Raw genomic sequence first — 274,850 nt, forward strand, 5'->3', positions numbered from 1 at the left:
TAGCATGTCGTCACACAAAACATATTTTTTTCCGAATAATGTAAGTAATGCCATCACTAAACTATACATAGATGTTATCTATATATTCAAATGAATACAACAACACAATTTGAAAATAATTTACCGTCTGTAAGTGAAGAAATAAAAGTTAGAAAATGTGTACCCTAATTTTCAGATTTTCTTCGGTTCGCTGTATTTTGCTACAAACTTTCAGTACTTTTCTAATTTATACATGTTACTTCAGTAAATAGTTTATCAATTTTGGTATAAAGTCTTCCAGTACTTTTTTAGAATTGGTTACTCTTGGAAGTCCTTCATTGTTGAGTGAAGTAAAAACTTCACGTAGTCCGTCCTCGCCTCGACGTTTATGGATGAGCCGAAGGTATCCGAGGTTCAAACCTGACCCGGCCACATTTTCTGCAGTGGGTCTTTTACACACTCCTGAGTAAATCAAGACTTCAAGAGATTGGATATTCTTAGCTTTTGCATTATTGAATTGTAAATTGTTATAAACTGCAGATACTGAAAAGGTGTTTTTGATAAGTTCTTTTTTGTCAATATTCATATATGAGATAAGCTTGCCCAGACTAATAACATCACCAACAGCATTGTGGGCATCATATGTAATTCCTAAATGAGTTTTGACAAGATCTTCTTGTTTCCAGTGAACTTTTAGGATATTGTTTCCTGAATATGCTCATTGTGTCCAACAAAGCAGGAACTATTTCACTAAACTTTTCACTAAGATGAAGTTTCTCAAGCAGTTCAACTAGGATCAGAAAGTCGAACCTTCTTCCGTTATGGGCACATAAAACAACATTTTTAAACTGCTCCAACCATAACAAGAATTGGCTAACAGCATCCTTCACATGTACAGATTGAACTATCTGTCCTCGAACTTTCATTTCTCCATTCACAAATGAAATTCCAGTCACTGTCGTTGCTTCCGGATTTATCGGCTGGATTGGGTTGACATAGACATTGAATGTCTTTCCCGACTGGTCACTTGCAGCTATCTGTGTTATGTCCGGCATCACTCTGTGCACAACTGAAATGACAATCAATAAGAAAATTTTGAGCCGCGCCATGAGAAAAGCAACCTAATAGGTTTGTGACCAGCATGGATCAAGAGAAGCCTGAGCATCAGCGCAGTCTGGTCAGGATCAACAGTTTCTCTAACTGATATAGGCTTTGAAAGCGAACAGCATGGATCCTGACTAGACTGCGTGGATGCTCAGGCTGGTACGGATCCAAGCTGGTGGCAAATGTACTATGTTGGTTTTCTCATGGCGCGGCTCATATACTTTCAATGCCTTCTTAAGAAATATAGTAGTAACTTTCTTACAAATAACAATTCTTTTTTTCTTCTTGTCAGTCTGGATCAATGCTGGTTGCAAATGCACTATATTGGTTTTCTTATGACATGGCTCATTAATGACAAATGAAACAAACATTACAATAATTTTGACCAGTCTAATAAGGATACATAATGTTCCCTAAGCAACTGAGGGATATTCTACTGTTGGACTGGAAAGTGACCATTTATACAGGACACCCATCTGCATGCATTGTAGTCAAACATTCTCTGCTGACAAATAAAGGTTGTTATGGAAAGTAGTAGATAAAATCTCATTGTAATATTTTAAAGGTAAAATAACTTACTAAGTCCTGTTGTTTCTAAATCAAATGTTATGATGGTTGGCTCTCCATCTATGACGACTGGTTTGAAGTTGCCACGGGCAATAGCGTCAGGTATGCGTTCTATATCAATTGCCTCCATATGACCAATCCCTGTAAGAATGATAAAATAGTCCCTAAATATTGATGTCAGACATATAATCCGTTACATATATGAGCTACATCAAGCAAAATAGTCCCTAAATATTGATGTCAGACATATAGTCTGTTACATATATGAGCTACATCAAGCAAAAATCACCCTAAGCTAAACAGTAGTCTGATTAGGATCTGTTTGTTTTTCAGTCATTGTCATACAGATGTGACCCAAATAGTTTGGATCTTTAACAGACTAGACTTTAGAGCTGACCGGATCCAAAGTGGTCACAGTTACTTTCATATAGGTTATTGCCTGAGGTAGCTCATGTAGTATTATAAATCATATGAATATCAAAAGAAGTTTCTAGGCATACGATTACCATTCTGTACAAAAATTCTATACTCGTCTAAATCTTTCCCCTTTTGAAATAATAAAATTTAAAGAAAAGGAAATGTTACAAATAATATCTGAGGCTATATAAAGTCCACAAATATAAGGATATACCAGACTGATATGTGTCCCCTTCCATTGCTTCACTGGCCCCTTGAATGACAGCCCGTTCTTTCTTCAGCTCCAGTCGCCGACGTTTAGATGATGGTAACAGGGCTCTATCTGTCAGTTCCCTCCGTCGTTTCAACTGTCTTTCCGAATGTTGAATAGTGTACTCTCCTGGAGAAAGCCCCAACTTCACAAATCCCTGTTTCATATATTACAAGTTAGATAATAAAAATTTATATTACAGTGTTATCAACAAAATACAACATCTTAGTGAATAATATGGACAAACATTACTTTTCGTTCATTCAATATATCTATACATGCTGCCCTTAGAATGAATTTTGATCAAATGCTAAAATACTGAAAATGTACAGATAAGAACAAGTAGTACACTGTCATCCTGGTATACATTTTATTCACTGTAAGTAAATCACATAATAATTATTGCAAAATATTACCTATGTTTGAGTTCTCTTCTTATGACTTTGGGTGTGACTGTGTCCATGTAGTTGACTAAACTATGCAACAAATAAAAACAAAAATTAAGGAACAAGAATGTAAGAACAAAACACTGACTGAAACTGGAACAACAGTATGAAAAGAGTCGTATGTCTGGTCTTTCAGTGTAAAAATTGTATTGTTTGTGACTTTAGATAATCTTATTATATGATACAATGTTATGATAGATAGTGTTTGTCCCCATTTTTTCAGAAAACATATATTTGTACCTTACAAAATTAAGTTTTGACCAGACACACTAATAGCTATTGTAAACACTTCAATAACTGCAAAAACCAGAAATTCAGCTTAGTCAAGCACATACCATGCTAATGAAATTATGAGCATGATTATCAGTCTGGATCCATAAAAGCATGCACAAATGGATTGTAATAGATAAGACTTATGATATGGCAGTCTGATATTGATAAATATGGATCACAATCATAATAAGCTTGTTTATGCTTGACTAAGCTGAGGTGTAAAATATTGTCAAGAGAAAACAGAAGTTACACAACTAAAACATTACATAGAAAAAGAGAATAATAGTACCTGCGATAGGTAATGTCTTCCCTCATTTATACAAGCAGCAGTCGCTTCCACACGGTAGTCCAGACTCTTAGTGTCACCATAATAATGTGACTTTGGTGCGCGCAATGAGACACGTCTGTTGGCCGACTCGCATTGTTGACTAGATCCAAGGTCAATGTAACTGTGGGCATTGGCTGTCACAGTGTCAAACACCGCCTGTAGCTTGGTCCTGAGATTACTGTCATGTAGCGGTGTCATATATGGCAGACTGCGGTGCACATACTTCTCAGACGGCCTTCTTTTATATCCACAGAATCGTCCATGGCAGAGAGTGTGGTCTGCGAATTGGTGCGGTATCAATGCCCGAATGTTCTCCTCCATTCCAATTTTATCACCTTGATTTTTTGAGAAAGCATAGGACAAACATTTTTTTATGTGTGATATAACATTGTCACTTAGTTTAAGGGCACTCTTCATTTTATACAATGTCCCAGTCACATTTTGACAACATGATTTTTGTCAAAGCGTTTCTTTAGAGAAATGTTCAAATCTGATTTCAGCCTAGCTATCAAAGTGTTATCCCCATCTCCTTCCAAGTACTCAATAGGAGTTCCTTCATTGAACAGCTCTCTAACTCCTTTCAAACCACTGGCTGCTTCCATCGATCTTGCACTCCCAGTGTGATTTTTTACACAATAATGAGTTCTTACTTTCTGACCCTGCCTGTTCCGCTTCCACCACTTGCACTTGCCACAATGCCTATGTCCAACAATTGTTTTGATGACCTTTTTCCTCCTGCCTGCTTTGTTTGTTGTCATGAAGAAGGTGTGAGCTAAAATGTAAAAGAACAAACATGCAGGCATATCATGAAAACTGAAACAATAAAACTGACATAATGCTTTACTTTTTCATTTGCAATCTTTAAATCAAACTCTGAAAGAAATGAAATACAAATCTTTGTTCGAAGGGAAGGCATTCATAACATAATGCTGGGTGGTGTTATCTGCCCTTGGATACAAATCTACTGACTAGGGTTATGACACCACATTAGGTATGCAAAGTTACAAGTTCAAAGCAAAATACTGAAGACTAAGTTTGGACAGCAAAAATTACTCACATGTAAGCGAATCAAAACCTTTCTTTTGCCAGGCTGTATCACACGAAGAGGACATTCCAGTGCGTGTACGACATGGAAACTTCTTCTCAAGTCTTTTCCTTGATTTCAGCTTAGGCGATTGTTTTGCGAATCTTATTGCCGACAGACGACTTATTCTTTCTGTATGAAGTAACGACTGAAGTACATTCTGAGGTGTACTGAAAAAATAATTTATATCATAAATGCTTCTTAGCTGCATGCAAATGGTTATAAGGAATGTTTTTTGCATGGTAATTATGCACCAGTCAGTTGTGACAATGACTTCCCCTGGCCGAGGGAATAGTGGGGACTTTGACTTTTGATTTTTCAAACCACTGCCATGGTCTTGCCATGGGCCATGGTTACAATCGACCGGTGGATAGGTCATAAAAATTTACCAATTCCCTATAAGAGGGTTGTTCATCTGCTTGGGGCTAACTTATTTTAGTGCCCTATTTGCACGTTAATAGTATTGAAAGACAGAATCGTGCATGGTCTCACTGAATAGAACAATATTTACCACTGTGCATTTGATTTACTTTACCTTGTCATAACAGAAGATTCATTCTGCGGACCTGGTACTGGATCATTTACTTCAGACTGTACAGAATCTTTCTCAACGTCGGAATCTGTTTCACATTCAATTACCGGCCTTGCTTGAAGTCTGAGTCTGTAATTTGAATATTCATAATATAATAAAGTGGAAGTAGAAGTAATTCTCAAACGATAATCAAAAATCTTTAAAAAAGTACCAAAATTGTCACATCACAATTAATGATATGAGCCACGCCATGAAAAACCAACATAGTGGCTTTGCGTCCACGCAGTCTAGTCAGGATCCATGCTGTTTCCTAACAGTTTCTCTAATTGCAATAGACTTTGAAAGTGAATAGCATGGATCCTGACCAGACTGCGCAGGCTGGTCTGGATCCATGCTGATCACAAAGCCGTTTTGTTGGTTTTCTCATGGAGCGGCTCATATACTGATATAATTGATTTTTTTTTTGGTTTAACGACAAAAATCTTTATGGGCGAATCAAGCCAGGGATCAGAACCTCAGCCTCACATAAAAACTAGATCTGCCCTTGCATCAAAACTGGTAATAAATTATTTTACATACTGAAGTGATGGAGATTCTCCAGGGAGAGGACACACTCCTAGGTCATCAATCTCTCCTACCATTTGCTCATGTGCTTGCTCAGTCTCTTGCCGGGCAATATCACTGTAAGTGTAATATACATGTACATAAAAGTACCTGACTATATGATATAGAAAACTGATAAAAAGAACAAAATATGTTCAGTATTTCAACCTGACGAACATCTTACCTAGAAGTACAAGTTGATTTTTGGATATACAATTTTTGCATATTTATAACAAATAAGACATACCTCATTTCTTTTTCAAAAGCTTCTTTTGCAGCATTTTTGCAGGATTCTCTGGACACCTCCTGAATAGCCTCACCAGCACGGGTTTCCATTAGTTTCAAGTTCTTCGGATGAATCGCCTTCAAATTCAGGACTGCTAGGAGATTGTTCACTTTCTCTGCACCACCCAAACTGTCAATCATAGCTGAAAACAAAAGAGCAAGTTTATTTTACCCGTAAAAAAGAAAAGAAAAACAATCAGCCATTATAAGCAATTTAGATTCAGATCAGCCTAATGTCACAGGGTGAGTAAAATGTGCAGCCAGACCGGGACTCGAACCCGGGGCCTCGGAATACCGTTCCGATGCTCTACCGACTGAGCTACCTGGCCGCCTGCACACTTTCTCCCCGTTTTAATATTCAAGTTCTGTACCGTGACACCAACTTCTAAAGTAACGTTTAAACATCAGATTTTTATGACATCAAAGCATCAGAATTACATGAGCCGCGCTACGAGAAAACAAACATAGTCGCTTTGCTACCAGCATGGACCCAGACCACTCTGCGCATTCTGACAGTCTGGTCAGAATCCATGCTGTTCGCTATCGGTTTCTCTAACTGCAATAGGTTTTGAAAGCAAACAGCATGGATCCTGACCAGACTGCGCAGATCCACGGTGGCTTTGCAGCCACTTTGTTGGTTTTCTCATGGCACGGCTCACATGAAACACATACTTATTTTACATATTGTAGCAGATCTCAAAGATTCAACCCAGAACTAGCCAGCCTCTCTGGTGTTTTTAGGAATTTTCGACACAGGGGGTTTCACAAATTGGCCATAAATTAAAATATAACTTACATGTATGGAAAGGGGATTCAATTCCTCATCAATTTATGTTAAAATTATCAAATAATATCCAAAATTACGAATTTTCTGATGATTTAAACCTCTGTATGTACTGTACAACGATCAACATTTACCGTGGCGTGTGTTTACACGCCATATAAACACATAACTTTACATGACTGTGTACTGTGATTTAACTAAAATAACTTCCATTATTTCGGTCCTTTAAATTTTTGACGTTTAGATTGCCCGTCACAAATATAAAACAATCTGAACATCAAATTACTTTGACTAGAGCCGCCTATGCCTGATAAATAAAAAAAATAAAGCCAATTTCATCAAAGACGATGTTAAAAAATGATGTTTACCTGCTCCAAGTTTCGTGTTTATAACAAAGCATGGCATCCCCTTGTTTTTTATATGGTGGGTCTTCCCATATGGCACTCGATTTATGTGGCTGCAGTCTGGGTTTTGGCACACAACATATAGATATCCGCCTAAACCTTTTTGCAATTCACCAACGATGTTGTTGTACATAAGTGGCACTGGGCCAAGCATGCATTTTCGGCATGATTTTAGATGGAGTAGCAGTACATTCAGTTCAATGAGCCTCCGACCCACTTTCCAACCATTCTTGTTTACTTTTTGCGGTAAAGTCATGTGCAAGGAACTTGGACACTTTTTCCTTTTACAATCGTCTCCATCACACAGGAAAACATTGGCATAGTTATGGTCAACGATAAGTTTGGGTTTCCTGCGCCTTTTACCCTTATCCGAAGCAAATCTTCCGCGAAAATCTCGTTTGTCGGCCATACCTTTCTACTTTCGATTGCAACAATTTTTGGGAAATACCCCAAGCGTGACGTCACAGGACGACACACATTTTATAAATTTTTGAATAAAAAAGCTTTTAGTAGTAAAATTTTGTTTCTCTTAGCAATTCGTATAAATGTTTAGCATTTGGAAAATAAAACGTCAAAAAAATCACAAAGAAATACACAAAACTCGATAACTACCGGAAATCACCGGAAACGTCGAAAACTTCCGACATTGGCCGAATTCTTCGATGTCGGTAATCATCGTAACTGAAAAGCGCGGGAAATCATTACACCATGTAATCCTTTTAATTGGCAGATTTCTTTTTCGTTCACTTACAATATTTTTTTGAATTACTTCTCTTTTATGTTACTATAAATAGCTTATTTTGAAACTTTTTTATTGTTGGCCGTAGGGGAAAACCGAGACCACTTTTCTGTGGTACAACATGGATGGTACCTCCAATTTTTAGGTGTATTTTTACATACCTGTACCTGATAAGGATTTTTTTGTGGACTTTGAATATTTGATTTGTATTTTTGAAGGTTTCCTTTTGTTGTTCCAGTCCTTTGGGCTACAACAGTCAAGTTCTTTAAATTTTGCTCCCATCTTATGCCCGAAGGTGGGCATATTAAAATCACACTGTCCGTCCGTGCGTGCGTGCGTGCGTCCGGTAAATTCTTGTCCGGGCTGTAACTCTTCCATCCATAAAGGGATTTTGAAATAACATGGCAAAAATGTTCACCAAAATGAGACGAAGTGTCATGCGCAAGACCCGGACCCCTAGCTCCAAGGTCAAGGCCACACTTAGAGGTCAAAGGTTAACATAGTCTGTATCGTGTCCGGTCAATAACTCTGCCATCCATGAAGGGATTTTGAAAGAACTTGGAATAAATGTTTACCATAATGAGACGACGTGTCATGCGCAAGACCCAGACCCCTAGCTCCAAGGTCACGGTCACACTTACAAGTCAAAAGTTAACAGGGTATGTTTCGTGTCTGGTCCATAACTTTGCCATTCATTAAGGGATTTTGAAATTACTTGGCATAAATGTTCACCATAATGAGACGACATGTTACGAGCAAGACCCAGACCCCTAGCTCCAAGGTCAAGGTCACACTTAGAGGTCAAAGATTAACATGGTCTGTTTCTTGTCTGGTCCATAACTCTGTCATTGATAAAGGGATTTTAAAATTACTTGGCATAAAGGTTCCCTATAATGAGATGAGGTGTCATGTGCAAGACCAAGACCCCTAGCTCCAAGGTCAAGGTCACACTTAGAAGTCAAAGGTGTTTCTTGTCTGGTCCATAACTCTGCCATTTATCAAGGGATTTGAAAATAATTTGACACAAATGTTAACCATATTGAGAAGATGTGTCACACTTATGACCGAGGCCTCTCAGGTCAAGGTCAGAAAATGATATGTGATTTTTTGCGAATACAGCTGTGGCATTCTTGGGCCTACTTCGGGGACATTTGTCACCAATAGTGACAGCTCTTGTTTTAGTTTAAATATATTTTATTCCCAGTAATACATGTACAGATTAAATACATACATCATAGATCAAACAAGATAAGTAGGAAAGGATATGAATGAAATACACAGTCTCAAAGAATTCTTCTCCTTATTTTTTTTCGAGTGTCATTTATTTGGAGTGCCAACTTTTCTAAGCCTCTGTATTCGTTAACTGAGCACCAGTATTATTTGGTACTTTTTTCAAGGGCGATTCTAACTTACAAGTGGATTTTGTTATTTTTATATAGTTGTTTTTTTTCTCTCTTTCTTTAATTGGTATTATTATTCTATTCCTATTGTTAACTTCTTTTGGGATTACATGGAAATTTTTTGTGAATAAAACTGTCTTATTTTTAATGTTGTCGTGTGTTTCGATTGTTATTTCTATGTTTTCGTCAGTTTTGAATCAAGTTGTGTTTAACTAATTTTTTTAAAGTCTGGTGTCGTTTCTTTGCAATAATAAAACTTGTATTGCTTCATTGTACCTAAAACAAACAGAAATAAGAATTTAATCGTAATTAGTAATAACAATCTGCCGTTCAATATGGACAAAATCGTACAAAAATATTTGCAATAAGTAGTACAATCTTGTGTGTAAAATCAAAATAAGTTGTTCACTATCATTTCAATAGGGCGTACAATACAATACAATACAAAGCACCGCGAATTTCTGTTTTAAAAGAAATCAGGGATGAATAAAGGCAGAAATCGTGATCAATGAAAAAGAAAATATAGCAAATTCTTATGATGTGACATGCATTCAGAAAATTTGCTTTATTTTTGATAAAACTCATTCATTTTTGGTATGCATCATCTAAACATTCACCATTTAATCAACTGATTTCGCCTTACCTATCGCTCATGTAAGTCATTCCGAACTTATATCGACTGTGGAACACTTGAAACATGCCTTTCGGAAAACATCTCAAGGAATAAACGTGCCTTTATTTGGTAATTAGCCAAATATCAATCGAAAAAGTTAGACCACGTTTATCATATTTCAACAAATGGTTGAAATCACATCGCTATTTCCGTTTTGGTTGTTCAATCGTTTCTACACTGTGTATACAGGAAGCCCTGCACTGAATAAGTAATAAGATATCTTGGTAAGAGTCACTTGATTAGCATGCATGTATTGCAATTCTTTTTGTCTTTGTTTAAGAGGAATAGATTTATTATCCGCCAATAATTTTCAAAGTTATACTGGTACTGATGATAAACCCGAACAAAAAATGAGGTTTTTTACTTGTAACTTTTTTATTTCTGCAAATTGTAATCAATAGTCGGTATCAAAATAAAGCTTAACATTTGCTGAAAACTTTACATAATTCAAATTTATATTTAGTAAGCAAACTCATACGAAGTGAGGCCCTGAAAGGGGTTTGTAAAATGGGGACTGTATGGACGTTGACTGATGATAAATTCGACCACTTTGTCATTTACAAAATTTTCTTTGTATTATTATATTGAAACTTTATCAAAAAGCTGCAACAGTCATTCCTGATCAAGTAATGAAAAGTGACCCAATGTCAGGCCTTCATGTTTCGGCAGTGAGCATGCACAAAAAACACCCTCTTCCCCCATAATTTTGGATAAACATTTTTTTATACAAATAAATGCAAGTCATTTATTTATACAGAATATTTACCAATTTTGTTTTTGTTTACACCAGTTGGTGTTGTAAATGGTTGCTATTAGATGGTGAGTTCAATTTTATAAATAACCGGTTGCAATTGAAAATTTCCAAGGTGGTCAACTTTATCATCTGTCCGGGTTTATCATCAGTACTAGTATAAGGATCCATTTTATTTTACTTATTTACTTATTTCGTCCGTGAAGTGGAAAAAAGGCACGCCCGTGCAGTTTAACTGAAACTGACCTAACGATTTGATGGAAGATGACGTTTGTAGAAAATGACGGACGAAGACCGGTAAAAATAAAATGCGGCCAAATCATTCTACAAATAAATGGAAATTGATATGCGGATGTAGATATTTTAGAAGAGCTGTCTATTACTTCTTTGCTGTGATCTATCAAGGTTTAAATCTATGTAAATATGAAGCAGAAAATCCTAAGAAAGCCATTAGTTAATATCCTTTATCTAAAACTATGCTTAGAATGAAAATCTTACCTGAAACTAAATAAATCAGTATATATACATTTCTATTTAAATCAAATATATCTTACAATTTTATTTGGCAAGATAATCTTGTGAAAGAAAACATAACTTACTAAATATCTTTAAACATACCCTGAATTACAAAAAGTTTGATTCAAACACTAAAACATAGACTGTGCAACAGCGTCTCTCAATTTTAATATAACTTGTATATAACCAGCAACCATTTTATTCAATGTCATGATAAAATGATTATGGACAATTCATTCAATTACATAGCAAGATAACGTTTAATTAAAACAATCAACAACCAAATACAGAAATTTTATCGGCACTTCATGAACCGCATGTATTTATAATGTATAATGGCTACTATAATGCGTTACGAATGCCGACGATCATGCAAATGATGACAGCTGATGACAGGATACATGTTGTATATAAAGGTCAGGCTATCATAAATCTATTTTCCAATTATCATTTCAAATTACACGCATCTGTCTTGCTGAGAGAAAAGATGAGTATGCTTTTATTCGCTAATGCACAGCATATACTTATGACCAGATACAAAATAATAAAACATTTATCATTTAGAATGTAAAAATTCGTGGACATGGACATAACTAATAATATAACAACAAATAATTCTGTATAAACAACAGTAACAAGCTACAAAATACACAACCATAAATCAATAAACGATCCGACTAATTGCACTTAAAATATGTTAGGTTGGATGAAACAAATGTTATTATGCTTCAACTGAATGATGTAGCTGTCGATACACTGTACCCGTGTTAGTTCACCGTCGTTTTCTATAGTTATAGCTAAAATCTATAGTTTTCCAGTTGTTGTTTTTTTTTCACTAAATGTAAAATCACACGAGTATTTAATTAACCTGTGCCATTTCGTTTTACTAAAAACATGTTTTAGCTCAAAAATATCCAGTCGTTATGAAACAAGTCCACCACAGTCCATGTTGTTTTATTTTGGTGTTCGTTTAAAATACCTTTTGCAGACAACATCACCGACATACATTGTCTGAAATGACAATAATATATATATAAATTGAATATAAATTGAATTACATAAAAAATATATATTGACTCACGGAAACATATATATAAATATTTATATGGTAAATATCAGTAATACATAATGAAGTTTTCGAAAGCGCTCTGGGGGAAAAATCTGTTTTGAACAAATGGAAGAAAATTAATAAATAATCTGTCTTGAAAACGAAAGTCTATTACCAGTAGCATCTCATCCCCCACAATTTCTCGTGTTGCTTTTGTTGGTTTTATGTTCGTATCTTCTGGAGTGTTGTTTTGGACTAGTTTACCATCTTCATATATAACAACTGCCTTTAAAGAGATAAAAAATTAAAACTATATTAGTCAGTAATTGCGGTTGTTGAGACTACTTGTTCCGAAAAAAAATATGAAAATACCATCATGCATAGATAAAACAGTCGTGGTTCCCATGATCGAGCATTGACTTTTACGGGAATTTATAAACCTACGTTAAAAACATAACATAAAAACATAATTTTGGTGACACTCTTGAAACAATCTCGATTGCTTCCTGTGTTGCAAAACCAATTCGCTTATCTTATCATTTCACATGTGGCAGTCACATAAAAAATACTGATAATAATCCAACCATTTCCACGAATATGGAAAAATGCTTTTATTTTTTTCTTTCCTCTTTGTAAACAGGAAAATAGTTTTCGTTTATATTTGTGCAACTCGTAGCTTTTTATGTCCTCTTGTTGGAGTTCATGAAAATCGACGTTCTGTTCTTTTTCGTCTGGACCAGTATCCACTTACTTTACTCTTCTTATCCTGGTGCTCCGATTCGAACTCTTCTCCAAGTTTATATGTATCCGCTTTAACCATGAAACCAGCATTCATTGCGACAGTAATTCTCTCTTCCTCTAGGTCTACCTTTACAGTGGAAACTGGTTTCGCCATACTAGCCATCTTACGGATGAAAAAGTTCACTCCTGAAAGTAATAAAAAAGCAGACCAATCGGCGGCAATGTATTGATCAAACAAATCTTCACCTTTCCCGTGTTTGTTTATTTTTAAATCCTTTATTTCACTCATTTCATGTAGCTCTAAACATGAGTCAATTTCGTCTATTTAATTATACTTTGTATGTGTTTGTGTGTGAAATAAACAGGTGGAAAGCCACAGGTAAGTCCTGCACACATACACTGTTTAAGGGTTTTGCTACGATCAAGGTTGCTGCATTCATGGAACATGACCATTCTTTTTGATTCTTTCAGTCATCCATCCTGTAGCATCGATTTGAAGGACAATACATTTGCAATTCAATTGCAGACGTCGGTGTTTAGGGGCTAAAACAGATACAGACTGTACTCTTTTTTTTTCAATATCCACACACTCATGCGAGAAAATCGATTGTGCCACAAGTTCTACAAAATTACATCCGTAAGCAACTGGTGATGAGTATCTTTACATGATAATCAATAAAAACGCGTATTAGACTATCACCGTTGTCTGAATATTATAGTGTAGCCTTATACATCCGGTTTATCGGGATGACTTACATTTGATAATTACCATCCTAGCGAAAACAAAATCACGCTATCCATACATGTAGATCAGGATTAGTACTATATACCATAAAGCGTAGTACTATAATCAAAGTTTAATGATTAATAGAAACTTACCAACTTCTCGAAGGAAATCTTCAAAGCATTCACTACGATCTACTTTCCATTCTCCCTCGAATTTGTCTTTGATTTCTTGTAACACTTCGGCTGACATGTTGTGTTTACTTATCTCATCTACTTGTACTTTGTACACTTCCGTGATTTTGTGGTAAAAGGGGAAGTAACTGTACGAGATTGAGTAATATCAGGTTTAATACCACTAAATCGGCCTGTTCTTTATTTCATATAGAATCTACTATTTCAACATTTTTTTATTCTGCACGCGAATCGGACGCTCTACCACTAGCCTATCGGGGCGATTGAAACACGAAGGTGTTAATTTTCAAACAAGAATATTAGATTTCGCAATCTGTCAACTTTAATGTTTTATTCGAAAATTTAGCGTTTCGTACATTCAAAGCAGTATGGACTCATATAAATTAATTCCGGGGCCTCCGTGGCCGAGTGGTTAAGGTCGCTGACTTTAAATCACTTGCCCCTCATCGATGTGGGTTCGAGCCTCACTCGGGGCGTTGAATTCTTCATGTGAGGAAGCCATCCAGCTGGCTTACGGAAGGTCGGTGGTTCTACCCAGGTGACCGCTCGTGATGAAATAATGCACGGAGGGGCACCTGGGGTCTTCCTCCACCATTAAAGCTGGAAAGTCGCCATATGACCTATCATGTGTCGGTGCGACGTTAAATCCAAAAAAAAAATCCATTTGTTAAGAATTACTCCTCGGACACAGCTCCGCATACTTGGTCGACCTAATCATTCAAGTGATAGGAACTGGAAATTCATTTAACGCCTCCGTGAAGCGATTATAGCGCGAAATAGTATCAGTGGACCTTCCTCTAAGAGACTCTGTAAATGGAATCCTTGTGCTACTAAAATGACTGAAATGAACGTCATAACGTCTTATAACGTTACACTGACACTAGCTGTGAAGCCTATATAAGGCAAACATAATCAATTCATACAATCCAAGAAAACTTTGACAGAACAGCATTCCATTTGCTGGTGCAAAATGAGTTAGTACACGGGTTTTAGAAACAATCAAGATTAATTGTAGATAAAAATAGAATCGTACCATTGCTGTTTCAATCGTGTATTGAGGGAGGATTTGATTGTAAAATATACTATGGTGTCACCCGCAGATAATCTATATTTATCTTTAATTGAGTCAGGTAAATCATTAATGCGAATCAGGAAGAGACAGAAACCTATGACTGGGTTTCGAGGAATACTAGACAGAACAGGTAGAATGTCTGAGGTGCCACCACTAACAACGATCCTTTAGGATAGGTCCTTGAGAAATGACTTGATCCACTAAAATGCTTATGGTTGGACGTCGAAGGTATCGAGTTTATATATTACATGTAATTTATGGTGGTCAATTTTGTCAAAAGCTTCGCTAAAGTCCGTTACTATGGTGTCAGTTTGCTGGTCAGTCTCTGCGGAGACTTCTTGTGTAAAAGTTGTAAAAAAGGCCACAAGTCCAACAGGAACAGCCACATTCAAAGAACTCAGCCACCCAAACAGCACTCCACATGGAAATATGTGTATGTGCAACTTAATACACGCACTGAGTAACTGAGCAGATGTACACAGTATCACTAACGGACGCATTACTGACAAAGAAGTAACAGACAAAACAAAAACAAATCATACATGAAGAAGGAACACAGTAGGGCACCGCCTTTGAACCACCAGTGGCAAAAACACCACTGGAGAGTTCAAACTAATTCACTGGCAACAAACCTCACTCTTTAAGCCTTTTCATGCCCCTATATGACAGGACAGTGTCCTCGCCATGTGAAGTTGTGATTCACAGTTATGCTTTGAAATCAAGTCAACTCAACACCATTTAAGTCACGTACCAGACCGTAATCAGATCAGTTAGAATATAGCTCTATACGCACAAACCCATACAGATAAGAGGTTCAAAGTCAGCTCGTAGGTTGTTGTTCAACTTTGACTGCAATTCCAATGTCAATGAAATGCTACGCAGTCTAAAATGGCGCAGTTCAGATTGATGGCTAATACACTTTTGACTTTCTTAAAATTTGAAATAATCTTGTTGCAATCCCCATTGAAGATTATCTCATCATCTTAACATGCATATCACGCCATTGTCATCCATATCTACATTTACAGTAATGCTGAACAATCGATGACGATTAAATCTAGCAGGCGCAGGGAATTTCTGTTAAAAGATACATAGTGGTTATGTCCAAAGTAGCAACATCTAAAAGAGTAAAAAATGCAAGGCTATTAAATATATCCGACTGCAAACTTAGGATTTATAGAATGAGTCAATCCTCTCAGCAAAGATGTTGATGCTTGGGCTAAAATGAATGGATGCAGGGCGACTATTCCACAGATGAAAGAAAAAATAATAATACTGTGTCCTTGAGCAAGCTAGGTGTGAAGTAGTTCAGGTTTCTGATGAGCATATGGTGGTGATGATCAACATAAACAAGATCGTTTTGTATTTTGAGCAAGAAGGTAACAGCACTGATATTAAGACATTGTTCAATGGTTTGCAAGTTTAATTCTATCAACATTTTGTATGCCTGGAATCCATTAAACATATATCTGGCTGCTGATCTCTAAATCTGTTCTACTTAATAGCAATTTAAATATTTTTCCACGGATGCCAAACCGTGGAGCAGCATTCTAATAACGATCTAACATGTGTCTTATATGTTATGTCTTTCGCCTTCTACATTTTTTATGAATCCGGGGGAATATTTGCTTTTGGAGTCATAGTATTATATGCTTAATTCCATGATAGGTCATGACTAATAGTTATGCCTAGGTATTTTGCATCTTGTGTTGACTTTAGTTGGACGTTATGTAAGATGTAAAAGCATATTAGTGTCTTTCCTTTTCGGACTGCGCATTTGTCAGGATCAAATTCCTTGGACAAATCATGCTCCTATATTTCTAGTGATTTCAGGTCTTTTTGTAATGTGTCTTCAAACAGTCTCAGCTTACATTTTATAAGATAAAAAAATAGGGTACTACCACCGAGCCTTGAGGAACACCAGAGAGAATGGGAATACGTAAGGTGTCTGATTTTTTTTTTTATCTTCTGCTACAACCTCCTGGGAACGTGACCTTAGAAATGAGCTAGGGCCGAGAAATGAGTGTACCTGTTGGGATTCGGAAGACCAATTATTGATACCTGGCATATTGAAATTTCCAGGCAGCAAAATAATACTGTTTTCTCGGATTTTATTTATAGATGACCAAAGTACATTTAGTCATATTTCGTCTTTTTATCGAGTTTATATTAGGACGGGGTGCTGATGTCTTTCAGTCCCTTTCGGTAGGCTATATTTTGGCCCATACGGCATTATAATTAACCGTCGCAAAAAACATTTGGACTTTAATTCTGGCTGTTCTGGACTCAAGATTGATACAGAAATGGCGATCAGAGTCCATCACCTCGACCTTCTAATCTGTCATTCCTATTTATCTGGCTTATATATTAATGACAACAACTGACCATTACAAACCCCTACTGTATAGTGCTAACGTTATGTATGGAGTAGCTAGTCCCCTTCCTTGAGCACATAATTCACTATTTTTATTGTCGTGCTGGGCGACTTGTGAAATGTCAGTTGTTTCTACTTCATCATAAACTGGTTTTTCACCCCTATTTTTATCTTTGAATTACTTGCACATTTTTCTTTCCCTTTCACAACATCTTCTAGCTCGAAGCTGTTGTCCCTGTAAGCGTGCATGCCTCGCAAAGGGACTAGCAACGACAGTAAATTGAATTTATTTTAAATTAGGTCGATACATGCGATTATTAAGATTTATCAGTATTGAAGTTTTAGCTCTTTTTAGGTAGATATTTTGCACAATGTCAGATAGTATTTGTAAACATTTTACAACTAAATTTTCAGTATGATACACGGCACTAACTGTTCCCTTTACGCCATTTGCAAACGGAATGGCAGCCGTGGCGAGGTGCCCGATGTATCACTGAAATATTCACGAATCTACTTGTGTTCGGGAGTTTTAGGTGTTTAAATTGAAGTAAAGGTTTGCAAGGTATTATGAGCTACCTTTGTATATATAATTTTATCGTGTATTTTTATCTTAGCATGTCAAAATTGCTGAAATATTTTGTGTGGAATGAAGATGTGATTAAAATGGCGGTTTATACACAAACATTAAATCACAAATTAGGTGTTCTATCAATACGCATATGTGTGCTGTAAAATATTTTATTCTCTTCAATAACCAAAACCGTGTTAAACAGTCAATCCTTCTACACGATCATTAGTGAAACAAAATGTTGCAAATGCAGAAATTACCTCCCCTATATATCAAGGGAAGTAATTACTACATTTGTTACTTGATAGCAGTTTCTTTTGGATCCTCATACTGAGCTCTTCTTTCACCATTTTAGGTTCTACACTTTGCTCTAGAGAACAGCTGCCTGTAGACAAACCATATAGGGCTACGGTAATCATGAATACTGGAAATAGAAATTTAGGTATCAAGTCAACTCGTCTCCTAGCTAAAATATTTCAGCTCGGAGATGTTTATATGTTGTTACGGATCTCTGAGCTGAAACAAATTCTGTACTGAAACCTAACCAGGAATCGTGCCAGAAATCTGTCACTCTATATTTTCATCAAATGAAATGAAATGGACTCGTCTTTTACTTTAAAATATCTCTAACCCATTTTTCTTTTGATCTGGCACAGGGATCGAATTTAGCGGTGGCTAACTCGCGAAATTCTAATAAGAATAAAAAAATGCGAGTAGAAAATCACGGCCCTCAATTTTTTCACGATCACGTTCGAAAATTGGGGAATTTGCTCAAACTGATAATCACGTGACTGCTTGTAGACGCTTGTCGCTTTATACAAAAGTAATTATCGGATATCTAAGTAAGCGTCTATGCAATATTTGTTGTCATTTTAGTCTGTAATTTGCAAAGTTCTGTGGAAATGGAGAGGAAACTCTTCAACTCGTCCCCCTTTTGGTCAATTCGTCCCCCTTTTGGTAATTTTGTCCCCCTAAATATTTGAGGCATTTTTGCTTTTTATACGCCCGTTTGAAAAACGGGATGTATTATGGGAACGCCCCTGGCGGGCGGGCGGCGTCCACAGACTTTGTCCGGAGCATATCTTCTACATGCATGGAGGGATTTTGATGAAACTTGGCACAGTTGTTCACCATCATGAGACGGAGTGTCATGCGCAAGAATCAGGTTCCTAGGTCTAAGGTCAAGGTCACACTTAGAGGTCAAAGGTCAAATTCAAGAATGACTTTGTCCGGGGCATATCTTCTTCATGCATGGAGGGATTTTGATGAAAGTTGGCACAATTGTTCATCATCGTGAGAAGGAGTGTCATGCGCAAGAACCAGGTCACTAGGTCTAAGGTCAAGGTCACACTTAGAGGTCAAAGGATACAAGAATGAAAACTTTGTCCGGAGCATTTCTTCTTCACGCATAGAGGGATTTTGATATAACTTGGCACAAATGTTCACCACCACGAGGCGGAGTGTCATGCGCAAGAACCAGGTCCCTAGGTCTAAGGTCAAGGTCACACATAGAGGTCAAAGGATACAAGAATGAAAACTTTGTCCGGAGCATTTCTTCTTCATGCATAGAGGGATTTTGATATAACTTGGCACAAATGTTCACCACCACAAGATGGAGTGTAATGCGCAAGAACCAGGTCCCTAGGTCTAAGGTCAAGGTCACACTTAGAGGTCAAAGGATACAAGAATGAAAACCTTGTCCGGAGCATTTCTTCTTCATGCATAGAGGGATTTTGATATAACTTGGCACAAATGTTCACCACCACGAGACGGAGTGTCATGCGCAAGAACCAGGTCTCTAGGTCTAAGGTCAAGGTCACACTTAGAGGCCAAAGGTCAGATACAAGAATGACTTTGTCCGAAGCCTTTCTTCTTCATGCATGGAGGGATTTTGATGTAACTTGACACAATTATACACCATCATGAGACAAAGTGTCATGCGCAGTTCCCTTCTTTAGAATTACTTCCCTTTGTTGTTACTATATTATAAAAAACTTATATTGTAACTTTTTCATTACTAGTCGTAGGGAAAAATCGAGACCACTTTTCTGTAGTACAACATGCATGCTACATCCAATTTTGAGGTGTCAATTTTTTTTTTTTTTTTTTTTTTTTTAAGATTAACTTCCCTTAGTTGTTACTATAAATAACTTATATTGTAACTTTTTTATAATTGACCGTAGGGAAAAACCAAGACCACTTTTCTCTGGTACAACATAGATGTCACTTTCCAATTTTAGGTGTATTTTAAGGTATCTCTACCTGGTAAGGAGTTTTTTTGTGGACTTAGAAAAACAAAAGACTTACAATGATTACTAAACAACCACAAAATTAAAATTCCATTTGCAAATACAGGTGCTAGAGTAAAGAAATTTGCTGTGACCGGCATATATTGTGACATTCTGGCACTCTTGTTTATGCTTTCTTTGACTTTGAAAACTGATATTTAAAATCATCGGGAGTTTTGAAAGAGATAATTGGAAATGGTTAACTTGAAATAATTATGTCGGATGAAATAATAAAAGAAATATACTGAAAATATAAGACAAGTAACTGAAATAAAGTAACAAATAAATACAATGCCTTTAGTAATAAAAATATAATAATTAAATTTTTAAAAATCATAGTAAGAAAAGAGAGAGCAATAAATCCTTATCCCTAGTCATAATAAAAGAAAGTTTTAATTAGAAATACAATAAAAAAAATAAATAAACAACTGTTTTCTGTCACATATGTATTACTAAAGATAACCAACATGCTTTATATTCATTTTTGTCATTAAAATACAAAAAAAACCAACTTCAAAATACACACAAAATACTTGAAACTCCATATCAGGTAGCCCTTGTTCATCGGGAAATTCACGCCCGATGCATTACTTATCTTACACCTACTGTCACAATCTGCGAACAATTAAACGTTTAATCATACCCGGAGGCAATTGTAAACATGTGCATGCGAGATTTTAGACTGATCCAATATGATCATAGTCGCTGATCCGTAATGTTCAAAACAATTTGCAAACCAGTCTTAAAATCACGTCATTTTACCGCCACGTGCCAAAGTGTACTTTAGTTTTCACTGGCGTCAATATTCATGGAGTGGTCAGAGGATGCGGCAGTTTAGTGCTTACACAGAGTTTATGCTTTTCAATTTAAATACTTGCCACAACATCCAAAAACATCGGCAATGATTAAGAAAAACCGGCGAGTTCGTAGGGACTATAGCGAATTTCGGACAAATATAAATTTGGATAAGTAATAAGTGGGTATAAGCATTTTTCCAGAATTCTTCTGATATTTTTTTCACTGCGTCCTATACACGAGTGCCACCTATATTCGGCCGATTACGGTAGGTCACCAGGTCAAATCAAAGAATAAGCTTGTTTACTCTCAGGAGGCCACGTTTTTTGGTCCAGTCTTAATGAAAATTGATCAGAATATTTGAATAAAATTACTAGGTAATACCCCAGTCACACATACAGCGCGGATAGCTACGTCTAGCTACAGATAGAAACGTAGTAATCTGTATCGAGCCGTACCTGAGCCATACGGATTACTACTCTAAGGTACGGCTCGGGTACGGATCGATACGGATTACTACGTTTCTATCCGTGGCTAGACGTAGCTATCCGCGCTGTATGTGTGACTGTGGTTTTTAACATGTTCTTATTATGTGTTAGTCAGGTGAGCAACCTAGGGCCATCTTTGCCCTCTTGTTCACATATATTTATAATATTAACTGTTCTATTTAATGATATAATCTCAAGATAAAAATCTTGTTAGTGGTATTCCCATAATGCAGGGTTAGAATTTAACAGTTTTTTTGCACCAGCAAATTTTTGTGAGTACAAAAAAATGTACTCGCAATTTATCAACTTTAGTCGCAGTTTTGTGAAGAAACTGAATATACAAATCTATAATAATCACATGTGCTATACTGGCAAATACTGTGTTTTTACATTTCCATAGTACGATCTCTATGTACGATTTTCATAACAAGGCTTTGTCCTCCATAACACTACCGGTCATGTGTAGTACTAAACAAATAGGGTGCATTGTGCATACAGGTAGTTACCGTTTGCATAATCAAAATCTGCAAACAGTTCACACACTATGTAAAAACGTCAATTCATTGGTGCATACTGTGTGAAACATCATCATTAAATGCCTATTTACAGCAGATCGAAACTGAAAGTTAAAGAAATTAAAGCAGTTGTTATTTCTACTTGAGATTTTGCACTCGCAATTTTGCGAGTTTGGACAAAAGTCATTAGCATTTTTCAAAATGTACTCTCATTTTGCGTGTATGTGAGCTTAAATTTGAACCCTGATAATGATGAATAAAGACCTGTAGTCTATTACTTGGTTAAAGTTTAGAAAAAGTTTTGTTTTTAGCTCACCTGACATATAGTGGCAGGGTGAGCTTTTATGATCGCCCTTCGTCCGTCGTCAGTCCGTCATCCATTCACAATTTCTTGTGAACACGAGAGAGAGAGAGAGAGATCACATTTTGCAATTGATTTTAATCAAATTTGCACACAACTTGTATTGGCATAATATCTCGCTTCCTTTTGAAAATTGGCCAGATCCCATCGTGGGTTCCAAAGTTGTGGCCCCTTAAAGGGCCAAAATTTGTTCTTTTGGCTTGTGTACACAATATAGACCACATTTTGCAATTGATTTTAATCAGACTTGCACACAACTTGTATTGGCATAATATGTTGGTTTCTTTTGAAAACTGGGTTTCATAGATATGGTCCCTTAAATGGCCAAAATTCCTATTTTGGCTTTTGCAGCCACATAGTGACTTCATTTATGGTTTGATTTGATACAAACTTGCAAGATATCTTTATCAACAATAGGTCTTGCATTCCATGATGAATCCATAAGATCCAGTCATAGGTTCCAGAGTTAAGACCTCGAAATGACCCCTGAAAGAGCCAAAATTTATTAATTTTTACCTTGTGAACACAATAGAAGTGACATTTTACATTTGATTTTAACCACACTTACACACAACTTAAGTCACAATAAGATCTCGGTTCCTTTTGAAAAACGGCCAGATTCTACATCGGTTCTAGAGTTACTGTCCCTCAAAGGGGCAAAATCTTCTATTTTGGCCCTTTCAGTCATATAGAGGTTTCATTTATGCTTTGATTTGATACAAACTTGCACAGAATGATTATCTTGATGATCCCTAGGCAAAGATCGAAACTGGGTCATATGGGGTCAAAAACTAGGTCACCATGTCAAATCAAAGGAAAAGTTTAACACCCTAGAGGCCACATTTATGACCCTATCTTCATGAAACTTGGTCAGAATATTTATCTTGAGGATTCATATGCCAAATTCAAAAATGGGTCATATAGGGTAAAAAACTAGGTCACCTGGTGAGATAAAAGGAAAAGCTTGTTAACACTGTAGAAGCCACATTTATGACCCTATCTTCATGAAACCTGGTCAGAATGTTTATCTTGCCAGCTTCAGTACTGGGTCATGTGGGTTTAAAAACTAGATAACCTGATGAAATCAAAGGAAAAGCTTGTTAACACTCTAGAGACCACATTTTTTACCCTATCTTCATAAAACTTGGCAAGAATGTTTATCTTGATGTTTGAAACTGGGTCATGTGGGGTCAAAAACTAGGTCACCCACTCAAATCAAAGGAACCCTTATGGCACAGACCTTGCATATATTGCATGTAGCATATTTAACAGGTGAGCAATATAGGGTCATCTTGTTTAAGTTAAATGTATCTAGTTCTAAAAGAATGGTATTCACGTAAGTATTGCTACTTTCAAATCAAAGATTCCAGAGCTGTTTATGGTTGAAAAAAGTCCTTTTTCTCGTAAATTTCTGTGAAAATCCTGCCCCCACCCACATTCCCTCTAATGAGGGCCTAAATTCCATTCCCCTACAGTGAAGGAAGGCCTTTAGCTACGTAACTTTTTATGTTTACTTGCAGATGGAGGACTACTACACTATCCAGACACCAGGTCACCACAGCACTATGTTTGCAGAGCTACATGTGTTGCAGAAACAAGGTGTCATGTGTGACGTCATTCTGGCAGCTGAAGATGGGGAGGTCATGGCACATAAGGTAGAATTGTTTCTTGAAATATGTGTTCAATACTAGATACCACAACTGCTAATCATTCTATAAAAGTCATCAGGTGTACCACAATCTTTCAATAGTCTTAGCTATGAGTTGTTAAAATGTTGGTTCTGTGATTCTATGTGAATAAGGCTGCCACATTCACAGAATTATGTCTCCCCCTACATATTGTTTTTGCCCTGTCCGTCCGTCCATACGTCACACTTCATTTCCGATCAATAACTGGAGAACCATTTGATCTAGAACCTTCAAACTTAATAGGATGGTAGGGCTGCTGGAGTAGACAACCCCTGTTGTTTTTGGGGTCACTCCATCAAAGGTCAAGGTCACAGGGGCCTGAACATTGAAAACCATTTCTGGTCAATAACTTGAGAACCACTTGGCCCAGAATGTTGAAACGTCATAGGATGATTGATCATGCAGAGTAGATGACTCCTATTGATTTTGGGGTCACTCTGTTAAAGGTCAAGGTCACAGAGGCCTGAATATTGAAAACCATTTCCGATCAATAACTTGAAAACCACTTGACCCAGAATGTTAAAACTTAATAGGATGATTGGACATGCAGTGTAAATGACCCCAATTAATTTTGGGGTCACTCTATTAAAGGGGCCTGAACATGGAAAACTGTTTCTGGTCAGTAATTTGAGAACCACTTGATCCAGAATGTTGAAACTTCATAGGATGATTTGTCATGCAAAGTAGATGACCCCTGTCTCCCCCTACATATTGTTTTTGCCCTGTCCGTCCGTCCATACGTCACACTTCATTTCCGATCAATAACTGGAGAACCATTTGACCTAGAACCTTCAAACTTTATAGGATGGTAGGGCTGCTGGAGTAGACAACCCCTATTGTTTTTGGGGTCACTCCATCAAAGGTCAAGGTCACAGGGGCCTGAACATGGAAAACTGTTTCTGGTCAGTAACTTGAAAAACACTTGACCCAGAATGTTGAAACTTCATACATGTAGTATGATTGGTCATGCTAAGTAGATGACCACTATCAATTTTGGGGTCACTCTGTTAAAGGTCAAGGTCACAGGGTCTGAACATAGAAAACTGTTTCCAATCAGTAACTTGAGAACCACTTGACCCAGAATGTTAAAACTTCATAGGATGATTGGACATGCAGAGTAAATGACCCCAATTAATTTCGGGGTAACTCTGTTATTGGTCAAGGTCACAGGGGCCTGAACATGAAAAACTGTTTCGGTCAGTAACTAGAGAACCACTTGATCCAGAATGTTGAAACTTCATAGGATGATTGGACATACAGAGTAGATGACCTCTATAGATTTTGGGGTCAGTCTATTAAAGGTCAAGGTTACAGTAGACAGAAAATGAAATTCCATTTCTGGTCAATAACATGAGAACCATTTGACCTAGAACCTTAAGACTTCATAGGGTGATAGGACTTAACAAAGTAGATGCATGGCCCATATTGTTTTTGGGGTCACTCCATCAAAGGTCAAGGTCACAGGAGGCTGAACATGGAAAACTCTTTCCAATCAATAACTTGAGAACCACTTGACCCAGAATGATGAAACTTAACAGGGTGATTGGACATGCCGAGTAGATGACCCCTATTGATTTTGGGGTCACTTGATCAAAGGTCAAAGTCATAGGAGCCTGAACAATAACTTGAGAACCACTAGGCCCAGAATATTGAAACTTAGTGGGATGACTGGACATGCCATGTAGATGATCCCTATTGCAACCAACCATCAGTGTCTCTTTGACTTTCGCTCCTGTCACCTATTGACTTCTTGCCTATACGACTATGCACACAGGGAGACATGCGCTTTTTTACAAAAGCATCTTCTAGTTTTGTAAGCGTTTACCTGATATTTTAAACACAAAATGATACTGTTACAACAATCGTCTGTTATTTCCTTAATCAAGAATTTAGATTCTAGTGTTTTTCTCCCCCTTCTAAACCTGAGGCCCACAATTGTAAATTTATTTTTTTTTTCACACAAAGACAGGAAAAAATACACAAATACAGTGAAGTTTTCACATATTCTGTTTTTGATGTTTCAGTAACATACTACATTTTGCATAGTTCTTGCAGTTAGTTTTGAAATGGAACAAAAATTTTAATCAAATCAGATGTAGCTCTAAACAAAGCTTCTTTGCACAGTTTAGTGTCCTCCCAATAACAGGATTTATCAAATTACAAATCAATCAAGCTTGAAAAAAATGAAGGCTTACTGTTCACTTTGAATTGAGACTTTTTGAAGGAAGTAGAATATGGAATTGGGCAGAAAAGTACTGCTTGTCATTAGAAGTCTAACAATATGGTAATTTCTTTGATTTTAGGTTGTGTTGATGGCTGCCAGCAAGTATTTCAGGGATAAGTTATCCCCAGTGATGGGTCCAACAGCTTCCAAAATCTGTCTGAAAGGTATCTCTGTTGTGGAGTTAGCAAACCTTGTCAAGTATATATACACTGGTAAACTGTTGGTTGCTAAGGAAACCATGGATATCACTTTAGAGATTTCAGAAATTCTTGAGTTGCAAGGAGTGATACAAGGTTATAAAGAGATAATATCCTATGAGCAAATGAAAGATAACCCAGGAAATGCTGCAGCTTTAAAATCCGAACCCCTCTCTCTTCCTGCTGCAGTTCCACCAGGCATAAGCAGTAAAAGCTTTGGTGAAACTTCAGCAATACAGAGCACAAATGTACATTTACCAAAGACTTCTGATCAAGCCACTATTGGTCAAGGACAGCCTGCTGTGAGTAATGTTCTCAAAATTTCTTCAACCTATTCAGGTACTCAGTCTGTTGCTTCTGATGGAACTACAGTCACCTCGACAAGTATGGTGCCAGAACCAGACTCAAATCAGAGTTCTAAGGTTGTAGTAACTGAACAATGCGAAGATGGCACCTCTGTTACATACCACCTAGACAACAATGGAGATGCAGCTGATGTTAATATCTCACAGTCTACTTCTAACGACTTTAACTTTGACGCCCTATATGACCAGCAGTATATGGATGTTTCTGCTGGGTCCAGAACTCCGGCAAAGAATCCTGGAGTGAACAGCCCACAGAACAATGTCACACCTCCAAAGCTTCAGCAGATGGCCCCTCTTCCAACAGATAGTCAAAAGATAGCAGAAGAAAGAGCTCAACATCAAGATTTACTTGCAGTTGCCATAGAAACACTTTCAGATGTACCACACTTGAAGCATCATCCTCATCAGACCCAGCCAGAAATTGACAGGGCCATCTCAAGTATTTCAGGGAGTGAGCCAACACAGATTATTCCACAAAATATGACTGGACTAAAGCCTGAAGATGATTTAGAAGATTTTGAAAATGGTAAAACTAATACAAAAACTGTTACAATGAGTGCAGGGTCTGTCAACAATGAACTAGGTGGAAAGACCGATGTGTATACTGTAGCTCTTGATCCAGCATCAGTTAAAACACCTCTTAAGATGGCCAGACCAAAGAGAACAAAAACAGCAAAAGAAAAGGAAGCTGAAGAAAAAGCAAAGAAGTATAGACAGAAGAAAGCTGAATTAATAGCTGGTGTTACTAAGGATCTTAAGTTGGGTTCAGTTAATTATATAGAACCTCGACGGGGAAAACGGCAAAAGACCTCGGCATTAAAGCAGGATTTTCAGTATGAGAGCCTCTCTAAAACTAAAAAGAAGAATTTCAGTCCGAGGATCTTACTTATTCCAAAAAATTCTGAAAACGATCATATATCAGGTATAGATAAGAAGGATGAGGCATATGGTGAAAATACAAAGGTAACACCAAAAGTAGTTAAAGTTCCAAAAGAAGAGAAAGTAGGTACATCAGGTGATGATTTTGGGCAGGTTGTTAACTTTGATAGTGAAAGTGAAGATGAGGATGATGTTGATGGAATGATTGTTAATGACATGGTATCTGCTTTTAATGATGGTGAATGTGAAAGTAAAGAAACCAAAAATTGGAAAGGAAATGTTGATAAGACTAAAGCAGATACGTCCAAAGTTGATCTTTCTGAGCCTAAACAAAGTCGGATAGAAAAAGATAAAGTGAATACTGAAAAAGGAAAAGAGCTAGAAACAAGTAACAAGAAAGAAATAGAACTGAGTGACAAAGAAGAGAACAATAAAAAAGAAAGGAATTTAAAAACTAAGAGTATCAATAATGTATCTGATGTTGAAAAGAATATGGGCATAAAAGAAGATGAAGAGAAGGCTAATCAAGTACCAAATGAAAATGAAGAAGCAGAAAGAATATTATCAGACAAAAAGAATGAGAGAGAAGAATTTGCTGAAGATGTTAACGATGAAAAGGAGCTGCTAGATGACTTGCATGTCCAGAATATTGATGAGGCAACAGCAGAGAAGATGAGGTCAAGTGCAACCAAAAGGAAAACCAGAACACCCAGAAAATTACCTTTATCAGATGAAGAGAAAGGGAATGATAGTGGCTCGGACAGACATGATAATATACCAGTGGTAAGAACTAGAAGAAGCAGTAGGAGTTTAAATCTTGATAAGGAGAAGGAACAAAAAACTGTTAAAACTGATACAGAAAAGAATGTTGGCAGTGAGGCTAAAAATAAGAAGAGGTCTAAAACTAATCTTGATGAAGCAGATATTAAATGCAATGATAAAGATTTACCTAAAACAGGCAGTAGCTGTATGAGGTCTGAGAAGGAAAAGGAAAATAAATCTGATAAAACTGAAACTTGTTCAGAAAGGGACTTCAGTGATGATAATGTAGCTACAAATAAGAAGAAACCAACATCTGACTTTGATGGAGTGAACATTGATTGTAGGGATAAAGATGTATCTAAACCAACAGAGATCAAAATAATAGCCCAGTGTAAAGTTGATGAGAAAGCGCTTGGTGAAGCTGAAAAACAAATTCATGATAGTGAATCGAAGAAAATAATCATTGTCCCAAAGAATTACCAACCTGAAATCAGACTGAAAAAGCGAACAACTGAAGAAATGCTACAGCTAGCCAAGGAAATACCAGTTAGCCAGGGTAAGGTTCCATCAGAGATAGAACTTGAAATGGAGGCTTATGAAACTGGAGAAGGTGATGATGATGATGATTATGGTGACATCTCTGCAGATGATGGAAATAAAGATCCTGTTGAAAATGCAAATGGTGAAAACAAAAATAAAGAAAAGAAAACCATTGAAGTTGCTGGCAAAAGAAAGAACGAAGAGTCGGTAAAGTCACCTGCAGGAAAGAAAAGAAAAATTGCCTCCAAAGTTAGTAGTAGCAGTCAAATTAATGAAAGTGGTGAAGATCACTCTGAAAATGAAACTTTAGATGACAGCCCTGCCACCAACAGTATAGGAAAAAGAAATATATTTGACATAATGAAGGACAAAGACAAAAGTCCAACAAAGACGGTAGGTCCCGGTAAAAGTGCTGGAAGTTCAAACAGAAAAACTGGTTCAAGCAGTATTCTGGAAACTGAGAGGAAAGGAACAGAGAAAAATATAGAGATAGACAAAAAGAAAGGTGGAAAAGCTATTAGTGAGAAAGAAAAAGGAGCCAACAGTAAACCAGATGATGAAACAAATGAAAAGGGAGACAGTAGTAAAACAGATTATATAGTAAAGGCTGAAAAAGAGAAGGAAGGCATCAGCGAAACAAGTATTGGAGTGAAAGCTATAAAAAGAAAGAGTGGAGCCTGCGGGGTAAAAGCTTCAAAAGAGAAAGGGGATAGTGGTAAAACTGATGTTAAAGTAAAATCTGTGAAAGGAAAAGAGAAGGGAAACAGTGCTAAATCTGTTGTTGGAGAAGCTTTTGAAATGAGAGAGGAGGCAACCAGTACTGAATATGCAGCTGAGGATGAGGAATCCGATTGGACAGATGATGAAACTGAAGAACTTGGGGATTCTATGGTATACGTTTGTTCAGAGGATGTAAGTTCATTAGCTAGATTAGTGCTATATAGCTTACTTTAGTTACAATATATTTATGTTACCTGAATTAGTAAAATATCAACAGTCTGGTTACAAATTGAATGGCTAAAACATCTTTGTCTTACATTGAATGTGTGGAAAGTACATCTATAGACTTCTGACTTATGAATCATACTGCTCATGCCCAGTCTTAAGGAATGTGTTCAAAATTATACTCTCACCAGGATTTGAACCAGTTAAATGGGCCTAAGCAGTCAGACTCTTTGTTTTTGCATTACTGCACAGTATCTCCCAAACCCCTTGAAGGATTTTCATCAAACTTGGATCAAATGATCACCTCATCAAGGCAATGTGCAGAACTCGTGAGTCAGCCATGTTGGCTCAAGGTCAAGGTCACACCTCGGGGTCAAAGGTTTGAACCTTCCATTTTGTGTCCGCTCTGTATCTCCTAATCCCCTTGAAGGATTCATATGAAACTTGGGTCAAATGATCACCCATCAAGGCAATGTGCAGAACACATGAGTCAGCCATGTTGGCTCAAGGTCAAGGTCACAACTCAAGGTCAAAGGTTTTAGCCTTCCATTTCGTGTCCGCTCTATATCTCCAAAATCCCTTGAAGGAATTTTATAAAACTTAGGTCAAATGATCACCTCATCAAGACGATGTGCAGAACTTTTAAGTCAGCCATGCCGGCTCAAGGTCAAGGTCACAACTTAGGGTCAAAGGTTTTAGCCTTCTAATTTGTGTCCACTCTGTTTCTCCTAAACACCTTGAAGGATTTTCATCAAACTTGGGTCAAATGTTCACCTCATCAAGAACTCATGAGTCAGCCATGTCAACTCAAGGTCAAGGTCACAACTCAAGGTCAGAGGTTCGAGCTATGTATCTCCTAAACCCCTTGAAGGATTTTCATGAAACTTTGGTGAAATAATCAACTCATCAAGACGATTTGCAGAATTCATGAGTCAGCCATGTCAGTTCAAGGTCAAGGTCACAGCTCAAGGTCAAAGGTTTACCTTTTCACTATCCATAACAGTGGCGGTAGATTTAGGTGTAATATATCATGGTTCAGAGCTCAGATACTCAGGAATGCTCATTGGAATATTTTGATAAATATTATGCTTCACTTCATTTACCCGAAAAGTAATGAAGTGGAAATCATGGGGCAATTTTACGTCATAATGTTGTCTTGCTGATCTGTGCATCAACTGTTGTTTATCACAAAATATACAGAGCTTGACCTTCTTTCATGTTAGAATATTTGTTTTACCTTATTTGATAGCCTGTCAGATGTAGTATTTTTCTAGAAAAAAAAAACAACTGTAAAATACTGACTGTAATCTTGAGAATAATCTCTGTTATCTGACAAATACTAGTAGCTTAAACTTTTAGAAGGACCATTTCAACAAAACATAGCACAAATTAATTGGTCATTTACATGGTTTCTACTACAAGTTTGATGTAACTTTGTACATAGTTCTTCTTTGTGTTGTTTTCAGAACTGCCTATTTTCATCAAAGAGTTTAAACAGTCTGCGCCGACACCAGTCCATGTTCCATGACTTTCCAATTACTGATGTAAGTATTACCCTATCTGATATCCTAAAAAGGTTGCATCAGAACAGTCAAAGGAAAACATGTAGTAAATTCTTTCTTGAGGAGGAGACATACAGCTGGCTTACAGTCAGTTGGTGGTTCTACTCATGCCTGACATAATGCTGGGTTTTCCTTTCATCAAAAGAGGGAGTCTCCATATGACCTGTAATCAGGCTGGCAAGAAAATAAACCCGCAAAAAGTAGGGTACTTCCTATTGAAATGAAGAGCGAAATAATACGTGATTAAAGTTATCAGTATGGTTGCTAATTTCTCTAACATTCTTGGAAAAGATTAAATTATGTTAGCATAAAATTTAATGGTTTCGACAGTTGGCTGTTTGTAAATACATGTAACAGGAAAATGTTATAAATCGGAATTATATTTCTTTATTTGGATTTTCGCCAATTGACACAACCACAAAATGTTTAAGATAAGTCCCCCACTAATGATTTCACCAAATACTTCCTAAAAATAATTGCTTTATTTGATGCTCACTCCATCTCTGTCTGTTATAATTACATGTTTAGGCTGTGGAGCAAACAGAATCAAGTCTTGATGGGGAAACATCAGCCCAATCAGGTAAGTTCTTCCACATGCGAAGCGTAATCCGAAAATTTTAATTTACTCTTAAAAAAACAACACAGCAAGGAACAGTGAAAATAGAATAAACAAAATCGATGTCCCAGAAATAAAAGGTAAATGAAAAACAGTTCTTTTGAGAAAAATAAAACGGAATTTTTGTTTGTTTGATTTACAAACTTCTCACCAAAATTATATCTGTTTTTTCAACCTCGTAAAGCTTTTAAATTCTTGGGGAAAATATATTAAGAGTATTTGTAATATATTTGCAAACATACTGTTTTCTAAATTTCATTGTTAATAAGCACTTATTAAATTTTGAAGGTACTGAAGCTACTCCATATTGTTTTGACTGTGGGAAAACTTTCAAGACAACTAAGATTATGAAAAAACATGTGGAATACACGCACTCAGGTAATGATCATATCTCCAGATACAAAGTATTTTGAGGCTTTATTGGATTTTACACAGTCATGTCTGTCAGTGCATCTCTCTGTCCATCATGTTCACTCCATATTTTTATGCCCCCCTTCGAAGAAAGTGGAGTATATTGTTTTGCAGATGTCGGTTGGTCGGTCTGTAGACCAATTGATTTCTGGATGATAACTCAAACATGTTTGGGCCTAGGATCATAAAAGTTGATAGGGAGGTTGGTCATGACTAGCAGATGACCCCTATTGATTTTTAGATCAGTTGCTCAAAGGTCAAGGTCATAGCGACCCTTAACACTTTAAACAATTTCCGGATGATAACTCAAGAACGCTTGGGCCTAGGATCATGAAAGTTGATAGGGAGGTTGGTCATGACCAGCAGAGGACCCCTTTTGATTTTGAGGTCAGTTGCTCAAAGGGCAAGATCAGAGTGACCCTGAACACTTTAAACGGTTTCTGGATGATAACTCAAGAACGCTTGGGTCTAGGATCATGAAAGTTGATAGGGAAGTTGGCCATGAGCAGCTGATGACCTCTATTGATTTTGAGATCAGTAGGTCATAGGTCAAGGTCACAGTGACCTGGAACAGTTAATCGGTTTCCAGATGATAACTCGAGATTGCTTGGACCTAGGATGATGCAAGTTAATAGGGAGGATGTCATGACTAGCAGATGACCCCTATTGATTTTGAGGTCAATAGGTCAAAGGTCAAGGACACAGTGACCCGAAACAAACAGTTTTCTGACTAAACTTGAGAATAATTGTGCCTAGGATCACGAAACATAATGGGGATGTTGATCATGACCAGCAGATGACCCCTATTGATTTTGAGGACAGTAGGTCAGGTCAAGGTCACAGTGACCTGGAACAGTTAAGCGGTTTCTGGATGATTTTTCTTTTCCTTGTGCAATTACTGAATGCATCAGGGGGTGGGGGGGGGGGGGGGGTGCATTTGGTATTCTGCAAGCTCTTGTCATAACTGCAGGGAAGATTTTCATAAAACTTGCATCAGTTATTAATCTCGTCACAACCAATGTCACAAGGTTTAATAGCTAACTGTGCATTTGTTCCATGTCAGTTGTAGCATTTTCATTACACTAGCATCAAATATTAACCTCGTCAAGACGATGTGCAGAGCACAAAACCCAGCTTGGTTTAAGGTCAGATTCACACTTGGAGGTAGGGTTGGACACCAGTACCCAGTATCGGTCCAGTACCGAATAATCACTTCAAAAAGTACCGGTATATACCGTTTCGAAAAGTACTGGTTCCAATTCTGATATTTCCAGAAAAATAAAAAAAATTCTAACCAAATCTGCGGCAAAATGAAGCAGAAAATAAGCAAATATCGTAATAATGTGATCGGCATTGTTTACTGAGACACTGCTCTGTGTTGCCTCCTTTGAATTAACATGGAGAGCTAGCCTCGCACCTGACCTTGCGATTATTTTTGTACATTAAATATTACTTGAAAAACTCGTTGTTTTTTTTTCCGTCATTTTAAACTATGTAACCAATACATAATTGCAAAATATACATCTCTTTGTTCTTTGTTATATTCTGTCAAAACAGATATAAGAAAAGATAAAATAAAAGAGTTACGAAACTAAGCTGTAACCTAGGTAAACAAGTCATCGGTTTTCGCGAACCATAAGAAATGTGTTATTGTTGGTTGTTTTAAGTGTTTTGAAGGTTAATGTTCAATTTAGAATGTGTTGAAAAAGTGTTGCACTTTCAAAACATTACTAGTCAACCTGGTCGAAGATTTTTCATTAGTGACAATGAGTCCGACTTGTTAAAGGGGTTGTTTTGAAACAAAATAGTGTTCAATTTAACAGTTCTAGTCGGTGCTGAGCTTATAAAACATAACTACTAGATTTAAATTTCGTAATGAGCATCGTATCTACTCTATTTTCTTATTTTGTAAAATGTGTTTATTTCTTTTACTCTTTCATAGTTCTAATAATTACTGCATTCCATTAACAGTCTTAAAATGTTTATACCTCACAGCAAATGTTCCCATATAAACTACTTAAATAGGTGTATCTAATACTGAAAAAAATCATTGCTGATGTGACATACTACAAAGAATAGTATTGGTATCAGAGTTAAAAATACCATATTGTTTTGTTGGTATCAGTATCGGACTGGTTTGTCTTTAAAGATATCCAACCCTACTTGGAGGGCAGAGGTCAGATAGCGTAACTTCATATCCACTTCATATCCACATTATATATCTTCTTAATGGCTTCTTAAGATTTTCAGAAAACTAGCATCAAATATTTCCTTCATCAAGAAAACATGCAGAGAGCGTAATTTAGGTCACTTGGGTCAAGGTCACAGGGGTAAAAAGTCAGCTCAAATTTGTGTTCGCTCCATATCTTCTAAACCACTGGAGTGAATTTTATAAAACTGGCTTCAATTCTTAACCTTGTTAAGATGACATGCAGAGTACACAATCAAGTTCAAAAGTTCCAAGGTCAAAGTCACAGAGGTCAAACCTGAAATAGCTCAAGTTGTGTCCGCTACCTATGCTCTTAACCACTTGATGGTATTTCATACAACTTACATCAGTTCAAGGTCATGATCACAACATTAAACTTATCCTGTATCAAGTGGCTTATAGGGATATTAATCACTTTTTGTGATAGTTCCAGTTCATATTAGTTAGTAAAATAGTAATTTAATATGGGCTAATGTGTTTCTGATATTCATCATTTTATAAAATGGTATTTTGAGGATATTTATTTGTTTACTTATAATATGTAATCTTCTTTCATCTAATAGGCTTCCAAAATAGAAATACTACTTTCTAGGCTAACAAGATGATTTCACATATTGTGAGAATACTATGTACAGGAGATGAAATAAAACTCATCTTGCACAAAAAACAAACAGATAGTGCTTTTCCACTACAAAAAGACAAAATTACTCACACTTCTGGTTTTGTTTAATGTTACCTACTGGAAGTCCCAAATACAGACTAAAGCACAAATGATCAAGTACCAGTAAGCAGAAACGAAATGTCCCAAAAATGTATCTGCATATGATAGAATGCTTGGATCTAGGATCATGAAAGTAAATAGGGAGATTGGTCATCACAAGCAGGATGACCCCTATTGATTTTGAGATCAGTATGTCAAAGGTCAAGGTCATAGTGATCTGGAACAGCTAAACGGTTTCCAGATGATACCTCAAGAATGCTTGGGCCTAGGATCATGAAAGTTGATAGGAAGGTTGGTCATCACCAGCAGATGACCCTATTCATTTTGAGGTCAGTAGGTCAAAGATCAAGGTCACAAGACCCGGAACAGTTAAGCTGTTTCTGGATGATAACTCAAGAATGCTTGGGCCTAGGATCATGAAAGTTGATAGGGAGGTTGGTCATCGCATGACCCCTATTGATTTTGAGGTAAGTATGTCAAAGGTCAAGGTCACAGTAACCCTGAACAGTTAAACGGTTTCTGGATGATAACTCAAGAACGCTTGGGCCTAGGATCATGAAAGTTGATAGGGAGGTTGGTCATCACCAGCAGATGACCCTATTCATTTTGAGGTCAGTAGGTCAAAGATCAAGGTCACAAGACCCGGAACAGTTAAGCTGTTTCTGGATGATAACTCAAGAATGCTTGGGCCCAGGATCATGAAAGTTGATAGGGAGGTTGGTCATCGCATGACCCCTATTGATTTTGAGATCAGTAGGTCAAAGGTCAAGGTCACAGTGATCAGGAACAATAAAACGGTTTCCGGACGATAACTCAAGAACGCTTGGCCTAGGATCAGGAAAATTGATAGAGAGGTTGATCATGACCAGCAGATGACCCGTAATGATTTTGAAGTCATTAGGACAAAGGTCAAGGTTACAGTGACCCAGAACAGTTTCCAGATGATTACTTGAGAACGCTTAGGCTTGATAAGGAGATTGGTCATGACCAGTAGATGACCCTGTAGATTTTTAGGTCATTAGACCAGAGGTCAAGGTCACATTGACCCGGAACAGTTAAACCCTTTCCTGACGATAACTTGAGAACGCTTGGGCCTAGGATCTCAAAACTTAATAGGGAGGTTGATCTTGACCAGCAGATGACCCCTCTAGATTTTGAGGTCAGTAGGTCAAAGGTCAGGGGGGTCACATTGAACCAGAACAGTAGAATCTTTGTTTACAGTGAGCAAATAATTTCTGTTCCTTGTGCAATTACTGAATGTATCAAGGGGGGCATTTCGTGTTCTACGAGCTCTTGTCCACTTCTATCTCAGTAATTCACTGGAAAGCATGAAATAAAAAGTTGAATTATTCCAGTTTATTTATACCAGATCAGATATGGAAAACTTGTATCTTGGAAAGGGCAATTTATTTTGTCAAATAAACGTGTTCTTTTTCTTTTACAGACAAGAAAAAGCTGAACTGTGGACATTGTGACTTTGAAACACCATTTAAGTCAAGCATGACCACCCATTTAAAGCTCAAACACTCTCTGAAGAAGGTATGGAATGATTCTAACATTTTGTTTGCAGAAAGAAAAATGAAAAAAGTTTTCATGTCATTGGAAAATACTTGGAAATCATGTTTTTAGCTCCCCTTAGCACAGAGAGTTATGGTAACTGAGCTGTTGTGATTGATCAGGAGTGATAAAGCTGTAAAAATTCACAATAAAGAATTTACTTTAAGAAAATTTAGGGAAAAAATACTAGATTAAATCTTGATAGATTAACGGATTTCAGTTCTATTATTGAAATGTAAGATGAAAAAAAGATACTGCATAAAGAAGATTTTTTATTTAGATTGTAGCAATGGACAGAGCTTAAACATTTGCCTTGTAGAATTGTCTTTTGGTCTTCTACCAAAGTTATTCAAATCATGTCCCTTGGAGTAAAATTGGACCTGCTCAAGGGTTCATTTGTTTTACATAGACTTATGTCAGAAATTCTTTTCAAAACTTAGATATTTGGCATTGTTTAGCAGTCATCTGCCAAATTTGTTCAAATTATGCCTTTGGAGTCAAAATTGGCCCCTCCTGGAGATTCACTTGTTTGACATAATATGTAGAAAAAAAACTTTAAAAAAATCTTGTCTAAAGCCATGGAGTTTAGATATTTGGCTTGAACCTCTTCCAAGTTTGTTTAAATTATGCCACTGGGGTCAAATTGACCCTTCCCATGGGGTTACATGTCTTCTTTTCTAAAACCTTAAAGCTTAAAGCTTTAGACACTTGGCATATAGCTTTGTGTAGAGGTCTTCTGCTAAGAAATTATGTACCGGTACTCATTTGAGTGATATAGGGCCTTCCTGGCTCCATTGTTTTTGCAGGCTCACTAAATAAAAAGATCAAGTTGCATTTTCAATATGAAATGTATAACTTGCCAAGTGTAAGTAAACTGAAATTGCATGTTTTTGATCATAAATAGATTCTTATTGTAGATTACCAAAAACAAGATAAGTATATTGGGAAAACATCAATGGTATTGTTATAAGTACTTGTCACCAGTTGAATAAGCACACAAAAGAGGCGTGTATTTGAATGTTAACTTCCATTAATGACCTTTGACTAATTGCACATCAACGACCATGATTTTTCAAAGAAAGAACAGTGATAAAGATTGTTGATTAAAAAAACAGAACATTGGTCCAAAGTTCATAAGATCTCAACTTACTTTTGAAATTTTCACTTTCATTTCGTGAGTATGCAAGCTTCAGTTTGAACCCTGTTCTTTGGCAGACAATGAAGTAATTCCTTTATTACAGAAAATATCGGTCAGGATATGTTAATGTTCCATGATGTAATGTATATTTGTAATTTAATGTTAAAAATTGTAAAATATATCTTTCAGGCAATGTTTATGTGCAAGTACTGCTCGTATGGGACACCACTTACTGGAAATCTACGAAAGCACCTGTATAGTTCACATGGATTAATCATTATAACAAAGCAACATCGAAAGTCCCCAGAATATGAACAGTTTGAGGAGGGTACAATAGTAACTAAAGATGGTCAGATCTTCGACCCTGAAACAATGGAGTTACCAAAGGCCCCTAAAAAGAAATCTGTAAAGGTTAAACAGGAAATTGATGATAATGACACCCCAGAAGGCAACATTAACACAGAAGGTAAAAAACGAGCAAGAATATCTTTGTGCAAACTTCCAGTGGATGATTTTCTTAAAGAAATGATGAAAAGACATGAGCAATATCTGAACAAGCCCGAGCCGAAATATTCTTTTATGAGTTTTAGTCTTGCCAAGGCAACAGAATATCCTTCGTTCCCGCAAGCATCTCCCCAGGTTAGAAATACAAGAGCAAACAAAATTTATAACATGAAAAAATTAAAACCAACTTTTACAGACCAACATGCTGAGCAAAATGCTGGTACCTACGGTATTGGGAATCTCCATGGGATGTATCAAGCTGGGGCAAGTGTTCCCCAGGTTGCTAGTGAAGTTGAAGTAGAACTTGACAACCAGCCAGAGGTTGTGGTAGAAAATGTTGAAGGTGATGCATCTACCACTGTTCTTACTATAAGCGAACAGAAAGGCATGGATGGGTCTGAAATGATCATTATCAATCAGAATGGAAAACAGACTGTGGTTAGGTCAAAAGATTTTTATGATACACTTAAAGCCACAGGTCACGATACCAATCAAACGCTTGGAGTTATATCGGCACTTTTGCAAGCTGGAGAACAGATTGAGATCAGAGAACAAGAAGAAGTTGTTGAAATACAGAATATCTGAAGCACCTTTCTTACAGAAAAAGTAAACTAGGAACTCAAAGAAAAATATTTATAGTAAGAAAACATCAAGACTTTTGAGTTACAGAGTAACAATATGTCTATAATAATTTGCAACAATTGTAATCAAAGTTATCGGTTTAAATCTACATATAGCTGGCATTAATAATGTTAGTGTTTTATAAATACCTGTACATTTATGTCATATTTTAACACTGCTGTTGATAGATAGATGTTAAGGTACAAATTTAGAAAGTATTAGCTGATTTCTAGATATAAAAGCATTGATTTGTCATTTCAGTGTTAGGTTACATTTACCCCATACTTTATGATTTTAATCCTAAATTATGAAAAACAAAAATGTTTACAATAATTGCCAAGTAGCTTTTGACTATATCTGGTATGAAAGTAGGATAAAAGGGGTTATTACTGTCATCGTACGAGTATAGGTTGTACCTTTTTTACCGAGATTCTGGTCAGGAAGGACCAATGTGACCTATACATTTTTTCCCTGACTTAAAAAATTAAGATCTTTGTTTACGCCACATACCTTTACATTGAAGAGTAACTACCTATGATTCGGGCATAGGTAAAAAACGGTATCGGGACCCAGCGAATTTTGTATAAAATGTTAAATGAAGAGCTCCTGCAAAAGCTTTAAAGAAATGCTGTTTTTCATTAAAATATTTTTTACAACGCTTTTCTATAACTCCTTATTAAGTTTTTAGCAAAACCTGCGTAAAACTTTCCCAAGTTGGTGTTTTCACACATTTTGCATGTACACCGAACCAACCGTAATTACAAGTTGCCACAACACAAGTCGATAATTGGGAGATGTTTAAGGTGATGAGATCGAAAAGGTGTTTATAAGTTTGAGATAGTTTTGACATAACTTTAAATGTCAATTTAGTAGTATCTCACCTCGTGATTTAAACATGTCGTTTTCACAATTTTGGTAAAATTACAGGTGCCGCAACAATGGCTGACCAATGCCGGGAAAATCGCATTTCCCTGCAAATTTACATGTTTACTGCTTCTTATACACGAATGCTACCTTTACTTGTACGATGACAGTATTCGGTCAACAATTTGGTGGAAATCGGATCTTTTAGGAGTAAAGAAGTTAAGTAAATCTCGGAAGAAAGAAGTGCATTCAAATCAAATGATCTATGAAAGTCTGTAAAAAGTCATTTTATTACAGTTCATATTTCGAAAAAATAGCTAACAAGTCTTAAGAAAACCATAGGGAACTATATTACAGTAGAAATACCAGTTTTATTGCTAGTTTTAGCAACAATTTGTTTACAAAACTTACACATGTTGCACAGTAAAACCTAGAGTCAAAGACGTAACGGAGTTGCTGATTGGCTTAATACAATCTGATGTAACAGATCATTTGATTTGCCAAGCACCTAAAGTAGGTGGAGTTTTAAGTAAGCCATTGGTATGTAAGTGGTGTGTATTAAAGTTCTTTTGACAGGATTGCAAATTGTCAACAGCCTATAATCATTAGTGAATTTGGATTTAAAAAAAAAATCAGGCAACTTGTTTTAGCATGATGTTAGATTTGATCAAAGTTGTGAGTTCCAAAGCAACCAATTCCCTCAGTTTACCACCTAGCTTGAGCTTCTTTTGAATTCTGCAACATTTCTCATTAAACAGATGGAATACAAAACTTCGTCTTTGTCCTCAAAAATCTATAGTTTGTTAATGGCTTTGAAAAGGGTTGTCCTGTTTAGTGTTATCCTTTTATATTGTACACAAAAAGTAGAAGTTTTCAAAGGCTTTGTTAATTTGTCGTATTATTATTTTAGACTGAAAAAACGTTATTCAAAACTAGTTATCTTTCTTAAAATGTCAAATGCTGTAGCAGTTTTATAAAGGGTACATTGTTATGCTGTAGAAAATATTGGTCAGTGTCTGAGTGAGAGTGTCATTTCAAGTTGCTTCTGTTAAGTCTATAGAGAGGTTGATTTAGGTATGGTAACGAGTATATTAAGGATTTCATTCTACGTTTTGATAAGTATCTAAGGTGACAACATTAAGAACATTGAAATTTAAAACCAGTTTAGTTTAATGGCACTTTAGTTTCAATACGAAATGCAAAATGTGTAGGTTTAGATTTAGCAAAAAGTTTAATGAATCTTTTTCTAGCAGTAGTTTATTACTTATTATAGAGGTTATTACCTTAAGGCGGTTCTGCACGTTCAGATCAGAAACTTTTCTAAAATATAGAATTTGATTAAACCGTGATTTTTCAAAACTTCAGAATATACTTAATAATAGTTAATATAGAAAAGAAAGAGTTGTGTGCTTGATTTTTTTGCTAAACTGATTTGAAAATTAAGGATCTCAAGCAAAATTTCATGATGGGAGTCTGTGGGAAAATCACAATTTTGGTGGCACTTTTGCAAATAGAATTTTTTTCTACAATGTAGATTTTAATGAAATCTCTGTCATAACTAAACATATTGACTATAATATGAAGAGATAGAATATATATGTCCATGTGTTTGTTTTTGAGATACTTGTTCTTAATTAAGGAGATCTGCAAGTTTCAAGCTGATTTTATGACATAATTTGGATTTGTTTGTTTGTTTTGGTTTTAACGCTGTTTTTCAACAGTATTTTAGTTATCTAATGGAGGGCAGTAACCTAACCAGTGTTCCTGGATTCTGTACCAGTACAAACCTGTTCTCCGCAAGTAACTGCCAACTTCCCAACATGAATCAGAGATGGAGGACAAATGATTTCAGACAGGTCTGTTATCAAATCATCACGGAGAACATACGCCTCGCCCAGGGCTTGAACTTATGACCCTGTGATCCGTAGATCTGTGCTCTCCCTACTGAGCTAAGCGGGCGGGCTTTACATAATTTGGTAATTATTTAATGTGTCAAACTTTCCATTATCAGATTTAATCTTTAGAACAATAAAAACATTGCCAGTTTAATAAATTCAGTCACACATTGCCATTAATTAATAAAATAATTTTTGTGTCTGTATGCCGGGTCCAAGCTTTATTCTATGTTATCCAAATTAATAACAATACTCCATTACTTTCTGTGTATCAAACATGCAGAACTACCTTAAGGCTTGAAATTTCAGTCATTGCATTATTTTGCAAAATGAAGATTAGGTATGGTATAGACATTGGTAAAGAATTGGCACACTGTCACTGGTACAACAAGCAACTTCTGTAATGATCCATTTGTTATTTATGTTAAGATTTTTAACTAGCACTAAATTAAAATGGCTGTATATTTATGCAAAAAATATGTACGTAGTTCTGTTTTCCAGTAAGATATGGATTACATTTGGTAACATGCAATACATGATGAGCATTACAAAAGCTAGTGTAGAATACAGAATCACTGTCTTGTTGATACAGATTTTTTTTCTGATTTTTTCTCTATTTCTTGATAACTTTAACCCTTAGCCTGCTAAATTTCTAAAATGGACTGGTCAGTCATTCAATTTGGGCCATACCACTTATTATTCAAAGGGGTGTTCACTGAAAATCTACTGACTGAATAGCTAACAGTGCAGACCATGATCAGCCTGCAAGCTAAAGGTTAATTTTATGTGTAGGTAGCTTCAGTATAATAATTGTAAATATTTACAGTCTGAATTATATATATTGACTTCAGTTTTATTCCAATTTGTACATTATCTTCTGACTGGAAGTATGTTATTTCTGAGGTCACAACACTCGATTGGCTGCACTTTTCTACTAGTAACACATTAGCTAGACATAGTACTAGAGATCAGTCAATGACACAAATTATAATCCTTCCCTGTATTAACCTGTACACCTATATGGCAATAGTTAATAGGAAGAACGAAGTAACTGTATGGATAAAAACTTAGTGATAGGTCATTTCATTGTAAATGCTGAAGAGTTTTTTCTTGTTAGAGTTTTTTTTGTGATCGCGCGGTGTCCGTCGTCCGTCCGTGCGTGCGTCCGTCCGTAAACTTTTGCTTGTGACCACTCTAGAGGTCACATTTTTCATGGGATCTTTATGAAAGTTGGTCAGAATGTTCATCTTGATGATATCTAGGTCAAGTTCGAAACTGGGTCACGTGCCTTCAAAAACTAGGTCAGTAGGTCTAAAAATAGAAAAACCTTGTGACCTCTCTAGAGGCCATATATTTCACAAGATCTTCATGAAAATTGGTCAGAATGTTCACCTTGATGATATCTAGGTCAAGTTCGAAACTGGGTCACATGCCTTCAAAAACTAGGTCAGTAGGTCAAATAATAGAAAAACCTTGTGACCTTTCTAGAGGCCATATTTTTCATGGGATCTGTATGAAAATCAGTCTGAATGTTCATCTTGATGATATCTAGGTCAGTTTCGAAAGTGGGTCACGTGCCTTCAAAAACTAGGTCAGCAGGCCAAATAATAGAAAAACCTTGTGACCTCTCTAAAGGCCATATTTTTCATTGGATCTGTATGAAAGTTGGTCTGAATGTTCATCTTGATGATATCTAGGTCAGGTTTGAAACAGGGACATGTACGGTCAAAAACTAGGTCAGTAGATTTAAAAATAGAAAAACCTTGTGACCTCTCTAGAGGCCATACTTTTGAATGGATCTCCATAAAAATTGGTCAGAATGTTCACCTTGATGATATCTAGGTTAAGTTTGAAACTGGGTCACGTGCCTTAAAAAACTAGGTCAGTAGGTCAAATAATAAAAAAAATCTTGTGACCTCTCTAGTGGCCATACTTTTCATGGGATCTGTATGAAAGTTGGTCTGAATGTTCATTTTGATGATATCTAGGTCAGGTTTGAAAGTGGGTCAACTGCGGTCAAAAACTAGGTCAGTAGGTCTAAAATTATTAAAATCTTTTGACCTCTCTAGAGGCCATATTTTTCAATGGATCTTCATGAAAATTGATTTGAATGTTCACCTTGATGATATCTAGGTCAGTTTCGAAACTGGGTCACGTGCGGTCAAGAACTAGGCCAGTAGGTATAAAAATAGAAAAACCTTGTGACCTCTTTGGAGGCCATATTTTTCATGAGATCTTCATGAAAATTAGTGAGAATGTTCACCTTGATGATATCTAGGTAAAATTCAAAACAGGGTCACCTTCGAAAACTAGGTCAATAGGTCAAATAATAGAAAAACCTTGTTACCTCTCTAGAGACCATATTTTTCAATGGATTTTCTTGAAAATTGGTCAGAATGTATATCTTGATAATATCTAGGTCAAGTTCAAAACTGGGTCACATGAGCTCAAAAACTAGGTCACTATGTCAAATAATAGAAAAAACGACGTCATACTCAAAACTGGGTCATGTGGGAAGAGGTGAGCGATTCAGGACCATCATGGTCCTCTTGTTTTTATATACGATGTGTGATATGGTAGAAATAATATTATATCTAAATTTCATTTACCAGTCATAAGTGAACTCCGTATCAAATGTGATCTTTGACCAAAGCATTCTCTAGTTATTTGGCAAAACAAGTTCTACTGTTCTGGGTCAGTGTGACCTTGACCTACTGACCTCAACATCAATAGGGGCAATCTGCTGGTCATGATCAACCTCCCTATTAAGTTTCATGATCCTAGGCCCAAGCTTTCTCAAGTTAACGTCTGGAAACAGTTCAATTGTTCTAGGTCATTGTGACCTTGACCTTTGGCCTACTGACCTAAACATCAATAGGGGGTCATCTGCTGGTCATGACAAACCTCCCTATCACCCTTCCTGATCCTAGACCCAAGTGTTCTCAAGTTATTGTCCAGAAACGGTTTAATTGTTTCAGGTCACTGTGACCTTGACCTTTGACATACTGACCTCAAAGTCAATAGGGGTCAGGGGTCATCTGCTGGTCATGACAAACCTCCCTATCAACTTCCATGATCCAAGCAAGTTATCATCCGGAGACCAACATCTGCAAAACAATATACCCCCCTTTCTTCGGGGGGTTGGGGCATAATAAAATAAGATAAAAATTGTAGATTAAGTAATTTCAATTTTGGTATGAAATACATGTACATGGTTATGTTGAACATATACCGAAACCCTTTCCTCGAAATTAAAATGTCCATGTATTTCATACCAAGATAGAAATAACTATTAAAATCACAATTCATCATTTAAATACAACCATATAATTATTATGAAGTGTAGAAGACAAAGAACTTGTACAATATTATAATATTTTAGTGAATCATTATAAATATTACATTGTAGAATTAAATGTAGAAATTGTTCATATAGATGTTGTTATTGTGTTTATTATGTATCTTAAATTGTTTATTAAATGTTCTTAAAGTAGACAGTCTTTTTTGTTGAACTGGTTTAGTTTCTTATAGGTTAAACATACTTTAATTTGATTGTGATGAAAGCTTGAATCTTATTTATATCACTTCTCAATCCACTACCTGGAAAAATCAGACCTAGTGGCATATGAGGTACTCTGGTCACCCTAGTGGGGTTGGAATCAAGGACCTCTTTGTTGAGTGACCTACACATTAACCACATTACCACCTGCAGAGCTATTAATAATTTGATGCGTTCAAAGCTATTTATTCCTTTTGGTTTTGTTAACAAAGGTAACAGTGAAAAAAAGCATTTTGTCATTTTCAGCTGTATAGATTTTGTTTCTGTGTATCGGCAATGATGAAAATCAAAGAGAATGATTATGTCTCCCTTCCCCCAATGGGTACATTTGACCTTGAACCTTCAAACTTCATAGGGTGGTAGGGCTTATGGAGTAGACAGCCCCTATTGTTTTTGGGGTCACTCCATCAAAAGTCTAGTTCTCAGGGGCCTGAACATGGAAAACCATTTCTGATCAATAACTTAAGAACAACTTGACCGAGATTGTTGAAACTTCATAGGATAATTGGATATGAAGTGTAGATGACCCCAGTTGATTTTGGGGTCACTCAATAAAGGTCAAGGTCATGGGTGCCTGAACATGGAAAACCATTTCCTGTCAATAACTTGAGAACTACCTGACCCAGAATCTTGAAACTTCATAGGGCTTATGGAGAAGACCACCGCTGTTATTTTGGGGGTCACTCCATCAAAGGTCAAGGTCACAGGGACATGAACATGAAAAATCATTTTCGATCAGTAACTGGAGAACCATTTCACATATAACCTTTGAACTTCATAGGAAGATAGGGCTTACAGAGTAGATGACCCCTATCAGTTTTTGGGTTACTAGATCAAAGGTAAAGGTCACAGGGGCCTGAAAATGGAAACCTTTTCCGATCAATAACTTGAGAACCACTTGACCTAGAACCTTCAAACTTCTATATAGGCTTACAGGACTTACAGAGTAGATGACCATATTTTGATTTTTGGGTCACTCAGGCAAACGTTAAGGTCACAGGGGCCTGAACATGGAAAAATCTTTCAGATCAATAACTCAAGAACCACTAGACCCAGAATGTTGAAACTTAATAGGGTGATTGGACATGCCAAGTAGATGATCCCTTCTGCAGCCAACCATCAGTGTCTCTTGACTTTCGCTTCTGTCCCATATTGACTTCTTGCCTATTACTGCTATGCTTAGGGGGAGACATCGCTTTTCTACAAAAGCATCTTCTAGTTTTATGTCTGTAATAGTTTTCATGTAACCACCTTTAACTACCTTTGATGAACATAAAGAGCTGCTGTGAGAAAACCAACATCAGGGCTTTGCAACCAGTATGGATCTAGTCTGATCTGGATCCATACTGCTCACTTATCAGCTGCATAATTATAAGTGCTGAAATTGATAAATGAACAGTAAGGATGTGGGGATAGACAAACAGTATCGGGATCCATGCTGGACACCAAAGGCCAAATATTGATGTTCACACAGAAGCGCTCATATATACATCCACACAAAGGAAGATACAAGTTCTTTCCATCTGGACCAGTTTTTAAGTAACCTTACATGAATACTATCTTAGTACAACAAACACATCCTTTTGTGTCCACTAATGTTCCTTTGTAGAGCTAGCATTGAACCTGCAAGTCTATTAATTCTTAAATTTATTTGCTATAAAGGATTTTGGGAATTATACAAAATCATCAGAGATGTTAGGCTGATTCTGCAATGTTCAATGATTGGGCAGAAGTTTAGAAAACTGCCCACAAAATGACATCTAAGTTTCTGACATTTCCTCCCTTTCAGAAAAGTATAAATTCTGTTTGAAATTATTCCAAAATTTCCAATTCAATCTTAAAAGTTACAACCCCGGCAAGGTCAGAGATTAGCTTAACCTTTGACCCAAAGTATACCAGACTGATCTGAATTTTGTTGTTGACACGAGTTGTGGACCATACACAAAGGAGACCTTTCAGGTATGTGACTAGGTCTTCTTATATATACAGTTCGTTTTTGTAAACACCATGTTTGTAAACAATAAAGATTGCGTTTTGTAACCTTAACTCCGGTTTCCATAATTTAGTGTTTCTAGTATAAGAAAAACGTGAACTCAAGCTAAAACAAAACAATCAGAAAGTAGAAAGGTCATTTTGTAAGTAGAGAAAGTTTGAAATTGAAAACCTGTAAACACGTATGACCTAGTAATCGAACTGTACAACAGTAGGCTATAGGGATATGTAAATATTACAGCAAAACAATATTTACAAAAATGCTAAATACATGTCAGAGTTCTAAGTAGAAGGCATATGATGCACACACAAACTTGTGTAAAGTGGCTTTGAAGATCTGTTTGAGCTTAATCAACAACAAAGTATCGTACCAGTCGGTGTTAGTTACAAAGTACTAAAATCCATTTGAGTTCAACAAGAAGGCTATGATGGCCCTAGATTTCTCACACGAATTTCACAGCTGGAATGAACAATTTTGGTAGAGTCACCAAAGGAACATTTTTGTGAAATTATTTCAAAATCAGACTATTGTTTTCTGAGATTTTATACATTTCCCATAATTATATCTAAATAAAGAAAACTAGCCTTGCCCCTGGCAGTCACGTATTTAGATAAATCACATTAACTTGGAAAAGTCACGTATTTAGATAAATCACATTAACTTGGAAAATTTTGGTAGTTGCCCAAGAAACATTCCTGTGAAATAATTGTGAAATCAGGCCAGCGGTTTTAGAGAAGAAGAATTTTAAAGTTTTCCAGGGGTTAGTTTCTGGTTTCAAACTTGACCTAGATTTGCTAGAGGCAAACATTCTAGCAAAGTTTTATGAAATGGCAGTGTGCTATCAAGGTTTTTCTATGGTTACACCTATTAACCTAATTTTTTGACCGTGGGTGACCGAGATTTAAAGACCTAGATCTCATAGAGACAAACATTCTGACAAAGTTTGATAAACATCTAAGTAGAAAATACCAACAGTTTTTCTATTAATCAACCTTGTTTTTGACCTCATATAATCCAGTTCTGAACCTGACCTAGATTTCATAAAGAGATTTCTGAAGATCAAAGTAGAATATGTTGCCTCAAGACTGCTATCAAAAGTTTTTCTAAAATTTAACCTATTTTTTTACCACAGGTAACCCAGTTCTGGTCTCATCCTAGTTTTCAGAGACAAGGACTTATGATAATGGAGTAGAAAATGTGGCTTATTAAGCTTAAGCCAGTGCTGGGGGTGTGAGGGGTGTTGCACATGTTATTACCTCTCATTAACAGACTCTGGTGGAATCAAGTCTTCTTTTATTTTTGCTTGGTTGCATTATAATATTATGTTTTCAAATGACCATCTTATAGATTTTATCATCCAGTGTAAACAAGGTTTTTCTTTGATGTGACCAAGTTTAAGACCGCTTGTAACCCAGTTTTGAACTTTGAAGATTTCATAAAGGAAAACATTCTGACAGTTTTATGAAGACCATGAATATGTGACCTCTACAGTGATGACAAGGTTTTTCTTGTTCCCTAGTTTTTTACCCAAGATGATCGAGTAAGGAAATCGTTCTGAGATTTTAGTTAGGGCCATGTTCTGACCAAGTTTCACCAAGATTGGGCCAAAATTGTGACCTGTAGTGTGTTAACAAGGTTTTCCTATTATCTGACCTAGTGATCTTACAGTTGACTGAAGATGACCCAGTAACAAACTTGTCCCAAGATTTTCTTGAGGGTAACATTCTGACCATTAACACTGGGCAAAAACTGAGACCTTTATAGGGTGTTACTAGTCAAACTGTTGTTGATGACAAGGGGACACAATAAATACTTGTTCTTGAGGTAAGTATGTAATACTTGTATGAATTGCTGGTCAACAGTTAGGTCACCTATTCTCCATGTTCTCGGGTATACATGTCAAGAGAAGGCACAGAGAACAGATCCAAGTAGGTAGGTTTATAACAAATTGTTGAACATTGGTGTTCTAATTATAATCTATATTTATATATAGTTGACAACCATCTACAACTATTGAGCTATGTACAACAAGCATACTTTTTTGTCTGATAATAACAGTTATTGAATGGTTTGCTCAACTTGAGTTGCTGAGAAAATTCATAATTTTCAATCAAACCCTAATCCTTGCTAACCAGGTAGGTTTGAGCAATACTCACTTTTTGGCAATACTCACTTATGGGCAGAACCATCTCTCTTGTTATTGACCCTAGACTATTCAATATTTTCTTTTTTCCAGAAAAGTGAAGATTCTTTACAAGTTTATTACAAAGGTTGATATAACAAATATGTCAGCAATTTCTATATCAATTTGTAAAACATTACATAAAAGAATGCTTGAAAACCATCCGTGACTTACTAATAGTGCCTCCAATTAACACCATGACATTTGTGTAAGAACACGAGTTATCGGCACAAGTAACAAATTTAGCAGATTTATTATGCGTTTTAATGGAAGAAGAACAGCTAAATTACAGTCTATTATTGGAAGTTCAAGACTACACACGTGCTGAAGGCAGAGGCAGCAAGCTAGATTTTTGATGGAGACTAGTTCTATATGACGTGGATGAAAATATGAAGCAACTGCTTTAAGTTTTAATCAATCTATTAAATAATAATATACATAGTGCAGAACTTAAACCCAAATTTCTAATAAGAAAAGGGGCATAATTCATGTAAAACTGATGCCTCAAGGGTCCAGAGATTGGTGATGTGAAACAACTACTTTAATAAAACCCATTAAATTATGACAGAGATTAGTGAAAGTGAATCAAATTTTCAACCTAGTTCTAATTACTGTAAAAGCACATATTATCGCTGGGTCAAAATTTCACGAGTTTGAAGTATTGAGTATGTTTGAGATGTTTTATATTCGTGAAATTTTAAAAAAAGTAAATCTGCTTGTTTTGGCTTTTTAATAAGTAGGGTGTACATAAGCACTACACATTGTAAAGCGTTACCTTCAGAATGTATTCTGTAAAGATCGATCGCATTTAATTTTGTATGGATATTATTTATACCAAAGTACCGAGATGTCAATGGTTGTTTTTAAAATTAAACACACGGCAAACACAAAAGTTACCATATCCTTCTAAATCTAACAGTTATGTGGATTGTTCTGTTCGTCTTAAAATTAAACTTATCCTATAATTATTACGGCATCACTAAACATAGCCTATTTTTGTAAATAGATAAAATTTAATACGCTGGGGAAGGTTTGTGTAATGACGAGATATTTGCTTGATTTTCATTATACTAATGGTTAATATTTACGTGAGGATTAATGTTCACGAGATGAGGGATCTCGCAAATATAGTGAAAATTAAACCTTCACGAAAATTTCTGCTTTTACAGTACAAAGGATCATTTATGAAATTTTCAAGGCAGAGTTATGACTCTTTTTGTGTAATTTAATGTGGTTGATGATTGGAATCAAGTATTGTAAGTGTGAACCAAATAAAGAGTAATTACAGAGATAAAGTGCATCAAACTTGAACCAAATCTGGATACCAACACAAGCTCTCCATATACCTTGTATAGTCGAGCTAAAAAGGCCAGAATGTTGGCAGACGGGAATTTCTGAATGACGTTGTAATAATTTACTGTTACTGGTATATCTTAATACAAACAGAACAGGCAGACTTATTTTTTACAGTCATAAAAATATGGAAAAACAAGAGGGTCATGATGACCCTGGATCGCTCACCTGAGTTATATGAGCCACATGTTTCAAATGTCAAATTGATGCTAAAATATTAAACAAGAGCTGTCAGTTGACAGCGCGCTCGACTATTCTCAGTGCTTGATAGTATAATATAAGCTAAGAGTAAAACTTTAACATTACAATAAGCATATTCGAAGTCGAAAAGGGGCCATAATTCAGTCAAAATGCTTGATAGAGTTGCCTCCTCCTCCTCTTTACAGACTGGGGTCATGATGGTAAACAAGTATGCAAAATATCAAAGCAATATCTCAATGGACTTTGAAAATATTTGGTGTGGTTTTTTCTTTCGGTTGCCATGGCAACCAGAGTTCTATTTGGAATTCAATTCTTTGAACAATTTTGAAAGGGGACCACCCAAGGATCATTCCTATGAAGTTTGATTTAGTCCTGCCCAGTGGTTTTTAATAAGATTTTTTTAGAAATTGTTGACGGATGCACGGACGACGCACACCGCACACCGGACATTGAGTGGTCACAAAAGCTCACCATGAGCCTTTGGCTCAGGTGAGCTAAAGAACAAGGGAGAATTTAAATTTTGTAACAAGGTCACCTGAATGGTCAGTTCATCCAGCCTGAACACAATTTCTGACAAGACTGACTGTCTGTAGGCAGTGGAATATATCATATATAGCTTAAATTCATACACATATTTAATCTTAAAAAAAAATAGTACCTAAGCAAAATATATGAATCCTACTATCTAATATATATCAAATCATTTAACATATCAAGAACTTGTGTTTCTCTCCTTTCAAGAAAATCTTTAAGTCCATCACGATGAAGATGACGTGACAAATTCATCTTCGAGTCGACCTCATTCAGCATCAAGAATGGTAAGTACATTGCCATAAAAAGCTACTGATTACTTGCACTGTAATATCATTAAGTCTTGATGTCTCTTTCTTGACCAACAGCATACTGGTTGAATAACATCACAATTTATCCACTTTTGAACACACTGGTCTACTTCTCCTATTTTCAGTTATTTTAAAATCACTAAATTGGAATTATGTTCATTTTTGCATCTGTGCTTGTAATTGTTTGACACGTTCTTCATCTTGTTGTGACATCTGAGTCAATTTTTTGCCGATTCTATCATGTATTTCCATGTATTTAGCTACACATCTGTCTACACACACGGTTTCACCCTTTGTCAATTCAGCATCTTTATATCTTGCAGGTATACACTTCTTCTGACATGTTGTGCTCATCCTGAAAACAGTTTTTTAGCTTAAAGACGCACCAAAGAATAACGGTATTTTTTTTGTATTTCCGTGGTAATTTTACATCTTTTGCATGAAAAAATTAAGAAAAACAAACATCTACTTACAAATTGTCAGTGCTCTATATCAGGCCTAGACAATGCGTTTAACATTATATTAAATTAATGTAGCAGTATGCATAGCACTCAAGGTATTAACGGTTAGCCCCATATCTCGAGAAAAAAATTCAAACAAAGCCAAATTGTAGAAAGAAAGGGTTGCTTTACATAAAAATTGAACAGCATATAAAACATGTATAGTATAGTCCCTTAGACTGGCTCCTGTCCCTATGTTCTGTTCTTATTTACATATATCAGTTTTCTTCATTAAGAGGGAAATAACTCCAGTACTGACTTTTTTTATTGCCCCTGGCTCCAAACGTGCTATTTTAGGGGCTTAAAATTTTCTTATAAAATGTTTGCAGAATTAAAAAAAAACCATGCAGCCAGGGTGCCAGGCTACCAGTCCCTATGTTTGGAGCCAGGGGCAATAAAAATGTCAATGTAGAAACAACCTGCTGGAGTTTTAAAATTTAAAGTCATTAGCAGTCCGCTGTGTATTGAAACCGGAGTCAGGGTAGATATCTCCTCACACTTGTTCACATCATATTTTCAAAGATTTAAGTCTCTTATTTAAAGTTATGAGTTAAATTCAACATGTTCAACTGATTTGAAGTGTCTACATGAATATTAATGTTTAATTTATTGAAGCAAGAAAGTCTGACCAGTATTTTATGACTTTTTTGGATTTTTTAATGTCTTCGTTTTCTTAAAAGTAAAAGATAGGGGTAAGGCTTAGTGGATGACAACTATAAATTTCACCAAATAAGTCATCCTGATAAGCCATATGCGTAAGGTTTATGCACCTGTCAATATTTTGACCACCCGGGGGAGCGGTGGGCATACATGGGACTTTAGACAGAAGACCATTCCCGACAGGCGGGAATTTGATAAACATTTGATGTACCAACCAGGCTCTAGGGTGGGATTTAGACAAAAAAGGTTGTCTCTAGGGTGGGGATTATTCCCCCTGGGTCAGCCCCCCACCCCCTCATGTCTTTGGTATGACGTGGCCGGGGATAGAATCCACGACCTCCCGTACTCGAAGCAGACGCTTTACCACTAAGCTATCAAGGCGGTAAAGTGAGTAAGGCTTGCTTCTTAGTAACAAAAAGGCTGGTTAGTTCAATTGATAGTACTAGACTTGCAAACAGAGGGTCGAGCATGGGTTCGAGTCCTAAAGCTGACAGACTTTTTTTCTTTTGTAACCATAACTTATAACACAAATCTTGATTTCAGCATCCGCGGAAACATATGTCAAATAAGCTGACTGCAAATAAAACACAAATCACACTCTGTCATGCAGTGATTTTAGTTTTATTAGATTCGATTACATATGTTTAAAGAACCCGTTTGTAAAATTCATTAGCTCTTTGCTTATTTAACTGCAATAATCGGGAAATATTTTGTAAAATTTGACCTCTCCACTCCCCACCCACTATGTTTACCTGTTGTACATGTCTGCCATCATCTCCATTTCAAGATCTGCAACTAACTTCAGCTGTGCCTCTGTGATACCAGCCATTTTGCTTTAATTCAAGCTTCCTCCTTTAAGAAAAAAGCACAAATTCTTTAGAAATAAACGATTGCAACCAGCTGCAACCAAACCACGTGAGTCAGCTGTCAAAATTCACCGGAAGTTTACAACATCGCGACAGGGCTTTGATTTCCGTTCCTATAATCTAATCAAAACAGATGTAACAAAATCTTTCCCGAATCTCGACCAATCGCAGTAAACCTTACAAGGTCACTCTCACACAAGAATGTTTTTGTTAGGAAAGAGAAAGTGACAGATGTGCTTTCAGAAAATTGGTTCTCATTTGTCCATTATTGATAAATTTTTAATTATACTTTAATTTTTACAATAAAATATTTCTCTTTTCCGAAGGGATCCAAATTTCTGACTTTAGCTAACAAGTCTGGTCTGTGCAAAGTCGTGGCAAAGATGGGTGATTCAGAGCCTGACACAAAGCTGTGTAATAACTGGTAAGTTTGTTAAATTCACTAACAAAATGAAAAAATGGATATATGAAGATATCATTACAGGTGTTCAACGTTGTTTAACTCTTACTTTACTCTAATCTCCCTCACTTATTACCTAGCATTTTAACAACTGACTGGAATACCTGCAACTTCCAGTCTCGGTGTACTTGACACTTGACAATATTCATCGCCAGATTCTTTTTATTACTCTCACTCTTTATACTAACATTTCTGACATGCACTAAGTCCTGTCTGTAACACTCATGATAGGGGTTGGCAGTATGCAGAGAAAGATGGATAGATTTGTAATTATAGACACTGCCAATGTGTAAGCCTGAGTAACAGATTTCATTTCTGTTCTTTCTGCAGAAATGCGCCTTTCAGTTTCAGTTCTTTTTGTATATTGACATCAAAAGACAGTAGATTTCTATGACTGTATAACAATGGCTTTAACTGAATGAAACATAACTTTCCAGGGCCACATTGACGTAATACTCCCCACAATCACAGGATTATCCCCAGGCCCTTTCAGTCGGGCTCAGCTCTCGGCTAAAATATCATAGTGCCCGGCTACAAAATTTCAATTACAAAATGTCATGTATACCTTATCACCTGCAAACATAACCAGCTATTGTCATGTATACATCTTATCACCTGTAAACATAACAGCTGAAAATTACCTGTTTTGACCATGCTCACCATGCTCACAGGCAAAATCGGTAATGTATACTAGTATAGTTGCTGAATGTCATCACGGACAGTGTTACAAACAGTCAGCTCATTTACTCACCAACTGTCAAATTGTACTTTCGTTTTCGTGCACGATAGTTTTTTTGCAATCCACATTTTATTTTGAGGGGAAATACATCGGTTTTAAATGCTTAATTGATGTATCAAACAAATTTTTATACATTGTGTTGCCTGTAATCAATTTTGACATGAATTAAAACGAAAGCAATCAGCAGAAATTGACAGTTTAAAGCAACACAGCGATTAGCTTAAAGCAGCATGCCTCCAGATTTGGTAAAAAATAATCTTTCTTTCAAATTGAAGTTTGGTCATATTATGAACATTAGAATATGAATTTTTGTTTCTAAAATATTTTTAAAGTTCCAAATCAAGAAAAAAGGATGACTGCATCGGGAATCGAACCCCGGACCGCCGCGGCAATAAAGACATTTTCCTGTCATTGTAACCAATAGCGCTATAGCTGAAGTAGTGCATAATGACTTCAAAATATAGATATTTATAATTGAGACAGTTTACCTGGAGTAAAAGCGTGACAAACGCTTCTCGATTTTCATCGTAAAAAGTAGTAAAAACCGCAAATTCTCATGTGTTTCCGTATCATAAAGTTTGTCAGTAATTAAGTTTTAAAGCCTTCCTAAGAAATATAGCATTTATTTCAAGATATCTAAAAAAATTTATTTTTTTGTTGTCGAACTATCTGGAGGCATGCCGCTTTAAGTACATGCTTCACTCAATACTTTGGGTCTATCAGATATTTACAAATTAAAGATCCATAATATTAAAGCTTTACATTTTATGTTAAAACAGATAATGCTGCTGTCCAAATAGACGCTATACATAATTAAATAGTTAGGAAAATGCTACTTTCAATATTACACATGAAATGATGAAGTTAGGGTCATAAAGGGAGAAAATCAAAACAGTGCATTTTATAGTACTTTCTATTCTGTTAATCATATAGTCAAACCTGTGTCAAATACATTAGAAAACAATTACCAAGCATTGGATTTAACAAGAAAATAATATATTTTATGTTCATAACAAAAAATGTGGCAGCCACATTTTAATCAAAAGCATTATGACCCTTTAATAATGTGTAATTTTTTAAAGTAACCATAAAAATTTCCTTAACACTAATAGGCATGTTCAATCGGTAATCTGTGGACATATTACTGCATTCTGTGCAGTGTTTTCAGGCCAAATATACACATTTCTTGTCCCCATTTACATCTGTTTGCCCAGATTCACTAGTCTGCTGTCTTCAGACTTATGACATATTCCCTGCATTATATATTCCCCATATTTACAAAAAGAAATAAAATAAAGAATTAGGCCAGAAATGAATACCAGCAATATACTAGTAGTGTAATTTTTAAAGTGCATTTTTAGAAATTTCATTTATAGTTTGTATTTATTAATGAAATCAGGGCCATAGCTACAGTAGGCTTTGATTTTACAGGAGGCACACTTTCACAAACTAGGTAGAGAGCTGGAAGCATATTACTGGAAATATGGTATATGCAGGAAATGACATTTTTTGCAAGACTAATACATATTTTGGAGATATTTAAATCTTTTTTTCAAAAACACTATCAATGCTTTGAACCCCCACAAATTCGACGAATGTAGGACGTTTTGGCCAGCGGACGTTTTGGCCCGGACGTTTCGGCCTAGGATCTTTCGGCCTAGGATGTTTTGGCCAGGCATTTTTTGGGGGTAGGACGTTTTGGCCAAAAATAAATTGTGGTTCCATATCGTGCAAAATATGGTCTGGAGATTATTCTAAAGAATGTTATAGTATAAGTGAACAAATTAAACTGATAATAAAACATACTCATGGTATTTTAATTTTATTTTTAGCTCACCTGTCACAAAGTGACAAGGTGAGCTTTTGTGATCGCGCGGTGTCCGTCGTCCGTCCGTAAACTTTTGCTTGTGACCACTCTAGAGGTCACATTTTTCATGGGATCTTTATGAAAGTTGGTCAGAATGTTCATATTGATGATATCTAGGTCAAGTTCGAAACTGGGTCACGTGCCGTCAAAATCTAGGTCAGTAGGTCTAAAAATAGAAAAACCTTGTGACCTCTCTAGAGGCCATATATTTCACAAGATCTTCATGAAAATTGGTCAGAATGTTCACCTTGATGATATCTAGGTCAAGTTCGAAACTGGGTCACGTGGGGTCAAAAACTAGGTCAGTAGGTCTAAAAATAGAAAAACCTTGTGACCTCTCTAGAGGCCATATTTCTCAATGGATCTTCATGAAAATAGGTCAGAATGTTCATCTTGATGATATCTAGGTCAAGTTCGAAACTGGGTCACGTGGGGTTAAAAACTAGGTCAGTAGATCTAAAAATAGAAAAACCTTGTGACCTCTCTAGAGGCCATATTTTTCATGAGATCTTCATGAATATTGGTCAGAATGTTTACCTTGATGATAACTAGGTCAAGTTCGAAACTGGGTCACGTAGGGTCAAAAACTAGGTCATTAGGTCTAAAAATAGAAAAACCTTGTGACCTCTCTAGAGGCCATATTTCTCAATGGATCTTCATGAAAATTGGTCAGAATGTTCATCTTGATGATATCTAGGTCAAGTTCGAAACTGGGTCACGTGGGGTTAAAAACTAGGTCAGTAGGTCTAAAAATAGAAAAACCTTGTGACCTCTCTAGAGGCCATATTTTTCATGACATCTTCATGAATATTGGTCAGAATGTTCACCTTGATGATATCTAGGTCAAGTTCGAAACTGGGTCATGTGGGGTCAAAATCTAGGTCAGTAGATCTAAAAATAGAAAAACCTTGTGACCTCTCTAGAGGCCATATTTCTCAATGGATCTTCATGAAAATTGGTCAGAATGTTCACCTTGATGATATCTAGGTCAAGTTCGAAACTGGGTCACGTGCGGTCAAAAACTAGGTCAGTAGGTCTAAAAATAGGAAAACATTGTGACCTCTCTAGAGGCGATATTTTTCAATGGATCTTCATGAAAATTGGTCAGAATGTTTACCTTGAAGATATCTAGGTCAAGTTCGAAACTGGGTCATGTGGGGTCAATAACTAGGTCAGTAGATCTAAAAATAGAAAAACCTTGTGACCTCTCTAGAGGCCATATTTTTCATGAGATCTTCATGAATATTGGTCAGAATGTTCATCTTGATGATATCTAAGTTAAATTCGAAACTGGGTCCTGTGGGGTCAAAAACTAGGTCAGTAGGTCTAAAAATAGAAAAAACCTTGTGACCTCTCTAGAGGCCATATTTCTCAATGGATCTTCATGAAAATTGGTGAGAATGTTCAGCTTGATGATATCTAGGTCAGGTTCATAACTGGGTCATGTGCGTTCAAAAACTAGGTCAGTAGGTCGAAAAATAGAAAAACCTTGTGACCTCTCTAGAGGCCATATTTTTCACGAGATCTTCATGAAAATTGGTGAGAATGTTCACCTTGATGATATCTAGGTCAAGTTTAAAAGTGGGTCACGTGCCTTCAAAAACTAGGTCATTAGGTCAAATAATAGAAAAACCTTGTGACCTCTCTAGAGGCCATATTTCTCAATGGATCTTCATGAAAATTGGTCAGAATTTTTTATCTTGATGATATCAAGTCACATGTGCTCAAAAACTAGGTCACTATGTCAAATAATAGAAATAACGACGTCATACTCAGTTGCACACTGGGTCATGTGGGGATAGGTGAGCGATTCAGGACCATCATGGTCCTCTTGTTTATAATCTTTTTATATGTATACATAAACATATACACATACACATTGTATATATGTGTGTGTGTGTGTGTATGTGAAAATATTTGCCATTTACAACCAAAAGAGTTATGAAAATAAATTTTATTCACAATTATTTTTTTTAAAAAGAATGATCAATTATACTGTAACATATGATAACATATTAATGTCCAGATCATAATTTGCATATTATGGAAATAATTTTTTTTTTGGCCAAAACATCCTATCTCAAAAATTTTCTTGGCCAAAACATCCTAGGCCGAAAGATCCCAGGCCGAAACGTCCGGGCCGAAACATCCGGGCCAAAACGTCCGTGGCCAAAATGTCCATCCTCCAAATTCGACAGGAGGCAAGCATACTTCCATTTTCCTCAGTCCTAGGAATGAAAATTGAAAGAGGGAATGAGGGGTGTGCTTCAGGCTTAAAGGAATATACTAACTTTTTAAATGTATTTCATTATCTGAATTTTAGGTAATGTATATTTCTTTTTTTTTCAGCAAAAAGCAGATTTCCTCTAATAATTTTGTGATGCATGAGATGCACTGTAAGCGGCACATCTCCCTGTGTGAACATTGCAATGAGCCTATACCCAAAAATGAGATGGACGTACATTATGAGGAAAATCATGCCAAAATTAAGTGTCCTAAATGTAAAACAGAAGTGGAGAAAATGTATTTAGAGGATCATGAGGTGACATTTTTCACTAATTATTATGCTCCCCGAAAAGGTTTTAGTGCAGTGATGGGTGCATATTATAATTGCAGTCATGTCCATCCATCAGTTAGTTAGAAGAACAAGAATTCTGATTGTCCAATTTTAGCAAAAGTTTAAATGATGTTTGAATGACAGAGTTGATCAGGTTCATGAAAAAAAAAGACCAGGTCAGAAAGGATATTCAGTATAATCATATCAGTCATATTGCCACACAATGTATACCGGTAACAAGCTTAATCCATTAATAGATATTCCCGTGTATAACAGGATACTTGTATAAAGTTTGTACTTGGTTTTATTAAAAGAAGGTTAATTATAATTTTCATGATTTGCCAGTTCTTGGGATAGCTGTATTAAATAAGTCTATATTATTTTTTCATTTCAGGAAAATTCTTGCTCAAAAAAGCCTATGCACTGTGTTTATTGTGAGTTAGAATTTCCAAAAGATCAATTAGAGTCTCACTTGGACTGTTGTGGGAGTCGGACTGAACCGTGTCCAAAATGTGGCCAGTTCATTATGCTGAAAGAACAGACAAAACATGATGAGAGTAACTGTACTTACCCGGAAGTAAAACCCAAAAATAATAATGTAGCTGATGGACAAGTTCGTAGACCTGACAATTTCCTTGATGATATATTCAGGAGCAGGGGAGGATACTCTGGAGGAAGGGATTTCGGACCATTTGTAGATAACTCGTTTGGTGCTGATTTGGGTCCCAGGAGGCAAGCTAATGTACGACATGCCTCAAAGGTCAACAATAAGAAACCAGAGGTTAATAAAAAACAAGGTAAATGTATGACAAGAATATTGTTAGCACTTTTCAATACTTGCATATTATATGTAATTAAAAGCTGTCCAGTATGGCAGTATCTAAGGTAAATTATATATAATCATTCCAGTGTTTTTGGTATTTTACTAAATTAAATGTTATATTAAACTCCTCTCAAATGAGCATCCTTTGGAGGATTTGGTGTGACATATGAATTTTGACAGTGGTGACAATTAAATGTTTTTTCTGAAATATACTCCACTGGGCTTTAGATAACTGTTATTTTGAAGTGGTCTATATATTAGATGCCAACACTTTGCCCTGATTTACCTGATTTTTGATAAAAACAATGTATTTGATGTGTATACATGTTATAGGTCCAGCAGAAGCGGAGTCAGAGTATGATAGATTACTGGCGATGCACCTGGCACAGGATCTCCACCAGGATGAGAGTATGGATGAGATTGTCCGAGCCTTCAACAAACCACAGTCACCAACCTATCCAAGCTCACAAGTCAGATATGGACGGAACTCTTTATCAGAAGGTACATTGAGATGTGATCATCATTATTTTGATTGTACATTGGTATGAGTATGTACATGTTGTTATTGGCAGGTGGTTGTGTAATGAGATATTCTACTGCTTTCTATTGTACTTTTTCTTGGTATTTGTTCATCTTTCACTAAAACAATCTGGCAAAAATAAAACCACTGTGAATACTTCCCGAACTTCAGTGTATATTAGACAGTGGTGATTTTCTGAAGAGTTTATCAAGAAATATTCATGTACAAAAATGATCTGTTTATTAAACCAGTGGTTACCTTCTATGATATTGCTGTTATTTACCCCTGATCCACCACAAAACAAGTTTCAGGGCTGTATTTGAATCATTTTGTCTTGTTCTTATACATTTGTCTGATTCTTATTGTATACATTTTTGCAAATATTTGTTAGTTTATTTCTTCTTTTATATGAAGCATCTTTGCATTGGTCTCTACATGCATTTTATAAACAGTATCATTCAGTTGAAAATTTAAGTTAATTATTAATATGGTAATATTATTAAATTTTGTGTGAATGAAATTTCATAGTTTTTACCAGAATGGCTCTTTCCTGCAGATATTAAATCATGAAATTCTGTGTTTGCAGATAAAATGAACAGTGACTTTATTTGTTTATTGTGATTTAAGTTCACAGATCGACACAACCTGAAATCAGCAAAAATTAGTCCCTCATGAATATTAATGATTTCAAAGATAGTGTGTATGTTGATACTTTTTTTTATTTCTCAGATTCTGTGATGATACCATGTGAGTTTTGTGGAGAACCATTTGATGCTGAAGATCTTGTGCAACATCAGGTTTGGTATTTTTTCGTTTATAAAAAAACCCCAAAAAACAGGCGAAGTAACAAAGAGTTGCTAGTATTTTATGTGTTTCTAGCTTGAATAAGGTTGTTAAAGCCTGCAAATGAAGTTTAGGTAGGTATATACGAGTCATGTTTGGCAGTCACGGGATCAGTCAGAAGCAGACTTTGTGGCTCAAACTACTTCCAAATTCCAATGAAACTTCATACACATGACCACCATGAAGTGTAGATGTGTTTGTTCTAAGATAGACAAAGGTAGGTGGCACTGATATTCCTATCTCCCTCAAGTACGTGGCAAAATATACTTTCACAGTTTTAAAGGGATTTCATTGAAACATTTGGGTGGGCACCACCTGCCTTCCAAAAACTTCACTTATCTAGTATGCATAAATCTGGTTATTTTATATAGGTGAAGGTCACTTTCATTTTATATTATCATGACAAAGAGATCTCCAAGTTTTAAGCATAAATTATGGAATTTTGGAATGAACTTTGTTTTTATAAAAACAGAGTGGATGTTCACTGGAGCGTATAAGTGCCATGTTACCACAGATGACAACTGCAAACAATGCCAGAGACTTGCCAAACAGTCCGTCAAATACTGTGCAACCACCGAGTATCATCAACAATTTACAGCGTTATGGTGCTGATGAATGGTAAGACCCTTCGTTTGTCTGAGACATTTTGAAGGATTGGTCGGAGCATATACAACTGTATGATTGCTTTGTACTTTAAGTTATTGGTAACCAGCTGACTGAAAGGTTTAAGATTAGCCACTTAAGTCACCAAATTTTTTTCAAAAACATTTTTTTTTGAATTTCACAAAACTGTCTTTTAACAAATACTTTTATGTTTTCACCTCTTAGTTTTGCAAGATAATGATTAATATTTGTTTCGTTGAAAACTGTGACATACATTTTGCTTGAACCTTGGAAGGAAAGGTGCCACAGTTTTTATATGTGCTGCTGTTTTGAAGACGCCCACATATAGTCTGGAAAGAACTTTCCTTAGAAGACATTTGGAGTTGTTCTATTGGTGAACTGAATGACCTGGAAGCTGATTGTAATGATATATACAACAGAATACATGTATTTGCAATTTATAACAAGAAATATCTTTAAAAAAGATGGTTGGCGTGATGTAACTGAAGCACAAGTTATATATGGGCAGAAACCAGTATTTTAAATCTTTTGGCAATGTTGAAAGGGGCCTCTGTGAAGTTTTGAATGAGGACAATAGTTCTGAAGAAGACTGTGTTTAGAAATTGTGAAGGGACACACGACGGACACCAAACAATCACAAAAGCTCACTTTGAGCCTTTGGTGCTTAAAAGATGGTAACAGTAAGCAAACAATATTGAAATACGTTCTATACATTATTTCTGGAATTGCTGGAAGCAACATGAACCCTTACCCTACTTCAGCTTATTATCAAATTTGTCTATCATTCAGAATAATTTATGTACAGTACTGTTTTCACCGGAAAGATTAATTTAAAATTGAGAGTCTAAAATTTAACAGTATCGGACATGTTGTTGCAGGTTAGTAATGATTTGCACTGGTTAGAAATTGTTGCTGTAATGCAGGGTAAGAGATAATGACTGTATAAAACAAATAACCTTTTTGTAAAAACAAAACTTAAGGAAAGGAAACTTAACAAAACAGAAATAACTTAACAAAACAGAAATATGTCTGGATGAGCAGATGAATATTTGGTTATGCCCACTTGTTCAAGTTGTACGCATACAACCCGATGGTGCTGTACTTATAGAGGTTATAGATGACGAACGCGTTGTCATTTCACTCAGTGTCACACATATGAGTGAAGCATTTTCAGCCTTTCCTCCAATCAGCGCCACTCTTACAAAATCTCTCATTATGGCTGAAAATACCGAGAATACTTTACCAAGCAATCTGATTGGTACATTATTCAGGCGGCATAAGGTCATACGAGGTCATAAAATCGTGCTTAATACGGCACGCCGAAAAATAACATGTTGACAAATTGAAAGAATATAGAATGTAAATTAATATATTGTTTTGGAATTCATGTAAAATTAACAACAGAATATGAATTGCACTAGCGATTCGTGTTAGTTTGCCAATTCATATTCTGTCATTTATTTCACATGAACTGCTAAAATATTATTTCATTGCTTAATTAAGTCATTTGAAAATATACAGGAATGCATTTTGAAATGAGAAAAGGAAAGTTGTTTTTGATAGCCATATTGACACAGTCACTGCATCTTTATCTAATATAGATCTGTTTTAAAAATGAAATTGATTAAATGCTTGTCATAGACTGTAATATTGTTTCTAGGTTGGATGATACAGCTGGAATGGGCTATGATATACCTCCAGGAATGGGCTATGATATACCACCAGGAATGGGCTATGATATACCACCACAGACAGGAGAAATAGATGACCAGTTTTTGCCTTGTGAATTCTGCAATGAACTCTTCCCTTTGGATAGCCTTGTACAGCATCAGGTCAGGTTCAGGTTTGATAGATAGATCAAAACTTTTTCTTTAATTTTTAGCAGATCTTAGCTCAACTTTAAATAAGTTTGCGTTTGGGAACCAGTCAGAGAATGGAGCCTTGTCATTGGTCAATGTCAAAATCAACCTTTGAAATAGCCAGTCGGATGCTGGAGAATTGAGACTGGTCTCCAAACCGAAGTTTAAGTAACTTTAACCCAGAAGTAATGCACTAGAGGATAAATCCAGCAAGGGTAAATGACACAATTAGTTGCTCTTCCAACTAAAATTTCTATGCTTGATTCAGATTTTAAATCGAGGTCGCTTACCTGTATGATTTACTTTTAACATTTTACAGTTTTCTCTGCATTTAACACTCAATTTCTTAACTTTGGTATAGTGAAAGAAAGCTGTTTTTTCCTGCATCTCTTTGACATGGTTTTAAAACTTTATCATAGTAAAATATGAGTAGAAAGCTAACTTCCAGGCTAGATTTATAAAGGTATATAGATGGTAATGATTTGAACCCATGGATGTCCAAACAGCTTGACAAATAGATATTGTGTTAGGTTTTTATCCTTAATGATTCTGGACTGCAGTACCTATTAAACTTTTTTCAAATAATACTGCTGCAGTGAATATGCCTACAAACTGACTGCGACAAAATTGTCAGATTTATTTATACCTATTCAAGATGTTCTTTTTCTATCAAATTCAGGCTATGTGTGATAGAATGACTATGACCCCAAGGCCAGATACGCCGCCAGATGAAAGACGTCCGAAACCTAAAAAGAAAAATTCTTTAACAAGTGCTCAGAGACTTGCTGCTGATTTTCCAAACCTTAACTCCAAACGTCACCAACCCCCACCCACTCTGTTTAGATCTCATATTGACAGCGATGATGATGGTGCACCTGGTGTTAACCGTAACGCTAGTGGTGCTCATAGGGTTCAAAAGCCAAAACCTGCCGTAAATGGTGCTTATAAAACTAATGTCACTTCTCCTGCCAGAGAAATTAGATCAACATTAAAAAAATATGGGGTAGAAAGCACTGACAGGGGAGATTACTACACAGGACGTGGTAGTGTTTCCCGACAGAGTGACGAATCGGCAACTGATTCCTGGCTTGAACCAAGTCAGGCTCGCAGCCAGAAAAAAGTTGGTAATACAAGGACTCGAAGTACATTGAATAATCTTTTAAATGATAATGATGAAACATCGTCACATGACCTCCTAGGTCATATAGGTGGTGCTCCTGCCAGGAAAAGGGAGACAAATCCAGTCCCAAGACAGAAAGTATCTGTGACATCAGGAAATGCAAAAGGTAAATCATAATTATATGCATGTTGAATGAACTGTTAATGATAAAAAATAGATTGTAGAACAAGCATTATGTTTACATTATGTTAAATAAATATTTCTCGCTCATTTAGGTAACAGTAGTGTTTACATGTTCCGATAGGAGTTTTTGAAAACTTTCTAAAATTTAAAGAAGTGCCATAAAATATAGAGTAAAGTTTTCACCCGTATTCAAGGATTATTTCTAAGTAGAACCTTAAAACATAAAAAGTATTGTTGTGACAGGTGTAGCAAAGGTAAAGAGTACAGCAACAGTGAGAGATGTCCAGAGAGAGCTGTCGAGATACACTGCGAGTAACGCTTCGGGTGGTGCCTCGCAAAACAGGTCAGTAAATACTGGAATACATGCTGTATGTAACATGCAATTCAATTTTCTGTTCAGTTTAAATTCGCAACAGCGTTAATTTTTTTATATGAATGCAAAATTGCTGTTTGTATATTGTAAAGCTTTAAGGATCGTTAAATGTCTGCCATCCATAATTTCTTTAAAGAATATCCATTAAACCAGTTTCAACCAAACTCCACAAGAATGTTCTTTGGGTGGTCCTTCAAATCTAGGTCATCCTTTTCTGTGGCAACCAAAATAATAACTTAAAAAAGCTATTGGCTCGATTTCACAATAATTTTACAGTAATGTTTCTTGGGTGAACCTCTACCAATTCTTTCAAGCCATGATTTGATTTGATTGGTTAAAAAACATGGCCACCAGGAGGCAAGGCTAGTTTTCTCTATATGGCTATCAGGAAAACTTCTCAAAAACCACTGGCCCAACTGAAATGTACTTTGGGTGACATTGCACTAGATACCTTCAAGACATGTTGATTTGTTACAAAAACATGGGGAATGGGACTAGTTTTCTCTATATGGAAAGCTTTAAATAGCCTTCACCTCTGAAATAGCTGACCCAGTTTTAAATTAATTTCACACAAGTATTCCTTGGGTGGTCATCTTCCAAGTTCTTTCAGGTAATTCCACTATGTTAAAAATATGGCAATGAGAAGGCTGGTCACGTTTTTAGCTCACCTGAGCCAAAGGCTCATGGTGGGCTTTTGTGACCGCTCAAGTCCATCGTCTGTCGTGGGTCTGTCAACAATTTCTAAAAACATCTTCTTCTTCAAAACCACTGAGCAGATTTACACCAAACTTCAGAGGAATGATCCTTGGATGGCCCCCTTTCAAAATTGTTCAAAGAATTGAATTCCACACAGAACTCTGGTTGCCATGGCAACCGAAAGGAAAAACTTAAAAAATCTTGTTGTCTAAAACCGCAAGGCATAGAGCCTCGATATTTGGCATGTGACATCATCTAATGTTCCTCTAAGAAGATTGTTCAAATTATGCCCCTGGGGTGAAAAGAGGCCCCGCCCCGGGAGTCCCAAGTTTTATATAGACTTATATAGGAAAAAACTTGAAAAATCTTTTTGTCTGAAACCACAAGACCTAGGCTTTTGATATTTGGTATGTTGCATTGCCTAGTGGTCCTCTACCAAGATTGTTCAAATTATTACCTTGGGGTGAAAAGAGGCCCCGTCCTGGGGGTCACAACTTTTACATATATTATATAGGAAAACACTTTTAAAATCTTCTTGTCTGAAACTGCAAGGCCTAGGCTTTTGATATTTGGTGTGTTGCATTGCCTAGTGTTCCTCTACCAAAATTGTTCAAATTATGCCCCTGGAGTGAAAAGAGGCTCTGCCTTGGGGGTCGCAAGTTTAACATAGACTATATAGGAAAAAAATTAAAAAATCTTCTACATTCCAGAGCTTACATTGTTGGTTTTGCCATGCTTGTTTTCATACATCATGATGTACAGCATGTAACCATTCTGCTCACAATTTGAACAGACTCAAATACTGTAAAATCATTCATTGTTGTGGCCAAATTTAGCCTCTCCCACCTCCTTACCTTACCTGCAAAATGGCTTTTTTGGCACAACGCAAAAAAATCATCTACCAATGAAATTAAATGATTTTACAGTATATCATTTTTCAAATGACAACTACAAACTTTGGAGTTATTTCTTAGTGAATAGCTAAATGCAGTTCTTAGTAACTAATAGCATAGTAAACTAATATTATATATCTTCATTTATAAACTTGAACATCCTATAGAGTATTTATGTGTCATTTACTCAGAAATTGGCAGTACAAAATTTTGAAGCTTTGTATTTTTCCAATATCAACTATTTGTCCATAGTTAGGAAATTTTGTATACTTATAGATCAAGTAAACCTGATTTCAAGGTGCGTGTCCGTCCGACTGAAGCAGATGAACCATCTGACCTAGTTTCAGGACAAAGACAGCGTACACGTGCAAACAACGTTTTTGGTGCACCTTCAAATAAAACCTCAACAGTAAGAAAATACCATCTTTTTCTTATTGATTTTAATTAAAAAATATGAAACAGGTAATGGATTAGTTTTATTACATTACATTTTCATATCTAGTGCAAATTTGGAAGAAAATAACTGTCATTTTAGAAAGATTGTCTTATAGACATGTAAATACAGTAATGCGCAGAAAGGCACCGCTGGTCTCCCTTCATCAGTAAATTCAAAAAGTGCTAAGTCCACAGATGTTAATGTCACAAAAACTAACCAGTATGTTTTATTTGTTTCAGAGACGGAGAACAGACAATACATAATGCAGCATAAACATTCCATAAGAATTAGCACCTGTGATATTTGCCATTTAGTGTCCCGTTACCCATATTTGTGTGATATCCATTTTATATATAAGTGTCTTATAGATGAATTTTACTTGGTACCAAGTACCATAAAAAATGTTTCTGCTGGTAATGGTAAAAAGCTACTATTACATATGTTCAATGTATTTTCAACCACCATATACTTACAATAGGACCTGAGACATCAAAATTTTTCATGTGGACACAGATTTAATATTTGGTGCATCAAATTACTTGACTATATTTTAATATGTCAAAGCCTTATAAGAGTTCATGAAAGGAATTATTTTTAATTCTACAGAAGCTAAAGAACAATTTTTCAATCATTTATTTTATACCAGAAGGTGCCTATATAATAAAATGATTACTAGTGATGCATCGAGAAATATGCGCTCGTTCTTTGCCAACATAAAATTGGCTTCTTAAAGTTATGCGAAATTTATGCCACAGAACTGGTGCATGATCCTCAATACAGAGCTTATAACCTGTCAGTATTTCAGCGTGTTATTGTACAAGATATTTGAATGGGAAGTATGTGATATGATAGTGAAATAACAAACAAATGCCATTAGTTTCAATTGTCATTGAATTCAGTAACATTCAGACCTTACATTTACAATGAAATTTAAGTATTTTACAAAAATATTAGATGTTGATTGGCCTAAATATCACATCTTTAATCTGAAAAGTACAGCAGCTCAGGATACAGGAAAGTTCCAGTTTTGATTCTCTTTGTTGTAGAAACCAGCACTGTTTTGACTGTTTTAATGTTTTTATTCCAAAGTATCATCAGTATAAACTTCTGAACTGCTTGATTTGTCTTTTAAAACTTGCTTCAGTAGGCAGTTTTGATTTAAAAACCAAATATGTATTTACACCTTAGGCTAGTAATTTACCATGCAATATGATTTGAGTAGGCTATTTATGGTCTCCTTATTCTGATGTCAAGAGTTTCTTATGCAAATGTAATTACTGTAAAAGCACATATTTTCGCTGGGTCAGAATTTTGCGAATTCGAAATTTTGAGTATGTTTGTGAGGTTTAATATTCGCGAAATTGTAAAAATTGTATCCTACTTGAATTTGAATTATACTAATGGTGAATATTTATGTGAGGATTAATTTTCGCGAGATGTAGGTCCTCGCGACTATAACGAAAATTACTGCTTTTACAGTATAGTTCTAAAAATATGGGATATGCAAGGATAGACAAGTTTCTGATTCATCGATACAAGTGATTAAAAAATTCATCGAAGATTAGAATTTATTCATTAATATATTTATACCATTATATCATGATATATGCAGTTTGATGACTGTTGATATAAGTCATGTAGTGTATACTTCAGTCCAAGACGGCTGTTAATGAAAGTATTAATTTGTGATTCATTGTGCTTGAAAGAACCGTCTTTCAGAATTCTGTTTTTTTTTTTTAAAGTTAATTAGGTCATTTTGGATACTCTTTTGCTTCCCTTAAAGAAATGTTTACACCCTCCCCCACCCCTCCCAGATAACTTGAAAAATTGAAAAACCATTTCCTTTTAAGGAAACAATTCTATTTTGCTTATTTGGAGAATCTGAAAATGTCAACAGCAAATGTTCATCCCAAGTTCATTATATCTATGCAGACCGTTTTCAGTTTTTGTGTTTATGTCACTGTAATTAAATCATTTTACAGGGTTAATTTTTGTTTATGGTTCATTGATTGTGATTTAATCTGTGAAAACTTAAATAAAGACTTTGTAAGGGCATTCATAGTCTTGACCTTGAATTTACCTATTTATCAATATCTAATGAAGGTTGTTTTCTAAACTGTTCGCTGAAACTGTTTGATTAAATCAGAATGTTAAATATGAAAATGATCAACACGAAACCATTGAAGTAGCTAGGCTATAACATACCTGTATTCTCATGACAATACATGATTGTAAATTGGCAAGATATGCTTTTATTTATCTTTATTTTAATATGGTATAACTATAGTGTTATGTGATTTGTTTTGTTTTTGTTTCATTTAACATCACATCACCACAGTTATAAGTGATGTTTTAGAAGAAACTTTTACTTTTAGTCAAACCTGTATAAAACAGATTTTAAGGGAGCGACACAGTCTGACTGCTTAAAGCAGGTGACTGCTTAAGACTGCTTAAGTGGTTGTTTAATGCAGGTGGCGTCTAAGGCAGGTTCAACTGTATGTTATGAATTATCTTAGATATTAGCTCATTATTAGTCTCTTTGGACATGATGTATTTCCTCGTTAGGCATTAACATTCTTTTTGAGCTGCTGGTTTCTTTTCAAATTCAGCAAAAGTTGGTTAAAACAAACTTTTTGTCATAGATTGATACCAGTTTCTTAGTTTGCAAATGAAGTTAAAAAACAAAAAACAGGTGAACAACCCAAGCCTGCTAGATCTCTGTTTATTAACCCTTAGCCTGCAGGTGGCAAGTGATTCTGCCTTTGTGACCTGCAGACCAAGATCTGCCTGCACATCCGTGCAGGCTGATCACCCTTTTAACGGTTAATGGTACTGTCCGAATTGAAAGATGGACAAGTTCATTATAATAGAAATTTAGCAGGGTAAGGGTTAATGAGAGAAGCCATGCTTTTTAAACAAAGTTGTTACTCAAACAGAAATGCACATTAAAATATAATCAGAATCTAAAGTTTCTGACCTTTATATCTTGTCAAAGAAGTATAAAATACACAGAATGGCAACTGGCTGTAATCTCGCGTGAGCTCATGTCAGAGCGTGATTCGGCGTTATCTTACTAAAAACAAACATCGGCGACCATGGAGTTACAATTTGTACCTTTAAAACTACATTTAAAATACATGTTAGCTTCTAAAACAAAATTAGTTTAATTTGAAATGGTCTTAAGACACGAAGTACACATTTTTTTTGCCATCGAAAGAAGCGTGGTCATACGGTGATAATTATTCTACCGATGAATAATTGCTTTCGCATACAAAATGGCGCGCGGAGAAAGCGCCACTTCCGGTAAACGAGATCTCGTTTTTTTGTCACGGGAGGTTGGCGAGATTTGCTCTATATGCCTTTCAAGTTGCCAATCTATTTATTTTTATAGCTCTTTGATCTTGTGTAAGTTATTCTGTTAGAAATATTTTAAAAACTATTGTATTCATTCATATTTTAACTTCCAGAATGGCTAATTGGAATTACTTGCATGGCAATAAGAGGCATTTGCCATACTTTTTGTTTTGTTTTCCATAAATTGTCATGGTTAAGAATCGCTGCTGAATTTAAGTTCATATTGTTTGTTATTTTCTGTTTATCATTGATTTATATATAATAAGTTTTGAAATTATTCTTCAGCTTCTCACCATAAGTGTGAATAGTCAAAGGTGCTTTAAGATTTTTTGAAATTCCAAATAAGGTAAAAATGTATTTAAGTCTATTATTACCCCTGAGTTTTGAGCACCTGTGGAATGATAAAATGGTATTTATGATTGGGCTTTAATACTTTGTTATTGGAATAAAATTGATAGAAAAAAATCATAAGTTTGATTACTTATTTATTTATAAATTCCAGATTCAAAGTTGGCCACATTCAATAGTCTAGAATGACAGAAAGAGAACATAACACATTTTTAGCCCACCATCATCAGATGGTGGGCTATTAAAATCACTCTGCGTCCGTGGTCCGTCCGTCTGTCATTCCGTCCGTCCGTCCGTCCGTCCGTTAACAATTTCTCGTTATCGCATCTCCTCAGAAACTACTGGGGGGATTTTGACCAAACTTTGTCAGAATGATGTATCGGTGCCCTAGTTGTGTCCCCCTGAAAATCAGACTGGTTCAACAATTTATGAGTGAGTTATGGCCCTTTGTTTATTTCTATAATTTATATAGATTTATATAGGGAAAAACTTTGAAAACCTTCTTGTCCAAAACCACAGAGCCTAGGGCTTTGATATTTGGTATGAAGCATCATCTAGTGGTCCTCTACCAAGATGATTCAAATTATTTCTCTGGGGTCAAATATGGCCCCGCCCTGGTGGTCACATGGTTTATATAGACTTATATAGGGAAAAACTTTGAATAACCTCTTGTCCAAAACCACAGGGCCTAGGGCTTTGATAATTTGTATGTGACATCATCTAGTGGTCTTCAACTAAGATTGTTCAAATTATACCCCTAGGGTCAAATATGGCCCCACCCTGGGAGTCATATGGTTTACATAGACTTATATAGGGAAAAACTTTGAAAATCTTCTTGTCCAAACCACAAAGCCTAGGGCTTTGATACTTGTAATGTAGCATCATCTAGTGGTTCTCTACCAAGTTTGTCAAATTATCCTCCTAGGGTTAAATATGGCCTCCCTGGGGTCACATGGTTCATATAGACTTATATAGGGAAAAGCTTTTAAAATGTTCTTGTCAGTAACTACAACATTCAAACTTGGACCACATGTATATTTTTGAGTGGCAAGATGAACCTTGACATGAGTTGACATTGATTCTGACGTAGTGACCTACTTTCACATTTCTGTAGCTACAGCCTTCAAATTTGGACCACATGCATAATTTTGTGCACTGGAAAAAAACTTTGACCTTTATTTTGACCTAGTGACCTACTTTCACATTTTTGAAGGTACAGGCATCAAATTTGGACCATATGCATAGTTTTGTGTTTCAAAATGAAATTTGACCTTGATTTTGACCAAGTGACCTACTTTCACATTTCTCAAGCTACAGCATTCAAATTTGGACTACATGCATAGTTTGTGTACCGAAAAAAACTTTGACCTTGACATTGACCTAGTGACCTACTTTCACATTTTTGAAGGTACAGGCTTCATATTTGGACCACATGCATAGTTTTGTATTCTGAAATAAAATTTGACCTTGATTTTGACCTAGTGACCTACTTTTACATTTCTCAAGCTACAGCCTTCAAATTTGGACCACTTGCATAGTTTTGTGTACTGAAATGACCTTTGACCTTTACATTGACATAGTGACCTACTTTCACATTTTTAAGGTACATGCTTCAAATTTGGACCACATGCATAGTTTTGTATTCCGAAATAAAAATTGACCTTGATTTTGACCTAGTGACCTACTTTTACATTTCTCAAGCTACAGCCTTCAAATTTGGACCTCATGCATAGTTTTGTGTACCGAAACAAACTTTGACCTTTACATTGACCTCGTGACCTACTTTCACATTTTTAAGGTACAGGCTTCAAATTTGGACCACATGCATAGTTTTGTATTCCGAAGTAAAATTTGACCATAATTTTGACCTAGTGACCTACTTTTACATTTCTCAAGCTACAGCCTTCAAATTTGGACCACTTGAATAGTTTTGTGTACCGAAATGAACTTTGACCTTGACTTAAGATTGACCTAGTGACCTACTTTCACATTTCTGTAGCTACAGGCTTCAAATTTAGGACCACATGCATAGTTTTGTGTACCGAAACAAACTTTGACCTTGACATTGACCTAGTGACCTACTTTCACATTTTTGAAGGTACAGGCTTCAAATTTGGACCACATGCATAGATTTGTGTTGTGTACGGAAATGAAATTTGACCTTGAGCTAGTCAATAAGTCTTGAAATTTGGAACACTCAAAAATGGCACATTGGTGGGCACCAAGATCACTCTGTGATCTCTTGTTTAGAGTTAATGTTCCATTTAAGACAATTTGTTTTCATTAAACTGTACCTTTTGTATATACAGAAGTATTCTAGTGCCTCCATGCTAGTATCTCCTGATTACTAAGTAAGATTTACTTTTGACCAATCACAACTAGTTTTACAACCTGTGATCATATTAGAAGTCTTCATCAGTATGTTCAAAGGTTTATATTGTTCTAGAGTAGAAGCAGTGGTTACACTATCTGACTAAGAAACTGGGGATTGTGAGTTTGATCACCTCCTACATTTAAAGTACTGCGGAATCATTTAATTTCGTGGGCAATATTTTTCGTGGTTTTGGCTAAAGGGGTTCTCTTTTTATGGGTATATGAATTTGTGGATCATATATTCTCAAGATCAATGAGACAATAACTCCTAGTAGGACTTAGCTGTAGAAGTCCCCTCATTTGATGCACATTCAGTCATTTTTCATATATAGTGTGATGCAGAGATTTCACCAGCATTAGCGTTCCTATCATAAAAATCGTACATCATTTGTATTACAAATACAATCTAAGGGCTGCATGTCATTGTCAGATTACACATTAATGTTACCATAGTAGTCTCCAGTTTAGGCGATTGTCTCACATTTGTAATTGATTGTTTGGATAGCAGCAGGGAATGATGGTCAGTGGACCATTTAAATCAATATTAATCAGTTGTCTTTATTGATATCTTTGTTAACTTAACCCTTAAACGAACAACTGCACATTACGATTGATGATCTCAAATCTTGGTCTGTACATCCTTGTTAGACCTGTATTAACCATTTTTTGATTATAATGCTAGGGGCATAAGAGCTTCTAAAGAAAAAACCTTTGAACAACTTCTCATTTAACCTTTACCTTGCTAAATTTCAAAAATGGACTGTCTTATAATCATTCAATTTGAGCAGTTCTATTTGTTATTCAAAGGGGTGTTCACTGAAAATTTACTGACTGAATAGCGAACAGTACAGACCAGGTTAAAGGTTAACTGATTGATAGATATTTGCTAAACTTGGTCAAAGGCATCCTCTTTGTAAATAGTATTGCAACTAGTAAATAGTATTTCAGCTTCACTATTTAAACTATAAGTCGCGATATTGCATTAAACCTTTTGTCAGCAACCACATCTGTATCTGTGTCTGAAATGGTTAATTTCTAGTATACGAGCTGGTGTGTTAGTAAGTACTAGCGGAAATGGATTGAAACTTGTCCACTCTCATGATCTGACATGCAATGCACAGGTTTCATAATTCTATCTGCTTTTAAGGCTGTGTCACATTTTGTCCCAGCAAGTTTTGTTTTAGTTTTTGTACGTCAACCAGTATCTAAATAACCATTAGTATAGAGGGAATGGATTGAAAGTTCACTTTCTTGTTGATGTCCATCGTTCGGCTGTTGCCAACAATTTTGTTGAAGAACGTCTACTAAAACCCTAAGCGGATTTCACTGAAACTTCACAGGAAAGCTATCAAACATCATGAGATTGTTGTTCAGCATGTGGAGTTGTGCACATGGAGTTTTATGTGGGATTTAAGCATCCCCGATCCGACAAAAAGTTTCAGTTTCTTTTATATATTTGTTTATCCTTAGCCCTCCCCACTCCCTCTCCCTGTTCCCACCTCCCACTATGAAAGTTTACTTTGTCTGCATTTTTAATCAAAGCCTTGAAATGTCTGATGGTTGTGGGTTTTTGGTAGATTTATTTTCTGTTTAAACGCCAGTCTATGAATATACATGAATGAGAAACAAATACAAATTTAATGAGCCTCATGGCTAAGATGAACTCTGCCTGACCCAGGTTGTGATGTAACCATGGGCTGGAATACCTTATCATTGATAGATCTTATATCATCTAAATGGTCAGTGTGAGTGGATACAGGTTGAGTAAGATCTGCTTGTTCATTGATAATTCATCCGCATTGTTTATGAATGGGACTATTTTGTGTAGCACATGAACATCCTTTGGATGTGATTCGGAATAAAATAAAGATGCTATGACTGTCAGAAATACACTTTAACTTTGGTAGCGGGATAAACCCGCAACCAAAAATTGTTTTGTGAAAATGCTGACCAAAATAATTTTACAAATATTATTGTGCAACCCTCTATCAAAATTGTATGTGTAACCAGTGAGTAATCAAGGGCAATTATGATCTCTCATTGTATTATTATCCATTTTTGTACCTGCCCAGAGGGGCATCTTGGATCTAATCCTCCACCATTAAAGCTGGAAATCCACCATATGACCTATAGTTAAATCCACCCAAAAACTAAAACAAATTCTATACTTAATTTTCTTATGACTCAAAGATAACTAATTTAATGCCACTGATGTTTAAGATTGCAATGAAACTAAATGTAATGATAGATGGCAGTAAGAGGAAGTGCAGAGCACAAACAGAAGTCTTTTAACCTTTAGCTGCTGGCGGCAAGTGATTTTGCCTTTGCAACCAGTGCAGACCAAGCTAGATCAGTTGTCACATCCGTGCAGGTTGATCATGGTCTGCACTGTTTGCTATTTGGTCAGTAAATTTTCAATGAACTCCCCTCCGAGTAATAAATGGTACTGTCCGCATTGAATGATAGAACTAGTCCATTTTAGATATATAGCAGAGTAAGGCTGCCTTTGCTGGAGGAAGAGTAAAGGAACTTTGTATACAAGGATAGTTTGCAATGAGAGGAAATGCAGAGCACATAACACAAAAATCTTAAATTACATCAATAGATGGTAATGACTGACATGCAGAACTGTAACTTCAGCTTCCTTAATTACTTATTCAGCCAACGTTCCACTATAAAACACAACAGCGGGTGATATGGCTGTTTTGGACAGCTCTTGTTCTTTAATAATACTGTCATTGTATTGAAATGAAGAATTAATGTTTTCTGAAGTTGGTGAATATAGGTTTTGGCCACTTAAAAATACATTATTCAGTGCAGTTAAGTACACTGCCTTAGGATAAAAGTAATTGAAATTCTAGTAATAGGTGTGTTCACTTATTATAACCACTGACCAGTTCATTTTTCTCAATGAAAACTTTGATTTTACTGATAATTTGGTGTAAGTTATTAAAATATGCTTCTAACATTGTTTAATTTAAAGTAAAACCATGGTTTGTATGATGTAGTGGAGCTATTTCCACTGTAGTGTGTAGTGTGAGTAAATTATGTGCAAAAAGTTGGAAAGTTGAAGTACAGTATTGTGGTAAGGTACCGGTAGGGGTTTTTTTTACGAAAAAAAAGTTAAAAATTTCAAATAAAGAAATTATAAATATTACATCATTGTCAGATTAATCTTTAAAATTTGGACTAACATACAATGTTTCTGAGGTTTTTTCTAAACCAGAACTTGAAATGTTCCCAAGATTTTTCTCTCTCTGTCCCAGAAATGATGATGTTTCCAGTACTTTTCTGTGACAGAACTTACAGTGTTTCTGGAGTCTTTATTCTAGAACTTAAAATGTTTTCAACTTTCAAATTTTAAGGCCAACATAATCCAGGTTTTAGATTTAAAGGGGGTTTGCTTTTTCAGATTGCTTAAATCTGAAAACAGCTTATGATATTTGTTAACTAATCTATATAAAGAGCAACTTACAGTGTTCATGTGTTTATCCGGTTCAAAGAAGTATAAATTCAAGGGGACATAGTTTGGCTAAAATGCATGTCAGAGTTACGGGACTTGATGCTATCACCTAGTTTTATAACCCCAAAGACACATGTGATGTTTCAATTCAATATCTGCATTAATTTTGGAGATAGTAACTTGCATGCAAAACTTTAACCAGGATTTTCTAAGTCTAAAAGAGGGCATAATATGGCCAAAATATATGTCAGAGTTATAGGACTTGACCCAGTGACATTGGTAATTGACCTAGAAAAAGAAAAAATAAGTTTCAAAGCTCTATGTCTTTAAATAATAGCTATATGGAACTTGCACACAAAACTTTAACCAGGATTTCCTAAGTTTAAAAGGGGGCATAATTTGCCCAAAATACATGTCAGAGTTATGGGACTTGACCCAGTGAGGTTGGTAATTGACCTAGAAAAAGAAAAAATAAGTTTCAAAGTTATATGCCTTTAAATGATAGCTGTGTGTACTTGCATGCAAAACTTTAACCAAGTGTGACTCCAATACCGATGCCAGGGAGAGTAGAATAGCTTAGACTATTCTTTGAATAGTCGAGCTAAAAATATTAAAATGTTTCTAAGGTTCAAATATCACAATAGTTGAAATGTTTCCAAGTTTAAATATCAAAAAGATAAAATGATTCCAAGGTTTAAATAAAAAAAAGTTAAAATGTTTTCAGGGTTAAAATTTGAGACAAAATACAAGGTAATAGTTACTTACAATAGCCAATTCATCATACTGTGTATTTTTTTCAGTGTTGTTGATGATACATGAAGGAGCTCTGACCTGATTTGAAGAGGCCCATTTCTTATGTACAAGCAATTTCACATTCAAAGTCCTTAAACATGGAACAAACTATGCCAAGGGTGTTTAGAAATCCAGTTACATATCTTGGTTTAATATTTTTTCTGTGTTCTATTTTGATGTATAGACATATGCAATGCGAGCAGAATCAAAACCGGATAATATATGATAGAAATAATCTGGCGATATCTTATCATCGTGACATGCCGTTGATTTTTATTGGCGGCATGCCAAGAAGTGGGACAACTCTAATGCGAGCAATGCTAGATGCTCATCCGGATGTTCGATGTGGGGAAGAAACACATGTTATACCATTACTTCTTGGAATGCGGAAGAACTGGAAAGAACCGGAAAGGAGGAAACTATTTCTGGAAGCGGGAATAGATGATAATGTCATTCAATCAGCTCTGTCTGCTTTTATTTTAGAAATCATAGCTTTACACGGAGAGGGGGCAAAATACTTATGTAATAAAGATCCATTGACACATTTGCATAGTGTTTATTTAAAGAAAGTCTTTCCCAATGCTAAATTTATCTACATGATTCGAGATGGTCGTGCGACTGTACATTCATTGATTAGTCGCAAAGTGTCTGTTTCAGGATTTGATTTAAGGGACTACAGACAGTGTTTGTCTAAATGGAGTCTACATTCCGAGGTGATGTACACACAGTGTCTGCAGGTTGGACAGGATAGTTGTCTTCCAGTTTATTATGAGCAGTTGATTTTGCATCCTGAGATTTGGCTGAAGCGTATCATTAAATTCCTAGGTATTCCTTGGAATGAGTCCGTACTCCATCATGAAGATTTTGTGGAAAAGCCAGGAGGAATTGCTGTTTCAAAGTAAGTAAATACTGTTTCAAAGTAAGTGCACTGTTTTGAAGTTCACAGAACTTCATTTAAAAGTTTGTAAACTGGCAGTTTTGCAGAGCACAAACTCAATTTTATCAAGTTTTCATTACACTTTGCTCTTATATGATGCAGAAGTCCCATTAGCTTCTAGAGTCATCTACAAATATTTTTAACCTTCTGCAAATGAGTATTTTAAACAAGTATGATGCTTGCAAATGCATTGTCTTTCAGAAAGTTTCTTTGTTGGGACTTTGATCATTATTGTGACATGAAATTCCTTTCTTCCAACACATGAGAGTTTTATTGTCGAGCCCGCTTGCTGTGAGCTCGATCTAGTCACCACTTTTGGTGTATGTGTGTGCGTGCGTCCGTGCGTCCGATTTTGTCCGGACCATAACTTTGACATGCATAGATCAATCTTGTTTATATTTGGCATGAATGTTTACCTCAACAAGAAGGCATGTCATGCGCAAACCCCATGTTCCTACCTCAAAGGTCAAGGTCACAGTTGGAGATCAAAGGTCAAATTGAAGTTTGTTCGGAGCATTTCTTCTTCATGCATGGTGGGATTTTGATGTAACTTGGCGTGAATGTTCACCATTATGAAACGGAGTGTCATGCACAAAAACCAGGTGCCTAGGTCCAAGGTCAAGGTCACACTTGACAGCTGGCGGGCTCGACATTCTGCCTGTGGGCATACTTGTTAAGCACAGCCTCCTTTAACAGAAATATTATAGGGAAATATCATCTTCCGCTAGATTATTTACTTTTGGTATCTTCTTTGCACTTTTGTTTTATTTGCAGTTTACATATATATAGCTAGTCATTGTTTTCACTGAAAGTTGGCCACATATTCATTATTTACTTCATGATTTACAGGAGGGAGGCATCGACAGACCAGATTATCAAGCCAGTAAATCTGGAAGCATTGAACAAATGGGTTGGACATATACCGGAAGATGTTGTCACAGATATGGCCAAAATTGCTCCGATGCTGAGCACCTTTGGGTATAATCCTAATTCGAATCCTCCCAACTACGGCAAAGCTGATCCAAGAGTTACAAACAATACCTTACATATACAACAGAATGCTGAGTTCTGGATGAAGCGAGAGAACGAGGTGATGCAACGTGATAAACCAGCTAAATGGCTGCAGGAAGATTTGTAGATATCTTCAAACCTTCTGCCTGCTAAATTTCTAAAATGTACTCAGGTCCTTCATTCAGTTTTGGCAGTACCATTTATTATTTGAAGGGGTGTTCAATGAAAATTTACTGACTGAATAGTGAACAGTGCAGACGTTGATCAGCATCCATGCAGGCCGATCTTGGTCTGCACTGGTCGCAAAGGCAGAATCACTTGCCATCAGCAGGCTAAAGGTTAATTACGATCGTCCTGTTTGGGATGTTGCAACTTGAAGGAATATTTTGACATCTAAAATTGACCCTCTTTATTACATATTATTTTAGTAATATTCTTGCTTTTTTGCTTATTAAAAAATAATGTAGCTGAAATATCCATTCATTTGCCCTCTTTTTGTTTTAGCTTTTTTTTACTGCTTTTTAACAAAGTGTGCAAATATAGATGTTTAGTACATTAAATTTTGGATCAATGTGTTGCTATTTTTTTCCACTGAGGCACTTTTAAATATGACCAATTGCAAACTTTTAAATTTTTTGAAATGTATTGAAAAATCTCTAATTAATAAAAATTTTCCGTTGAAATCCCCAAGGCCCCAAAGTTTGCATTTGGTTGGTAATGAGAAGTTCTGTTTTTGACATCTTATTTCTTTATTTAAGAATTTATTTGGAAATGATTAAGGCGAAAAACTGAAGAAAATTATAAAAAAAGTAAGTTTTCTTGGATTAAAAGATTCCAAGTATATGAGTTTATTACTGCTTCAGAACTTTTTTACATACGATTGTTTGTAGATAAAACTTTTTTACAAAATTTAATTAGACTTAAAACATTTATTTAAAAGTCAGTTATCTATGCTAATGTCAGAAATTTAGAAACCTAGAATCTTTTTTTCATTGTACAACCTATGTCTTTTCAATTGATTTTACTGATTGTTCCCACCTGATCAAACAGATGGTTTTTTTTTTTTCAGTTAAAGACATATAATAGTTTTATTTACTTAGGCCAGAGTTTTTTTATCTTTCGTTTTACGGGAGATTTTGAAAAAGACAGGGGGGGGGGAAAAAAATAAAAATAAAAAGCTTAAAATGAGCACCTCGGAAAAAAATAAAAAAAAAATAGAATTTTTTTTAAAATTTTTTTTATTTTGATAAAATTTCGTTTCAAGTTTTGTTTACTTGTTTTGTGTCCCGTATTTTAAAATTTTGAGTATTGTTATGTTTTAAGACTTAAAGCCATTTTACGGATGAACATTGAAAAAATTTCATGCATGCTTGTGAATAAAATGCTTCAGGCACGTAACTCACACTGGCAATTTTAAAATTCAGAAAACTTTTTTTACTAAATTTAATGGAGACAAAAAAAATTTTTTTCTGTTACAAAAGCCCCCGTAAATTTCAGTGACAGAAGAGAGACTAAACACTTTTTGGTAAAAAAGTGGGCCCGTAGTTTTTGTAGGTTTTTGGGGGTTTGGTTTTTTGATCTTCTCTGTGTAAACCCTTTCTTTTTTTACATAATATTACTTATTGTATCTTTCACCAAAATCACTTTAAGAGCTAATTTTACAGTTTACCCAGCTCAAAATATACGGTTTTTTTATCAGCAAATAAAGTTTTTAAATAATTTTAATAACATCCGTGCTGGGGAAAAAATTTTTTTTTTCGTGTTAAAAAAAAATTTCGCAAAAAGAATCGAAATTTACCTCTTTAACTCTGTAATTTGCCCCTTTTAAAAACATTAGTTCAAGTATTTGAATTGCTTCTGAAATTTGCCCTTTTTAAACTAACAAATTTCAAGTATGAAGTTGATCACTTTTTGTCAAATTTGCCCCAATAAAAAGTATTTTTTATTATTCTTTATACACTTAGAATTCTATTGAAGTTACAAAAGAAAGGACCACTGCGGATTTTCCAACACTACCAGTGTTTATGCCGAACATCCCAACCCTGTTAAAAGTGTGGGGGTCACTTTAAAAAAAAAGAAAAAAAAACTGCTGTTACAAACATTATTTTTTCTGCAAAAAAAAATGTTTTGGAATAAAATTTAATGTCAAGCCCTTTGATATTGTATTCCCTTTTCATGGCAAATTTGTAATTTTAAATTTTTAAAACAAAGGTGGGAAAATTTTTAGCAATTTAATATTTAATCTGTCCTTTTAAAAGGAGATTTGTACATAGTATTAATTCCTGAAAAAATAAATTTTTTTAAAGTGTCTAAAAAAATTTGGGACACAATCTCGTCCATCCCCCCGTGTAAAAGAGAGAAAAAAAAAAAAGTTAAAGATTATCGGTAATTATTCAGTGATAAACTAAGTAAGTTGACCTTGTTTTCATGATCAATTTACACCCCCTCTAAGAGCTAAAAGAAGTGTGTTCAGTATCTTGACATCTGAAGCGGAGATCAAAGCGGTATTTTTGCTCGAGATTGTCATGGCATTACGTCATGTTTTCGCGCCATGTGACATATCACTGTCTGATCGTACCGCATCGGTTCTTAAAATTGCTGAGAAATAGAAATCAATAAAAAATTTCTTCTTTAATTTGTTATCAAAAGCGAATGTGCTGTATATCCCGTATAAAAGGTAAATGTCTCAAACGATAGTTACTATAGTGGATATTCTACCTCTGTGAGCTATTTGCCCTCAAGGAATTTACATTATTGTTTGACAAGAAAAACTTTTAAATTGTTGGTCAAAAAATACATGTACAAAGATTCATTTAAAACTTATTAAAAACCGCAGTGACATCACATTGCTTTATTTTAAAATCGCATTTCTACTTACGTTCACGAGGTCACGTAACCTATTCTGCTGCACCTACAGAAATCTGTTTGCCAAAAATCGTCTTACTCCATGTATTGTAATCGCAGCCGCTTTTTCATTATTTAAGATTTTTTTATTCTGTTTTTTGTACTTTCTGGTCAAAAGTCTGAATTTTAAGCCCATAGTATTCATCATTTATTTACTTTTAGAAAGAAATAAGTAACTAAGATCGCACTGTTTGAATTTTTACAAATGATTATATGAAAAATTCGACCGTTTTTATAGAATTTTGCCTGCATTCTGTCGAATCTTATTAAAATCATTATAAATTCAAAAGTATTATTTCTCAAGGGGTGTTGAAAACTTGAAGCGAAAATATTAAAAAATGAATGCACTACGCACGTTTTTGTGTACGTGTCGATGTAAATTAGATGTTACGATAGGTCACACGTGCTTGTGGAATGGAAAATTACCGGCATGACGTTTTGATATCTTTACGATTCGCGGGTAAATTCCAGTCAATCCAGGTAGCGACTGAACCATCTCAAAGTTTGTTGACGTTTTGTAGATGTAATTTCTGAATTTTGGTAAAGTAAGGACGTAAAAAAAACACTCGCCCGATCGGCACAGTGAGGTCCACTCGTCCTACTCAGACTTACCTCGCCAATGCGAGCAGGCGAGTGGAATTTTACACCCTGTTAATGCCGATAAATGTACGACAAAACACGATATTTTGCACGCGTTAAACTCCCTTCCTGTGAAATTACGTCCAGGTGAAAATACACTAATTTTATTTTCTTTGGGGCTGTAAACAACCGACCGGCGGAAAAAATAAAATAAAACTCGGGAAAATGAATTTTAATTTTATTCCACTTTTGCAATATTTAGGACCGGCGCTCCCGTAAAACGAAAAATAAAAAAACTCTGGCCTTAAATGCATTTTTGTCATGCTTTCACAAATAGGTTTGAATAGCAAAGTTAATGTCAAAGTATCATCATCCATTTCAAACAACTATCTATTTTATCCATCAAGCATGAGCACAAATAAAAGTTTGTGTGACTTTTGTATTGGTAGATTTATTAAAACACCAAAGTGTTTACTTTAAGTTAATGGTGCCTGCATCTACCAACAGTAATAACTCCTTTGATTGCTGAGTGGTGGTGCATCCGCTTTGGGTGGGGAGGTCTTGGTTTAGATCCCTGGCCATGTCACACCAAATATGTAAAAATGGTACCAGTAAATCCCTTGCTTGGCATTCAGAATTAAAATGGACATTGGCTTCTCATGTGGCGATAATTCCATCGGGAATATCAGGGAGTGGTTAGTACAAGTTGTAGAATTTGCTTCACAATCCAGGCCTGGAATAGGTCTGTATAAACTAATACCAACAGTATTATTACTTAATGTTATTGTCAACAGAAAAAGCACATAACAAACTGACACAGAATGTTAACATTTAGTGCTTTTGATGGGTTAGAAAAAATGAAATAAAACAAATGCTGAAATTAAAAATTAAGCCAAGAGAAAGGATGGAGCATTCTTTTGAGCATCCTTCCTTAAGGGAGTCAGTGGTTAGCAGGTTGGATTACGATCCTGGCTTGATTCCTGGCTGCGGCTGATATCCCAGATAGTGTTTCAGTGCTGGGTGATTTACTTAAATTGGTACTGTTTCCAGCAGCATTAGCTAGTAGTCCGGATGCTGGGGAGGTAAATATGACACCTGCCTTAGGCTCGGCTGGAAAAAAGTTGTTTCATTCATTCTAGGTGGGGACTTTTGTTGACTACCCGCATTAAACAAGGAATTTTACTCTTTTTTTTATGCCCCCCTTCGAAGAAGGAGGGTATATTGTTTTGCAGATGTCGGTCGGTAGGTTGGACGGTCGGTCTGTCTGTCGGTCGGTCGGTCGGAATGTAGACCAATCCGTTTCCGGATGATAACTCAAGAACTCTTGGGCCTAGGATCATGAAAGTTGATAGGGAGGTTGGTCATCACCAGCAGATGACCCCTATTGATTTTGAGGTCAGTATGTTAAAGGTCAAGGTCACAGTGACCCTGAACAATTAAACGGTTTCCGGATGATAACTCATGAACGCTTAGGCTTAGGGTCACAAAAATTGATAGGGAGATTGATCATGACCAGCAGATGACCCCTATTGATTTTGAGGTCAGTATGTCAAAGGTTAAGGTCACAGTGACCAGGAACAGTAAAATGGTTTCCGGGCAATAACTCAAGAACGCTTGGGCCTAGTGTCAGGAAAATTGATAATTAGGTTGGCCATGACCAGCAGATGACCCCTATCGATTTTGAGGTCATTAGGTCAAAGGTCAAGGGCACATTGGCCAGGAACAGTTAAACGGTTTCTGATCTTCTTGTCCAAAACCATAGGGCCTAGGGCTTTGATATTTGGAATGAAGCACAATCTAGTGGTCCTCTAGCAAGATTGTTCAGATTATTTCCCTGGGGTCAAATATGGCCCCACCCCAGGGGTCACATGGTTATATAGACTTATATAGGAAAAAAACTTTGAAAAACCTCTTGTCCAAAACCACAGGGACTAGGGCTTTGATATTTTGTATATGAAATCATCTAGTGGTCCTCTACTAAGATTGTTCAAATTATTCCCCTAGGGTCAAATATGGGTCCGCCCTGGGTGTCACATGGTTTACATAGACTTATATAGGGAGAAACTTTGAAAATCTTCTTGTCAAAACCACAAAGACTATGGCTTTGATATTTTGTAATGTAGCATCATCTAGTGGTTCTCTACCAAGTTTGTTCAAATTATCCCTCTAGGGTCAAATATGGCCCCGCCCCAGGGGTCACATGGTTCATATAGACTTATATAGGGAAAAACTTAAAATCTTCATGTCCATAACTTACATCATTCAAATTTGGACCACATGTATAGTTTTGAGTGGCAAGATGAACCTTGACATGAGTTGACCTTGATCTTGACCTAGTGACCTACTTTCACATTTCTGTAGCTACAGCCTTCAGATTTGGACCACATGCATAGGTTTATGTACCGAAAAAGACTTTGACCTTGTTATTGACCTAGTGACCTACTTTCACATTTTTGAAGGTACATGCTTCAAATTTGGACCACATGCATAGTTTTTTGTTCCAAAATAAAATTTGACCTTGATTTTGACCTAGTGACCTTCTTTCACATTTCTCAAGCTATTAATGGATCGCGATAATTTTATTTTAACGGTACTTGGTAAAATCCAAAAACAGGTAAAGCAGGTGTATTTTCCGATAAGTGGTGTTGATTTGTATATTGTAGTATATTCTTTACTCTAGACACGATGCGTCATTCCATAACAGATTTGTACTGAAGTGGATAGTGTGTTGGATCTCTATTCTTTTTATGTTTATATGGTGTAGGTTCGAGTCCTTCTTTTTAAAAATAATTTTACTAATTCTATTTTTACAGGTCTTTTTTACATCAATTTTTGTATTTATTTTTGCTTTTATTCTTGCAAGAGTTTTCTCTATTCATTTTGCAATGTTAATAGATTTAATATCGATTCTAATATGAGATCCTCTGAAAAATATTAATATGCACTTAGTATAAGTGCACAAGAAAATCATGATACAAATAGTTTTACCTGCATTCTTCTCCAGGTAAAAACGTGTTAGAAAATTTAAGAAAAGTAGCTCTTCCCGTATTCGAACCAGCACCGTAAGCTTACAAATCATACGTGTTAACCACTAGACCACGCCGCTATTTACATCGGTTTTGCGATATAATATATTTGTCATGTAATGTTTCCACCTGATTCCCTATTTCATTGTTATGGGTTGATCCGGTATTAGTAAATAAAGGCCACAGTTATCGCGTTTTGTTAATACAGCGTTCAAATTTGAACCACAAATGCATAGTTTTGTGTATTCAAATGAACTTTATCTTGAGATTCACCTAGTGACCTCTTGAAATTTGGAACATTCAAAAATGGCTCAGTGGATGGCGCCCAGATCTCTCTGTAATCTCTTGTTAGGTTAATAGGTTAAAGGTCAAGGTCAGATTAAACCAGAATGGTAGAACGTTTGTTTACAGTGAGCATATCATTTCTGTTCCTTGTGCAATTACTGAATGCATCAAGGGGGGCATTTCATGTTCGACGAGCTCTTGTTGTTTTTTTTAGTCATACCGTTTAGTTTTGAGGTTCTTTTTCTATCTTTGTCACTTAATGGCACCAGCCTAAACCACAAAAAGAATACATGCACAAAATAAGGCAGAAATGAACTGCTATAGTTTGATGGTTTAACATCTGTAGCAAGTTAAAGGTCAGTCATAAAACAGATTGCAAAGGATTTCAGATGTAAATTAACTGCTTCAAAAGACAGGATTAAAGGTTATTTTGCAAGAATGAACAATAAAAATCATAGCTACCAGTCATACATCAAAAAGCAAGCTTAACAGCAGTATACCTTGTATTTTCAGTTTGTCACAGTATTCCGTCATTAGGCAGATCTTTGCTATTGTTTACCGTGTTTTCAGTGATTTGATAGAATCTTGGAAAGGGAAAAATGGAATGTAAATTTCTCTCATTATGGGTTTTGCGCCACTTTTTTAACAGTATTTCAATTATGTGACAGCGGGAAGCTAACCTACCTATTGTTCCTTAATTCTGTACCAGTACTTGCCTGTTCTCTGCAAGTTAATACTGTCAACTTCTCCGCATGAATCAGAGTTTGAGGAAAAATTAGTTCAGGCAAAACATACATCTTCTATGATATAGTCATGGAGAAATAGAATATGACATCAGCTGACCTTCCTACAAACTAGATACAAACTATACAATGTAGAGCATGTACTTTCTTATTTCTCTTGAATTGGAAAGTCATATTTTCTCAAGAACCAAGTCAATAACTAGAGCTGCTTTTGAGAAAAGCACATGTCTCCCACAACTGCCTAAATCATCTAAATAGTAAGTCAGTCTTTATATACTGTTTACTCACTACAAATATACCTTTGAACAGTAAAATGGCCGATTTTGGGTAATTCAAGGGCCATAATTTCAAAGTGCCTGGGCTGATTCGACTAGTTATCGAACTTGTCCGAGGACTAATGGTCAAACACATTTTGTTCAAGTTTGGTGAAGATCAGATGAGAAATGTTTGAATTGTGCGGACAAGGTTTGTGACAGACACACAGACAGACAGACACACACACAGACAGAGACAGGAGTAAATCAATATGTCTCCCACACCACTGTGTGGTGGGAGACATAATAACTAACAGGAAATGATTAAATCAGAATCAAAATTGCACAATAGAAAATAATTTGCTATATGAAACAGATGCCATAATAAAAAAAATTTTAATCATGTTTTATTTGTTGCCAATGAACAAGAGAAAATAAATTTCATTGAAATGAAAGTTTATTATTCTGTCTATTCATATCTATAATGATGAATTTGTGAATCAATATCTTGGTCTTGGAACAAATTTTCATGGTATTTTATATACCCTCGGTCTCTCTAACTCTTAGTCCTTGTTCAGACCCAAGGTTTTGTTCACAGGAGAGCAAATCAAATTTTGTATAATTATGTTGATAATCAGAGCCAAGACTTGATGAAATCAGAATATAAGAGAAATTTTTGTTTGTTTGAAAGATTATCTAGTTGGTAGTCAGACTATGTAACTCTATAAGACCATGGAGATTGGAAGACTTTGGAAAACCGGAACCAACCGGTACATCAGCAAGTTTCCTAAAGTCATATTAATCCATTTACTCAGCTTTACACCATTTTATAAACACTTTTGTCTTCTGTTTGTTTGTATCCTTTTAATTAAATATCAACTCGAGCATATTCAATTTATTGTTTTAAAACAATCAATCTATTTTACAATATGTTAAATTCATCCTTTTTGCGATGATGTATGAAATTAACATATCATGTAATAAAATCATGATAATGTATGGTATTTTCCTCTTTTTTTACAATTTCTTTTCACATTTGTACATCCCCATTGCCCTGCAGCACTAGACATTGATTAGCATTTAATTACCTATTGTAGTTTTTGCTTTTTAGCATTCATCACTATATACTGCTTAAAACAGATTTCAGAGCTACTGTTTAATCCAACAAACCTGTAACTGATATTTGTTTTGCGAATTGCAGCTGCATTTTACAAGATCTGGAGATAAACTATACACAATTCTGAACGTTTCCAAGGATTGAAGTATGATCGTGTTATTTTTTAAAATATCTTTGATAATGTAAATTTTACATTTATGAAAATCTGTCAAATCACAATTTTGATGTGATTTTTTTTTTCCAGATTTTTTTTACAAATCTTTTGCATGGAAATGTTGCTTTTATGCTTAGACTAGGATATCCTGAAAGTTTTATAACAAACCATCAACAAATAAAACCAGCATTTATATTTTTAAAAAATTGTGTCCAAAATGGTCGAAAATTTCTTGTGATAATATTTTCAAAATTAATCAAGGTATTTGAAAATTTTAAAGTTCCTATTACCATCCCCAGACTTCTTTTTTGATGTTATTTGTCTCAGATTAAAAGACAAATCCAGGAAAAAATGTTGTTATGAAAAATGGTACAAGTAGAAGGCTTATCCCAGCTTTTGTGTTCCGGTTCAGTCTCGTTTTTTTTTTTGTGTTTTTTTTTTTAAGTTTTCAGTTATACATTACAGTAATGTCTACGAGTATCAGTGAACACAATGCCAAACTTTATAGAGATGCCACACCAGAACATCATGATGTAGACAATATAATTATGGTACTCAACCCAGTCACAATTATACAGACTTCGGGTTGTCTACCTATCCTCTAAATGCCGAGCACCAGTGAGGAAGTTTACTAGCCCAGTTGCAGTGTTTGCATATACCAGTAGGATGTTGATACTCTACCACAGAGCTACCACTGCAGTGAAAGTGTGTTTCATGCTTAGAGTGATGTGTACACATTAAAATGTTGGTTTGGAATATGCCTGAATCATCATTGCTTGAATTTTGCGTAGGATTCTTAACTCCTAACTGCCTTAACGTGTTTTCATACAAGTTGGTTCAAATGTTGTCATCCTGAGAACACAATTTGACCCACTTGGAACCAACTGGAGGTCAAACATAACCAAGTTAAAACATCCGCCATGAAACATTCTGAGGACCCAGCAAACACCAGTCTGATACAACTTCCAAACAAAAAACAGTACATAATGATTAAGATATTAAAGCTCTTTTGGAGAACAATTGTCTAATGCATGGATTGAACTCCTTCCTCTGCCATGAATTTTCATACAGTCTAGGGCAGCTTGACCAAGCAACAATGTCTACAGCATCAGGGGCACACACCAGTAATTAATGCAGTCCCCAGCTATTTCCCTTGCAATTTCTTGGTTTGAATTTCTCGCACCTACACAAGTATAGGTCATACGGTGACTTTCCTGCTTTGACGGCCGAGGAAGACACCAGGTTCTGGCACCTGGGTAGAACCACTGACCTTCTGTAAGTCAGCTGGATGGCTTCCTCACATGAAGAATTCAACCCCAATTGAGACTCGAACCCACATCGGTGAAGGGCAAGTGATTCAAAGTCAGTGACCTTAACCACTCCGCCTCAGAGGCCCGTTGCTTAAACCCCTGTATAACTTGAGCATTTTGTTCATTTCTACCACCTCGACCATTCGTGTTTTACTGTACTCTATCTATGTTGACAGTCTTGTTTGTGATTTATTGATTTAATAAATTTGATAAAACCAATTAAGACAACAACAGCTCAGAATTTACATGCGTTTATTTTCACCTCATAGAATTTGAAATGTATGTTAACAATACAAATTAACAAACATGACCACACTTACATTACCACTATACATGTACAATCTTACAGCAATTCATTACACCATATTCAGGCTATTATTAATATATATATATATATATATATTAAAAATAGCTGAATGAAAAATCTTACATACTTACATACACATATAATAAAAGGTATACTTAGGTCCTACATATACATATAATATCTGTTTGTAATATTAAGACACTGCACAATATTTATAGGTTAGCAGATTTGAATCAAGAAATATGCAGGAGTTGTACAGTAGAATAAGGAAAGAACAAGCCCTTATTTCTTGATGCAAATCTAAAAATCTTTTTAACACATGCATTTACTCTCAAGTAATTATGATATAAAAACTGTTCTTTAGTCCCAGCAAAATTGAAAATAAAACCATAGATGACAGGCATAAGAGAGTTTTCAAAAATAATGTAATAACCACTCTTAGTATGGAAAAATATTTATGTCTCGAGTCTTATTATGGTAATATAGATTTTGGGAAGAATCCTTTGAATGTAATAAAAAAGTTTATCTTTCCAATTTTAAAGGTACATTATCTGAAGTTAATTTTTTAGAGTATGTGGTCAGATAACGAGTTGTAATATGAACTGTAAACAAGGCAGTCTGAAAAACAGCTATATCCCCCACCACTGTTATGGATAGCGAAAGGGTTGATGGTATTGGGTAGAACTAGTAAACATTCGAGTTATGACCTTGACCTTAAGCTGGCAGGGGTGAATTTTGAATTCTGCACATTGTCTTGATAAGGGGAATATTACAGCCAAGACATATTGAAATCCTTCAAGGGGTTTAGGAGATACAGTGCAGACATAATATGGAAGGCTCAAACCTTTGACCTTGAACCAACATGGCTGACTCATGAGTTCTGCACATCACCTTGATGAGGTGATCAATTGACCAAAGTTTCATGAAAATCCTTCAATGGGTTTTGGAGATACAAAGCAGACACAAAAAGGAAGGCTCAAACATTTGACCCCAAGTTGTGACCTTGACCTTAAGCTGACATGACTAACTCGTGAGTTCTGCACATGGTCTTGATGAGGCGATCATTTGACCCAAGTTTCATGAAAATTCTTCAAGGGCTTTAGGAGATACTGAGTGGACATGAAATGGAAGGCTCAAACCTTTGATCTTGAGTTGTGACCTTGACCTTGAGCTGAAATGGCTGACTCACGAGTTCTGCACATTGTCTTGATGAGGTGATAATTTGTTCAAGTTTCATGAAAATCCTTCAAGGGGTTTGTCTTGATGAGGTGATCATTTGTTCAAGTTTCATGAAAATCCTTCAAGGGGTTTAGGAGATACAGAGCGAACATGAAATATTACGGATGGACAGATGGACAGACGGATGGATGGAAACCATTCCTATAACCCCCATCACTCGTGGCAGGGGATTAATAACTTATTTTTTGATTGGCCAGATTTGCCTCTCATTGTTCAAAATACCACATGATATAGCACACTTCTACTGCAGTATTGGCAAAGACTGGAATGTCTATAACTTATTAACTGTATCATAAATGCTTCCTATAACAAACTTTTTTTTTCATTACAAAGAATCACAGTGATTAATTGTTTATAAGCATTTTGCACACAAAATTTGATTCTCAGAAATCTGCAAGACTAAGTAAATTAATATTACAACATGCAGTCCAACCTTCTAGAACAATAAGTTTGTAACATTTACTATATTACATAAAGTATAACAGATTTTGTGACAAACTTACAATCATTAATTAAGAGTGAAGAGCTTTTGTGACATGAAATACTGTAGACGTATCAAGTTACATCAAATAAACCATTTTGCAGAAATATATTCTCAGGAGGATGATACATACTGTGACATTAAAGGGAAACCTGATCATGTTCAAGATCAAACGCAAAGTATATTTTGGAAACAGTAATTTATATGTATTGTATAGCTGAGTCCATAAAATATTTATGTTTGAAATCAGACTTTGAAGGAAAGCACAGTGAAATAATATAAATGCTAACACTTCCAGTCAGATTAGATTATGGGGATAAATATACTTCAACTTCATGTGTATTTCTTGATTCTTTTTTTTTCAAAATTCAAAATATCTCTTATACCTTGGTGACATACTGAATTACTTTTAAACAATTTTCAATTCATTTCAAATCATCTTTCATCTTAGGTATACTTCTTGGCAAATTTCACCAAGAAAAACCTTATATCTGTATTCAAAAAGAAAAAAAAACCACTCAAATAATAAGGCCCAATGGACCTTGAGGACTTGAGGAAATATGACCATTTTACATGCAGTTAAAAAACTGACGTTTTTCATATTAATGCAGTTATAGACTGTAAGTATTTACCTGGCACTCATGAATATTCTGTACTTTTCCGTAAGTAACATTCAGTATCAAACCTAAATGGTGATATTCAAACAAAGTCCGCCTGGTTGCATTCTTTATAGATTTTATCTACTACCACACCAGCAGTCTTTAAGTACCATTATGGAGGCAACAGAAACTCTCCCTATTTGCACTCAGTGTGGTTATATATATTTCTGGACATCTGGGATCATGGAGTCCATTCAATCTTTATGCACAAGAGTTCAGCTTCAGCTGGTGCTAGGCAGCATGATGGGTGTTGCATGTGAGATTCGGTCAAACCAAGTCTGCAATTTTTTTCACTTTTTTCTTTTTCATTCTATGCTTCCTGTAGGTTTTATTTATTATTTTAGTACATGCCAGCAATCTGTTGTAGGAGATGTCAGAAATCACCAATTTTGTACTATGATGCACCAGTAATAAAAACGTCATAAAATAAATTCTGTAACAAAACAATTAAATATAAAAAGGTGAACTTTTGTAGATAAAATGATGTAAAAATAAAAATCTCAATAAAATTGCAACTACAAAGCTCTGAACTGTATTAGAACGAATAATTACTTATTATTAATAAGCAGAAGTAAAGGGATCTTCCCATTAAACCACCGTGCCATCTGTTAAATATATAGGTTATTTTATTATTTAGTATGAATTTTTTCAGGATTAATTATACCATATGCCCAAATATACTGGCCAACATTAATGACTGCAAGGTAAATACTTTCAGGCAATTTCATCATTCAAAAATACAATAGTAATTAATAATCAATGTCCTTAATGCAATTTTTCATTCATACTGAATGTGGTTAGTTTTCATACTTTAAATGATCTCTGAATTTCTAATTATCATCTGTTTCCAAACAGATCAAAATCATGATACTATATTAAACCAACATAAAGGGAAACAGCTGGGATCAATGTAAACTGGAAGAATCTTACAAGCAATTATTTGTTATATCAACTAAATTCATGCAAGCAAACAGAAAATTTAGTATTTTTAAATCAATATTATATTCTTAAAATATGGAGGAAATCAAAGACTTGAAGCAACCTGAATTTTGTACAATTTTATGTGACACATGTACACACCACCTTGAAAAGTAACCAGATTCATACATTCTTAACAACCACAAACTATAATACAGACTGTTGTTTATTATCTATATAAAAAATTCAGCTAAATATACAATTCATGTCTTTTTCTAAAGCTTGAAAAATAAGGGAAAAAAATTGCATTCTAAATAACAAAATTATATAGAACAAATTTATTTTATTTTTGGAAATTCTGGAAATGTATTCAAATATAATAGTGATCTCATAAGTATTATGATCCTCAATAAACCCTGAACAATATAACCTGCATTGATATCAAAATCATATGAGCCACGCCATGAGAAAACCAACATAGTGGGTTTGCGACCAGCATGGATCCAGACCAGCCTGCGCTGTTCGCTTTTAAAGCCTACTGCAATTAGAGAAACCGTTAGCGAACAGCATGGATCCTGACCAGACTGCGCGGATGCGCAGGCTGGTCTGGATCCATGCTGGTCGCAAAGCCAATATGTTGGTTTTCTCATGGCGCGGCTCATATTATATAACTACAGTTGAACTTTGTTCACTCAAACTCGATGGCGTAATCATCCATATAATGTGCAACTTTTGATGGCTCCAACTACCAGTAACTCAGAACAAATTTTACCGGTCCCTGTTGATTTCAAGAGAATAAAGTTCGACTGTAGCTGACCAAAACAATATACTCTGTAAAAAGGTTCTACAGTTAAAGCAAGGCTAACCAAATACAAGCAGACAAAACAATACCAAACTGTAATGAGTATATATAAAAATTTTTTAATTCAATTTGAATATACTTGTTTTCACAGCTCACTGAAGGAATAATCAATTTTCCAGCTTAACTTATGTAACTAAATATTTATGAATAAAGAAGAAATATAATATGAAATGCTACTAAAACATAATTAACCTTCTGATATAAAGACATAAAACCTGCAGATTTTTTTTAATTGCAGTTTCAACTGTTTGATCTACCAGACCTGTAGCAGGGTTTTTCAAGAATTTCTGCTTTATGATGCAAGCTAGAGATAGAATTTATACAACATTCTAAAGATCTTGAAGGGTGGCTGTTGGAACTTCTTGAATGTGAAGGGTATCTTGAATGATGTCAGTTTTATGGCCAAAAGTACATTTTCCCCCCAAGTAAAAATTGTGTAAAATCACAATATTAACATGAAATGTTGTTTTTATGTAAGCTAAGATGTTCTTAAAGTTGTATAACAATCTATCAATAAGTAAATCCATAACTTAAAGTTTTCTTTTTTAATTTTTTTTTTTGTATCATTTTGATGATTTACTAGTATTAAGAACTAATTAAGATATTTTGAAAATGTATACAGTTCCTCTTCCCTCTCACAAACATTTAGAATAGTGTAAACAGAAATGGTAGTGTCTTACCTTTAAAAGAGGAATCAAGCAAAATCTTATTGCAGACAAAGGTAGATCAAACAGTAACTACAGTTCAGGTAATGGTCCCAACTAACCACGCATTTATACTTGTAATCTCTTTCTCTTCATAATCACCTACTAGTTCAGACAAAGTTATAATAATAAAAGACATGCACAATAACAAACAAAAATACTTTAAAGTAGCTTAACAGCACTATTTAAAAAGATAAATGTTTTTAATTTGCATCTTTTAAACAGTACTGTTGTGACTAATATCAATATCAGGTGCAAAAAAATATAATAAGTAGTGGTTGTAGTAGTTGTACTGTAAGTGTAAATGATCATTTGTTAAATTTTCAAACAAATTTATTACCTGATAAAAATTTGATTAACCACCTTTAATAATATTTTCAAACTTATGGGGTTGATAAAAGTCATAATGTAAGAATAAAATCATGATGGAAGTTTTTGTATGTCACCATCCTGGGAAAATCACTACTAAGAATAGATAAACAAGAGTACCGAAAGGCGGAGCAATATATGCCCGAAGGTATGACCTTTGACCCCTAAGTGTGACCTTGACCTTGAAGCGAGCCATCCAAAACCTGCGCTTTGCACGTCGTCTCGATGTGGTAAACATTTGTGCCAAGTTTCTTTAAAATCCTTCAAGCAGCTCAAGAGTTACAGAGCGGACACGAAACAAAGTCATATGACCTTTGACCCCTAAGTGTGACCTTGACCTTGAAGCGAGCCATCTAAAACATGGGCTCCGCACATCGTCTCAATTTGGTGAACATTTGTGTCAAGTTTCTTCAACATCCTTCAAGGGGTTCAAGAGTTACAGAGTGGATTATCGTCTTAATTTTCGCATGTCTTTCTTAATTCTCACATCGGGAAGTTGAATTTCTGCTTACATAATGATACGTAGTCGCCCGGTGTTAGGGGTTATTTTTTACTATAGCATCTTGGATGAAAATTTCTGTTACGCCATTAAAACGGGCAGGGATTGTAATTAGAAATTTGTTTCGGCGTATTGAGGTTACATTCTACCAATTCAATTCCTTATTTATTTCATATTAACAATAAAATATTCAGACCTCATTTTCAGCACTTTACAGCATTTCAATGATATGAAAACTATATATGGTCATGTAGTATAACATGTCTTCTTATCAAAAATAGAAAAATATTGACATGTTATGTTGTATATAAGAAAAATAATCTGTTCTGAGAAACATCACCCTCTAAAAATGCCCCCATGAAAACAGCCGTTTAGCAATTACGCGTAGGTAGACATTTTTCGCAAAGAATAAAACTTATTCCAGGAAATTCACAATGAAAATGGTCTAGATCTTTTCTCAATACAATAAGCAATTAAACTAAGCCAAAAATATAACTGTCACCTCCTCATGTCACTCATTATACCAGATTTCATCCATAGCATGGAACTACATTTTGGACAACTTCACATGTAACACTGACTAGTCACTTCCGGTTTGGTGTAATCCGTCCTTGATACATAATACCCAGAAAGAATTATATCGATCGATTGTCCAGAAATTTTATCCCAAGCGACAATGCGAGGTTTTACTAATTCTCGCAACTAAGTTATATTATTTAAGCGGAATTTCAATTTGCCGATGCGAGAATTAGGAAAGACATGTGAAAATTAAGATGATCAGACGATAATTATCAACTCGAAAACCTTGGGAGGACTGTTTAATCTCGCATGTGTACATGTTTTTGGACTAGGCGACAATGCGATAATTATCCAGTTTTCGCTTGTTGGTGACGAACAGGATTTCGTAGATTACAGTGTTATTGTCATACACACAAAACTACAGAGTGATGACAATACAGATGCTCTGTCGAGTAAAATACCTCTCACTATTCTTTCAATAGTCAAAAATATGGTAAAATATATCAAATCAAACACCTAAAACAGACCCAAAAATACAAATGACGGCTGTATTAAATAAATATAAATAACTGAACCAATGGACAGTTCTGATTATATCTTTTATAAACAATAAACTATACAACAAAACCTCTGTATAATTTAATAACATTCTTCACATGTTTCCCACAAATAATCAAATATATTCAAGAAATACCTTACAGGGCTATAACACTTTGTTTTGTGATTCATTAAAACTTGAAAAACATAGTACATCCATGACAGTACGAGTCTGAATATCTATGAGAATGTACAACAAAATCCTTCATGGAAAAGCCTTCCTTTCTTTTCCTAACAGGCTGAATATCCTACAGATTTTTTTTTATATTAAAAAATTGAAGATTTCTTGATAGTAAAATGAATTATCACAATAAATTTTTACACCGTTTTCACTGTCAAAACATTTTATAGATTTGGTGAAAAATTTCTTAGTTTGGCTGAAAACTGTATTTCAAAACTTGATGTATGTAATGGCGGTCAGTTAACAAAGCCAGTGTTCCAATATTCTGCACCAATACCGACTTGTTCCCCACATATCACTGACAATTTCCCAAATCTGCTGTTCAGGACAAATGACTAAAGACACACTGGCTTCTGTCAAAGTGTCTTGTAGAACATATGCCATGCCCGGGGATCAAACTGCCTACCTCATGATTTACAGTATTGTGCACTACATCCTGAAACTACAGGATAGGCCATAAATGGGACTCAGGGAGTGGGTGGGGGTGGGGGTGGGGGTGATGTAAGTTTGTTTGGGAAATAAAAAAAGACAGTTTAATATTCAACAACCATTGGACATTAATATCAGTAGAAGCTGAACCATAGAACACACAATAATTTGTCATTCTAAAGTTTGGTTAATACATCCTTATGTTACCATGTGAAAAAATTAGAAACTAGGTATATCATGAATATAATTATGTATACATATGTCACTATAAAACATGTACATAAACATATGTACATGTATATACAAAACACCTCATGATAAAATACAATTTATAAAGTTAAAATCTGTCCGAAGTTGCTTCTTTACTTTACTGTATTTAACTAAAACTGCAAATTTTAGTATGTATTTAAAGGTGGTCAATCACATTTAAACAACATTTAATGACATTTTTCACTTTTTGTATATTCTGGTAGAGAATTATTTAAAGAATAAAAAGACCGATTACATAGAGTTAGATTCCTATTTGAAATGTATATTTTATTATTTTTATAAAATTTTGTAATTACTCCCCTTAAATATGAAAGTATATAAAAAGCTGGGTATTTCTTTTTAATTCGATACAATGTCTAGTTTTACATTTGCATTTGATAGACATATCAACTATTGAACAATCTGAACCAAAATGCAAGTTTAAAAGCTGTGTGTAGCTTCTGAATTCATTTATTTCCAATCTATCTTGGTTGCGCAACCAAGATAGGCAAAGGGAGGTAATAATAATTTTTCAAACTTGCGTTTCTAATGAATTCCATCTAAAAACATAATTTTTAATGCAAATATTTTACAAATATATTACAATATGTCTAATATTTATACATTTCCTTAGGCGAAGTATGTTTATCAAATTTATACTTATGATAAAATAACTCTATCTTGGTTGGGCAACCAGGATAGGAAAATGAAATTTTAAAAATACCTCCAGTGAAAATCGAATTTGTATTAAGTGTTAAGTGAACATAAATGAGTGTAAATGATCAGATGCTAAAGTTTCGAACAAATCCGTTACATGGCCAAAATCTGATTATCCACCTTTAAAGCCTAACCATTTTAGTATGTATTTAAAGCCTAACCATTTTAGTATGTATTTAAAGCCTAACCATTTTAGTATGTATTAAAGCCTAACCATTTTAATATGTATTTAAAGCCTAACCATTTTAGTATGTATTTAAAGCCTAACAATATATTTGGTTTTGTATTTAAAGCAATAGTCCAAGAAGCACAGAACACAATCCAATTCCACAAACACAAACATCACAATACAATAAAAATAATTATACAAAGGTTTGATTGTATATAATCCAGACAAGGGAACAGAGAAAGCCTGGACTACCATCAGTTTAATGTTGTATGCCAAGACAAAACTCCTTGTGCATTCCACTAAACTAAGATTTTCAGTATGAAATTCTACATTCTAACACGACTCTACATTTTGTCAATAAGCAACGGAGTATTCTGCTATTAACTACATCTGACAAACATATCTGTGAGTAGACATTGAGATGCCAATAATTACATAAATGTTTTAATGAGTATGTAAGATGAAAATAAACAATGCCTTCTTGTGGTTTATCGTATGATTTACCATGGTTGATTGGTCAGATGTTTGGATATTTAACCATGAGTGCACCATAAGTCCTTTTGATTCAATTCCAGCACAATAATTTCAACCTCTGAACCATCAATTGTAAATCAGACCTTAAATAATGTAAAGGTACGATTATTTAACAAATCTACCAACCGTATCTACTTTCTATATAAAATTTCAGAAAGACACTTTTAAATTGTTGGGATTGTGGAAAAAGCAGTTCTAATCAGACTAAATAAGCAAATATTCAGCAAGAGAGGTTTCGTCAAGGCAAGGTGTAACCTTACACTCGTGTGGCATGTTTAGAGGATTTCACTGATCATTTCTACAACACATGTATGAGCAAATGAGATATATATACACATATATGAGCCGTGCCATGAGAAAACCAACATAGTGGGTTTGCGACCAGCATGGATCCAGACCAGCCTGCGCATCCGCGCAGTCTGGTCAGGATCCATACTGTTTGCTAACAGTTTCTCCAATTTCAATAGGCTTTAAAAGCGAACAGCATGGAGCCTGACCAGACTGCGCGGATGCGCAGGCTGGTCTGGATCCATGCTGGTCGCAAACCCACTATGTTGGTTTTCTCATGGCACGGCTCAATTATATATATATATACACAGGTATAAAACAACATCTGCAATCAACAAAGTTCTGTATCAGAAATCTTAACTTTGAAATACTTTAAAATTCTTATCTTTGTTATTGTCCTAAGTGGGGTTTCAAACAAACAGTACAGTGGCATACAAGAGGCAGCAGATGTTAAATTGGTGTTAAATTGATGTTAACACTAGGAATGAGAACTCATCCATTTCTATAAAACTCCAGTAAAACCTGTAGAATCTAAGCAAATATGTGAAACTAGAAATAATAATAATAACAAGAGGACCATGATGGTCCTGAATCGCTCACCTCTTCCCACATGACCCAGTTTTGAGTATGACATCGTTTTTTCTATTATTTGAAATAGTGACCTAGTTTTTGAGCTCATGTGACCGAGTTTTGAACTTGACCTAGATATTATCAAGATAAAAATTCTGACCAATTCTCATGAAGATTCATTGAAAAATATGGTCTCTAGGGAGGTCACAAGGTTTTTCTATTATTTGACCTATTGACCTAGTTTTCGAAGGTACGTGACCCTGTTTTGAACTTTACCTAGATATCATCAAGGTGAACATTCTCACTAATTTTCATGAAGATCTCATGAAAAATATGGCCTCTAGAGAGGTCACAAGGTTTTTCTATTTTTATATTTACTGGCCTAGTTTTTGACCGCACGTGACCAAGTTTCGAAACTGACCTAGATATCATCAAGGTGAACATTCAGATCAATTTTCATGAAGATCCATTGAAAAATATGGCCTCTAGAGAGGTCAAAAGATTTTTCTAATTTTAGACCTACTGACTTAGTTTTTGACCGCAGTTGACCCAATTTCAAACTTGACCTAGATATCATCAAGATTAACATTCAGACCAACTTTCATACAGATCCCATGAAAAGTATGGCCTCTAGAAAGGTCACGTTTTTTTTATTATCTGACCTACTGACCTAGTTTTTAATGGCACGTGACCCAGTTTCAAACTTGACCTAGATATCATCAAGGTGAACATTCTGACCAATTTTCATGAAGATCCATTCAAGGGTATGACCTCTAGAGAGGTCACAAGGTTTTTCTATTTCAAGACCTACTGATCTAGTTTTTGATCGCAGTTGACCCAGTTTCAAAACTGACTTAGATATCATCAAGATGAACATTTTGACCAATTTTTATGGAGATCCATTCACAAGTATGACCTCTAGAGAGGTCACAAGGTTTTTCTATTTTTAGACCTACTGACCTAGTTTTTGACCGCACATGACCCTGTTTTGAACTTGACCTAGATATCATCAAGATGAACATTCAGACCAACTTTCATACAGATCCCATGAAAAATATGGCCTTTAGAGAGGTCACCAAGTTTTTCTATTATTTCCCCTACTGACCTAGTTTTTGATGGCATGTGACCCACTTTCGAAATTGACCTAGATATCATCAAGATGAACATTCAGACCAACTTTCATACAGATCCCATGAAAAATATGGCTTCTAGAGAGGTCACAAGGTTTTTCTATTATTTGACCTACTGACCTAGTTTTTGATGGCACGTGTCCCACTTTCGAACTTGACCTAGATATCATCAAGGTAAACATTCTGACCAATTTTCATGAAGATCTAATGAAATATATGGCCTCTAGAGAGGTCACAAGGTTTTTCTATTTTTAGACCTACTGACCTAGTTTTTGACCGCATGTGACCCAGTTTCGAACTTGACCTATATATCATCAAGGTGAACATTCAGACCAACTTTCATACAGATCCCATTAAAAATATGGCCTTTAGAGAGGTCACAAGGTTTTTCTATTATTTGACCTACTGACCTAGTTTTTGAAGGCACGTGACCCAGTTTCGAACTTGACCTAGATATCATCAAGGTGAATGTTCTGACCAATTTTCATGAAGATCTTGTGAAATATATGGCCTCTAGAGAGGTCACAAGTTTTTTCTATTTTTAGACCTACTGACCTAGTTTTTGATGGCACGTGACCCAGTTTCGAACTTGACCTAGATATCATCAAGGTGAACATTCTGACCAATTTTCATGAAGATCTTGTGAAATATATGGCCTCTAGAGAGGTCACAAGGTTTTTCTATTTTTAGACCTACTGACCTAGTTTTTGAAGGCACGTGACCCAGTTTCGAACTTGACCTAGATATCATCAAGATGAACATTCTGACCAACTTTCATAAATATCCCACAAAAAATGTGACCTCTAGAGTGGTCACAAGCAAAAGTTTACGGACGGACGGACGGACAGACGACGGACGCTGCGTGATCACAAAAGCTCACCTTGTCACTATGTGACAGGTGAGCTAAAAAGCTTAAAATTTTGATACAGAAACAACATTGTATTACTTCATCATAGCTGTAAATTACATGTATTTCTATATATACTGCTTTTCTTATTAACACAGGGAAATCACAATGCACAAGTCCTTCCTCCTGTACATTTACACAATTATAACTCTTCATAAAACATAAATATATCTGTAAGACAAAATTACTGTAAATGAACTTAACAAAATAATAAGTAACTTAAAGCAGAAATCAAGAAACTTAACACTTAACCTGCTATATTTCTATAATGGACTAGTCCATCTTTCAATTTGGACAATACCACTTAGTACTCAAAGGGGTTTTCACTGAAAATTTACTGACTGAATAGCGAACAGTGCAGACCATGATCAGACTGCACGGATGTGCAGGCTGATCTTGGTCTGCACTGGTCGCAAAGGCAGAATCATCTGCCGCCAGCAGGCTAAGGGTTAACACTTCTTCTCTAAACCTCGAAAAACAGCATTTTAACACAATAAAAATATTACTGGATTCTCATACAATAAATGAGCAACTAGTGCCTACGAAAGAAATTTTTAAAAAATCTGCTGAAAGTTATATATTACCTTGATGAGTTCAACATGTTCTTTGATACAGTTTAAGTGCCACTTTCTAAGTGTATGTCATTTATAAAAAGACTTACACCTGGATAGAACCACAGATCTTTTGAAAGTTGTGTCATCCACTATATAACAAGTGCAGACTGGTCCCAGTATTACAACATGCATGATTGTGTTTTCAGTGATAAAGTTGCAGCACATGACATTTTAATCCTTGAGTATATAAGATTTGAACATGATTGTATGCTACTATTTCATCATATTTATATCACACTGTAAAATGACTTATACCATACACACACATTGTAAGATGACTTATACTATACACACACATTGTAAGATGACTTAAACCATACACACACACTGTAAGATGACTTATACCATACACACGCACTGTAAGATGACTTATACCATACACACACACATTGTAAGATGACTTATACCATACACACACATTGTAAGATGACTTATACCATACACACGCATTGTAAGATGACTTAAACCATACACACGCACTGTAAGATGACTTATACCATACACACACACATTGTAAGATGACTTATACCATACACACACATTGTAAGATGACTTATACCATACACACACATTGTAAGATGACTTATACCATACACACGCACTGTAAGATGACTTATACCATACACACGCATTGTAAGATGACTTATACCATACACACACATTGTAAGATGACTTATACTATACACACACGTTGTAAGATGACTTATACCATACACACGCACTGTAAGATGACTTATACCATACACACGCACTGTAAGATGACTTATACCATACACACGCATTATAAGATGACTTATATTATACACACACATTGTAAGATGACTTATATCAGACACACACATTGTAAGATGACTTATACCATACACACACATTGTAAGATGACTTATACCATACACACATATTGTAAGATGACTTATACCATACACACACATGACTTATACCATACACACACATTGTAAGATGACTTATACCATACACACACATAGTCTACTTTTTTGCTAGTTAAACTACCTATATTGCACTATTCATAGTAAACATTTCTCCATATGGCCACCGGTTCACTTCATTTTAAATTTGGCTTTAAGCTTTTGTTTTAAAAGATAACATCTTATTGCACTCATGTATTATACCATGTGAATGTTCTCATTGGCAGATACCAACAATACAGTGAAACATTCGAGCAATTTGCTAATATTCTTCCAACCTCAACTGATCTTTTTTTTCTGTATACATATTGAAAAGACAATTACGTCAGAAAGAAATAGATTTCATTTAAAATTTTCAAGTTAAATAAAATTTTCATTTGAGCTTCAAATCTAAGGAGACATCAAGGAATTTTTTCCTTCATATTTCCATTTTTGATTGTATCAACATTCCAAAACTCTGAATAGATACATTACTGACTTGTCCATATCATTAAATGTATCTGTATCTAACTAAAACAATGACAGCCCTAGTTGTCATGGTAACAAAGACTATCCTGGAAAACTGAAATTTTAAGGAAGAGACCTTTGAAGTTTATTAATGTCATACTTTTAGAGTACAAGTTCTTTCTTCATTTTATTTTAAATTAAATGTATGTGCAAAACACATATAAAGCTTTCGCAAAAATAAAAAAAACAACATTTCAAATATTCTGTTTTTTGATGTGCTAGACTTGCGTATGTGACATTAATTATTTTTTATGTTATATGATAATTTTTTTTTCACAGCATTTTATCTTCACCATTATATTTTTTTATATCTTCTTCTCATTAAATGGACTGAAACAAATTACCAATATATATTATTAATTAACAACACCTTTTTAACTTTCGTGATATATTATACTGTTGGGAACGGCACGAAAACAACATACTGGTAATTATATCTAAAAATTAACTTTACAAAATTTGTTCATGTATTGTTAGGCCTAAAAAAAAAAAATTCTTTGTTTCCGGTAACATGCTCAAAAAAATTAGGGTAGGTAGGTCGGAAAATTTTTTTTTTTTTTGGAAATTTTTTTTATTAAGGGAAACTTTTCGGAAATTATTTTTATGCCAAAAAATGATTACAAATAAGGGGGTTATGCCTTTAGAGCATCAGTAAGTTGATTTCTAACATCACTGGCCATGTTTAAAGCATAAAAAGTGCAGTTTTGCATCTTTTTGTTAAAAAGTTGAAAAAAATATTCTCCAAGGCCATAAAAACATTTAGGGTCGGGCCAAAAATTTAGGGTAGGTCGGGATACCGGAAACAAACAATTTTTTTTTTTACGCCTTATTTGTTCTTGGCAGAAGTTTTGAACAATCTTCCACACACACTTTTAACAAAAAAAACTTTGTCTAGAAGTTATACTGCAGCAAAATGGTGACCTATCTACTCTACAAATAATGAGATCATTTTTTTTATCAAATATTAAATTTACTAGTAATTCAGACTCTAGCTATGAATATAATGAATGGTGCAGTTGGATTCAAAATAACCATTTTTGAAAAGGTTATGTAAATGTTAATTAAAATGGGGCCTGTATCTACAAAATATTAATAAAAGGCTGTCCAAGATCTGCGCACTGTACAACAGTCAGAGATCCTTTTTATTACATGAGGACTAAACTACACTTTCACATCATTTCTGAAAATTTAATGTCACTCTTTAAGTTACATGTACATGCTTTTAGTCCTTTTTTGAAAGGTGATTTTGAAACTCACTATACATAATATCACTACACAGTCAAGGTCAGGGCTTCGGAAATTTGCCGGTTTGTCAGTTTTGGACCGATTTTTGACTTTTCAGACCGATTCGTGAAGTGAAAAAACGAAAAAAATCGGTCCCGTAAAAATGGAGAAAAGTATAAATTTCGGTCTGATATCTCAATACACGATCACCTGCCAAGTAGGAAATTGTTGGTCGCACCTTCAGATAATCAATAAACGTGTCAATCGGTCTGATTGTCACTTTGATAATCGGTCCGTAATTAGCGCGTGACGCAATCAGTGCTCGCGTGGCACATCCTTTAATGTTTGCAGACAGCCGACTGCGGTGTGTTAAACATTTTTGACGGGTTTCCTAACGTTTCTGACTGGATCCAAATCATTTCGAGGGGGGTCCACTTCTTTTATTTAGAATCCGACGGATGGTTTATTTCAAAAGGCTATGTTTGATCACGGTAACAAACAAATGGTCGCTGCATTTAATCAAAGAGTACATTATAGGTCTTTGATTTAATGAGACATCACACGGAAAACAGATAAAAATAATTTTTATATTTACTTGATTTGAAAAAAATGCATGATTCATTTGTTGGGGCTCCAGTTGAAACAAATGCAGAAAATCGTCTTTGCAACCCGACTGTACAAAAAAAGAAAAAAATGGACGGGCAACCACGAATGATAAAGAAAACCGGAGTGGCACTGTTTATCAAATCGGTCTTTTAAAAAACGTTTCAAAATGAAATTTTGTTTACATCAGAAGAGAACATATAACTTTATAAAATGTAGTTGCTTATTGAAGTACAACGTAAGTGAAATGAAATATCCGTGGCCAACCCGCGTGACGTTTTGGTACTATACATGCGGGAAATTCGATCTCAGCGTTCAAATAACGTACACATTCGGTCCGCGGCAGAGTATTCTTTAAATACTGAGGCTGTTTAGCAGAGAATATGTGTCGTGTAACTCACTTTGACGCATTGTATTTTATAGAATTCCGTCAAAAAATGAGGAAACATCACAAAGTATCTGCCCTGTATACGGTATCGAAGTCACGTGCGTTGGCTTTTAGACTAGTTACGCACACGCTGTCAATGCCTCGTATTATCTCGGAAAAACATTGAAATTTAAACAAAGTAACGATCACACACAACACTGAATAACTGTCTTCATTGTAAGGTAATGTTCTGTGACTGGTAACTCAGTTTTAATGCATGATATGCTTATTTCTTTACCCTATCACGTTTTACAAAATATGTAATATTGGGAATGCGGTGGGTGGGGTAGCGCCGATGTCAGGATTTTCGTTTCGGACCGATTGAGTTATCAAAATTTCCGGAGCCCTGGTCAAGGTTACTTTAAAACTGACTATAATCATATCACTATATCATCAAAGTCTACGTAAAAACAAACATTTTTCCATAATTTTACAAAACTTATCTATATATAATTCTGGGACTGTTCCATGCATTTTAAGTAGCTGATTCAGCAAAAGCTGGTTCTATAACTAATAAAAATCTTGGGTCAATTCCATTTGTGAACACAGTACTTCCATACATATAACAATAATATTATTCATTCACCAAAAATACACTGAACACATATACACTGGTCTTACTATAACCCTAAATATCACTGCTTTGTGTGATGACTAGTTTCTCACCCATACACTAACACATCTTGTATTATATATTTGTGTAATAGTGTTATCAAAATAATTCTTAAAATATCTGAGACCAAAAACAGAATGGCCAAGGAAACTTTTAAGATTCTACTACAGAAATCAATTGAAACATGATTGGGCACCTGAGTAGAACCACAAACCTTCTCAGACTTTCTCTTATAGAAAATTTAACCCCAGGTAAGGCTCAAACCTACTACCGTAAGGGTAAAGTGAACCTAGAATCCCTTTAAATTCATCTGTAAAGACCACTGATGCACCCTGTTTTAAGTGCAAGTAATTAACAAATTAGTTGAGCTTATTCACTTAATTACATCAATCCATTTTCCCTTAACTTAATTGCTAATCAATTTAAAATAAAATGGTTTAACATCAAATTACTGCACAGTTTATTGTATAGATCTTATGAACCTTCTATTATTTTAGATGAAAATATTTTAGCTTTGTTTCTAGTTTAAAGATAAACAGTCCTTTAAAAAATCTTTTATACACTTTCACACTATTCTTTTAAAGTAAAAACAGAATGGGGGCAATGAGAAAACTCCGTGTCCTAAATTAACATAGATTCTAATTTCATTACATTCAAGTTTTAAATTTTAACAGTTAATTCAGAAACTGAAATGTAAATTTATTATGCAAAAAATAAATGCAAATAAAACATTCTCTTAGTAAACATAGTACCTTGTATACATGAATAAATGACAAAACAAGCAAGGAATTTCAGCATAAATAATAAATTCATTATACCAACTAGAGGTGCTTTTGAGAAAAGCGCATGTCTCCCACAACTGCCTAATCATCTGAATAGTAAGTCTGTTTTTGTATACAGTTTGTGGCCTATTGGTATTCACATGTTGGGAGTAACCGGTCTACAATGCTGTGTTGGTGTACAATGCTGTTCGGCGGTAGCGGATGGGAGTAACCGTCTACAATGCTGCACTGGTGGTTGTTGGCAATTATGTTCAAGGGCCATAATTCTGAAGTGTCTCGGCTGATTTGGCTAGTTATCGAACTTGGCCGAGGTCTTATGGTCAAACACATTTAGTTGAAGTTTGGTGAAGATCGAATGAGAAATGTTCGACTTAAGAGTGCGGACAAGCTTTGTGACAGAGAGACAGACTGACACACACACACACACACACACACAGACTGGAGTAAATCAATAATGTCTCCCACACCACTGTGTGGTGGGAGACATAATTAATTTCATTAAAGAGAGTAAAAGGCATTGTATCTGATTTCAAATCATATCTAACTCTGCTGATCACCTGGTTAAAAAAAATCAATTTATACTATGCCCTTGTTTAAAGTCTTTTAAACTAAAAATGTCTATGGAAAAATAAAATTCAACAGCAAAAATGCCATTTTGAAAATAAATGAGCACAAACCTAGAAGAGAAGAATAGTTTACCCTCCTAGATTGTCAATTAAAACAAGCGTAAAGAATAACAAAAATATCAACAAAAAAGAATACAGATATAAACCTCAAGGTTACAGGTAAAAATGATTGTTGTTCTTTACATATAGGTTACAATATGATTGTTCATCTTTAAATAGCATCTACAGGTGGTCCCATACCATCACCCTGTGCTCTCACACCTCCAGGTACCCCTCGTCGTTGGGGTGGCTTATCCTTTTTTAATAACTCCGCCTCCCTTTCTTTCCAGAATTCAACATTTTGCTGTATATGTAAGGTATTGTCTGCAACTTTTGGATCTGGTTTGCCGTAATTTGGAGGGTTGGCTTCTGGGTCGTATCCTAAGGTGCGTAACATTGGGGCGATATTTCCCATATCTTTAATGACATCATTAGGTATATGTCCCACCCACTTGTTCAAAGCTTCCAGATTCACTGGTTTGATAATCTGGTCTGATGATTTCTCAGTTCTGAAATTACCAAGATAAAAACAGATTAGTTAACTCTTAGCCAGCTAAATTTCTAAAATGGACTGGCCTATTATTCAGTTAGGAAAATACCATTTATTATTCGAAGGGATGTTTACTGAAAATTTACTGACTGGAAAGCGAACAGTGCAGACCATGATCAGCCTGCACAGACATGCAGGCTGATCTTGGTCTGCACTGGTCGCAAAGGCAAAATCACTTGCCACCAGCAGGCTTAAGGTCCAAATTACAACCTTATTTATAATTAATCTCAATTATGCTAATACATTTCAATTTTGACTATTTAGGAATTTATTATTTATTCCCATTCACTTCCAGTTCAAGCCATAACCTTCTCTGAGTGAAAAAGGTGAACCTGGATCACGACTACTGGTCAGTTCAAAAATGCATCTCCAAATCATCCAATCAGATGACAGAGTTATGAGACTTGGCACCTTGGTTTACAACATGAGATCAAGGTATCATTTCAGCACATTGTTAAAACACCTACATCACACTGAAACTAACTGCAATGTAAAGCTGTTTTTATATTTTAGACTGACAGCTTTTCCTAGGGCTGTCATCGATAGAAACGATATCGATGTATCAACGATATTTTTTTGTCGATCGATTATCGATTCCCATTTTCAAAAATCGATATTTTACAGAGACAAAAATCTATCCAAATAAACACTCAGACCCTAAAAAACAACTTAAGTTCACTAAGTTGTAAATTTGGATAAATGCAAAAAAGGAGTGAAGGCAAAATAAAAATGAAAGATGCTATTATAAATACAAATATAATCAAACAGAAATATGAAAAGTAGGCAATAAAACTAAAAATATCATTTACAGGAAGGTATATAGTATGCATATGAACAAATAGGTCGTTAACCTAACTTAATAATCGATATATCGATGTATCGTCGATATTTCTCTTCTGATATATCGGTATCGCCGATATGCCTAAGACCCAATCAATGACAGCCCTAGCTTTTCCAGAGAATAACAAGAGCTGTCCATTACACAGCACTTGACTTTTTGATAACTTCTAGGCTGAACAATCGCTATAACTTAACAAGACTTATATAACTCAATTATCTCATGACATTTCATAACAACTTACAATTTTATTCTGGCAATAATAAAAGCTTGCATGCAAATTTTCAGAGTCAAATAAGGGCCATAATTCAAATTAATTTCAACTATGTGTTCTCTAACTTTAGGTATGTAGAAGGATGTCTTGTACGAAGTTTCAATTGTTAGTGAGATATAATAGAGTAACTATAACAGTGCCTTGAGCTGCAGTGTTGTATTCCACTTCAGTGGATTTAACCAGACTTTGATACCATGAGGCCTAATGTGCCAAGTGTTATCAGGCCATGCAAAATCCATGTGAACTGAATACGTCATTGCAGATCAGTCAGCAAACAGGACTGGTTTACTGCTTTTTAGGAATATAATTTCATTTAAATAGTTTGGGAAGCTTGCCCAGAAACGTTTTAAAATGAAAATCAGCTATTCAGAAATTAAAAATATGCTTATATTTTTCGTGTTTTGTGTGTATTCTGAAGCAAGGGTGTAAACTGAGCACAAAGATGATAAATCATATACATAATGTTGTATTTCTTTAGCAAAATACGCAAATACACAGCTTATCTGGCGCACTGCTTAAGTAAAAATTCCCTGCACTGAATATTTTTCCATATCTGATGGGAGATGAATAAAAATGTTTGTTTTCGTTTGCCAAGTACAGGCTGAAGTCCAAACCGGGCCAAAATTAACTATAAATCCATCCAAAAGTTACCCAATAGGTTTGAGGACTGGGAAGTACTGTGTGAAGTTCAAATTGATACATATGAGATACAGCTTAAGGTTGCACGCAAAACTTTAACCAAATTTTCTAAGATGAAAAAGGGGCATAACTTGTATCAAATTCAACCAAGAGTTACCTAACATGTTTTTTTCAGTAGGTTTGATGACTTAGGAAGCTTTTTGTAATGTTTCAAATACATATAATGGTCACTAAAATATGAACTTGCACGCAAAACTTGGTGGAATGCTGAAACTGTAACTGTTGTACTGTAGAGTAATTTTTTTGTGTTACTGGAATTGCAATTTTGAGTAATAAAATTTTCATGTACTGTCTAATGAATAAATTGGATAATACTTGGAAAACAACCACTTTAACTTTGTCTTCATCATACTGTAATTAACATAGCTAGAAAGTGAGATAACCATGACGGATCACTTTTATTTTGGACAAAACAATAAAATGTATAGCAACTGTCTTAAGAATGCATGCTCAAATATTTGTCGTTTTAAATTCTTGCTTGTGATAACAAGGTTTCTTTTGCATATCTCAAATATAAGAGTCATTTTGACTCCTTGGGTCATTTTTTTTTTCAAGATCTTTTTTTTTTAGTATGCACAGAATTACACAAACACCATTAGCTGAACAGTCTAAGTTGAATTTGAAGTAATGGTAAAATGATCTCATTTGTATGCAGATGATTATTTTGATTAAACTGTGTTTTACCTGCCTGCAACCAAATTTCTACTTACACAAATCATGGTAAAAAGCAAAACTGCATAATAAATGGTGCAATTATCATTTTTTCTAATAATCAACGTTTCATGTGCACAGCACATTACAGATAACTTAATGTTCTTATTCCTATATGGTACTGCGTGAATGATTTATTATTACTAAATCTAACTAGTTTTCCTAGATTCTGTACAGGCATGAGTTACTAAATGAACAGTTTTCCGGAATTCTGTACAGGTATCAATTAATTTAACCAGTTTTCCAGGATTCTATACAGGCATGACGTAACCAGTTTTCCAAATCTCTTTTCCAGGATTCTGTACAAGCATGAGTGAACTAACCAGTTTTCCAGGATTCTGTACAGGCATTAATTGACCTAACCATGTTTCCTAGATCATATACAAGTATCAGTTAACCTAATAATTATGTTTTACTAATAATTTGCAAGCTCCCGACATGAACCATGGAATGGGTGACAGAAGACTTACACGCTAGAGTTCTGTCAAATTATCAAAGGGAACATTGTCTAACATGTGATCAAACTTACAACCTCTCTACCTGTAGACCTACATTTCAACTTAATAAGAAAACCAAGCAAGCACTTTGTACAATCTTTTAAAAAGCTCTCCTATCTTTTATCCTGCAAAATCAGTTGAATGATTCCCTGATATTGATTTCTGAATCAGCATACAACCTATACCTGGTCACCAACAAATGAAGTAAAAATTTGACCTTGCCCGCTTACTTTTCATATTGTCATAAATGATTTGTTTCTATCTCAGATAGGGCAGCCATTTATAATATAACTAGAACTGTCACAGGAGTGACTCACAGCCCCACCATACGGTCTTGTCACAGAAGAATGGCAACCATAAGAAATCTTAAAAATACTTAGAATAATATAAAAATGTCAAAAAAAAAACACTTAATACTTAAATTTTTTTTATTCGTCTTTGGAGTACTTCATCCTGGGCTTCCACATATAAGTAATACTAGTATAATTATAGGGCTGTCATCGATAGAAAGGAAATCGATGTATCAACGATTTTTTTTTGGCGATCGATTATCGATTCCCATTTTCAAAAATCGATATTTTACAGGGAGAAAAAAACTACCCAAATAAACACTCAGACCCTAAAAAACAACTTAAGTTCACAAAGTTGTAAATTTGGATGAATGCAAAAAAGGAGTGAAGGCAAAATAAAAATGAAAGATGTTATTAATGTTTATGTATTTCTTTTATTTCATAAATACAAATACAACACAATCAAACAGAAATATGGAAAGTAGGCAATAAAACTTAAAATAGCATTTACAGGAAGGTATATAGTATGCATATAAACAAATAGGTCGTTAATCTAACTTAATAATCAATATATCGATGTATCGTCGATATTTGCCTTCTGATATATCGGTATCGTCGATACGCCTAAGACCCAATCAATGACAGCCCTATATAATTATGTGCCCTGGATTCTAATATTAGAGATACACTAAAAGTTAATACAAAAAAAAGTCTTACCGACACATGTTACCACAGAAAAATGTATTTACTTTTTACATAGGACTAATAATAAACAAGAGGGCCATGAAGGCCCTGTATCGCTCACCTGACCTATTGACCTAAAGATCATCAAGATTAACATTCTGACCAAGTTTCATTAAGATATGGTCATAAATGTGGCCTCTATAGTGTTAACTAGCTTTTCCTTTGATTTGACCTGGTGACCTAGTTTTTGACCCCATCTGACCAAGATTTAAAGCTGGCCTAAAGATCATCAAGATTAACATTCCGACCAAGTTTCATTAAGATATGGTCATAAATATGGCCTCTAAAGTGCTAACTAACTTTTCCATTGATTTGACCCGGTGACCTAGTTTTTGACCCCACATGACCCAGATTTGAACTTGACCTAAAGATCATCAAGATTAACATTCTGACTAAGTTTCATGAAAATAAATCATAAATGTGGCCTCTAGAGTGTTAACAAGCTTTTCCTTTGATTTGACCAAGTGACCTAATTTTTGACCCCACCTGACCCAGATTTGATCTTGACCTAAAGATCATCAAGATTAACATTCTGACCAAGTTTTATTAAGATATGGTCATAAATGTGACCTCTAGAGTGTTAACTAGCTTTTCCTTTGATTTGACCTGGTGACCTAGTTTTTGATCCTACATGACCCAGATTCAAACTGGACCTAAAGATCATCAAGATTAACATTCTGACCAAGTTTCATGAAGATACAGTCAAAAATGTGGCCTCTTCAGTGTTAACAAGCTTTTCCTTTGATTTGACCTGGTGACCTAGTTTTTGACCCTAGATGACCCAATATCGAACTTGTCCAAAATTTTATTGAGGGTAACATTCTGACCAAGTTTCATTAAGATTGGGCCAAAATTGTGACCTCTAGAGTGTTAACAAGCTTTTCCTTTGGTTTGATCTGGTGACCTAGTTTTTTAACCCAGATGACCCAATATAGAACTTGTCCAAGATTTTATTGAGGGTAACATTCTGACCAAGTTTCATTAAGATTGGGCCAAAATTGTGACCTCCAGAGTGTTAACAAACTTTTCCTTTGATTTGACCTGGTGACCTAGTTTTTGACCCCAGATGACCTAATATCGAACTTGTCCAATATTTTATTGAGGGTAACATTCTGACCAAGTTTCATTAAGATTGGGCCAAAATTGTGACCTCTAGAGTGTTAACAGTCAAGTTGTTGAAGACAATGGACGCTGACGGATGACGGACTCAGGGCGATCACAAAAGCTCACCTTGAGCACTTCTTGCTCAGGTGAGCTAAAAAGTTAGAAAAATACCTAAAATATTGAAAATCTAAAAATAGAATTTCTAAAAATAGACTAATTCCTGGAATTTAAGGGGAAGAAACTCAGTACAAAAGTTAAACAAGAGGGTCATGATGACCCTGGATCGCTCACCTGAGTAATATGAGCTACATGTTTCAAATGTCAAAATGATGATAAAATATTAAGAAAGTCAGTAGGTCACATTCATGGTCAATGAAATTCAGTTTTACGATTTGTGTGCAAAACTGTGTATGTAAATTTCAAGGCTGTATCTTAAAAAACAAGACAGTAGGTCAAGGTCACAGTCAAGTGACATCATATTACTTGGGGTCATCAGGTAATTATAATTAAACAGTCTTGGAAATAGGATCAGATGATTTTTTAAGTATTTTTCCTATATAACTCACATAATAACTAAGTGACCCCAGGGCAGGGCCTCTTTTCACCCAAGGGGCATAATTTGAACAATTTTGGTACAGGACTACTAGACAATATATCATATCAAATATCAAAAGCCTAGGTCGTATGGTTTCAGACAAGAAGATTTTTAAAGCTTTTTCATATATACGGTAAGTCTATATAAAACTTGGGACCCCCAGGACAGGGCCTCTTTTCACCCAGGGGTACAATTTGAACAATTTTGGTTGACGACCATAAGACAATGCTATAAACCAAATATCAAAGGTCTAAGTGTTCTGGTTTCAGACGAGAAGATCTTTAAACTTTTTTTCCTATATAAGTCTATGTAAAACTTGGGAGCCCCGGGGCAGGGCTATATTGACCATAGGAGGATAATTTGAAAAATCTTGGTAGAGGACCACTAGATGATGTAACATACCAAATATCAAAGCCCTAGGCCATGTGGTTTTGTACAAAAAGATTTTCAAAGTTTTCCCTATATAAGTCTATATAAACCATGTGACCCCCGGGGCGGGGCCATATTTGACCCTAGGAGGATAATTTGAACAATCTTGGTAGAGGACCACTAGATGATGCTACATACCAAATATCAAAGCCCTAGGCCATGTGGTTTTGTACAAGAAGATTTTCAAAGTTTTCCCTATATAAGTCTATATAAGCCATGTGACCCCAGGGGTGGGGCCATATTTGACCCTAGGGGGACAATTTGAACAATTTTGGTAGAGGACCACTAGATGATGCTACACACCAGATATCAAAGCCCTAGGCCCTGTGGTTTTGGACAAGAAGATTTTTAAAGTTTTTCCTTTCCGTTGCCATGGCAACCACAGTTCTGCATGGAATTCAATTCTCTGAAAAATTTTGAAAGGGGGCCACCCAAGGATCATTCCTATCAAGTTTGGTGTAATTCTGCCCAGTGGTTTTCAAGAAGATTTTTTTAGAAATTGTTGACGGACACACAACGCACATCGCACGACCCAAGACGGACATTGAGCGGTCACAAAAGCTCACCATGAGCCTTTGGCTCAGGTGAGCTAAACAAGAGGGCCATGAAGGCCCTGTATCGCTCACCTGACCTACTGACCTAAAGGTCATCAAGATTAACATTCTGACTAAGTTTCATTAAGATATGGTCATAAATGTGGCCTATAAAGTGTTAACTAGCTACTCCTTTGATTTGACCCTGTGACCTAGTTTTTGCCCAAACATGACCCTGATTCGAACTTGACCTGAAGATCATCAAGTTTAACATTCTGACTAAGTTTCATGAAGATACAGTCATAAATGTGGCCTCTAGAGTGTTAACAAGCTTTTCCTTTGATTTGACCTGGTGACCTAGTTTTTGACCCCCAATGTCATAATGTCAAATTTGTCCAAGACTTTATTGAGGGTTACATTCTGACCAAGTTTCATTAAGATTGGGCCAAAAATATGACCTCTAGAGTGTTAACAAACTTTTCCTTTGATTTGACCTGGTGACCTAGTTTTTGACCCCAGATGACCCAATATCGAACTCGTCCAAGATTTTATTGAGAGTAACATTCTGACCAAGTTTCATTAAGATTGGGCCAAAATTGTGACCTCTAGAGTGTTAACAAGCTTTTCCTTTGATTTGACCTGGTGACCTAGTTTTTGATCCCAGATGACCCAATATCGAACTTGTCCAAGATTTTATTGAGAGTAACATTCTGACCAAGTTTCATTAAGATTGGGCCAAAAATGTGACCTCTAGAGTGTTAACAGTCAAATTGTTGACGACGGACGGACGGACGGACGGACACAGGGCGATCACTAAAGCTCACCTTTGAGCACTTCGTAAAAAGGTTACTTCCTTTTGGCTTAGAGCCAATCAGAATGATATATAGTGAAAATGCATCAAAATTAACCTTAAATTCTAAGTAAAAGTGGGCATAATTCATGAAACATTGGTGTCAGAGTTATGCATCTTGTGTCACATGATGTGGGTGATAAGGTGGAACATCTATTTTAAGTCTGAATCAAATCCATTCAGTAGTAACTGAGATACAGTGAAAATACATCAAAATTAACCTTAAATTCTAAGTAAAAGGGGGCATAATTCATGAAAACTTGGTGTCAGAGTTATGCACCTTGTGTCACATGATGTGGGTGATGAGGTGGAACATCTATTTTAAGTTTGAACCAAATCCATTTAGTAATAACAGAGATATAGTGAAAATACAACAAAATTAACCTTAAATTCTGAGTAAAAGGGGACATAATTCATGAAAACTTGGTGTCAGAGTTATGCATCTTGTGTCACATGATGTGGGTGATAAGGTGGAACATCTATTTTAAGTTTAAATCAAATCAATTTAGTAATAACTGAGATAATAGACGGGATGCGTCGCAATGCAACGCGACGGGACACAACAAAACTGACTCCTATATAGCCCCCCCCCCTCCCCCCCAAACATGTTTGGTGGGGGTATAATTATTATATATGGTCAGTGCGTGACTGGAACAATATAAATGCCATAAAAATGTTGGAGGCAAGATAAAAAAACAAGAGGGCCATGAAGGCCCTGTATTGCTCACCTGACCTATTGACCTAAAGATCATCAAGATCAACATTCTGACCAAGTCTCATTAAGATATGGTCATAAATGTAGCCTCTAAAGTGTTAACTAGCTTTTCCTTTGATTTGACCTGGTGACCTAGTTTTTGCCCCCACATGACCCAGATTTAAACTTGACCTAAAGATCATCAAGATTAACATTCTGACTAAGTTTCATGAAGATATAGTCATAAATGTGGCCTCTAGAGTGTTAACAAGCTTTTCCTTTGATATGACCTAGTGACCTAGTTTTTGACTCCATCTGACCCAGATTTAAACTTGACCTAAAGATCATCAAGATAAACATTCTGACCAAGTTTCATTAAGATATGGTCATAAATGTGGCCTCTACAGTGTTAATTAGCTTTCCTTTGATTTGACCATGGTGACCTAGTTTTTGACCCAACATGACCCAGATTCAAAATTGCCCAAAGATCATCAAGTTTAACTTCTGACAAGTTTTCAGAAGATATAGTCATAAATTGCCTCTAGAGTGTAAACAAGCTTTCCTTTGAAATGACCTATGACCAGTTTTGACCCCACTAAACCCAGATTTGAACTTGAGCTAATAGATCATCAAGATTAACATTTTGACAAGTTTCATTAAGGTATGGTCATAAATGTGGCCTCTAAGTGTAACTAGCTTTCATTTGATTTGGCTTGGTGACCTAGTTTTTTTTCCAACATGACCCTGATTCAACTGACCTTAAGATCATCATATTAACAATCTGACCAAGTTTCATGAAGATACAGTCATAAATGCTGGCTTCTACAGTGTTAACAAGCTTTTCCTTTGATTTGACCTGGTGACCTAGTTTTGACCCAGATAACCAAATATCAAATCGTCCAAGATTTTATTAAGGGTAACATTCTGACCAAGTTTCATTAAGATTGGGCCAAAAATGTGACCTCTAGAGTGTTAACAAACTTTTTCCTTTGATTTGACCTGGTGACCTAGTTTTTTACCCCAGATGACCCAATATCGAACTCGTCCAAGATTTTATTGAGGTAACATCCTGACCAAGTTTCATTAAGATTGGGCCAAAATTGTGACCTCTAGAGTGTTAACAAGCTTTTCCTTTGATTTGACCTGATGACCTAGTTTTTGACCCAGATGACCCAATATCGAACTCGTCCAAGATTTTATTGAGGGTAACATTCTGACCAAGTTTCATTAAAATTGGGTCAAAAATGTGACCTCTAGAGTGTTAACAGTCAAATTTGATCGGAGACGACGGACGGACGGAGACGGACACGACGGACGCGACACAGGGTGATCACTAAAGCTCACCTTTGAGCACTTCGTGCTTCCAGGTGAGCTAAAAATGTACTTAACATGGATAATTATGCACAAAACCTTTTTGAAACAATACTTACTTTGAAACAGAAATTCCCCCTGGTTTATCGATGAAATCTTCGTGATGAAGTACTGATGAATTCCATGGAATATCTAAGAATTTAATGATACGTTTCATCCAGAGTTCCGGTTGTAAAACTAACTGTTCATAGTAAACTGGCATACACTTGTCCGCTCCCACTTGTAGACACTGAGAGTACATCATTTCCATTGCAGTACTCCATTTAGATAAACATTGTCTGTAATCATTTAAATTGAAACCCGTAATTGTTACTTTGCGAGAAATAATTGAATGCACAGTCCCACGGCCATCTCGAATCATAAATATAAATTTAGCATTTGGAAATAACTTTTTTAAATAAACACTGGATTTCAAGGTAAATGGATCTTTGTTACATAAATATGGTGCCGCCTCTCCGTGTAAAGCTATAATTTCTAAAATAAAGGCTGATAAAGCTGAGTCTAATACTTTGTCATCTATTCCCGCTTCCAGTAGTCGCTGTTTTTCGATTGCTGATCGATCCCAATTAGTTCGCATTCCGAGCAATCTTGGGATGACACGGGTTTCTTCTCCGCATCTAACATCTGGATGAGCATCAAGCATTGCACGCATAAGGGTTGTCCCACTTCGTGGCATGCCTCCGATAAAAATCAATGGCATTTCACGATGATAAGGTATCGCCTGCTGATTACGATCATATATCATGCGTTCTCCTTTCGGAACCATGAGATAATTACTGTGCGGTTCACATGGCAGATTTCTATACATTAACATGAAACATATCAAAAACATTGCGCACATATACATTAATACTTTTCTTGACATTCTCGCCATTGCTGACTTGTCCAATATTTTCTAATTATATCTGGAACACTTCAGTCAAATTAACAGCATGGTAACATAAGGTCCATCATCTATGAAATGCCTCAAAGTCCCCGTAGTGACATGTTACCTGAAAAAAAGTTAATTACATTTGAGCCGTGCCATGGGAAAACCAACATAGTGGCTTTGCGACCAGCATGGATCCAGACCAGCCTGTGCATCCGCGCAGTCTGGTCAGGATCCATCCTGTTCACTAACAGTTTCTCCAATTCCAATAGGCTTTAAAAGCGAACAGCATGGAGCCTGACCAGACTGCGCGGATGCGCAGGCTGGTCTGGATCCATGCTGGTCGCAAACCCACTATGTTGGTTTTCTCATGGCACGGCTCATTTATGATCCATCACCTTACACTGTTTCCGGTATATAAATATCAAAAAGTAACTTTATCAGTTACTTTTGTCAGGCAACACTAATTCAATATTGAATTAGATTTGTAGGACATGGCATTTTGTTTGCCTCATGTAGACTGGAAGTATGATCAAAATATGAAAGTTTTTAAAACAGACAAACAATGTTTATATTCTGTTAAATACCATGTTAGAACACTATGTAAAGTTCTACCACTATACATCACAACACTACCATGCGACTAATAGAGTAACAAACATGTTTTAACTCTCCCTCTCTTTCTTTCTAATAAACACAAAAAGAAATTCACTAAATCTCATTATTTATATAGTTTACTTATAATCATTTAATATATTTTTTTTTATCAATTTTATTCTTTTTTTTTTTTAATTTTTACTTAAAGCCTGTTTTTACCAATATTTATCAATTGCTTATATTTCCTAGAGTTTAAGTTGTCAGTAAATAAATGTTCACCCTAGGTAGACAATTAACACTCCTCTTACCTGACAATATCCTTTTCCAACTGATCTATACATCTTTATTTTCCACTAACAATTCATGATCAATTACAACACTAGAGTCTACCAACTGCCACATCATACATACACGTTTAACAGACAATTTGATCAAAATAGTCAGCTTTAAGAAAATTCATATTAATAATTCATATCAGTCATAAGTTACAGCAAGAAAATCGAACATGCTTAAATTTTCTGCAAAGCTTTCACTTGTTTTCATATCCCCAGGCAGGTACTCTGTTTGATCAAATTGTAAAAACCATTAATTTAAAATGCACAATGTTGAAAATGACAATTATTTACCATTTAATTGATACTCAGTAATTTCAACCCTTAATGTACTTAGCTTTAATGAAAACATATCAGTATAATTTCTGGTGCATTCATAAGGACCACACTTATCATATAGAATGAGCCACCAATTACCATAATGAGGAAAAACCTTCTTTTTTTTTTTGCTAACATTTTTTTTTTTACTTTCTAATAAATGCATCTAAATGAAGTCAAATAAAGAGTTTTTTATCATTACAGTGTCACCTCTTTTGAAAGGCCCAGTTCCCATTTTCTTAAGGGACACATTTGTGAAGTACTTACTCGCTTAGACTGCTGCTAGACTATAATATATAATTTTTAATAATTTTATTCTTAAGTCTATATCCTCTTTTGAATTTCATATATGAGCCGTGCCATGACAAAACCAACATAGTGGCTTTGCGACCAGCATGGATCCAGACCAGCCTGCGCATCCGCGCAGTCTGGTCAGGATCCATGCTGTTTGCTAACGGTTTCTCTAATTGCAATAGACTTTGAAAGCGAACAGCATGGATCTAGATCTATACATAGAGCTCTGAATTCGGCTACCATATCGGCAGCATGTCAATACATGCGATCAGCTGTTTAGACGGCATAGAGGCTATGACTAAGCATGGATCCTGACCAGACTGCGCGGATGCGCAGGCTGGTCTGGATCCATGCTGGTCGCAAAGCCACTATGTTGGTTTTCTCATGGCACGGCTCATATATAATACTGATAATATTACAATCAGTTCTCTGAGAAAATCTCTAAAATAGACTGGCATTTGTTACTATTACATAAAATAAAAAAAATTCCCAAGTCTGAAATTTTGTGACAATTAGTCTTGTGGCTAGTCTATTACTTACCTCATAACCCTTACCCTTTTAATGCCAGGTAACAATTAAAGTATACAGGTAAATAACAGGTTACCATTCATTAACTAATAAGGCTAACTATCTGGCCATACCAGAATGACTCGGAGTGGGGTTTGAACCTTATACCATCCACTCATGAGGTAAATACTTTAAGCACTAGAGTAGCATAATTGTTGACAAGAAAATTGATCAACAGTTAAGTGGTCAACTTTTTAATGATGTTAAGTATAATTCATAAAAAGCTTTCAGTTAAAAGGATGACACAATTAAAATTCAGGACAGAAAGCGGTAATTAATTGCTGTTGTTGTTTTTGTTTCTTACCGGACAATTTATCTCATTTAAACTTGGTGTTGTTTTGAAGAGATTCATACAATTTATATAAAATGTTTATCTGATAATGAAAAAATCAGAACACTGATCATAAATTCATTGAAACAAAAATATATATGGCCAAATATCTTCATTTGTCCAATACTATCCACTGAAGGAAATTAAAACTTACTCCTTTACAAAAATGGAAACTTTAACTGATACAATTTTCACTTGAGGCATTATTGTCCAGACAGTTATCAGTGCAATAAGATTAAAAACATGAGGGCTCTGAAGGCCCTGTATCGCTCACCTGACCCAATTCTAACCCCCGATAAGTTAGAATCTAAGTTGGCCTTGATTTCATGGAGCTTTGATTTGACCTGGAGTCCTAGTTTTTGACCCCACATGACCCAGATCCAAACCTGACCTAAAGATCATAAAGAATAACATTCTGACCAAGTTTCATGAAAATATGTTCATAAATGTGGCCTGCAGAGTGTTAACAAGCCTTTCATTTGATTTGACCCTGTGACCTAGTTTTTGACCCATCATGATCTAGATTCAAGCTTGACCTAAAGATCATTAATAATAACATTCTGACCATGTTCTGTGAAGATATGGTCATAAATGTGGCCTCTACAGTGTTAACAAGCTTTTCATTTGATTTGAACTGGAGACCTAGCTAGTTTTTGACCCCACATGACCCAGATTCCATTTTGACCTAGAGGTCATGAAGACAAACATTCTGATCAAATCTCACGAGTTTAAAACTTAAACTTAGGTCTCTAGAGTGTTAACAAGCTTTACCTTTGATTTGAACTGGTGACCTAGTTTTTGACCCCACCTGACCAAGATTGGAACTTGACCTAAAGATCATCAAGATTAACATTCTGACCAAGTTTCATTAAGATATGGTCATAAATGTGGCCTCTAGAGTGTTAACTAGCTTTTCCTTTGATTTGACCTTGTGACCTAGTTTTTGACCCCACTATTTTAAGTTTCAAGTCAAACACTTTGATAGTAACAGAGATATTTGACTTTATCTAAAACTTTCACCAAAAAATTCCAAGTTAAAAAGGGGCATAACTCTGTCAAAATTCAAATCAGAGTTATGGGGATTGTTTCTCCTGGTGTAGACTTTGATACCGTATTTTGGTGCGTATTGGTCGCGGTAATGTATAGTACACGGTGGCGATACCCTGGGTATGCAGGGGTGCAATATGGCGGCGGAATCTCTCGATTCAGGTAACATTTTTCATTATTACTGTCTTAATACTTAACCAGTTTTAACGAAATAAAGACGAGTGCCCGCTCATAAGAATACTACACCCTCGGCTATAAAGCTTGGGCTCCTATGTTTCGTAGCTTTTGTGAAAAGTGCAACGGCGCAACCTGACGGGAAAAAATGCAACTGCTATGTAGGGGGGCATTTTTATGAAAATGACTAAACCAACTATCCCCGTGTGTTTCGAAAAACGGCTTGTAGGGCGGAACCGGGCTTGACATGTTCCAAAGCTGTTGTAGAACTTCAGCAAGTGAAATCGCCAGTTTTCGGCGATTCCGGGCGATGGAAAGGAAATGCTATGTGGGGGAGGTGTTTTCATTATGTTATGTGGGGGTGCTTTTGACATGTGGGGGTGACTTAACTGGCTGATAGAGACACGCAATATTACGGACAAATAAAGCCAGCGAAAAATACTTTTAACTGTTAAAGGCATATTATATGTCACCCTTCTTGACCTAATACTTACAAATTCAAAATCCCTCCTATGCCACACAGTGAATTTTAACTGTGGTCTAAGTGACTGCCACAACCTTATTGCAACTACCCTAAGAGAACATTGTGAACCCATTATCAAGAATAAGGTAAAATTCCGCAGTTATAAAACTTTTGATGAACAAGATTTCAATATAGATTTGTCTAAAGTTCCCTTCCATGTAGCACACATCTTTGATGACATAGATGATGTATACTGGGCTCATGAGTACCTCCTGAAAGAAATTGTAAATGAACATGCACCTGTAAAAGAAAAAATCCCCAAGAAACATCCACCACCATATATGAACTCCACATATAGAAAGTCCATTTTTAAAACCAGACAAGCTAGAAACACATTTAATAGAAATAAAACTGATGCAAACTGGAGGCACTACACTAAACTCCGTAACGCCAAAACAAATATCAAACGTGAAAGTATAATGGTCTACTTCAAAGAAAGATGCGATGGTGGACCGAAGTCTAAGGATTTCTGGCCAACCATCAAACCTTTCTTATCACAAAAACAGGTTAACAAATCAAACAGTCAAATTATTCTTAAGGACCCCAACTCCGACTCCCTTATATCAAACCAGAACACTGTAGTTAATCAAATGAATGATTTTTATGTTAACATAGCTAAAAACATTGGCATTAATTCCCAAACGCCAGTAAACCAAGATCACCCAAGTGTCCAACATATTCATGATAACGCCAATATGAACGCCTTTGATTTTTCTCCAATTCCTGAGTCAAACATCACTAAAAGTATAAAAAACCTGGATAGTAAAAAAGCCACAGGAGTGGACGGTATACCAGCAAAAATAATCAAAGCCGGGTCCCAAAGTCTTACCCCTCCTATCACTGCTATGGCTAATTCAATCCTAATCAAAGGTCAATTCCCATCAAAATTAAAACAGGCACAGGTCACGCCTATCTATAAAAAAGATGATCCCTTTATCCAAAAGAACTACAGGCCAGTGAGTATCCTTCCCACTATGTCAAAACTTTATGAAAGAGAAATCTGCAACCAGTTAAATACCCACTTTAGTAATATCTTCCACCCATTCCTTGCAGCATTTAGACCATCATTTGGCTGTCAAACTACCCTTCTTCGTCTGGTTGAAGACTGGAAAAAGGCCCTAGATGAAAATAAATATGTCGGCGCCATTCTCATGGATCTATCCAAGGCGTTTGACTGTCTACCTCATAACTTAATACTCCTTAAACTCAAGGCATATGGTCTCTCAGAAAAAGCCTGCGGGTTACTCAATAGTTACTTAACAAATAGGTGCCAGATGGTCAAAATCAATAATTTCAAAAGCGAATGGCTTGAGATCATAAAAGGAGTACCCCAAGGATCAATACTTGGGCCTCTTATATTCAACATCTTCATAAACGATATTTTCTACTTTATTAAGAAATCAACCCTATATAACTATGCAGACGACAATACCTTGTCTTTCAGTCACCAGAACCTAACCACCTTCAAAGAAACACTCGAATCTGAAAGCAAAGAATTAATTACTTGGTTTGATATCAATCAAATGCAGGCAAACCCAGAAAAATTTCAAGCAATATGCATAGGCAAGAAATCAAATAACGCGGTCAAATCTTTCAATTTAAATAACAATGAAATCACGTGTGAAGATGAGGTCAAACTACTAGGTGTTACACTAGACTCCCTACTTGATTTTGACAGCCAGGTCACTATATATGTCGCAAAGCAGCAAAACAGTTAAATGTATTACAACGGCTAAGTAAATTCCTAAATTTTCAAACAAGATTGGTCATTTTTAAATCCTTCATCCGATCCAACTTCAACTACTGTCCGCTCGTGTGGCATTTCTGTAGTAAATCAAATACTGAAAAGCTTGAAAAATTGCAGTATCGTGGCTTAAGAATTGTTTATAATGACTATGAATCATCTTATGAAACCTTATTAAACAAAGTTAAACTAACTACTCTTCACCTAAGCAGATTAAGAACAGTTGCTATTGAAACTTATAAAATGATAAACAACATCTCACCAGAATATATTAGATCCTTAGTAAATGTAAAATCTTCTTCTTATAATTTCAGATATGAAAACACATTAGAAATACCAACAGTAAAAACAGTCAGGTATGGCAAGAACTCTTTTAGGTTTGAGGCCGTTCGGGTGTGGAACAGTCTGCCAAATGATATAAGGACTGCACAGGAATACAAGGAATTTGTCAGGCTGATCCGCACCTGGACTGGTCCCAAATGTAAATGTGCCATGTGCTTATAGTTGCTTTTATACTTTTCTTTGCTGTTTGGCTTGTTGTGTTGCTTTATTTATTTATTTGTGTGCTTCTTAGTTTCGTCCTTAGCTAAAGACTTTTTTTTTTTTTTTTTTTTTTTTTTTTTTTGCATTTATCAGTTTAATTTGTTTGTCTGCTTCCATGTTTTTTTTGGTTTTTATTCTTATTTGTGGTGTCGCCTGGTGGAGTCTCAGCGCGTGTGGACTGGCCATACAGCTGGCAAAACCAGGCGAAACATATCTTAAACTTTTTATCACTACTTCATCTATCCATTTACTCATTATCTTAACAATAGTTTTTCATTTTAACTAAGTACTTACATTTAAATAGTAATATAAGTCATAATTTAGTATATTCTTAATATATTTTTTTATATATATCTTTTTTCTCTCTCTTTCATGCATGATGCCAATCTGTTTTTATTGTGATAACTTTGTAGATGACAGAGGCGGGTGTGGCACTGTGTATGACCCTCTCAGGTCCCTTTTCCCTCTCTACATCTTTCTTTCGGTAGGTTGGGATAAGTACTTTACTTGGGGAATTAGGTTTTCTGTCTCACACTTGTCACACACCCGACTGTCAACTACTAATTTCTTATTTTATGCCCATAGACTTGTATTTTTACTTGCATGTACCAATATAATATGCTTATCTTTTTTTTATGCTATGCTTTAACCATGTACTTTTTTTTACAGCCTTTTTTAATAGTTATATTATTTTTACATATGTTTGTCGGGAAATAGCTTTAAGCTAATGTTTTTGTTATATATAGTATCCGACGTTAAATAAAGTTTCTTGTATCTTGTATCTTGTATCTTGTAATATATATTGTGATGATGTCCGTCCGTTCGTCCTTGCATGTTTCTTCTCATACATCGTTGGCACTAGAAACTTGAAACTTGATCACGATACTGCTATGGCCTTTGGAGAGTGCATTTTCATACGACACCTAGATATAAAGCTGTAGGTGTCATAAGGGGCCTAGATCTATTATATTAAATTTGGCCATAACTTGTTCTAAATTAGTACTTGACCGATTTGGCTAATAATCAAATAACAACTTTGTTGACAAGACGTTCAATTATATTCTTTAATATTTGACCTTTAGGCATACAGACACTAAATAGAAAAATGGCGCGTAATAATGGCGGAATCAAATTGTCCTCAGTTTTTTTTTTTTTTTTGCTCTGTAGAGCTATTCTCTTTATTTTCTTTGCAATGTTTTGCTAAAATCACATGACAGATATATGCTTGACATGTAGGTAGCATTTTCATAATGAAATAACAACATGACAAAATTTTTCATGGAAACGTAGATCATACACAACCAGTATAATTTGGGGTCTCATTTTTTAGCTGATTTTGCAGTTTGTGTGTTTGACTGAAATTATTTTTCTTGAATCAAACATGACCCCCACTTTTCTTTTGATTTTTAGTTAGCACTGACAATATTCTTCAAGAAAATGTAAGTTACAGACATTTAAAATGGGTCCTGATGTGTGCTGCGGTCATTGGAAATAGGTCAGTGTTATATAGGATAAAGAACAACAACTATTTGACTTTTCATCTTTACTTTTAAAAGTCGGAAAATAGTCATTTTGATGTCCATCTGATATTTGACATCTACTGTTTAAACGCTAAAAGCAGTTAGTTTGCTGTAATATTTATTATTACTTCACACATTTAACTCGTATTCACAAATACCAATTCTTGTGACAAGATGTTCACTTTGATCTATTTAAGTATGACAATGACCTTCATTTTACTTTGATCTTTGCGTTTAAAAATCAGAAATAATTAAATTCCCCATAGCCTTTGTCAACTTGGCTGCAATGAAAACTGAACAATCCATGCGACAAAAAAGCGGCGTATGGTAACATTCATAAAAACTCTTTTAAAGAAATTGGAAAAAAATATTAAAGGTGACATGAGTTGTGTTGTACTGAAATATAGTCATGACAGTTGAAACTTAAAATATTCTATGGTTCTAAGTGGTAAAGCAGTTATCATTAATTAGCATTAATTTGATAAATAGGAAAATTGCCAAGTGTCTTAAATTGCCGTGAAAAAGTTATCATGAAGGTCATGGTAACACGTCTATATATCAATGTAAAGGTAATATGAAAAAGAGTAAAGTATGTGAGTTTCAAAGACATCAATTAAGAAATTAAATATTTTTATGATATGTTTACGTTTTGTCTGTGAGAGAGAGAGGCCAACAAAGAGATTGCCCCCGATTTAACGGATACGGGGATAAAAACACAGGGAATATTATCAAAATACAAGTACGAATCTGAGCGGACGGAGTTGACAATATGTTCCAGAGATATGTACCCAAATGTGCCCGTAGAAGGCATTCATATGTTTACTTCACATCCACCTTCAAAATGAAAAATTCTTGAAAAGATTTTTTCCACTGGGATAATTTCTATCCATATCATATATATACTTTATATATCAAATGATCATATCACTACGTGCCTCTAGCAGCCTAGCAGCCAGTTAAGTCACCCCCACATGTCAAAAGCACCCCCACATAACATAATGAAAACACCTCCCCCACATAGCATTTCCTTTCAATCGCCCGGAAATGCCGAAAACTGGCGATTTCACTTGCTGAAGTTCTACAACAGCTTTGGAACATGTCAAGCCCGGTTCCGCCCTACAAGCCGTTTATCGAAACACACGGGGATAGTTGGTTTAGTCATTTTCATAAAAATGCCCCCCTACATAGCAGTTACATTTTTTCCGTCAGAATGCGCCGTTGCACTTTTCACAAAAACTACGAAACTCAGGAGCCCAAGCTTTATAGCCGAGGGTGTAGTATTCTTATGAGCGGGCACTCGTCTTTATTTCGTTAAAATTGGTTAAGTATTAAGACAGTAATAATGAAAAATGTTACCTGAATCGAGAGATTCCGCCGCCATTTTGCACCCCTGCATACCCAGGGTATCGCCACCGTGTAGTATGCACCTAATTTCTGCTCTGGAAATGGTCAGAAATTTAACTTCCAGCATCTAAGTCGCTGTTAAATTTTAATTTTTCCCAGCAATATCATATTTTACCAGTAATTATCGCGGCGGCAAACTTTTTTCAAAATATCTGTGTGGCCCTGCAGTCAGCTTGTGTTTACATTCAGTAATTATGCAAGTTAAAATGTGAATTGTTTGCACAGCAATTATAACACCTCACCATATTAAGTAATTAACCGCGTTCCTTTGATTCTGAGTGCAAAAAATAACAATATATCTTTTTTGGGGGGTTATTTTTATGTAAAAATAAAAGTACAATTTTTTATTACGCTTCGAATTATTATAAACAAAGTTTGGAATGGAGGATGGATCTGTCCGGATTTGATCCAACCCGGTATACATGTAAAGTCAATGGCATCCAGTAAAACGAAAGTAGATACAAACGTAATTCAAACTGCAAGTACCGTTTTTAATTGTAGTCATTCGTAATTTTAATGGCCTGTATGGGATATTTATGATATACTTTATTGAAAATGACCGCTATTTCTTGAAACGCCGCCGAAATTGATATTTCTTTATCATTTTGTTCGTTCGTAACATTTGCACCTAATTTTGCGACTGCCTCGGCCAGAAAATTGGCCCGAAAAAATTCTGCTGGAAATGTTCTGTCATATAAGTCGCAGGAACTTTTTCAGGCAGCAGAATGAGTAAAAAAAGTGCGACCTATACGCCCCAAAATACGGTAGTAAATACATATTTTAAGTTTAAAGTCAAAAGCTTTGATAGTAACAGAGATATTTGACTCAATCAAAAACCAAAAAAATCTAAGTTAAAATGGGGCATAACTCTGTCAAAATTCAAACAGAGTTATGGGGATTGTTTCTCCTGGTGTAGACTTTGATAGTAAATAACTATTTTAAGTTTCAAGTCAATAACTTTGATAGTAACAGAGATATTTGACTTTATCAAAAACTTTAACCAACGGCAACGCCGGCACTGACGCCAACGCTGGGACGAGTGCAATAGCTCTACTTTTTCTTCGAAAAGTCGAGCTAAAAATGAAACATTGAAATTTTGAAATTATATGCAGTAACATAAATTTTGACTGATTACTGCCCATTAATCATGATGTCTGCTTTTAAATTGTTCTGCTGGTTCAAAAGTTTTCATTGCCAGATACTATAAGGAACAATTAGCATGCCTGTAGAAATGTTTTTTTAACAGTATAAATTTGCTTTAATGAAAAATTACCCATATTAGGTACTTGGCGAAATAAGACCTGTACTCAGGTACTTTGTAAAATATAGAACCTAGGTACTTGGCAAAATATGACTCCTAGGTCCTTGGCAAAAAATATCCCTTGGTACTTTGTGAAAAATGACCACTAGGTACTTGGTGAAATATGATCCTGAGGTACTCGGTGAAATATGACCACTGTGTACTTCCCGAGGTACTTGGTGAAATATGACCACTGGGTACTTGGTGAAATATAACCCCTTGGAACTTGGTGAATATGAACCCTGGATACTTGGTAAAATATAATCCCTAGGTATTTGGTGAAAAATGACCACTAGGTACTGAGTGATTATGACACCTAGATACTCTGTGAACATGGCCACTGTGTACTCGGTGAAATATAACCCCTTGGAACTTGGTGAATATGATCCCTGGGTACTTGGTAAAATATGATCCCTAGGTACTTGGTGAATATAACCCGTTGATACTTGGTGAAATATAATGACCCCTAGGTACTTGGTGAAATAAAACCCGTAGGTACTCAGTGAAATATGAACCCTAGGTACTTGGTGAATATAACCCGTAGATACTTGATGAAATATAATGACCCCTAGGTACTTGGTGAAATATGATGACCCCTAGATACTTGGTGAAATAAAACCCATAGGTACTCAGTGAAATATGAACCCTAGGTACTTGGTGAAATAAAACCCGTAGATACTGAGTGATAAATGACCCCTAGGTACTTGGAAAAATATGACCCCTAGGTACTTGGTGAGATATAATATCCCTAGGAACTTGGTGAAATTTAACCCCTAGGCACTTGGTGAAAATTGACCACCAGTTACTTGGTGAAAATTGACCTCCAGTTACTTGGTGAAAATTGACCACCTACTTGGTGAACTCCAGTTATTTGGTGAAAATTGACCTCCAGTTACTTGGTGAAAATTGACTTCCAGTTACTTGGTGAAAATTGACCACAAGTTACTTAGTGAAAATTGACCTCCAGTTACTTGGTGAAAATTGACCTCTAGTTACTTGTTGAAACATGACCCTCATCTCAAAAGCTGCAGTAAAACGCATGATTTTCTAGAAAAGTTATGGGTGTTTTTTTTTTTCCATTCACTTTTGTTTGGCTATTTCATGGGCAACAGTTATATTCCCTATTTTAAAGATTTGCACATCATTGCCATATTAAGAATTTAGCATATCACTGCTGGTTATATTTATATGAAGACATTTACAACTGTTTTGAATTTTACATCTGCTTTGCTCACCAATACTAGCAAAAATAAAAACGTTGCTATATCATTCTATCTACTGCATATTACAGAACTAGGAAAGAATTTATGGGTAAAGTTTGGAAAAATATTAAATTATTCTTACCATTCTGGACAACAGCACTTTGTCAAAGAAAAACTTTCACCAAAAAAAAAAGAAAAGAAAAAAAAAAAGAAATCCAAAACAGCACAGTTAAGTGTTATAGCCAATGAATGACCCAAGCTTGCAGCTAAATATATAGACATAAATACATCTTTCTGGCTCATCATATGTCTTATTATCGCATTAGTTTTCATAAAAACATCATTATATATGGACAGGTTAATTGCAAAATAATGAAACTAATACAAGGAATAATAGTAATGCTTAATGAGTGATAATAAATTACTTTGTTATTGTGATATATTATATAAAATATTCTTGACACTGCCCATCTTTCAATAAAATGCTTTATCATTAAATATTTACTTGGAATGTGAAAAATCTTAATCAAAATGTTTTTAACTTTATGAAATATATAAATAAATTGTGTATGTTGAGATACATTCATAATTAAATGTCTTGCAGCCTATAAAATGAAATCATACATCCATTTTTTTGTTTATTTTTGTTTATTTTGATCTATATTTCTTTTGTTTATCTTTTATGTATTTTGATCTACATTTCACTTTTTAACATTTTTGACGGGTTCTTACAAATTTCTCATCTGTGTAAATACAATTCATACCAAAATACATATCCGTTAAACGGAAAGGCAATGTTGTTCTTATGTGAATTCCATCTGCTAGGTTTTGTTAAATCATTCAAAGAAGTGAAAGAATTTTCCAAATTGGCTTAAAAATGAGAAAGTTATGATCATTTAAATATTTGATCAAAATGGCCGTCATTTTGTTTCCATGGCAACAAAGAACAAAATGACGGATTTATTAAATTTCTATTTGTAAAACAATTCCTCTACTTTTTCCAGCTATAATGAAAGAAATTACAATGTTTTACATCTTATACTCAAGACAGATATGAAATTAACCTATTTAAAAGGTTATTTGCTAAATAAAGAATTCAGCTGTGTGTAAATGACGTCATAAACACTTACTAAAATGGCTGCCTCCATGATCAGCCATGTTCTAAAACTTCAAACTGCCATATCTTTTTTAATAGTGCTCCGATTTTAAAAATTCTTTCAGCATTATGACAGGCCTGAGGATGGCTTTCATACAGAATTAACTTATTGTAAGGCATTCCTTGCCCTTTAACAAAATTTTTATTTGTTTTGAACAGCATTTCACTTTATTTATTTACTGTTTTATCGATATATTTTTCTATTTTTCATGTTGTTATTTTTTATATATCTATCTAAATCTTATATTTTTTTTATCTACATTTCATCTTGTAACTTTTTATCTATATAAGGTGCCCTAAAATTATTGAGTATGATGTCTCCAAAATTTCGTAATAATTACCAAACTAAAATCTAAATTATGTATGAGAGTTGATCCAGAAATAATGTCACTGCAAATAATTTGCACATTTACTCATTGTTATATCATTAAACAAACATTTAATATCAAGATGTGCACTTATTCAATTATGATTACACAGGTAAATATTATTTTCGAGGGCTGTTTCATTTTAAATACACAGAACTTCAAAATTCAGCCATGACTACATTTCACTGCACACAAAAATAGTATTTCTTTCATAATCAAACTAGATGCCCACTGCCAACATGTCGGGCCCGCCTTTTGACCCCTAACTGTGACCTTGACCTTTGAGATAGGAACCTGGGGTTTGCACATGACACACTGTTTCACTAAGGTTAACACTCATGCCAATTATAAATAAGATTGCTCCATGCATTTCAAAGTTATGGTCCGGTCAAACAAATCCGGACGGATGCACATACACCAAATAGCATTTGGATGACTATGTCTTTGCATCCGCAAGCGGGCTTGACAAAAAAAGCATCCTACCAAAGGCTGCCGAATCATCAACTGACATCCAAATAGCACAATTGGATGTGAAATTACCTCTTTTTCAACAGTCAGCTGTGAAAATATAGTGGCATCCTTGCAGGTTCAAATTTGAAGTGTAGTGCTAAGGCTTCTTTGCTTAGTGACAAAAACATTAATTTCTGAGTGACGTGTGGTGATCACTGTTACCATATGTTCACTGGGCATATTGTCCGTATTTCGATAAGCAATATTTTCTTATGACATTTTCAACAAATATTGCAAATAGATCAAGGTACATGTGTAGGAATTTTAGTCATACACATTTTAATGGCTCCAATGACATTACTTTTGGATCAACCCTTGAATTTAATATAAGTGAAAATACCCAAGAATTTTCCTGAAACGTATCAATTTGAAGAGTAATCAGACATTTAATGACATGACATTGTATACCTTTAGCATCTGTCTGCAACGGCATGCACATTAGCATCAAATACTAGGCTAGGTTATTGTTGTCTTGGAACAAACTTTTGTAGTCATCTAATTCTGTCCTCTCCACAATTAATTAGCATAGGACGCTGACAGACATCAACTGTTCCTGTCCTGACGGAGTATAGCTGTACGATGCTCAGGAAACTGATGTTAAATTTGGAATATGACGATCTTCCTGTAAAATCCTTTCAAAGAACAGAATCCCTCATCATTGTCGATCACACAACTTTAGCGGTAAAACTGTGAAAACAGTGAAAAAACTGATGTATTACATTTAACTATTGATTGTATCAGTAACACTACAATGTTACTTAGTATACACATTTTCATGGTCCTGTTTTACATATTAGCCTAGGGCCACAAGCCAATATCATTGATCAAGGTAGCAATTTAAGCCAAGGGCCAATATTACTGTCAGATAGAAGATCTATAATCTGGAAATCATAACATTAGACTGCCATGATGGCACTAGATTGCTCAACTCTTTTAGAGCTTAAACAGGCTAGATGTGCAGCTTTGGAAGAGGACCATAATATATTCCAGGTGTTGAAAGTTCCAAAGGCAGTAGAAGTTAATTAATAGAAGATGCTTTTGTAGAAAAGCACATGTCTCCCCCAAAGCATAGGAGTAATAGGTAAGAAGTCGAAAGGGGACAGGAGCAAAGGTCAAGGAGACACTGATGGTTGGCTTGGTGACAGAAATGCAATAGGGATCATCTACTTTGCATATCCAATCATCCCCTGAAGTTTCAATGTTCTGGGTCAAGTGGTTCTCAAGTTATGGATTGGAAATAGTTTTCCATGTTCTGGCCCCTGTGACCTTGACATCTGAAAGAATGGCCTCCAAGGGGTCATCTACTAGGCATGTCTAATCATCCCATGAAGTTTTAATGTGTGTGGTTCAAGTGGTTCTCAAGTTACTGATCGGAAACGGTTTTCGATGTTCAGGCATCTGAGAACCTGACCATTGATCGACTGACCACAAAATCTAGTTTTCATCTAATCTGCATATCCAATCATTCTATGAAGTTTCAACATTCTGGGTCAAGTGGTTCTCAAGTTATTGATTGGAAATGGTTTTCCATGTTCAGGCCCTTATGACATAATTACATAGATTTGTGTGACAGATGGAAAACAGTAACTGTTCAAACACTATATGGTTTTTCAATCTTTAAAATTGGGTGGAAAAGTCACACACTGAGAATCAGAGCAGGCCAACGGCATTTTGGAAGGTCTTTTTAACAAGGCTCCATTTTTACCTCTATCAGCCCCTAAAAGTGGCCATTTGTTCCCATTTGCAAAAAATATGGGCGATGACCTTATAATGATGCTACAGACCAAGTTTGATGAAGATGCATCCAATTGTTCATGAGAAGAAGTGGTTTAAAGGTATTTCTAAATTAATTAAGTAAAACTGCCATTTTTTCATTGCCATATGGAATCAAAATTGCTAAAATTGCTAAAATTTGGATAAAATATTGAAATATTCAGAACTTTTTTATTTTTTTAGAACTATTGTCCTTCAATGCCTTTTAAAAACGATTTACGAATAATTATAGGTTATTAACCTTGTATCGGAAAATATGCACAAGTTCTTCAGCGGAAATACTGCACAACTTTAGGAGCGCAATATTCTTCCGCTACATACGCATCTACATGTAAAAATATAATGTAAATATCATAAATGTGTTCAATAGAAAAAAATAGTGCAACAACACACTCTGAATTACGTCACGCACCCGATATGAAATTCAGGCGTCAGTGTATGGAAAAATATTGACGTTTCTGGTTCCAGTGTAACTTAATGGGGAATACAAACGAGTATGTAATAACTACCCATATTTCCTGAGATAATGACTGGTACGAACTCTAGATTGTTCCAAGTAAGATCTATACCTTGTGAGTGACTCAAATATGCTTTAAGTAAGTTTTATGATCAAGCTTTATAAGATATTTCAAAAACAAAACTTAAAGTTTAAATTATAAAATATCAGAAATTCCTACCTGTTAATCTTGTCATCTTCATAAAATGGTCACAAGCCACGTCACCTGAAAAACAGACCAATGAGCAAGTCAGGAGATTTTCACAGTAATCTAAGACATTCCTTTCAGACAGTAATACATTGAAGTATTATATATATACTCTTATTTCAACAATATTTGTTGGAGTAAACATATTGCCTTCTTGATGTACTGTGAAATGAATAATATTTGTTGGGGAATAATTTTTTATGGGTTTCATTGTTACACTGATGCAGAAAAAAAATCTAATTTTCCTTAAATTAGAAATCATGACCCCATAATTTTTTTTGTTTGTTTTGATTTCAGTGCAGTTTTTCAATGTAAAAGTTAAACTGACAGTAAACTTAATGACTGTTCTCCGCAAGTAACTGTCCGTATGAATCAGAGGTGCAGGACAATTGGACAAATGATTTCAGACACAATATCTTTTTACAAATTGTCAGAGAGAAAATAATTATGCCTCACCCAGGGATCAAACTCATGACCCCGCAATCCCAAGACTTTAGCTCTCTCTACTAATCTATGTAGGTGGGACATTATGGATGAAACCAAACTAAATTAAGTGTAACAGTTACTGGAACAGACAAAGACTATATGTAAAGAAAAAGTTGAAAATGCATGACAAATGTTGCAGTGATTGGTTTAGTCTACGTTTTTTCTTTGACAATGTAAAATCTCATGATGACCCTAGATAAATTCTTCTACTGCAAGTTAGTCAGTTATAGTTTCTGTAAAGAAATTAACATAAAGAATTTTACGAAATTAAGGGCCATAACTTTGGTGTCATCTAAACAATATTAACAAGTGTGCCAAACTGGCACAACATGTCTGTCCCAAGAACATTCCAACTCTGGTAAATACTGAATAAGAAATAAATGGCCATAACACTAGAGAGCCTTTAACCTTTATACACTACTGGATGCACATACCATTAAACATGGTTTAAAACCCTGTAAAATATGCATTAAAATAGGAAAAACCATTAATTAACCCCATTAATTCTTGCATCACTTTATTTAACAGGTTTCACAATATTAATGGGTTACATGTTAAAATACCATTAAAACACACATTTTTAACCATGAATCATGCCATTAAAAATTTAGTTTGGTAGCTAAAATAGTTAATGGCTTTGAAAAAATAGTGAAATTCTGTATTTTTTGAATTTAACAGGATTATTCATGGCCCTTAAATTTGATTTAATACCCATTAAATATTCAGGTTGTGTACAATTTCATTTAAGAGTAAACTTAATGGCCCTTAACAGCAATGTAATGCCCATTAAATCCTAAATTATGTAAAATGTGATTCGTATATATTTTCTTTTTGGTTTTTGGCTTGCTCTCCTATTGAATGCTTATAATTCCAGTCTCATATTGTTCTAAAATGGACTTTAATCACAATAAATACATACTACGCACACATCATCTATAATATATCATGATGTTATATTTAGTTGCATTAAAGTTATTTCCCCTTGATGCAGTTACGCCATTTTTTTCAAATGTTTGGCAAACTGTGTTCCTACAAAAATCGATTTATTTCAATGGAAGTCGGATGGAAACGTATTAATTTATTTGATAACATCAATCTACAATATTTTGGTAAGAGTAAATATGTATTGATGCATGCCACTTTTTCTGTTCTTTGTTTTTCTTGTCCAAATAATCAGCATTTGTATAAGAAAATGGGTGGGGTAAGGAATTTACATTATAAAATGTGTTCAGACTAGTTTAGATTTTCAAATTCTTGAGTAGAAACTAAGGTTTATGGAGAAGTGAACAGTACACATAATTGTGAAGAATTAAATTCATTTGGGGCATAGGCAGATCAATGGCTTCTTTGTTTCAACGAATCAAAGAGTGTGGTACGCTTAATTAGAGATGGGAGAAGCTACCTGTGATGCAAGCCCTCAAACATTTGCTCTTAGCTGTACAGTGCATGCATGTGAGCACAAAATACTGAAGTAGAGCTAAATTGTGATTGCCCATTGTGCACTGACACTGTCATCAACAGTTGCTTTTTGAATACACCGGATGCCTAATGTCTGTGCCAATAAAAACTTGGTCAGAATGTTTGTCAATATTATAATGTTGAATAGTTAAAACTACCCACATGGTCACTTGATCTATTTAACTGGTACCTGTAAACCCTTCTCAGTACAACTCAATACAATACAATATCCATTTATTTTCTCATTTCATATGAACATATGACAGAATAAGGATACAATTTAACAAATGTTTGTACGAGGCTGTTACATGTGTTTACATTACAAAATAATAAGAGAAAAAAGAAGAAACAAATATTCTTCTAGCATTTTACAAAACAGTACATATATATATTCTTTATTAAAGTCTCATATGTATAGATACTATTACATGTGTAGTAATACGTAGTTTAAATCAATATGGCAAATATTAATATGAAGTTGATTATCTTAAGATGTCTAATTCTGAAGGCAAATTTTCATGGCCCTTAATTTGATACACAATTAAAATACCATAAACCCATTAAAATTGAATCTGACATATTTAATGAGACCATTAATCAATTCTTTAATAATTAACAGCCATTAACAGAGTATTAAAAAAATTAATGGCCCCATTAGTTCTTACTAATTAATGGGGAATTAAGGGGTAATTTTTTAATGGCACATTAATTTCATGCCAATTAAAAATTTTCATGGAGTTTTAAGGAGCCTGTTAACTTATTTTAATTGTTTATTTTAAGCAGCTTTTCATGGCCATCAAAGTCATTTTTAATGTATGGCATTAAAACTATGGTCATGAAAATCCCATTAAATAGTAAGAAGTAATGGGTGAATTTTAATGGTGACCTGTTAAAACTCTGTTAAAAACCTTTGAAAAATTAAGGCCAATTTCATGACCCATTTAATGGCATGTGCATCCAGTAGTGATATATAGCCTGCTGTCAGCAAGTGATTTTGCCTTTGTGACCAGTGCAGACCATGATCAGCCTACACATCCGATGCATGCTGATCATGGTCTACACTGTTCGCTATTCAGTCGGTAAATTTTCAGTGAACTCCCCTTTGATAAACAAGTGGTACTGCCTGATTTCAAAGATGGACCAGTCCAATTCAGAAATTTAGCAGGGTAAAGGTTAAGGATCCAAGTGTTTATCAAACTTAGCTGAGGTATTATGCCAACAAACATTGTGCCCCGGTGATTCAGTCTGATTAGCGTTTGATTAGAACTTCCAAAACTAGAGTGGACACCATCAATTTTCACAACTTTTAGTTATTCAAGGGCTATAACTCCATGGCCATTGGGCCAATCCAGATAGATATCGAGCTTGACTGAGATATTATGCACATAAATCCTGTGACAAAGTTTGATGAACACTGGATAAATATTATTCAAGTAACAGAGCAGACATTATCAATATTTGAAATGTTTAGTAATTCAAGAGGAACTAGGTCAATCTTGGCCAAAATATTATGCTCATCAACATTGTGACCAAGTTTGGTGAACATAGGATAAGAAAATTGCTCAAGACTTTAGTGGATGCACACAGGTAATCGCATTAAAATTAAGTAACTTCAGAGATCTTTTGACGCCAGTGCAAGTTTCAAGTGGAATGTTTAAGAAATGCAGTTTCCAATGTGTATTAACCATGCGAAAACTGGCAAGTCAAGGGCCATAACTCTGTATCTTGCTCATCATCAAACTTGTCTAGGACCTTGTGACTCTATATTCTGGTGGTCAAACTTGCACCTTTAGATTTGTATCAAAATGAAGAAAAAAATAACAAATTAATATCAAACTTATAATTTTAAATTAATATCGAAATTAAAATGAATATCGAAATTCAAGAAACATAAATATTGATTCTCATGAATATTTATTCATGAACTATATTATGAATTTGTTCATGAATAAATTCATGAAGTTCATGAACCTTTTTCACAGGGGAAGTGTTTCCATTGAAACAAAATGTCTGAAAACATTTTATGTAGCAATTATCTGAATAAGATTTTGTTAAATAAAAAAATAAAGCAATACTGTATGTGGAATACAGGAGCTCATAAGTAATAACATATAATAACAGCTGGTATACATTTATGTAAAGCAAAGAAAGCTGTAATGACCTTAATACTACAGAATGTAATAAACTTATCTGATTAGGATTATTTTAATGGCAGAATATTTAATGAAAATATAAAGTTATATACACAAAATACATTTTTTCCAAACATTGCTGAATATAAATTCTGAGTTAAAACAAGGCAGTCTGAAAGACAGCTAAATCCCCCGCCACTGCTATGGATAGTGAAAGGGTAAAACCTTTGATTTTAGCTGTGACCTTGACCTTGAACTGACATGGCTGACTCATGAATTCTGCATAACGTCTTGATGAAGTGATCATTTGACCAAAGTTTCATGAAAATCCTTCAAGGGGTTTAGGAGATACAGAGCTGAAACCTTTGACCTTCAGTTGTGACCTTGACCTTGAGTTGACATGGCTGACTCATGAGTTCTTGATGAGGTGATCATTTTATCTAAGTTTGATGAAAATCCTTCAAGGGGTTAAGGAGATACAGAGTGGACACCAAATGGAAGGCTCAAACCTTCGACCTTTAGTTGTGACCTTGACCTTGAGCTGGCATGGTTGACTCATAATTTCTGCACATCGTTCTGATGAGGTAATCATTTGACCCAAGTTTTATAAAATTCCTTCAAGGGGTTTAGGAGATATAGAGCGGACACGAAATGGAAGGCTCAAACCTTTGACCTTCAGTTGTGACCTTGACCTTGAGCCAACATGGCTGACTCATAAGTTCTGCACATCGCCTTGATGAGGTGATCGTTTAACCCAAGTTTGATGAAAATCCTTCAAGGGGTTTAGGAGATATAGAGCGGACACAAAATGGAAGGTTCAAACCTTTGACCCTAAGTTGTGACCTTGACCTTGAGCTGGCATGACTGACTCATGGGTTCTGCACATCGTCTTGATGAGGTGATCATTTGACCCAAGTTTTATAAAATTCCTTCAAGGGGTTTAAGAGATATAGAGCGGACACAAAATGGAAGGCTCAAACCTTTGACCTTGAGTTGTGACCTTGACCTTGAGCCGGCATGGCTGACTCATGGGTTCTGCACATCGTCTTGATGAGGTGATCATTTGACCCAAGTTTTATAAAATTCTTTCAAGGGGTTAAGGAGATATAGAGCGGACACAGAATGGCAGGCTCAAACCTTTGACCTTGAGTTGTGACCTTGACCTTGAACAGACAAGGCTGATTCATGGGTTCTGCACATCGTCTTGATGAGGTGATCACTTGACCCAAGTTTCATGAAAATCCTTCAAGGGGTTTAGGAGATATGGACCGGACACGATTTTGTTACGGACGGAAGGACAGACGGAAGGACGGAAGGACGGACGCAGACCATTCCTATAATCCCTCTGCCACGGCGGGGGATTAATTACTGAAATTCAGTCATTCACATTTGTTAGCTGTATAAACTAAGTGTATTTGACAAAACAGAGTTCCCACATTTTGTTTCAGTATTATAAAATCAGCCTATTGAGTCACCCATCTCACAACGTGTATTAATAAACAAGAGGGCCATGACGGCCCTATATCGCTCACCAGAGTTGATCTGGCCTACTGACCAAGGTTTTGACCCCACATGACCCAGTTTCAAACTTGACCTAGAGATGATCAAGACAAACATTCTGACCAAGTTTCATAAAGATAGGGTCACAACTGTTTTTCCTTTGATTTGACCGGGTGACCCTAGTTTTTGACCCAACATGACCCAGATTCCATCTTGACCTAGAGGTCATCAAGACAAACATTCTGACCAAGTTTCATAAAGACAGGGTTACAACTGTGACCTCTGACCCAGTTTTTTTTTATATCCCACATGACCAAGTTTCAAATCTGACCTAGAGATCATCAAGACAAACATTCTGACCAAGTTTCATAAAGATTGGGTCACAACTGTGGAATCCAGTGTTCACAAGCTTTTCCTTTGATTTGACTGGGTGACCTAGTTTTTGACCCCACATGACTCAGATTCAAACTTGACCCAGAGATCATCAAGACAAGCGTTCTGACTAATTCTCATGAGTTTCAAACTTAAATTGTTGTCTCTAAGTGTTAACAAAATTTTCATCTGATCCGGTCTAGTGACCTAGCTTTTGACCCCACATGACCAAGTTTCGAACTTGGCCTAGAGATTATCAAGACAAACATTCTGACCAAGTTTCATAAATATTGGGTCACAACTGTGGCCTCTAGAGTTTTCACAAAGCAAATGTTGACGGACGCTGGACAACGACCGGTCACAATAGCTCACCTTGAGCACTTTGTGCTCTGGTGAGCTAAAAACCTACAGTGGCCCCACATCTCACACCAGCATCAAGAACTTTCAGTGTTTTCACATTTCGTTATTGTATCAACAAAACAACCAACAACTTTCCCACAGGAGTCAAAGGTGAAAGACAAGACTGGACAATCTGCCATTTGTCACTTTGTGTCCTTTCTATTCATAACTATGAGCCAATCTGACTAAAGTACTTGATCTTCTAAACGAAGATCTGAGAACACCCATTCGTCTTCTGTATATTTTGGATTTCCAGTATTGCTATTTTTATTCTATCCAATCAGACGACTTGTTCGAATGTCAAAGAGTAAGAAAAATGTGCAGTCATTCTAGGGCTTGAACCCGGGACCGCTCGCTTACAAAGCAAGTGGCCGACCGACTGAGCTAGCTGGCTATCTGATTCATTACGACATAAGAATTGTAAATATCAAAAGTCAAGGCTACAGGTAGATTTGCAAGATGTTGTAAGTTAGGCTCTGATTGGCTAGCAAAAGGGTCGTCAGAACGAGGCTATGAATAGGTTGTTCTCAGATCCTATGCGTAGCGTAATAGGAGATGTACTTCAGTCAGATTGAACTATGAGCCTGCAGGGAACAACACATGATCAAATCACTATGTTAAGCTGACTGGGTACCAAAGTAAAAACAATAGTAAGAACTGAACAAGAGGGTCATGATGACCCTGAATCGCTCAACTGAGTATATTGAACCACATGTTTCAAATGGCAAACTGATGTTAAAATATTAGAAAGTAGATCAGTAGGTCACATTTATGGTCACTGAAAGACAGATTAAAGATTGGTGTGCAGAACTGTACATGTCACCTAAATTTCAAGGCTGGATTTTAAACTAGAGTGGTCACAAGCAAACGTTTACGCACGGACACACGGATGACGTAGACCTACTGACCTAGTTTTTGATTACAGTTGACCCAGTTTCAAACTTGACCTAGATATCATCACGATGAATATTCAGACCAACTTTCATACAGATCCCATGAAAAATATCGCTTCTGGAGAGGTCACAAGGTTTTTCTATTATTTCACCTACTGACCTAGTTTTTGACCCAGTTTCGAAACTGAACTAGATATCATCAAAGTGAACATTCTGACTAATTTTCTTGAAGATCCACTGAAAAGTATGGACTCTAGAGAGGTCACAAGGTTTTTCTATTTTTAGACCTACTGACCTAGCTTTTGACCGCACATGACCAAGTTTCGAACCTGACCTAGATATCATGAAGATAAACATTCTGACCAATTTTCATGAAGATCTCATGAAAAATATCACCTCTAGAGAGGTCACAAGGTTTTTCTATTTTTAGACCTACTGACCTAGTTTTTGACCTCAGTTGACCCAGTTTTAAACTTGACCTAGATATCATCAAGGTGAACATTCTGACCAATTTTCATGAAGATCCATTGAAAAATATGGCCTCTAGGGAGGTCACAAGGTTTTTCTATTTTTAGACCTACTGACCTAGTTTTTGACCACAGTTGACCCAGTTTCAAACTTGACCTAGACATCATCAAGATGAATATTCAGACCAACTCTCATACAGATCCCATGATAAATATCACCTCTAACGAGGTCGCAAGGTTTTTCTATTACTTGACCTACTGACCTAGTTTCGAACTTAACCTAGATATCATCAAGGTAAACATTCTGACCAATTTGCACGAAGATCCATTGAAAAATATGGCCTCTAGAGAGGTCACAAGGTTTCTCTATTTTTAGACTTACTGACCTAGTTTTTGATCGCACGTGACCCACTTTCGAACTTGAACTAGATATCATCAAGGTGAACATTCTCACCAATTATCATGAAGATCCATTGAAAAATATAGCCTCTAGGGAGGTCACAAGGATTTTCTATTTTTAGACCTACTGACCTAGTTTTGGATCGCATGTGACCCAGTTTCAAACTTGAACCACGGACGACGGACGCTGTGCGATCACAAAGGTCACCTTGTCACTTTGTGACAGGTGAGCTAACTAGTAGGACAAGAATGCCCACAGAAAGTGATGTCAAGATGCAAGGGTGTGCTGCTGTCAGTTAAAAACCCAAAAGAGCGTTGACAAAATTGTGTTACAAAAGTTCGCACTGTTAAAAGGTGGTTTTCTTGTTCCTGGCCTTTTCCTTGGCTAAAAGCAGAACTATAGTTCCAGCAACTTGTATCAATGGCTTTCATTAGCTGACATCACATGGGAAAACCATTTACCCCTCAAAAGTAATAATGGTAGCGGTGGTTGAACACTGAAGTATGCCAAGTGTGTGTATTTAAAAAAAAGAAGACAACTATATATGTCAATTTGTGCCAGATTATTTAGAAAACCTACCATAATGCATGGCAAAGTTCTGTGGGGGCACATTTTTTACACAGACAGACACACAAACATATTTGACAAAGTTAACACTGACATGCATTATTATAATCCATTACAATTATTGTTGCATGGTGGGGTGTGGGGGGGGGGGGGTCATAAAAAATGTCAAGTAATAGAAGCACTCATTAAGTTCAGGGAAGCAATATAAAAACTAATTCTTCCCATTGTTTTCTATTTACATCCTGCAGGATAATTATGGTGTATTAGTTCCTGTTATTCTAATATATTGTAGTGCTAAAACTTAATTAACATCATTTACAATGTAATTAGCTCTGCAGAGTACAGGAGCTATGGAGCAATATTTATTTTACTGTTTGCCTTCAGTCAGGCAGCCTGCTCAGTTTACTGTTGTTTTTTTTTATCATAGGAATATTTGGCTTTGCCACAGAAGACTTATATGAAATCAGTTTATTCCTTACTCTGCTTAATTTCTACAATGAACTTGTCCATATTTCAATTTGGATAGTACCATTAACTGTTAAAAGGGGTGGTTACCAAAAAGATACTGACTGAATGGCGAACAGTGCAGATCATGATCAGACTGCACGGATGTGCAGGCTGATCATGATCTACACTGGTTGCAAAGGCAGAATCAATCATTTCCAGCATGATAAGGGTTAAAATACGTACCAGATCCAACTTGTTCTCTAGCAAAACTGTAAAATCGCAAATATTTGTGAGTAACTAATTTTTGTGGATTCCATGGCTGAGACATCAATTTTTTTGTTCAAAAGTTGAACTCCACAATTTCCCTTCCCCACAAATAAAATAGCAGTTCTGACCAAAACCATCGGATTTTGTGCCCGTGAAATTAAACAATTTGTCATGTAGAACATTCAGCTAACCAGTTTTGTCAAACTCGCCACCACTAAATATACCTAGCCACAATGGTTTACTGTGATGTGTGTTGAGGGGAGTTTGGGCTTGCAGAGGGTGGGTTAACAGGATTGGGATGTTAGGTTACTGATAGAACTGGGGCACTTGCATTAAAGATACACTTGGAAGCATTGAGGGCAGGTGACTGTTTAATGGAAGCTTAACTTATAAATTGGTTGGTGGGGGAGGGGGGTGAATTCTTGTTGCGCATTTATGACTGGTCACCACTTCTTCATAATGGCAGGTTAGACTGTAGGAATAAAGTTAACACATTTGGTAATACCTTAAAGTATGAAATAAACCCATTGTGGTGGGTTGAGGGGAATATATTAAGTTGCTGGCAAAACTGTGGTGTTTCTGCTGATTAATTTCATCAAAGGTTTGTTAAAATGTACATTGTTTCATAGTATATCGGTCTAATCAAACACTGTTCCTGCCTGTCCCTAAATTTGTGCCTTAAACCATAATTTTCTTGCTTATTTGTGTTTGTTTGAAAGTTTCTTACTAATAAGAAACTAATATATTATAGAAATCCACTCAAAATATAGTTGCCCCTTTTAATTTCAGTCTGTTCTTTTTTAACCATATTGTCTCATAAGGCACTTCAAACAAAAGTTTGGAATCAGAACAACAGTCAGACAGCAGACTGAACATGTACTGAGGCAATGCAAGGCAAAAACATTACCTTTGGCTGAAATTGACATTTTTCATCAGATCAAAACATCAATATTGTATTAATTCGAAAGTATATAATGCAAATACAGTAAACCACCAACCAATCAAAGTCTCAAGAAGACGCACCCAATTTAACGCTCGAGATATCCATGTTCTCGAGCAATTCAAACCTATAAAAATTACAGAAAAAGATAAAAGACTATGCACATGAATTGCTTGAACAAGCCTAGGAGCTCAAGCCATCTGTGCTCATGCAAGCTGTGAGTGAATCTACCCTGAACTCAAAGAGATCTTAATTAAAAAAATAACTTCCGCAGATCTCAATTAAGATATATACTACAGCAGAGTGAGAATGGATATGACAGTATTAATAATTCAGCTGCTTCTCTACAACAAAAAATAAATCTCAAAGGACATTTATTTCCATACAGCAACAAAGACTGAAGTTTTCATATCAGCATGTTTAATTAATAATGTTTATTGTATACAAACACATCTCTAATGAGGTATGTCAGTGAGATTTTCTACTGAATGCAGTGTTTCTTTTTTGTGCCCTTTATAATTACGTTTTTTCTCTCTCTCAAATTTATGACAAAAACAAGAGCGCTGCCAAGCGGGGCAATATACGCCCGAAGGGTTACACCGGAGGATGGGAGCAAAATTTAAAAGAACTTGACTGTTGAAGCCCGAAGGACAGGAACAACAAAAAGAAGAAATTCTAAAAAAAATTTTAAGTCCACAAAAAAATTCTTACCAGGTAAAGTTCTGTCAAAATACATCTAAAAATTGGATGTAACATCCATGTTGTACCACAGAAAAGTGGTCTCGGTTTTTCCCTACGGCCAATAATAAAAAAGTTTCAAAATAAGCTTTTTATAGTAACAAAAAAGGGAAGTAATACAAAAAAAAAATATTGTAAGAGAACAAAAAAGGGATCTGCCAAATAAAAACAAGAGGACTGCAATGCAGAGCAATATACACAAAGCAAAGTCATATATAACCTTTGACCCCTAAGTGTGACCATGACCTTGAAGCTAGTCATCTAAAACATGCGCTCTGCATGTCGCCTCAGTGTGGTGAACATTTGTGCCAAGTTTCTTTAAAATCCTTCAAGCAGTTCAAGAATTACAGAGCGGACACAGCAAAGTCATATATGATCTTTCACTCCTAAGTGTGACCTTGACCTTAAAGCTAGTCATCCGAAACAAGCGTTCTGCATGTCATCTCAGTGTGGTGAACATTTGTGTCAAGTTTCTTTGAAATCCTTCAAGCAGTTCAAGAGTTACAGAGCAGACACAGCAAAGTCATATATGACCTTTCACTCCTAAGTGTGACCTTGACCTTGAAGCTAGTCATCCGTAACAAGCGCTCTGCACGTCGTCTCCGTGTGGTGAACATTTGTGTCAAGTTTCTTTGAGAGTTACAGAGCGGACACGAAATTGCTAACGGACGGACGGACAGACGGACACCAGCGTCATAACATAATACGTCCCTTTGGGCGTATAATTACATTACCCTAATTTTTTCCCCTTTTCCCTAACAAAACCAGATCGTTCTATTTGAAACAAAAAATTTTTGTCTTCTGGAGTGCAAGACATTTATGAAAAAGGGCATTGCTAACTATTTTGAATTTCCCATCCCACCTGCCAACATTGCCCTGTCAACAAAGTACATATTACTTTTCGACACAGAAGAATCTTTGATATATAATTTCAGTGTTTTTCAATTTTAGCACAATATGAAACTAGCAGATCAGCTACAAAACATATATAATTATGTCTGTCTTACCTTTCTAAGGTCAAAACAATGTTTAATCATGCTTTTCCTTTCCAATGACAATTTTGTAAAATTCTAAAAAACATCCACTGAAGCAGTATTGACTGATCTCTTCCAAAAACATTATCCTCCAAATTTTATAACATAAATCATAAGTTTTCATTTCAATTCTCCCAGATGATCAATGATTTAGAATGGGGCTCACATTGAGAGAATTCTCTTCAGAAGATTTCATTTTTTTACTCTGCAAAATTAATAAGCTAGATTGAATTACATGCAGAGAAAACTTGAGTGTGCAGAGCAATAATGGAAAACCTGATCGTATCATAAAATTATTCCACTTTTCTCAAACTGTGGTTGTTTTATAATGACTTCCCCATGCATGTTTCTTTCTAAGCATATAATCTCTCTTGTATTGATGATATATTCAGTCACTTTTTACACTGTGCAGAATTCTGGTAATCCCTGCCAAGTACAGACTCCTCTCTATGAGCTTTTTGTTTATTATTTGAACTTATAGGCTAATTTGATGTTTTAGTTAAAGTGGTATTTTGGAAACATTCAAACTTTTTTGTCTGCAACAAGTTTTGTGCTAAGAAAACACCTTCTTACACAGTGTTCAGAGTGCAACCTTGCATGATAAAGGTTAGACTGCAAAATCTTTTAATTGTGTGGGCACGAAATTTCGTGGTTTCTGTCAAAACAGGAATTTCGTGGGGATATGAATTCGTGGATTTCAACTTTTGAACATAAAATGAATGGGAATTTTACTTGTTCATTGGGATTAAATTTCGTGGATTGACTCAAACTTACAAGAGGGAAATTAGTCCCCCACGAATATTAATGATTTCACAGTATTTTAAATCACTTGCCCATCACCTCTGTGGGACTGGGTTCAACCCTTCTTGTGATGTGCCTCATCAATCTAGGTGCTAATCTATCCCTAAAATAATGTACTAGCGGGTACCTGGGTTTTTCACCCGCCAATGAAGCTCCTTTGGGTCTCAAATTGTGCAAGTGTGACTTAAAACTGAACAAACGTACATGGTGTCCCGTTTCAAGTTTCACTCATCTATGAACAACAAGCTTTAAAAGTAACTGTTATTGATTAAAACATTACTAAATTTTAAGTTCTGAAAGCTAATTATCATGGATCAATGATCATTTCTCGGAACAGACATCAATTACCTAGAAAAACATATAACACTCATTTCAAAGTTTCCTATTTTGGACAAAATGTCTCAATGACAGACAGTCTATCGTCCGCAGGTTTTGTGATTACTTACTTACTTCTTCGTTTGTGTTCAACAATATTTCACTTATTTAATGACATCTAATCTAGAATTGTCCCAATCCACTTATTCTCATCACAGAAGAAGACAAATTTATGAGTTTGTTTATTCGAATCACCAGCCTTGCCATGAAAATCTTAATGTTATGTTCAAAAACATTTTTACCTCTGCAATAATTAGTAAATATTATCCAACATGATCATCCATGCCAAAGAGCAAATAACCCCACCAGTGACCTGATCCAGAAATGTTGACATGCTCGGCAAGGCATATCAAACTCCCACCATAACCAACATGTCTGAATATTCTGTTCCTGTAATCAATTGACTGTTCAGAATAAGCTCAAATGATTCCATTGTTTACATTTAAACTTGTGCATGTCACAGTATCAAAAAAAGAAGTAAATTTAGTACTTTTGTTTTTTTTCCGCAGAATATATATTTAACTACTGAGACATGCATTTTGTTCAAGAAAATTCAAATATAAACAACAGCTGTCAGAGAACAATGACACTGGACTTATACTAAAATCTGCCACTAAAAAAGTTTATAGCATTAATCTTTATTATACAAATTTGGCTCCAAACAAAACAACCCTCTTTTCCAAAGCACACTGCCTCTGGTGCATTTATTTGGGGTTAAATGGTACCACTACACTACAAGAAGGAAGTTTTGGACATCTAAGTAATGTGAGTATAGTGTAACCTCTTCAGAAGGACTGAAATTATTTATTTCTTGCTCTGCAATTATTTCATTAGCAAACTTATACTAGGAAAACCATAACAATCAACAAACACATTTGACTACATCTAGAAAATCAAAACATTTGACTACATCTAGGAAATAAAAACATTTGACTTCATCTAGGAAATCATCTTATTTGACTGTACATCTTAGAAAACCATGCATTTAGCTACACTAGGAAATCAACATATGTGCCTCAAATAACTGGGAAAAACCATACATTTGACTACACCTACAAAATCTACTCATTTGACTATATACACTTTAAAAGGAAATCAACACGTCTGACAAGAACAGCTGGAACAACCATAATTATATTGAAATACACCTGGGAAATAAATCACTGCATCTGTCTATATCGAAGACTTAGTACAGCTAACTCATTTGACTACATGATGTATGAAATCAACACAACTGATTCGACTACATCTAGGAAATCAAAACATGTGACTTTTTACCCATGAAGTCAACCCTATCTGACTTTTGGTCTTTCTAATTTACCTGACAATTCTGTTTGCATTGTATCATTGGTAAGTCAATTTTTTTTAAACAATTTTGACTGGTTTGCCAGATATAATTATGTTTATCTTTGAAAGAGCTGTACACCTATGAAATTATTCTACTATCCATAACTATTGACCTGGACACTCATGAATATTCCGTATGTTTCTGTAAATTAATTTTCTGTAAATTGCCATATAACTTGAAAATCCAATAAATTAGTATCATCATGAGGCATGTGCATATATAGGTGTACAGACAAAGCGTTCATGAGCTACTGATCTCGAGGTTGTGGGTTCAAGTCCTTTGCCTATTCGTATCCTATTTTTTAAATTTCATTTGTAAACTTAAAATTCATTGTTCATTTTGCTGAAAGAAATACATACTCTTCTATTCAATATTCTTATGTAGATTAAAATCTTCATGACCGGGCAAGTGAACGTTCACTCAACAATTCAAGGAACTGAGGACAGTTCACAAATGAAATAATGTTTCATAAAATGATGTCAGAATAAAAAGTAATACTGATGCAATTACATTATACTGAATTAAAAGATACGGTCTGAAATGAATTTAAACTTATGGTAACGGACATAGAAGTCGGAGAGCTTACCACTATGCCACCATGCCATAATATTTATTAGTTAACTATATTGGTTGTTTTAATAATGTCTACATTTTAAGGATACAAATATCGTGTAAAATAACAAAAATGCTCGAAAATATTGGTGAAGGTTAATGAGTCAATACTTACGGACAATACTTGTAACACCTACAAAATAATCAATTTGTCAACACCTATGCCATCACTACTGCAAAAATATAATTATTCAAAATATCCTTTCATCTAATGTGATCTGAATCAATGTGTACTCCTGCCCGAATGGAAATGCTATGTTAATGCCCTTGTTAAGCAATAATGTGATCCAATCAAGAAGCTTTGCAAGTCAATTTGTTTGGAATCATAGACCAGAATAATGTATCAATCATATGGAAAAACACTCCTGTCATCTTGGTCACAATAAATTGCTTTAAAGTAGCACTTCAACGTGCCAATATTTTATATGTAAAAATATGAAAATTTAATACTATGCACTGGTCAAGTAAATAAATATATAATCTACTGCAGTTGGTCTTAAATTCTGGAGAAATTGGTTTGTTTGTTTGTTGAGTTTAACAACGCACTGATACAATTATTGGTCATATAGCAACTTTCCAGCTTTGACGGTGGAGGAAAACCTCAGGTGCCCCTCTGTGCATTATTTCATCACAGGCGGACACCTGGGTAGAACCAACAACATTCTGTAAGCGATCTGGATGGTGTTGATTAATTGTAAAATAACAGAAAAATACCAGCATAACACTAATTAGACATTTACATCTAGTTCATATGCAAATTAGTTTCTGTTTGTATATTCTGCTTAATTACAACACAAAAGTGAAGAAAAAAAAAAAGCGACTAAAACTTACTTAACCGTATAGTTTCAATACACTTAGTTTAAAGCTATTTTGTATGTTTTTTGACGACATACCTGCTCCTGCTCCATTATATATCTTTTAGGCTCCAGAAAAGATCTGATTTAAATATAGATAACTTTTGGCCTCAGGAAAACATCTGATTTTACGGTACAAATTGTCATTGACTTACTTTGTAGCAATCCCTTGAGTTTAAGTGACAGTTCTGACTGAACACTTGAAATCAATGCCACTTTGTTTACCAATATAGAACATTGTAATAAATTAATATCAAGGAAAATTGAATGAACTGATATACCCCATGGAACAAGATGACCCCGAGTTCATTAATGTACAATACATTTCACTGAATTTTGTTAATGCTCCAATTATAAAGGCACATTAGCTCTAATTTAAATGAAGTTGAGGGAACTTACCTAAATTAAACTAAATACCTTTGGCACTAGTAAAATGTTCAATCAGACTAAACATTATCCTAACTTTTGAAAAAGTTTAAATACAAATTTAAAGGGCAACAACTCTATAACAGGGCCTCCTCTGCCATTCGCCAATGTAGCCGAATGCTACAAATTCAAAGAAGCAGATTTTTGAAAGTGGCGACAGGAATTTTATTAAAATGTGGCCAAATTTCAGCAATTCAGCTTCAATTTGGCAGTTTTCTCAAAAAGTGGCTACAACTTTCTGAGGCCCAGTGGAAGCCCTGTGTAAAAAAAAAGCACTCTTCAGAAATGCATTCAAACTATACTTGAGACATTTATGATTTACTATAGTATTTGCAAGAAATCTTATCTGTATTTACCCTATCCAAACTCAATCAACAACATATTTTCCACTTTATATAATGACAACACTTAACTTTTTTCCTGTACTATTTCCATGAAATACATGTCTACACGTCAATAATTAATAGCAGAAATACAAAATGTCATCTTTTTTAAATAATCCACATAGTAGAGATGGTACCTACCCAAATAAATCAAAGGGAGACAACTCTGAATTGACCAATAAACTGAAGCCAGCATTAAACATTGATCAAAAGTGAAAGAAAAATCAGATAGGTCCTTATTCAAACAACTTATCAGGCAGACAAAATATGACCTACATTTGTTTAAATCCCTCTGTATTCAGTTGCAATGTGCACGCTTTTCTCATGACTTACACCACAGTTATTTTGTAAGTTGTAGTGAGGCCCTGATAGAAAGTTAAGTAATGCATGAACATTATACAGAATACTGCATACATTCCTTTGAAGAAAATTTACGACATTAAGAAACGTTATTAAGTTTTGATCTTTTAGCCAAAGTTATTTATTTATTGTTCTCAATGGTGATACATTGCTTTACACAACATTTATATATCAAAATGTAAAATGTATATATCCAACAATGAAAAATAACAAAAAAAGTTAAATTGGTAACCAAAAAATTCATTGTCATCAAATATAATTACAATGTTTTGAGGTAGTGGTTGTAATTACTACATGTTAAGGTAGCTGACAGGTAATGACTCTATGTAATGTATTTTAAGCAATTCTCAATTTAAACATTCTCTGGAGGGAACTAGCATGATCATTTGCTTTCCTTGAAAAACGAATAAATGCTGAAAAATGGAGATTACTCTATTTGATGATTTTCGTTACAGGTCAACTACCCTAAACAAACTAAAAGGTGTTTTATTTATTGTTGAAAACAAAGTAATCGGATAATTTCAGATATCAACATTAATTTAAAACTTATACTGTTCACACAACTTGAAAAAAGGTTTTTGTTGGGGCCTCTCATTTACAAATATATCAACAATTATCACCTGAATTGAGTGCATTCATGAGTGGAAATATTGATGGTAAAATGGTGTAGGGGTTTGTTTACAATATAAAATCTTTAATAACTTCTTTAAGGTATATTTTTGGTATGGTTTTGGTAAGCTTATAATAAAGAGCATGTCATTCTCTTTCACTCAGAATTTTTTCAAGCATTTTAGACTCTTGGCTAGTCTTGGAATTTGACTTTATTAAAAGACAAAAGGAAGTTCAGTATAGGCTCTTTCAAAATGTTGAAAGTAGAGTAAACTTACATTATACTCTATTGAATTATTTAGCTGTGGGAGCTTTTGATATAGACTATAATTGGGGAAGTCCTAAAATCTTTGAAAAACGGTCAATACAAGAGTTGTCCATTTTGCTTCAGATATTTTGAGAAAGTCATTTTTTAGATATCAAATATTTCTATTTTTGACATGGAGAAGAGGAAAACCATAAATATATTTAGAAAATTGGTGCACTTAGCTATCATTTCACTCTGAAAAAAACATGTAAAGATGAATTTGAATTTTTTAGGTACCATCTCTACACATAGTCTCCCTGATTTAGGTAGTAAATACATTATCAGCTTCCCACAGAGTTCTAGTTTTCACAGAATAACAGGTGTGACATCTTTCTGCCACACATACAGGCAGAAGATGATAATTTGTCAGTTAAAGACGCTCGCTGCAGTTTTTTGTATGAGAGATGAGGTACAAATTTCCCAATAATAGAATTTGTTCAAACTTTGTATATGGACACAGTTTCATGTTAGGAACAGAAAATGCAAAAACAATCACAGGTCACCATGCTTGTTTAGGAGTTATCTGCCCTTAAAAACTGGATTCAAATCAAATCATAAATGGAGCTGCTATTGTGCAGACAAGGTCAAAATAGCTAATTTTGGCCCTTTCAGAGGCCATAACTCTGGAACCCATTATGGGATCTAGCCAGTTCAAGAAAGGAACCAAGATCTTATGGTGATACAAGTTGTGTGCAAGTCTGGTTAAAATCAAATCATAAATGAAGCTGCCATTGTGCTGACAAGGTCAAAATAGATAATTTTGGCCCTTTCAGGGCCCATAACTCTGGAACCCATTATGGGATCTGGCCGGTTCAAGAAAGGAACCCAGATCTTATGGTGACACAAGTTTTGTACAAGTTTGATTAAATTCAAATCATAAATGAAGCTGCTATTGTGCAGACAAGGTCAAAATAGCTAATTCTGGCCCTTTCAGGGGCCATCACTCTGGAACCAATAAAGGCATCTGGCCAGTTCAAGAAAGGAACCAAGATTTTATGGTGATACAAGGTTTGTGCAAGTTTGGTTAAAATAGAATCGTAAATGAAGCTGCTATTGTGCAGACAAGGTCAAAATAGCTAATTCTGGCCCTTTCAGGGACCATAAGTCTGGAACCCATAAAGGAATCTGGCCAGTTCAAGAAAGGAACCAAAATCTTATGGTGATACAAGTTGTGTGCAAGTTTGGTGCAGACAAGGTCAAAATAGCCAATTTTGGCCCTTTCAGGGGCCATAACTCTGGAACCCATTATGGGATCTGGCCGGTTCAAGAATGTAACCAAGATCTTTTGGTGACACAAGTTTTGTGCAAGTTTGATTAAATTCAAATCATAAATGCAGCTGCTATTGTGCAGACAAGCTCAAAATAGCTAATTTTGGCCCTATCAGGGGCCATAACCCTGGAACCCATTAAGGGATCTGGCGGGTTGAAGAAAGGAACCAAGATCTTATGGTGACACAAGTTTTGTGCAAGTTTGGTTAAAACCAAATCATAAATGAAGCTGCTATTGTGCAGACAAGGTCAAAATAGCTAATTTTGGCCCTTTCAGGAGCCATAACTCTGGAACCCATAATGGGATCTGGCCAGTTCAAGAAAGGAACCAAGATTTTATGGTGATACAAGTTGTGTGCAATTTTGGCTAAAATAAAATCATAAATGAAACCACTATCGTGCAGACAAGAAATTGTTGACGCACGCACACATGCAAATTCTGGCCCTTTAAGGGGCAATAACTCTAGAACTCATGAAGGGATCTGGCCAGTATTCGAAAGAAACCGAGATATCATGCCAATACAAGTTTTGTACAAGTTTGATCAAAACTGCTTGCAAAATGTGGTCTCTATCGTGTTCACAAGAAATTGTGGACGGACGGACGTTAGGCGATCACAAAAGCTCACTGTGACAGGTGAGCTAAAAACAGACTGTACCTTTACCTTGGTACCTGCAGATAATGCAGCATTTGATGAAAAGAATACTCCTAATATCACTCAGCCATGGGCCCCCACAATCCCCACCCAATACACACACCGCTACCACATGAAGATTGAATGGGCAGACTGAAACACATATATAAGACCTAGTATAATATTCATTCAAAAACTATGTTAAACCACATTAAATTAACAGAGGATTCTTGTAGTTTGTTACTTTCAACAAGAGCTGTCTCCATAGGATGACACATGCCCCCGATGGCACTTTGAATGAATAGTTATGGCCAATGTTAGAGTTTAGGACCTTTGACCTACGGAACTGGGTCTTGCGCGCGACACGTCGTCTTACTGTTTCACACATTCATGCGTAGTTATTTTAAAATCCATGCATGAATGACAATGATATGGACCGGACACGCCCATCAATGCACTATCATGAAAAATGACCTTTAATGTCTTGACCTTTGAGCTACGGACCTGGGTCTTGCGCGCGACACGTCGTCTTACTGTGGTACACATTCATGCCAAGTTATTTGAAAATCCATCCATCGATGACAAAGATATGGACCGGACACGCCCATCAATGCACTATCCTTTAACGTCTAAGTGTGACCTTGACCCTTGAGCTACGGACCTGGGTCTTGCGCGCGACACGTCGTCTTACTGTGGTACACATTCATGCCAAGTTATTTGAAAATCCATCCATCGATGACAAAGATATGGACCGGACACAAAAATTGCGGACAGACTGACAGACGGTTCAAAAACTATATGCCTCCCTTCGGGGGCATAAAAATGACAAAATTATCATCTGCAAACTATACTTTCAGTTTATAATGGATTGGAAACTTGATCACTGTATTTGTAATATACTATGATAATGTACAGTATGACAGAAAATAATTTCTCATTGATCCAGTTCTACTGTGCCTCAATATTGCAGGATTCTCAAATGTCAACCAGTCGCCTCCTTATGATGCTGTTTCTAAAAATAAATTTCTGTCCTGAAAGTAATTTGTTTGTTACAATAGGATTGTTCTGCTAGTTTTAATAGAGTGTTGGCTCATCATTCAGTTTGGACAATACCATTTATCATTTGAAGGGATGTTCACTTAAAATTTACTGACTGAACAGTGAACAGTGCAGACCACGACCAGTCTGCAGATGTGCTGACGAGAAATCACTTGTTAAGACTACTTTCTGAATTTAATCTGCCGACAAGACATTCAGATATCAGCTGTCTTTCTATCAAAGAATGGTAAATGAAAACGACCTTTTTGCATACAAATTTAATACAGAAACAACGATAATAAGGAAATGTACATAATACACCTGTAAGGTTCTCATAAAACAAGAGCTGTCTCCATAGGATGACACATGCCCCCGATGGCACTTTAAATGAATAGTTATGGCCGATGTTCGAGTTTAGGACCTTTGACCTACGGAGCTGGGTCTTGCGCGCGACACGTCGTCTTACTGTGTCACACTTTTATGCATAGTTATTTTAAAATCCATGCATGAATGACAAAGATATGGACCGGACACGCCCATCAATGCACTATCATGAAAAAAGACCTTTAACATCTAACTGTGACCTTGACCTTTGAGCTACGGACCTGGGTCTTGCACATGACACGTCGTCTTACTGTGGTACACATTCATGCCAAGTTATTTGAAAATCCATCCATCGATGACAAAGATATGGACCGGACACGCCCATCAATGCACTATCCCTTAATGTCTAAGTGTGACCTTGACCTTTGAGATACGGACCTGGGTCTTGCGTGCGACACGTCGTCTTACTGTGGTACACATTCATGCCAAGTTATTTGAAAATCCATCTATCGATGACAAAGATATGGACCGGACACGCCCATCAATGCACTATCCCTTAATGTCTAAGTGTGACCTTGACCATTGAGGTACGGACCTGGGTCTTGTGCGCGACACGTCGTCTTACTGTGGTACACATTTATGCCAAGTTATTTGACAATCCATCCATCGATGACAAAGATATGGACCGGACATTCCCATCAATGCAATAACCTTTAATGTCTAAGTGTGACCTTGACCTTTGAGCTACGGACCTGGGTCTAGCGCGCGACACGTCGTCTTACTGTGGTACACATTCATGCCAAGTTATTTGAAAATCCATCCATCGATGACAAAGATATGGACCGGACACGAAAAATGCGGACAGACCAACAGACCGACAGACAGACAGTTCAAAAACTATATGCCTCCCTTTGGGGGCATAAAAAGCCATGCTCATGTACTAGCAAATTATGGATTTGTATTAAAATACTATAATACAAAATATTATGTTAGAATCATGACTTTTTTGTGTCTTTGGGTTGTGATGTCTAATGTTAACTGTAACAGAATAAATATTTATAGAGAGGAACTGACAAAAGACCTTTGTATAATGTTTGCAGTGGGCAGGTTGTTTTGATAGATCTGAGTTTCAATAACTTACAGGCAGAGGTATGTTATCAATACAGAACAGGAACGTTCAAATACATTTCTGTAGAACAGCAATAATAAAAATATTTTTACCATCATATCAAAAATGCTAGAACAATTTACTTTTAATTTATAAAAATTATCATTTCCATAAATCAATATTGTACTGTGGTACATGAATGCAATATCAAAATGCATGTATATAATTGAGCCACGCCATGAAAAAACCAACAGTGGGTTTGCAACCAGCATGGATCCAAACCAGCCTGCGCATCCGCGCAGTCTGGTCAGGATCCATGCTGTTCACTTTCAAAGCCTATAGCAATTAGAGAAACAGTTAGCGAACAGCATGGATCCTGACCAGACTGTGCAGATGCGCAGGCTGGTCTGGATCCATGCTGGTCGCAAACCCACTATGTTGGTTTTCTCATGGCGCGGCTCTTATGACTATATGGTTAGAATGTTTGTATTCTTCAAAATTGTACAAACTCTGCCTTCGAGACCAGTGCAGACCAAGGTCAGCCTGCACATATCCTTACCGACTGATTCACTATTCAGTCGGTAAATTTTCAGTGAACACCCCTTTGAATAATAAATGGTACTGCCCAAATTGAACGATGGACCAGTCCATTTCAGAAGTTTAGCAGGCTAAAGATTAACACTACATCATTATTGATCTGACGTGAAATGATTCATGACTGTATTGTATTACATTGATACAAGAGAATAAATCTTTATTCCAAACACCATATACTTATATTTTTCTGACTGTTGTAAATAATTATGTTCATGACTGTACATTCAGTTATTCACAACTTTTCTATATTCCTAAAAGAACATGTTTATATGTTATAAAGAATTTAATTATATGTGTAATGTATCTTTTATTTCTAAATACAATGCAATACAAAATGTATCTTACATATTAGCAACAAGCAATCCACAAATTTACCATCTGTTGTTCCTCACAAAGCTTAATTATCCTATTACATGTGAAAGTCATCCAATATGCCAACAATTAACAACAGAAATTACAGATCTGAGATAATTATATATTAACAATTATATATATACAGCAGACTTAAATATGGTCTTGACTTCAGTTACAATGTTGTTTTAGTCTAAATCAAAGTACTGATAGCACAGTACTGATGGAAGGTGATTTATGTGTATGAAAAGAATCCATTCCAAAAATGGCACAAGCGCTAACAGTGCTTTGATAGTTAGAAAGGCAGCCGATAGTAAATTAATTACTGAGCCATTAGTATATATTCAAAGTATGTTGAACTATTTTTTACTGGACATGAGCACTAAGTCTTGTTAAGTTTGTGATCAAGTCCACAGCTACCTCAAAGGTGGCTATAGAGTAGGCCAAATTTTCCGGTCTGTAACGATAATGACGTCAGAGGTGGTAAATTATTCCGCATTGAACTACATTGGTTTGAACAATATTTTATTAATCAAATAGCATTTAATTACAATACATTTTTACAGAAGCTAGGGATTGAGTAGAAAGCTAATAAGCTTTTTTAGAAACTCTTTCCCGAGTTGCTGTGACCTTGAACTTTAACCTAATGACTTCAACAATAGCTGGGGTCATTTACAGATTAGAGGTAATCATCGTCTAAAGGTTTAAGGCCAGAGGCCTCAGGACTCTCCAGATAATGGTTAGAAACTACTTTCGGTCTTGACATCACTGTGGCCATGACCTTTGACCTACTGTCCCCCAAATCAACTGGGGCAGTCTACTGACTACTGACAATTGTCCTACATGAATAAAGTTTGACAAATGTAGGCTAAAATGTTCTTTCTTTATTAGGCAGAAACCATTTTCATTCTCCATGTCATAGTGATCTTGACCTTTGGCCAGTTGGGTTATCTTCCGACCACAGGAAATCATCTTATGAAGTTTGAAAGCAGGTAGACCTACAGCTTCTTCAGTTTTTCATCTGAACTTGTTTTCAGTCCCAAGATCACTTTAACCTCAACCTCAGACCTAATTTGACACCAAAAACATATGCTGCATCTACTGACTACAAACAATCATCCTATGAAGATTGACTACTGTTTAAGTCTTAGCCCTCTCTAGTTATTGATAGTAAACCAACTGGTCGCCTGACAGGCAGACAGACAGATAGACTGACAATGACCGAAACAATATACTCGCCCTTCCTCGAAGTTGGGTGGATAAAATGAAGCAGTAAGTTTTGTGATTGTTGTAGAAATTTTAAACGTTCTCAATTACTTTTGAAACAGGCTGTAGATATGTTACAAAGTCTCATAGTTTTACTATAAGAATTTTCTTTTTTTTTTTTACAGAAAATTTAATTGAGAACTTTTAATAATGATTACGGTAAATTTCAATTTTTCCAAAGAGGTGTACATAGCTCTTCTCAAATTAAACAAGAGGGCAACAGTGGCCCTAAGTCACTCACCTGACCTTGATTGTTTGACCTTGAATAATATGTATGACATACAGAATCATGAATGGTAACAAATGTGTTCAGTAATAACTAATGGCCCCTAAAACAAGGCCAAATGCCAACATTTGAACACATTTGGGACAGGATCCTACTAGGATGCCACAGACCTGACAGACTGTTTCAAGAGTTAAAAAAGGACCCAATCTCTTTGGAAAAAGACAAAGATGTTAAAGATGATAAAAAACACTCTCCTTTCAATGAATGGTAAACTGAAGTAGAACAAAATCAATACCAGATCCTGGCAACAGTATCTAGATAAACATCTCAATAAACTTTACAAATAAAGGTAATTCCTCTCAATTCCCAAAGTACATGCTTCATACTTGTACAGCAAATAGGTAACTGAATAAACTGAATTGCAGATTTCCAATGACAGCAAAATGTGTGCCTGAAATTCTCTTATGCTGTCTACCTTATCAAGCCAGACTGTACTTTTTCAGTAGTGTTATTTCGACTAGCTACTAAACTGATTATAAAGAATTTGTCACAAAATTTCAACTTTTGTAATTTTTCTTTTATTTTAATAAATGTAATAGTGACAAATGCCAGTCTATTTTAGAGATTTTTGCAGAGAACTGATTGTAATGATATTGTAGACTGGCTACATTCACAATTTTACAAATAAAAATATGAACAAGAGGGCCATGAAGGCCCTGTATCGCTCACCTGACCTACTGACCTAAAGATCATCAAGATTTACATTCTGACTAAGTTTCATTAAGATATGGTCATAAATGTGGTCTCTAAAGTGTTAACTAGCTTTTCCTTTGATCTGCCCGGTTGACCTATGTTTTTGACCCCACATGACCCAGATTCGAACTTGACCTAAAGATCATCAAGATTAACATTCGGACTAAGTTTCATGAAGATACAGTTATAAATGTGGCCTCTGGAGTGTTAACAAGCTTTTCCTTTGATTTGACCTAGTGACCTAGTTTTTGACCCTACCTGACCCAGATTTGAAGCTGACCTATAGATCATCAAGATCAACATTCTGACCAAGTTTCATTAAAATATGGTCATAAATGTGGCCTCTACAGTGTTAACTAGCTTTTCCTTTGATTTGATCTGGTGACCTAGTTTTTGATCCTACATGACCCAGATTCAAACTGGACCTTGAAAATATCAAGATTAAAATTCTGACCAAGATTCATGAAGATATAGTCATAAATGTGGCCTCTAGAGTGTTAACAAGCTTTTCCTTTGATCAGACCTGGTGACCTAGTTTTTGACCCCAGATGACCCAATATCGAAGTCGTCCAAGATTTTATTGAAGGAAACATTCTGACCAAGTTTCATTAAGATTGGGCCAAAACTGTGACCTCTAGAGTGTTAACAAGCTTTTCCTTTGATTTGACCCGGTGACCTAGTTTTTGAACCCAGATGACCCAATATCTAATTTGTCCAAGACTTTATTGAGGGTAACATTCTGACTATATTAAGATTGGGCCGAAATTGTGACCTCTAAGAGTGTTAACAACCTTTTCCTTTAATTTGACCTGGTGACCTAGTTTTTGACCCCAGATGACCCAATATCGAATTTATCCAAGATTTTATTGAGGGAAACATTCTCACTAAGTTTTATTAAGATTGGGCCAAAATTGTGACCTCTACAGTGTTAACAGTCAAATTGTTGACCGTACGGACGGACGAAGATGGACACAGGGCAATCACAAAAGCTTACCTTTGAGCACTTCATGCTCAGGTGAGCTAAAAAATATATTGTATCATAGTCTAGGAGCTAGTCTAAATGTTATTATGATGAAATTCTGACAACAAATAAGCTTGAAATCAAGATCAGTCTTGATAAATTTGTTATTGTAGTTTTTGCAAATCATTTTTTTACAAAGACAAAACATTCCTTATTGTGTACTCAGAATGTCAAAAACAGTATATACTTATACACGTCTCATGTTCTGGGTGTGAAATAATGCCAGGTCATATTTTTGGTGGACAATGACCTTATTTCAAGTATCTTAAGATATTGGTCAAACTGACTTTTTCTAAAATTGGTAAAGAAAGACAACATTTCAATGTATCAGCAAAATGCTAACACATGATCTAATCTTTGTGTCCTTCCAAACTGAATTCATTAAATTCTTAGCTTCACAACTCATTTCTGATCATTTTTTTCAACTTGTGTAATAAGTTCTTTATGAAGAGATACTCATGTAAGATCCTTTATGAATTTTTAATTTAAAATTATGCCAAATTCAAATAGCCATAGCATCACTCAATCCTTTCACATACTTTAACACATGCAAACTAGGGCTGTCATTGATTGGGTCTTAAGCATATTGACGATACCGATATATTGGAAGACAAATATCGACGATACATCGATATATCGATTATTAAGTTAGATTAACAACCTATTTGCTCATGTGCATGCTTTATACCTTCTTGTTAATGTTAATTTTAGTTTAATTGCCTGCTTTTCATATTACTGTTTAATTGTGTTGTATTTGTATTTATGAAATAAATGAAATATATAAAAAGTAATAAAATCTTTCATCTTTATTTTGCCTTCAGTCATTCCTCTTTCGTATTTATCCTACTTTAGAACTTAGTGAACATACTAGTAATATCAGGCACTGGAGTTGGGTTTCAAACAGCTAGGTGCCTAGGACCCTTTTTTCTCTCTGTAAAATATTGATTTTTGAAAATGGGAATCGATAATCGATCGACCAAAAAATATCGTTGATACATCGATATCGTTTCTATCGATGACAGCCCTAATGCAAACTCACAAAATGCCAGTGGAAAATGAACAAGTGCTGTCTTATGATAGGATGCTAATCTATTTGAAAGCAAGTCAATAAAAACAGGAATAAAATCACGATCCCATCCATAGATCTGCTCTTCCTATTGAGCTAAGCGGGTGGGCACAAAGCGCTCTTGATTGGCTTACCCTTGAGAACAGATATTCGCCATCTTGTAGCTCCCTCCCTGAATTTTTAGAAGCCCTGATTAGGTTTAACAGATATTATACATGAAGTCCATATCAGTACAGATTATAGTGGGTTTTTTTTTTTTCAGGCCAATGTGGGCTGAAATTAGGCCCCAATCCCAATGGCAAATAACATGTTTTTTTCCTCCAAATTTCAAAGCTATAATTTCCCAAAGTTTTACTTTTTCAACCAAAACTGTACCTACGAATTCTTAAACATTTCAAACACAAGAGAGTTTGCCAACTAAATGTATTTATTTACTGTTGTTTTCTTAAATGTAATATTTTAATAATAGATATGACTTTTTTTTAACAATTCCCAATTTAGACATTTTACAACACATTTTTCCCCAATTGTAAAGGCCCTAGCCCTATCGCCGAATCAGTAAGAAAAAACACTGGATTATTTCAAATACTCCTTTTTCCTCCATATAACAGTCTACACTGCCTGACAACGAGCGCTTTAGTAAGGCAGTGCAGATTTTTTTCCTTGTAAAGGTACATTTGTACCACCCATAAAATCCCCAACTATTGTTCCTGTCTAGTTTTTTTTTGCTTTTCAACAATAGTTTTACTATTTAAGTTTTGTAAACTGTTATTAAAATATTTTTATTAAAAAATGAATTTTATTTTGTTAAGTTTCAATTTTTTCCTATTAAGACAACATATAGAGGTATTTTCCTATTTCTGTCTCTGTTGGAATGTTTCAGTACGAAGAGATAGATAGAACTGTAAGGAATTATGAACCTGCTTCATGAGCAATGGTTGGCAGGTTGTTACTGGTGTCAAATACATTTATAAGAAACTAGTTAATATTATGGCCTTATATGTATACATGTATACATGAAAAAATATCTTTAAATTTTTAGATTGTCCATTGATTTCTAGAATCCGTATCTACACATGTAATGCTAAATATCTCGGACTAGATCTATTCGCTGACCTTAAGTTTAACACATATATATCTAGAGTAACTTCCAATGCAAACAGATCTCTTGGTTTCATTAAAAGGAAAATAACAACTAAAAATAAAAAAGTCAAAGAACTAGCATACAAGTCCCTGGTCCAGCCACAGGTTGAATATGCGTCAACTATCTGGAGTCCCTACATTAAATCTAACATTCACAAGGCAGAAATGGTCCAGAGACGTGCAATACGATGGGTAAAGAGGGACTACTCCCCTCTCTCTCAAGCGTAACAGCCATGCAGGAAGACCTTGGCTGGCGTTCCCTTGAACATCGCAGACTAGACTGACGGCTCATCATGTTTTACAAAATATACCATAACTTAGTTGCAGTTAATCTCCTGCCATATATCCAAGTCCCTCATAGGTTAACAGGACACATGCACCCTATATCTCTACGACAAATACAGGTTTCCTCTGACTACCACAATTACTCCTTCTTTCCTCACAGCATTGTACTTTGGAACAAACTCCCAAGTCACATTGCCACCCTGCCCGACCTTGACCAGTTCAAGAGGGCGGTTGTAAAGATGCAGTATTAGTCTGGATCCCAAAGTCTCTAATTTTTATCTTTTCACTTTTTTCTCACTATTAACTTTTTAATCATGACTTAGTCTAGAACACTTTTCCAGTCTCGCTTATCCTGACATGCTTTCATTTCACTGTCAGGTTTTATCTCTCTCTCACCTACTTACTTACAATCCGATGTGCACTTATTTCCTGCCTATAACACTCGTGAGAGGGGTTGGCAGTATCCAGAGGTAAATAGAGATAGTATTTTCAGAATGTCTGTAAAAACTTCAATATTCTAGATGTGGTTACCAGACTGCTAGACCAAAGAAGTATAAAATACTTTTATTTTTATAGCTTTTTGGCTAGACACACTTCCTAATTTTATATTTAATAGAGCGTAACTAGCCATAACCAAAGAAGTATAAAATACCAAAGAAGTATAAAATACACTGAATGGCAACAGGAGATAATCTCGCGTAAGTGCGTGTCACTGCGTTATCTTACTGAAGTGTTTGCTGACTCGATCATTCATGATCAAATCAACAGACGCTTATTAAAGTATTACACTTGCGATACGGCCGGCACGTAATAAACTGAATAGGGTCCAATTTTTAAACAACAACTGTTGATTTCTCAGACTTCCAATCATAACTTCATTCATTCTCCATGTAGAAAATACTAATAACATTAAAAAGACACCATTTTCATTATAAACAAACGATCTGCTAGAAAGTTTTTCATGACACAAATTTTTATCCTTCTGCTGCCTGTTTCATACACCGTTAAAACGAGATCTCATTCAGTTCCCATGTAATGTTGCCGAGATTTGCTCAATATGCCTTTCAAGTTGCCTGTCTATTCATTTTCATAGCTCTTTGAAAAATACAGAACTTGCACAAGTACCCCTGGGGGTCCAATATAGTAAGTGACATTTCAAAATCTAGGTATAATATTAATTGCTTTATTACATATAGATTTTAAATTACCATCTTTTGCTCCCTGCCTAAAACAACAAATATTTTATTTCAACTGCCTTATCCTTCACCGATATATAAACACACGCTAGATAAAGTGCATATCCGAACGTATGAACACTTTCCTGAATAAATTATCGTCGCTCCTTTGTAGTATCTAGAGAAAATACAAGTATATTAAACAATTAAATGAAAAACAATTACAAATGAACAATACCTGTTTTTCAGCACGAATCAATTGGAAAACACTTCGTTCTTTGTCAGCAAGAGATGATGCTGCTGCTGCAGCCGGAACTAAATTACTTCCCCTGATCAATGAGGGGAAAAAACTGCGAATAAGGTTGGGATTTTTTAGACAAGAGTTGTCGCGCTTCGTATATGAAAAGTCAAATAACAGGAAGGTCTAATGCTAAAATGCAAAAAGGACCAAACAAATCATTATAAAATTTAAAACAAATTACACATAACGAAAATTGAATAATTTTTCTACATTTTTAGGGGTATCGAATTTCGAGGGTTCATCGCAATAAGGGCGTATCTACATATAATAACTATATGTAGATACGCCCTTATTGCGTTGAACCCTCGATTTTGGTTATTAATAAACGATGTAACTCATTGCAGACTTGTAATCTGGTTTTCTGTCCAATATTGGTTCCCATTTTTGAAGTTCGCAGGGGACCAGTCTATGCAGACTTGTAATCTGGTTCCCTGTCCAATATTGGTTCCCATTCAAAAGGGGACTAGTCTAGACTTGGAGCGGTCATTAATAAAACCCGTCCCGGCCCGGCCCAAACCACGGAAATAGCCGATTCCTATTGTACGGAAACCACCGGAAACTTACGGACGGAAGGCTAATATAATTATGAATGGTGATACCGTCATCTTAATCAAGGCAAATTTATGTGTATTTTATTTCATTATTACAGAAGTAGAAGCAAAGTATTTAATATTGATGATACGTATGTTTGATGAAGTATTGCACTTGACATAAGCAAAGACCTAAAATAACAAGATATTTGAATCAATCTCAATCAAAGAAGTAATACGTTCGGCAGTCGATGTGTCATTTTGTGTACCGGACAGACACGAGATAGCAGTTTGCAGGATACTTTCAACAGAACTGGACAGGCTAGTTAATGGTACGTCGTTATTTCACACCTAACGATGTGACACTAGGTTGTGTAGTACGGCGAAGGGGTAGTAGTTAGAGACATGATGTTTCTGGCACAACCTTGACCCCCCTGACCCCTTGTCCCTATTCTATAAGTGGACTTTAACCTTACCCTAAACTTAAAATACTAACTTGGTACCCTTGATACCCTGAAAATCTTTTAAATCTTTAGTTAAACCGAATGAAAACCTTTGGTTTAACCAAAAAAAAAGATTTAGTCTTTGGTTCGGACTGACCAATGCCGGACAATTTAAAATCCACAGGTTTTAAACAGACTAAAAAGTTTTAAACATATATAATATAAGATGAGTTTACAGAATAAAATATATTGTTTGAAAGAAAGAAGATTTACTGATAATATAAATCCTCATTATGTTACAACAAAAAACGGGAGAAAAATGATAAGGGCTACTTGTTCATCTTGTGGAAAAATGAAATCAAAGTTTGTTAAAAGTACAGGGGGTTATTTAGATATTCACAAAGCAATGTTACCTTTATTACCTAAGAAAGGTTTAACACTCCCAGGATATAATTATTGTGGGCCAGGAAATCCCCTAGATAATGGACCCCTGTCAATGAACTGGATGCAGTATGCATGGACCATGATTTTTGCTATGACAATGGTGTAAAAAAGGGTACATGTGATACGCAAATGCTTTCCAATTTAAATAAAACTAAATCAAAAACATTTGGAGAAAAGATTGCAAAACATTTAGTTGTGAAACCTATAATTAAAACAAAATACAAACTTGGGCTGGGACAAAAGTCAAAAAACGGGAAAAGGGGGTAGAGTATACCCCCGGAATCACTGCAGAGCCGGTAACTCTGAGCTACCGCTGGAGCGATGAATTAGCAGAAGAATTACACAAACCAATTAAAAGAAAATTTAGGAAACGAAGAGTGATAGTTAATGATATTGACGACACATGGTCTGCTGATTTAGTTGATATGCAAGCCTTTTCAAAATATAATAAAGGAGTAAAGTACTTGTTAACCGTTATTGATATATTTAGTAAATATGCTTGGGTTATTCCATTAAAGAATAAAACTGGACAATCCGTTACAGAAGCATTTGAAAAAATAATTTCAGAAGATAGAATTCAGGGACGAAAGTCCTCGAAGACTGCAAGGATTCCACAAAATTTATGGGTAGATGAAGGAAAAGAATTTTATAATAAAAAGTTTGAATCATTTTTGAATAAAAATAAGATTAATATGTATCATACATTTAATGAAGGCAAAGCTGTAATAATTGAAAGATTTAATAGAAGTTTAAAAAGAATAATGTGGAAATATTTTACAGCAAATAATACTTATACTTATTTAGATAATTTGCAGGATATGGTTGATAAATATAACAAAACAAAACATTCTAGTATAAAAATGACACCAACCGAAGCTAGTAAAAACTTAAATAAAGGTACTGTTTACTTTAATTTATATGGTGATTTAAAGATACCAAAGAGTAAAACAAAATTTAAAATTGGTGATCGAGTTCGCTTAAGCAAACTTAAAAGACATTTTGAAAAAGGATATACACCAAACTGGACAGAGGAAATATTTATAATTTATAAAATTAATAATACAAATCCCAGAACATACACTATAAAAGATTTAAATGATGAAATAATTCAAGGTTCATTTTATGAACAAGAACTTTTACCTACTTCACAAGAGGTTTTTAGAATAGAAAAAGTTATTAGACGAGACTATAAGGAAAAACAAGCTTTAGTAAAATGGAAAGGTTATAGTGAAAAATTTAATAGTTGGGTACCATTTAGTGAATTGGAAGAAATTTAATTAAAAAAATATATTATATAAATGAGCCATAAAAATTTAATTTCTAATAATGGAATAGAAACAATAGATCAATTAATTATTCACTTAACTAAACTAGCTGCTGCTTACAGAAAAAGTTATAAATTTTGTGGGAGAGTAAGTACCGGATTACATATTACAGCAGGTATCTTTGGTTGCTCAGCTGCATTAGCACTTGTTCCAGCTATTCCTATATTTGTAGCAGTTGCTGGCGCTGTTCCATCAGTAATTACCATATTAACTAACAGACTAAAACTTGACGACAAGAAATTTATTTTAAAAGCACATCATCACAAAATAAAACAACTAATAACAAAAGCACGGATTGCAGCTTTAGCTGTTCATGACCCTAATGATCCTGGAAAAGTAAATAAAGAAGAAGAGAAACAAGTTATTCAGGATATTTTTACAATACTATTAGAAATGCAGAAAGAAAAAAATTATTCAACACCTCTTGAAATGCATATGAAGGAATTTAAACTTAACGGATATAAAAGTAAAAAAGAAGAAGAGTTGTATTAACTTTAACTTTAATTAAAGATTTTTCTATAAGTATTTTATATAAATGAGAAAAATTATATCAGTTGAAGGTAATATTGCATCAGGAAAAAGTACGTTTTTAGATATTATTAAAGAATATAATCCTAATTTTAATATAATTCCAGAACCAATTCACGAATGGCAAAATGTTATGGACTCTGATTATAATTCATATAACCTTTTTGAACTTGCTGCTCAAGAACCTTCCAAATATTTATTTCCTTTTCAGCTAACAACTTTAAATAGTCATATAAAAATGTTATCTTCTGCTAAACAGTTTGATGGTATTTCTATCCTTGAACGTTGTTATTTAACTAACAGTAACGTTTTTACAAAACAACATCACGACAATGGTGTTATAAATGACCCCGAGTGGGCAGTATACAATCTTTTCTTAACTGATCATATTATAAAACCATACGGAAAAAACCCAATTGATGGATTTGTTTATGTTAAAACCGATCCAGAAATATGTTTTAAAAGACTTCAAAAAAGAAACAGAACGGAAGAAAACAAAGTTGGTTTAGATTATTTAGAAAAACTACATCTACTCTTCATGGCCAATCATTCTATGAAGTTTCAACATTCTTGGTCAAGTGGTTCTCTAGTTATTGATCGGAAATGGTTTTCAATGTTCAGGCCCCTGTGACCTTGACCTTTGACGGAGTGACCCCAAAAACAATAGGGGTCGTCTACTCCAGCAGCCCTACTACCCTATGAAGTTTGAAGGTTCTAGGTCAAATGGTTCTCCAGTTATTGCTCGGAAATGAAGTGTGACGTACAGACGGACGGACGGACGGAAGGACGGACGGACGGACAGGGCAAAAACAATATGTCTCCTGGGGGAGACATAATTACCATTTAATTGCACTCAATATAGAGAACGATTCACACTGTTTCGTGAAAAAAGACCAAGTAAAAACTTGTTAAGGTTCGTTTGGATTTACCAATGCTCTACACTTTCAGATTATGCATTTAGATACTTCAAGATTAAACTTCAATTGTTAGACATATCTTGCAAAACTTTGGAATTTATTTAGGTTTGATTTGATACAGAATGCCCTTTCAGTCAGTTTGCTAGTGCTAGGCATTTTTGATACATAACAACAGAAGAATCGTTTGAGCCCGCTAATCATAACTTACAAATAAGTCTGGAAAAAGCAAAATAAAACTTTGAATGGATGTTGTTTCTTCAAATCTCACAAATTTCTTCATTAAGATTTTTTTTTTTGTAAATTTATCAATATCACAGTGAACTGCAGACGATTTACTCTAACATTGCTTACTTTACTATGGTCACGTGACCACACCGGAAGTGAACTGTACTTGGATCTATATTGAGCAGCTTTAATGCTGTCGCATTCTGAGACCCTATGTTTTGTGAGTTTTTCATTGGTAGAACCAAACCTATTGTAATTATGCAAATTAAACTGTTGCTCTTTTTTTTATATATATACAGAGTAATTGTATGATAGTTTGCAGTTTTTTACGAAGGATCTGAGTGTAATTTTCCAGCTAAAATGGTTTGTTAAACTGCCCATGTGTGGCCAAATCCATAAAGTATCTCAGAAAAGTTTTAACCTTACATATTTTTTTCAACTTTACGGTAAAGAAAGTGTAATGAGCGGGATTTTCCAAAAACAAGTTGCATCCTTCATAACTTGTTTAAATAATAGTAAAAGTTGATCTTCACCCGATATTACATTGTACTGAAAAGGTAAACTTCGTACTTCTTACGCAAATCGCGTCGAGAAATCACATTTTAGCTCAACCTTAAATATATATAATTGTGACGTTTCTCTTTTTACGGAGATTAATTTATTTTTTGGGTTGTCCATTATATCCAAAAAGTAATTATGTTTCATTTGGTATAACAGGCTCTTTGAAACCTATATGTTTTCAAATAGAATGACTAAATAGTGTGTTCTTTTTAAGTTAATCACCAAAAAAAAAGTTTACAACAGCATAAATTTCATTTTAATTATATTCTTTTTTTGTTAGCCATTTTCGATTTCTTTCCGATCTTTATTGTTACGCGTGTATACCTGAATACATGCTACACACAAAAGCGGCGTAATGAAAAACATAATATAGTACTTCTTATTAAACATTTTACTGATCGTTCGCCACTCAGTATGTATCTTTTATTTTCTGAAAATGTTCCTGAAATGTTTTTGAATGAAATAAAATTATAAAATGACTACCAGGTTCATTTTCGTGCTGCGGTGCTAGGTAAATTTTGACTGTGCATATCAAAGTCCCGACCAACTTAAAAGTTAGAATTAGCCGGGAAGAATTATTTCCTGTTGTGGCCTTTCAGGATTTTAAGCCCATTTTCGTCAACATTTTATTATACATTTACATTTTTAAAAATACTAAACTCTTTCTATACAGTAACTTACAATTGTCGCATTGAAAAATAGTAGTCAGGGATAGAGTTATTTCGAGGGATCACCCTCTCAGGAATACATTATTTATTTTATTATACCGAAAAATTAATGAAATGATTTATTTAACATTAAAAAAGTTATTACTTACCAAATAATGAAGACAGAATTAAGGAGGCTTTACTAGTAAGCACTTAGAAATTGTCGCGACTTTGCTGTATAAAAATACTTTTTGATAGGTATAAGTCTTGAGGTTACATATCGCTGTATTTATGGGCATACTTCAACAAAATCAGCAGCAGTAACATTCGAAAAACGGCGATAACTACGGAACATATAATGAGAGCACTCATTTTCTTAGTAGTTAGTAGTTAAGTTAATTTCCAATCTGATGGTGATAGTTTCAGTTTAATATTTGATGAAAAATTGTTTTCAAAATGTTGCATGTACAACAAATCATTCAAAAGCAGAAAAGAAAAATAGGCCGGGTTCACACATGTATGAACACAAGATAAAGTTTAATCCTATGTATAAATAAGCGCATCGTCTTTTAATCAGTACGAAAGTATGATCGATCTCTCATAGGGAGACATGAAAATGTAATATCACATGCACAGTAAAACAAAATAGCGTTATTGCGCATGTGATATGAAATTATTGTTTTTATCATTAAATCTATATTTATTGTCCTTTCCATTGTTCTAGATGTAGTCACATGTTCAACGATAAAAAGTCGTATTTTCTCGAAGGCGGAGCCAAACACACATTGACCTCCAGCTGTGACGTCCACAGATGACCTATGGCTGCAGACATTTGTATCTAATGTTTATACTTATGAGTAGACTGGATTTAATAATAAAACAATTGTCGCCTTTTATATGTGGTCGATACGTGGATTTATCGACCTGTTAAAGCGATATCAAGTCGATAAATTCGCCCGAGGTTGATATTGCTTTTATCAGGCCGATAAATCCACATATGAGCCACGCCATGAGAAAACCAACATTGTCTATTGCGATTAGAGCAACCGTTAGCAAACAGCATGAATCCTGACCAGACTGCGCGGATGTTGCTTTTCTCATGGCACGGCTCATATCGACCTCACCAAAAGGCAATTATTGTATAGTATCGCAGGTGCAGAAATTGAAAAAAAAAACAAACGATTTTGCGCACGAGATACAAAAACGCTTGTAAATACGATATATTATTCAAGTTAAACTAATGGGAAAATTGCATTGGACATTGTGTGGGGTATAATAATTTAACATCTGAATTGCACACATTTGTAATCCATGCTTTAAAATGTTCATTTTAAAAACAAAAAAGTTAACATTGTGTGAATAGTTGTATAAGCATAGGCTGAAATAGTTCGTAGTCCTACCAGACCGATTTTTTTTTAATTCTGTGTTAAAAAGATATGCCAGTATTATTTTCAAATATAAAAGAAAGAGAAATCAAAAATTAAATAATCTAAAAAACAAAAATAACGTTAGCAGTAAATTGTTAAAACACGAAAGTTCATTGCTATCACTACCCTCCCATTTATCCATATTAGATATTTACCGGTTTTTTATTGTTTTGTTTTAAACAGGATGAGCGGGCATGTTTCGGGGTGTGTGTGTGTGTGGGGGGGGGGGGGGGGGGGGGGGGGGGGGGGGGAAGGGTCCGGGTTCGAAACTTTGCGACCGATCTTTCATATTTTATACTCCAGTTCATTCATTTCTACAACTTACTGTAACTCCGGGTATCATCTCCATTCATATCACCCGGTTTTGTTTAAAGCTAAATCATATGATTTATCATTTGAGCAACATTTTATGATATTTTTTTCAGTTTTCGGCTTGTATTTCAGGAACAAAGACCTATAACATAGAGTTATACCTCTTCTGGAAATGTTTACTTCGATACTTTTTATGAAATTTTGTAATTGCCTCCCTTTAATATGAAAAAATGTAAAAAGTGGACTATTTTTTTTTAGCTTTTGGTATAATTTATAGTTTTATATTCAAATTTGAATACTTCAACAACCTGAAACAAATGGCAAGTATGAAAACAGCGCATAGCTTCGAAGTTCATCTATTTTCGATCTATTTTGGTTGCGCAACTGAGATAGGCAAAAGGAGTATAATAATAATTTCATAAACTTACATCTCTAGTTAATTTTCGCAAATTGTGTACTTATCAATGCAAATCTTTGACAACCTTAATATAAGAGTGTTTATATTCATATGTTCCCTAAGACAAGATATTTTCATTAAATTAAAACTTAATATGCTAAAACGCTATCTTGGTCGGGCAACCAAATTTTATAAATACTTCCAGTGCACGGTATAGACCCCTTCGCCTTACTACACAACCTAGTGTCACATCGTTAGGTGTGAAATAACGACGTACATTTAACTAGGCTGTCCAGTTCTGTTGAAAGTATCCTGCAAACTGCTATCTCGTGTCTGTCCGGTACACAAAATGACACATCCACTGCCGAACGTATTACTTCTTTGATTGAGATTGATTCAAATATCTTGTTATTTTAGGTCTTTGCTTATGTCAAGTGCAGTACTTCAACAAACATACGTATCATCAATATTAAATACTTTGCTTCTACTTCTGTAATAATGAAATAAAATACACATAAAATTGCCTTGATGACGGTATCACCATTCGTAATTATATTAGCCTTCCGTCCGTAAGTTTCCGGTGGTTTCCGTACAATCGGAATCGGCTATTTCCGTGGTTTGGGCCGGGCCGGGCTGGGCCGGGTTTTATTAATAACCATCAGAATCGGCTATTTCCGTGGTTTAGGCCGGGCCGGGCCGAGCCGGGTTTTATTAATAAGCAATAAACAGCACTGGCCACCATTTAAAAAGTCACGATATGCATGATCAGATCTCTTTACCAGTTAAAAGAACATGTCTTCATTTCAGAATATCTGAAAAAAAGGTTCTTCTACGAAGATACCGACATAAAATGTGTTCTCTTCTAAGAAGTATATAAACGAACAGAGCCCTTGCGTCAGAAAATATTGGAATTACCCAAAAACGTCATTTCCAAAATTAGTAACGGAAACGAATATTTAACCCAACCAACCAATCAAATCGTAGAAAGATTGTTTACGTCAGTCCAATCTGTAAACGACACATCATCAGACTAAACAAAACGAACGAGTAAGTAACACGTAAACATGAAATCTTGACAAATGTTCAGTGAAATTATCCGCTAATGCGGCAGTTTTTTTCTTAAAATCTGGAATCGACTTAAGACCGAAAAAATGACAACGCTACAGCCTCAAACGATTGTGATCAAGACACTGCCGGCGAAGACGCCGACAACATTGACGGTGACAAGCCAGCTGGAGCACGATATGCTGGATGACCTCTACGGGGACGATGGACCCCGAAAACGCCGACGGTTGACACATCTCTCGCAGGAAGAAAAGCTTTTGAGAAGGTATGTTAAACTGTATTTTAGTTGTTTTTCGGTAAAGACCAAATGTTGCAAATAATATGCTTAGTCAAAATAATGAGACCTCGGATAGACCGATTTTACATTTTGATATTTTACGTTGTCTCCCTGGGCGGATATCGATCGACAAGTCAAAAAAAAATAACGATATTCAACTCTCGAGTACAATTATTTGGACTACAAATATGCTCTGCTGAGTGAGGCAGTTGAGATGGTATCAAGTCAACTCGTCCCCCAGTCAACTCGTCCCCGAATTGGTCATTTCGTCCCCCAAAATTGGTCATTTCGTCCCCATTTTGGTCAACTCGTCCCCCTTTCGGTCAATTTGTCCCCCTTTTGGTAATTTTGTTCCCCTTAATATTTTAGGCATTTTTGTTTTTTTAATGATATTTTTGACTTTGAAAACTTGTATTTAAAATCATCGTGAGTTTTGAAGGAGTTATATTGGAAATAGTTAAATTTAAATAATTAGGTTTGATAAAATAATAAAAGAAATATACTGAAAATATAAGACAATTAACTGAAATAAAATAAAATTAAAATAAATACAATGCCCTTAGTATTAAAATATAATATAATAGAAAATCTAACTTTTTAAAAATCATAGTAAGAAAAGAGAGAGCAATAAATCCTTACCCCAAGTCATAACAAAAGAAAGTTTTAATTAGAAATACAATAAAGAATAAATAAACAACTAATATCTGTCACATATGTTTTACTAAAAATAACCAACATGCTTTATATTCATTTTTGTCATTAAAATAAAAAAAAAATACTTCAAAAGTAGGGAGACAGTGGTTTCTAAAAAAAAAAGTAGAATGAGCATATCCCTGCATACGAAAGGGGTTAAAGGTAATTAATCACATTAAAAGGCGTTGATTGGGCTGATTTGAAGGTGTTAATGGTATTTAATTGCATGAGAAGTTGTTGATTGACCGAATGAAGTGTGTCAAAAAATTTCCCCTAGTAGAATTAAATGTGTTAATAGTTGATTGAAGTGAGGAAATTATTTATTATAAAAAAGGTTTAATAAAAAGTTAAATCTTATTCAAGAGTTTGAAAATAAGCAGCATCAAATACATACATTTAAACAGTAATCATGTTGACCAACATAGCAGACTTACAAAAACAAAAAAAATCCCAGAAAATCCTCCTTGTTAAATCGATCATTTTTTAAGCAAAAAGTTCTTAAAATGAACGAAAACTTATGTATATTTTTAGCATAAAATATACTTATTTGAAAGAAAAAAAAACTTAATTTATCATACTTTGATTTTTTTTCAAAAATGCGTTTTAAAAAGGGGGGCCAAAAAGGGGGGTCGAAATGACCAATTTGAAATCGCCGAGGGGGACGAAATGACCAAATCGGGGACGAGTTGACTGGGGGACGAGTTGACTAGGGGACGAGTTGACTGTAAATCATTGAGATGATGATGATGATGAAGTGTGCTGCTGTACTTGGCACCGCTATGCCACACCCCTTTTGGTTTTGTTAATTAGACAGTAGAGGCCTTTAGGTGTTTTAAAATTCTGAGAATCTTGTTGGCATTAATTTTTATTGTACAAAGATTGTCCAGTTTTATTACGATAATATATTATATATAATATCCGACGCTACTTTTTCAGGAAATTAAAGAATCGGGTGGCAGCTCAGACAGCAAGGGACAGGAAGAAAAATTTTATGAGTGAACTGGAACAAAAAGTGGCAGAACTTGAGAGGGAAAACAAAAAATTACAACAGGAGAACAAAGCCTTAAAATCAGAATCAGGCACATTGCAGAAGCAGAATCAGCAATTGAAGGGCCGACTATGTGAGCTTGGTTGTGGGTCCGTTAAGACAGAGGTGGTACCAGGATCAGCAGCATCCGCTGGCCTTCAGCAGCAAGGGCAGATCCCACCTGTGTCATACTGGACCAACACTTACACAGCTTCAATGTTGACTCTAAGGTGAGAAAGAAAGCATGTATTTATCGTTTAAAGTAAGAAGTAGTGTTTTTTAAGTACAAATGTATTTTGAATCACCTGTTTAGCATTGATGGTAATTTGAAAGGAATTCACCCAGTCTGCTGACATATATATTTAATTATACACTTTAATTTTTTTTTCTTTGAATTTTTTTCTGAGTCTTAGAAATCAAAAAATGAATTGCATTCCAGCTAAAACTATCACCCAATTAACTGACTAATATTTTTTAATGTTTCTTTTTTAAATCAGTTATTAAGCATTTTGAAACATTTTTTATTTTCAGCCTGACACTCTTGTTAGCATCCTCCCAGCCATCAATCAGTCGCAAATCTCCAACAAAAGTTCTGTCTCCACGGTTGAGATCTCATCCCTACCTGGATCTCCCGGAAACCATGGCAACACAGAAGAAACGAGCATGGTGGGGCCCTCATCAACAGAGCTGGAATCCTTCAAAGAACTGATGCAATTTGATCATGTCTATTTTAAGCCCCAGCCCAAGGGCAAGACAAACTCATCTGGTCAAATTAAAGTTTCTCCAAATGTGTTAAGCAAAAATAAAACTGTACGAAGTGTTCTGAAAGTGACTGAAAATGGCAGTAATGTGAAAAATGTGCAAGTTGTTATTACCTCCGACTTACCTGATGTACAGTTTGTGAAAGACTGCAATTCAGTATCACAGACTAACCAGTCAGACTCTTTTGAAACCATTAATGTTGATGATTATGACAGCGACATGTTAAACAATTTGAACTTTGACCTTTTGGATGACCTCGAAAACATCTTGAAAGCTGATACGGAAGGTTTGACCTGCCCTAAAGATAGTTATTTTCAGTCTCAAACAGGTGACAATGGACTCGTTTTAAACGAAAGTAATTCTCGAGGACAGAAGAGGAAAGTGAATGAGATTGAAGCAATTGTTGACACTCTTACATGTGATGTTCCTGAGAAGGCATTGTCAGTAGATTCGGACTACATTAGTGATGTTCCTTCTCCATACAGTACTGGTTCCCCATATAGCGTACATGATTCTGGGTCACCTTTAACTGACACAAACATTGAATCACCTCTAGCCGGCAGTGTTTGGGAGGAATCGTTCACGGAGCTATTTCCTGATCTTATGTAATATACATCTCTTCTGACTGTTACAGGACACTTTTCACACATTTTACTTTTCTCATTAACTTACAAATTCAACAGAAGTCAATGAGAAAACATGTTTCCATGGAAACCTTTGTCTTGACATATTCATTTGAACAATAATGAGAAATTGTTTAAAGGTATATGGGAAGATTATTATTTCCGTGATCTGTTGTCATGGAAACATTGATAATTTAGCCAAGAAAACGGCATAACATACTGATTTATTGTGTTAAAGAGTGGCAGTAATTGTTTCATCTTTCATTCATGATTTTATTTGTTCAGATTAATGTTATTTGTTCAGATTAATGTTATATATATTTATTATGTCATTTGAACCATTAGTCCTTTTTTGTGATTTGAAAATAAATTGAAATGGGCTGGTGCAAAACTATGTTATTATAATTTGAGAGTTTCTTTCAACAGTTGAAAATACCGGTACTGCATTTTTCCACACATTAGATCCAAGCATTTTCTAGTTGTTTAAATAGGAAACTGTTTGCAACCTTGATGCCCCAGTGACCTTGACCTTTCTTCTAATGCCACCCTTGGGGGAAAAACAGTCATTTACTGACCACAAGCAATCAGCATAATATCAAGTTTGATTGCTGTAGGCTTTTTTTTTTTTTTCTCTTTTTTTATTAATCAATCATTGTACATTGCTGTAGGCTTTGAGCAACTGGCTCCTTCAACATAAGAGGTCTTTCAACCATCATCTACTAACCCCAGATGTTCAGCTGTAAGACCAATAACTCTCAAAGTACAGTTATGAAACAACCAAATCCAACCCTGGGCTTTTCTACAGTTACGGCACAGGACTTCAATCGAACCGCCTTGCCGATGCCGGGCTAAAAACTCTTTTGACCTTAGTTCTACAAACCCTAAAAACAAAAAGAGTTGGTCATCTTTTGGCCTAAGACTATCATCCTATAAAATTCCAAAGCTGCAGGCAAAATTAAGCAAAAATTCAAGGTTACTGTGACTGATCTTTAAGGAGGTAGGTTACCTTGTTACAAGGGTAAATTCAAATTAGTTGAACCGCAGCATGTTTTTGTATTTCGTGTTGTATGAAGTTTTAACTGCTACAATCTCAATTTCGTTTGTCTCTGCCCCTTCAAGTTCAATTTTTATCCAGGTTTGAAGAACATGACCCTCCAAAGGTATTTCATATTGAAAGAAGAAGGAAAATACGGATATTTAACACTTCAGTGTATTTTAGTTTCACTGATATCCGTAGAAGTCTGCATAATTGATAATTTTACTGGTATGCACGTTATCTTTCTAATATAAGCTTAAAATGTATATGTCGCGGGGCTCGTGTTTCCATGGTAACGCATTTTCTCTCATTTTTAAACAACTATGTATAAAAATAGGGGTTTTCGACGGCTTCAGTGCCATTCTGTTAATGACCAACATGAAGTGTTTGGGTAATATTATTAGCAAAATACCAAGCACTTTACATGGTACTCTATTTTTCTTAAATTTTAAAGTAACCATGGCAACAGAGATGTTTAAAATAGCTTATATCTTGCTGTTTGTCGTAATTTCTTTTTAAAAAATATTGAATAAGATTATCTTTCTAGTTGATGTAGCTTTATAACATATTATTTCTAACGTAAATTACATTTTCGTGTTTTTTGCATTTATTCAAACAAATTTCACAGCTTAGAATACGTACAGCAGTACCCCTCGTCTGCTATTTTTCATGGCAAAATCGTTCAGCGTGCTGCTATTATTCTCATGGCTATTGTTGAAATGAAAATAAAAAGCCGGAGCTGTGTTTCTTAAATAGACCAGTGTCAGCGCTTTTGAATTTTACATTTAGATACATAGGTCACGGGCTTCGTTTCCATGGTAACATCAATTCAATTCATGAAACCACAATTTTCTACTGACATTTGAACAATTTTAGATCTTAGTTTTAGTATATAAGTAACAAATTATCAACGGAACCTGAAAAATAGATATTACAAATCAAACGGCTAGACTTTTTATTTGAAAATGGCCGTAACAAGTAACCTTTCACCCAACTATATTCCAAATAACATCGGTTGCCATCATCCATTTTCTTACATTCCGCATAACATTTCAATATAACTACATAAAAGAAGCTAAATATTGATTATTATTCAAAGCAAAAGACTCATAAAAAATATTCAGCAAATAATGGTTATTTGAAAATAGTTAAAATAAAGAAAATGTACAAAATTACGTACTTTCAAGATAAAAGCTATTATTTTGCGCGGTAACTGACACGTAACGTCATGACGTCAATGACGTCATGTTAAGGCAACATTGTTTTGAAGCGTTTCTGTGGCAATTTATCCATTATTTCTGCATTATTAAACCATAAAGCATCAGATCGAAAACAAGTTCATGATTTGTTTTCAGAAGAATGAATATACAAACACATTTAGTTTGTCGTAAACGTCATCGTAAATCGTCACGTTAGCTTCCGGTTGGACATGCGCACATACAAATATGAAGGTCACCTACCTCCTTAATGTCCCAAAACAGCTGAGTTCATGTGGTGGCCAATGGCAAATTTGGCAGCCATCAGCACAAGCATTGTTAATATATTGACTGTAAACTAAAATAGACGGATGGGAGCAAAACTATATACTTGCTCTTTTTTTAGAGAGGTTGGAGCAAGATAGTGACATTTCTGAAATGTACATAGCGATCTTTAAAAGTGTTAACACTGTACAGTTACTCTGGTTAGTTTCCAGCTCGAACACTGCTCTGGCTGAACTGACGTATCTCTTCTAAATAAGAGCTCATATAGAACAAATAATGCTGCCCTTGATGCATTCAGTAACTGCACAAGGAACAGAAATTATTTGGTCACTGTGCACTGGACATTTGACAAATTGACTTCAAATCAATAACTAGAAGATGCTTTTGAGGAAAAGCGCATGACTCCCCCAATGCATAGTAGCAAGAAGTCAATAGGGGACAGGAGCAAAAGTTCAAGAGACACCGATGGTTGGCTGCAATAGAGATCATCTACTGGGCATGTCCAATCATCCAAAGAAGTTTCAACATTCTGGGCCTTGTAGTTCTGGAGTTATAGATTGGAAACGTTTTTCCATGTTCTGGCCCCCATGACCTTGATTTTTTACCGAGTGACCCCAAAATCAATAGGGGTCATCTACTCTGCATGTCCAATCATCCTATGAAAGGCCTTTCAACATTCTGGGCCATGTGGTTCTCAAGTTATTAAACGGTAAGAGTTTTCCATGTTCAGGCCCTTGTGACCTTGACCTTTGCTAAAGTGACCCTGAAATCAATAGGGGTCATCCACTCTGCAAGTCCTATCACCCTATTCTGGGTCAAATGGTTCTCGTTATTGACCAGAAACGGTTTTCCAATTTCTGGCCCCTGTGACCTTGAATTTGATCAAGTGACCCAAAAATCAATTTTGGGGTCTTCTACTCTTACATTTCCAATCATCCTATGAAGTTTCAACATTCTGTGTCAAGTGGTTCTCAAGTTATTGATCAGAAACAGTTTTCCATGTTCAAGGCCCCTGTGACCTTGACCTTTGATCGAGTAACCCCAAAAATAATAGGGGTCATCTATTTTATAAGTGCTATCAACCAATGAAGTTTGAAGGCTCTAGGTCAAATGTTTCTCCAGTTATTGATCAGAAATGAACTGTGACATGCAGATGGCCCCTGTGACCTTGACCTTTGATGGAGTGACCCCAAAAACAATGGGGGCCATCTACTCTGTGAGTCCTATCACCCTATTAAGTTTGAAGGGTCTAAGTCAAATGGTTCTCAAGTTATTGATCAGAAATGGATTTCCATGTTCTGGCCCCTGTGACCTTGACCTTTAATAGAGTGACCCAATAACCAATAGAGGTTATCTACTCTGCATGTCCAATCATCCTATGAAGTTTCAACATTCTGGGTCAAGTGGTACTCAAGCTATTGATTGGAAATGGTTTTCCATGTTCAGGCCCCTGTGACCTTGACCTTTGATGGACTGACCCCAAAAACAATAGGGGTTGTCTACTCCACAGCCCTACCAGGTTCTCCAGTTATTGATCGGAAATGAAGTGTGACGAACGGACAGGTTAAAAACAATAATTCTCCCCCCAGTGGGGAGGGGGTGGGGGGGAAGATATAATTATGGGTCATTTACCAGTCATAAGTGACCTCCGTATCAAATGTGATCTTAGACCAAATCTTTCTCTAGTTATTTGGCAAAAAGGTTCTACTGTTCTGGGTCAATGTGGCCTTGACCTTTGACCTACTGACCTAAAACTCAATAGGGGTCATCTGCCGGTCATGTCCAACCTCCACATTCAGTTTCGTGATCCTAGGCCCACGCGTTTTCAAGTTATTGAAGGGAAACAGTTTAACTGTTCCGGGTCACTGTGACATTGACCTTTGACCTACTGACCTCAAAATCGATAGGGGTTCTCTGCTGATCATGATCAACCTCCCTTTTAACCTTCGTGATCCTAGGCCCAAGCATTCTCAAGTTATCGTCCGGAAATGGTTTAACTGTTCTGGATCACTGTGAACTTGAACTTTGACCTACTGCCCTCAAAAATCAATAGGGTCATTTGCTGGTCATGATCAACCTCCCTATCAATTTTCATGATCCTAGGTCCAAGCGTTCTTGAGTTATCACCCGGAAACTGATTGGTCTATGGACCGACAGACAGACCGACCAACCAACATCTGCAAAACAATATACCCCTCCTCCTGCGAAGGGGGCACAATAAAAGGATCACGTATTTTTATTCTCGTGTAACACCCTTGTTGTAGGCAGGGCTGTAAAATCATTGGCAGTAAGTACACACTTTTTGTGAAAGGAGTAATCAATAAAACAACATATAAACTGAGTAATGAATATCTTTATTGTTTAACTCGAAACTACTATTGCACATAAATACGTATGCTTTTATAACTTTAGTTAGGTTAGACAATTCTCTTACTTGTATAAAGTACTATGTGATTGCATAGGAAGGACAAATTTATATTCTAACACAGCTAGATTTTTTTGTCAGAAAGTCGAATCAATTTGGTACACAAAAATTAAATGTACATTAGCATGAATCAACATTTTTTAAATGCACTTGTACATGAATCTATACTTTCTTAAACTTTGAAGAAAAATTTGAAAATAAGTTAATGCAGTTACAGTCTAACAAAAAATTTCCGTTACAATGTTGTCGTTCTTCCATTTTCACTTCTGAAGCAGTCACCTCTGTCAACATCCAACCCCGATTTTGATTAAAAACTAACAGATAAGTTTATAAGACTTTCCTCTAACATATTTATTGACCTTTAGTAACAATGAGAAAATCACAAATTTGTGTAAATTCCAAAATTTTCACAACTCTTGCTGTGAGTTCATCAAGCCTACTTTTTGCTCGACTGTTTTTGGTAATTTTTTTAAAGGATAGACAGTAAAAAATGTTATGTTTGAAGTTGTTTTCATGCACCTTATCAGTCAGAGAGTACGTACAACAATCACAACTTGTTTTTTTTTTTTCTTTCAATGCACATGAAATGACCTCTTCCATTGTTGAATTATAAACATTCTACTTTTTTTACTCAAAGCTAGTATACTTCTTAGTAGATGATGACAGAGATGAAAGTATGGTAGGAACGACAACTTTTAGAAGCGGATTGTAAAACAATGTGCTGTGCCACTGCCAATGAAGTTTGAAGCTCGGCCAGCAGCCTAGACAAATCTGTCCCTACAACAAAGCATACATATCGATATAAATTTGTTCAAAACAGGAAGTTTGATATTTCCTAATAAAAATGCAACAAAGTTATATTTATAAACAAGTATATATGTCAAGTGCACATAAACACAGACCTGACAATGTGGTGCATCAATTATACCATGAATAACTGTCAGATCATTCCATATATAACTGATGCCTTTCCAAATACAATGGTGATAATAACTAACTATCGACAGAAAGGAGGCAAATGTGGGATAATAACTACCTGTCGACAGAAAGGAGGCAAGTGTAGGAAACAGTCATCAATAAATCTTCTGAAAATCAATATTAGTAACAGCTTTATTATCAACAGTAGATAATAACAATATTATAGAATGCTCAATCTTTACAGTGGACAATATAATAAGTGTTCCCTTTATAAATAATACACCATGTATGTTTAAATATAATTTAAACACCACTCTAATAAATATTAAGTCGCCTTAAGTCTTTTTATACAAGTACCCTAATATAATATACCCTGCTGTACAATGTTTATTTCTATAGTTGAGGAGGATGTTCATGCGAGTCCACATAAAGTAAAGACTTGCACCAATACAAATATAAAATATCCAACTAATACTATTTTCTCACTCTATATAGTTAAACACTTGAAGACATATGTTTTGATTAAAGACTTATCCGGATATAAGTTGTAGCGCAAAGAATTTTCTAAAATTTTACTTGTATGCTCTTTAAGATGAATTATAATAAAATAAAAACAAACTTCATAAGTATCGGTTGCCAGGCTATCTATTGTACTTTGACTATTTTTAGAACACTACTATTTGTCATTAAGTTAAAAATAGGCAAAAAAATATTAGTTACCAAATATCATAAAACTATGTATCATACTTTAAAATAGAAAAGCCAAGTAATAATATTCCAAGATACTTGATAACACCTGTATGTTATTCACTAAAATTTTAATTTTAGCTTTCTAAAATCTGGAATAACCATAATATCAGTTATTTCAGGTAAAATTTACATGTTTTTATAAATAAAAATAATTCCAGCAGAGAAATGTACAATTTTTCTTGTATATATACTTCAACATATATTACACTAGAAAATGTTAAAAGACCTATTATAGATCGCCTTGCTCGTTTCCAAGATTTATAACATTTAATTACCTCCCTTTAAACTTTTGAACTTTATTATTTCAGTACACATTATGTTGATGAGGGAATTTTTTACTCTTGAAAACACTCAATCTTCCCATCTCATAATGTTTCAGTGAGCAATTGATTTAAACCATCAAAAGTCATTGCGAGTAATGAATTATTTCAAATGCTGGAGACAATGTCACCTGCTTTCAATTGTTTCACAATTTCATCTGATAAAACATTATCACTTATTAAACAACTCATATCTAGCACATTACAATGAAATCGTTTAATATAACTATAAATATTTATTGATAAAGTGATCAATTCAATGTGTGTCAGCTAAATTATCCGCATATACAACTGTTTGTAACATAAAAGTGAATGCGCAAAAAGATGCGCATTGGCAACTCCCAGATACGTCTTTAATATGTAGTTTTAATGACCTTACTGAATGTAATATTGACCAAAGACTACATGATTGTATAATAAACAAGAGACCATAATTATAATCATTTTGCAAAATGGGAAGAAAGATCCATTTTAAATAGAAGATCCCTTTGTTATTCTTTGAGATGGGGACTGCAGTTTTTCTAAATGACTTAGGACCTAGCCTGAGAAGTTGGAGATTCTTTAAGTTTTATCCATAAAAAATATACAACATAATATGTCTGCATCAAACACCCCTCTAAGTACCATTAATTAGGAATGACTGGGTTTCTGTCAGGTAAATTTGCCAGAAGAGAAAGAAATATATATGTTATCAGACATTATTTCCAAGTTTAGGACCTATATCTCCCTTGATAACCATTTTTCTTGGCTCATGATTTTTTGCATGTGTGTTGAATTTTGTTTGTTTTGGGGTTTAACGGTGTTTTTCAACAGTAGTACAGTTATGTAATGACGGGCAGTTAACCTACCAAGCACTCCTGGATTTTGTACCAGTATAAACATGTTCTCTGCAAGTAACTGTAAACTTCCCCTGTGAATCAGAGTTGGAGGACGAATGATTTCAGACACAATGTCTTTTATCAAATTGTCACGGAGAACATACGCCCCGCCCTGGGACTGAACTCAGGACCCGTAGATCTGCACTCTCCCTATTGAGCTAAGCAGGCGAGCTTCCATGTGTGTCTAAGTACGTAAGCCAAACATATATCATTTGGGCAGCTCTTCCAGACAGATGTTAGTCATTTTAAGTTTCCAGTGGGTACTGCAAGATACAGAAGATGCTTCAATTCAAAGGACTTCTCTACCTTCATTTATGAATCAGATGTAAAATACGCACACAAGGAATTATTCTTACCCGAAAAAATAAAAAATTCTCGCTGAAGGAGCAGGCGCTCAAACTCGTGACTCCTGGTTTCATAGTTTTACATTTTGCCAATGATACTCTTTCATATAACACAGACAATTCAATTTCATCATTCATACAAAGCATGTAAATTACACATAAACTTCAACAGGTCTATTAGCATCATCTATAAAAAATAATACATAAAACATTTTTTCATATTATTTAAAAATGATATACAAAATTAGAAAACAACATTCCTGAGAAGTAAGTTAAGGAAAGAAAATTAATGTCATTGGTCGCCTATTGATTCACAATCACATCCATTATAGAACTTCCATAACACAAGTACTGAACATAAATGCCTCAAAATGTGCATCGAAATATCCCCTTTTTTTAACAGATGGCAATATTTGTAAAATATCAAATATCAGTAACCAATATTATTTAAGTTGGTATAGAATAAACTTGTATTTCAGGATAATGAAGAATATAAAATGCAATAAAACAACAATTGCTCCCCTTTGCCAGGAAATGAGCGAAGTGTTTAAAGCTGTCAAGTGTTTTGAGTCATCAATACAAAAAACAAGAGGGTCATGATGACCCTGAATCACTCACCTGAGTAATATGAGCCACATGATTCAAATGACAAACTGATCCTAAAATATAAAGAAAGTATGTCAGTAGATCATATTCATGGTCACTGAAAGTCAGTTTTAAGATCTGTGTGCTTAACTGTACATGTCATCCAAATTTCAAGGTTGTATCTTAAAAAACAAGAAAGTAGGTCAGTAGGTCAAGGTCACAGTCAGGTGACCCCTAATCACTTGGGGGTCATCAGGTAATTATAATTAAACAGTCCAGGACCTATGATCTAATAATTTTTAAGTACTTTTTCCTATATAACTCATATAACAACTGACCCACAGGGCATCCAAGGGGTATAATTTGAACAATCTTGTAAGAGATCCACTAGGCAATGCTACACACCAAATATCAAAGGCCTAGGCCTTGAATTTTAGGACAAGAAGATTTTTTAATTAACAAAAGGGTCATGATGACCCTGAATCGCTAACCTGAGTAACATAAGCCACATGTTTCAAATAGCAAACTGATGCAAAAATATTAGAAAGTAGGTCAGTAGGTCAAATTCATGATCACTGAAAGTCAGTTTTAAGACTGGTGTGCAAAACTGTACATGTCATCCAAATTTCAAGGCTTATCATAAAAAACAAGAAAGTAGGTCAAGGTCAGTCAAGTGACTCCTAATCACTTAGGGTCATCAGGTAATTATAATTAAACAGTCTAGGAAATATGATCTGATAATTTTTGAAGTATTTACTCCTATATAACTCATATAACAAGTGACACCCAGGGTGGGCCTCTTTTCATCCCAGGGGCATAATTTGAACATTCTTGCTAGAGATCCACTAGGCAATGCTACATACCAAATATCAAAGGCCTAGACCTTAAACTTTCAGAAAAGAAGATTTTATTTTTTCCCTATAAAAGTCTATGTAAAATTTTGGACCCCCAGGGCAGGGCCTCTTTTCACCCCAGGGACATAATTTGAACAATTTTGGTAGAGGACCACAAGGCAATGAAACATACCAAATATCAAAAGCCTAGGCTTTGCAGTTTCAGGCAAGAAGATTTTTAAAGTTTTTTCCTATATAAGTCTATGTAAAACTTAAGACCCCCCAAGGCAGGGCCTCTATTCACCCCAGGGGCATAATTTGAACAATCTTGGTAGAGGACCACAAGGCAATGCTTCATACCAAATATCAAAGGCCTAGGTCTTGCAGTTTCAGACAAGAAGAATTTCAAATTTTTTTTCCTATACAAGTCTATGTAACTTGGGGCCTCTTTTCACCCCAGGGGCACAATTTGAACAATCTTCATAGAGGACCATTAGATAATGTCACATGCCAAATATCTAGGCTCTATGCCTTGCGGTTTTGGACAAGAAGATTTTTAAAGTTTTTCTTTGAGTTCTGCATGGAATTCAGTTCTTTGAAAAATTTTGAAAGGGGGCCACCCAAGGATCATTCCTGTGAAGTTTGGTGTAATTCTGCCCAGTGGTTTTCAAGAAGAAGATTTTTTTAGAAAATGTTGACGGACGCACGACACACGTCACACGACGGACACTGAGCGGTCACAAAAGCTCACCATGAGCCTTTGGCTCAAGTGAGCTAAAAATAAAATCTTGAGACCCCCCGGGGCAGGGCCTCTTTTCATCCAAGGGTTATAATTTGAAAAATTCTGGTAGAGGACCACAAGGCAATGCAACATACCAAATATCAAAAGCCTAGGCCTTGCAGTTTCAGACAAGAAGATTTTTAAAAACAATTCCTATATACTATGTAAAACTTGAGACCCCCCGGGGCAGGGCCTCTTTTCACTCCAGGGTAATGATTTGAACAATTTTGGTAGAGGACCACAAGGCAATACTACATACCAAATATCAAAGGCCTAGGTCTTGTAGTTTTAGACAAGAAGATTTTTAAAGTTTTTACCTATATAAGTCTATGCAAAATTTGGGACCCCCCGGGCGGGGCCTCTTTTCACCCCAGGGGCATAATTTGAATTTTTTTTATAGAGGACCATTAGATGATGTCACATGCAAAATATCAAGGCTCTACGCCTTGCGGTTTGGGACAAGAAGATTTTTAAAGTTTTTCCTTTCGGTTGCCATGACAACCAGAGTTCTGCATGGAATTCAATTCTTTGAATAATTTTGAAAGGGGACCACCCAAGGATCATTCCTGTGAAGTTTTGTGTAATTCTGCCCAGTGATTTTCAAGAAGAATTTTTTTTAGAAATTGTTGACGGACGGACGATGGACATTGAGTGGTCACAAAAGCTCACCATGAGCCTTTGGCTCAGGTGAGCTAAAAATAGAAGGAAAATAGCTGCAGACCATATAAATGGTTCAAGTGAGCCCGGGTGCTTGAAGCACTGATACTCGAAAGAGCAGTGTTCCACTGTACAACTATTAATTTATATTTTTACTGCATGACTGATGCCGGTAGTTTAACCTTTACCCTGCTAAATTTCTAAAATGGAATGGTCCATCGTTCAATTTGGGCAATACCATTTATTATTCCAAGGGGTGTTCAATAAAAATTTACTGACTGAACAGTGCAGACCATGATCAGCTTGCATGGACGTGCAGTCTGATCTTGGTCTGCATTGGTCGCAAAGGCAGAATCACTTGCCGACAGAAGGCTAAAGGTTAAATATATTATTCTGCAGACAACACAAAGGTTTTTATAAAAAAATATTACCTTGTGATAACAAAATTACTTTTTTGTACTTTCAAATTAACTAACAAAATGAAAGTACTGTTTTAATTTTAAAATATTTGACATACATTTAGACTTTGGACCCATGCCCATTTAACATGCACATTAACACTGCTGGTAATCACATCTTTTTTAAAATATTAACATTATTACTTGGCCTATAACTATATTTGCAATATCTCAAGTGCAGTGTTTTCTGGCATCAAATGTGTGAAAAGGGTTTCAGTGAATATCGTCCTTATTCATTTTTTAGGAATAATCAAGATATCTTAAACAACATGGCCATGAAGGCCCAGTATGGCTCACCTGATCTAGTTTGAAGTTTTTACCCCAGATGACCCAGTTCCTTATTGGACGCAATTTCATAAAGACAAACATTCCAACCCTGTTTCATGTAGATAATACAAGTTTTTTCTACGGTTTGACCTGGTGACCAACCGTCTGACCCTAGATGACCTAGTTTCGCACTTGACCTAGATTTCATAAATACCAAATGTATGTCATGTGGGCGCTATTTTAAGACGGGAAATTACAGAACAACATTTTGTGTATCAAAACTTACCTTTAACCTTTACCCTGCTAAATTTCTAAAATGGAATGGTCCATCATTCAATTTGGGCAATACCATTTATTATCAGAATGGGTGTTTACTGAAAATTTACTGACTGAATAGCGAACAGTGCAGACCATGACCAGCCTGCACGGATGTGCAGGCTGATCTTGGTCTGCACTGGTCACAAAGGCAGAATCACTTGCTGACAGCAGGCTAAAGGTTAATGTTTCATTTAGAATGTTTCAAAATTTCACCTATCACCAAAATTCAGAGAGGGCATGCAAAGAAACTACCGGTAGACTAAATTCAATAAAAAAAAATACTGCTGTTCATGTGAAGTTGTTTAAATACTTTCTATCTAAACAAACTTGAGAGATCATCTAAACAAACTTAAAGTGAGTTCCATGCAAGGAAAATACAGACTAAGTCTAATTAAAATCCATCAAAAAATTCAGGGAAAGAAATCCTTTAAAGAATAAGAGCTGTCTTATGACACTGTGCTTGACTATTTTATGCCCTTCCACCTAATACTAGCTTACAAAAGATTATGCAAAATTTTCTATATTGAAAAAAAGGGCATAATTTTGCCAAAATGTAAGTCAGAGTTTTGGAACTTGCATGTAAGTCATCTGATGAAGCAAAAGATTTGTGGAGAATCTGAATATATTAAATCTTGATCAAGGAGTTCTCGAGAAACATGCTTTACATGCTAAACTTTCGCTATGTTATTAACGGGTATAATTTTAACAAAATAACAGCTAGAGTTAATAAGTAATTTGCCCTGTGAGGTCACCTCATGATGCCAAAAAATGTGTGAAGTTTGAAAGCATTTTGGCCAATTAGTTTTTGAGACACCCCTGCTTATATGCAAAACTTCTGTGACATGAATGCAGACACTGAAGTAAAAAAGGGTGACACCGAAAGCTCTACTATTTGAAAAAATGAGCTAAAAATGTTAATGCTTAAAAATGAAAATGAGTACACATTTTTACTTATAACAAACCATGAGCCTTTAACTCTAGCAGGCCAAAGCCTGAGACCTCAATAAAAAAAAAACATTTCTGTAAAATTTACAAACAACCTTTTGGCCTTTGAGACATATCATAAATTATTACGAGCCAGTTACTAAGTTCTTACAAAACACTAACAGGTTCACAAATACAACACAGTTTAGGAGAATAAATGTTACCTTATGTGTTTCAAGATCATACATTTTCCTAACGAAATATCACATGATTTCATTTCAAAAGTGTCACGTAATACTGGAAATAAGACTTTATACTCCATAATCTGATAATTTTTCTTTCTACTTTCTGTTTGATGACATAACACTGGAATGTTAAGATAACTTGATTGGTATAATTACAGTGTCATTGTAATATCTATCAACTTCAATGTTGGCATTTTTTGCACATTGCCACAATTTTTCAGGTAAAACACACAGGTTTTTTTCCCTATCGGATAGGCCTTATTTCACATCACATTAACACATCATTTTAATTGCATAAAAAACAATTTCTATCAATCAAGTTGCTTTCTACCAGCAAATTATACCAATTCAAAATTAAAGACAGAGGTTAATCAAATGTCTGCATGCAGAACCTGCTACAGCAAGCCAAACAGCTTCCTGTTATATCAGCATGCCCCAAGAATTTTGTGTCTGAATTGTTGAAATTAAGAAAAGAACTTTCAAATGTTAGCATGTTTCAGCTCAGCTACAATGATCAACTTTTACAAGAATTAACTTAAAAATAAAAATATAATGAGTTTTAATGATTCATAACATTTATTTCAAAAATTTTATTTCGACATACAGATAGGGGCATGCAGTTTAAGGTTCATAGCTAGAAATGAGTATTCTATGTTTACTTAAGTTGTTCATATCACCTTGGTATCACTGACTGAGCATAGGCCATATTTTTGCATAATATCACAATATTGATTCACAATGATGACAATATTGAAGAATTAAGTGTTAATCAAAAATGTTGTGTCATGCACAACATTCATTTTGTTGTTTTGTTAATGCCGAGTGTGGATGAGTTTTCAGCCATTCGAGTGTTATTTCTTTAATCTGTTGTTTAAATTCTTCATGCATTTCCAGAAAAGTTCTCGCCTTTTTCTCACTAACAATTGATTCACTTCGCGAAATCATACTTTCATGATCAAATGAGTCATCGTCAAATGGGTTATGTCGTCGAGCATGACCGCCGAACGCAGAGTTTGTTTTGTTATTGCTCAATCCTGACTTATCTTGAATGAGTCCTGATCTGACAAAAGTGTTTCTGTCTTCAAATGCACTCTGCAGCAGTTTACGATTGGAATTTGAGTCAACGTCTTGTAACTGAGCCTTAAGTTCGTTCACACATAATTTCATGTAATCGTAGCTTGCTCCAGACAATACCTGTAAAATTAACAAGAGCTGTCCGTAAGACAGCCAAGCTTGACTATTCGAAATATTGTCACAGAAGCAGGAAATTATTACCCAAAATGTTAAATATCAAAAGAGTTTTAAGTTCGAAACGGGACATAATTTGACCAAAATGCATATCAGAGTTATGGGACTTGATGCTATCAACTAGTTTAATAACCCCGAAGAAACATGTTAAGTTTCAATTCCATATCTGCATTAGTTTTGGAGATAGTAACTTGCATGTAAAACTTTAACCAGAATTTTCTAAGTCCAAAAGGGGGCATAATTTGCTCAAAATACATGTTAAGAGTTATGGAACTTGACCCAGTGAGGTTGGTAACTGACCTAGAAAAAGAATAAATAAGTTTCAAAACTATATGCCTTTTGGTAATAGCTGTATGTACTTGCACGCAAAACTTTAACCAGGATTTTCTAAGTCCAAAAAGGGGCATAATTTGCCCAAAATACATGTCAGAGTTATGGGACTTGATTCTATCAACTAGTTTTATAACCCTGAAGACACATGTGAAGTTTCAATTTAATATCTGCATTAGTTTTGGAGATAGTAACTTGCATGTAAAACTTTAACCAGGATTTTCTAAGTCCAAAAGGGGGCATAATTTGCTCAAAATACATGTCAGAGTTATGGGACTTGACCCAGTGAGGTAGGTAATTGATCTAGAAAAAGGATAAATAAGTTTCAAATCAATATGCCTTTTAGTAATAGCTGTATGTACTTGCACGCAAAACCTTAACCAGGATTTTCTAAGTCCAAAAGGGGGCATAATTTGGCCAAAATACATGTCAGAGTTATGGGACTTGACCCAGTGAGGTAGGTAATTGATCTAGAAAAAGAAAAAAATAAGTTTCAAATCTATATGCCTTTTAGTAATAGCTGTATGTACTTGCACGCAAAACTTTAACCAAAATTTTCTAAGTACAAAAGGGGGCATAATTTGGCCAAAATGAAGGTCAGAGTTATGGGACTTGGTGCTATCAACTAGTTTTATAACCCCAAAGACACATGTGAAGTTTCAATTCAATATCTGCATTAGTTTTGGAGATAGTAACTTGCATGTAAAATTTTAACCAGAATTTTCTAAGTCCAAAAGGGGGCATAATTTGCTCAAAATACATGTTAGAGTTATGGAACTTGACCCAGTGAGGTTGGTAATTGACCTAGAAAAAGAATAAATAAGTTTCAAAGCTATATATAATGATAGCTGTATGTACTTGCATGCAAAAACTTAACCAAGGTGTGACGCCGACGCCAGGGTGAGTAGAATAGCTAGACTATTCTTCGAATAGTCGAGCTAAAAACAGTCACATATCATTTCACATATTGTTATACCTTGCTCCAGATAATACTTGTAAAATTCAAATAGATATGAAATTATCAAAATGCCAATTACTATTGCGTCACTTTCATTCTATTATAAACATTTTCTTATTTCAGGTTTTTTGTAAAGAGTATGGAAAAAAATCTGTTCTTCTTTCTGAATGACAAGATATAAAGCATAACAAAGATCTGCATCATCTTCAACAATGTCTGGTATGGAGAATACAGAACTATGTCTCAAAAGGCCCCTAGTGAAAAGATTTTTGGAAGCCCCGAGGCAAACATTTCTAAATTCATTCAGTGTAAAGAAAACTTGTACAAAATCCAGGAACACATGAAAATGACTACCACATATTGACTGCTATGGTAGCCTATTCAATGAGCGCATGCTTGAGTGCAGAAGGCCATGAGTTCATTCTCAGGCCATGTCATACCAAAAAAGAGTAAATTGGTGCCAGTAGCTTTTATGCTTGGTTTTCAGTACTAAAATGGAATCTGGCTTATCTTCTCTAATACCCTGCGTGAATGAGGTGTAGACAGTGTTTTATATAAGCTGCAAAACTTCCAATTAATATGAACTAAAAGCCAGATACAACTGAAACAAAAATGGTATGTGATTCAAAAATACCTCATAATAGATACTAGTACCAGACATGTTATTTTTACCTTCATCCAAGCTTCCATCTCTTCCTGTGTGTCAGCTGACAGAATGTATGTGCGTGTGTTTGACCCTGGGAAATTTATCATAAACGTATAACCATCTTCGTGGTCAGACAACTCCACCATACAACCTTCAAGAACTATCATACCTACAATTAAGGAACAATTACGTCACATATTTAACATCTAAATTTCTGTAAGATTTCACCAATTCATATTATCCCGAGAGAAAAGAAAGGATTTATACGGAATCAAAATGTTGTGGAAAGAAGCATGCAATGCAGTTACGTAAAGAAAAGACCACGTAGTTCTTCACGGACGAATTACTATATGTATAATGCAGATAGCCCCCTGCCCCCCATGGCATACCAGTATTTCTGTTGGCACTGACTTAATTTACTTGTATCTCGCTTGTACTTGCTCCAGACTAGTGCCTGCTTTGTCTGCATTTAGTAAAATAATGCATTAAGGGACTAGCATTTTACTTCATTAGCCAGGGACCTAATTTCATGTTTCCTGAGACCACAACAGGGCCCCATTCATCCCCTACCCCCAACCCATCACTGCCGGAAAAAACACTTGTTCCCCCTACCGGTAGTTATTCTTGTCCTTTCACTTGACTCCTCAGCACTCTATCCACACCAGAGAGTGCCCCGGCCACATTCCTCCACAAACAAGAGGACCATGATGGTCCTGAATCGCTCACCTATCCCCACATGACCCAGTGTTGAACTGAGTATGACGTCGTTATTTCTATTATTTGACATAGTGATCTAGTTTTTGAGCACATGTGACCTAGATATCATCAAGATAAAAAATTCTGACCAATTTTCATGAAGATCCATTGAAAAATATGACCTCTAGAGAGGTCACAAGGTTTTTCTATTATTTGATCTAATGACCTAGTTTTTGAAGGCACTAGACCCACTTTTAAACTTGACCTAGATATCATCAAGGTGAACATTCTCACCAATTTTCATGAAGATCTCGTGAAAAATATAGCCTCTAGAGAGGTCACAAGGTTTTTCTATTTTTCAACCTACTGACCTAGTTTTTGACTGCACATGACCCAGTTACGAACTTGACCTAGACATCAACAAGCTGAACATTCTCATTAATTTTCATGAAGATCCATTGAGAAATATGGCCTCTAGAGACATCACAAGGTTTTTCTATTTTTAGACCTACTGACCTAGTTTTTGACCGCACGTGATCCAGTTTCAAGCTTGACCTAGATATTATCAAGGTGAACATTCTGACCAATTTTCATGAAGATCTCTTGAAAAATATGGCCTCTAAAGAGGTCACAAGGTTTTTCTATTTTTAGATCTACTGACCTAGTTACTGATCGCACGTGACCCAGTTTCGAACCTGACCTAGATATCATCAAGGTGAACATTCTGACCAATTTTCATAAAGATCCCATGAAAAATATGGCCTCTATAGAGGTCACAAATTTTTTTTCTATTTTCAGACCTACTGACCTAGTTCTTGGCCGCACATGACCCAGTTTCAAACCTGATCTAGATATCATCAAGGTGAACATTCTGACCAATATTTATGAAGATCCATTGAGAAATATGGCCTCTAGAGAGGTCACAAGGTTTTTCTATTTTTAGACCTACTGACTTAGTTTTTGACCCCACGTGACCCAGTTTCGAACTAGACCTAGATATCATCAAGGTGAACATTCTGACCAATATTCATGAAGATCTCATGAAAAATATGGCCTCTAGAGAGGTCACAACGTTTTTCTAATTTTAGATCTACTGACCTAGTTTTTGATCGCACGTGACCCAGTTTCGAACTTGACCTAGATATCATCAAAATGAACATTCTGACTAATTTTCATGAAGATCCATTGAGAAATATGGCCTCTAGAGAGGTCATAAGGTTTTTCTATTTTTAGACCTACTGACCTAGTTTTTGACCCCACGTGACCCAGTTTCGAACTTGACCTAGATATCATCAAGGTGAACATTCTGACTAATTTTCATGAAAATCTCATGAAAAATATGGCCTCTAGAGAGGTCACAAGGTTTTTCTATTTTTAGATCTACTGACCTAGTTTTTGACCGCACGTGACCCAGTTTCGAACTTGACCTAGATATCATCAAGATGAACATACTGATCAACTTTCATAAAGATCCCATGAAAAATGTTACCTCTAGAGTGGTCACAAGCAAAAGTTTACACACGGACGGACGCACGTACACACGGACGACGGACACCAGACGATCACAAAAGCCCACCTTGTCACTTTGTGACAGGTGAGCTAAAAAGGAGGGCACTGAATGTCACTTTCTCAGCAATATATGTCCTTAAATCAGTATGAAAAATTATGCAAAGTGACTGAATTGAACCTCTTATTTGTATTAACCATTTGACAAAGAAACAATATTTACCTAAAGGATCTTTATCTGTTCTTTTCTCATAATAAAAGAACAGGTTTCCTTTCAGGATGAACCATCTTTTCTGGTACCCTCTGTTGAAGTCTCCCCGCTTGTGCAGATACCCCTCCTTGTCCGGCGGTGCACCGGAACATGCGTACCTCGATAAACTTTTCTCATTGATCTTCATTGTTACAAATTCCGTAAAATGACATCACTTTACTAACTGTTTAGCATTTATAGAATGTTTGCCAGACAAAAATTTGAATTCACATCATCTTTGTTCAGTGCTTTTAAACTTTGTGGAGTCCTCACTGGAACAACACCATTTACTATTATTCTAACTTCACATCTCATGGATTTTTTTTTAGAAATTACATTGCCACAGTTTACTTCTAATGTTTGTGAATAATAGGCCTTTCAAAAGTTGTTCAGCAACCACTGCAAAATAACCATAACAGTCAATTAGAAATACACCAGTAGAAGCCTACTTCATGACAGCTACTGCAAACTGGATGAAGGGATGTACAAAATATTTTTTCCACAAAACAATTTAAACAGTTATATAGTCATATAAGCAATTCAGTTCTTTTTATTTATTTTGTTTAACATCACAACGACACAGTTATAGGTTGTATGGCGACTTTCCAGCTTTTGATCATGGCTGAAGACCTCAGTTGCTCCCTGGGTATTATTTCATCATAGACAGGCACCTGGGTATAACCAACAACCTTCAATAAGTCAGCTGGTCAGATTACCTCACAGGAAGAATTCTATCCCTAAGTGATGCTCGAACCCACATTGGTGAGGACGCTGCAAGTGATTTGAAGTCAGCAACCTTAACCACTCTGCCACGGAGGTCCCAATTCAGATCTAACTGATCAAAACTTCTAAATACAAATGTAGATAAAACATCCACACCTAAAATGATGAATATGAAACCATTAAAACCTTTTGACCTACCTATTTAATAGATAATGTGATGATCTTTAAGAAATAACTTCAAGTAATTCAACAAAAACATTTGAACCTAACAATCACTGACTAGATCGACACTTCAAAAATTACACTCAATTATACATGTATGTAAACCACAGCTGAATGCTTGTGTTCATTACATGTAACAGCTGTGACAAGCTTTTAAGTAGATCTATTTATTTACAAGTATTTATAATAACCAATTATATGTGCATATCCTGAATCATTTTAGCTGTATAAGTACTTAATTTACAAAGAAGGACAAACCAATATAATTCTTGGATTTTCGCATCTTATCAACATTTTGCCAGGAAATTTTTGCCCATTCTTTCTTATTTGCCTATGCGGATAACAACAGTATGGTAGAACCTAATCAAGAAGTCATGAGTTTGATTCATGGATAGAGCAATGATTAATTCTGTTATAATATTCTTTTTCTTCTGGAATAATTAGGAAACTTAAGGAAAGCTTGATAAAACAAAATTATTTGCAGAAATCATTTGGTGAAGTAAGATTTTTTTCTTGAGCAATAACTTGCCAGAATGCCAGTACTTCCTCCAAATTCTTAAAATTTGTTACTTGAAGTAACTTTCATCTAATAAATCATATACTTTATAGCACATAAGCCAATCATGCTCAGATTTACATACGGACTTATTGCTGATCTATGAACTTTGTAATGTTGCTTTAACCCTTATCATGCTGGACAACATTGATTCTGCCATTGCGACCTGTGTAGGTCATGATCAGCCTGCACATCTGTGCAGTCTGATGAAGATCTGCACTGTTCGCCATTCAGTCAGTATCTTTTTGGTATGCTTAATGGTACTGTCCAAATTGGAAGATGGACAAGTTGAAGTTCATTACAGAAATTTAGCAAAATAAGGGTTAAGTGTACTCTTGCATTATTATACCAGTTGCTTATCATACCTTAATGATTCATTTTGAGAAGTAAAGTAGGCAGTTTTCAAACACTTGTGGAATCACCAATATTCATGGGGGACTATTTTTTCAGTGATTTCCTGAGTCGGTCAATCCACAAAATTAAATCCCAATGAATAAGTAAAATTCCCTTTCATTTCAGCTTCACAAGTTGAAATCCATGAAGTCCCCATAAAAAATCTATTCTCATAAAAAAAAATTCATGCAATTCCACAGTATCTCAGTAAGATGAACAAGTTACGAGAGATTTAGTATCCTTTATCAACATATTTGCTCATTGGACACTCCTCTTGACAGTACTATCTCATGGAGATACTTCCTTAACCCTTAGCCTGCTAAATTTCTAAAATGGACTGGTCCATCATTCAATTTGTGCAATATTATTTATTATTCAAAGGGGTGTTCACTGAAAATTTACTGACTGAACAGCGAACAGTGCAGGCCATGATCCGCCTGCACAGATGTGCAGGCTGATCTTGGTCTGCACTGGTCGCAAAGGCAGAATCACTTGCTGTCAGCAGGCTAAAGATTAATTACTGAATTTTAAATTAATCTTATAGTTAAGAGGTTTAGATCAGATGCTTGTTACAACAAGGTATGTCATGCTGAAGCCAGTATTGTGGAATCAGGCTCGTAGGTCCATGGTTTGGACAATAACACCTATTTCATTGAGGTATGAATGCATGGATTTCAACTTCTGAATATAAATCAGATGGGCATCTTACCAACAGTCTCACTGAAATCCAGTTGTATCCACATTTTACTTACCTTTTAATAATCCCACTGGAAGTCCACATGTGCATATAAACCTCTGTCGAAGATGATATGAGAGAACTCTTTCAATCTGAATTTCTGGAAAAGAAGATAAAACTTAACACCAGCTGCCTTCAACTGTTGATACCTGGACACAAAGTAATGACTAGTATCTGCTTGTATATGTGTCTTCTTCTTTTCTTCCTTGTATTAATGTAAAACTAATCTTAAGTTTATCTAACAATAGGCATATAATCTGAATATAAAACTGGACAGTATCTCGCCAATGCTGACAAAGAAATTTCTTCCTTTTACATTGTTTGCAGTTTGAATGAGTGTACATTTCTATTTACTGATTATCCTAGAAGTTTGACAAACTTCATTACTTGAACAATTTTAAACCAGCAAATATTACATAATTTCAGCTCAACTGCTCATTCCACAGTTTATTTCCTTGAAATAAAAAGGAACAAACACCACTGATGCACAAAAATGACCTCAGGTGGATCTGAACCAGTAACTTCAGGGGCGGAGTGCCTGACACTGCCATCCTTTCTCTTGTCAGTCTAATGGTTGAGAAGTTTTAAGTAGACATCTGTTTCTATATTTTGTTGTGTTTTTGGTCATATGTACACAATTCATATCTTACTTTTAATGGTAGAGGACACCAATGCCTATCCATACACTATTTCACACATGGGTAGAAGCACGGACCTTTTGAAAGTCATTAAGATGGCTTCCATACATGATGATTTGAGCAGGCCTCGACACTAAGAGGCAAGGAGGTAGTGACCCTTACCTCATTGCCATGGAGACTCAACAGAGGACAATGTGCAAGTGTGTATTTGGGTTAAACCTGCTTCAGTGATGAAAAAAAAGTGTCTACTTGTATCAGTGACAAAAACACCCCTGTTTATATTTCTGCCTCACTGAGAATATCGTGATTAGACACATGACATTATACCCCATCCAGTCTCATTATACTGATACCCAGGTCACTAGGTCAAAATCAAGGTCAACATATGTCAAGGTTCATCTTGCCACTCAAAACTATACATGTGGTCCAATTTTGAATGTTGTAGGTTATTGACAAGAAGATTTTAAAAGCTTTTCCCTATATAAGTCTATATGAACCATGTGACCCCCGGGGTGGAGCAATATTTGACCCTAGGGGGATAGTTTGAACAAACTTGGTAGAGAACCACTAGATGATGCTACATTACAAATATCAAAGCCCTAGGCTTTGTGGTTTGAACAAGAAGATTTTCAAAGTTTTTCCCTATATAAGTTATATAAGTCTATGTAAACCATGTGACCCCCAGGGTGGGGCCATATTTGACCCTAGGGGAATAATTTGAACAATCTTAGTAGAAGACCACCAGTTGATGTCACATACAAAATATCAAAGTCCTTAGGCCCTGTGGTTTTGGACAAGAGGTTTTTCAAAGTTTTTCCCTATATAAGTTCAATAAACCATGTGACCCCCGGGGTGGGGCCATATTTGACCCCAGGGAAATAATTTGAATCACCTTGGTAGAGGACCACTAGATGATGCTACATACCAAATATCAAAGCCCTAGGCTCTATGGTTTTGGACAAGAAGATTTTCAAAGTTTTTCCCTATATAAATCTATGTAAATTATAAAAATAAACAAAGGGCCATAAATCACTCAAAAATTGTTGAACCAGTCTGATTTTCAGGGGGACACAACTAGGGTACCAATACATCATTCTGACAAAGTTTGGTCAAAATTTCCCAGTAGTTTCTGAGGAGATGCGATAACGAGAAATTGTTAACAGACAGAAGGATGGACGGACGACGGACCACGGATGCAGAGCGATTTGAATAGCCCACCATCTGATGATGGTGGGCTAATAAATGTCCATAACTAAACCCTCTGGACACTGATCCAAAAAAACAATTGAGATCTTCCTTAAATGGTATTTAGCTTTTGAATAATGTTTGAAAGCTTTCGGTATAATACTTTGTTGAAGGGCTGTCTAATGGCAGCTTGCTTGACTATTTAAAGCCCTTCCCCCTACATACAAAAGCTTTGAGACAAATCTGAAAACATTTAGTTTCTAAGAAACATGCTTACTTTCAAAATTTACAAAATTTCTATGTAAAAAAGGGGCATGATTTTAACAAAATAAAAGCTTGAATTATGTAAGGTCATATCAAACAAACTAAACTAACTAGTTTATTGTGTTTAAGGCCTCCAGCCCATACACATTTACTATACAATTATAAATACGCACATGAGATAAAGCAAATTAATAAGGACTAGTAAAGTACCATTTAGCAAAATGTATATCTACCGTATTTTGGGGTGTATTGGTCGCGGTATCATTACCTAACATTTGTGTTATGTTTGAAAGCATTTGGCCTAGTGTTTTTTGAGACACCTGCTTACATGTAACTGCAAAACTTTAAACAAAAATTGTAATGTTGAAAAGGGGCATAATTTTGACAAAATACAAGCTAGATCTATGTAACTAGTCCTGTGAAGTCCTCTCCTCATGATGTCAAATACATGTGTGAAGTTCGAAAGCATTTAGCCCAGTAGTTGAAGAGACACCTGCTTACATATGCAAAACTTTAACAAAATTTTAAAGTTAAAAAGGCACAAACTTTTGACGAAAGTTACAAAATGTAAGTTAGGTAACGTATCCTGTGAGCTCATCTCATGATGCCAAATATGTGTGTGGAGTTGATAGCATTTGGTTAAGTAGTTTTAGAGAAACTTGCTAATATGCGGAACTTCCCTGATGCTGATGTGGAAACCAATGCAAGGGTGACAACATAATCTCTACAATTTGAAAAATTTCAAACAGACAACCTATTACTATACCAGATCACTCTCCAAGATCTCAACATACAAACCCTGAAACTTTAAATGGTGTTCTGAAACTTCTGAATAACTTAACAATTGGCAAAGCTGCTTGCCTTGACAAAATGCCTACCAGATTATTGAAACATAACTCTGAAGAACTCATCCCTTGCCTTGCATCTTTTTTCCAGCTTGAAACCAGTTCTTCTCACTCCAATCTTCAAGAAAGGAAACCAATCAGTAACTGCAAACTACTGCCATATTTTCTTGATGTCATCCTCGGCTGCCTACTTCACAATAAAATCATAACCCGCTTGGAATGCTACAACTTATTATTGCATAAACAGTATGGTTTCAGGAAATGTTGAACTTGATCATGTGAAACACAACTCATCCTAATAATCATTTACTAAGTCAGAAGTCTTCACAAAATCCAACTAATAGCTACAGCTCTACTGGATTTTTCAAGTCTTTTGACAAAACAAAATTCCCCACTGGCACTTCCTTTAGAATCTCAACAATAATTGAGGAAATGCCCTGAACTTTCTCTCAAATTGCACAAAGCAGGTTGTCCTTGAAAATACCACATCCGAACCCAAAGCCAAAAAGACATTATTATGTCTATATTCCACTCAAAACACCTCTTCCATCTGACCTGTTCTCTACATCAAGTCAACTGAACCAAACAACTGGAGAAAGTTATTGTCAAGAATAATTATTCCCATCCAGTTGCAGACTTGTCTTGATAGTGCTGTGTTCGACTGAAAGGCAGTATCAGTAGTGCACAGTGTAGTCTGCTGAAACATTTGGTGGCACTAGAATTTGTTGAAGTGAAGATTTCCTTGAAAAGATTTTTGTATTACGATTTTGGCATGCACTTTTCAGATACCAGATTAACATTCATTTATTTTTGTCAACTGAATTTGGGATTTTTTGCCTTCAATTTTGGGACAAGTAGGACAGTTCCTATAATTATCTACTGACCAAGCTTCAAACACCTCAGGGCAGTCAGGCTTAGGTTTTACTTTTAGTCAACTAATTTGACTTGATCCTAGGAAATATTGAGACATTTTTTTTTCAAATGGGCAGTGTCTCCACTCAAAAGACCAAAATAGCGGAGGAAATTTCCAATGAAATTGTCATCGTTGCCGATTTGGGTTTAAATGCTGATTTTGTTGCAAATACCGGTAGGAGATAAATTCAAATAAAACTTACAAGTATCAAACGGGGTTTCAATTTCTCCTTGATTTGTAAACGTAAAAAAAATATCAAATAGTTTTCAAAATTACGAATTTTCTGGTGATTGAATTACCTACATGTATGTACTTTACACGATTAATATTTACTGCGTCTACATGGCAGTATGTGCAAGCGATAAAACTGGGCCAATAACTTTACATGACTGTATATAACCTTACATGACTGTGTACTGTGACTTATCCTCAATTATTTTGGTCCTTTGAACATTTTAGGATTAGTTTAAACAATATTTTTATTTTTGAAGCAACATACACATAACATGTACAACAAATTTTTACAGGTCAAATACATGGATTGGAAAACAAGCTGATAGCTTATGTAAATTCCTTTCCTTTTGATGGTTAGACTGACCATCACAAATATAAAACAAGGAAGTGGCTATTATTACGGCTCATAGGCTATTCTTTAATACGGCTCTCCCGTAAGAATAGTGAAAAGCCCGCCGGTTGCTATTCCTACGGCTGTTCGTATTAAAATACATTGTACTGAAGTCATTCAGGCCATCCTTAAAAAATTGTTTGTTTGCGGTAACGCGACCGACTCACGAAAATCGCCGCGACTCAAACAATTTTTTAACCAAAAACTCGGAATTTTTTTTTTTTTTCGGTGCCATGTTTTTATTCTTTCCTGTTTCGTTATTTCTTTTGGGTAACTATTTGTATTTGTATAAGTTTTCCTAGACAGTGTTCGTTGAGGTTCAACTACATGAATGATCGATATGACCGATAAGAAACAAAATGTGTGAATGTTACGCTTTCTGTATACCGCTAATTAACAAGTGACACAAATACGATAATAGGCTGCTCTTCTATGCATTGTTTATCAATTAACTTTAACACATTGATCAATAAATACCTTTGGCAATGACGGACATTATTGTATCAAATACAAACCGCGAGAAGCCCACGTGTCAGTCGGCGCGTGGCATGATTGACATCTGCCAGAAGCTGATTAATATACCAAGCTCCGCCTACTGCCATACTTCCGCTTATTGCGGCGAACAATATTCGAATTCACCGGGATTTTGATTGACAAGGGGCAGTTCTTTCGAACTCGAGACGCATAAAAGGAAATTTCCTCGGGTCAAGCCGACGCGCATTGAATAGGCAGGTTCTACCAAAATTTACGTGCTCTTAAGATTAATATTAAGATAAAGGAATTAATAGGAAATTTTAAAGAATAGGTTTTAAATGCTAAATTCATATATCAAAGTGTTAAGATTAAGGAGATAGGAATATTATTAATTAATTTAAAATCTAAGGAATCAAGGTGCTTTGGAAGTATATAATTAATAATTTATCACAGTTAAGGACTTAAGATTACAAGGTTAAAAATCAGTCAGTGCAAGAAAACAGGAAAAGGTCACAAGACAAGACAAGAAGTAAGAAAAGGTCAAGGTAAATTATAGAATTAGCTACTAACACAAGATCAGTCTATACATAGACAGACATTTATAGTCTACCTTTCAATACTTTTAGATTATAAAAACTGTTCGGAATTGTCGGCACGCGCACCTGCTTCACTGTGATTGGCTGGAGGTTTTGTTTATAAAATAAGTAGGTCAATCCGATTTCGGCTGAAAACAGGACCGATACAATTAATTATACAATTGACAGGTGCGCGACAATCAGTTCATAGGGAAATAGACTGTTCTTATATTAATTTAACAAATACATTAGCAAAACATCATTGTTCATTAAATTATTATTTAAGAATTAAGAATATATATCGGTAACCTTGTTCTAAAAGTGTCAAAAATGAAACCACCGGTAACAAGCACACCAGTACCTCCTCCTAGAAGGAAACAAAAACTTAAGGGAAACAAAACATCGCCATTAGCAGAACAGAGCCATTTCCTCGCAGAGGAAATATCTCTCGATCAAAGCGAAGAAATATCAATAATCTCAGTAGCTAAAACCCCAGTAGTCAGGAGTCCCAAAACATTGGTCAATGTATCCTCCAGTGAGGATGAAACGTCCGAGACCCGATACACCGGCACGGTGAATGAGTCCGTACTGTTGGATGGGAGTGCCCCGGAAGTATGGTGGAGACCGAATACAGGGCCGGAAGTACCGGAAGAGCCGGGAAATTGGAACACGGTCCATAAAAAGGGAATGAACCGAAGCTCTCCCAAAAAACAAAAGGTAGTACCGGGTAGCCCGGGAAATCATGAAAAGAGCATGCCAGGGGTAATATGGATCACCCTCATTATAAGTACATTTGGGGGAGGGATGTCCAAAAATAAACTACAGGAGATAGGGAAAGCCTTCATTAGACACCTGGGGGACTCATTCTGCTCCAATCTAAGGGAGGATAAAGGCTCCATCTATGTGAATGTTCCCTCATATAAGAAGGTAGAAGCGTTAAATTTTGAACATGGAAATACTAATTTAAGAATAAGAGAAAGAGCCCCCGCTAAGTCAAAAATAGGGAATAATGCAAGGGGTTGGGCATATATTCCGAATGAATTGAATTATAATGATTTCAGAACCAAATTAATGGAGAATAACAATATTAAAGATGTCACAAGGAGGTACAAAAATCAAAACCAGGTAACCATAACATTTCACTCTGAGGAGGCCCCAACATCACTCAAACTACAGGAACAAAATTATCACATAAACCCTTGCTACTTAAGCTCAATTAGGTGTAATAACTGCCAGATGCATGGACATATAGAAAATAGATGTAAAAATAAATCAAGGTGTGTTAAATGCGCAGAAAACCACGAATTTAAAGCATGCAAAAGCAACATCGTCAGGTGCGCAAACTGCACAGAGCCTCATTGGGCAAGCAGCAAAATATGTCCGGTGTATCTCAATTATGAATTTAAACTTAGCAAGGCAAACAAAAAAATCGAAACAGATTATGAAACTAAATGCCGCAATGAAAACATTATTACACCTATCAGAATAGCTAATGACAACCTTGGAGAAATAATATCAGAATTGGCACCAAAACTAGCAAATAAGTCTGAAAATGAAATCAAACAGATTCTCAGTAATAGACTAGTTCCATCAAGGGGTAACAAAAAGGCACCCGTTAAAACACAACAACACAGACAGACCACTAGTCAGCCTAACATTGATAATGTTGGTTCTACCAACCCGCCCGTTGGTGTCGCAGCCAAAACGGCACTTAACAATGATTATACGGAGCCAACACCAGAAATAACTAACACAAATCAACAAGATAAACATACACCCACAACACTCACAAGCTCACAAAACCACATTAACACAGTCCGTAATCTCCCCATCAGGAGAAAACAACATCACATAGGACTACCATTAGTCCCACCGTACGGATTTAGGCCAGTTATTGATACAAATGGATACAGAACTTTAATTCCGGATCCGTTCATGGTAGCTGAAAAACGCTACTGGTCTAGTCATGAAGAAAGATGTTAAGTTCTAAGGACAACATAAAAACAAATAATAATGTGAACACTTTGATAAATTATAACTAATGGCGGTAAATGATGTTGAGGCAAATAAACAAATAGACATAAGTAACAGATCTCGCCTCAGCATCATGTCTTGGAATATCAGGGGTATGAAAACTGACCACTCTGTGAAATGCAACCAATTACAAAATTATTTAGACTCTTTAGAAAAGCCGATAGATGTGTTATGTATCCAGGAAACAAAACTAAAAACAAAAAGTAAGCCTTTCAACTTTAAGGGGTACCAGAAACCAATCAGTAAATTACGCCCGGGCGCAGAAGACTCAGCAGCAGGAGGTCTGTGCATTTATGTGAAAAATGGAATCTCGTTTAAAGAAAAATCTATAAGATATAGCGCATCAGCAGAAACATTAGCAATCACTATTATCGGCAAAAATGAAAAATACCATATTTACAACTATTACGCCAAAAACAATGAAAGTAACAACTACACCGATATGTCAAATCTATTTACTAATCTAGATGAAAATACGATAATAATGGGAGATTTTAACTTAAAACACACTTGCTGGAATCCAGAAGGTGATTATAGAAGTGATGCTGAGGCGGATGATCTATTAGATTTCATGAATGATAATGATCTAAACTTTCTAAATGATGGACAAATAACAAGAATATCAGAAAGTGCAAATCAACTAGATTCAGCACTAGATTTATCAATAATTTCAGCGCATTTGCACCATAAATCTGAATTTTTAGTGGTCGATAATACATTGGGCAGTGACCATCTACCAATAATTACAGAAATAAAAGCTAAAATACAACCGGAAAATATAATAATACTTGAAAAATGGTTAGTAGATAAGGCGAGGGACAACCAGTGGTCGGAATTCAGGCATCTCTGCTTACAAGACTTAAGCTATAACATTCTAGACATTCCCATAGATGATAATTTTAATGAATTTTTAACTAAACTACAACAGATCTTAGGCAAAACTATCCCCAAATCTAAAACTAAAACGCTCAAGACCAAAATACCGAAAACTTGGTGGAACCCCGACTGCACGCAGGCAATTAAACATAGGGAAAAATGCAGGCGGAACTATAAATCAGACAAAACCCCCCTTAAATATGAATTATGGAGGACAGCCCGACGTGAAGCCAAGAATACTATTAAAATAGCCAAACGAGAGTCTTGGGAAGAATTCTGTAGTAAAATTACCCACAGAACTAATTCAAAAGAACTATGGGATTTTATTAGAAAAATCAAAGGTAGCGAACCAAAATCATGCCCTGCTTTCATGATCAATAACACGGTTATAACTGACCCAAAAGAAAAAGCAGAAGCCCTAGTCAATCAATATGCTAAGGCCAGTAGTAACGAAGGATACAGTCAAACCTTCATTAATAGAAAACAAGCTGAAGATAAGGTCATCTATAAACTTATAGAGAAAGAACCACAATTTACAGAGATACACTATAATGCTGATTTCACGTTATTTGAACTAGAAAAAGCACTAGCTAACTGTAAATCCGGGGCCCCGGGGGAAGACCTTATTCACTATAAAATACTTAAAAATCTCCCAACGGAATCAAAGGTGACACTGCTACAACTATTTAACCAATCGTGGAAAGAGGGTAAAACACCCAGTAGTTGGAGCGAAGCAATCATTATACCTCTTCTTAAGCCTAACAAGGATAAAAATGACCCGGCTTCGTACAGACCCATATCACTTACGTCAACTTTTACCAAACTAATGCAAAAAATGATAAAACCACGTCTGTGTTCCTACTTAGAAAAAGAAAACATTCTTTCCCCCTACCAATCTGGTTGCAGGGCCAATCACTCATGTGAAGATAACTTGACCAGACTAGAAGCAGACTGCAAGCGGGCCCAAATACAAGGCAAATATTTATTAGCAGTGTTCCTCGATCTAAGTAACGCATTCGATAAATTATGGAATGGAGGGGCTCTCTCATATCTCAAATCAATTAACATAAGGGGTAGAATGCTTAGATGGATTAAGGACTTCCTACAAAACAGACTAATAAAAGTCAAATTTAATGGTACATTTTCAGAAATAGTAGAAACGCTTAACGGCTGTCCTCAGGGTAGCGTATTAAGTCCCATAATTTTCAGTCTATTGATGAACACATTTGATGATTGCATTAAGAAACTCAATTCCACACATAGCACTAATCATGCTAATATCTCTCAGTTCGTAGATGATTCCGCCACTTGGGTAATCTCGGGAACAGCTAAAGAAGCAGTTAATAAAACACAATTGGTTCTTGATGCAATCAGTGAATGGAGCAAAGAGTGGGGATTTATAGTCAATCCGCAAAAAACACAGGTTCTATTAGTACACAAACAAAGATCTAGAGTAATACCTGAAAACAATGCAGCTTTTCCAAAACTTACGTTTAACAACCATCAGCTTCAGTATAAACCAACAGCCAAATTTCTGGGCATGATTTTTGATAAATTCTTGACATGGGAGGTTCATATTTCAGATTTAATTGCACGCTGTCAAAGGGACCTAAATGTAATGAGAGCTATAAAAGGTAAAAATTGGGGCACAGACAAATCTTGTTTAAAAAAAATCTACCAAGCCCTTATCCTTAGCAAAATCAATTATGGCAGTATCATATACAATTCAGCATCTGACACCAGGTTAAAAAAACTACAGACCATACAAAACACAGCCCTAAGGCTTATCACAGGATGTTATAAAGGCACACCATCATTACCACTACATGTAGAAACAGCGGTATTACCACTAAATCTACAACGGGAAAAAAGCATGTTAAAGTATTGGGTCCGGTCATCAAGACAAAAAACCAGGTTACCAATCAATAATGATACGGTTGAAGACCCAGCCTATGAACACCGAACACATAAAATACCCAAGTTCAAATTACCATACGCACAACTAATATTAAGGTTAAAAAACGAATACAATTTGAACAATATTCAAATTGAACAACCCTACTACGACACACTACAAAAGGTCACACCCATCCCAATAGATATCAGTCTTACAAAGAAAATTAGTAAAACTGACGACAGGCAAGACAGTCTTATAACAGCGAACTTGCACATTTTACAGCATTACTATGATTGCACGCAGTTCTATACTGATGGCAGTAAAGATCCGCAAAAAAAGATCACTGGTCTGGGTATGGTCGCATATCAGAGCAGAGGTCAAAATGCAATACTTCATGAGTATAAACTCAAAACAGATGGTCACCTGTCCATATATACTTGTGAATTAACGGCCATTAGAATCTCCCTCGAAATCATATTACGGCACAAATTGTCTAAAGCTGCAATATTAACGGACAGTCTTAGCTCAATACAATCAATACAATCAGGTCACTCAAAATCGAGACCGGAACTCTTAGATAAAATTCTTAAAGCCGGTACGAAAATTCAGGAAATGGGAGCTAACATAACAATAGTCTGGGTCCCCAGTCACATAGGAATCCCTGGAAATGAAGCAGCCGATCAATGCGCCAAGGAAGCTAGCCTCAGGGGTATGCCCTATCCAATCAAACTAAGTGTACAGGAAACTAACAGCTTAATAGCTGAAAAGGTCAAAACGAAATTTCATAATCAATGGCAGGAATATTGTAGGGAAAATAATATATGCATCAATAGGAAACCTCCATCTAAACTTCCTATTTACAGTCACATTAGGCAATTTGACGAAATGTACACCAGACTCAAGCTTAGTTCATCACGACTAAAAGGCGAGCTATGGTGGAACATAGACAAAAACTGTGATCAGTGCCTAACACCGGAGACATTCGAACATATAATATTTCGATGTCCCAGATTCAATACCCAGCGGTCTGATCTCGAAAGTGAACTATTAAGGCTAGGTCAAACCAATATTACCTCAAGCACTCTACTAGAACCCCCCACTGATAAAGCAAGTCAGATTAGGACAGCTCTATTTGATTATATTAAACGAATTGGGTACTTAAGTAAAATGTAAACGGAAAATTAAATGTTAGGTTAAAAATATACCAGCTGATGGGGGACGGGGCATAGGGATGGCACTGCGGCGATATCAGATGGAGGAAAAGCTAATCATGGCTATCCCGGACCCTTAAGGACCGGGGTGAATCCTTACGGATGTATTGACTGCTGTGCTGCGCACGGGGGGCGGTTGGGTGGTATAGCCGGGCGGAGGAAAAGCTAATCATGGCTATCCCGAACCCTTAAGGACGGGGTGAATCCTCTAGCCAGGCTGTGCTGTCCGGCTGCCTCTTAGCCCTGATCACCTGTTTGCTGGTATTGACAATTACGTAATTAAACATGCGACTAACTACTTGTACTGGTCGGAGATGCCTGGGTTTCGGATCTTCACTTAATCATGTTCTTTAAACACGTATAATGAGTTAGGAGGGGAGAGATAGCAGACAGAGAAGAAAATAGGTGGGGACCTTCATATAAATGGGAGCAAAGTACACTAAATAGCTTTAAAAAAGGAGTCCCGCACCAAGAAAGTCTCCCAAATACGTTGTAAATAGTATTTATTATTGTTATCATTGTTTTGCTATATAATTTTGTTGTAGATACAAAAAATCACATATAAATAACTCATATGTTGCATATAAATACCGTATGTACGACCTAACAAAGGGAGGTAATTCTCATAGGGACATACCAATAAGGAAATTCGGCAACCAAAATAAACAAACTCAGCACTGAAGGAAAAAAATTGTCCTGACCAAAACCAGAAGTAGAGGGAACAAGAATAAGTAAACATTCCACAAGGTGGAACCATAGAGCAGAATGACAAAAAAAAATCCAAAGCTCTAGATCTCGCATTTACTTGTAATAACAAAAAAACACGCCAAAAAACACTTTATTTTGATCAATTTATCCAAAAAAACAGCCCCCGCATAAAATCAAGTTACTGTGAGGTCCCTTTACTTTTGGCAAACTTTCATATCCCAATATAACCATATTGGTCCAAAGAAAATATTGTTGAAAACTTCATTGGAAAATATTCAATAATGAACTCAGGGCAGTAATTTCAAATTAACGAAATTCTTAAATAAAACAATATATCTGTTCATAGCTATAAAGAGCACCTGACTTATTTCCATCCGGTCCGCGCCCAAAAATTGCAACTTTTCGGATTGACCTACTTCGGTGGTATATAAAGGAGCTTCAGCTCAAAATCGGATTGACCTATATGCAATAACAGCAAAAGCGCGGACTGGATGGAGGTGATGCAGGTGCGAGCACTACTCACTCCTATCTAATGTAACTTAACATCTAATAAAATGTTCTCGATAAACGTCAAGAACCAGGATGGTTAAGTTCCTATCTGCACCTCCCAGTAGGAGGATACCATGTAAGGCAATTAGCACTGGTATACCACGCTATAGGAACAATATACTATCAGGGTAAAGGGCGTCAATAACTCATGATACAAAAATTAACTCCAATCTCAATGTATAGGTCTTATGAGAATTGCCTCCTCAGTTACATATGGATATACAATAATCCAATATAGGAAATACTTAACTTAACATACAACTGCCAAGATGAACAAAACACAAGCAACCGAGTCTCTTGTAGATTGGAATTATAAACATACAATTTTTACTTCTATTTTAAGCATACTTGTCAATCTGCACAAGTATTTTTTAAAATTAGTCTGGAAAACCTTACATTTCGGAATGGGGAAGTGGCCAAAAACAAAGACCACGGAAAATTTCACTTACTGGCAATATGCACATTCAGGCGCAATTGAATGGAAATAAGAATTTTGGGTATAGGATCTATTCTTTCACAGGCGTTCTCAATATCATACGCCCTTTTTTTCCAAACCGAAATAACTACAGTATTGCAAATAATAAAGGGTGGGGTGCATTTAAAAACACAAAAAAAAATATATAAGGGTTGAAAGTTGGGCTTTCATTTAAGACTTGACTTGATTTCTTAAGTTACGGCGCACCTGCACGCACCTGCTTTTCCAGCGACCAATGAAAATCGCACGTCAAGTAAAGTATTCAAAGTAGGTCAGTCTGGTCGCCAAACATATATTACCGAACAGAAAATAAATTGTTCCTGGATTATTTATGTAAAACCATAACAATAATAAGGACTGGTCAGTATGCATCAAACGGAAGGACAGGTCTTATATAAACTGCCAACAGTCTACTATCTATCAACCCCCTCAACCCCACAATTAAGATCCCTACCTATCCCCCTATGAGCCGGATGTTTGATGCATATCATGGATAATATGAGGTATGGACCCCGAAAGCCCGAACAGCTTACCCCCCAAATAATGGCAGTACGATAACCATCCTAGCCGAATATTATCCGACCAAAACCTTACTTTTTTCATAAAGAAACCTCAAAACTAATTAATACCTTACATTTTTTATTATTTCTAAAAGACCATATAAACAATAATAGCTTAAATCGGGTATAAAGACAAAATTTTTCACACCCGAGATATCTCAAAAATGAATATAACGAAGAAAAAAGGGTATCAGTTTAGCTAAATTAGCTTTAAGAATCACTATTTAGTAAGTGATCCCAGTAGAAAAACATACAGACAGTGAATATTTGAAATATTAGTGGAATCAATCAAAAACTAAAAGCAATATGGACTGATAAAATGATACCCAGATTCATTTCCATTGTTTACATTTTCATACCGAACACGGCAGATGAAAGGTGATCTCTGATTGGACGAGAGCTATTGTCTCTTCTGTCGTGATTGGTCAATTTACTATCCGTTTTTCAGATTAAGCTAAAAGCACTAAACAGTAGGATCATACGATACTATGTATTATTGGAATTCTCTTTTCTTTGCTTAATTATGTGTATATTAATAATTGGAAGTAAAAATAATATTGTATGCATGATAAAATATGCATCCAAATACCTTTAATATAATTTTAAGGCTAAATTTTGCACTCATGTGGCAATATGTATAGCAGAAACAGTCTTTGTATTTTCGGATTTCGACGAAAGGCTAATTCTGATTATACCAATTTCAGCTGACCAAACTTTAATTATATCGAGAATAGGCAACCTTATGTCACAGAAATGTATTTCGAACAATGAACATAAGGAAGAAAAGAAGGTATCAGTCTGGCTAAATTAGCCGTAAGAATCACTATTTAGTAAGTGATCCTAGTAGAAAAACACATAGACTATGATTATTTGAATTATCAGTAGAATAAGGCAAAAATAAAACCAATAGTGACCGACAAAATGATACCCAATTTTAGACAATATCAATCTAGTTTCATTGTTTACATTATCATACCGAAAGCGGCATAGGAGAGGAGTATTCTCATTGGATGAGAGCTCTAGAGTCTTATGTCGTGATTGGTAAATTTACTATCCGATTTTAGGCTTAAGCTCAACGCATTAGTGTACTGTACACAGTAGCATCATACTGTATAAAGTATTTTTTAGATTCTCTTTTCCTAGCCTTAATATTAATAATTAGACGTAAAGATAGTACTGTGGGTATGGTCAAGTATGCATCCAACTGAAGGACAGGTCCCACAAAATAGCCAACAGCCTATCATTCCCTTAGCCTATCCTAATATAAATATGAGCTGGATGTGGGATGCATACCAAGGATGATACAAAGCAAGGGCCCAAAGGACTAAAGGCACCCCACCCTCAAATAATGGCAACAACACCCCACCTAGCCTAGTATCATCCGACCAAACACCTATCTTTTGACTACCTAATCATCAAAACCATTTAACAGTAAGAAAACATGCATTTATTTAATAATATGAAAGGTGTAGAAAGTTTTCAAAAACATGAAAATGGAATGTTATGATGCCATACAACAAATATTCACTTTTTACTGTAAGTCTACAAAAGAACGCACCTAACGAAATGAAGAAAATGGCATACCGGTCTGGCATAACCAGACACAGATAATAATACTTAAAGGACTTATTCGATAAGAAAGTCCTCTCACATTGTGAAAAGAAAATATTGATGGAATTGATCAATATACTACAACAAAAAACGCGATCAAAGTAACAAGTATATTTTATCAGATTGTTTACATTTTCAAGCCGAACACGGCAAATAAGAGAAGAGCGCTGATTGGCTTAGAGCTCTTGTCATCTCTGTCGCGATTTGTAGAATTACTATCCGTTTTATGGTCTTAGTTAAACTCGTTTTCAGAACTCCAAAGAAAACTGAAAACAGAATAAAAAGATTAAATCAAATATTTATTATAATATAAGTAATACACCAAGTAAGGTCAAGTATGCATCTGGCTGAAAGACAGGTCTGTTAATATGCCACAAAGTCCCAAGCATATCGCACAGACCAAAAATTCCAAACAAATAAAAGAACCCTGATCTTCTCCTTATGAGCTTGAGGCCAGATGCATATGATGGAAAGTACAATACATGGTTTCCATATGTCTGCAGGGTAACCCGAATCAAGTAAAAAAGGCATCAAAACCCAACCATGTGGCGTACCTCCCGACCAGAATACTTGATATAATTTAGATTAACCTGTCTGACTGCACCGAGTAATTACTATATTTCTTACACTAAAATAAAACAGGTAAAGCAGATGTTCAGTCAGTAGAAGGACAAAACCGAAGAGTGCCACAGTGATACCATGGCCCCTAGCTTTAAAACCCACTTATGAGCTGGATACTGACTGTACATTATAGATGATATGAAACTGGGCTCCCACCGTGCACTGTTTGCTCCCTTTAAGGTACAATGAAAGGCACTCATAATAAATACTCAGTGGAATATCATCTTGCCAAACCTATGTTGTATATAGCTTAATTTAATAATGATTTAATGCAAAGAAGACACACAGTACTGAAGCAATAGTAAGAACCAATCAAATTAAGGCAGTAAATTTTTCAGCCAATCAGAAGACAGTAATAGAATATTTCAGAAATTAGGTCATCGAAGGATATTTAGACGATTTTTGCAACAAAAAGAAGAAAATGCATGTCTGTCACCAAAAAACCAAACAATGTAGAATAATAGTAAGAGCAATTTAAGAAAGGTACATATCCTGGTATTGCAAAAACCAAATATGGAGCCTATATAACAGCATTTATGAAATATATAGCTATCCAAACACAGCCTGTCGTTATGAATTTTTGGCCAAACTGCAACGCAAAGAAGAAAAATGACAGGCAATATAGAAAAAGTGCAGGTGCTACAATCTGTTTATACACTATAACTATTTGGCAATAGCCCTGACACTACAAAAACATATGACATAATGAAAATAAAAGAAAATGTACCATCCAATGCTAGATTAGAAATAGGCTCCTATTGACTTCGGAAAAAAAAATAAATTCAATTAAATTTTTGTTTCAAGCTTAGTACTTGTGTTGTCTTCGGTTTTTTCATATCTTGTAAATACATATTAACATATTTTAAGTAATTATATACATATATATATATATAAAAAAAAAAAAAAAAAAAAAAAAAAAAAAAAAAAAACTCTTTCTAAATTTTGGCTACATTTTTAGTAAAATCTTCTTCTCATTTGGCATACAATTTAGACCATTTTCTAAATTCAAAAATGAGTGGCTCCGGAAGGGACGTTTTGTGTTTTCTACAAGTGGCAAGAACAACCGCTCCAGCCGTGGCCAGAGATGGAACCTCATCAATCAACGACCCAAGCCTTAAAAGAGAAGGTACGCTCAACGTGCTTCTCTTAGAGGGGAGGGTGAAGACCGGTTAACACAGCACAGACCGAAGACAAGGGGCTCCATCAACGAATACGACAGGAGTGGCTACAAGATGCGTTTGCTTTTCCTGGGTGGCATGGATTTGCGGGAGACTCCAGTGGTCCGAAAAACAGCTCAGCTCGCCTTCGCCTTCTCCTTCTACTATATTGTCTACGCTAGGAACGCGTGACCGGTCCGGTCCGAGAGCTTGCATTCCCAAAACATACTGTAACATCCTGACTGGAGTACGATTAGGTCTCATTGGCTGCTGTACTTACAGTCTCAATTTGGCTACTAAATTCATCCTTCCTGTCCGAAACTCTCTGGAAATTGCAGAGTGGTAATCAATACCCCTACATTAGAACCAAAACATACTTTAAGAACATGATAAGGGGCATGTTCGCGGTCTATACTCTACGTGGCATTTCTATGCTTCATTGTGTCTGAAAGGGCGGATGGACCGTAATTAAACTTAAATAACTGAACTGAACTGTCAAGCCGACGCACGGGATTTTTTTTGCGCGGGTCAAATACGAGTTTTTCTCGATAAGTTCGAGTGAAAACCCAGAATCTCGGGTCTACCGAACGCCCTGTCGATTTCCTGATATACTACAAAATTATGCAAAAAGTTGTTTAGAAAATTCCACATGGACAAATCGTGGTACATAGTGTTATCTGTTCAATACTGCAGACGTATTTAACCGAGTTTTAGATTTGTAAAATAATGATTTTTCTCGTACGTAAAACATCTGGGAAAGATAAATTCTTGGATATCATTCTGTCATAATTTCTCAAACAATTTTGCAAACAAATAATAATTTTAGTTTCGATCTTTTGTCGTTGCATAATCTTTTTAATCTGCCCCGAGGATAAAACTGCAGTGACACTGCACAAGTCGCTTGGAAAGAGCACAATAAACGTCAAACATATTAGACAAACAAAATTTTCTTACCTGAAAATTTATTTATAAAGTTAAGCATCCTTTCAATGCAATGACTAAAACCAGCGAAAGAAATCCATAATGTTTACATTTCTAGATTTTCCTATTTGCGTGAAATCAAATTTCCATGGGTCCACTTTTTCCTACTTATCAAAACACAGACTTTAGAAACATAATTATTATTACTGAAACTTTCTGTGACTTAAATAATGTAACTGAAATTCATGCAAATTTTTGACACCTGCCATCAGAAACTGGGTTTAATCTGTTTGCCAACTGTTTCTTTTTATGTGTGCCGACAGTAGCAGATCAAAGAAGACACTTGCAGATCAAAGAAGACCTGTATTATGTGTGATGTCATAGCGATGTCACTGCTATTGACATGTATTTAATTCAAGAAGTGACTGTGAAATGCTTTTATGGGTTTTTGTGTTTTGACTTTGAGTGCATTAGCACTGGAAGCTTGATTTATTTTTGCTGATATGGAATTAACCTAGCTTTTTTTAATTGTATTCATATTCAGATTAGGCTTTTCTTGGTTAAGGCAATCATTGCAAGAGTGAAAAAAACTTTAATTTGCAGTTTAATCACATTAGATTCACAAGGATAAGAAATTAGGTTTACATTGCTAAGTATATTTAGTTCCATTTTAAACTTGCCTGTCATGGCGCTATTAAAAATCTTTCCACGTTTCCCTAAAATCACTCCACTTCTCCATAATCTTAGCTGAGGAAGAAATGACTTCTCCCTAAAATATTAACATAGCTTAAGCCCTGAGTAAACAATGTAAAACAATTAAGTATTGTCTTAAAATTACATGATACATAGGCTTTGAAGGAGTGCGGCGCTAGTAATCAGACTCGGGTCTACAGGGTATTAAAATATCAAAGATTTTGCTATGTACTTCAATGCTGAATCCTAAGGAATGTAATGTTTTTTTTTATTACCCTAGCCAGTGCAAGGACATTCAAAAGGTCTGGCCAATTATTTTTGTTAAATATATTGATAATCTTAAATTTTTAAGTTCAAATGGCGATAATAAGCTCTGTTTCTGACTGGTGTCAGGCTTATAATCTGTTGTTTTTATTGTTATTAAAAAGGTGATATTACTAGTAATATTAGTATTCATACTATGTGAAAATTACCACCCTTGCAGATATGTTACAATCAAGTTAGCATTCTACAGAGAAGTGTTAGTACCCAGAAGGTGTATAAACCAGGGGGTTAAAAAGGAAATGCAGGTGTTGTACAATTAGCATACAAAAAAAAATGAAAAAAAAAAAAAAAATCCCTACCTACCTACTCACACTAAAAATTCTGGGTCGCGTTACTGCAAACAAACAATTTTTTAAGGATGGCCTCAGTTGATATATTTTCAGCCCATTTTAGAAATGACATGTAATCACATTTGGTCATTGTGTTACAAATAAAACATCTGGTCAAAATTGATGCAAACATGTGTGACAAACGTCAAGTATCAAACTAATTTAAAGAGCAACAAACATGTTTAGTGTGGTAAGAAATAAATACTGCTGTGTAAAATTTGCATGTATATACACGAAACATAGATCAATCATTCTCTAACTGGTTTTAAATTAGTTGAAAACACTTACTTATATTAATAATGTATGTATTTACATCTATGCCTGTACAACCAACAATCGTTTCCGGACATATTTCGGTTAAAAATAAGTATTTTATACTTACGATAAATTACGGAGAGCCGTAAGAATAGCCACCGGCTGGCTTTTCACTATTCTTATGTGAGAGCCATAAGAATAGCCCGCAAGGTTATTCCTATGGGACCGTAAGAATAGCCACTTCCATAAAACAATCTGACCGTCAAATTATTTTGGAAGTGTCTAGAGGTACGGATCCGTACCTCTAGAATCTGATTCTAGAGGTACGGATCCGTACCTCTAGACAAGCCTGTTAGGTGTTTTCTAGGGGTACGGACCTCCGTTTTTCTAGAGATTAAGGGTCATTTACATTTCAAATTTTGTTGAAAATGAAATAACAAATAACATTTCATCAGAATTCACCTTAAACTTGGATCTAAATGGTTTACAGATAACAACGTTCATCCGATTTGTTACATTTTCTTTCGGAACGTAAATAACCGAGGAACACCAAATAAATCACGAGGATTCGAACTGGCAGAAAAAAAAGATATAAAGCTTAAACAAAATAATGTTAAATATGTTGGGGAAAAACTGTTTTTAATTGATAATTAACCCTTAGTGTATTTATGTTTTTCACACATTTGGTAGCCGTTACGAGATACATTGGGCGTTTTCACAAACAGTTTCTTTTACTTAATGTCGCTTAATTGATTATTAAACAATCAGTTCCGTGCCGATTATCATTATACCTTGTTAAATAACAAAATTAATTGGTGCATATTATTATGCCTGATATTTATTTTTTTTTGCTGAATTTGAAATAGACTTTAAGGGATAGATTCATTCATTAATCTAACTGTTATCATCAGTTTATTTGACAACAAACTAATCGGCACGGAACAGTTTATTCATTTGGAAATCCTCGGTTATTTAGGTTTTGAAAGAGAAGGTAAACAATCGGGTGAACGTTGGTATCTGTAAACCAATTAGATCCAAGTTTTAAGTGAAGACTAGTTAAAACTTATCTGTTATTTCATTTTCAACAAAAAATAAGATATAAATAACCCTAAATCTCTAGAAAAAGGAGGTCCGTACCCCTAGAAAACCCCTAACAGGCTTGTCTAGAGGTACGGATCCGTACCTCTAGAATCTGATTCTAGAGGTACGGATCCGTACCTCTAGACACTTCCAATTATTTTGACTAGCTGTGGTTTGAGCCTCTCAGAAACCTCAGCATGCCCACTCATTTTTAAAGTTGAGGGTACATGTACCCCCTGCTTTTGCAAAATAGGGGTACACTTCAAAATTTGGGGGTACACTACATGGCAGATCTGAAAATTTTCTATTTAACTACTGAAATTTGTATATTAAATGTTTCTTTTTGTTTGTTTTTTCATACAGAACTCTCGTGGGTGGGTATAACAGATGAGATAATTTTAGAAAATGTAAAATGTTTTTCCAAAGTTAAGATAGGAAATTCTGAATCAAAAGACCCCTCCCTATATTATACTAAATATAAATAAGTTTTCAGCAAGGTTCATGTATTCCCAATTTCGTGAACGGAACACGATTCGTCCGAAATAACATACAGTCAACTGAAGACTGGTAAAATTCGTCCATCAATAATAAATGCCCAAACTATTACAGATATGCAATGTGTATCAAAATTGCAGTTAAATATCGAAAAATAAAATACTGTTAACCTTTTGCTGAGTTTATTAAAGCTAAAATGCCTTTTTGCGTTTCGTATCCATTCTTTTTTGCACACGACCCGTGTGACGTCCGACTAAAACATTTACCAAACCCCTCTATACAGCTGACAATTACGCCGAGAATTTGGTGATGGAAACGAAATTATAACGTTCGTTGACCGGATCTGCGTTTTAGACCATACCAAACAATTGGCAAGTGCGCTATGAAATAAACAGCGATTTTGCAGCTGAACTGGAGTTCCGAATCTCTGCGTGCATGTACCCCCAACAAATGATTTTTATGCGTGCATTTGATATTTTGTACGTGATTCACGTACTGCAGTGCGTGAATGGGCATGCTGAACCTTACTTTTAAATAATTCCTAAGTATCAATTATTTTTTCAAATGTAAGTATACGAAACACTTCATACCGTGTAGCTTTCATTTATGTTGTAAAATTTCTGTAATAATGAAAGAAAAACTGATTTTTGTCCGGCAACTGGTACGCTGTCAGTACTACAGCACTTCGACAATAACTGTTTGCACGGTAATCAAAACGAAAGACAGTTGGCTATTTTTCAAGATTTTTACGACAGGAAAGAAAAAATGGGGAAAACATTTGTTTAAACGCCAGTCTACCTGTAAACCGTAAAAAACATCAAAACGGAAACCTTTTCCTGCTTTCGATACCTTCTTTTGAAGAGTATTCAATAAGGTCAGAAGACACAAAAATATTGGCCCTCTACGGTTATATGCAACTAAATATTCTTTCCTTTTCCGGTACCCGGACCATTACTTTGTTAAACGATCTATATATATTATATTTTTCCCAATCTTGAAACTTATTCAGAATGTTGGCTTCAATGGGGTTTCAGAACAATACAATACTGGGTCATCAAGAGCTGAAAATTAGGTTACTAAATTCTGTCTCCATAGTGCATTAAAACTAGGTAAGGTGACTGGATTTGTGTACGGAATCAACTGGAAAGCCACATCATTTTCAAAAGAAAGTTTTATTATTTTATAATTTAAATTAATTAACTTATGCAAATTTTCTCTTCATAAGAATTACCGTTTGTCTTTCATGGTGTTCTTTTTCAAGTGAAATATTTAACTGGCAAAAATATATGTTGCGATCGCCGAATAATTTCGTGGCGGTTTACACATCTACAAGAACAGAAAAGTATGGTATAAACAATTTTCAAATATTTCATGTTTTGATTAGTATTAGCTGGTGATTTCAGTTTGACAGACATTATCAAAATATTTAAACAAATTAATTTCTTTTTGTGCTACCGTGAGCAAACTTTGAATAGATTTCATTATTGGTTTCTATTTTTTTATATTACTATACTAGCTAGTTTCACTAGCTTAGAAACCTGGGAGAGGGCATGGTCCATGAAGTTCAATTCTGACAAATGTGAAATCCTTAGAATCTTTAGAAAGAAAAATCCTGTAGTTTACCCCTACAAACTTCATAACATAGAGCTAAAACATGTGAGGCAGCTAAATACTTAGGCATAACCATCTCCAAAGATTTAAACTGGTCTAAACACATTGAAAAATATCACTTCCAAAGCAACTTCCATTCTTCGCTTCATACAATGAAATGTCAAAACTGACAATAAAAAGGTCAAAGTTGTTGCCTACAACACCTCGTCAACAATTGTTCTTTTCAAGCGTCTGGCATCCATGGCAAAAAACTCTCACAAGTAAAGTCGAAAATGTTCAAAGGTCAGCTGCCAGGTATGTCATGTACGACTACAGTTACACCAGTAGCGTTACCCAAATGTTGAACACCTTAGAAGGGAATACACTCCAATACAGAAGATTATTTATTCATTAGTAATGTTTTACAAAATAAGAGCCCAAACAGTTGCAGTCGACCAATCTCATCTTATCCCAACTAGAAACTTAAATTACTTAATCCCCCAGTCCCACACTCAGTACTTTTCTAACTCCTACTTCCAAATTACCATCCGACTCTGGAACTCAATACCAACCGTTATGTCAAATCTAGCCCCAGTCTCCGTATCTTTAGAGAGAGGCTGACGGTGGAAATATGTAATTTCATAGCTTCTGTCCTATTTTAACTGTTGCATACTGTCTGTTTAGCTTTTATCCTCTTAAGATTTGTAACATATCATAACGCCGTCTAGTGATAGTCAGACATCGACGGTAGATGAAAGATATAGATGTAGACATTTGTAAACATGCTTTTTCTCATGTCATTATGAAATGGAAACACTATTTCAGCTTGATTCATATTACATTTGGTACAAAAGCGTCGGCTTCTTTCAGTATTTGTATGTCTACCCTGTTCGAAATAATAGTGCTATATGATGTTTCGCATTATTATCATCAACTAGGTATTTTCTTGACTTTATTCTTATTTAAATAAATTGTTATTCTCCAATTTTTAAAAAGTACTAAGTTAGACACATAATTGTTGCAACTGTTGAACATTAGCACTCTCCCGTGTTCTATAGATAGAACATACAGCAGTTATATCATATTGCAATGCGCATATTGCGGACAAGGGAGCGTTTTCTATATAATAACGAATCATCAATTATCCCAGTAAACTTCGAAGGGAATTAAAAAAAAAGTAACATGCCACCTGTATAAAATTGTCGCACCTATTAATAAAATAACGAGATGAAACAATAACTAATTAAAGAAATATATTGGAACGAATGTAAGGAATATACAAACCATACAGACATATTATTTTCATAGATTATTTTAACAAGACGAATCAAAACGGGCCGACTAAGCAAAAAAGAGCACTGTTTAAAAGCATGTTGCATGCATATTACCCTATATTCTGCAATAATACTATTAAAATCTTGCATCAGAAGAACGAGTTACAGACTTAATAGCAAATAACAATATTTTCGAATGCGACACACCGAAGAGACTTAATGCTAAATCATTTTGATTCATGACGTTCAAAGAATGTATCAGCACAATTTAAGTCACAACTACAATAACTGCATGTATTTTATTTTAAACAACTGATTCACACAACACAAGACGCAAATTTGATGATGACCACCCCCTCCCCCCCCCTCCCTCCCCCATGTCAACTGTAGTCGGTGTCCGTCAAACCTTTCCTTATTAAAAATACATATATATGCATGCTTTGGTAAAAACAATGGTGTTGCATTAGATTAGCAACGTTTTCTTTTTATCGGATAACATCTAAATATTACTACCAGAAGTCAAATATCTATATGTCACACTAAGGGGTCGTCTGTAATAAAACACAACATATGTATATCACAGAGGTGTTAATTGTTTCAGCGAATAACTGAATATGTGGCCGAAAATAATAACGTGTATGACAGTTTACTTTAAAATATACATGTTGTTCATAATATTTCAAAATTTTAATGAATTTAAATTATGCGATCATAATATTTCTTTTTACATTCACAACTAGATCTATTATATTTATAAACACATACGGAAGTTTCTTTTACAAAGACATAATGTCAATATATGACGGTAACTAAGAAGAACAATTTGGATTTTTTTTTTGTTCTGTGAATACATTTTTGTTTTAATTAATGCTTTCCATTTGGTATTAATACATTTTTCGAGTCATTCTATTTTTTTCTAAATATTCTTTTTTAAAACTGGATGTGTCACAAAATGAACAGAATAATCTAATAACATCATCCATACATACATATATATTGATGAAAAAGCGGTATGTTATTTCTAACATGGATATAAAATAAAGAGTTTCTCGGCTAGTTTATTGAAATTAAAAGTGAAGAAAAACATTTTTTGTGATGTGCAGGCTAGAAACCTGAACAAAAAATAAAGAAATAAATGCATAATCTATGGTTTACTTATGCTATTGTACAATGAATGCACTGATTGTTTGTCCGCAAATTGAGTCCTGTGATAGCAGACCTTATCGGTGACGTCACAGATCCTTACATACGGGAGTGTTCTATAGCGCAAAAATGCGTATTTTTAACATTTTCCCATAATTATAAAAAAGTCTACCAATAATTCCACATTTTGTTTTGGACAAATCATTTAACATCTTTTAAAAACAGTCTGCATTACAGAAATTTAAGGGATTTCATAATTTGGTGCTAGTATCTAATGGGACAATCTTAAATGAATTTTTATATTACTGATAAAAGGGAATCTTCCAAATTCACCTATAAAACTGTATGCTAGTATGTCTTTCAGCTTTCTACATGGTATGGTATTTGATGTATTCATGGGCGTAGGAGCGAGTTTAACTTCGGGGGGGGGGGGGGGGGGGCAAACCTTTCCGACGGGGGGGGGGGGGGGGGGGGGATGCGGCAAGGCATCTCCGGTGCATTATTCATGACAAAGCATCAAAGCCTTGTACAGGGGCCAAATGGGCCATTGGTCCCCTCAAGCCTCTATGTTTTAGCAATCAATGAGTTATTCTGATGATACACATACGACTAGGCATTGAACTGTCTTAATCAGTCTAATCAGTCATATTATCTATTGTTCTAATTAAGTGTGCCATTTTTTTAATTCTTCTGTTGAAGCCCTGAACATACAATCAATTAGCGCTGCATTTGTCTAATTGTGATATAAAGTTGTGGAAATATCATTTCCCTTGAATGGACAATGAAAAACAAAAAAAAGTACATTAACGTTTACATGCGTAAACAGGCTTAATAGTTAGGCCTACATAGATTTTGCAGACGCTCAAACCGGAACTGTAGTGATTGCGCTCAATGATATATTATTTTATAAAATGTAATCAAACAATCCTTGGTGTGGCGCGTACAGATTTCAGTACTCACCATACGGAAAGAGACAAGTCAGAATACAAGAGAAGGCCAAATGCAAATCAGAAATCAGGTTGAAAAGAATTATATGATGCTAAGTAAATGTTATATTAGACTGCAAGTTATATCTCTTTTCCAAAATATTGGAGGGGCCAAACTATAGTTTGCCCCCCCTCTCCTAGCTTTGGGGGGGCCTGGCCCCCGCTGCCCCCCCCTGCTCCTACGCCTATGGTATTGTGAAATCCTACATACATGTCGGTCAAATGCAATACATAGCTTATGTTTTTTAAACCAGCAATATCACGGGGGAGAAACTGTTACACGAGACTCGGTTGTGGAGGACATCATGTTACAGATGATGCTACTGTTACAGTATTCCTGGATAACGTTACAGCATTCGGAGGATAATAATCACTGGCGGTGCTTTGTTTGCCTAAGAAATGGTAAAGATTTATCTCTTTTTGGCAAAAATAAAAATTGTGTATCTAGATGAGTGGTATGTACGTCATTTGAGACATAGCTTAATTAATATACTATTATGTTCATTTCACAGTTCCTCGTGCTTCTCGTTATATATTTTTATAGTTCCTTGTTTTTCTATTTTTCTATTTCACAGTCTTTTTAAATATTCTTGCATAAAAACTACTTTTTTCACTGGATCCGCCCATGTATTAACGGGAGAAAAATCGTGTGCAAACAAGGCAATTCACGTGCTGTTAATACCCGATTTTTATTTTTGAAATGCTTTGCCAGGGATATATGTATGTATTTTTACGCACACTAATATTTGGCATCTGCGTCTTGTTTCTTCCTTAACAACCTCATCTTGTAGCATTATAAATACAATGTAATCCATAGTATGTTTAGCTGTATCTGTTTCCAACCCCAAACGTACTGCCCCCATCAATGTACGCCCTAGCTTCTCTTAGAGTTCACTCCCTTTACAAAGCGTCTGTTCAGTTATTGTAAATAACTGTGAATAAATAAGTATCGCGTGTAACTTGTGCTATTGTTTGTTTTTAGGTATTATATTTATGATTTTGGTAAGTATCAGTCGGTATGTTTTTATCTAATTTCTCGAAGAATTTATATAAACAGCTTGGAAACTTGACCTACGTTCGTACTTATCCGTACTCCAACTGCGTGTCCGTACTCAATATAACTCGAATGCAAAGTTATTGTTCTTGAAATTGTGATCGAGTCCACCAAATTGTGAAATGATATGAACAATTATTGGTAATTTTATGTTTGTAATAATGAGAGATAAAAAATCGCTTAAAAACCTTCAGGAGGTGCTTTTGATAGCGTTGTTTATTTCCGGGCCCTGGATACGGATATTTAAAACATGTTTACCGTTTCCAAGAACAACTGGAATGGTAAATAAAAAATGTACCGGAATCGTCAAGTCATCACGTATGAAAACAATACATAAATCGCCGTGAAATATATTTTTATGCAAGAATAGCGACAATACACGTTTGTTTTGTGTATTAACATCTGCAGAAGCCCTTGGGATATGTTTGTGACCTCGACCTTCGGTCTCGGTCACAAACAATCCCGCGGGCTTCTGCAGACGTTAATACACAAAAAAACGTGTATTATCCCTATATTCACAGTTCCTTGTATTCTGTTTGCACAGTCTCTTGTTTTATATTCACTGTCTCACGTTTAACGTTTTCTAAGTTCCTCGTTTTATAATCACAATCTCTTGTTTTATTTTCACAGTTCCTTGTTTTTCTGTTTTCACAGTCTCTTGTTTTATATTCACAGTCTCCCGTTTAACGTTTTCTAAGTTCCTCGTTTAATAATCGCAATCTCTTGTTTTATTTTCAGTTCCTTGTTTTTCTGTTTTCACAGTTCTTCGTATTATATTCACAGTTACTTGTCTTTCTGTATGATTTCTTTTCTTTTATGTTTATATAGTTAGTACAAGAAATCGATTTCATCATCGTCACAGACAAAGGGATTCCTCTCACAGTACTTGCAGCATGGCTCGTTGGTTTCTTTTGACTTTACTGGTTCAATCGGACATACCATTGTATTTTCATACAATTTCACAGGTTTATCTGTTATGTTCATCAATCTTACTGGTATGAAGTCGTCATTGAGGTTACATGTTGTAACTAAGGCTTTACCAACTAGAACACCTTGTTTTTGCCACACATCACTCGATCCTTCTGTCATACCTGTGTTGAAATCCAATGGCTGACTGCCTAATGCACATTTTACTATTAGCTCGCTGACAGGAGGTATTGTCGTATCTTGTGCTAACTGTATTTTGTATACTGAAGATGCTTTGTTCTTTAACTGGCAGACTACTTTTTCTCCCTGTTACAGAATAGAGGGACCAATAATGCCTATCTGAGCTTTATTTTCATGTAGAAAATCTAATCCTTTCACCATAGGTACTTCAACATCTGCGATAATCCCCTTTGGTCTATATTTATGTCGACCAATCACTATATCTAGTTCTATCATACCCTGAGTTTGAATAGGTTTACCATCTGTTGCCTTTAAGTTGGAATGCCAATAAATCATACATTTGGGCTAATTCTGCATATATTTTCGGGTGTATAATAGTACAAGTTCCACCAGTATCAACTAGAGCTTCTAATGTTGTGTCATAAATTTTCACTGTCATATACATTCCATTATAGTTTGTGGGTCGTTTGAAATTAAGTGCTGTATCTAGACCTGGTGAAGTTTTCCTGGATCTGAGCCTGGTTTGCTTTTCTTGGTACCCGGCTGTAACCATTCTGGCTAGGCGCCTGTCCGTTCTGTTAATTTCTGTATTGGTTTAAATTCGGAGTGTTATGGTATCTGTTATAAGGCAAGTCTGCTCTCTTGTTCCGACCGTTACAGTCTTTATGCATATGTCCATTTTTACCGCAGTGAAAGTAAACAATATTACTCATTCTTTGTTGGCTTACTCAGTCTTCTGTAGTTAGAGATGGGGATTCTTTCGTAATCAGTGGTAGAAAATGTTGGACTTCATGAGCTCTTCAACCTAATTGTAAAATATTGTGACGTCTGAGGGTACACACGTACAGGTTTTCATAGTTTCCTGTCAATTATTCATGCATGCTTTTTAAACATCGTATGATTTCTTATAGAAATACTGACATCTTATTTTCACAAATACATGTATACTGTTAACTACAAGATCGGCTTTGTCATAATCTATTTTGTATTTATGAACCTCGTAGCTATCAGTATTACCTGAGGTATGTTTTCATTATTTTCCTTTTGTTTTAGACCGCTTTAAGTGACTGTCATCGCATGGGGTGATTTATTTTCGCTAATTTGTTCTCGTATACAAATGTCAACTTTCCTTTTCGTACATGGCTTTGTCTGCGTATGCATCGATTGCCGGTTTAACGTGCGGCTTTGAATTATTATACGGGCATCATTACCGGCTCTTGTACATGCACTGCGCATGTGCATCGGCTGAAGACTGAATATTTGTGGCGTCTGAAGAGGCAACAGCTGGTTCTGTCATTCCAAAACATGACCAGGGGCCGTATTCATAAAGCATCTTAAGTATAAGTATAAGAAATTGATTATTTACTTAAGTATTACTTAGGTAAGAAATTTATTTTACTTAAGTATATTTGTTATTCATAGAACAACTTAATAAGTAATTCTTGGCTTTTATTGTGGACGAAAACTTTTATAAAAAAAAACCCCATTAATTTCAGACAAATACAACATACACAATTATGTTTAAAATGCTTTTATCTGAAAAACAACACTTTAATCGTACTCACGACGCTATTTTGTTTTCTGACTTAAGTCATTTCTTACGTATCTTAAGTTTAAGCTGTTTTATGAATAGGACTTATGTTTTTTACTTAGACTTAAGCTGAAATCACAACAAACTTATGTAAAATCTTCAACTTAAAGAGAATTCCTATAGTTTTTTTCCTTTCATAGATTTTTTTTAAATTCACATATATGATAGGAAAATTTGTGCTGAAAACAATGAACAAATAAAAACAATAGGTCACCAGGCTTGTTTTGTGAAAAATTGTTTTGAACACACCCACTGTTGCTGAAACTGCCAGCGATTTTTCAACATTTTCATAATTTTCTGCTTTTTTATAAATACCAAACAAAATATTCATCCAGGCAGCACAATACGGTTTTTCTTTTTTACAGATTTTATTATATACTTATTTGATATCATAGTCATACTTGTAATACTCTATCCTTACAATAATGGGTACAAATGAAAAAAAAAATATTGTTTCATATTTACTTTTGTGAACTTTTTTCAATGAAAAATACCCATAGTGAAGAATATTTTTTTTTTAATTTTGAAAAAACTCTTTCATAGAATTTTTTCTTTTTCTTCTTGTGTATAGATAATTGTATTGTGAGCATAAAAATGGCTAAAAATGTATGGGTCACCAGGCTAAATTTTATGTTAAGACCGCTAGAATACAACACCTGTTCGGACGGAAATGGCGCGAACCTGGCCAAATTGATTACATGTATGTCTGCTAAAAGTTAAAAAAAAGTTTTAAAAATTCTTTATTCTTTCTATAATTGAATACTAAATAATCTGAAAGGTGGTATTGTCTTATCAGTACTAAGTCAATTATCTTACACTATATGAACAACACTGTCTTTGTACTAAAATGCGATGTGAAAACACAACCACAAAAATAGCAAGATACCTGTTAGGCATGATACTTGTCAATACAACTTAAACCAGTATCAACATTTAATTACTGATATAACTTATCAAAAATGTTATTTCATTCAAAATTCCTCATATTTAAGATTGTCTGTAACATGTTTCAACAAATGTTGACTTCAGTTCAGTTTTCCATAGAAAGTGCCGGCTGCGCAGAAAGATGCGCATAAAAAACTATAGGAATTCCCTTTAAGTCAAAACTTATACTTAAGATGCTTTATGAATACGGCCCCTGATCTTCCCATCTAAAAGTGAGGTAAGCCATTTTTTGTTTTGTTCCTCATTGCCATATTCGACTAGATCCTCCATATTGCTTGTATCTGGTGCTGAACAGTTGAACACCTCAGGCGCTATTAAATATTTGCCCATCTCCTCAAACATAAAAGCATAAAAGCATATTCTACATTGGTAAGTCGGGCTCCATATGTGCTACATATGCCGACCCCAACGGAGCTCTCTTTCTCTATAAATTCTTTGACTTGCTTGTACTGGATTTTTGCACGTGCTGGCAGGTTTTCTACAGTATCTTCGTTTCATCTGCATCCGTCATGTTTGATGTTGCAGACGTGCTGTAATTTCTTTTTCCTGATAGTGTTCCTGCTTTTTGATTGGTCGGTTTGAGGTTGCTCTTAGATGCAATCTCCCAGGCCTTATTGGCTACCTCCTTTGCATACAGGCCAACAAATTTAGCATTTGGTTCACAAGCTTGACCTGAAATAGCCCTATATACACTCCCTGCACGATGGAAGCAAATCTAAAGAAGTTAAAGGCAACGTAGAAGTCACAGTTATCGATGACGGGTATATTCATCCGTCTACAGTACATTTCTACAAGTTCTTGTTCAGAGCGAATATCCATTGCCTTCAAGTCTACGCCAGTAAATGTCGGAAACAAGGGAAAACCAGGTGGAATGTAATAACATATGGCGATAGTTGCTAGATCTGAAAAAAGGTCACCAAGTGTGTGTAATGTTGTTAAGTGTCAATCATATTCAAACTCCGCCTTCATATGATAGTGTCCTCTCTGATAGCAGCATGCATAGTTACTTAGTTTTCTGCTACGGCTCTATACACACATACATTATGATTTTAGTATTAGTTTAGAATTAATTATAATCAAAGAATCTTGTATTTCTTTATTATGCACCTGAACCAGGGATAATATATTGGCGACGAGTTAAAAATTGGATAATATGTGATATAACATAGTCATTAGCCAGGAAAAAATTACGCGAGGCTAAGACAGGTTTGAATTCTTCGGGTTCGTATTTGGAGAGACAGGGATGTCAGCAGACCCGAAAAAGGTAGAAACAATAAAGAGCACACCACCACCAAAGTACGTGTCAGAAGTCAGAAGTTTCTTGGCTATGACAAACTATGTTTCTAGGTTCATTCCCAATTACTCAACCATAGCAGAACCACTCAGAAGACTGACTAAGAAAACAACAAAATTAATGTGGGAAAATGAACAAGAAACACCTTTCAACAATCAAATCGACTTTAAGTAGTTACACAGTTATTACCTACTTTGTCCCCAAGAAATAAACTGAAATTATAACAGATGCCTCCCCAGTAGGGCTAGCGGCCGTGATGCTACAAGGAGGAAAAGTTGTATGTTATGCAAGCAATTCATTGACAGACGTTGAGAAACGATACTCTACTCACAAACAGAAAGTGTGTGTGTGTTCTTGTTTAACGTCTTTTTCAACAACTTTTCAGTCATATAAACGACGGTGTCTACTTGTAGCAGTGAGCACAATGCCAAACTTTATAGTGCTGCGTCACAGGAATATCACGCCGTAGACACATACATGATACTCCATCCAGTCACATTATACTGACACCGGACTGAACAGTCCTAGCACTATCATCTTAATGCTGAGCGCCAAGCGAGGAAGCTACTAGTACAACTTTTTACGTCTTTGGTTTGACGAGGCCGGGGATCGAACCCACCACCTTCCGCATTCGAAGCGGGCGCTCTACCACTAGGCTATCGAGGCGGTTCACAAACAGAAAGAGAAAACTTTTCAGTCGTTTGGGCTAGAGAACATTGGCATATTTACCTATTTGGACATAAGTTCACACTGATAACCGATGCTAAAGCACTCGAGAATATATACAACAACCCAAAATCCAAACCACCAGCAAGACTGGAACGCTGGAGAATGCGTTTACTAACATATGATTTCAAGGTTGTGTTTAAACCAGGCGAATCAAACATGTCGGATTATTTAAGCAGACATCGTGAGCTTGGAAAGTCTAGTGCGTCAAGCATTGCGGAAGAATATATATCATTCTTGGCTCATCATGATGTCCCGAAAGCTATAACTATGCAAGAAATTGTTCAAGCAACGTCTGAGGACAAAGATCTGCAAACAGTCATAGAAAACGTGCGCTCAGATCACTGGAACAATTCAAACGTCAATAATACGATAGACACCTCCTCGCGATGTAAAAATGATCTTACCGTAGTTACTCTTGAAAATGGTGAAGTGCTATTATACGCAACTAGAATTGTTATTCCCAATTCTTTACAAAGGAAGGTGATTTCAATTGCACATGAAGGACACCAAGGAATAGTTAGAACAAAGCAGTTACTGCGGGAAAAAAAGTGTATTTCCCGGGAATAGACAAAATGGTTGAAGAAACATGCAAAAGTTGCATTCCGTGCATAGCAGCAACAAGCAAAAAGACGCAAGAGCCGTTGAAAATGAGCGAAATGCCAGAATACTCATTTCAAGAAGTAAGTCTAGATGTCTGCGGTCCGTTCGCAAACAAAATTCTTGGCTCAATCACAGGAAACACCATAATACCAGTACTTGACCAGCTGTTTTCTGAAGTAGGAATACCTAAAGTGCTTAAAACTGGCAGTGGAAGAAGTCCCATGAATTCGCATCAATTCAAGCAGTTTGCGGAATATTTGGGATTCAAACACAGAAGATAACGCCGTTGTGGCCTCAAGCGAATGCAGAATGTGAACGCTTTATGCAATCAATTGGAAAATCAATCAGAACGTCTCAAATTCAACATAACAGTTGGAAGCATGACATGTACGCTTTTCTGAGAAATTACATGTCAACACCTCAAGGCAGTACAGGTTAAACACCAGCGGAACTTTTCTGTGGAAGATCCATAAATATGAAAATTCCGAGCGTGCCCATGAAACGAAGAGTAAAAGACACACAAAAGCCAAATAGAATGACGGTAAAGCAAAACAGAAGATGAAAGAATATGCCGAGAAACGCAGAAATATCAGGGACTCGAACGAAAGAAAGGAAAGAATGTCCTAGTGAAACAAGAGAACAGAAACAAGCTAACGACTCCGTTCGATCCTGAACCATAAAGGGTCACAAAGAAAAAGGGAACTATTATAACAGCAAAACGTGACGATAAACAAATAAGTCGAAATTCGTCACCTTTCAAACCCGTTGAACCTGAGAAATCGCTGACAGAGGATCACAATGAATAAATACAGCGACCGAGGGTCACAGTAACCCGGAAAATGATCAGTTAAAATATTGTAACTAGAGAGGATATGCGGATATAAATTCAGTGTTAAATAAGCATATCCGTGATATTCAAAAGTCAGCATGGATATAATATCAATGTTGTAAAAAAAAAAAGAAAGGAGATGAAAGTGAGTCTGTATGGATTTATTTAAAATGATACTAGCTGATGGATGTAATCACCACAACCTTCATGCAAAGCTTTATTTTGTTGTAAACATAGTTTGTTGTAAATACTGTGCATTGTATTTTTCTTGTTTATGTCATTCATTTTAATTTTCCAATTGTTCATGTGTAGGAGCAGCAGATCTGTGGATTTCATTCACACATTAATTTAGACATAACACATATTTGGGATCATTTCGGGCGGCATTTGCTCTATTTGCGTTTAATTACAATTGGGACTTTATTGTTGATTCAAGTTAGATAGTAATGACTGCCCTATCAAGAACGCATTAACCGGTGCTGAGCTGCTGTCAAGTGTAATAAACAGGTAATCTCTCTATGTTAAGTTCAGAGACAGTGAAAACCAGCTTGTTTGGATTTTGAAATGTTACAGTGCATTTTGTAGATGGAAAACAATTATGAGAAACAATGTGTCTGATAAACGAGACGACTTATAGTTTCAAACTGAGTTGAGAGGGGATATAATGTTGTTAAGTGTCAATCATGTTCAAACTCCGTCTTCGTATGATATTGTCCTGGTCTCAGCATGCATAGTTACTTAGATTTCTGCTACGGATCTATAGACACATACATGATGATTGCAGTATTAGTTTAGAATCAAATATAATCAAGGAATTTTGTATTTCTTTATTATGCACCTGAACCAGGGACAATACAGTGTGGACAATTCCCAATCAAGTACACCTAGTGCATTAGGTCTGTAGGAGTGATAAAGCAAGTTGTCCAGTCTGAAATCACCATGTACTATAGTACAGCGTTCATTCTCAGCTAAATGTGTAGAAATCTATTCTATTAGTTTATTCATGCTGTCTATTTCACCAGTCTTACTGACTTCATCATCATTATTATTATTATTATTATTATGAAACATTTACATAGCACTATTTTCATGCACATATACACGTTCAATAAATTGTAAACAATACAAACAAGAAATGCATTCCACATTAACAAAAATCATGAATGTAAAATATATAGATAAAACAAGAAAAACATGCATATTTAAAAGTATTTAAGTGACCCTAGGATAAAATACTGGTTTACGCTGTTTTATGAACAGAAAAATTATATCAGTCAGTCAACGAAATGTTGTACAAAAAAGTGGGTTTTAACGGGCTTTTGAAAGCAGCTAACGTGTGAGTTTCCCTGATCTTGAAGAAAGGGAGTTCCAAGGCTTTGGAGCAGTGAACGAAAAGCTGGGATTGCTATACACCATGGTTTTAGTGTTTGATATAACCAGTGGATCTTAGGTTTCTGACCGGTTTATACACTTCTATCATATCCCTTATATAGGCAGATTGTGTACAGCCTTAAAGGTGTGGGTCAGAACCTTTGTACTGCATCCTGTATTTCACAGGCAACCAATGGAGCTCCTTCAGAACCGGTGATATACGATTGCGACGGGGCGTCTTAGTGATGACGCGAGCTGCCGTGTTCTGGACATGTTGCAACTTGTTAAGTGTGCTGTTTGGAATACCACTTAACAAGGCATTACGCTAGCCTAACCGTGAAGTAATCAGGCTGTTGGCAAGGATCTTTGTGGCATCACTGGTAAGATACCGTCTGATGTGACCTATTTTGCTCTTCATATTGCTTTGCCCATCTTGTAAAGTTTCTCATCAAATATCCACATAATCCTGCAGTCCGGCTGCACTGATATCTACAGAGTGAATCTTGCATAAAGTTTTCACCATCTCCTGGTATATAGCTGTCCCCTCCTCTGACCTATGGCCTTCGAGTAGGTGGTCCTCATACGTCCTGGCACATATTCCATTATGTACAATGGTGTACCAAGAAAACTGTCATCTTCACACAGTGCTAACAATTAGGTAGCGGAACACCATGGGGTCCCACAGCTTTCATTATTTTATATTCTCTCTTCACAGCATGAGCAGACGGCAGTAACTTTCCAGGAGTTTTTTTTTTGTCAGAACCAAATCTTTTCCACCATATCTGATAAAGTATCTAGGATTGACTGTCCATAAGAGAAACACTATTGGCTCATCTTTAGAATGTAATTTAAGCTGCCAATTAAGGTAACTTTTCAATTTTTTCTCATCAAGCTGGGGCCTTTTTGGTACTGTGGATGTACCCTCAACGTAGCCTCGCAGTGTCAAACCTAACTCAGCCTCTAATTCTCGTAACCCCTGATCAGGATCTGGCACCTTGATTGCCCGGATACCAAACTGTCGAGCACATTCCAAATTCCCTCCCATATCATCAAGGCAGACACACTGTTCCCGAGGCAAACCCAGCTCCCGCAGACATATCTTGTATATCTTAGGATTAGGCTTCCGGTACCCGACTTTACATTATTTTACATCCATATCAAATAAAGGTATATAGCTCTAGTTGTTGTCGATGATGAACCAGTTGTTGGTAAACAATGCAGTCTTCAATTCCTCTGCTCTCACAGATTTTACTGCATCAATCATCTGATGAAATGGACTGGCAGCATATTTGTTAAAATCTGGCATCAGTCCCGACTTGTCAGCTTTCTGACCAAGCTGTTTTAAGCACTCTTCACTGAAAACGTTCGCAAATTCTGTCAAGTTAAGACATCCCTCCTCAAGTCTTGTCCAAGCTCCACTTGTTCTGTCTTAGAGAATTGTCTTCAATATCAATCCATTTGGTAAGTTACTGCTTCTTTCAAAATCTTGAAATAACACTATGGGAGATGGTAAAATAACTCGTCCCATGTCAAAAATCACTGCCTTCGTCTCTTTTCCCCCCGAAGCTGTTGTTGCAAGAAATGCAGGCATACCCCGTTGCTGGGCATTTAGGTGTTGCCACGGTAACATTCTGAAGAAGGCAACTGGTGAAACTATGCCCCCAAAGGTAACCAAGGACAAAACTCCAGTGTTCAACACTCTGGCATTTATTGGGGACGTGATTGGAATAGTGGCACCAAAGAGGGACATTACGGTGGATAGTTTGCTAAGGACCAGTGTGGACAGTGGTCGTAGCTTGTATCGGTTTAACTAAGTCATTCAGCTTGCTTGCATTTTTCTTTTTGCTTTAACTAAAGTTAGTTTAAATTAAAAGTAGGTTAAATTAAAGTCATGGACTGAAGTTCTTTTCTTCTATCCTCACTTGGAATTCATGCTTAAGTTTTTTGACTAGTTCCAACATATAGTGGGAATCGGGTTAAAGATACTTAGGTTTAGTCTAAGTATAAATAAATACACATAGGGTTTAAATTCCATATAATTTTGGAATCTTTGTGTATGATCATTGAATAAATTTCAACACATGTGGGAATATTTAATGAAATTGAATAAACTTATTCATTTTTACATGTAAAGGGATAATTTTATTCCTGTCTTGTACAGGTTAAGGTTACCTAGATTTTGAGCTATACTTCTTAGATATTTTTCCATCTTGATATGGAAATATTCAATCTAAAAGTCTCAAAATCAATGTCACCCGAAAGGGATTATTTCTAAAGTTGGAGAGAGTGTTGTGTTTGTCAACTGCCGGGAACCATGATGACATAAATGGACCCAACTTCCGATTTCCGTCTTCTGACTTCCGGAATTCTCTCTCTACAGGTATGAATTGTATGTTTTATGTTGTAGTCCTAAAGCAAATCATCCAGATGCTTTAATGGCGCTGCGATGCGGCTTGCAAGGCCGTTTTTTAAGCTATTTTTCAATTTAAAAATGACAAATTGTCATTTTTTCTCGCGATGTTAATCCTAAATGTAGCATGTTTCAAGGACGTTAATGTGAACATAAAAATGTCTACACGCAGTTTTTAATGTATTTGTAGCATGTTTCGGAGACATACATGTGAATATAAAAAGTGTCTGTCCACCTTTTTAGCATGTTTCGGAGACATACATGTAAATATAAAAAAAGTGTCTGTCCAACTTTGTAGCATGTTTCGGAGACATACATGTGAGCATAAAAACGTCTGTCCAAATATTTTGCATATTTGACTTTGAAGTTTCTTTCAAAAGGGCAGTTAAAATATATTTTCCATATATATTTTACACACATTTATTTTGTAGCATGCTTTTCGGACATTCATGTGAATATAAAAAATGTCTAGGCCTGGGGATGTTGTTTCGGCATGTTTTCTGTATTGATTTGGCGCATTTACCTTGTAGCATGGTTTTGAGACATTCATGTGAATATAAAAATGCATATGCCTTTTGTCTATTTACATTTCTTTTTCGTGAAATCTGTATTGAAACGCATGTCTGCACCATTTTATGGCTATCGTAGTGAATTATTTTTGGAAAAAGATATGTTTACACCTTGAATTGCTATTTTTATCACTACATATAACAGCATGTCACAACCCTTGATGTAAATTTCTTATTTCAGGGAATTAATCTATTAAGATACTTTATTAAATCTCTGCTCATGATATCTGTGTTTTTTAATACCTACACTTTTAGATGCAGTGGTAGTATTGTTGGTTTTAACTGACCATATGGTACGTACTAGGCCCAATTTACAATGAGTAGTATATGTGGAATATCCAATGGCAATAAGTAAACTGGGGGAAGGGGGTGGGGGGGGGGGGGGGGGGGTTATAAGCATGTTAGGCTGAAAGCATATAAATCCTGAACCTTGGATTGCTTTTTCAGTTTTTAATGTGATTACATTTCTTTACATTTAAATTTGAAGTTTTAGAAAGAATATTCTATATTAAATGTATTAACAAACATTTATTCTCTTTTTAGTGCGTTCTTCGAGCACACATATTCAACTTTAAAAATACATCATCCATCGCATTTCATTTGTTCTTCGAGAATCTATTCTCCACAGACTTCGTCAGCCTTCATATTTCATTTTTATGACATCATCGTATACAGGTATTTCTAAATTATTTATTATTTATTAAATTTATTATCTCTATATAGCTGGGGTAAATTTTCCATACCTTTAGAAATTGTTATAGGAATATTTCCATACCTTTGGAAGTATTTCCATCCACTTGGAAAAAAAAATCTTTTTATCATTTCATTTGAAAACATTGTGTTTTTTTGTGTTTTTTCATACACTCGAATATATTTTCCATACATTTGGAAATATTTTCATACACTTGGAAAGAATAATTTCTTTTTACTATTTCTTTTGAAAGCATTATTTTTTTGTTTTGTTTTTTCCATAAACTTGGAATGTATTTTCCATATATTTGGAAATATTTCCATACACTGGGAAAACAAAATTTCTTTTCCAGTACAATTTAGAAACATTGTGATTTTTCCATATGCTTGGAATAGACTTTTCATACATATGTAAAGATTTCCATTTACTTGGAAATATTTTTGTTTCTCAGCTATTCTATTTAGAGAATATATACATTAAAAATGAGTGATCAACCATCTGCCGCTGAGTCTGATAATTCCGTCCGGCAATTATTTGCAACACAGTCAGACCCTTTACCCGTTATTCCAATAAAAACAGCTTCTTTTGATGACCTTTTGAAAATCAAATATATAGGACAAAAACTTGCTAGAAAAATTGTAAAATTGAGGCAAGATCACGTCGTATATTTTTGCAACTTCTTCCTGGTATTGATGACTCTCAAGTCGAATAGTCATTGGGGTTTTTTGAGCCACAAGAACAAGAGCAACTTCATGCATCATCCATGGATGATTCCCCACCTACCTCACCAATTAGAATTTTAAGACCTACAACAACTACAACAATATCAAGGGACCTCCGTGGCCGAGTGGTTAAGGTCGCTGACTTCAAATCACTTGCCCCTCATCGATGTGGGTTTGAGCCTTACTCGGGACGTTGAATTCTTCATGTGAGGAAGCCTTCCAGCTGGCTTACGGAAGGTCGGTGGTTCTACCCAGGTGCCTGCTCGTGATGAAATAATGCATGGAGGGGCACCTGTGGTCTTCCTCCACCACCAAAAGCTGGAAAGTCGCCATATGACCTATAATTGTGTCGGTGCGACGTTTAACCCAACAAAAAAATAAATTAAAAAACCCCCAACAATATCAACAAAAAGAACAACATCTACAGTTAATATTGATGGTCTTTTTGCTATTTCAACATCAGTAGCATCACTTGTCACAATATCCAAAACAACTACTCTACCTATCACAAAGGATCAGGGGGGTTTCACTTTTTTCAAAAATCTCTTACATTCCTACATATGTTATCACAACAGGAGAACATTTTGCAAATCAGAGTTCTTCTTATAAGCTATCAAGAACCTCTGAGGCTATTCAAAAGAACAAATTTTTTTCTCAAATTTTATGGACTCCGTACCCAATAAGGATCAACCACAACATGATTATGATAATCTAGAAGTCTATCATGATTATGATACCAGGTCATTCAAAAAGGAATCACAAATTCCATAATATAATGGGACTAGTGATTTTCAGAGGTATATGGTAATGAATCTCATTATACCGTCATACTAGACATGATATGGGACCTATACCACAACCTTATCCTTTCTATGGTATGCCACATGCAGGCCCGTAGCCAGAGGTAAAAAAATAGACAGGCATTTGGTAGGGGGTCCGGGGGCATGCTTCCCTGGACTGTTTTTCTTCGAGGGTGCCATTTCGTGCGTTCTTCTGCATTTCAAACATGTTTTTATTACTTTGAAGATACCGATTTCGGAAAAAATAAATTACGTTAAAAAGATTCGCGTACATTTGAGTTAATACAGATCTACAGAAAAAACAAGAATTTCGAAATAGCCAACGTATTTGCGATTATTGTCACCCTAAAACGCTAATTTAAAGGCACATGGTCATGTTTGCTTGGTTCTTACATCTTCAGGTGAGTAAATGTATATATGTTCATGTATAAACTTTTTAGCATGGCTGACGTGAAACGAAAATTTGAAAGAAGCGACACAGTTTATGCATATATAAATACAATATAGATATATAATACAAAATTAATGTACTTAATACATAATATATTTGTCAGTCTTCTTAAAATAATATTAAATTTTTAAAATTCAGCAAAAAAAAAAAAGTTTATACTTGGATAAATAGTGCGTATGACATGTCAGATCTAAAAGATCAAATGTTGTCATAAAGTTATACTTATAAGTTAATCAAAATCTAAAAAGTCACACATTTATAAAAAAAAAAAAAACCGTATAAACGGAAAGATTCCATACGTATGAACAATTAATAAGTGTAACTTTTAAGTGACCATATATTTTTGAGAGAAACCTTATAACGAAGTTTTGAAATGCTGTACGTATAATTGTGACTTTTTAGAAATGATTTGTTCAAAGGTGTGTATAAAGAACAAAACCGCATGATTGCAAGACTTCATTTTGTTGTAATGTCAAAATGAATCAATTTAGAAAAAAATATCAACATTCAGTCAGATAAGCTCCACGTTTTTTTTTTAGGTATGCATACCATACAACTTCTTTCGCAAGAATATGTACCAACTGAGAGCGACAGTGTAAACCTGGAATATAAACTAAAGGGCGCACAGCTTGTGCGAAAACTATACTATATAGCATGGCCGTAGCGACTATTGAGGCAACCGAGGCACTTGCCTCGGTCATTTTTCTGCCTCATTTGCCTCGGTAGTTTTTTCTCCGTCTTTTGTTGTGTGCATTACCAGGCTTTCCGGTAGTGTCTAATCTCGGTTAAATAATATGTGTCACATCCGATATAGCTCCCTTCGGATATAGCTCCTCGGGGAGCTATATTCGAGGCATCTTTTCGTATGTAGCTCTTGCGGATCTATATTCTCCTTATATAGCTCCCTTGCTTAAACTGGAGCTATAAACGGAACACCTTTAGCTTTGTTCCGTATATAGCTCCTCGGGGTTTTTATGCAACATGGACCACGTGGCTTATTTAGGACATTACGTTATGTTGCTTTAGTGTCAAAATATTTCACACATGATGCCTTAATTCTGATGCCAGTCAACATTTCTGGACAGTCTTGGAACTTTGGGGCAATTACCTTATTTCGTCAAGTCCGACAAAAAGACTAAAATCTTCAGGTACACCTAATTAACGTTTTATCCATATTTGATAATTCTGTCACATAGTACAGAAGATGAGTGCATGTTACAGTATGATCAAGTATGTATTTGGACTCGAGGTCATATTTGCTAGACCAGATACATAATCATTAACCCATGTTTCTAACTTCAATTTCCAGTTATTATTTTCTTGTACAGGTTGACGATTTTTGGTCTAATTATATCCGTTTTCTGGACTGTGTACCTACGCTCTATAACTCATACGTATGAATGGCACGAGAAATCAAATTTATAAATCCCCACCTGTCTCCCAAGTGGTGTGGGAAATCATATATCCGAATGACACTCTGCCAAATAATCATGTTTTGTATTATTCGAACAGTACTGTTATAGTATTTTAATTTTTCCATGTATAAGGAGTCATATTCAGGTTTGTACATGCTTGCGTTCGTATACAGCTCCTCTATCCCAAGGAGCTATATACGAAAACGTGTGCCGAATACACCTCCCCGGAAAGCTATATCCGAAAGGAGCTATTTGGGGTGTGACAAATATGTCTTCAATTTTCATTTTCGAAAAGGTATGTTATATGACAACAGCGTAAAAACACGATACGACTATCTTAAGCAATTTAAAATTTAAACCTCTTTCGGTCAGCAGTGTGGAGTATAATTACATTGCTACATTACATATATGTATTGTTCAAGACTGTACGATTAATCTATACGAATTTATCATACCTAAAAAGTATATACGCGTATTGCACTTTTAGTTTTCATAGCTTTAAGTATATCCATAATATTTGTGTCAAACAAATTAAGTAATTCATTGTAGATACCAAATTCAAACTTTGATCTTCCCCTTTCATTTTCAAATAAGCTCTTTAATTGTAGTATTAGGGCCAAGGAGGATGGCTGATGGTGTTGCCCATATATCAAAACAATATTGAAGTACTTTCCATTCAATACAATAGAATTTCTGCGTTCTTACTCTTTTAGCAAACAAAGTCGAATGGGACTATAACAAACCTATCTTAAGCAACCATCAAAGGGAGCGACTCAGCGTATCTGCTTAAGAAAGATGGCTGCGTAAGTCATGCGGAAATTAGTTTGTTGATTAGCTACTTAATACAGTTGATCGCTAAGGCAGGATTTACTCTATACCGCTATTACAGTTTAATAGGTTATATGTTTATCAAATACGTGCAAAATGTCTCCCTAAATCTTCATTTTAGCTCGACTATTCGAAGAATAAGGAGAGCTATCCTACTCACAACGGCGTCGTCGTCACACCTTGGTTAAGTTTTTCGTATCAGTTCACATTTTGACAAATCTTTTTGTCATATAGCTTTTAAACTTTCAACACTTGTGTACCATCACCATGTCCAGATTTAAGCAAGAGTTCATAACTCTGTCAAGGATTTTGACTGAATTATGGCCCCTTTTAACGTACAAATCTTGGTTAAGTTTTTCGTACCAGTTCATATTTAGTTTAAACTGTTTTACATATGGCTTTGAAACTGTGACAAAGCCTAAAAATAAAAAGGGTAAAATATCCAATATTTAGTCTTTATTGTAGCCTCATTTCAGGTACATAAAATAATTAGCATATTTAAACATCAGTACACAGTCATTAAATACATTAGAATTATAAGACATTTTTGTATACTACACTATGTCTACCTCTCACAAGTACATGTAATTAAAGTGTTAAAACCAAAATGTTGTAAAAGGTGCTAATCGTTAATTAAAAACTGATATAACTTACGACCTAAAATTACATTAAAGCTCAATAAAAACAAGAGCTGTCCGTAAGACAGCAAAGACAGCACTTTTCTCTTTTCTCAGCTAGAGCTTGGCTTAATTCTATCAAATATCGAAAGAAGCAATAAAACAGATCAGGCGAGGGTATGAGGCTAGTGCCAATGTTTGCGCATAAATTAGTAATTGACTTTTGTAGACTGTATTTCAGAAGAAAATACAGGACCGTAGCCAGGTTGATTTTTTTTGTCCTAAACACCACATACCTCCACCCCTACCCCCACTTCATAAAAACTGTTACAAATCATTTGCGCAAATTATTTAAATTGCATCTTTTTCGGTATCCTACTTACGATGACATGTTTCAAGAATTATCAGACCTCGACGTTTCAGTCGTTAGATTTAGGTGGAATGCACCTAATTTGAAGTAACTGGGTTCCTTTTCGAAAGTTTGTTTAATATTAAATTCAGCATATTCCTCATATAATGCGTAGCTTACTTTTTTGACATTTCTGTAACTTTTTTTCTCTGCAAACCTTCAAACACGAACATTGACGTCCATTTTTTTTATGAATCATGAGCAGTTCCGTGAGACTGTTTTCATAAATCGCTCTACTCATTCAACAAATAATGATTTGCTTGTTACTCATCCTATTTTCATTTAAAAATGTTTTAATGAGATTTATTAGCAAGTGCAGTGATTGATAAAACACTTCTGTTGCATATTCATATCTGAAACTCTGGGATACGGTCAAAATAAATGTACTTGAATATAGATTTTAAATTTGCTTAATGCAGATTTTGGTACCAACAAAAGTTTTACCACTATGACAAGAAATGGGTATCAGATTAACATAATTTGATATCCTTCCATGATCGTTTCAAGACTCAGACACGCCAGTAAAGAAATTTTAGTAATCTTTAAAAAATTTATAAGATATAATACTGAATCAATTTACAGGTCAAAAATGTTTACTGTATCAAAATAACAGTATATGTTATCAGATACATTTGCGTCATAATCTAAACGACGCTAAATGCAAAAAAGTATCTAAAATACTATGAAAAAACGGTGAAACTGCTTTTATATGTAAATAGCGAAATGCACATAACATACCACAAGGTTAGATTTTTTTGCCCTTTTAGTTGCTTGGATCTCATTACTTGGTAATATAGGCATAAGTTGCAGTGTCATTGCATTTGTCAAACAAAATGAGAGAAAAAGCTCCTAATAACTGCGTTCGAATAATATAAACAGAAAGAAACCATAATACTGTAAATGTAAGGTTAATAAAAAAAAAATAGGAGGAAAAAAAGTGTTTTTCAAATAATATTTAGCATACGAACCTATTCGCAAGGTAAGCTCTCCATGTTATTTCAAAGGAGGTTATTCAGAGCGGTGTCACAGTAAACAATGTGGATCGCGTTATTACGATATTTGCTTATTTTCTGCTTTATTTTGCCGCGGATTTGGTAAGAATTTTGTTTTTACTTTTATGGAATTATCGAAATCTGAACCGTTTCTTTACGAAACGGTATATACCGGTACTTTTTGAAGTGATTATTCGGTACTGTACCGATACCGGGAACCGGTGTCCAACCCTAGACTGCTACTTAGCTACTTTTATTGCAAAGAGCGTGGCAGAATAAGTTTCCCGTCAAATTTAGAATTTAAATGATCAATAGCAAAACTCTTTCGGTCACATGTGTTGAACCTAATGATAACTTCTTGTTACACGTTTACCCTTACCATTGCTTCAAAATTGTACTCGTGAGTATTTTATACGAATACAAATTTATATATTTATCATACTAGAAAAAGTATATTCGTGTAGTACACTTTAAGTCTTACAGCTTTAAATATATCCGTAGTGTTTGTAAAAACCAAATTATGTCAAACGTTGTAGATACTAGTTTAAACTTTGATCTTCACTATTCAGTTCAAATAAATGATTAATACCTAAGTGACCGCTAAGGCAGAATGTACGGTATACTTCTATCACAGTTCAACATAAATGTCCTATATATGTAATAAAATAGGCCTGTTAAACCAACCAAATAGCTATTTCCAAACATTCACAAGAATTGCATTTTTCACGCGCGTAACATTCGGATCTCGAATTAAAATTCGCATCCCTCCCATCGTCATTTCGTACTTGGGCACTTATAGCCGGAGCAATGATTTACGGAACCTCGGGATCGGGAGGTAGGAGCACTAGAAAGGTTTACATACCTACGTTTTCCAGCTACTTTATGTCTAATTTCCTACAATATAAATCTTTTCTTTTCAAACCTAATTTATTAAGTATAGTTAAGATTCAAAATAAATCGATGAATTTTTTGGTGCCAAAAGCAAAATCATTTGAAACTAAATGATTTATCATTATAGTTTACATGTATTTCATTTTTATCAAAATATCATTGATGGAGAACGGCGCGATTTATTTTCATTTATTTTGAAGAATATTAAGCGCGAAATTCTTGTTGAAGCAGACGATAGGTAGGTTATGTGGTATCGTGATCAAATGGTGAAACTCCATTTATGCTGTAATCATTAATTGATATGGATTTGAATGTTCTTTTCAACCTAATGAAGTTTTATTTCAATTTCACGCCGCAAACAATTTGTTAAAACGCATTTTGCTCTTACCTGTGTGGTGTGTTATACTGATATCCAGTCTTTATAGCAACATCCTTGTCATTGTATGAAGGAAGAACTTTTTTGTAGAAAACTAAATTAAATGTCCTTTTCAGCATGAGAGCAACATTAGACGGAACTTGGATTTTAGGGAAAATTCTTTGAACATTTTTACATTTAATTTTACTCGTATGAGATAAATCAGCAGCTCCATCAAGAAGAATTTATAGACATACACCTCCCAAAAAGTAAGTCCTGTGTTGCATCCGAGACTTTAATCACAAGAGAGACAAATTTCAAACCAAAAATCGGTATTAGTACCCGGGGAAGATCGAGGAATGAAAGGGTAATTTTTCTCTTTAATATAAAAACAGCTCAACAAAGTGTGTTTTTCATATCATATATCCTATTTTTGGGGGAGCCCCACAAACTCTCCTATGGTGGAGGGTGGGACACAACCTTCCAAATTAATGACTGTCGGGGCTTTGCCTTTACCATTCAAATTTACCTAACAACCACGAACAAACGCACATACTCGTTTGCCTCTCTCGCTACGGCCATGTATAGTGTAATTATTCGTGATATTAAAAATGGCGGAAAATAGTTTAACAAGATAAAATGAAATGCCTCAGTTCGGTTATGCCTTTTAAGATGGTGACTCAAAACATATCCTTTTTTCTCATAATCTTGGCAAAAAAAAAGAACAAACAAAAAAAAAAAACAAGGAGGCACCGGCCTCCCTGTGCCTCAGTGTAGCTACGGGCCTGCTCTTGAGCAGATGTACAGTTTGCCATATGCGAGGCCTCCAATTCCTCCTCAGTGTTTTCCATATTACATGGAGTCACAGTATCCAAGTTATCCTAGTCCAATTATATTGGAACAAAACAGTGCCCCCCCCCCCTCCCCAACTCCTCCCTACTCAAGATAACATTACGGCGCAGTGAAGTGGTAACCAGCTGGCAACTATAATACGGACACCCCATTTCCAGCTCCTCATAGGCAACATGAGCGGGGTGTTGGTATGAATCCTAGGCAGGTTGCCAATGAAAGGTCAGTTAAGAGACCTGCAAGAAGACATGAACAGGATCGGCAGTCTGATAGTAGTGGGTATGAGCGCGAATGTGATAATGAAAATAGGAATGCTGAAAACCGGGAAAGACGGGAACGAGTTAAATCTTTCAATATCCCGAAAACATTGATTTTCGATGGTACCGAAAAATGACGATCCTATTTTGTTAAGTTTAACTATGCAGAATGGAACCAGTGGACAATGAGAGAAAAGAAAACGCGTCTCTGCTGGTGCATAAATGGTAAAGCCATTGATTTGTACTCTCATTTGGTTGAAAGACAGCCAAATATTGGTTATTTAGAGCTTATTGGAGAATTCAAGAGTAGGTTCGATTACAGAAACATCATAGACACTCTGGTTCTTGAATTTCAGAATGCCACACAAAAACTGACGAATCTCTCGGTGAATGGGGTGAGAGAATAGTCTATTTAGCCTTCAAGGCATATAGAGAAATGCCAGATGAAAGAATGTACAAAATGGCGATTGTACGATTCTGTCAAGGCTTAGAAGACAAGGAGCCAACCAAAGACCTTTTTGATAAAATACGTTGGTATCAACACAATAATACGAAAATGTTTGGAAAAGGCAAACAGAAATCAGTACGGTTTGAGGGAAATAATGCGGCTGATATCAGATGGGTACAATCAATATCCGAACATTGGACGTCCTTCTTCCAACAAAAGACAATCTGAGTTCAGAAGAGAAAAATCTAAAGGACCTTAAAACCTCTGAACCTAATGAAAACAGATTAGAGATTTAGGAGGAAAAGGTATCAAACCTGTAGCTAAACTAGTTACCAGTGTTGGGCGTTTGATGATCTTGTCTCCTAGTAAGTCACTTGCGACTGGTCCGTGTTTCGAATGTGGCAAAGTGGGACATTTTAAACAAAACTGTCCCAAATTAGGCAAAAGGGGAAGGTCACTGGATCAGGAAAATACAAATATGTTCGATTCAAAACATACAAATGAAGAGTCTTATCCATTTCAAATGAACGATTTATTTGTGAAGAGAACTTCAGATGCTGATGAGGTGAGGAATGATCAAGCATAATTAGAAAGCATAAACACATGCCAATTACGGTCATCCTCCATGTTACACGTATCCGCTATTGTAAATGGAGAAATTTCTCCCGCAGTTGTTGATACTGCTGCTGAAGTTTCAATTACTTCTGACAAATTGTATGAACAACTTGAGGTTAAACCCCCTGTTCCTAGAAAAGTCAAGATGCATACCGCAGGTAGAGATTTATCCATATTGGGTTACGTAGTGGGTCCTGTTAACGTTACTCTTGGGAGCAAAACATATAATCAAAATCTGTATGTTGCCCCAATACAGGATGCCATGCTTTTAAGCCTACATTTCATTGACTATCATGGAATCTCCATAAATATCCCTAAAAAGTAAAGGTAAGCCTTATATCAAAGTCAATAACGAAAATCTGTAGGACCCGGAGTTAAAGTTTCAAAGATAAGAGTTAGTAAAAGGGCTGTTCTTCCGCCAAATTCAGACATTGAGCCAAATCAGGAACTTAAGATCTTAGTTCAAAGAACAGTTCACACAGCAAATTAAAAACCCTTGGTTTGCATGATGAATATCACAGACAGGCATATTACTATAAAAAAGATATGCCTATTGCAATGGCTCATGAGACTGAAACACAGAACCAGTATTAAACATGTATAAGTACTGGACCCTTAATGAGTACTTCCTTTTAGAAGGACATCTGGAATACATAATAGTTGTACCTATCTTGTACCATGTAGAGATTAATATCATAGATAAACATTATTTCAGACACAACTACTAGACTGAAAAATATGAAGATGAAAACTTGGATGGTGTTCTGTGTCTGCTTCATAATACTGCTCGGTATTGCCCAAGCTACTGTGCCCAGGCACCTACTATCAACATCTATAACAGACAAAACTATGCTCATAGTAGAGTACTTTAAGAAAGGCTTTAAAATGAATGAAATTGTTGCGTTTTTACTGATCCGACATGGCATTATAACGTCTTTGAGGACAATGAAGAGGATACTTAAACGCTTAAATTTGAAACGACGTAATAGAATATATACTCCTTTGGAGATTGTGTCTGATGTTATAAACAGAGAAATACAAATAAGCGGACAATGCATAGGTAAACGTACAATGTGGCGTCGATTAATGCTGGATTACAACATGTACGTCAAAAGGGACAACGTCATGGAAATAATGAGTGCGCTGGATCCAGTTGGTGTTGAGCTGCGAAAAGCAAATCGTCTCCGCCGGCGCGTGTACTGTGCCGAAGGACCCACTTTTATATGGCATATAGACGGTTACGACAAACTAAAGCCATATGGATTTTGTATTCATGGTGCGGTGGATGGGTTTAGTAGAAAAATAATATGGTTAGAGGTTTCGGACTCAAATAATGACCCACACTTAATTGCAAGATACTTTTTAGATGCATTGAATGAGCATAAAAAAGTCCCTCGAATACTACATTCTGATGGTGGCACCGAAAGCTCAATTACTTTACTTTTGTAGCAATAATTCCGGCACGATGCTACTGGTCCGTTTGCATGTGCGTACGTTGGTAATAAAACTACTTTAAGGGTATTATAGATAAGTTTCGAAAAGTGGCAATTGAAAATCAGAAAGTTGTTCTAATCTTTGAAAGTATTTTAAACAAGTATACAAAGTATAAATTTTTGGAAAGACCTTTGAAAGTTCTATCATTTGACATGCTTATATAGTTATTTTAAGGCAGTGGTAAATACATATTGAGCAATCACTATTTGCAAAATATCAGTTGACGGGTCTTTCTTGAACAGAGCTTGCAAGTTCATCTTACCCCATATTACATAAATTTCAAAAATATAGCATATAGATAGCATGAGAGAATCGTGACACAGTTATTTGATAAAATGATAAATTCAATTATAAACACATTTTTGTACCAGGGTAGGGTACTTTTCAAGATTTCTGTACTCAACAGCCTGTAAATTTTGTAACATTGCAGATATCAAAACATGTAACAAGATTTCCTCAAGCTATTATTAATCGCTACAAAAAGAATTTACATTATAGGGGGTAGGATGAAATTTCAAGGCCTGTTCAAAATAACTGGTTGACCAACATTTTTCGTTCAATAATTTAAGTATATTTTCTTCAATAACACCATGTAAAAGGGCTTTCCAAGACCTTACAGAAAATGTATACTCATATACACTTATTGCAAGTAGTTTTAAAGATATAAGCATTTTTATAAGTTTTCGTCGCTGGTAAAACAAACTTATCGATAGCTACCTTAAAGATAACAGAAGTCAGAGAAGTCATAACTATTTAACAGCCAAAACCATGACTAGATCATAGCTGAAATTACAACGCTTCCAACCTACACAAAAAATAATATGACATTTGAGTTTGAAGTCAAACTGTACGTCCCTATATGATAGTTTTATTAAAGAGAATTCCTATAGTTTTTTTCCTTTCATAGAATTTTTTTAAATTCACATATATGATAGGAAAATTTGTGCTGAAAACAATGAACAAATAAAAACAATAGGTCACCAGGCTTGTTTTTGTGAAAAATTGTTTTGAACACACCACTGTTGCTGAAACTGCCAGCGATTTTTCAACATTTTCGTAATTTTCTGCTTTTTTATAAATACCAACCAAAATATACACTAAGACAGCACAATACGGTTTTTTTCTTTTTACAGATTTTATTATATACTTATTTGATATCATAGTCATATTCGTAATACTCTATCCTTACAATAATGGGTACAAATGAAGAAAAAATATTGTTTCATACTCATTTTTGTGAACTTTTTTCGATGAAAAATACACATAGTGAAGAATATTTTTTAAAATTTTGAAAAAACTCTTTCATAGAATTTTTTCCTGTTTTTCTTGTGTATAGATAATTGTATTGCGAGCATAAAAATGGCTAAAAATGTATGGGTCACCAGACTAAATTTTATGTTAAGACCGCTAGAATACAACACCTGTTCAGACGGAAAATGGCGCGAACCTGGCCAAATTGATTACATGTATGTCTGCTAGAAGTTAATTTTTGTTTTAAAAAATTCTAAATTCTTTCTATAATTGAATACTAAATAATCTGAAAGGTGATATTGTCTTATCGGTACTAAGTCAATTATCTTACATTATATGAACAACACTGTCTTTGTACTAAAATGCGATGTGAAAACACAACCACAAAAATAGCAAGATACCTGTCAGGCATGATACTTGTCAATACAACATAAGCCAGTATCAACATTTGATTACTGATAAAACTTATCAAAAATGTTATTTCATTCAAGATTCCTCATATTTAAGATTGTCTGTAACATGTTTCAACAGATGTTGACTTCAGTTCAGTTTTCCATAGAAAGTGTCGGCTGCGAAGTTTGGTTTTCTAAAATGCTTACAGAGAATCCCTCGATGATAGTCGTTTTTATAATTCTTGGTGGTTATTCAAGTGTTAATTTCGATCCTTGTTCAAGGAATGAAAACTTACCGGAACTTAACGAGTTTTGCCAATACACAATTAAATGCACCGATGGCTCTCAGACTTAGGTCGCTTGCACGTGGAAGTCTTATTGCCGAGATAAGTGATGTGCTTCTTAACCTACAGTCACGTAGGTGAACGCAAATACCCAGTCACACTGAAGTCATCTCCTTGCTTTCGCTTCATTATCTTCCGCGCGTATGATGACCGGCCGTAGGGGGTCATGTTCAGACGACCTTTTAAGCTCACCCGTAACAGAGTGACAAGGTCAGCTTTTGTGATCACCTTTTGTCCGTCGTCCGTCTGTGCGTCCGTCTGTTCGTGTGTGCGCAAACATTTTCTTGTTACCACTCTAGTAGTAACATTTTTGGTCAGATCTTCATCACAATAAATATTTTGATGATATCTAGGTCAAGTTCGAAACTTGGTCAAGTTGGGTCAAACCTAGGTCACAAGATCAATTCATGACAAAACCTTTTTACCACTCTAAAGGTAATATTTTTTGTCGTATCTTCATCAAACTTGGTCACAATGTTTATCTTGATTATATCTATGTCAGCTTCGAAATTGGGTTATGTTGGGTTAAAAACTAGGTCAAGAGGTCAAATCATTGGAAAAAAAACATGTTTCCTCTGAAGATGTCACATTTTGGTTGGATCTTCAACAAACTTGGTCACAATGTTTATCTTAAGAGTATCCATGTCAATATGGAAACTGAATCTTGTGAGGTCAAAAACTAGGTCAGGAGGTCAAAACATAGAAAACCTTGTTACCACTTTAGAGGTCGTAAATTTTGGTCTTGTCTTCATCAAACTTGGTCAATATGTTTATCTTGATGATAACTAGGTCAAGTTCGAAACTTGGTCACGTGAACTCAAAAACTAGATCACTAGGTCAATTTTTTGAAAACAGCTTATGAACACTCTAGCGGTTGTAATTGTGGACCGATCTTCATCAAACTTAATCAGAATAATTATCTCAATGATATCTAGACCAAATTAGAAACTGGATCATGTGACATCTAAAAGTAGGTCACTAGGTCAAATCATTGAAAAAGCTTGTGAACACTCCGGAATTCATAATTTATAACATTGGAGGTCAAATCTTCTTGGTTTAAATGTTTTAATTTCTTCTGCAAACAACTGGACACAAAAGATCCTTATTTTCGCACACTGAATCTTTCAAACCATGACTAATAAACTTAAAAGTTCTAATTGGTCACTTATATTTCTGATGATATCCCTGCAATCTCGGGGGGTGTAATAGAAAATACATTTTATTGTGAAGAACAACATTTTGGTAATCTGTTTCCATCATGGTGACAAGATACTATGCACCGTTCTAATCTGACAAGAGTTTAAACAGAGCTACCCTCCCATCTGAAATTCGCAAATCACCATTTGCATAGATTTTGATGTAAAATCACAATATGCTGCAAAATAATGCATACACCCATAAAAATGACTTTGTAAAAGGGTCGGAGTAAGATGACTTATGTCATGTCACTATTTACTTTTCTGATTTCGACAATAGCATGTCATTTAATTGCTGTGTATGTTTCTGAGAGAGACATTTCCAAACATCCAGCATAACTTTTACCAGTAAATGTGAAAACTCAATTTTAACATGGATGGACTTCCAAAGCATCCTTGTGAGACATATGCCCTTATTTAGAATAAAACCCACCTAAACTTGGATAGACATGGTCTACGTACATACTGACACTGAATATGAAACAACAGTATTAGAAGTTTAGCATTGAAAAGAAGCTCAATTCATTCTTGCATGATAATGAATTTTGTGAATTTTGGTAAACTCAAATAGGCCCAAATTTTGTGAGAAGCCAATCAAGAGACGTTTCTATCTGAGGCATTAGCGATTTTTTATTACAACTTTCAGTCTCTCGAAAACACCTTGAAAACCCAGGTGACCAACTTTTGCTCAGTGTACCATGATCCATAAGGTGCGAGCGAGCGATTCAGGACCTTCTGATCCTTTATTTCAATGTATTTTGGCTGTTTCTTATATATATGCAGTTTTTCGGAGATTCTATTCCGTTGCTAGGTCACTGGAGGAGACATGTTTCCTTTCTTGGAAACCAACCTTCAATTACCTTTCTGACTGCACCTATGACTTTTAATTTACGACTTTTGCCTTATGACTTGTGTCTTATGATTTTTCGCTTATGACTTTTAACTTATGACTTGTGCCTAATGATTTTTCACTTATAACTTTTTACTTATGACTTTTAACTTATGACATTTCATTTATGACTTGTCACTTATGACTTTTCACTTGTGAATTGTTATTTACGCTGAGAGAATTGGAAATAATCTGCATTTCACTTTCAGGTTCTTTTTAAGACATGGGTAAGCTACAGAAGCCCTGGAGGGACATTTTAGGTACTTCTTATGACTTATTCGTTACTATTTATTTGTTATTAATTAATTGTTACTTCTTATTTGTTACAACATATGAAAGGCAAAACGCGGTAAACTGCATCATGATGGAGAACAGCCCTAGTGCAGAAGAGGTATGTATACGTTGATTTATCTGGCAAAATTATTTTTAATTAAAAAAAAAGAAAAGACAGTCAGGATGACAAATGTGTTCAAGTGTTTTAAAAACCATGTTTATTGCTTTATTATGGCTGCAGTACTAAGTATCATCGGTATATTGGGAATAATACCTAATACGTTTTAGTGTAATTTTACGTTCAAATAATTTTCTCTGAAGATATCCCACCATTTGCACCTACTAGGCCTTCCTCCTATATGTGTACCTATGTATATGTGTTTTAGTTTTTCTTTTCTGTAGGATTAAACCACAATATATATTTTAAAAAACTGAAAGATTATCTCAGTTTGCTACAATACCGTATAAAGTAAGCTCCACTTATAACGAATTCCTCTAAACATTCAAGCAAAATGTGTTTGTTATAGCCGGAGATAGTTATGAACATTGCGAACAAGTTTCTTATAAGCATAATTTGTGTAGCAAACTGATTTATATAACTAGATGATTTATAAAAGAGCGTTGAAATGTACACTTTCGCAATCTATTTCATAGATCTAATCCTTTTATTTGATTACATATTTTGCAACAATCCTGAACATGAAAAATATTTAAGTCATACGCCGTCTAGGTTATATTAATGGTTTAATAACGCAAATTTCTATAATACAATTATAAATTTATAATGCAATGTCAAAATTGATAAAATGTTGGTTGAGAAAGGCCTCTGAATAGGATCTTTTGCCGAGATTCATGTTAGGCAGACGTTGCCTGTTACTTCCTTTCAAAAGCTGCAAGATAAAGTGTAAGGATAACCAAATACTACTTTGGTCACTTTCAGTAGGGTAGGATACCTTTGATTGTTTTCGTTATTACCTTTGTCCAAGATGTTGCTGTAGGTCGAAATAAATATGCAAATTATGTGTAGGTGATGAATAATCAAACCTAACTTTTGCTAAAAGCCTCGAAAGGAAAACATGTGCTTAATTATTTTCCAATCCAATGAGATTTACCGCAGATATTAACTAAAATTACAAGAAAGTCAATGATAGAAACAGAGGAATGACAAATTAACTTCTCGGATATAGTCAAGGGAAGTAACTTACTTATGTTCCAAATGTGTCTTGCATAATAATTACAAAGCTATTTTCAGATATACCATATCTTATGACTGTCGCAAGGTTGTAGAAAATAAAGTGGTTAAAGCTCAGGTATGACACAGAACAATAACATACGATATGCAAGTATTTGAAAATCGAATTCAAATAAAAGGTAACTGGGTACACGCATTAGATTTCAGAAGACCTTGAAACATTCTTAAAGGTTATCAATTCAAGATCTGAGCCGCACCATGAGAAAACCAACATAGTGCGTTTGCGACCAGCATGGATCCAGACCAGCCTGTGCATCCGCGCAGTCGGACCAGGATTCATGCTGTTCGCTTTAAAAGCCTATTCAATTAGAGAAACCGTTAGCGAACAGCATGGATTCTGACCAGACTGGGCGTTTTTACAATTTGTCTTATGATATTCGAAAGTGTTGATCAAATCTGGTGATTCTCATCATACCTAGTCATTACAGACCTGTGGAATAATTCGCATGCAGATATATCATGCATGATTGTCAGCATCAATTATATGGATGTCTATTTCAAACAGTTAATAATAAGTTGTAAAAGGTATAACAAGAAATAAAACCTTTACAAGCGCGGCTAAAATATTACTTCGGTATGTGTTAAGTATAGGTTAATAAATGGAAGAGCGGTGTGTTTCAGTGATACTGGCCCTGGCAAGGCGATAATAGCCCGAGGGCTATTATCTGCTTCCAGGGCCGTTATCACTTAAAGGCACCGCTCTCCCATGTATTTACCTTTTAATTACATGTTTACCTATAATATAATAAGAACAGGTTTGTGTGCCATTTTTATGGGTAGATCTACCAGCATTTTACTGGCATAATAATTTTCGCTTTTCAGTTTTTTTTTCTATTTTTTATTGTATAAAATCAGATGCCCTTATAGTTCTACTTTAGTGCTCATAGTACAAATTGGAATCGAAAATAAATGATTTTACGAAAAACAAACACGACATTACGCTCAAGATGATAAAAATAAATCTGATCTATCCAGTGTTCTGCCTCCATGAAACGTCGTGACGTCATTTCTGTTTACGGACATTAATTTTCCGTGCTATCGTCAGGGCCATTATCGATAATGTGTAAATGCATGACGCAATGCGATAACGGGAGCATTTTCAGGACAAACATGTTACTATTACGGAAGCCTATTAGGGACATTTTGTCTTAGTTTTTATGCATAACATATTATGTGTTACGTGTTATCAGTTACCTCTTACATGTTGCGTTTTACCTCTTAGGTGTTATATCTTGTGTGTTACTTATCAAAAGTTAGATTTGCCTAGTTGTCAATACGGAAACAAAATTGGCGGACGTTAACGATTACTGCTTGTGGCACTTTACCCCTTTTGGTGACCACTAGAGCTAAAACTAGAAAATAGCTTTAAACGACCTATGCTATGAACAGCATGATGGATCTTGATCAAACTTGGTCTGTAGCACCATTATAAGGTCATTTCCAAATTTGTTTCAAAACGCGCAATGTTCCCCTTGTAGAGTCCTCTTGAGGTAAACACAGAAATGCCTTTAAACCTTTAAACATTTTTTTCATGAAGTCTTTTGCTGAATTTTCATTAAACTTTGTCTGTAGTTTAAACATGGGGCATTTGATCCCTTTCTGAAGCCATTAGAGACATAAATAGAAGTACCTTTAAACAACTTTGAACACTTGCTTACCATCACGGACACACATTGCCATATAGTGCAAGATATATCCAGATCCACAAATAAGGGCAGATTGTTTGTCTTATCTATTTTTATCTTTTTTCAGATATTTTGAAGCCATACTTCCATCAATTCTTCGAATAGTCGAGTGCGCTGTCAACCGACAGCTTTTGTTTCTTGTTGTTTTAAGGAGACCTAAAAGTGTTCTGTCCGAATAGATGTCATGTTTATCTCAAAAAGTATTTAACCTAGAGTCACCAGACCTAGGATTGTTATTAAAACTGTTACGTTGTATTTCTGGTGTTATGGTTTGAGTTTACAAAGCCATGGCCATGACTTAAATAAAATATACTTATTGTAAAAGGAAGTCGGGGTTTGGCTGTTCCAGGAAATAGAGAATGGCTTAAACTGGCGCAAATGGGCATATGCAATATTATGTATTTCATTACTGCCCATAAACAGACTCGATAAAACCCATTTCTTATTTCCTAGTGATTCATTTCAGTTTGTTGTCTTGCAGGATTATATATTTCATTACTTCCCATAAACAGACTTAATAAACCCTTTCTTATTGTCTATTGTTTTTCTTTCTTTCTTTCTTTCTTCCTTGGTTTGTTGTCTTGCTGCCTTGCTGCATTAAATATTTCATTACAGATCTTGTGCGTCGTCTTTTGTTAAATGCGCAGTTAGTAATCTCTGAACTAACTTATGTCTGTAACTGAACATATTTATACAAACTATATACTTTATCTATTATAAAGTACGATAGCCTTAATAGAGAGTATATAAGTCCTTACACATAAAATGAAATACCTAATTCCTATTACCTTTGACATAAGATGAAATACCTAATGCCTAATACCTTAGACATAAGATGTAAGATGAAATACCTAATGCAAAATTATGTACATTTTATATATGCAAGAGCTGATAAATTAGACTTAAGTAGGAATTCGCAGTTCGTGTCGCACTAAGGACTGAAGCATTCTTCCAGCGTATTTATAACTTCACCAGTATTAAAAGCTATTTAACACCATACACCAACGTTTAAAAACAAAACATATATCACTTCGGCAGTTTAGTGTCCCTTTTTCAGCTAAGAATTTCGATGAAAATATTCTTACGTACGATTTTTGCTACAACTCAATGTTCTGCGTAAACGCAAGTTAAATTCACATAAAACTTCCCTGAGGCAAAGGAATTGGTTCAAACGTCATAGAAGTGTCCCCTAACCAAATCTGTATCATATCCAATAGAATCTTTATTTTCACAGGATGATGCAATGAAAACTAATATGATGAAATGAAGATATTTTCATTATGTTAATAAGTGATTAAATCAAACTTTCCTTCAACAAGTGTTAATAGCTCTCTATATAGCATCTTGTACATGTATGGAAATTTGAACACTTTAGGTTTGAGCAGTCTTACTAGACATTCTGAGTCTTGGCTATATATCTTTCTATGGGAACCACACATTTCACAGTATATATTAACATCTTCTTAGCGTACTTTCTTGCCAATATCATACCGATCAAATAACTTGTTAACAAAGTACATTAGATCGAGCTTTGTGAAAGAAAACTTTATACATTCCACATATCAGTAAAGGATTCAGTTCATGTTTCCCGCTTCACCTCTACCTTACGTGTATAATCTAAGCGGTAATAAATGATACGTAACGCATATTACATCACACATAAGAGGTAATGCATAAAAACTAAGACAAAATGTCCCTAATAGGCTTCCGTATACTATTTATAGGTACTCATATAATAAAAGTTTATAACTTATAAACAGTTATTAGGAGTACTAGTACCCGGTACAGATGCTGTTTCATTCCATTGCCGTCACTTGTACACTTGTTTTCAGGTTCTGTTGTTAAAACACGATCCTTACACAAAGAGTTATCCTCAATACACGCCATAAGCTCCAGTGCAGTACTGATACCAGAGGTATAAGCACTATGCACATAGCCATAGTTGGTTTTGTTGATGTGTTCCCCGGCGAAATATAAATTTCCAATACGTTGTCCAAGGTCATCCGTGTCTTTAAGTGTAAAGCCCGGTGTCCAGTAGCTAAATGCACCAAAAGTAAGTGGATCCGATATCCATCTTGATGTGATAAAGTTCTCCGGCTCGGATACATTTGCCAGCGGATACATAGCTCTCAAGACTGCCATTGCTTTAGCGATAAGTTTTGAATCTTCCATGCGGTCCGCTGCTTTTGCTTCTGCACCAGCTAGATGTAACAGAAGAATATTACAACCAGGAAAAACATAATTCATGTTGAACCAAACACAATATTCCCCGTGTCTTTCAGGTACATTTATGATCCAAGAAGTGTTGTCCTAAAATGTGGTATTAAATTTCAAGTACATGTGCATGTACAGTCCGACGCCAAATTCATCTATCGCTATCAACTTCCAGTCGGGTAAAGAAGGGCTGAAAGTTACGTTTCTCGACTGTAAAACACCAAGACTGAAAGAGACTACCACATAATCTGCCTCAAATAATGTGCCATCATCTGTTTATACTTTAACCATGGAGTCATCGCCATCCCAGTTCTCAATATAGGTAACCTTTTTGTTATAGACCATCCGTTTATCATCTTTAGGAAGGAAACTTTCCTTCAACTTCTCTACAACATATCCATATCCCCTTGTGTCATTGATTAAAAACCAGTTATCATCGCCATGCTCTTTGAAAACGTTAAAATGGTGCAGGTATTTACCAGATACAGAAGGTGATTCTCTGCCAGCTTCTGCGTCGATTTCAAACACTTCGACAGCATCAGCTACTTTGCTGTCGGGTCTCCAGCCAAAGAATCGAAGCAAAGCTTCTGCTGTCATATCGGAGGTGCCATTATTTCTCATTTCTGTTGAAAACACATTTAAATTTCCTAAAGCTTGTTCAAGCTTTTCATACTCTTCATCGCCATGATCCGTAAGGTCGTTTCCAAGAGCGTCACGAAATGTCCATGTGTCAGGATCTAGTTTATAATCCAAGTTGTATTCTAATGCCAGTTTCACCATCGGATTACTTCCAGCACCATATATCCATTGAACACCAAGTATACCCTGAGAGGTTCACTGATACTGAGGTATCAGTTACCAAAATTGTGAAATACAAAAATAAAAAAATTGTGTGAATAACCCACTATAGAAAAGAAACTTAAGTGACATTAAATGACGTTACGATGACGTTCATAACGTTACGCCAAAATTGGCTTATCCTTGTTAACTTCAATTACTGGTTATTTTAAAAATATTTGAGATAACTTCATAAAATTTTCAGGATATATTCACAAGGTGTCGATCTACCAAACAAACACATTTTTTGAAATTCCAGAAAATACCCTAAGATCCCTTTTTCCTTGAGCTGGCTCATATGTAACTTTTATAAAGAAACATCAAATAAGTTGCGTTTTATAACAGACAAAATCGACAGACATATAAAAATCTGCAATTGAGCGACCTTTTGGTTAACTAAAATATGTAAATTTTATCAAGAAACATCGAATAAGTTTCGTTTATAACATCGAATTAGATGCGTTTTATAACAATCGACAGACATATTAAAAAGTTGCAGTTGAGCTTCTTTTTTGTTATCTAAGATACTAGTATCCAATTTCCAGTTAGTGACCTTTGGATAAGCAGATCTTTGATCATCGTGCGTTGATTCCTTACCATCATTGAAACGTGTATTTTGTGTTGACAGTTATCCGCTTTGACTGAACTTTCCCTAAAGGACATCATTAAAAGTTTTTTCTTTGCAATTGTATACCGGTATGTCCAATACTTTCATAAAATGAATAATACCTCCGTGTTTCTCAATAGTTTCAGAATAAATTGCAGTAAAAGGACAAATGCATACCTTCATACAGAACGTTTCCACACGCAATAATAAAGCTTAAATGGCGTCAAAATTTGTATGGCTTAATGTTGATGTTCAACGAATTTCAGTCTTAAAAAATAACAATCCTTTACAATATCAATGTCGCTTAAATTGACATTTCCTTACAACTAGCTATCATCTGGGTATGTTGAACAACCCTCGTAAGAAGTACATGTAGCTTGTAATCACTTTTAAAACAAAGGTTTTTACATTCAGTAAAATATTTCGCAATCAACTAGGCCAAGGTATATTATAAATCTCGTAAACCGTAAATTTAAACTTATATTGTAAAACATATTTACATTTGGGAAGTATTTATAAGTTGATTTATTTACTAATTATGAAAAATTCTTATTAAAATTCAAGAATATAAGCTAAAATAAGTTTGCAAAAAGTACACAATTGTAATTTTGAAATGCACTGCAAGTCTGAAAATGGCATAATATATATCATAACACACGTTTTCGTAAACACTTATTTATTATGTAATTCTTATTAATTTAACAGATCATTACTAAATAAAAATGGGGTCATTATATTCTTCCTTAAAAGCTGCAATTGAGCGTCATATTGGTTAATCGAAATATGTAACTTTTATCAAGAAACATCGAATAAGTGTGTTTTATAACAGACTCCAATCGACAGACATATTAAAAAGCTGCAAGTGAGCTTTATTTTGGTTAGCTAAAATATGTAACTTTTACCAAAAAACATCAAATATGTTGCGTTTTAAAACACACAACAATCGACAGGCATATAAAAAGCTGCACTTGAGCTTCATTTTGGTTAACTAAAATATGTAACTTAAAATTATCAAGAAACTTAGAAAAATTAGAAAATAAATTGCGTTTCATAACACAATTGTGCACATATATTCATGACAGAGTGATCAACCATGAAGCCTGAAACAGGTGTGTAAAGGGTTACTCCATATGCCAAAAATGTCAAAACATTACTTTGTCAACAGTAAGAATGGAAAAGACCAAAATTACTACAGTTTGGACATATTCTAAATGCTGAATATTGCTAGTCTCTCGGAACGATATTTATCGGAGAGAGAAAAGTAGGATCGCTCGGTTAACATTAAACAAACATTCTTTAGCTTTGAAAAAGCAGTTCTGCAAAGAAACCTCCTAGTCTTCTAAACTTTCTCTGAAAATTCGACAGATATTTGTTGCAGATGGTCTTGCAAATGGTTTGTAGTTCAAACCATTCGACAACATTTCCTTTATTCCTACAGGTAGATCTTTACTTTCAAGACTTTTAAGTGCGTCTGGCTGTTTCTCAGTTTGCATCGACTCGTAGATGTATTTTTCCAAACTACTTTCGTCCTTTTCTGCGTCATTTGATTCCTCCCAGATCACTTCATCGGAAAGAAGCTCCACCAAAGTAGCAGATAAACTCCATACATCTGTAGCTGTTAAACTAACACGTTTGACAAAAACGCTTCTGGTGCTTTGTATACTGGAATGCCAGGCTGTGTGCCACATCCACATCCACCTGCAACTGTATAATTATGAAAAATAAAAATATAGGTAGCCATTGTGCTCCCCACCTATCATAATGCTGCTTCTGACGCCCCTACACGTCTGCTTTTTATCTTTCAAAAGGCGGGTATAGTAACAACACCTCCCAGAACGTTTTGCCGCCAAAGTTAAACTGTTCTCTCTCTCTCTCTGATAAAGATAAGTCGCTTTTAGATAATAGCACTTCTTACTCTTCAAGTAATGGTTCAGGGTCCTTACAGGCTGTTTATCTCTCAGTTACTTGATTAGGAGTGCATTGTCACACCCTATAGAGGTCCCCTCGAAAAGAGTTTCCCGGGATCTCTATTCGGTGAACTACAACGGATAGGGCTCTCTTTAAAAAGGAGCTCTATTCGTTAAAAACATTTGAAAACCCAAATACAGCTCCTTTTATAGAAAAAGTGGTAAGATATGGCTGGGACTTACGTACATAAGGGGAAGAACGTGTTTACACAGCATTAAGTGTGAAATAAAAGAATGGCCGGAACCGTTGACAGTGTTCGTGTAATTATTATATCTATTTTGGATCAAAGGGCTTAGGGTCCAAAGGCAGCCCTAGGGACCAATCCTCAAACCATTGAGTGCGCAAGAATGAAACTAATCTAGTTCCTTACGTAGAGCTTTCTTTACATGCGCTTCAGATGAACAAGCTTATCAGTTATTGAGCAGAACCCGATTTTAAAAATCAGCTCACGGTGACCTTGACCTTTGACCCAGTGACCCCATTCTCCATTAGAGCCACGTGTCATTGAAATCAATCCAGAATTTTCAGTCAAGATACGACAATTTCAAAGGTAGGTCAATGTGACCTTGACCTTTGACCTAGCAACCCCATTCTCACTTTGGACAAACTACTAGGGTATCATTGTGGTCACGATTCATTGAAATAAAATATACCCAGTAGTTTCTGACGACTATATGCGATAAGAAGAATTTGTTAACGAACGGACTGAATGACGGATGGATGAACCACGGATGAAATGCGATAGTTTAACTTGCAAACTTGAAACTGCAAACTGCAACAAACAATGCTGATCTAAGTGGATTTAAAACTCGATCCCATATTCAGGCTTTTCATTTATAGATATGTCAAATTGATTTTACACATGTAGCAATGAAACCCTGTTCCTGAAATGAATATGTTACAGAAAGGCCTACATTTTACATCTCGTCGCAGAGGAGCTGTATTCGAAAAAAAGCAGCTCTATTCGGAGCAATTCACAGAACAGAGCTCCCCGGGGGGCTCTGTTCGAGGGGAGCTCTATAGGGGGTGACAGTGCATACAAATCAAAGTAATCAGTGAAGTTTGAATTCTGCCAAAAATAGCATTGTGGAAAAATGATCTCAGTGTTCCTTTCTGGTTCATTGATCTCGACACATTAGTAATGAAAACAAAACACCATTTGTGCCGGTGTTTTGCATGAACAGTGCCATGCAAACAAAGTGTTTTCGACTCCTCTTTCTGAATTAATTGCAAAATTAATAACAGACTGTTCGCGGACGTGTGTTTACATGTTCTGTTTTCAATTATTTCGCTAATAATACAGGAAAAAACTATGACAAAATGAACTTACTTCGTCTGAATATTCCTTGTCCGCCATCATGAGGCATGCACGTGGAACAAATACGCGACTCATAAGTCAAAAGAAATAAGTCATAAGTCATAAGTCAAAAGTCAAAAGTCGAAAGTCATAACTCAAAAGTAAAAAGCACCCGTAAGTCGAAACTCAAAAGTGGCCCTCCACGGCTTCCAAATATGGAATCCTTTGGTCTTATTACAGTCAGAATGTGTACTTTCGGGCATTTCTTACCCAGTTAATTTTTTCTTTGAGTAATGGCCCTTTTTTGCATCATCATGAAGTGGACATGCGCATATTTTTGGGACTTTCATGTCCAATTATTATACCACCACCAAACAAGATTTGTGGGTGGGTGGGAAGCACTATATAGAAATCACTTTTTCACATCCTATTCACCACTAATTTTTGTTTCTATAATATATTCAGAACTGATACAGATATTATTTGGAAACTTAACACAACTTAAAGGATTATGAGACAAACTTCTCTTTTGACAAAATGATTCCTCTTTTAGCATTCCCAAAAACACCCCATCCAGTCATTTTTGTATTGTTTTCCATAAATACTTCTGGAACCAACAATTTAATTGAAACTTAAAACTTAGACTTTAAGGATCATGAGACAAGTTTACATAACAGGTTTCAAAACTCTGACTTTTCTTTTGGCAAAATTGTTTCCCTTTCTGCACTCCATAAAATGTCCCATCCTGTCATTTTGTATTGTATTCCTTGAATAATTTCATAATGGATACAGATGTAATTCTTAAACTTTAAACAAGATTAAAAGATCACTTGACCAGTTCATTATAACAGGTTTCATAACTCTGTCTGTTCTATTGTCAAAATTATTCCCTTTTAAGTACTCCAAAAATGTCCAATCTCTTCAGTTCTGTCTTGTTTTCTTTGAGTACTTGTGGAACCAGTATAGGTATTCTTTTGAAACTTAATACATGCTTTTAGGATCAGGAGAGAAGTTCACATACCAGGTTTTGTAACTCGAACTTCTTTTGACATGACTCAAATGTGAATGAAGATATTGGACAATAGCTTAAGTCTGTGTCAAATGGATTTAGTAATAACAGAAATAAAATATATCAAAACATTATATAAGTATAAAAGGGACATAATTCATGGAAAACTTCTGCAAGAATGATGCACCATGTGTCATATAATGTGGCTACTAATGTGGACTAACTATCAAATCTATTCAGTAATAACTGAGATAGCAAAAGTGCATCAAAACTTGAACCTGAAAATCTATTAATAAAAAGAGTGCGTAACTCATAACGTACTGGTGCCAGCAATATGGACCTTGTGTTATATGTGGGTGATGATGTGGTACAACTATTGTATGTTTGAATCAAATCCAGAAACAGCGAAAGTGCCTGAAAACTTTAACCTGAAATTTTAATAAAAAGGGGGTTAACTCATAAAATATAGGTGTCAGAGTTATTGTCCTTGTGTCAAATGGTGTAGGTGATAATGCTGAACAATTATTTCAAGTATGAATCAAATCCCTTCTGTAGTAACAGAGGTATAGTGAAAATGCATCAAAACTGACCTAAAAGTGCAAGTTAAATGGGGCATAATTCATGAAAAATCGAAGCCAGACTTACGGACCTTGAGTCATATGATGTGGGTGATATGTGGAACTACTAATTTAAGTTTGAATCGAATCCATTTAGTAATAACTGAGATAGAGTGAAAGTGCACAGAAACTTTAACCCGAAATTCTACATTAAAAGTGGGGACAATTCATAAAGTATTGGCGCAAGTGTTATCACCCTTGTGCCATATGATGTGGGTGTTGATGAGGAATAGCTATTTTAAGTTCGAAGCAAATCCATCAAGTAATAACAGATAAAGAGAAAGTGCATCAAAACTTTAACTAGACACCGACGCCGGGTCCAGTATAGGATAGCTCTCCATACTTCCTATATTTGAGCTAAAATGTCCCGTCCCATCATTTTTATATTGTTTGCCTTGAGCACTGGCACCAGACCAGAAAGAAAATGCCTCTGTACATGTTATACCCTACCCCTAGGTATTCTTTAAGAACCATGGACATGAACGGGAAAATACAGTAACCCGTTTCAATCGCACATTTCTAAATTAAAACGTGCAGTTCGATGTAATAACGATATTGAACAAGTGATGATTTATCTGCCATTGTGTACCGGTCACACTTCGTCAGTATTTCTTATATTAGAGAAACAATGCGTAGTTTATAGTTTCATCAACGTTACAGGGCCGTCGCCGGCTTTGAAAAAGTGGTTCCACCCTCTCGTATGTGGAGTTTGGTGGTCTCCCCCGAGAAAATTTTAAGATTTGGCATGACCGTAAGTGCGTTTTCCTTGCATCTTGAAAGCATTTTCCATTAAGATTTTCAGTCAATTTTATAACAGTTTTCAAGGATAACTATTTGCCCAATGAATGTTGATGTATTTCACTTCTGAGCGTCAGCCAGTACAAAAGAAAACAACTATTTCTACCCCTCTGTGAGTCTCATCAAGCGGTGGCATTAATAATGACGTCTTTATCATGATTTGAACTTGACAACTTGCCGTCTATGTGAGCAACCATAAACACATGACAATAAGCGGGGTCATTAGCTTCATCGTAATGCAACCACGATCTATTGGTGAACCACGAAGGCTGGAAACTTCTGTTCATCGGATTTTTCTGACCAAAGGTGCGTTTCGGAAATTTAAATGTCTTAGGTTGATTTGGAATTTCAAATATGTCCATTTTGCAGCAATACGTTAAGCCACAAGTTAAGCCAGGAAGGTATCAGTTGTTCCAGGTTAAGCATACGGTTTCAGAATTTAGAGTAGATAGAAACAAAGTTTATATTATTTTATATTTGAGATGTATTTTATTTGATTTAAAGCAATTAAGATTATTCAAATTAATTAGAAGAAATTAGCTTTCAAATACCACGAAAAAATACAATTATTTCCATTTTTTTTAAACATATGTCTATTTTTTTCCAACAAAGCAATTGTTATAGATTATAAGAAAAAAATCGCCCTTTAGATCATACCGGATTAAAGATATATCAGATAAGTGTTTAATTATGATTAATCCAATCAAGCAGGGTCGATACTTTTGACAGGAAGTGTGCCGAAGTTTTCACATCCCGCGGGTAATCATGACAGATACCGCTCGTTGTGGATAATTAGCAAGGCGCGTGAATATTTCGGCACTTTTAACCTAAACAAAAGCTGAAAATTTATGCGGAAAAAACTTGTACGGCCGATATCATGCTCGGCCAAAAAAGTGGACCGGCCGGACCGCCCGCGACGGCCTTGCGTTACAGAAAAAAACTTTGATGAACTTCCCTGTTGAAGTTCCGGTCTAGAATGCAAAACTATTCTGATTGGTTGATATGAAAATGTAGGTCAGTCGTCATTTAACTACACGTGTTCACCAATATGAGTGTATATGCAGCATAAACGTGCAGTGTGAATAAAATAAACAAAACGGATGTATACCAATGTAGCAGAATCAAGTTTTCACTTGATTATTTAACTTGATGAAATAATCCAGTTATTATATTTTTATTTAGATCTTCTTACATATTCTTAAAGCAGTCGTATCAGTATTCTGTGGTTCGTTGTATCATGTCTGTACTCTGTGTTACGTTGTATTGTATAGTACTCCGTGTTTGTATTATCATGTCCAGTCATGTGTTCACTCGTGCATATGAACTTGTTTTGTTATATAGGAGACGTTTTCATTGGTCAGTTATGTTCATGCACAAAAAACAACTTTTGGCGCGAACTAACATTGGCACGGCCCGGCGCGAACTAACATTGGCACGGCCCTCTATTCATCATTCTTTAGAATTATTGGCTAGTGAACGCAAGTTACTTAAAAACTACTTTTGTACTTTGGCCAAACGTCCTTACCTTTGGACACCTTGCTACCTTTATACTTTGGCCAAATGTCCTTACTTTTGGACACCTTGCTACCTTTATACTTTGGCAAAACGTCCTTACCTTTGGACATCTTGCTACCTTTATACTTTGGCCAAATGTCCTTACCTTTGGACACCTTGCTACCTTTATACTTTGGCCAAACGTCCTTACCTTTGGACACCTTGCTACCTTTATACTTGCTACCTTTATACTTTGGCCAAACGTCCTTACCTTTGGACATCTTGCTACCTTTATACTTTGGCCAAACGTCCTTACCTTTGGACATCTTGCTACCTTTATACTTTGGCCAAACGTCCTTACCTTTGGACATCTTGCTACCTTTATACTTTGGCAAAATGTCCTTACCTTTGGACACCTTGCTACCTTTATACTTTGGCAAAACGTCCTTACCTTTGGACATCTTGCTACCTTTATACTTTGGCAAAACGTCCTTACCTTTGGACATCTTGCTACCTTTATACTTTGGCAAAACGTCCTTACCTTTGGACACCTTGCTACCTTTGTACTTTGGCAAAACGTCCTTACCTTTGGACACCTTGCTACCTTTGTACTTTGGCAAAACGTCCTTACCTTTGGACACCTTGCTACCTTTGTACTTTGGCAAAACGTCCTTACCGTTGGACACCTTGCTACCTTTGTACTTTGGCAAAACGTCCTTACCTTTGGACACCTTGCTACCTTTGTACTTTGGCAAAACGTCCTTACCGTTGGACACCTTGCTACCTTTGTACTTTGGCAAAATGTCCTTACCGTTGGACACCTTGCTACCTTTGTACTTTGGCAAAACGTCCTTACCGTTGGACACCTTGCTACCTTTGTACTTTGGCCAAACGTCCTTACCTTTGGACACCTTGCTACCTTTATACTTTGGCCAAACGTCCTTACCTTTGGACACCTTGCTACCTTTATACTTTGGCCAAACGTCCTTACCTTTGGACACCTTGCTACCTTTATACTTTGGCCAAATGTCCTTACTTTTGGACACCTTGCTACCTTTATACTTTGGCCAAATGTCCTTACCTTTGGACACCTTGCTACCTTTATACTTTGGCCAAATGTCCTTACCTTTGGACACCTTGCTACCTTTGTACTTTGGCAAAATGTCCTTACCTTTGGACACCTTGCTACCTTTGTACTTTGGCAAAATGTCCTTACCTTTGGACACCTTGCTACCTTTGTACTTTGGCAAAATGTCCTTACCTTTGGACACCTTGCTACCTTTGTACTTTGGCAAAACGTCCTTACCTTTGGACATCTTGCTACCTTTATACTTTGGCAAAACGTCCTTACCTTTGGACACCTTGCTACCTTTATACTTTGGCAAAACGTCCTTACCTTTGGACATCTTGCTACCTTTATACTTTGGCAAAACGTCCTTACCTTTGGACACCTTGCTACCTTTATACTTTGGCAAAACGTCCTTACCTTTGGACACCTTGCTACCTTTGTACTTTGGCAAAACGTCCTTACCTTTGGACACCTTGCTACCTTTGTACTTTGGCAAAACGTCCTTACCTTTGGACACCTTGCTACCTTTATACTTTGGCCAAACGTCCTTACCTTTGGACACCTTGCTACCTTTATACTTTGGCAAAACGTCCTTACCTTTGGACATCTTGCTACCTTTATACTTTGGCCAAATGTCCTTACCTTTGGACATCTTGCTACCTTTATACTTTGGCAAAACGTCCTTACCTTTGGACACCTTGCTACCTTTGTACTTTGGCAAAACGCCCTTACCTTTGGACACCTTGCTACCTTTATACTTTGGCCAAACGTCCTTACCTTTGGACACCTTGCTACCTTTATACTTTGGCCAAACGTCCTTACCTTTGGACACCTTGCTACCTTTATACTTTGGCCAAATGTCCTTACCTTTGGACACCTTGCTACCTTTATACTTTGGCCAAATGTCCTTACCTTTGGACACCTTGCTACCTTTATACTTTGGCCAAATGTCCTTACCTTTGGACACCTTGCTACCTTTATACTTTGGCCAAATGTCCTTACCTTTGGACACCTTGCTACCTTTATACTTTGGCCAAATGTCCTTACCTTTGGACACCTTGCTACCTTTATACTTTGGCCAAATGTCCTTACTTTTGGACACCTTGCTACCTTTATACTTTGGCCAAATGTCCTTACCTTTGGACACTTTGCTACCTTTATACTTTGGCCAAACGTCCTTACCTTTGGACATCTTGCTACCTTTATACTTTGGCCAAACGTCCTTACTTCTGGACACCTTGCTACCTTTATACTTTGGCCAAACGTCCTTACCTTTGGACACCTTGCTACCTTTATACTTTGGCCAAACGTCCTTACCTTTGGACACCTTGCTACCTTTATACTTTGGCCAAACGTCCTTACCTTTGGACACCTTGCTACCTTTATACTTTGGCCAAACGTCCTTACCTTTGGACACCTTGCTACCTTTATACTTTGGCCAAATGTCCTTACTTTTGGACACCTTGCTACCTTTATACTTTGGCAAAACGTCCTTACCTTTGGACATCTTGCTACCTTTATACTTTGGCCAAACGTCCTTACCTTTGGACATCTTGCTACCTTTATACTTTGGCCAAACGTCCTTACCTTTGGACACCTTGCTACCTTTATACTTTGGCCAAATGTCCTTACTTTTGGACACCTTGCTACCTTTATACTTTGGCAAAACGTCCTTACCTTTGGACACCTTGCTACCTTTATACTTTGGCCAAATGTCCTTACTTTTGGACACCTTGCTACCTTTATACTTTGGCCAAATGTCCTTACTTTTGGACACCTTGCTCTTTGGTATTTCAGTGTACATTTGCTAGACGTTTCTGCTAAGCTTTGTTCTTTTGGAATTTAGTAATAACTCAATAACAGCGAAAGATGTATTTCGTGAAATATGTATTTTTCGCATCTGCTATTTTTGCATTGTAATTCGTATTATTTTTATGTTTCCTGATTTTAATGTTTTATGTTTTAGGTTTTTCTTCATGTACTATACTGGTACGGTCCTACAAATAAATTGATGAAACTGTATCATGGTTGTGTTCACCATTACACCAAAACTACCACTACAGTGCTTTAGGGTATAGCGGATAGCTAACTATTTTTTCCTGCATTCCACTTCAAAGAAATGACAATAATAGTTTTTTTTTCAGTATATCAGACAGAAAACATCTGTTCTTCTTAAAACATTCAGCTTTTCATAGAAATTCATGTGTTTTTTCTCTCCACGCCATTGTTTACATATGAGCTGATTTAGGGTGTACGGGATAGCTTTGGTCATTTTTTACATTATTAGTTTAAAATCCACATCTTAAGAAACTTTCCAAGACTTCTTTAATATAAATCAGAAAAATAATGTATTCTCTTTTCAAAAACATTCAGCTTTTTAAATTTCTATCAAATACTTTTCATTCACTGACGTTTTTTACATATACACTGATTTAGTCTATAGGGGATAGCTTTATTTTACATTTGATGACATATAAAAAATAACACAACAAGCAAACATTTAAAATGTATGTCTGAATGTCTGTCTGCATGTCAGTAAAAGAATGATATGAAAATTTATACAATAATTCAAGTCTAAATATAAAATTTATCAATCTATCCTCTATACCCTAAAATCCGCTATACCCTAAAGCACTGTACTACACCAATGTGTGACTTTGAATTCAAAATCATTTCTAAGATGAATTTCATTCATCATTTTGAGCTTTATTGTATAAATGTGAATATTTTGCATTCTGGTTTGGCTTGTTTACATTCCGCCTAACATGTGCACATCGCTGTGACCTCTAGACCGGATGTTCATTAGGGAAGTTCACGCAAGTTTTTTCTGTAACGTTGACGAGAGCATAAAATATGCGAAGTATCTCTGCAGTATGAAATGGTGAGACAATGTGAATGGTGCATGATGGAAGATAAATTACTGCTTGTTCAACATACTTGGTACCCATTCATCGAACTGTGCGTTTTATGTGAGAAATGTGCGCTTGAAATGGGTTAGTGCATTTTCCCGTTCATGACCGTGGTTCTTATAGAATATCTAGGGGTAGGGTATAACATGTACAGAGGCGTTTTCTTTCTGGTCTGGTGCCAGTGACCTCGAGTATCTCTTACTGATACAGATATTTGAAACGTAACACAGATTTTAAGAATCACAAGACAAAATCACATACTAGGTTTTATTACTCTTTTCTTTTGACAAAATTATTCCCCGTTTTGCACTCCAAAAAATGACCATTCCCATTTCCTTGGATATCTCTAAAACTGATTCAGATATTGACCTTAATTATACCTACAGTTCAGGTTCATGTTCTCTGCACATCCGCTCATCACTACCTACATACATCTAATGTTTGAAGTCAATACCTTGAATGATTAATAAAATATGCTCGGACACGAAATATTACAGATTTGACTTTCGAGCTCGATTTGTGACCTTGACCTTTGACTCCGTTCATGTGCTCTGCAAATGGTCACCTACCTACAAGCCAAGTTTGAAGTCAATACCTCGCATGGTCGTTACGTTATGCTCGGACACTAAATATAATGGACAATTTTGACCTTTTAGCTCAATTTGCGATCTTGACCATTGACCTACAGAGTCGGTTCAAGCCCTGTGCTCATCGTCTCATTGCCATCTACCTATAAACCAAGGTTAAA

General features: G+C 35.5%; 12 protein-coding genes and 1 non-coding gene across 22 annotated transcripts; 5 read left to right on the forward strand and 8 right to left on the reverse strand.

Moving 5' to 3' along the window:
- Nucleotides 1-617: 617 nt before the first annotated feature.
- LOC128547572 (uncharacterized) lies at nt 618-3,801 on the reverse strand. The gene is made up of 5 exons (XM_053520578.1): nt 3,326-3,801; nt 2,734-2,793; nt 2,282-2,474; nt 1,663-1,791; nt 618-1,048 (listed from the first exon to the last, which is right to left on the reverse strand). Exons 3-5 carry the CDS (start codon nt 2,304-2,306, stop codon nt 618-620), a joined length of 585 nt encoding a protein of 194 aa, XP_053376553.1. The 5' UTR covers nt 2,307-2,474; nt 2,734-2,793; nt 3,326-3,801.
- Nucleotides 3,799-7,754, reverse strand: LOC123528175 (uncharacterized). The gene is made up of 6 exons (XM_053520579.1): nt 7,021-7,754; nt 5,831-6,011; nt 5,560-5,661; nt 4,984-5,109; nt 4,422-4,618; nt 3,799-4,136 (listed from the first exon to the last, which is right to left on the reverse strand). Exons 1-6 carry the CDS (start codon nt 7,463-7,465, stop codon nt 3,799-3,801), a joined length of 1,389 nt encoding a protein of 462 aa, XP_053376554.1. The 5' UTR covers nt 7,466-7,754.
- Trnat-ggu (transfer RNA threonine (anticodon GGU)) lies at nt 6,126-6,197 on the reverse strand. The gene has a single exon. It is a non-coding gene; the product is annotated as a tRNA-Thr (tRNA).
- Nucleotides 7,755-11,284: 3,530 nt separating the features above from the next.
- Nucleotides 11,285-13,956, reverse strand: LOC123534409 (fatty acid-binding protein, adipocyte-like). Its single transcript, XM_045316645.2, has 4 exons — nt 13,804-13,956; nt 12,935-13,110; nt 12,359-12,469; nt 11,285-12,146 (listed from the first exon to the last, which is right to left on the reverse strand). Exons 1-4 carry the CDS (start codon nt 13,898-13,900, stop codon nt 12,090-12,092), a joined length of 441 nt encoding a protein of 146 aa, XP_045172580.2. The 5' UTR covers nt 13,901-13,956; the 3' UTR covers nt 11,285-12,089.
- A 3,773-nt stretch (nt 13,957-17,729) lies between these two features.
- LOC123535118 (uncharacterized) lies at nt 17,730-45,494 on the forward strand. 2 transcript variants are annotated; one of them, XM_045317663.2, is made up of 8 exons: nt 17,730-17,850; nt 23,824-23,958; nt 26,295-29,870; nt 31,370-31,447; nt 31,994-32,045; nt 32,370-32,459; nt 36,867-36,961; nt 38,307-45,494. In XM_045317663.2, the coding sequence occupies exons 2-8, from the start codon at nt 23,824-23,826 to the stop codon at nt 39,204-39,206; spliced, it is 4,926 nt and encodes a 1,641-aa protein (XP_045173598.2). In that variant the 5' UTR covers nt 17,730-17,850; the 3' UTR covers nt 39,207-45,494. The 2 variants fall into 2 exon arrangements, with proteins under 2 accessions (XP_045173598.2, XP_045173599.2); XM_045317664.2 differs by lacking the exon at nt 32,370-32,459.
- Nucleotides 45,495-49,798: 4,304 nt separating this feature from the next.
- On the reverse strand, nt 49,799-54,251 carry LOC123534043 (mitochondrial import inner membrane translocase subunit Tim10-like). The gene is made up of 2 exons (XM_045316081.2): nt 54,044-54,251; nt 49,799-52,486 (listed from the first exon to the last, which is right to left on the reverse strand). The coding sequence occupies exons 1-2, from the start codon at nt 54,118-54,120 to the stop codon at nt 52,288-52,290; spliced, it is 276 nt and encodes a 91-aa protein (XP_045172016.1). The 5' UTR covers nt 54,121-54,251; the 3' UTR covers nt 49,799-52,287.
- Nucleotides 54,252-54,341: 90 nt separating this feature from the next.
- Nucleotides 54,342-71,720, forward strand: LOC123533714 (TRAF-type zinc finger domain-containing protein 1-like). Its single transcript, XM_045315513.2, has 11 exons — nt 54,342-54,581; nt 59,573-59,765; nt 60,175-60,577; nt 60,937-61,104; nt 61,853-61,920; nt 62,439-62,584; nt 64,251-64,422; nt 65,129-65,735; nt 65,996-66,095; nt 67,991-68,123; nt 68,390-71,720. Exons 1-11 carry the CDS (start codon nt 54,541-54,543, stop codon nt 68,411-68,413), a joined length of 2,055 nt encoding a protein of 684 aa, XP_045171448.2. The 5' UTR covers nt 54,342-54,540; the 3' UTR covers nt 68,414-71,720.
- Nucleotides 71,721-78,011: 6,291 nt separating this feature from the next.
- On the forward strand, nt 78,012-81,045 carry LOC123534251 (protein-tyrosine sulfotransferase 1-like). Its single transcript, XM_045316418.2, has 2 exons — nt 78,012-79,378; nt 80,267-81,045. The coding sequence occupies exons 1-2, from the start codon at nt 78,579-78,581 to the stop codon at nt 80,553-80,555; spliced, it is 1,089 nt and encodes a 362-aa protein (XP_045172353.2). The 5' UTR covers nt 78,012-78,578; the 3' UTR covers nt 80,556-81,045.
- Nucleotides 81,046-106,466: 25,421 nt separating this feature from the next.
- On the reverse strand, nt 106,467-167,693 carry LOC123534400 (protein-tyrosine sulfotransferase 1-like). Of its 2 annotated transcripts, none has more exons than XM_045316633.2 (5): nt 167,611-167,693; nt 136,917-136,961; nt 134,875-135,153; nt 119,728-120,660; nt 106,467-109,998 (listed from the first exon to the last, which is right to left on the reverse strand). In XM_045316633.2, the coding sequence occupies exons 4-5, from the start codon at nt 120,540-120,542 to the stop codon at nt 109,662-109,664; spliced, it is 1,152 nt and encodes a 383-aa protein (XP_045172568.2). In that variant the 5' UTR covers nt 120,543-120,660; nt 134,875-135,153; nt 136,917-136,961; nt 167,611-167,693; the 3' UTR covers nt 106,467-109,661. The 2 variants fall into 2 exon arrangements, with proteins under 2 accessions (XP_045172568.2, XP_053376038.1); XM_053520063.1 differs by lacking the exon at nt 167,611-167,693 and adding an exon at nt 157,050-157,159.
- Nucleotides 167,694-176,441: 8,748 nt separating this feature from the next.
- LOC123533908 (X-box-binding protein 1-like) lies at nt 176,442-180,267 on the forward strand. The gene is made up of 3 exons (XM_045315887.2): nt 176,442-176,759; nt 178,401-178,721; nt 179,023-180,267. The coding sequence occupies exons 1-3, from the start codon at nt 176,581-176,583 to the stop codon at nt 179,198-179,200; spliced, it is 678 nt and encodes a 225-aa protein (XP_045171822.2). The 5' UTR covers nt 176,442-176,580; the 3' UTR covers nt 179,201-180,267.
- On the forward strand, nt 179,200-179,862 carry LOC123533357 (uncharacterized). Its single transcript, XM_045315000.2, has one exon. The coding sequence runs from the start codon at nt 179,200-179,202 to the stop codon at nt 179,860-179,862; it is 663 nt and encodes a 220-aa protein (XP_045170935.2).
- Nucleotides 180,268-184,730: 4,463 nt separating the features above from the next.
- On the reverse strand, nt 184,731-230,975 carry LOC123535096 (sesquipedalian-1-like). Of its 8 annotated transcripts, none has more exons than XM_053520065.1 (6): nt 230,847-230,975; nt 201,377-201,460; nt 199,447-199,609; nt 198,704-199,129; nt 196,305-196,447; nt 184,731-194,290 (listed from the first exon to the last, which is right to left on the reverse strand). In XM_053520065.1, the coding sequence occupies exons 4-6, from the start codon at nt 198,876-198,878 to the stop codon at nt 193,880-193,882; spliced, it is 729 nt and encodes a 242-aa protein (XP_053376040.1). In that variant the 5' UTR covers nt 198,879-199,129; nt 199,447-199,609; nt 201,377-201,460; nt 230,847-230,975; the 3' UTR covers nt 184,731-193,879. The 8 variants fall into 8 exon arrangements, with proteins under 8 accessions (XP_053376040.1, XP_053376039.1, XP_053376041.1 ...); XM_053520064.1 differs by lacking the exon at nt 230,847-230,975 and adding an exon at nt 223,474-223,558; XM_053520066.1 differs by lacking the exon at nt 230,847-230,975 and adding an exon at nt 223,266-223,438.
- A 30,051-nt stretch (nt 230,976-261,026) lies between these two features.
- On the reverse strand, nt 261,027-261,530 carry LOC123533359 (uncharacterized). Its single transcript, XM_045315002.1, has one exon. It carries the CDS (start codon nt 261,528-261,530, stop codon nt 261,027-261,029), a length of 504 nt encoding a protein of 167 aa, XP_045170937.1.
- Nucleotides 261,531-274,850: the final 13,320 nt, after the last annotated feature.

Source organism: Mercenaria mercenaria, chromosome 12, assembly GCF_021730395.1.
Source record: "Mercenaria mercenaria strain notata chromosome 12, MADL_Memer_1, whole genome shotgun sequence".
Taxonomy (NCBI): Eukaryota; Metazoa; Mollusca; class Bivalvia; order Venerida; family Veneridae; genus Mercenaria; species Mercenaria mercenaria.

Coding starts and splice junctions, on each gene's coding strand:
- LOC128547572 (XM_053520578.1), bottom strand. CDS start 2,306: ATGGAAGGGGACACATATCAGTCTG. Junction 1,792..2,281: donor AGGGGACACATATCAGTCTG/GTATATCCTTAT, acceptor TCATTCTTACAG/GGATTGGTCATATGGAGGCA. Junction 1,049..1,662: donor TTTAGAAACAACAGGACTTA/GTAAGTTATTTT, acceptor TTGTCATTTCAG/TTGTGCACAGAGTGATGCCG.
- LOC123528175 (XM_053520579.1), bottom strand. CDS start 7,465: ATGGCCGACAAACGAGATTTTCGCGGAAGATTTGCTTCGGATAAGGGT. Junction 5,662..5,830: donor GCTTTTGAAAAAGAAATGAG/GTATGTCTTATT, acceptor TTACACTTACAG/TGATATTGCCCGGCAAGAGA. Junction 5,110..5,559: donor GGAGAATCTCCATCACTTCA/GTATGTAAAATA, acceptor TTCAAATTACAG/ACTCAGACTTCAAGCAAGGC.
- LOC123534409 (XM_045316645.2), bottom strand. CDS start 13,900: ATGTCAGCCGAAGTGTTACAAGAAATCAAAGACAAATTCGAGGGAGAA. Junction 13,111..13,803: donor AGATTTCCTTCGAGAAGTTG/GTAAGTTTCTAT, acceptor TATTACTTTCAG/GAGTGAACTTTTTCATCCGT. Junction 12,147..12,358: donor TGGGGGATGAGATGCTACTG/GTAATAGACTTT, acceptor TTGTCATTTCAG/ACAATGTATGTCGGTGATGT.
- LOC123535118 (XM_045317663.2), top strand. CDS start 23,824: ATGGAGGACTACTACACTATCCAGACACCAGGTCACCACAGCACTATG. Junction 23,959..26,294: donor GGGAGGTCATGGCACATAAG/GTAGAATTGTTT, acceptor CTTTGATTTTAG/GTTGTGTTGATGGCTGCCAG. Junction 32,046..32,369: donor GGAAACATCAGCCCAATCAG/GTAAGTTCTTCC, acceptor TAAATTTTGAAG/GTACTGAAGCTACTCCATAT.
- LOC123534043 (XM_045316081.2), bottom strand. CDS start 54,120: ATGGCTGGTATCACAGAGGCACAGCTGAAGTTAGTTGCAGATCTTGAA. Junction 52,487..54,043: donor ATGGCAGACATGTACAACAG/GTAAACATAGTG, acceptor AACTGTTTTCAG/GATGAGCACAACATGTCAGA.
- LOC123533714 (XM_045315513.2), top strand. CDS start 54,541: ATGGGTGATTCAGAGCCTGACACAAAGCTGTGTAATAACTG. Junction 54,582..59,572: donor ACAAAGCTGTGTAATAACTG/GTAAGTTTGTTA, acceptor TTTTTTTTTCAG/CAAAAAGCAGATTTCCTCTA. Junction 65,736..65,995: donor GACATCAGGAAATGCAAAAG/GTAAATCATAAT, acceptor TTGTTGTGACAG/GTGTAGCAAAGGTAAAGAGT.
- LOC123534251 (XM_045316418.2), top strand. CDS start 78,579: ATGGAACAAACTATGCCAAGGGTGTTTAGAAATCCAGTTACATATCTT. Junction 79,379..80,266: donor GGAGGAATTGCTGTTTCAAA/GTAAGTAAATAC, acceptor CATGATTTACAG/GAGGGAGGCATCGACAGACC.
- LOC123534400 (XM_045316633.2), bottom strand. CDS start 120,542: ATGGCGAGAATGTCAAGAAAAGTATTAATGTATATGTGCGCAATGTTT. Junction 109,999..119,727: donor GGGGGAATTTCTGTTTCAAA/GTAAGTATTGTT, acceptor TGGTAATTTCAG/AACTGAGAAATCATCAGACC.
- LOC123533908 (XM_045315887.2), top strand. CDS start 176,581: ATGACAACGCTACAGCCTCAAACGATTGTGATCAAGACACTGCCGGCG. Junction 176,760..178,400: donor GAAGAAAAGCTTTTGAGAAG/GTATGTTAAACT, acceptor CTACTTTTTCAG/GAAATTAAAGAATCGGGTGG. Junction 178,722..179,022: donor GCTTCAATGTTGACTCTAAG/GTGAGAAAGAAA, acceptor TTTTATTTTCAG/CCTGACACTCTTGTTAGCAT.
- LOC123533357 (XM_045315000.2), top strand. CDS start 179,200: ATGCAATTTGATCATGTCTATTTTAAGCCCCAGCCCAAGGGCAAGACA.
- LOC123535096 (XM_053520071.1), bottom strand. CDS start 198,878: ATGAAGATCAATGAGAAAAGTTTATCGAGGTACGCATGTTCCGGTGCA. Junction 196,448..198,703: donor AACAGATAAAGATCCTTTAG/GTAAATATTGTT, acceptor CCTTAATTGTAG/GTATGATAGTTCTTGAAGGT. Junction 194,291..196,304: donor AGATGGAAGCTTGGATGAAG/GTAAAAATAACA, acceptor TTAATTTTACAG/GTATTGTCTGGAGCAAGCTA.
- LOC123533359 (XM_045315002.1), bottom strand. CDS start 261,530: ATGAATTATGTTTTTCCTGGTTGTAATATTCTTCTGTTACATCTAGCT.